General features: G+C 55.5%; 8 protein-coding genes across 18 annotated transcripts in view; 3 read left to right on the top strand and 5 right to left on the bottom strand.

Moving 5' to 3' along the window:
* The window catches only part of MICALL1 (MICAL like 1), a 30,843-nt gene extending 6,670 nt beyond the window's left edge, over nucleotides 1-24,173 (top strand). For both annotated transcript variants that reach the window (XM_039246113.1, XM_039246112.1), the window contains exons 4-16: nucleotides 4,126-4,214; nucleotides 5,590-5,732; nucleotides 7,446-7,891; nucleotides 8,527-8,584; nucleotides 9,442-9,821; nucleotides 11,273-11,688; nucleotides 13,426-13,560; nucleotides 14,141-14,267; nucleotides 14,408-14,498; nucleotides 14,667-14,740; nucleotides 17,747-17,861; nucleotides 18,029-18,075; nucleotides 18,594-24,173. In XM_039246113.1, the coding sequence (XP_039102044.1) occupies nucleotides 4,126-4,214; nucleotides 5,590-5,732; nucleotides 7,446-7,891; nucleotides 8,527-8,584; nucleotides 9,442-9,821; nucleotides 11,273-11,688; nucleotides 13,426-13,560; nucleotides 14,141-14,267; nucleotides 14,408-14,498; nucleotides 14,667-14,740; nucleotides 17,747-17,861; nucleotides 18,029-18,075; nucleotides 18,594-18,715 (2,243 nt within the window). In that variant the 3' untranslated portion in view covers nucleotides 18,716-24,173. The remainder of the gene's footprint in view (nucleotides 1-4,125; nucleotides 4,215-5,589; nucleotides 5,733-7,445; nucleotides 7,892-8,526; nucleotides 8,585-9,441; nucleotides 9,822-11,272; nucleotides 11,689-13,425; nucleotides 13,561-14,140; nucleotides 14,268-14,407; nucleotides 14,499-14,666; nucleotides 14,741-17,746; nucleotides 17,862-18,028; nucleotides 18,076-18,593) is intronic.
* Nucleotides 22,123-29,029, bottom strand: CUNH22orf23 (chromosome unknown C22orf23 homolog). The gene is made up of 7 exons (XM_039246114.1): nucleotides 28,888-29,029; nucleotides 28,456-28,567; nucleotides 27,343-27,405; nucleotides 23,490-23,672; nucleotides 22,718-22,849; nucleotides 22,373-22,473; nucleotides 22,123-22,221 (listed from the first exon to the last, which is right to left on the bottom strand). The coding sequence occupies exons 2-7, from the start codon at nucleotides 28,556-28,558 to the stop codon at nucleotides 22,123-22,125; spliced, it is 681 nt and encodes a 226-aa protein (XP_039102045.1). The 5' UTR covers nucleotides 28,559-28,567; nucleotides 28,888-29,029.
* An 88-nt stretch (nucleotides 29,030-29,117) lies between these two features.
* POLR2F (RNA polymerase II, I and III subunit F) lies at nucleotides 29,118-39,012 on the top strand. 2 transcript variants are annotated; one of them, XM_039246173.1, is made up of 5 exons: nucleotides 29,118-29,243; nucleotides 31,114-31,183; nucleotides 34,099-34,229; nucleotides 38,262-38,333; nucleotides 38,835-39,012. In XM_039246173.1, exons 1-5 carry the CDS (start codon nucleotides 29,224-29,226, stop codon nucleotides 38,923-38,925), a joined length of 384 nt encoding a protein of 127 aa, XP_039102104.1. In that variant the 5' UTR covers nucleotides 29,118-29,223; the 3' UTR covers nucleotides 38,926-39,012. The 2 variants fall into 2 exon arrangements, with proteins under 2 accessions (XP_039102104.1, XP_039102105.1); XM_039246174.1 differs by lacking the exon at nucleotides 29,118-29,243 and adding an exon at nucleotides 29,367-29,493.
* A 3,952-nt stretch (nucleotides 39,013-42,964) lies between these two features.
* On the bottom strand, nucleotides 42,965-53,344 carry SOX10 (SRY-box transcription factor 10). The gene is made up of 4 exons (XM_039246172.1): nucleotides 53,141-53,344; nucleotides 52,109-52,638; nucleotides 47,248-47,516; nucleotides 42,965-44,894 (listed from the first exon to the last, which is right to left on the bottom strand). Exons 2-4 carry the CDS (start codon nucleotides 52,558-52,560, stop codon nucleotides 44,191-44,193), a joined length of 1,425 nt encoding a protein of 474 aa, XP_039102103.1. The 5' UTR covers nucleotides 52,561-52,638; nucleotides 53,141-53,344; the 3' UTR covers nucleotides 42,965-44,190.
* A 65,831-nt stretch (nucleotides 53,345-119,175) lies between these two features.
* Nucleotides 119,176-138,172, top strand: PICK1 (protein interacting with PRKCA 1). 5 transcript variants are annotated; one of them, XM_039246132.1, is made up of 14 exons: nucleotides 119,176-119,393; nucleotides 119,644-119,741; nucleotides 120,843-120,954; nucleotides 127,267-127,395; nucleotides 129,448-129,514; nucleotides 130,560-130,649; nucleotides 132,891-132,944; nucleotides 133,481-133,543; nucleotides 134,300-134,433; nucleotides 134,809-134,901; nucleotides 135,733-135,783; nucleotides 136,645-136,789; nucleotides 137,340-137,586; nucleotides 137,837-138,172. In XM_039246132.1, the coding sequence occupies exons 2-14, from the start codon at nucleotides 119,701-119,703 to the stop codon at nucleotides 137,961-137,963; spliced, it is 1,353 nt and encodes a 450-aa protein (XP_039102063.1). In that variant the 5' UTR covers nucleotides 119,176-119,393; nucleotides 119,644-119,700; the 3' UTR covers nucleotides 137,964-138,172. The 5 variants fall into 5 exon arrangements, with proteins under 5 accessions (XP_039102063.1, XP_039102062.1, XP_039102065.1 ...); XM_039246131.1 differs by having other exon boundaries at nucleotides 119,176-119,491; XM_039246134.1 differs by having other exon boundaries at nucleotides 119,180-119,491; nucleotides 137,335-137,586; nucleotides 137,837-137,972.
* Nucleotides 138,173-140,095: 1,923 nt separating this feature from the next.
* SLC16A8 (solute carrier family 16 member 8) lies at nucleotides 140,096-144,189 on the bottom strand. Its single transcript, XM_039246094.1, has 4 exons — nucleotides 143,890-144,189; nucleotides 143,221-143,364; nucleotides 142,140-142,967; nucleotides 140,096-140,409 (listed from the first exon to the last, which is right to left on the bottom strand). The coding sequence occupies exons 1-4, from the start codon at nucleotides 144,101-144,103 to the stop codon at nucleotides 140,096-140,098; spliced, it is 1,500 nt and encodes a 499-aa protein (XP_039102025.1). The 5' UTR covers nucleotides 144,104-144,189.
* A 2,434-nt stretch (nucleotides 144,190-146,623) lies between these two features.
* On the bottom strand, nucleotides 146,624-177,707 carry BAIAP2L2 (BAR/IMD domain containing adaptor protein 2 like 2). The gene is made up of 14 exons (XM_039246175.1): nucleotides 177,657-177,707; nucleotides 176,484-176,559; nucleotides 175,403-175,489; nucleotides 174,895-174,956; nucleotides 162,844-162,915; nucleotides 162,491-162,607; nucleotides 160,697-160,843; nucleotides 152,235-152,387; nucleotides 151,789-151,933; nucleotides 151,388-151,613; nucleotides 148,468-148,590; nucleotides 147,906-148,113; nucleotides 147,303-147,346; nucleotides 146,624-147,093 (listed from the first exon to the last, which is right to left on the bottom strand). Exons 1-14 carry the CDS (start codon nucleotides 177,705-177,707, stop codon nucleotides 147,018-147,020), a joined length of 1,587 nt encoding a protein of 528 aa, XP_039102106.1. The 3' UTR covers nucleotides 146,624-147,017.
* A 945-nt stretch (nucleotides 177,708-178,652) lies between these two features.
* On the bottom strand, nucleotides 178,653-239,918 carry PLA2G6 (phospholipase A2 group VI). Of its 5 annotated transcripts, none has more exons than XM_039246072.1 (17): nucleotides 239,820-239,918; nucleotides 228,711-228,964; nucleotides 210,801-211,016; nucleotides 209,400-209,583; nucleotides 207,334-207,521; nucleotides 204,639-204,735; nucleotides 203,354-203,536; nucleotides 199,691-199,799; nucleotides 198,338-198,499; nucleotides 196,402-196,480; nucleotides 193,872-194,035; nucleotides 192,137-192,287; nucleotides 181,988-182,124; nucleotides 181,522-181,676; nucleotides 180,186-180,353; nucleotides 179,693-179,766; nucleotides 178,653-179,475 (listed from the first exon to the last, which is right to left on the bottom strand). In XM_039246072.1, the coding sequence occupies exons 2-17, from the start codon at nucleotides 228,917-228,919 to the stop codon at nucleotides 179,331-179,333; spliced, it is 2,421 nt and encodes an 806-aa protein (XP_039102003.1). In that variant the 5' UTR covers nucleotides 228,920-228,964; nucleotides 239,820-239,918; the 3' UTR covers nucleotides 178,653-179,330. The 5 variants fall into 5 exon arrangements, with proteins under 5 accessions (XP_039102003.1, XP_039102002.1, XP_039102004.1 ...); XM_039246071.1 differs by lacking the exon at nucleotides 239,820-239,918 and adding an exon at nucleotides 232,797-233,108; XM_039246073.1 differs by lacking the exon at nucleotides 239,820-239,918 and adding an exon at nucleotides 232,765-232,823.
* Nucleotides 239,919-243,605: the final 3,687 nt, after the last annotated feature.

Below are 243,605 nucleotides of genomic sequence, written 5' to 3'. Positions count from 1 at the left end.
CTCCCCCTACCGCCTCTACCCCTCCACCTTCCCCCACCCCTGCCTCCACCCCTACCCTTGCACTGCCCCTCTACCCTCCCCACTCCACACCTGCCCCCACCCCAGGCCTTTGAAGTGGCCGAGAAGGAGCTGGGGATTCCTGCTCTCCTGGACCCCAGTGACATGGTCTCCATGAGTGTCCCGGACTGCCTCAGCATCATGACCTACGTGTCCCAGTATTACAATCACTTCTCCAGCCCTGGCCAAGGTGAGAGGGGACCAGCCCTGCAAGGGAGGCTGGTCCTGGGGCGGCAGGGAGGGGACTGGGGATGCGCAGGACTGATTTTCTGAGCGTTAAAGGGGCAGGTGGGCAAGCAGTACGTCATTTGTTCACCAGATCATTCATCCAGGCACTGAGTACACAGCACTGAGTACACAGCACTGAGCACTGCGATAACAGTTCACAATCTTCTGGGCAACAAACACCTAAACCAGTCACTGAACAAAATAAAGGTCGAGAGACTAAGCAGGGCGACCTCACTCGCCCGCCTGTGAGTTCACCTCTCTGGCACTCACCCTCACTTCCTGTTTGCCGACACTTCCCTGAGGTTTTTCCTCCCCAGCGAGCAAGCAAGTAAGTGAGCAAGACCTTCAAGGTCTGAGAGCCGAGAGGCTGGGGCACTGGGGGTGGGGCTGGGGAGCTGGGGGGGCTACTTCTCTGCTCTGAGGGGCTGTTGAACCCCCTGCCCCTGGCATCTTCGGGCAGGAATCTATTTTGCGGGAGGACAGCGGGGCCTCTCCTTCTGCAGAGAAGAAATGGAGGGGAAGCAAGGAGCTCAAGGTCACACAACAGGAAAGCTGAATGACTGGGCCCGAATCTGGGTGTCCCGAATCTGGGTGTCCCGACACCTGCGCTGGGTCCCTGGGGGCCTTGACTCGCCCCAGACTATCTCTTTAAAAAAAAAAAAAGTGTTCTATAAAGACTGTTTTTTTTTCCTGAGAGTAAAACAGGAAATCTTTATGATAGAAAAGGTAGAACATAGAAAAGAGCATAAAAATTAAAATAATCTGTCACCCACCCCAGCAATAGAGATCAATATTATAACTGAACAAGTAACATTATGTGTGTTTTAGTAGAAATCAAAGCAAAAGTATTTCCTGACCACTGAGTCTTTGGTGAGAGGCAGTAGGGTGGAAATTAAGAGCATGGACTTAGAACTTTAGCTTTGCCATTGACTGACTATCTGGATAACAATGCGCCACCGGGGTCATCTGCCTGCCTCAGTTTCTCCTTTGCAGTGGGGATAAGAATAGCACCCGTCTCTTAGGATTGATGTGAGGAGCAAGGAAATGTGAACCTGTCTGGCCCTTCTTTCGGACCCAGGGTTAATACTCTGACTTCTTTATTTCATTGGTTAGAGTTTAGCCGGCTTACCTAGAATCACAATTCAGTCTTCTGGAAGGTTCCCTGTCTCCAAACCCTAATCTCTTTCAAGTAAGCTCTTTTGTAGAGGGCCACCCTTCCTGAGGGGACTGTGAGGTGGTTGGGGGGGTGGGGGGGGTTCTGCAATACTGTGGCTGGTGTCTGCTCTATTCCTGGGTGCTCGCTGGGCACCCCTGGTGGGCCTGGCTCCCCTCGCTGCGTCGGGGTGGGAGCACCCCCTAGGCCTGCGGGGGTTCTTATTGCTAAAGGTGCCGTTTGAAAAGGTGCTTTTCATACAACTTGGCCCCTAAAGGCAAACCATTTTTATCCCACCTGCTGTTCAACCCAAGGAAATAATCACAGTGCGTTCCCTGCTGGGAGGCAAAGCAGCCTGCCAGGCTTCCCCAGATGGCGCTGGGCTGTAACTTTGGGGCAAGTAGAAGGGTTTCAAGGGCAATTTTGACCAGACTTGACTTTCACTGGACCCGGTACCTTGGCTCTGGCCAAGACACCACAGCACCTTGCCGAGTGTTCCCCTTGGCTCCGGGGTGCCAGTGACCCTGGGCACAGCGGCGGACCCCTGCCCTCTGGGACCCACGGCGTGGTCTGGGACCGCCAGAGTGTGAGTGCAGGAAGCCCAGCGGCTGTCACATCCCTTCTCCACTAAGCCTTTCTTCCTGGTCATCGATCCTGCGGCCCCAAACTCCATTTTCTGTCCCACCTTTCCCACCCCCACCCACAACATTCTTTCCTATCCACCTTCCCAGCTTCACATTTTGCCTCCTCTAAGCAATCTCCCTACCCTCCCCCCTCCCCCCCTGCCCTGGGGCTCTGGAGGGAGGGAGAGCACAGGTTAATGATAGGTAGTATAGGGGCGCCTGGGTGGCTCAGTCAGTTAAGCGTCTCACTTAGGCTCAGGCCATGATCTCACGGTCCGTGGGTTCGAGCCCCGCATTGGGCTCTGTGCTGACAGCTCAGAGCCTGGACGCTGCTTCAGATTCTGTGTCTCCCTCTCTCTCTGCCCCTCCCCCGCTTGCTCTCTGTCTCTGTCTCTCAAAATAAAATAAAGGCGTAAAAAAAAAAAGGTAGTATAGTTGCAAAGGAGAGGAGAGAAGGAGGGAAGGAAGACAGAGGGATGATGGAGGGGTGCTCCTCGATCAGACTGCCTGGCTTCCAAAGTTTCTGACGGTGACTCATCACACACATTCCCATTGCAGTCCAAGTTCATGTACATGTGTCATTAAAACAAGTTTCAGGAAACGGTTCTTCCCCTTGCAGCATGTGATATGTGCAGGGGCGCCCGGCTGGCTCATTAGGTAGAACACGTGCCTCTTGATCTCCGAGTCGTCAGTTCAAGGCCCACAATGGGTGTCGAGAGCATTTAAAAAGACACAGTAGCAGTGGCGCTGGGGTGGCTCAGTTGAGTGTCCAACTCTTGATTTCAGCCCAGGTCATGAGCTCATAGTTTGTGAGTTTGAGCCCCGCGTCAGGCTCTATGTTGATGGTTTGAAGCCTGCATGGGATTCCCCCTCTCTCTCTAAATAAATAAATAAACTTTAAAAATTCTTTAAAAAAAAATATCATTCGGCAAATGATATTTCAGACTACAGTAAGGAACGTGAGGTTTATTCTTGTTTTTTTTTTTAATGTTTTTATTTATTTCTGAGAGAGAGAGAGAGAGACAGCGTGAGCAGAAGAAGGTCAGAGAGAGAGGGAGATACAGAATGTGAAGCAGCCTCCAGGCTCTGAACTAGCTGTCAGCACAGAACCCAATGTGGGGCTCGAACCCACAAACCGTGAGATCATGACCTGAGCCGAAGTTGGACGCTCAACTGACTGAGCCACTCAGGCACCCCGACTTAGGATTTATTCTTAAAATGGTCAAACTGTAAAATTGACTTTTTTGGGTATATGAGTTTTTGCATTTTAGATTTTTATTTAATTTATTTTTACATGTTTATGTATTTTGAGAGAGAGAGAGCGCGCGCTTGTGTACAGCATGAGCAGGAGGGGCAAAGAGGGAGACAGAGAGAGAATCTCAAGCAGGGTCCATGCTGTCAGCACAGAGCCCGATGTGGGGCTCGATCTCACAAACCTGAGATCATGACCTGAGCCAAAATCAAGAGTCAGACCACTGAGCCACCCAGGTGACCCAGTTTTGTTATTTTAATCATAGGGTACAGTGGATATTTGCTGAGGTAATAAAGGAGGGAAGTCTCAGCTGGGCGGGGGGTCAGGGGCACGCTGGCTGGTGCAGTGGGTGGCTTGCTTCTGCTGTGAGGGAGTACAGACAGGGTTCTCGGCCACACCAGCCCGTTTTCCTGAATCTTCAACCAGTACCACGTGGCTTCTCTGTTTTCCTTTCCTCCAACCCCCTTCCTCTGGTGGGAAGGAAGCTTCTGGTCCTGCCACATACCAGGTACTGGTAATTGTGTGATCGTACTGTTGCCTTAGCGTTTACACTGCCCCTGTGCGGTAGGGGTCGCTGTCCCACTTAGCGGATGCTCAGGGAGGTTAAGTAGCTGGCCCTTGCCCTTGCCCTTGGCTTCCAAGAGGCCGTGTCTCCTGGCGCATGGGAAGTGGGAGCCTGCTCTGGTCTAGCTGTTTGGGGGTAGCCTGCCCAAAGGCGATAGCCGTGGAGCTCAAGTTGTAGGCCAGGTCGGGGCCTCCTGGGACGCCGGGGTCTCCACCTGCCTCAGGATCTCCCTCCTGTCTCTTGGCAGCTGGTGTCTCATCACCCAGAAAGGCCCAGGCACCCTCCTCCCCGCCATCAGCAGCACCTACTCCAGCAGAACCGGGAGACCCGGCTCAGGTAGGCAGAACATTCTGCAGCAATGTTCGCGCTTGGTCCTTTTCCCGTGGGCTTTGGTGGTAGAGCCTCATTGGCCAGGGTGGGCGAGGGGGCAGGGGGCCGATTCCAGTCCCGTTCTGTGGGCACGGGGCTCCATTCTTTCTCCAGGGCTTGGGGCAGAATCAGGAGATGCCAGGCCTGGGAAGGGGGCCGTAGGACAGTCTGCGGCACCGACACTGCCGTCGTGGCGCTGCCAGGATTTACACACGTCATCCAGCAAATACTCCCCCGATTCCTGTTGAGACAGGCTGTTAGCTTCCTAGCATGGTTGCATTTTATCCTGTCAACAACTCGGGCAAGTGGGTATTATGTGACCTGATACAAAGATGAGAAAACTGAGGCTCGGAGAGGTTTGGTCATTTGGCCAAGGCCACTCCCCTGCTCCAAGATGTTTAGAGGAGCGACGCTAGCCCTTCACATGTGGGTAGCGCTTCCCGGTGTGCCAAGGGCTTTTCCGCCTGCTCCCAGCTTCCCCTTGCCGGAGGAGCTTCCGAGGGATGGGGTGCGGGCGGGAGCTGTCCCCGTGCCGTGCTGGTGCCCAGTGAGGCGGGGCTGAGACAGGCAGGGGTTGGTTACAGGATTCCATTTGCAGGAGGGAACCCAAGGCACAGAGGTGCTGTGAGAAGCTGGCTCAAGGTCACGGTGCTTGGCAGTGGAGAAGCTGGGATTTACATCTGCAGCTCTGGGAGGGGAGGCAGAGAAGGCAGCTGAGGTGGGCCTCAGAGGACAGTCACCCGCCAGGGGCTGACCTACAGGGATGAGAGAGGGGAAGGGGAAATACAGCCAGGAGCCCTCTTTCTGGCAAGGGAGGGCCCCAGAAACTGGAAGTCAGGATTTTTGTTTCCATTCTGACTCAGTGACCTTGAGCAAGTCTCTCCCTCTCTCTGGGCTTTAGTTTCCTCATCTGCAAAGTGGTGACTGTCCCTTTCTCTTCTCCTCCGGGGCTCTGATGAAGGACATAACTACAGCGATGCTCATGCAGACCGGGGGGATAGTGGCTTTTGGAGGGGAAGGGGGTTCTTCCTTAAAAGAATTTTTTTTAATGTTTCTTTTTGAGAGACAGACAGAGAGAGAGAGAGAGAGAGAGACGGAGTGTAAGTGGGGGAGGAGCAGAGAGAGAGGGAGACACAGAATCCGAAGCAGCTCCAGGCTGTGAGCTGTCAGCACAGAGCCTGATGCGGGGCTTGAACTCGTGAACTGCGAGATCATGATCTGAGCCGCGAAGTCAGACGCTCAACTGACGGAGCCACCCAGGCGCCCTGGAAGGGGGCTTTTCTTAAACGGGGTGGCTGGCGCTCACACCTCTCTCCCCATCTGCCCACCCTGTTCCCTGCAGGGTGAGGAGCTCTCCTCGGGCAGTCTGTCAGAGCAGGGCACCCACCGGACCCCCAGCAGCACGTGCGCGGCGTGCCAGCAGCACGTGCACCTGGTGCAGCGTTACCTGGCCGAGGGCAAGCTGTACCACAGGCACTGCTTCCGGTGAGTGGCTGGGGGGACTCGGGGGGCAGCGGGCTACACTCCCCCAGCACCCCATTTCCAGGGAGGGGGCTTCCACGAATCAGCATCTCAGTGTGCCAGGGTCATTGAGGGCCCCCTCATGCCAGACCATCTCGGTTATACCCATTTTATTGATGAGCAGACTAAGGCTTGGTGAGGGGAAAAGCCTTGCTCCTCACATAAATAGAGAAGGGGATGAGCTCGGGGCTTCTGCCTCCGGGCGCCAGAGCTCTCTGAAGCTAACTGCGTTATGACCCGTGAAGGAGCTGCTTTAAAAGCCCTTGGGGGAAAAAAGGATTTTTAAAACCATCACAACTTGCGTTCAATGTGTGGCTCCCAGGGGAAGTCAAGTTTAAAGAAAATAGAATAAGAGACGAGGAAAAGGCAAACAGCTTAGAAAATGTAGAAAAACATTTTAATTAATTAATTTTTAATTTTTTAATGTTTATTTTTGAACAGAGAGACAGGATGCAAGCAGGGAGGGGCAGGGAGGGAGACACAGAATCTGAGGCGGGCTCCAGGCTCTGAGCTGTCAGCACAGAGCCCGACGCGCGGCTCGAACTCACAGACTGTGAGACCATGACACGAACGGAGCCGGACGCTTAACCGACAGAGCCACCCGGGTGCCCTGTGTTTTTTTTTTTTATAGTTTATTTATTTTTGAGACAGAGAGAAACAGAGCATGAGCAAGGGAGGGGCAGAGAGAGAGGGAGACACAGAATCCGAAGCAGGCTCCAGGCTCCGAGCTGTCAGCACAGAGCCCGACGTGGGGCTCGAACCCACAAACCGCAAGATCATGACCTGAGCCAAAGCCTGACGCTCAACCGAGTGAGCCACCCACGTGCCCCAGGTGCCCCGTATTTTATTGTATTTCATTAAAAAAACCCAAAAAACATTGCTTGATTGAAAACCACTGACTTGATTTTCTGAGCCACTAATGACTGACAGCCCAAACCTGGGATGATATACTTCTGTGTGGGGGCAAACTTTTGCTTCCTCTTGCAGTGCAAACTGAAGGCACATTTCACAATTTATGCTGCTTGATTTCATGTGACTTAAAAAAAGTTTTTTAGGGGCGCCTGGGTAGCTTAGTCGGTTAAGCGTCCGACTTTTGCTCAGGTCATGATCTCGCGGTTCGTGGGTTCGAGCCCCGCGTCGGGCTCTGTGCTGACTGCCAGCTCAGAGCCTGGAGCCTGTTTCAGTCTGTGACTCCCTCTCTCTCTGACCCTCCCCTGCTCACGCTGTCTCTCTCTGTCTCCTAGAAATAAATAAAACATTATAAAAAAAAATTTTTTTTTAAACATTATTCATTTTTGAGAGAGAGAGAGACTGCGAGTGGGAGAGGGTCAGAGAGAGAGGGAGACCCAGAATCCGAAGCAGACTCCAGGCTCTAAGCTGTCAGCACAGAGCCCGATGCAGGGCTCGAACCCACGAGGGTTAAGATCATGACCTGAGCTGAAGTCGGACGTTTAACTGACTGAGCCACACAGGCGCCCCTGATTTCATGTGATTTTAGTGTCCTGTGCTTCTGACGTTTACCATTTTCCTTTTCCTCTGGAAAGTCCAGGGCATCAAGACAGAATCCAGGCTGGCAGGGGGCAGGAGGGGAGGGAGAGAGCAGCCCTGGCTGCTGGGGGAGGAGCAGCCGGTGTCCTGGGCCGAGTTGGGGCACCCACCCCACCTTCTCCCCGGCAGGTGTCGGCAGTGCTCCAGCACGCTGCTCCCTGGAGCTTACCGAAGTGGACCCGAGGAAGGCACCTTCGTGTGTGCGGAGCACTGTGCCAGGCTGGGCCCGGCTGGGCGGTCGGGGACCAAGGTCGGGCCCCCGCTGCGGCCAAAGCAGCAACAACTGGCAGAAGAAACCAAGGATGTGGACGGAGGTGGCCCCAGCGCCGATGCGCCCACGGGGGCTGAGTCGGACATGCCCAAGGGTGGCCCCGACCCTCGGCCCCAGATCCCCAGCAAGCCCCGGGTCCCAAGCAAACCGCAGGAGCCGGGCAGCTCTCCGGCCGGCCGCCCCACGCCTGCCCCGAGGAAGACCTCCGAGAACACAGCCCCGACGCCCCCCACACCGCGGCCGCGGTCCAGTCTGCAACAGGAGGCCCCGGGGGAGCAGGGTGGCGGCGGTGGCTTAGTAAATGGTGAGCAAGGCTTCAGCAGGGGACACGGGCACTCGCCGGGGTGTATCGGGGGCTTGAACGGACGTGTGCCCTGGGAGCGCTCACGGGGCCATGCTCTCCGTGCCTCGTTCAGTTCCACGCTCGCGGAGGCCTGAGCTGGGCCCTGGGCAGAGACATCCAGTCCGGGCCGATCTGTGCCTTTAAGGTGCTGCCAGTGTCAAGGGGGAGACGGGCGCAGTCCCAGGGATTTCCGGAGAATGGGGAAGTCTGTTACGTAGGGGGAAGTGGAGGCCATTGTGGATTGCATGGAGGACACTTAGGGGTCATGGGAGGCTCTGAGGAGAGGGTGATGTTGAGGTAGTGTTTCTGGTCCACGTTGGGGACGTGTCCCCCTCGGGTCCCCCCCCTTCTCAGCTGAAATGCAGATGAGGTTTCCAGTATCCTGGCCTTGTCCCCAGGACTATTCTTTACCTATCACCTTTGGTGCTTATTTAATCTCGCTGAGGGCTGGGAGGTGCGAGGTTGCCATGGCTACCGGGAGTCCCAGATCTGCCAGGTAGAAAGGGAGGGCACACCAGGTTCCCCAGGGCCCGACCCACAGCCGCCCAACCCACAGCCGCCCACAAAGGCCTGTCTCACTCTCCTTTCCCATCTAGGAAGGCTGCACGAACCCCCCGTCCCGAAGCCGAGAGGGACCCCTAAGCTGTCTGAGAGGTACGCTTTCCTGCATCAGAGGCCCTCATTGTGGGTATGCGGGTGCCCCTGAGGCCTGGGGGGACAAGGCACAGACTCACTAGCACACCCTCCTGAGGACGCAGGAGGCTCACTCTGGGTGGGGTAGGAGCGCTGTGCCCGCCTCTCCTTCCCTGAGGCTCCCCCTGGGGCCCCCACTTCTGTGGGGGGTAGTCTGGTGGAGACAGTACCCCCAGAGTCCCTTGACCTCTCCAAGCCTCTGCTGCTCTGTTCACGTGGGAGCGCTAGGCCTCACTCATAGAGCTGTTGTGAGAATTGTCAGCCAAGTATAGAAAGACCCAGAAAAGCTCAGCTCCCACCCTCTACCCTGGGACCCTGCGTCCTGCGTGAGGACATCTATTTCCAACTGTTCTTTGGAGCTGTGCTTCCCCTGTGTGGTCTGTGAGGGAGAGGGGTGGGCCCCGGCTGACATAGTCGTGTACTAGGTGAGCACTTGCTGTATGCAAGGCGCTCTGTCCGCTGGATCCTTATAATAACCCTTGTGAAGTGAAGATTATTGTCCCCTTTCATAGGTGGTCGATGGCTTTCTCAGCCTCACACAGAGAGTCCCTGTGGGTCCTTTCCTGGGCTGGGCTAATGGGGGCTGTGTGATGTCAAGTTTCTCTCTCTCTAGGCCTCAAGGGACCCAGCTGGGCTGTGACTATAGCAGTGGCTTTCAGCCTTGGACCCAGACTGGCCCCACTGGGCTGGGAGAGGAGTGCAGTTTCTCATTTACTCCCTTTGAAATAAAGAGACTCAAAATTGTCCAGAGAGAGGATGCTGCCACCCATCCCCCCCTTGCCCACTAATGGTCCCTGCCTCTTCCCACCTCCGTCCAGGACACCAGCCCCCAGGAAGGACCCCCCGTGGATCACACTGGTGCAAGCAGAACCGAAGAAGAAGCCAGCCCCCCTCCCCCCGAGCAGCAGCCCCGGACCTCCAAGCAGGCGGGGGGAGAACGGAGGGGTGGAGGAGGTGGCCCAGCAGAGCCAGGTGACAGCTGGCCTGGAGCCCAAGCCCTACAACCCCTTCGAGGAGGAAGAGGAGGAGGAGGAGGAGGCGGAGCCCCGAGCTGCACCCAGCCTGGCCCCAGGCCCTGCCCCAGCCCACTCAGAGTCCACACCCAAGGCCCTGCACCCCTGGTATGGCATCACCCCCACCAGCAGCCCCAAGACAAAGAAGCGCCCCGCCCCCCGAGCGCCCAGTGCCTCCCCGCTTGGTGAGTGCCACCTCTGGGAGCCCTCCGGACAAAACTTCGGCTCGGCTGCCTGGCTCAGGCCCGGGCCAGGGGAGGGTGGAGGTGGGGGGCTGCAGTGGGATCCCTGCCAGGCCACGTGTGTCCTCTCTGAATTTGAGAGCAAACCTGTGAGGTAGGTCACGCTCCCATTTTGCAGGCGAGGAAACTGAGGCACAGAGAGGGTGAGTGATTTACCCAAGGCCTCATAGCAAGAAAGCAGCAGAGGCAGGCAGGATGTGTCAGGCAGGAGGCCCCAGACTCTTGACTCCTAACCTTCCTTGGCACGCCCCGCGTGTGAGGCGCGGTAAGGATTGTATGTGCCCCCCTGGCCCCTCCCCGGACCCTCCTCCGGGGCTCAGCACAGCCCGGCTCACGGAGAGTGGACGCCAGAGTTTAGCCTGAGTCCACCTGTCTAGTCACTGCCCGCCACTTTCCGGGCACCTTGGACTCTGATCCGGCTGTGTGTGACGCACGCGTAATGCCCTTGAGTAGTTCTCTCCTGTGTCTGCCTTCAGTGGCCCCATCTGGAAGGTGGCGGTGGCGGGCCAGCTCCAGGGCACCGTGCCCGCTCTGCCCAGAGCGCCCTCTCTTATTCAGGCACGTCGTAGTTTTTGTCTGTCACCATCTTGCGGTTTCCTCAGGCCTGGGGCCTGGTCATCTCCCACCACGGCTGGGGTGTGGCTGCCTCTGGGACCTCAGACGGTGGCACTGAGAGCGTGTGAGAGATACCTGGACTCAGGTGCTCAGACCGTCTGGGGTCCCCACTCTGGCCCCTGCTGGAGCCCCGGGACCTTGGAATTAAGGGTGGTGGGTGGCTCCAGGATGCCATGGGCGAGATGAATGCTGAGTCACACAGCTCGGTCAGTCCCAGCCTTTCCTTGGGCTGGGACTGAGTCTGTTGCCTCATCTGGCACAGACGGTGGGACTTCAAGGCATGGTGTCCATCAACCACATGAGGACTCGAGTGGCACCGGGCAGTGCCTGGCCAGGGCGGGCCGCTGGTTCCTCCCCTCTCCTGCTGGTCCGAGGCAGAGGAGAGGTCGGCCTCGATTCCGTCCACCCTCCCCTCCTGGGGCAGATCTGCCCCTTCCACTGGGCTTTGCCTGGGGTCGGGTCAGACGTGGGTGGGTGCGGAAGTGGCGGTGGCAGCCATGTGCGTGAGGAAGTGGGAGGCAGTAAAGGAACCCAGGACTACGGATGTGCCCCGAGGTGGCACAGCAGAGCCCAGAGCGTGGGGGATGAATTCGGATGATTTGTCCCCTACTGACCTTGGCCCTAGCACGTTGCTGTTCTCCGGGCCCTGGCCTGGACCGGACACGGAAGGACTTGGGTTTCCAGGGCCCCCTGCGGCTCTGTGGAGAGTGGGGGGGGGGTGGTGTCAGGTGAGGCCATACCTCCCCGTGTGGCGCTCACGTGCTCATTTGTTTGCACAGCTCTCCACACCTCCCGTCTCTCACACTCAGAGCCACCCTCGGCTACCCCATCGCCAGCCCTCAGCGTGGAGAGCCTGTCGTCCGAGAGCCCCGGCCAGACCCCGGCGGGGGCGCTTCTGGAACCGCCAGCTGTGCCCAAGAGCTCCTCCGAGCCTGCAGTCCATGCCCCTGGCACTCCCGGGTCGTCAGCCAGCCTCTCCGCCGAGTCCTCACTGTCTTCTTCTGGAGAACTGGTGCAGCCCAGCGCAGACCGGACACCCCAAGCCAGCCCCGGCCTCGGCCCCGACACGAGGGGCGGCCTGGGGCCCCGGCCAGCCAAGCCCTGTGGTGGCTCAGCGCCCACCCCTCTTGTACTGGTTGGAGACAAGAGCCCCGTGCCTTCTCCTGGAACCTCATCCCCGCAGCTCCAGGTAAAGGTGAGTCCTCCCCCCACTTGCTAAGAGCTGCCATCCTGTCTGGCAGAGGGGGTTCTGGTCCGGGGCGGGAACGTCCAGGGCCTTCCCTCTTTGCTGGCCTCTAGCCTTCTCCACTGACCCGGATGTGTCCATCTGCTCTATTCGCCGAGATTCATCCATCCACCCTTGTGTCCGTCTGTCCGCCTGTCCCCGTCTGGCCTTTCGTGTAGTGATGCGTCCAGCCCCTGCTTCCTTGCCTGTCCCACGTACTCGCCCAGTCGCGACCCCCTTCACCCAGCCGCTGTCCATCTTCACATCCCTCCGTCCACCTTTCTGTTCTCCGAGGCCCCGCCCCTGCCCAAGGCCCCCTCCCCCCAGGCCCGCCCCATGCTCTGTCTCCTTCAGGGGGTAGCAAGGGCAGGGGGCGCCCACCTCAGGGAGCCCCCTTCCCAGGTGACCTTCGTGCCGAGGACTGGGGGTCATTAGGGGTCAGGACATCCCTGGCGGCATCTAGTTTCTGAGGGCACCTCTCTTGTAGCCGCAGCCCTTTGGGGCCACCAGGTTCGGATGGTCCACTTCGGCACACACGCTGTAGCCTGCTGGGGCCCACGGCTCATGCAGCCCCGGGTGGAGGGTGGCGGACAGCTCACGGGAGGTGGCTGTCATCGTGATCAGATGGCCTCTGGGGAGAGGGCTGAGCTATTGGTCCAGACGTTTCGCCTGCCCTGTCCCGCCCTGCTGCCCGCCTGCTCTGTGACCTCGAGAAGGTCCTATCCCTTCTGCGGGCCTTAGGCTGCTCCGAGGAGGCCCTGGGTTTCTTAGTAGGGGCCGGGAGGGGAAGAGGTCAACTTTGGACACCTCCCCTCCCCCTTCGGGCAGCTCCTTTTAAACGTCTTCTTCCCCTCCTGGGGTGTGTGTAAGGTTAACTTGACAGTCTGTGCTCAAAGGCCGAGAACCCTGAGGGACTTGGGGGCCTCGGGCTCCTGGGTCCTGCTGAGCCCCTCCGGGTGCTGCCCTGTGGGAACCAAACCCTGTCCCCTTGCTGTGCCTGGACTCAGGCCCTGGTACTTCCCCAAATCCCAGGGCAACTGCCAGTCCCAACGGACCCCTGGGCTGGCACAGGTGAGGTGAGCGGGGCTCCCTCCAGCCTCCCTGAGCTGCTGGGAGAAAGCTGGGTAAACAGTCCTGGGAGCACCGCAGGCCTCAAGTGAGACCTTTCCATGGGACCCATGATGTTATGTCTGTTTCCGACGAGCCAGAGACAACAGTGGGAAGACGTTGGCCTGGGCCAGGAGCTGCCTTTACCTCTCTGAGCCCGAGGCCCTGCTAGAAAAGGGTGGTTGGGAGGCCTGGGTGACCTGTCTGGCCCTCACCTCCACGTCCCGATCACTGCCCTGGTGCTAGACAGCTGCCCTGGCTCTAGTTTGGGGCCCTTGGGAAAGTGTATGACCTTGAGCCAGTTAACTAACCTCTCTGAACATACTCAGCTCTCAAACCGGCCTTCCAATACGCATTTTGCAGAGAGGTTGTGAGAACGAGAGTGTCTAAAGGTATCCGTCCAGTGTGGTGATTATACGTGGCAGGTGCTTGGAAACGGAAGCATTTGTTGAGGCCTCAGAGCATCAGAGACGGAATGCTGGGAATCAGTCCCACGTAATCAGACTACAGCAGGGGGGCGGCAGAGAGGGTGCAGCGGTTTGTGGTTTGTCCTACGGCGCCTTCCCCAAGCTTATCCTCTGCTGTTCTCCCCGCCTTTAGTCTTCCTGCAAGGAGAATCCCTTTAACCGAAAGCCATCGCCCACAGCATCCCCAGCCGCAAAGAAGGGCACCAAGGGATCCAGGCCGGCCAGGCCACCGGCCCCAGGACACGGCTTTCCGCTCATCAAGCGCAAGGTATTAGCCAGCAGCTCCTGGGCACTGGGCGCCTGAGCCCGGGGGGCCCCCCCTTGACTGTCTCTGGAATCCCACGGGACTCTCCCAGACGTGGGGCTGTCTGGGCAGCTGCCCTCGGAGGCCAGAGAGGGGCACTTGGTGGCCTGATTGGGAGGTTTAGCTGGCAGCCAGGGGGATTTTGAGCAGACCAGCTCTTCTCATGTGGGCGCGATGGGTGGTGCATGTACCTTGTGACTCATAATAGTTCAAGGATCAAAGCACTCACATGGGCAGATTAGAGGATTCTCAAGTTTATGTCTACTAAGGTCGCGCTCTCACATTGGGATATCATTTCTGGGGGTTGCCATGAGAGGCAGGAAGTCGGCGCTGGGGCCAGGGGCATCGAGGGGCTGTGGCTGTCTCCACGGCCACCCTTTCCTGCACTGGTATCCTGTACCCGGCACGCTGTGGGGGTGGGACACAGCCGGGGCGCCGGGTCTGCGGTGCCCAGTGTGGGCCAGAGAGATGGCTAAAGCTCCCGGAAGCAGGCAGATGGGAGGGGTGGGCCGTCCTTCAGGTCACTGGGGTCATTGTCCGGCAGGTCCAGGCTGACCAGTACATCCCCGAGGAGGACATCCACGGAGAGATGGACACTATTGAGCGCCAGCTGGATGCCCTGGAACATCGTGGCGTCCTGCTGGAGGAGAAGCTTCGCGGTGGAGTCGATGGTGTGGGAGCTGCTGGGAGGGCCTGGCGGGTGGGACTTAGGGGTGACCGGGGCCTCTCTCCCTGGGGGGCGAGCCCTCGTGGCGCCTTTGAGGGCCGGAGGCGCTGCCAGCCCTGGCCTCAGTGGGCATCTGGCTTGCAGAGGGCCGTGAGGATGACATGCTGGTGGACTGGTTCAAGCTCATCCACGAGAAGCATCTGCTGGTGCGGCGGGAGTCTGAGCTCATCTACGTGTGAGTCCCGCCCTCCCACCCCTAGCCCCGCTTGGCCCCCTGCTCCAGTCCCCAGAATCTGTAGCTTTTACAACGGAGAACCTTCCCTGTCTTCCCTCATCACCGACAGCACAGGGCAGGGCAGCGGTGCAAGGGGCGGGGCTAGCAGTCAGTTTCCCTGCCTTCTAGTTTCAAGCAGCAGAACCTGGAGCAGCGCCAGGCAGACGTGGAGTACGAGCTGCGGTGCCTTCTCAACAAGCCGGGTGAGTGTGGGCACACGTGCTGCTCTGACACCTGCCCCGGGGACCCGGCGACAGGTCAGACTGGGCCCGGTGCTTACCCTCCAGACTGGGGACAGGCAGACTCTGGGAACGGGACCAGAGGAGGAGAGCCCTGGGAGGTGCCGTCTGGGTCACGTAACAGGTGGTACATGGGCTCGATGGCAGGGGAGGGAACCACACAGCCAGTGCGGGGGCGTGGACTCGTGTGGCATCAGGGATGACAAGGCTGTCACCCAGCACCAGGCCCGGGAGCAGACTGGCCTGTTTGGGCCGCTCCCTCTCCTGGAACTTGTGGGTAGATTGGCGCCTACTGGGGAGGGCCTCTGGGCTCCAGGGCCCAGGGCTGCCCCAGGTGCGCGGGTGACAGCAGATGCCTGTCCAGAGGCAGCTCTGGGCTTGTGGCCATCAGGCCAGAGCATGGCAGGATTTTAGCAGCAGTGGGAGGGAAGGCGGGTCCCCTGCACGCTCTTGGAGAGGCAGGAATGGCCTAGAATGGTGGAGGGGCAGCGGGAGGGACTGGGTGTGTGTGGAGTTCCATGGTTCTGTGTTCTGCCGCTAGCATGCTGGAAGCAGTCGGACTTTGGCTCAGGTCGTAATCTCATGGCTCGTGGGTTCGAGCCTCACGTCGGGCTCCATGCTGACATCTCAGAGCCTGGAGCCTGCTTTGGATTCTGTCTCCGACTCTCTGCCCCTCCCTTGCGCTCTCTCTCTCTTTAAAAAATGTTTTTAAAAAAATGCTGGGGGCAGAGGCAGGGGTGTGCAGGGGGTGGTTAGGCCGGTTTCTTAGTCTCAGAGTCTTAGTAGCTTCAAGTGTAAGACAGGACGAAGGTGCCCACCTCGTAGGCTATTCCTAGGACCAGGAGATGGTGGATATGAAGATACTCTGCCCTCGGAGGGGCTGATGGTTGATGGTTATTATGTGCGGCCGAGTTGGGGCCTGTGGCCATGACGTGTGGTTGAGCCACAGCTAGGCAGAGAGACCAGAAGAGCCATGTCTTGGCCACTGCTTGGTCCAGGCGGTGACCATCACTGTTCCCGTTTCACAGATGAGGAAATGGAAAGCTGGAGGTTGAGAGTCTTACCTGCTGGTGGTGGGGCTGGGCTTTTTTTTTTTTTTTTTTAATGTTTATTTACCTTTGAGAGACACAGAGCGTGAGCAGGGGAGGGTCAGAGAGCGAGGAAGACACAGAATCTGAAGCAGGCTCCGAGCTGTCAGCACACAGTCTGACACGAGGCTTGAACCCACGAACTGTGAGATCATGACCCGAGCTGAAGCTGGTCACTTAACCGGCTGAGCCCCCCAGGCGCCCCCGTGGATCTGGGCTTCTAATCCACGTCTCTGACCTGGCCTGTCCCTGCACACACAGCGTCTCCTGTCTGCTGGGACGGTGGCCCTGCCTCTCCGCTGACTGGGGAGGTTGAGGGGCTGGGTGAGGCCCCGAGTCATTCCCCGATCTCCTGAGGCCGAGGCAGAAGAAGCCACAGCGACATCCTGTGGCTGGAGGGGGCGCTGCACCTGTGCCCCCAGCCAGCCTAGGCCTGGGCTCATTGTGTGGCTTCTCCAGCCTTCTGTGCGATGGCAGCACGTCCTGGGTTTGTCATCCTGTCCCGGATGTTGCCCTTTGCAGGGAGAGACTGGTTTATAAGGCCCCAGATGGGCGAGGGGCCCATAACATAACATAACACCGCAAGGGCTATAGCCTGGGGGTGTCAGGTCACCCGGGCTCAAATACTAGCTCTCCCCAGCTGTGTGACACTGGTCAAGGACTTGGCTTCCTTGAGCCTCAGTTTTCCCACATGCAGGTTAGGGACATAACCTCCCCGGGCCCCAGGTTTGGGAAGTAGCAGAGTAGGATTGGATTTGCGGTGGTGACTCAGAAGCCCGTGCTGTCCCCAGAACCATGCTGGGCCCCCTGCCTCTGGGCTTTGGCAAGATGAGGTGTTAGGACATTGGGATGTGACTGGGGGGCCTCGGGATATTTATTTCGAGACAGGGAGGCCCGTGGTGCCAGGTGTTGTAAAGGGAAGGCTAAGTGTGGGCACCCTTCCCCTGGGCGGCTGTGGGCTGGATGAGAGGGGAAAAGGTACAGGCAGGCCCCTGGGGGGGTCCTGTGGGATGGCTCGGGCTCTTGGGAGGAGGCTGGTGGGGCAGCAGGTATGGGAGACCTCAGGGACACCTGCTGGCTGGGCTCCCCGCCCCTAGGGTCCCGACCCCTCACTTGATCTTAGCCAAAAGGCCGAGAAGCGATGGGTCCCGTCTTCTCTAATCTGCCCTCCTCCGTGGCATTGTATTAAGGTCCCAATATACCACTTGGGTCACACTGCTTCTACCGTGCAAGGACCCAGGGGTCCCCCCAGCCCTGCCCCACTCTGGCCAGCCCTCCTTCGGAGGCTCTCAGCAGGCCCGGCCTGAATCCTGCCTCTTCCAAGAAGCCACTCAGTGAACACTTGTTGAACAGAAGCAGGAATGCTTGGCAGGAGCTGGTCTCTATTCTCAGGACATGTGTTGTCGGGGCGCCCGGGGGGCTCAGTCGGTCAAGCGTCCGACTTCGGCTCAGGTCATGATCTCAGTTTGTAAGTTCGAGCCCCGCCTCGGGCTCTGTGCGGACAGCTCAGAGCCTGGAGCCCGCTTTGAATTCTGTGCCTCCCTCTCTCTCTACCCCTCCCCTGCTCATGCTCTTTCAAATATAAACATTAAAAAAAATTAAAAAAAAAAAAAAAAGAGCCTTTGTTGTGCTTGCCATGCTGGAGCCCCCTTGAAGGGGGTTGTGGTAGGGCTCCTAGCGTCCTTCGTCTCTTCCGTAATGACCTTCATTTCCCCCCAGAACTTGCAACCGCCACCCAGCTGGGCCCCTCCTTCCTGTCGTCACAGCCTCCAGCATGGGGCCATGCCGCCGCCGCCTCAGCGCTCAGGGCTTGGTGCCCGGCTTCCTGGGAAGGCAGGGCGGTTCCCCATCGCTCATGCCCCCCGCCTTTCTCCCTGGACAGAGAAGGACTGGACCGAGGAGGACCGGGGCCGAGAGAAGGTGCTGATGCAAGAGCTCGTGACCCTCATCGAGCAGCGCAACGCCATCGTCAACTGCCTGGATGAGGACCGGCAGAGGTGACATGGCGGGGGAAGGGCGGCCCCCTGGCAGCCCTGTCCTCGCCGCCAGCCAGCCCCGCGCTCCCTTGCCCGACCCTGGTGGAGGGGCTCAGGGGCCAGAAGGGACTGAGGGAATGTCCGGTCCTTTCTCCTGTGGGACCGTCGGCTTCTGTATCTTGTTTCAGGGAGGAAGAGGAAGACAAGATGTTGGAAGCCATGATGAGGAGGAAAGGTGAGGCGCCCCTGGGGGTCTGGTTTGCTCACCAGGACTGTCGGCGGGAGGGGGGCAGGTTGAACAGAGGGTCGGAGCGGGCGCTACAGGGGTGGCGTGTGCAAACCCCCAGCCTCTCTGTTGCCGGGAGGGCTGTGTGTGGCGAGGCAGGCCAGCCTAGAGCCAGAGTGGCGGTGGCCTGGCTGGGACCATGGGCTACAGGGGGCCGGGCCGGGCCAGGGGCACTTTCCTAGGGTGGCTGCCTGAAGCCAGGATTCCTCCTTGACATCTGGAGCTGATCTTGGAGGAGCTTGTGGGCTCAAACAGCAGTATGTGCCCGAAACAAGATGGTGTCCAGAACGGTTGAAAGGGCACTGGCTTGGGAGTCAGGAGAGCTGGGAGAGGGGCACAGTCCCCGTCCCGTAGGCCCAGAAAGGGGAAGTGACATGCCCCCACTGCCACACGAGGTGGAGGGGCAGAGCTGGCCCTCCGTCACTGCCCCTGGCCTATCCCGACGTACTGCCCTTTCTCGTCTGCAGAGTTCCAGAGGGAGGCAGAACCCGAGGGCAAGAAGAAGGGGAAGTTCAAGACCATGAAGGTGCTGAAGCTGCTAGGAAACAAGCGTGATACCAAGAGCAAGTCCCCGGGGGACAAGAGCTAACAGCGAGGGCAGCCGGCAGGGACTTTCACCCCTCCTGGCTCAGCCCCTGGGCTCCGTTCCGCTAGGGGGTGAGGGGACACCCCCTTCCCATTAGGATCAGTCCTGAGAAAAGATGACATGAGGGGAGGGGCCCTCTGGATGACAGGCTCTCCCTCCTCAGGGTCCTCTTGCTGGTCTGGGCCAAAGAGTTTTCTCCCTCCTTCTCTGAGCCACAGGCGGCTGTGGCTCAGCCCTGCCCGGTCTGCTTCTGGGGATTCCAGATGCTGGGACTGACCCACCGAGCGAGCAGGATCCTGGGTCCAGGGAGGGGCCGCAGCCGAGCACACCTACTTTGCCCACCTACCTGGCCCCTGCTGGGGCGGGCAGCCCCTTGGTCCCTCCTCTGACCTTCTGGACTGTGTCCAGATGGGATTCTTAGCTGTCACAGTTCTGACCTGGAGGTCCTTCTGCCCGTGAGGTCTGCCGTGGGCGGGGTCTCCTGCCTTCAGGCCTCTGCTGCTGGTGGCAGGCCGGTGCGTGGGGCTCGGCTGTGCCCTCTTCTTCCTGCCCCAGCCCTGGCTCGGAGTCCCCGTTGTCCTTTCCAGTGCAGGTGGCCCTGAATCTGGATCTCCTCACTCGGGAGCTCTATTTATGAGGTCTAATTAGGTGGGAGCTCATTACCGTGTCCTCAGACACAAAGGGGCCTGATGGACAGATCCCTCCTTCTGTCCCTCAGAGTTCTAGGAGGTGCCTCTCTCATCTCCCCTGGTTCCATAGGAAACCTCCCCCCTCCCCCCCCCCCCAGGGACACGGGCTGGGCGGCCACGCCGGGGTGGCTGGGGGTCTCTGAGAGGCAGGCCCCACTGGCACATCCGGTCCCCGATCATCAGCCACAGGAGGGTGCTTCACAGAGGTGCTAAATCCTGGTTCCTTAACACACTGTAGTCTGACCCCTCTTTTAGACTCTACCCACCCACCGCCCGCAGGGCTGGGGGGTGGCGGGCCTGTTCCTGTGTGTGGCCGTCACCAGTCTGTCTACTCACACCCAACTGTTGTCCGTTTTCTCCCGACCTGTTTTCCCAAAGAACTGATGGCCACTCCTCCCGCTGAGGGGGCCGTGGGCGAGGAGGAGCCGATGGGGACAGTGGCCTTTGCCCCGGGGAACGTGTCCAGCAGCTCTTGGTCAAAGCACTGTTGCTATAAGCTATCTCTGGGGTGCTCCAGGGCACCCCCCGGCACACCTCTGGGGAAAGTACGCACTGTATTAACTCACGAGGAATTTCCTCACCAACAATAAATGCAGACAACCTCAGCTGTCAGGGCGCTGGAGCCTCGGGTGCTTTGCCCTCAGCCAGGTCTGCCTTCCTCCCTGCCTCCGGCTCGTGCCGTGGCCAGAGACATCTCCGGTCTCCCCGGAGGGACCTGTGGGGCTGTTCCTGCCAGGGGCCTGGGCCCTCAGTGCCCGCCAGTGTCCACAGCCGGGAGAGGTGTCTCCCGCACCTGCCCAACCCCTGGTGGTCTCCCTCCAGACATGCCCGTGGACCTGGAGCTGGTCACCAACTCCCCAAAGGCTGTCAGGGGCCAGGCAGGTCACATGCATGACCGGGCTGGGCATTAAGGGAGGGGTGGCTCTGGCGGGCTGTCTTGATGTCCGGAGACTCAGGGGGCGGGGCCTGGGGGTGTCCGTGCCCCAAACTAAAGGGGGAAGTTCTTCCGTACTTAAGTCAACTGTAGCTTGTGGGAATGTGGGCCCAGCGTGGCCAGACTTTTCCAGTTTTCAGAAGAAGCTAGAACCCCAGAGTGTGTGTGTGTGTGTGTGTGTGTGTGTGTGTGTGTGTGTGTGATTTGTAACTGTTGGCGGCATCTCATCTGAATTTAAAGCAAGGACAGGCTGTATTGTCAAATACAGATGGTCAGATCCGCCCTGAAATTCTCCAGTTTGCCGCCTCCAGGCTACGGGACGGGGGCCTTTGAGGGGGAGGACAGCTGTCTTTGTCATGTTACACCCCTGCCCTCAGGTTCCAGAGGGACACAGGCCTCCCATGGAAATGTTCCTGAGCCAGCCCTTGATCTGGCCCCTGCCACTGACCCGTCTGAGGCTGCGGGGCCCTGTTTGTCTGCAACCCCAAACTGGGGGCACTGTGGCCTGCGGGATTATAGGAATCCCTCCAGGTGGGAGTGTTGGTTGAAATTTCCAAAAACAGTTTTTTGAGGGTGAAAAAGGCGATTTTATTAAAGCACAGGGACAGGACCCGTGGGCAGGAAGAGCTGCCTGGATTTCCAAAGCATTTTGATGTGCGGGGACAGGAAAGCGGCAGAGTATGGGGGAATGTGGGGCTCGTGGTGGTCAGAAGGCACAGGGGCCTCCGGGGACTGTGTGCCAGGCCTGGGGGGGGAGGCGCTGTTCTTGCGGTCGGAGGTCTCCATAGCCCTGTGAGGCAGGGCCTCCCCGATGGGCAGTCGTTGCTGAGTCTGGGGTGCTGCCCAGGCTCGCAGAGCACAGGCCGGGATCGGAGCTCCCAAGCCAGGCTCTTCTGGTCCAGCTCTCTCCCACCCTTGCGTCTCTGTGGGCCGCGGGTTTAGTGGAAAGGCCGGGAACTAACTTCTAACCCTGAGTGGGCTACTTGCCAGTTGAATGACCTTGGTTACGGTGCCTGGGGGGAGCTTAGATGTCACATAGTGGGTAGCAAGCCATCGCAGGGCTTTATCGAGCACATGGGCCGAGTGAAAGTCAGCACCGGTCACGGGGCCCGGCCGGGGGGTGTTCAAGAAGTGTTGGTTCTCATTTCCACTTGAGACGTGCAAGTGGTTAAGAAATATCTGGGCTTGAAAAAATCCGAACTCCTTGAACAAACAAGCCTGTCCCTCTGAAAACAAAACAGTGGGTGTGATGACCCACGTTAGAGGTATCTTACTGGTCAGTTAGTGGTAGTGGTTAAACCTAGGTCGAGGTAGGTAGGTGGAAAGGACTCCTATTCATTCCTCAGTTCTGAAAAGTAAACGCGTAGGACACACAGTGGATGCTGGGGGGCGGGGGGAGGAAGAGGCCCGTGGGATGCCCTCGGACACCTGGCCGAGAGGGTGCGATTGGGCCTTGCCTTCACTGGATGTGGACTCTTTCCCCTAGAAAAGACTCAAAAGTCATGTGTGTTTATGTGTGTGGTGCGTGTGCGCGCACGTCTGTGTGTGACTGACACTAGGGCTCGGCGGCTCAGCTGCCCCAGGGGGCCTTGGGCAAAGTCTTGAGGGACATCAGCTCATTCTCTGAGATGGGTCCATTTGCTAGGGTGCTGAATGCACCCAGGGTCCCCTGGGCCAGGGCAGTGCTTTGCGGCCATTTGACATGGCTGGAGGCCAGGGTAGGTGGGCCATCCGGAGGGGGGTGACCCTGCTTGGCAACGGGGTGGGCTCCAGTGGTCCGGATTGGGCTACTCTGCCCCTCTCTCTCGAGACAGATCAAGGGTGGCCAGCGCCTTCCTAAGTTCCTCGCTCCTCCTGTGGTCAATGTCTTCCATTTCCCGCAGTTTCTGCAAAGGGCAGTGGGGAAAGCTGGGTATCGGGGTGGGACCTTGAGGGGCCCCAACCCTGGGCCACAGGTGCCCTGTCCACTCACGTCTCATGTTGCACACTCACGGCAGACCCTCTCCCCCCCCCCGCCCCCTCCCCTGACGCTTCTACCTGGGAGATCTCAGCAAGGATGATCCCTCGGTACTCTCTGGCCTGTCCCAGCGCCTCCATGTCAGCCAGGAATTCTTTCCTGTCCTGGATTTCCTTTACCACTGGACAGGCGACAAGGGGTATCAGTGTACAGGGCAGTGGGGACCGCCGGGCTCCTGGGAGGGGCGGCGGGGGGAACAGCCTGCTCCCTCGGGGAGAGGAAGCGTTTCCGCCATCAGTGTTTTCCACTCATTGGCCCTCAGGCTTACCCTCCACCCCCCTGACTGTGGCACTGCCTCCCCCGCCTCCCGCCCCCCCCCCCCCCCCCCCCCCCCCCCGGGCCCAAGTGGCCCATCCGTGGCTTACGTTCTTCAAACCGGTCCAGCTCAGGGGCAGGGACCTCCTGTCGCACAGGAGGGGGCTTCCTTTTCTGTTCCTCGGAGTCCTTCCCAGTGGCAAAAATGTTCTGGAGTCTTCGCTTCTCCTTCTCCAGATCTCCTACGGGGCCCAGGACTGGCCTAGTTACGGCAGGCAAGGCACCCCCCTCGCGGTCCCCAGTTCCCAGCTGGGCATGCTTGTTCCAGGGCCCCGGCACCTCGTACCCTGGGAGCCCCTGAGTGTGTCAGGGGAGGGGGAGGCCAAAAGAACTAAGTCGGACCCCACACGCTGCTCTGGTGCAGAGCGAGGCCAAGAGAACAGGTCGCTGTGGAGGCAGCCTGCGTGGAGAGGCCGCGGGGAGCTGGTGACGAGTCTGGGTCAAGAGTTACCCTGGATGCCAGGGAGGAAGCGAGGCAAAAGGCTCTGAGAAGTAGGTCGGCGTGCCTACTGTGTGGGACTCTGTGACCTCAAGAGGGCGGGGGCCCTGAGATCTGACGGCCAAACGTGGGGACTGGTGGACTCCAGTTAATCATTACAGAGTTCCAAAAGAAAAAAAAAAAAAAAGAAAAAGGACCAGGTAACCGGTTTCTTCCACACCCTGAACACCCCCAAGCTAACAAGTGCCAAGGCTCAAGGGCATTAGTACAAACAGTGAGAGAATTTGATTAGACATGTGCTTGCCCTGCCCTGCGAGCTGCTTGGCCCCTGGGCCCCTCGGGGAGGGAGGTGGAAGAGGGGCTCTCGAGGCCCTGTCACTTACGGGTGGCTTGAGGCTTGAAAGGCTCCCGGCTGTAGGCCCCGCCGGCTTGGCACACCCTGGCAGGCCGGAGGTGGGGCCGGGCCGCCAGGATGGGGGGCAGGTAGATGGCAGAGGCTGGCTGCTTGGAAGGCAAGACCCTCTGGCTGGACGTCGGGCTGCACTGTAGGGGCAGAGTATCTCCTCCTGGGTAAGGAAGAAGGTTCGAGGTCGGGCGGGGGCGGGGGGGGGCGACCCACCTGGCTTTTTTTTTTTTTTCTTAATTTATAGAAGTCATACCTGCCTGTTCCAAGAAGTCAAACACTAGAAGTCTTCCCTTCCCCGCTGCTGCCCCCCACCCCTACCCCCATAGCGAGCGATTGTTATAATCTGGTGGTCTCGTTCCAAATGTTTTGATGTTAATACGAACACGTTCAAAGACGTGTGTGCGTATGTGAGCTTGGTTTTTTGGACACTGGATCATCCTGTGTTCTACTCAGTAATTGACTCTTCACTTAACAGTTTAGCGTGGACACTTTTCCAGATCACTTCATTTATATGTAACTTATTTTTTATAGCTATATACTAGTTCTTAGAACGGATACATTATTTATTCAGCTAGTCCTCTAATTTCGGAAACTCAGGCTGGTTTGTTTGTTTTTCCTACTACTTCAAACAATGCTGCAATAAACATTCTTGGGCATCACGGCTCTGTACTGCTGCTCTTATTTCTATACACGGATTCCGGAAACCTGCTTGGTCCTCAGACAGAGAGGGACCGTTCCGATGGTAATCCACACCAGTCCCCGCTACTGTCCCTCCTCGCTGTCTCGGCCCAGATCTGGGCATCCTCCCCCAGGCCAGCCAAGTGTGTCACCTCCTACCTGGTTCACTGACCCCTCCTCTCAGTTGTCCCAAAGCCCCACTCAGAGCAGCCCCTCCCTCCGTTGTTGTGATCTGGTCCCCCATCTACCTCTTCTACCTTTTCCAGCCTTCTGTCATCCACCCAGCAAAGACGTACTGAGTATCTGCTCAGTGCCAGGCCCAGGACACTGGGGGTAAAGCGGTAAGACAGAGTCCCCCTCATGCCACTTACAGTTGGGGTCGGAGGAGTGTGGATGACAATTAAGTAAAAGACATAGTTGGCAACAGGACAGAGATGGAACAGAGTATGTCAGAGCAGAATTTAGAGTTTTATTATTTATTTATTTTTTAATGTTTTATTTATTTCTGAGAGAGAGAGAGACAGCGTGAGCAGGGGAGGGTCAGAGAGAGAGGGAGATACAGCATCTGAAACAGGCTCCAGGTTCTGGGCTAGCTGTCAGCACAGAGCCCGATGCGGGGTTTGAAACCATGAACTGTGAGATCATGACCTGAGCTGAAGTCAGACGCTTAACTGACTGAGCCACCCAGGCGCCCCGAATTTAGAGTTTTGAATAGAGGAGGTAGGGAAGGGCTCGTGACGAGTTCAGACCCCAAAATGGTGAGTACAGATATTTTGGGGAAGAGCATTTCAGGCAGAAGGAACAGCTAGAGCAAAGGCTGTGAGGCGGTCATGTGCCTGGAATGTCGGAGTGACAGCCAAGAGGCTAGGGGGCCAGGAATGGAGCGAGGGAGGCAGGGGTATGGTGGGAGCAGAGGTCAGAGAAAGCAAGAGAAGTACAGGGGCTTGTAGGCCTCTGGGAAGACTGGCTTTTACTTTTTTTTTTTTTTTTTTTTTAATGTTTGTTTATTTGTGAGAGTGAGCATGCGAGAGCAGGGGAGGGGCAGAGAGGAAAGGAGACAGGAGAGAGAGACCCAAGCAGGCTCCGTGCTGTCAGCGCAGAGCCCGACTCTGGGCTTGATCTCATGAACCGTGAGCCGAAATCAAGAGCGGGATGCTTAATCAACTGAGCCACCCCGGCGGCCCAGATTGGCTTTTAGTTGGAGGTGAGTAACCATCAGACGGTTGGAACAGAGGAGGTACATGGCCGTTGGCTTGCTGCAGAAAGGACAGTGTGGGGGCCAAGGGCAGAGGTGGTCAGAGTTGGCATATGGTTTGAAGGTCGAGCAGACCCAAGCTGATGGGTTGGATATGGGGTCTGGGAGAAAGGAGGAGTTGTCAAGGATGGTTCTGAGGGGTCTGGCCGCTGGGCCCTGGAGTTGCCATTTCTTCCCACGAACCCTCCCCTTCTCACACCCTCTACCTAGAGCCACGCCACGGCCTTCCCACTCTTCTCTGAAGAGACCCTGTGCTTCCTGGAATGTCCCTCCTGCTCCCTCCGCTCCCTATTTCCACCTGTCCAGGGCCATGTGCCACCCCACCCCCTGGCCTACCCTCAGCAGATGATTATGGCCCGACTAATTCTGGGAGGTCAGGTGAAGGCGAGGGATTTGTAGCTAAGACCAGAATTTGAATGAAGCCTCAAAACAAGTAGGATTTGCTTAAGAGGAGGAACCAAAGAGAAGGGATTCTAGAAGGAAGCAGACCCAACACGACCACTTGGAGACACGTTTTTAACGTGAAAACTTAGGGGCACCTCGGTGGCTCAGTCGGTTAAGCATCTGGCTTCAGCTCAGATCATGATCTCACGGTTTGTGGGTTCGAGCCCTGCATCAGGCTCTGTGCTGACAGCTCAGAGCCTGGAGCCTGCTTCGGATTCTGTGTCTCCCTCTCTCTCTCTGACCCTCCCCTGCTCATGCTGTCTCTCTCTCTCTCTCTCTCTCTCTCTCTCTCTCTCTCGGAAATAAATAAAAACATTAAAAAAAGATAACGAATACAATGGGCGAGCTGTGGAAAGCCTTTGCATACTCTTCCTGTGGGGGAATTCTGCCAATTTCCTTGCTTCTACTAGCTAAGCTGTGAATGAATAAAATGAGGAAGACACACAGCCCTTTCGTCTGCAGAGCTTACATGGTATGTGCGTAACAGATTGCAGACGCGACCACGGTGAGACTATTTTGGCTGGGCAGGATGTCTCAACGAGGCCGTGATCTCTTGGGAGGAAGGCTAGAGACAGACGGCAAGAGGCTTTTTGTGGTGCAGGGATCCATGTCCCGGAAAGAAGCAAAGGCCCTGAATGGTCAATTTCCCCGGAGCAAAGGTCAAAAATACTATTCAATTTTTTTAAATCTTTTTTTTTAAATAGAATTTTTTAAAGTTTATTTATTTTGAAAGAGAGCGAGTGAGTGACCCAGGGAGGGGCAGAGGGAGGAAGAGAGAGAGAATCCCAAGCAGACTCCAGGCTATCAGTCTGATGGGGGTGTCGATCTCATGAACTGTGAGATCATGACCTGGGCCAAAACCAAGAGTCAGGTGCTTAACCAACTGAACCACCCAGGTGCCCCCCTTTCTATGGTCTTTAAATAAATTTTTTAAAAAATATTTTCTTTTTGAGAGCGCAAGCAATGGAAGGAGCAGAGGAAGAGGGACAGAAGATCTGAAGTGGGCTCTGGGCCGACAGCAGTAAGTCTGGTGTGGGGCTTGAACTCACGAACTGAGAGATCATGACCTGAGCCAAAGTTGATGCTTGACCGGCTGAGCCACTCAGGTGCCCCTGGTCTTTTCAAATGAGAACCCAGGGGCGCCTGGGTGACTCAGTCAGTTAAGCGTCCGACTTCGGCTCAGGTCATGATCTCGTGGTTGGTGGGTTCGAGCCCTGCGTCGGGCTCTGCTGACAGCTAGCTCAGAGCCTGGAGCCTGTTTCAGATTCTATACCTCCCTCTCTCTCTGACCCTCCCCTGCTCACACTCTCTCACTCTCTCTCTCTCTCAGAAATAAATAAAACATCAAAAAAGATTTAAAAAAATGAGAACCACAACCTTTTAATGTGAAGGAGCATCAAAAGTGTGGTCTAGAGTCCCTCTGCCCGGGAAGCCTCTGTGGACTGCCTCTTACTTTTCATGGTGTCCATGATGTGGCGCTGTTGGAAGTTGGTCAGTTTGGATTCCTTCATCATCACTGCAAAGATAAAGCATCTCCATGAGGCCTTCTGGGCGGCAGACAGAGCCCTTCGTCTCCCCCTGTTCTAGTGTAAAATTCTATCCTCTCCTAACCCCATTCTGCACCTCAGTACTCCTTCCCTTCTCTCCCCTTCCTGCTTCACTGTATTTTCTGTAACACTACCATTGAAATTCTATATAACTATTGTCACTCTCCTACTAGATTCTTAGCTCTGTGAGAGAGCAAGAATTTTTGCTGTTTTTCTTTTTCTTCTCATTTCTTTTATTATTAATTTTTAAGTTTAGCTTAAAACTTTTTTTTCTTTGAGAAAGAGAGAGAGAGAATCTGAAGCAGGCTCCAAGCTCAGTGTGGAGTCTGATGCGAGGCTCGATGCCACAACCCTGGGATCATGACCTGAGCTGAAATCAAGAATCGGATGCTCAACTGACTGAGCCACCCAGGCGCTCCATTTTCTTTTTTTCTTTCTTTCTTTTTTTTACCTGCTGTATCCCTAGCATTTAGAACAATGTCTCAAGCACATTAAGTAGGTTTAAATATTTTTGTGGTTGTTGAGTGAATGAACCATTGGACGGTATTTTATTAAGCTCGTGCCAGGCGCTGGAGGTACAGTTGTGAGCCCACACAGGCGCAGTCGCTGGCCTGATGGAGTTCATGATCTAGAGGGGTGGAAGAATATTAATCCAGGAGGAGACAACTCAGTATCTGACTCCAGGTTGCGCTGTCCATTGGAGGAAACGGTATTTGGTAGTGTGAAAGCACGGGGCTGTTGATTCCACTGTGGGGGTGGGTGGGGAGGAGATAAGGTTTCCTTGGGGAAATTGAAAGTGTGATCTAAGGGGTGCACAGGAGGCAATCCCTTCAAAATTCTCATTTCTTTGACTTTTGGCCACCTGCAAGTTGGAAGATCCCCAAACCTTTCTGAGCCCCAGACTTCTTATCTATAAAATGAAAATAGCAATTGCTAAGCCACAGGTCATGCAGGGAAGAACTGAGTTACAGAGGGGAACGGCTACCACCACTCTTCTCCTGTTCTTTAAACGCACTGACCTCTGAGCAGCTCGTAGGTCCCGGGGGTGTAAGTGGCTGGCCTGGGGCAGCGCCAGAACCCTGTTCCTTTGGTCACTGCCTTCACCCTTTCCTGGGAAGCCATGGAAGGGCCCTGAGGAGGGAAAAACGCAATGACAACCCCTGTCCCCCAGACCCCATTTCTGCTCCCGCACCCCCAACCCCCAGATGCCACCCAAAGTCTGGGAGTGGGGGTCGAGCCACAGCTAAAACGTGATGCTGCCGTCAGTATGGCGACGTGCCCTATCTTCCTACCCCGAACAGATACACAGGCAGATCCTCACACACGAACGGAGACCTCATCCTGACCCGGCGCCTGGGGCAGGGAAGCCCTCTCTGGAGGAAAGGGGCGGTTAGGATAAGCCGTGGTCCGGACAGTGCCCACTGTGGGAGAAACCAAAATTGAAACCTCACCCTGACGTAAGACCCCGGCGGGTGCCTCGTCCTCACAGGGAACGGCTGGGGTGTAACCGCGGCTCCGCAGCTGCACGGCGCCAGAACCCCAGCACAAAACCCTCCAAGGCTCAGCGACTAGAGCCCGCCCCCAGCGGCTCCGGCTACCATGGTAACGGGCACACGCCTCCCGACGCATGCGCAGTTACGGCTTCGGCCAGCCTACCGGAAGTACTTGCCTCCGGGTCACGGCGCAGGCGCAGAGGACGCGCGGCGCTGATAGAGACAGAGGCACACTGCTCTCGGGTCTGCGCGCGGGTCCCTCGCGCGGAGTGGGGTCCCTGCGGCGCCGGCGTCATGTCCGATAACGAGGACAAGTGAGCGCGGGGCCTTGGGGAGGGGCGGGTGAAACGGGAGCCTCGGTCGAAGGAGGCCGAGGAGCCAGGCGCGAGGGGCAGAGTCTGAGGGGACTGCGGGGGCCGAGGGGGCCGGCGGAGCCGGAGGGGAGAAGGGCGGGAAGCCGGGAGGAAGGATCCGTCCAGAGGCCCGCCTTGAGGAGCAGTGGAAAAGGTCTTTCAGCCTGCTTCCCGCGAGCCGGGCTCCGTGGCTTGTAATGAGAGTATTGAGGTGAATCAGGCATTGTCTCCGCTCACCGGGGACGCCCTTTTTAGAAGAGGGGACAGGCCCATAAACATCATGCGGGATCGTGTGAGAGTACGGGATAGAAGTTTTGTAGTATAAAAATAACCCAGGGGAGAGCCTGGCGAGACTCGGGGTGAGGGGTGGTAAAGATCTGAAGTGTTTGTAGTAATCTCGGTGAGAGAAGGTAGTGGCTTGGACTGGGGTGGCCCTAGTAGAGGTGGTGACAGGTGGTTTTGAATTCTGGGTTGATTTTGAAGCTAGAGTCCCAGGATTTCGTGATGTGTGGGGTCGGGAGGAGAGGTATCTTCTGAAGATAAAAATATTTGAGTCATATACAGGATACTGTATTTTATTTTATTTTATTTTTTAAAATGTTGATTTATAATTGAGAGAGACAGCATGAGCAGGGGAGGGGCAGAGAGAGGGAGATGCAGAATCTGAAGCTGGCTCCAGGCCCTGAGCTTTCAGCACAGAGCCCGATAACGGGGCTCGAACTCAGGATCCATAAGATCATGACCTGAGCCGAAGTAGGACACTCAACCTACTGAGCCACCCAGGCGCCCCTAGGATACTGTATTTTAGTCAAAACTAAGAATCAGGGGAGCATCTCCGGGGAGGGTCAGTAGAGAAGAGGAGATGGCTGTTAACTGTTAGAGCATTCTGGCATTGAATGCTTGCAGGGGAAGAGGGGAAACGAGCACAGGAGCCTGAGATGGAGCGGCCAGTGAGGTGGGGGAACCCCAAAAGAGAGGTGTCCTTGTAGTTAAGTGAGGAGAGAATATTGAGCCGGGGAGTGTGTGTGTTGGGTGGGGTGTGGGGGGGTGGTTTAGTGTGCCACTGATAAGACTAAGCTAAATGAGAACGAGAATTGTCCAGTGGATTTAGCCTCGTGGCAGCCATTAATGAACTTGAGAAGTCTGGTATTGCTAGAACTGTGGAGGGGAAAGCCTTACTGCAGTGAGATGATGACACAATTGGAGACAGAAGATGGACAGCTTTCATGAATTCGGCTCCCAAGAGGAGCATGGAAATAGGGCTCTGTGGGGGGATGTGGGGGACGGATAAGAGAAGTAAATTTTGTTTATGTTTTAAGAGGGGGAAATAATTGGGGGCGCCCGGGTGGCTTAGTCGGTTAAGCGTCCGGCTTTCACTCAGGTCATGATCTCGCGGTTCGTGGGTTCGAGCCCCGCGTCGGGCTCTGTGCTGACTGCCAGCTCAGAGCCTGGAGCCTCTTTCAGAGTCTGTGACTCCCTCTCTCTCTGACCCTCCCCTGCTCATGCTGTCTCTCTCTCTCTCTCTCTTCTAGAAATAAATAAAAAACATTAAAAAAAAATTAAAAAAAAAAAAGGGGGGGGAAATAATTACATGTTTATGTATCGGTGGGAATGATCCGGTAGAGAGGGACACAGTGATGACGAATGAATTTTAGCAAAAGTTGGGGGCTGGTGGGGCAAGGAGGAAGGAGTCAAATGGAACAGAAGTTTGATTCACTCAGTAGTAGTTATTTATTGAGTCCGTTCTGCATATCGAGGGAGATGCGGGTGTCTGCCGCCTTTGATTCTAGTAAGTGACGCTCCAAGTAACTGACCTCCTCTCCTTGTCCAGTTTTGATGGTGACGACTTCGATGACGTGGAAGAGGACGAAGGGCTCGGTGACTTGGAGAATGCCGAGGAGGTCAGTGTGTAGCTGTGGGCTTGACCCCCCCCCCCCTTCTCTGCAGCCCAAGCAGCCAGATAACCCGGCCGGTGATCCTTGTCTGAAAGCACTTGCCCCCCGCTTGGTCAGGTCCCCTGCCACTTGCGTGCCCAGTTAGAGTGAGCAGTGTCCCGGTCCTGGGCGGTGGCAGAGTCCAACAGGGTGGGCCGTGGCCCATGGCTTTTGGAGCAGTTGGTTTACCGATGAGTGAAAGGTTACCTTCTTTCATTCAGCAAGCCTGTGCTGATTGTTTATTATGTGTTAAGTAAATCCCCTGAGGGCAGGATTTACTTAAGGAGCCTTGGGGAGAGTGCCCTGGGGTAAAGCTGGAGGGGTAATCCCCCATCTGGTAGGATTTTATAGCCTAAAGGCACCTGGAAGCCTCCAACAAGTGTTATGGTTTTTTAAACGATTTTTTAATTTATTTTTTAAAGTAATCTCTACACCCAGTGTGGGGCTGTGGGGCTCAAACCCACAACCTTGAGATCAAGGGTTGTACTCTGCACCAACTGAGCCAGCCAGGTGCCCCCACCGACAGGGTTTCAGCCACGGAGTGGCACGACCCAGTGGTAGGCATTAGAAAGGGCATTCTAAGGGATGCCCGGGTGGCTCATGAGGTTGGTTAAGTGTCCAACTTCGGCTCAGGGCATGATCTCATGGCTCGTGGGTTCGAGCTCCCCATTGGGCTCTGTGCTGAAAGCTCAGAGCCTGGAGCCTGCTTTGGATTCTGTATCTCCTCCTCTCTATGCCCCTCCCCCGCTCACATTCTGTCTCACTCTGTCAAAAATAAATAAATGTAAAGAAAAAACCCAGAAAGGGCACCTGGCCTCAGAGTGACGGGTGGGTTGGGGAGGAGCAGGAGTTAAAGGCAGGGGCCGTGAGGGTCTCTCCGTCTGGGCAAGTGACCTGTGGCTTGGACGTGGGCGCTGGTAATTAGGTGATGAGAAAATGGACCGGAGAGGTCTTTTGGCGGATTGGACATGGAATTGAGAAAGTGGGAGGTGACTGGGGTGACCCCGGGTCTCTGGATTATGTGACTAGGTGGATGGGTTGCTGATTTCCTGGATGACATGGGGCTTTCTGTCCCGGGACTGACGGAGGAAGAAGTGCTTTGTGGCTCCTGGAAAGGGACTCATCCCTCAGTGTTTTTAGGCTGGGAAGCTGAGCCCCCAGTTTTGGATTTTTTCTTGCTGCATGGCATCCTCGGGCACCTGTTCACCGAATTGGAAACCTCCTCCCCCGTCCTGTTCCCCCACCATCCCTCTTCTGTTGATTCTGCCTCCTACACACAGTCCAGCCCTGTTTCTGTTTCTCCATTCTTTTTTTTTTAATTAAAAAAAAATATTTCTTTTGAAGGCGAGAGAGAGAGAGAGAGCATGAGCAGGGGAGGGGCAGAGAGAGAGAGAGGGAGACATAGAATCCAAAGCAGGCTCCAGGCTCTGAGCTAGTGGTCAGCACAGAGCCCGACACGGGGCTTGAACCCACGAGCCGCGAGATCATGACCTGAGCTGAAATCGAGAGTCAGACGCTTAACTCACTGAGTCACCCAGTCGCCCCTCTGTAATTTTTACACTATGTATTTTACTTCTTAATTTTGTTATCTCTTATAATGAGAGCCCTATAGGGAAAAGCATTTTTATCTGTCTTACTCATCTATTTCAAGCACTTAGAACACTGACACATAGTAAACACTCAAGAAACACTTGATTTAATTCTTTTTTTTTATGTTTATTTTAGTAATCTCTACACCCAACATGAGGCTTGAACTCATGACCCTGAGATCAAGACTCACATGCTGAACCAGCCAGGTGTCCCTAACTCTTTATTTATTATCGAATTTTCTTTAAACATTTATTCATTTTTGAAAGAGAGACAAAGAGCAGGGGAGGGGCAGAGAGAGAGGGAGACACAGAATCTGAAGCAGGCTCCAGGCTCTGAGCTGTCAGCACGGAGCCCGATGCGGGGCTCGAACTCACGAGCTGCGAGATCATGACCTGAGCCGAAATCGGCCACTCAACCGACTGAGCCACACAGGCGCCCCTATTTATTATCGAATTTATTCTCCTGCCTCAAACCGTTCACCCACCTTTTGCTCTGATCGTACTTCACAACCCGTGCATTCTCTCCCGCCGCTGTGCTTTCGTGCCTGCAGCTCAGCCTCCCTGCAATGCCCCTCCGGTCCTCTTCCTAGAGTTGCTTAAGTTTCATCTCTGAACAGTCTCCCTCACCCCCAGCGTGAGTTTGATGCCACCACCTTCTTGTGAACTTCATTGTACCCCTGCATCCCTTTTTGTTCAGTCTTGTCTCCTCCCCTGACTGCGAATTCTTTGAGAGCAGCAATGCTTAGCTCGCTGTCTTTTCGTCCATCATGACGTTCGGCGCATGACAGAGCCCTCATAAGTAACGGTCGGGTGCACGTGAGTCCACATGAGTCCCTGCCTTGACTTTGACGTTTTAGCCACTTGACCTGTCGATTCCGTTACCCTGTCTGAAAGGTGGGGTGCTCGCTCCTAGCCCTCTGCTTCGAGAGATTTGTGGTCTGTGCTGAAGGACTTCTTTGCATGCGGCTCATGTTTCAGGGCCGCCGCCCCTCCAGGCCGCCTGCTCCTCTCTTCCGGGTGAGCGGTTGGCTCTGGGATCCCAGTCGTGGTTCTTGTCTTCTGCTGGGTCTGAGACTTGGAGCAAGAGAGCTAACACGCTGAGCCAGGCCCTGGAATCCCCGCCGTGTAAGGTTATTGCAAGGACGGCGGGAGGTGTCACAAACTGCAGGTGTGCGCACCGGCACGTGGTTGGCGGTAGCAGTGGCGGTGATCGTAATCCTTGGCATCATCGTCCTGCCCCTCGACCCAGAAAATACACCTGAGATGTTCCCTCTATTCTGTCTTGGTGTCCAGGAGGGCCAGGAGAACGTCGAGATCCTCCCCTCTGGAGAGCGACCACAGGCCAACCAGAAACGAATCACCACACCGTATATGACCAAGTATGAGCGAGCCCGCGTGCTGGGCACCCGCGCTCTCCAGATCGCGTGAGTGTGTGCACCCCTTCGTGATCTGTTCTGTCGGTCAGGCCACAGCGAGCCCCCGAGCCACTGACGTGGCCCAGCTGGCACCTGGAAACACTCTCCCTGCTCTCACAGGCTAAACGGGGGTGGTGCTGTCTGCGTGCCAGGCACCGGTCTAGACTCCTGCCCTCAGGGAGTTTGGGATCCAGGAGGAGAAATAGGACATGAATGTCTCAGGAGCCAAGTGATGGACAATAGAAACATAATAAAAATGCAGAACTTGAGAGCTTGTTAGGTTAGTAAAGCAAAATGAAGGAAAAAAAGTGTGAACTCAGGGAGCCATAAACCGTTGTGGGCTGGTGGGTCAGGGGTGCTGTGGCAGTACCTGTCTGTCTGGCTTAAGGTGGTTTTTGACCCAAGGTGGGCTGTGGGCAGCCCAGAGGAGGGGGGGGCCCTCCATGAAGAGGCCAGGCTGGAGGAGCAAAAGCACAGAGCAGCCTTTCCTTTCTCCTAAGTTTGCAGCCAGGCAGAGAAGGAGAAGGTTCAGGAACAAGTCTGTGGACGGGTGATTCTGTCAACTGAACGTGAAAACGTCCGATGACTGCATAGTCCCCCTGTCGCCCAGAGGCGCTGCAGGCATCCAGAGGCTGTGTCTGCAGGGGCCGACCCTCCTGCCAAGGCTGTGGGTGAACACACCCGAGGGCAGCCTGTCTGTAGGTGGAGGCTTTGAGAAAGCGGGGACTGTCGCTGCCGGGCCACGGCCGCTTTTCCTCCCACACTCGCTCTCGGGGGTGACTACTCTCTCCTGCGGAGGAGTGAGTCTGGGGACAGGGAGGGGCAGATGGGCTGCTCCTTCCGCTGATGGAATGTCCTTCCCAGGGAAAGAGAAGGCTGAGGAAACGAACCCCCACCCCAGACCTCTTACAAGCTCGTGCGGGAGACGGTGGCTCCCTGGTTGGATGGGTGCTGCAGGTCGGAAATCGTGGAAAACTGGCTAGAGAGAAAAGCCGGGGTCGCTCTGTGGGGTCCTGAATGCTAGAGGAGACTCTGACCTGAGTGTTCCCTCCTGTGTCTCCGAGTAGCGTTGGGCTTTATTTTATCCCCCTTAGTCCTGTGGGCTAACAATGGCCACCGCATCCACTTCGAGCAGCGTGTCACCGGTGGGTGGCGCTGTTCCTCACCTTCTTTAAAGGAGCACAACCTCTCCCCAGCCTGCTTGCACGCCTGGCTGGTCCGGGGGGAATTAGGGCTGCCCTCAGTAGGGCAGTTGTGATCATCGCCGGCTCGGGACCGTGTGGGCCTGCACCCTCAGTTGTGGCGGCCACTAGCTACGTGCAGCCGTTTATGTTAAGTAAGAACAAGTGAAAATCAGAGGTCAGCCTTTCAGTCTCATTCGCCACGTTTCAGGTGCTTGGTAGCCACCCCTGGCTAGGGACTCCGTAACGGATAGCGCAGATCGAGGATGTGTCCGTCATTGCCGAGCGTGCCCGTGGGCAGTGCTAGTCTAGGCTAAAAATGCTCCAGTGGAAAGAACCACTTCCAATTTATTTCTCAAACAAACAGTGTTTGCAGACTTGTTCGGCACTGAACAAGGTACCGTGCCTGCACCCGTTGGGGATGTGAAGATGATTCCAGACTGGTCCCCCTGGTCCTCCAGGTGTCTGCTGCCTGGTGGGGGAGATGGCTCACAAATAGCTAGAACCCCAGGCCGACGGGAGCAGTGCTTTCCCGAAGGCACGGGGAAGAGAAGGGGATAGTTGTGGGGGTGACCGGGAGAGCCTCACAAGAGGATTAGAATTCAAGAGGGGACGGGAAAGGACAGGCGGTTTTGCGGGTGTCCCAGGGGCCAGCGACGGCACGAGGGGAGGCAGGCAAGCACGGATTGTGGTGGGGGAGCGGCAAGTAGCTGGGGCACCGAGGGCTGGAGACGGTGTCACCAGTGCCTTGAGTGACAGGTTCAGAAGATCGGCATGCATTTGGTGGACGATGTGGGGCACCTAGAAGTTCGGAGGTGAACGTTCAGTGCGCTGCCACCACCCAGGTCCCGCTTTACTGCGGGAGAGAAGCTTGGTTCGACTCGGTTGGCTCAGTTGTGCCCCTTCCAGTTAAGGGTCAGGACGCTGTCTGGTGGTTCCCAGCTTGCTGGAAGCTCGCAGACAGCCAAGGGCTGACTCTTGTCCCCTAGTACCAGGCATGTGACGCTGCACCTTGTAGGCCCTGAGCAAATACTTCTTGGATCTTTTGGATGAAGTCTCATTCTGGTTTATTAGCACCACCTGGTGGCAGATGCTCACCACAGCCGCTTCCTAAGGCTCATTGCCAAGTTTGTGGGGTCCCTGGTGCAGACAGAATACCTAAGGGCACATGCAGGATTTGCACGTTGTGTGCACAAGGCTGGATGAAGGAACCTGAGTTATTCATATCTTGAAAGAAGGAAGGTGTAGGCAGATCAGGAAAAACATTTTGCTACATTCCTTAAAGCTTTAAATTTGGGGTAGAATTTACATACTTGAGAGGGGATAGAGGGAAACTTTTAATATTATGTCTCTGCTCCTGCGACATGTTCGGCTTTTAGGAGTAACAGAAATCAAAACAGTAGTAAGATTAGTAAGTTACATGTGTAAACTGCTGGCTCTCACACTGGCTGATGGTCTGAATCTCCTGCTAAGCTTTGCAGATGGCGGTTCTCAGTCTCGTTCACTAGAATTTCTGTTCAGGGGGCCTGGAGCAGGACCCGCGAGCCTGTATTTCTAGCATGCTCTCCTCGTAATTCTTAGGATTGTCAGGGTTGGGCTCCATTAGGATAAGCTTGTGCTGAAATCATGAATGGTGGCTCCCTAGGAGGCAGGCCTCGGATTGGCGTTCCTCCTGGTCATTTTTAGAGCCCCTTCTGAAGAGCAGTTGTTGGTTTGGGCACGTGGCCCTGGGCCGCAAGGTGCCCCGGCCTAACGCAGAAGACTGCAAATGAGCGGCGGCAGTGCAGCGAGATGGAGAAGCTTATGTCAGATGAGTCTGGGCGTCTCCAGAGTAGGGCTTCCCAGTGGAGGGATGGCGGGGCCTCTCCCAGGTTCGTAGGGAGAGGATGCAGAAGGGGGACAGCGGGGTGCACACAGGGACCCGTGGGGGCTGGGCAAGGCGGGAACGTGGGATGAGTACGGGCAAGTAGCACGCGAAGGTGCTCCTAGAAGGGTGGGCAGGAGTCAGACTGTGTTCTGGCTGACGGCTGTGGGGCGCCACGGACGGTCGTGAGCAGGCGCGTGCTGACCGTAGGCCCGCGTGGGCGCTGGACGTGCGGGGCGCCGAGCGGCGCTGCCAGGGTGGAGAAGGAAAATGAGCTGGCTGGGCCCTGAGGCAGGCCTGAGGGGTTGGGTTAGAGCGAGCCTTTGCCTGCCTGTTCCTTTGTGCTGGAACATTCTGCCGTGGCTGCCAGGCTCCGGGGCCTGTGATGGGTTCCGGGGAAGGTCCTTGGCAGGGGAGCTGGCCGGGGGCGTGTCACGCGGCCCAGAGATGAAAGCCTGCGTGACGTTCATGCTATCTCTCTCAAGTTTAGGGGTCTTTAGCCTGCTGGTGGGAGGTGTGAGAGCACAATGGCTGGAACGTGTGGGATTCAGATGGCTGTGTGGCCTTGGGCAGATGACTGATCTCTCTGTGCCTCAGTTTCCTCATCAGTAAAATGGAAATCATAGCAGTACTCACCTCACATGGGATTAGCTATGTAAAGAGCTGAGAACAGCACGTGGTTCTTAGTGAGCCTTTAGTCGTTAGTGACATTTTAGTGTCATGGGTGAGGCAGGACCTTGTGTCTCCCATTTTCAGATGAGAATACTGAGATTTGGAGAGAAGTTCGGTGTCTTTGGAGGCAGAATTCAAATCCAGTCTCCTGGCTCCCACTGGCTTATACTCACCGTGGCAGTGCCTCTGAACGCGTCCCCACCCCCCATTATTGCCTGTCTCCCCGTAAGGTGACCTTTCTAGGTGAGGACTGGGGTGCCGATCTGAGCCCCCGGATTTCCTCCGGGGCCCCCCCACCCCCCTCACCTGTCCCTGTGCCTACAGGATGTGCGCCCCTGTGATGGTGGAGCTGGAGGGGGAGACAGATCCCTTGCTCATCGCCATGAAGGAGCTCAAGTAAGTTGCCTGGATCATGGTTCACTGCTCCGGGGCCTTGCGAGCCCTCAATCCATCGGGCTCCCTGCTGCTCACCTCTGCCCCCACAGCCCTGCCTGGGGAGGTGACGTTCTCGTTCCTCTATGTCCTCAGTTCTGGAGTCAGCCCGCCAGGCAGGGGGGTGGGAGGGGGCGGGCAAAAAGGGAGGGCTTTGATGAGTCAGGGGCCTCTCCTGTCTGTCAGAGGCCCCCTCTTCCTGATGCACTTGGCCGTACCAGGTTCCCTCCACACTTGCCATCCTCACCGCTTCCACCCTGGGGAGACAGAGCCTTTCCAGAGCCGCTGGCCCACGCCCGGGGCTGCAGGGACCCTCTTCTTACCGCAGTTGCTTTTCCACGCCTAGTCCCAAGAGGATGCTGCTGAGACTTCCCTTCCCTTGCCTTCTGCACACCATGCGTCCCTTCTGCTATAGAGCTGGGGTCGCCAGCCCTCACAGACACGTGTGACTTCTCCCTGCCGCAGGGCCCGAAAGATCCCCATCATCATCCGCCGCTACCTGCCGGATGGGAGCTATGAAGACTGGGGCGTGGATGAGCTTATCATCACCGACTGAGCTGGGATCGCCTTCCTGACTGTGCCTCATCCTGCTTTCGATTTTCACGTTCTGATACATGTAAATAATAAACTGTCCAACCTTTCAGCCCCCCTGCCTCCAGCTCTCTGGGATGCCCGCCCGCTCCTTCCCTGTTACTGCCCTGCTGCCTGGCGGCTGCACCCATTCCCACAGCCCCATGACTGTCCACTCCAGAAGCACCGGGGGCCGCACTCCGTGTGGGCCCCCCGCATCCCTCCCTCCGTCTCCCCATTCCCCGGCGCAAAGGCCGGTGCGGGGAGACACCTCAGCTGCCTTCCCGGCAGACAGACGAGTCTTTGTGCCCAGAGATCTGGTTGCCACGGAAACCCCCAATTTCCTCTCCAGTGGGGACTGGCTGCAGGGGCTTCTCCCTTCTCAGGAGTATCACAGAGCAGGTCTCATCAAGCCACCCATTGTTTCCTGAGGACCTGCCTCGAGCCTCTTATCGTGGGCGCGGATCCCCTTTCAGGAGCGAGTGGCCCGGCAGGAAGCTCGGGGATGCAGTGATCTCCCGCCCTCCCCAGGCAGAGCCTAGCCGCGCAGGACGGCAGCTGGAGCGGGGACCGAACACCTGCCCGCCCCTGTCCCGGCTCCGTGCCCGCTCCCCAGGCCTCCACCCCTACCCTGTCTTCTGTGGCCATACCCTCTCCTCCCCCACCTCTGGAAGATGTCCTTTCCCTTCTGTGTGAGGCCCATGCTCCTCTGACACCTTGACTGGGATGACGGGCAGGGAAGCAGGGCACCTGGGTCCCAGGTATGACATTAAATCGGCCCCGGAGCTCACTTCCTCTGCCCGAGGTTTCCTGGGTCCCGTTCTCTTCGCCCTGCTTATTACCCTCCTCGTAGTAAGACCAGTCACGTTGCTTCCTCTCTCCCTTGGGCGGGGGCGGGGGGGCGGGAAAGGGTGCTTCCTGACGCCAGCAGGGATAGAGAGGATGGGTGGCTCCCGGAATGTTTCAGCCTTGGCCCCCCTGTTCTGCTGCCAGCCCCCCTTCCAGGAAGAGGAGGGGCGGGCTTGCCTGACCTCCGCACGAGGCAGGGCCTCTGGGGTGGGTGCCCTGAGGACAGAGGGGGAGTGATGAGCATCCCTGGGAGCGGGAGGGGTGTTTGCGGCCCCAAAGAAGGGTTAATCCAGGGAGCAGTGGACTTCGCACCCCCTTCCTCCCTCCTCCAAGCCTGTGGAGTCCTTTAATCAAGTTGGGTGCTGAAATTCCAGCTCTGAAATGCCGCCTTTGTGCTGGCGTCCAGGCGGCCGCCCCAGAGTGCGGGGTCACTTTCTCGGCCCCGATCCTCTAAATGGTCTCTTTGTTCCTGCTGGGCCGCTCGGTATCAGATGTGATTAAAGGGAGATGGGGTTTGGGCGGGGGAGGAGAGAAGGGGCTGGGAGAGGGAGTAGGGGGTTAACCCTTAGGGGATAGGGTGTCAGGGAGATGGGAAAAGGGGTGGATTTCCTCCTGTCTCCCTTCCCATTCTGCTCCTCCTTCATGGGGTCTGTCTCTGGCTGCTCAGCTGGCCTCGCCTGGGCGTAGCTTCTTCAGTCCTCTCCCGAAACGCGTGGCCCCACCTCTGTGCCCCACCGGAGCCACTGCCTTATGCGGCCCAAGTACATCCAGACCCTTAGGTCTAAGCGGTGAGCACAAGCCAGGTCTTCCTGCTTCTCCAGGTTCTTTGTCCTCTCTGGGGCCACTTCCCCTCCTCCCGTATCCCCAGCAGCTTCTCAGTCCATCTCCCGTCTCATGAGAGGCAGGGTCCAGGAGGTGGTGGTTTCTTCTCCATGTGACCCCTCCCTTCCGCCCTGCTGCCCGTGTCCCCGACCCCACCGAGAGCAGGAGCAGCGAACGGACTGGAAATGGACCAAAACTCTGCTTTTCAGTAGAGGGGAAAGGGCAGGTTGTAAACATTGTGAGCACCTAAGGCGAGTACTGAGTGGTCCCTAACAAAATTCTAGAATATTCTGGAATACTTGAATATTTGAAGACACATAGCTAATAAAGACGAGATCCCGGAGCTGGCAGAGTTTCTAAGAACATCGCCAAGTGAACCAAATTTCCTTTGCTTAAAGGCTACTGGTCTGGTGGGTTGATAGGACAGAGCGGATCATGACTTTAGCAAGGCATCAGGCCAGTCTGCACATATGGCTACGATGGAGAAGTTTGTGCCTTTTTTTTTTTTTTTTAAATGTTTATTTATTATTGAGAGACAGGCAGAGCACAAGCTGGGAGAGGCGGAGACACAGAATCCGAAGCAGGCTCCAGGCTCTGAGCTGTCAGCGCAGAGCCTGACACGGGGCTTGAACTCACAAACCGTGAGATCATGACCCGAGCTGAAGTCTGACGCTTAACCGACTGAGCCCCCTAGGCGCCCCGTACTTCTAATTAGACTCCAAATTGATCGGTCAGTCTTCTAGGAGTGTAGATAATAGGACGGATGATGGAGAAGCCTTTAGTGGTGTACACAGGCCTGTCCCTCTTCATTTCCACCTTTTTTTAAATTGGTGACTTGAGTCAGGATCTTCAAGTTCACAGATCCATAAAACTCAGAAGGAGCGCTAATAAGTTGGATTCAGAATTCCAAGATTTAAGAGAAGTGGGAAAATGGTCAGATCCAACAAGATGCAATCTGTTAAAAATCAGCAGAGAACCCTGCATTTATCCACAACACAACAAATGAAGACCCCAGAGGATAGCGTCTATGTAGTTTGGGGGTGACGTGACTTGGCAGCAAATACGTCCACAAGAGCAGGGGTTTGGGCTTCCCGGGAGCCCGCAGTGGTGGCTGAAATTGACCGAAGGGCCCACATGGTGCAGCTTCCAGCCAGGAGTGTGGGCAGCCTGGAGCGCGGGGCTAGTTCTCAGCGCTCCCTGCCCCGCCCCAGGCTCTGGCTAGGAGGCGAGGGGCTGGGCCCCCCAGACAGGAGAACCAGGTGAGGGAGCTGGAGGTGCAGAAGACGCATCACCAGCTCACAGGGCAGAAGCGGTGCCCGCACGCCAGGGGCAGGGGAAAGAGACGGTGGTTAAGAGCATGAGCTTTGGAAACTGCTGCCTTCAGATTCCGGCACCAGCACTTCTTTGCATCAAGTTTGGTAGCCGCTTGTTTGGAAAATAGGGAGAACGAGTGGATCCACTCTCTTCCCAGGCCCGAATGGCAGAAGCCACTTTTGGCAGTGCACTCGGCCAGGGAGCGCTCAGTGCGCGGTAGCCGTTGCTGCTCTTATGCGCCGGGTCTAAGGAAGACTTCAACCACCACAGCCATCCGTAGACGGAGCAGGGCCGAAATGAGGTTTCTCTGCCCCCCCCAACCCCCCCACACAGTTTGGAGCCCCCCCCCCCCCCCACTGAGGGGAGAGCTCTGAGGGAATAAACACTTGAAGATTAGGTTGCATGTCTTTGTCCTGAGTTTGTACGCAGACACAGGGAGCTGCCATGAAGACGGCTTGATCCTGGAGTGGACCAAGGCGCGCGTGTGTGTGTGTGTGTGTGTGTGTGTGTGTGTGTGTGTGTGTTAGGGGAGAGGGGGCACAGAGAAGTGGACCAAGGCGTGTGTGTGTGTGTGTGTGTGTGTGTTAGGGGAGAGGGGGCACAGAGAAGGGTGCAGTGGGAGAAGGCCCTTCGACACATCCTAAAGGACAGGCCTGCGGGCTGCAGGTAGCCAGACGTCAGGTTTTACTCACCTCTTTCCAATCCCCGCCCCCCTGCCCCCCACCTCTGCCGGGCGAGTAAGAGGGGCTACATGGAAGGTGCTCTTGCCCGAGTCCCAGCTGAACAGCAAGTGGCCCACCTGCGGTGTGGGCACAGCTGGGCTTGGGGGGGATCTCCCAGCCGAGGCCTCAACCCCGAGCTTACGCTGACCCCGCGGGGATGCCGTCCCCCTACCCTGCCTTACCGCCACCTTCTCAGGCCAAAGAGACCCCTGGATCCTATGTCCTTTGCGTTCCACCCCTAGCCACTCCCAGGGAGCCTTCGAGGAAGCACAGTTCAGGGATAAGAGACCAAGAGACAGGCCAGGTCAGTCCCACCAATCAGGTAACCGGAACCTTTAATTTTTATTACGTGGAAGGCTTAATGCAGAGTTAATAGGGGCTGGAGTACCTAGGAGGAGGGGGGGGCGAGGGGAGAGGGAGCTACTGAGATAAATAAGAGGGGGCAGTAATGAGTTACATGTGGAGTGTGGGGGCTGCAGAACAGGAAGATAGGGGCAGACAGAGCTACATACTTTATTCAGATACCACTGGGAGGCAAAGGGCAAAAGGCCAGGGCGGAATGTACATGTCAGTTTAGTGGCTTCGGCCCACTGCCGGCCGCCTGGGCGCCAGGCCCCCACGTCTCCTCCTGGAGCAGAGGGTTGGGGCCTGCGTGGCTGCAAGGCTCTGGGAAGCCGGAGGAGTTGGGGCTGATGGAGCAGGGACAGCAGGGCCTGGTGAGGGGCGAGTTGGCGGGGAGCCTGGGAGGAAGGCCCTGTGAATTGTCTCCGATCCCTTTCCTGGAGCCCGGCCTCCGCTCCTGGGCTGTGCCTCAAGGTCTGGGAGGCCGGAGCGCAGGAGGACCGGGGACTCTTTGCTCCGTCAGAAAGAACGAGGTTGGTGGCACAGAGATGCATCTGGAGGCCTCTGTACCAACTCCTCCCTGTGTCCGGAAGTGGAGGGGGCGCGGAGGGGCTAAGGAGACCTCCCTCGGAGACCCCACCCCTCCCAGGTTTTCAAAGCTGTCCTTAGTCTCCCCCCGCCCCCAAGGGCATACGTAGCCCACTGCAGGCACCATGCAGGTCTGTGGCTGGCTTCGATCTTAGGCACGTGGCACACGTGGCACGGGTTATGTCAGACCCCTCATTCTCCACCAGGGCACGAACAGGGGTGCATGGGATTCCCTCGGGTTCCCGTCCAACCCCGGATGCCGCCCCTACCCCCAGGGGAGGGTGAGTGGGTCTTTCTCAGGTCCTGGGATGAGGGTCATTCCTGGGGGGAAGGTGCAGCCCCTTGTCGTTCAGTCTAGGGGCGACAATCAACCTCCTTCTCCTCTGCCCAGCCTAGTGGCCCTGGGCTTTGCCCTGGGCTGGAGCCTGGATAGGACGGGGTGGGGTCATCAAAGGCAGTGAGCCAGACAGAAAGCCTTCCCTCGGCTGTCAGCCTCTGCAGCCTCCGCCACAGCCACCGCCGGGCCGGAGATGGGCGAGGAACAGGCACAAAGGCTGGGGGACGGGACATGCTACCCAGAGGGGCCGGGCAGGGTGGTGATGACGGGGCCCCCTTTAAGGCCGGGACAGCGTCGTATATACTGGCTGCTCCCAGTGTGTGGGGCTGTGGGACTGGGGCCCTGAGGGGCTGGGGTCAGAGATGGCCGTGTAGAGGGGCCGCTGCGAGGGCCCCATGTAGGAAAAGGCCGAATAGAGGCCAGAGGCCTGGCTTGAATGGCCGTAATAGGGTCCCGAGGGCTGATGGTCAGAGTAGTCAAACTGGGGGCGGGAGATGGAGGGGAAGGCGGAGCCGTAGTGGGGCAGGCTGAGGGAGGTGTAGGCGATCTGCGAGGTGGATGGCTGGTCGGTGTAGTGTGGGGGGCCCTGGGGCCCCGCGGCCTCCGTCTTCACCTGGGCTTTGGCATCCACACCGGGCGGTGAGACCGTGGGCAGAGCCACGCCCGGTGGCTTGGAGATCCAGGCGGAGTGTCCACTGGCCACAGCCAGGGCGCTGCCCAGCCCGTAGCCAGCTGCCGAGTAGCTGCCCACATGGCCCGGGTGCCCGTTGGGTGGCAGGTACTGGTCCAACTCAGCCACATCAAAGGTCTCCATGTTGGACATGACCTCGTGGCTGATCTCACCGATGTCCACGTTGCCGAAGTCGATGTGAGGCTTCCCGCCCTCCCCCATGGAGCGCCCATCCCGCTTGGGGTCTGCCTTGCCCGACTGCAGCTCTGTCTTTGGGGTGGTCGGAGGGGTAGGCGGGCCATGGCTCTGGCCTGGGTGGGAGGGAGGGAGACAGAAAGCGGGAAGCTAAGTCAGAGGCTTCTGGATTCTGATGGTTCACCTTCAGAAAGAGCTGCCTCCAGGAGGCCCAGGGCTGCTCACGGCGTGACCTTGTGGGTTTTTCGTATTTAATGGTCTAGGGCTGGTCTCCACTTGTTTCTGAAATTCCCCATTCTTAGGGGTGTGTCCTATCCCCCCACCCAGAGCAGGGCTCCCTCTGTCACCCATCCCCTGGAGAGGCTTGACTCCTTTTGGAAAGCCTTCTCTGTTGGGAACTTCTTCCTCCTATCGGCTGTGTCGGCTCCCCTCCCCGCCCCCACTGCCCCTTAGCTGTCCACTGACCCTGACAGATCACACTTGCCTGTTCTCTTCAGCGCATGCTTGGCTTGTGCCAGCTGCTCTCCTTGCTGCCGGCCTTGCCTGCCCTCATCGCTCTTGACTGCTTCACTTCTGCTGGCTTGCCCAGCCCTCCTCCCCCTTCCCGACCCCCACCCGGGGCCCCCCAAACAGCCCTGTGTCCCCTCCGGCCCCATCCTTCCTCCCAAAGCCAGCCTAAGTGCCCCTTGCTCCAGGAAGCCTTCCTTCCGACTCCGCCCCACCTTCTCTCTGACTCCGCCCCACCGGCCACGATCTCCCTCCCCCCCCAACCGTGCTCTGCCGCGCTGCTCCCCCCACTCCTGTTCCCCCAGCTGCTTTTCCTTGCTTGATCAGGAGGTCACTTAGATAACTGCCTTGCTCCACCGCTGTTCCAATGCCTATTTTCTCATTCGCATTTTCATTCACCAAATGCTTAGGGCGGGGGGGGGGGTGGGCAGCGTGCCAGGCACAGTATTTACAAACGTAAATAAAGTGGATCCTATCTTCATAAGCTCAGAGTCTTGGGGAATATCCAGATATGCACACAGTAGTGGAGGGCGGCATCAAAAGTTATAGGGTATGCAGAGGGCTCAAATGCCTAGAGGAAGAAGCCCCCCCCCCCCCGCCCCCGGCCCATCCTGGGGACTTGGGGGAGGGTCTCGCTGAAGAGGGGTAGCTGGGCTGGGCCTTGGAGGCCGAGAAAAAGGCCATACCCACAGTTACAGCCTGAGGTGGTTGTTCTGTACCCGGTCCAGGGTCTTCTGATGTGTGTGTGTGTGTGTGTGTGTGTGTGTGTCCCTGAGTCTCTGAAATCACACATGTGTGTGGGAGAGATGGCACTACCATCAGAGAGAGAACACGTCCACAGTCTACGAGACCAGCGGCTTCTCGAAGGCATTTCTCTGTCCCCCCCTCCCCCTTCAGACCAGAGGCAACGCCAAGTCCTGCCCTTGAGAGGCCCGCCAGGGTTTGAATCCTGCCTCTATCACTTACTGTGCGGCTCTGGGGCAATGCCTCTCTTCTCTGACCTGCTGCCTTATCAGTAAACAGGTGACACCAAGTGGCTCAGACATGGCCTCCTTCTGGGAGGCACAGGCTTCAGGCACACTCATTTCTTCTTCATTCATTAGTTCGCAGCCCTGCTCCCCCCTCTAGACTGTGAGCCCCCAACACCATGGACCAGGGCTGCTCTTGTTGAGGGCCCTGGCGTCCGCTCCCAGGTCTGGCACAAAGGAGGATGCCAGGTGTGCCTTCCGAAGGCGGAGCTGTGCTCACGCTGCCTTCCCATGTGCCTGAGCCCGTGTACGGCGCTCTGTGTGTTGTGTGACCATAAGCAAGGCGGCGCTGGTGCCAGCAGAGCCCCCGGAGTCCAGCTGCCTGCGCTCAGACCTCTGCCGTGTGGCCAGTTCCTCTCCGTTTTCTCATCCGCGAAATGGGAGTAACTTGACGCACAGCTGAAGTCTGAGCCCAGGCAGTGTGGCTGCCCCAGTCACAGTTTCGAGTGACTGAGTTAATACTCAGTAAGGCAATGAGCAGGGTGCCTGGGACGTGATAGGTGCTCAGTGGCTGTCAGGTGTCAATATCATTAACGGAAATGAAACAGGATGGGCCTAGGTCTGGCTCCCCCGTGGCTCCCCTGTCGGACTGAGAGGTGGGGAAGAGGGAGCGGTCTCTCCTCCCTCTGATCTCCCGATCTTCCTGTCTCTGCTTTCCCTATCGTAACTCACCCCTGGGCCTCCAGGGCCTCCTTCACTGGCCTCTTCACTCAACAGCTGCACCCCCTTCCATCTGCCAGAGCCATCGTGCCCGGCCACGTCCTCTGGCACCTCAGCTCCCACTGAGCTCCCTCTGGGCCCCGGTACCCCAGTGGGGCAAGCGCACAGCCCTGCGAGCCTCCCCAGCACCGGGGCGGTTGTGGGCCATCAGAGTCGCCGCTCCCCAGTGCGCCGGCCCTCCCCACCCACAGCTCGTCATCGGCCCAGCGCTCACCTGAGGGGTGCTCGGGGTTCCCGTCCGACATGGGGGAGCCCTCTCCCGGGTGCCGGTGGTCCAGGTGGGCGCTCTTGTAGTGGGCCTGGATGGCAGCAGCCCCGCCTTGCTCGGCCTCCCCGCCGGGACACTCTGACTCCCCCTGGGCCGCCTTCCCGTTCTTCCGCCTCCGGGGCTGGTACTTGTAGTCCGGGTGGTCCTTCTTGTGCTGCATCCGGAGCCGCTCGGCTTCCTCGATGAAGGGGCGCTTGTCACTCTCATTCAGCAGCCTGGGGCGGTACAGTTGGGGGAGACAGCAGAGGGGCCAGCGTGATTATCTACCCTGGAAGAAATGAGGTCCCTGGATGGGGAGCCCAGCGGGCAGGGCCCAGTTCTTTGATTTACAAACCGGAAGGTGGGAGGACCAAGGAACCACGGGCTCAGAAGGCTGTGATCTCTGTCCTTATACTCGGGAGCTTTGGTGTGAGAGAGGGATTTGGCTGCTGCACCCGGCAGCCCCCCCCCCCCCCCCGGTGATGGAGTTAGCAGTAGGAACAGAGCATCTGAGGGACACAGAGCATCATTCAGTTCAAGGAAAGCAAAAACTTCCTCGTCACCAAAGCTGTCTGCAGGTAGAACACTGGCCGCCTCTTTATGGGGTGAGCTCCCTGGAGCTGGAGGTATGCAAATGACCGAGAAGCAGCTCAGTGAGGGGGAAGAGCCCAGTCTCTGCTACTGGCTAGTTTGTGACGGCGGACAAATCACTTCCCCAAGCCTTATTTTCTTCACCTATCAAATGAGGATGAAAATGCCTACATCCTTGGGTGTGGGGCTGGCCACACACTCTGCACTGGGTGTGAAGCACTCTGAACTGGGCCTGGGGGTGGAGGGCGGGCACCTTGAGGAATGGGTGCCGTGCCAATGCCAAGGGTGCTGGGGGGCCCTCCCAACGCTGGCGTGCTCATTTTGTGAATTCCAGCGTGGTGGGGGTGGACCCTTCCCTCTGTGGGACCACTGCATTCTGGGCGAGAGCCTGTCTCCTTGTCCAGGGGGTGACAGACGGTAGAGGAAGCTAGACTTTCTCCCCAGACCCTGGGACGGAGGCAAACAGACCCTCTTCCTAGTCTTGAGATGGGGCCTGGAGGAAAGCTTTGAAGGCAGTGCCCCTGCTCTCCCAGCTCCTGCCTCGGGCTGGGCTGGAGGGTGGTGGAGGGGGTGACGTTTAAGGCTTGGCTGCCCCAGGCCAAGGAGGGCAGGACGGGGTACCTTGCAGAGGGGGCTGAGGGGGGAAGAACAGACCCCTAAGAATCCTACACCCGAGGGACTCTGTGGGCGTGGCTCTGTCCTTCTGCCCAAAGGGCCTCTCCAGCTGCCCACCCCCTCCCCTCCCCGTGGGTGCCCTCTTCCCCCAGTCAGCAGAAGGCCGAGCCCTCCTGCCCAGGATGGGAGGGGGTGGTCATACCAGGCACCTCCTAGCCGGAGGCAGCATTCCTGTGCGGCTTAGCTGCACCCGGCCGCCCCCTCCCCCCAGGCTGCTGCCACCCAGCCTAGGAGCCCAGCTTTCGCCAGGGGTCCCTCTGCCTGAGGGATGGGATGGAGACCCCAGGCCAGCGCCCCAGGGGGCAGAGAGTGGGCGGCAGCCTTCCTCCCTGAGGCCAGGCCCCTGGGAGGCTGGGCCAGAGGGGTGGGAGGTGGGGGTGGGCCCTGAAGGGGTGTGTGTGTGTTGGGGGCGGGGAGAGCCGGAGACCCCAGCATAGAGGTTCCAGAAAGGCCGGGGACACCGAGCTTCCTGTCCCACCCAAATCTTCCTTGTGCCCTCTGTCTAGCTGGCATTGGGGTGTGACTCAACAAGAAAAGGGCAGGGGGCACGGAGTGGGGGCACAGACCAGAAGAGAGGGAAGATTCCAGTATGGCACTCGCTGTCGCCTCCCATGCTAGTTCCCAGCAGTACCCTAATCTTGACAGAATCCTCACCTCTGGTCCCCCCCACCCCCACTCGGATGGCTAATCGGCCTCTAAGCGCCAACTCCAACCTCGCACCGACCTCCGTTCGCTCTCTTCTAACCCTGGACCCGTCCGGCGGCCCCACCACGTAAACCATCTCAAATCTAACCTTGACCCCAGTACCAGTCTCACTTGGCCATTGCCCCGCAGGCCCCTGTGTCACGCACAGCTCTGACTGCAAACCCTATCATGTGCCACCTGGCCTCTGTCTTCTAGTTTTCCAAGTTTGGAACAGAAGACAGGAGAGGGTAGGCGTTCTCCTCGACCCCCGGAAACCTGGACACCCGGACCGACCACCCCCCTGGGGCGGCGGGTGGGCGGGGGGCTCCCAAGCTGGGGGACTCACTGCTGCTCCATCTGCTCTTCCTGTCAGGGAAAGGGCCTGTGGGCTTGGGGGTCAGGAGAGGCTCCAGCCCGTGACCCCCTTTCCTGTCTCTTGACTCTTTTCTCTCCAGGCAAATCAACCAATATACAGTAGTTGTCAGCGTGTGATCAGTATGTCACCACCCTTTCCCAGGGGGGCACTGAAGGTTAACATGACCATCAGAGCTCGCGTAGCCACTTAGGAGCCAGGGCCTGGACTCTGGGGTGTCTGACCCCAACCTACTTCCAGCCGTTCCCCCCTCCTCAGTCTGCGTGTGGTTCTCTTTTTGGGTTTAGGGTCCCTGTTTTCCCGTTCTGCCTAACCCCCCGCCCCACTTCCTGACAACCTGGGAGGGGTTTCAGGAGGAGCCCCTGGAGGGACCGGCCAGCCCAGCCCGTCTCCAGATGCCTCCAGATGTCTCTCAGCCTCCCCCCACCTCAGGATCCAGCAGGATCCAGGTAGCCCACTCGCCATGGGTGTGGCCTTTGATCCTTGACATAGTCCTGCCCCTGGGGCTGGGTCCTGAGCAAGCAGGGCCTGCTTTCCCAATGGCCCAACTCTAGTGTCGCCCTTGAGGCCAATCGATGACGGCCAGGAACCTGTCCTCCTGAGGGAGCCCAAACCCGGGGTCCTGGGCTGGAGGGACGGGGACCAGGGACAGGGACGATGGAATGGGGTGAGGGAGATGTGGGGGTCCCTCCTGGCTTCGATGCTGTCACTGGGCGGGTGCTGTGGTCTGTTCACAATCCCCAGGGCTGTCTGCCTGTCTGTCTCCTGTGGAGCTGTCTCTCATTTCCTCTTCTCTGTATCATAACTGGCCTGAACTGAGCCCTACCTGGGTGCGGACGGACCTCGGGCAGAGGAACTAGCTTTGACTCCACTCTTGGGCAGAGCTGGAGCCTCTAGGTCCACACAGCGGGCTGGCCACTGAGTCCAGGGCCTGCCTGCCCAGGATCAGAGCACCGAGGGCCGAGACGGGGAGGTGAAGGAGACCAGGCCATCAGCAAATACGTGGCCCAGGACAGGGCCGTGGGGCTGGATGTGAATCCCTCTTGGTCTCTTGGGGGCCCTCTTGCTTCTTATACTGCCCTATACCTTTGGCCTTCTAGAACCCATCTCTGCAATGTCGGGCCGGCGTGAGGAAGGCGGCAGCAGGAGGGAGGTGGGCCCCGGACTCTGAAACTCAGGTGCGCCTCCCTCCTGCTCTCCCCGTCTCTGCCTGTCCCCCCACCGACTCCTGACCACACCTTAGAGTGAAGGGGTAACTCGCCGCTGTCACCAAGGACAGTGTGGGGGAAGGCCACTAGATGAAGAATCAAGGGGCCTGCGTTTGGCCCTGCTCTGCCACCAGCTGTGACGTGGCCTTTACGATCTCTTTGCCTTTATGGGCCTGTCTCTTGGGCAGTGTCGCAGGGAATCAGGTGGTCCTCAGGCTCGTATCTCCCAGAGCCCCTGCTCTTTTCCTGAGCCGCCCAGGATGCCTGAGGTAGTGGGGGCTGTTGTCCTGCTCAACATATCCCAAGGGGCCAGCTGAACCCCAGACCTGAGGTGAGGGGTGCCCGACTTCCTCCCTGGGGGGACATGTTTTTCCCCAGAAGTTTGGCCCCAGGGAACCTGGGACTCTGAGGAGCCCTGGGTAGGAAGGGTTTCCCCCTGGGCAGGGCTCTCAGCTTCAGCTCTGGGGCTGAAGGGGTAGGAGGTTACTCAATGCTGGGTGGGGCCCTGGAGAAGAAGATGGCGCCCGGACAGGGCAGGGAGAGGGAGGGAGGGAGAGAGAGGCAGGCCTGGCAGCTCTGGGACAAGGTGGGAGGGGAGACTTCTTTCTGTGTGTCCCCTTCCCCTAGGGAATGAAGAGCCCCTCCCTCTTCAACCCCAGCCCGACGGAGGGGAGGACAAGGCAGGCACCGGGAAGGGAGCTGGGATGGGAAGGGTTCCTACAGCAGCAGATTTGTCCTTGGCGGTTCTCCATCCCTCGCTCTTTCAAAGCCTCCTGTCTGAATTCCTTGTTCTCCTCGAACTGCCCCCACATTCTCCACCTGGCTGCCTCAGTTTCCCTGCCTCGCCAGCGAGGCCTTCAGTTCTTTCCCCAGCGTTTCTCCGGCATCCCCCTGACCCCTGGGGCTGGAGGCAGCGGCACCGCTGAGTGCGCTCATGAAAGCCACGAGTGAAGGCCTTTGATGTGGGGGCGCGACGGACCCTTCCCTCCCCCTCGGCCTTCGCTCCCCCAGGAAGGAGCTCAGACCCTCCGCCTGCCACCGACAGGATTCCAACCACGAGGGGGCGCCCTCCAGTCCGCTGCCCCCGGGTGGGTGGGAGTTCTAAGCCAGCGCAACCCCAAGAGGGTAGCTGGGGGGGGGGGAAGGGCGGGCCCAAAGCCCACACCTGGTCTTCAGGCCCATCAGAGCGGTGGCTGTCCCCGGGAGAAGGGCCCCGGGCGGGGCCCGTCTAGGCTGAATCCACCCCGCAGCTAGGGCGCCCGCGGGAGCTCCCTGGAGGCGAGTCGGGGGCGCTCACCTCCAGAGCTTGCCCAGTGTCTTGCTGAGCTCGGCGTTGTGCAGGTGCGGGTACTGGTCGGCCAGCTTCCTGCGCGCCGCCTGCGCCCACACCATGAAGGCGTTCATGGGCCGCTTGACGTGCGGCTTGCTCTTGCTGGCGCCGTTGACGCGCACGGGCATGGGCACCAGCGTCCAGTCGTAGCCGCTCAGCACCTGGCTGACGGCCTCGCGGATGCACACGGGGAACTTGTCATCGTCCGCCTCGCCGTCCTGCTGCTCCTTCTTGACCTTGCCCAGCTCGCCGGGCCCCGGGCTGGCTCGCAGGCCCGAGCCGCCGCCGCCACCGCCGCCGCCGCCGCCGCCGCCGCCGTCGGGCCCCAGCGAGGGCGCGCTCCCTGGGGACAGGCAGCGGGGCTCCTCGGAGCCCACGGGGCTCAGCTCCACCTCCGACAGGTCCTGCTCCTCCGCCATGTCGCCCCCGGCCGCCGCCGCCTCGGCCGCCTCCCCGGGGCCCGCCGCCGGGGTCCTTGCGAAGAGTCCAACGCCCACCTGGACGGGAAGGAGGGCGCGATGGAGCGGCGGCACGCGCAGCCCCGACGACGGCGGCCCGAGACGCGACGCGGGCACAGCCCCGAGGTGGCGGCCGCCCCGCTCCCCCTAAAGCCACTGGAGCCCCCTGGGGCCCGCGCACATGCCAGACCCGGGCTCGGCCTCCCAGCGCCCGCCTCCGCCAGTCTTCCCACCACCTGGTCCCAACCGTCTCTTGGTGTGGGTGGGTTTGGGTTTTTTTAAACCTCCTTTTGGGTGGAGGTTTGTTGATGGAAAGGAAGAAAAACGGACTCTTTATTCTGCTCTAATCCTGGCTCCTGGAATTTCCCACCTTTTCTCTCACCTTTCCGGCTTCCCTTCTGCCTGCCCCCCGATGGAGTCTGGAGGAGCTGGGTGGGGGGCAGATAGGGGTGTCAATCACTCTCCACCCAGCCGGACCGCAGGGGCCCAGGCCCAGGCCCGGGAAGGCGGGAGCGGAGGAGCGGGCCGCGCACTCACTCACCTCCTCGGACCTCTCCTCCAGTCTGGGGCTCGTCCTTAGGAAGTGGAAAACCGTGTCCCAAGGTGTGCGGTCCAGCTCGGGGCTGGGGGGTGACGCTGGTGGGCTGGGAGGGAGGGGCTGGGGGGCCCTGAGCCTCAGGCCACGGCCTCGTCGGGTCGGAGCCTGAATCCTCACCACCAACCACCCTGGCCGGACAGCCTGAGACTGACTGAGCACTGAGCTGCTGCCGAGGGCTGGGAAGGAAGGAGGGGGAGAGGGGGAGGGGGAGGGGGAGGGGAGGGAGGGAAGGGCAGAAGGTGGAGCCTCCAGCGCTGTCCTTCATCCCTAACGCTCAGGGCTCCTCCGCCAGGCCCCCCCACCCCCCGCTCCGGGGCGCTGCTGTCCCAGGCCGTCTTGGGGCCTGGGCTTAGTCAGGGCGCTGGAGGAGTGGGGGTGGGCAGGCCAGGAAAGCCAAGGGATGCAGGTGGGCAAGGGTCAGACCCCAGGGCTTGCAGGGCTGCCAACCTCTGCTGACGGAGGGTTAGGGGGGGCAACCTCCAACCTCAGGTAGCGGGTCGGGCAGGTGGCAAAGGACTGGGGCCGGATGAGAAGAACGCAGGCGAAGCTTCTGTGGACGTGTGCAGGCGGCTGGCCCGTGTGGCTCTTTTTAAGACATGTCCTGGAGTGCCTACTGTGGCCGCACGTGGCTTCTCAGCCTGCCTCACCAGCCTCCCGCCCCTACCCAGGCTGCCCTCTGCCTCCGCTCATACGGCAAGAGAGCATGCATGTCCATACCTGGTGAGGTAGGGCAGCTGGCCCCCCTCCCCCGCCCCCTGCCCAGTGCAGAGGCCGTAGCTCCACCCCTGGGCCCTTCTCACCAGACACCCAGCACGTGTAAGGGCCGGGCTGGCTCAAGGTGCAGAGGCAGGGCTCAAGGCCGGCCAAGGGGCTGGGCTGGGAGTCCTCTTCAAGTCAGTCTGAAAGGCTCCCTCCACGCTGGGTTCATGCTCTCTTGGTGCGTGTGGGGGCCTCGGACCTGGGTGTCACGAAGTCCCCCACCCTCCCCCCCACCCCATGTCCGAAGGGTGGGGAGTTGCCCTGCCTCCCTCTGCCGCCTCCCTGCCCGCTTCTGTCCTCAGCCACCTGCCCAGTGGGGCGACCTCTCTCCCTTTACTTTCTGGCCCAGCACCCAAGGCTCCTTTCCCTCGCCTCTTTTCTAGGTCTCTCCCCCAAAGGTCACAGCCCCTCTCTCTCTCCTCAAAGGGTGGGTGTCGAGGCAGGGGTGTGGGTGTCCGTGGAGGGGCAGGGAGAGCCGGGGCCACGTGCGGGTCTGAGCTCCGTGGCCGGGCCAGGCCCTGGGCCCACCCCAAGGGAGTCCAGTCTGGAACGGGGCTGCAAAGGGGGTCCAGGCAAGGCCTCCTGCTTGGGAAAGGCCAAGGGGGTGGGGGTGGGTGGGTAATGGGACACAATGAGGTAGTCACACGAGGCAAAGGCATGTTGGGAGTGGGGGGAGCGGACATTGGAACACACACACACACACACACACACACACACACATACACACACACATGCTCGCACACACAGCCAGCCAGACAATCGGGCCAGTGTGTCTGGGGCCTCGGAGCCCAGTGAATTAGGAGTTTGATAAGGGTTTTCTCTTTCTCTCGCTTGCCGGCCTTGGACAATCTCCCCCCAGTTTTCCTCGACGCCACCCCCGGCGCTGCCAACCCTCCTCCCCCCGCCTCCCTTCTCTTCCCTGTGCCCAGACTCTTGTTCGGGGCCTTGAAACAGTGAGCTGTCTTTGTTCGAAATACAGGTGAACGGCAATCATGTGATTAACACACACACACATAAAAAGCTTTTTAACAGCGCCCGCCCGGCCTCAGAACCGCCCAGAGAGGAGCCGCCCTGGATGGACAGAGGGACGGAGGGACGCGCATCCAGCCGGTCGCGTCCAGCGGCCCGCAGCAGTCTCCGACTCTCGCTGCTGTCCGCCCGCTGCCCGCCTGCCCGGCATCTCTCGATCCCGGTGGGTCCCCACTCATCCTTCCATCCCTGGTTCCTCCTCTAAGAGGGAAGGACTTCCCTGCTTCCCGTGGTGTCTGCCATTTGGCCTGAGACCCCCCTGGGGCGGGAGGGGGGAGGCTGTGGAGGGAGAGAGCCCAGGGTATGAAGCCGGGTGTGGGGTCCCACAGCGCCCCTCTTGGGCCCCCCCGCCTCCTCCCTCACTCTCCTTGGTCCATCTGTGCCAGGATGGGGGTGGGGGTAGCAGTGTGCGCTCTGGGTCTGTAGAGGAGCCCCACTGGACAGAGGGGGGCCTCTCTCTTCCCCTCCCTCTGTCTCTCTCTCTCTCTCTGTCTCTCTCTCCCCCCTCCTCCTCCTGTTTCCTCAGTGCTGTGCTTTCTGCTGAGAGGTGCTGGGTGAGGCAGGTAGACCTGCAGGGGTGCAGGGAAGGGCTGCCAGGGGCTCAGAGCTGGGGGTGTCGGGGGACCCTCTGCTGTGATCACCGCCCGTGCTAGCAACTGTGACCCCCTCCATCCCATCCCAGGCCCCGGGGGCCCAGCTTTCCCAGCAGAGAGGGCAAAGCTCCCACAGCCATGCCTGGAGAGCAGGGAGTTTGGAGAGGGGGGAGGGACCTGTGCGCAGACACCTTGGCCTCTGCCCTTGGCCGAGCAGCCACGCCCCCATCCAGCTTGCTCTTCCTCTCTGAGCCGTGCTGGTGGCTGGTGGGCTCAGTGGCCTGCCCTCTCTCCCCAGCAGAGAGGGGCCCGCCCTGTGAGGGTAATGGTGGAGGTCCAGGCTTCCTTCCCTGGGTGGAGAGGCCTCTCGGGACCCGCAGGCTTTTCCTGGGACCCTGCCTGGCTTCTGTTGCTGCTGGTTCCGGCTCTACTGCTCCAATGGCCCTGCGAGTGAGAGTGAGCGATGGCCTCTGGCAGTCAGGTGTAAAGCCCACTGAGGACCCCGCCCCAGATTGCTTCCATCAGCAGTGACCCTTAACCCCTTAGCTCTCCGAGTCCTCTTCCTAGGGCGCTGTGCCTGTGTTGTGGAAGGCTCCGCTCTCGGTTCCCTGCCCTGGGCCCCAGTCCCTCTTCTGTCACCTGCGCAGTGACCCCCAGTGCCTCTCTGCCTGCCTCCCAGGACACACAGAGCTGAGATGGGGGACATCTGCTCGGTGGGATGGGTGGGGGCTGTTCAGGGGCAAGAGAGGTGGTGCCGTCAAGTGGAGGCTCTGCTCCAGCCTCAGTTTCCCCAGGTGGGCAGGAGACTCTTCCTAACTGAGGACTGGAGCAGGGGACCCTGGGAAAGCACCTTACCACCTTTAGACACCTGCTTGGTCCAGGCCGTCACTCCCTCCTTCTCTTAGGCCCATGGCCCTGTCCTGACACTTCAAACACGCGCTATCCACCTCCAGTGCCCTTGGGGGCCCTTTCATCCCTGGTTTGAGCAGAAGGGGGGTGGCCTAGGGCCGTACTTTTCAACATAAAGGTGTGCGGAACCCTGGCTCTGTTTCTTCCGTTCCGGGATGGGACCTGAAATTCTGCATTTCTGACCAGCTCCTGGCCAGATGGCAAGAGAATTGGTTCCAATTCTTGCTGAACTTTAGAATCATGTGTGAAATTAAAAAAAAAAAAAAGTACTGAAGCCTGGATCCCCCTACAGACCCGCTAATTCCGAATCAGGGATGGGTGGAGGTCCAGACGTTATTTTGTGAGCTCCCTGAGCCTTGCTGTCCTTCACTGGGTCTCTGGGACCCTGAGGCTGTCATGACCCCCCCCGCAGAGCCTAAAATCTCTAGGGAGAGGAGAGGGGGCCAGGGCTCTGGGCCCCAGAGCTGGAGGCCAGAAATGCAGTCCCACTGGGCTGGGTGGCGAGTTGGGAGATGCAGCAGGTGCGGGGCTACTAGGGAGAGGGAGGGCTCAGGGTGCCCAGGTCAGGGGTCAAGGGTACGGTAGCGATCAGGACAGAAGCTTATTCTGTCTGGGGTGAGTGTATGAAGAAGGTGGGAGCTCCCTCCAACATTTCCTCTGCTCCCACTGCCTCTGGACAGGCTGTGTTTTTCTTGGTTTGGAGCGCTGAGGAAGGAGCACTGGACTTGGAGTCCAGGGCCAGAAGTCCTGCCGTTAGCATCCACGTGGCCTTGGGCAATTTATGCTGTTAACTTCTCAGGACTTGGTGTCCACCTGCATAAAATACTGATATTGTATATCACTACGTCCCCGAGCGGATGGGAGAATTAAGTAACAATACGCATGCGCACACACGTACCTAGCTCAGCCTTGAGTTTGGTGCGCAGTAGTGATTTACACGCCGGGAGGTGGGAACCGTACTCGCGGCCGTTCAAGCACTCGCGTGTTCACTGAGCCACCACTGTGGACTTACCTGCCTTTAGTTTATCGTCTGCCCTCTGAATCCCAGCATCAAACCGGGGTGGCGCCTGATAAGCAACATGGGGGTGAACCGCCCCCACCCTGTGTCCCCTCAACAGCAAAGGACCACCCACCCTTCCAGAGCCTCCCCGGGGCCAGCCCAGCTCTGAGCGCTCCTGTTCTCTCAGCAACCCAGGGAACCTGGGAAGGAAACTGAGGCACAGGATATTCAGGGACAGGCTCGACGTCACCCAGCTAGTGATGGGTGGGAATGTACTGGCACCTGCAGTTTACCCCCCGGGCCAGCCTCTGACCACCCCGCCCTCCTGCCACTAGACCCCAGGTGCAGCCACAGGTCAGTTGTGGCCTCCCCTTCCCCTTCCTCCCGCTCCAACAGGCCTTGGCACTTTCTCGGCACTCCCTGTCACTGCCCACTGCTCACAGCCCACCTCCGAGGCCCTTTCTTCAGGGCTGCATTCCTGGCCGCCTCCTCAGCTGGAATTCTTTTCCTGTATCACTTCCCTGTGGAGGAGATGGCCTTGTACCTCACTCTAAGCCTGGCCTCCAGGCCTGTCCCCACTTCCTCCTCGGAGCCCCCTGAGGGCAGGGCCCTGCCTTCCTCTTGGTGTTGCCCCCCCCCTCCCCAGGGCCCAGCATGACCTTAGGGAGTCTTTCTGACCTGAGTTGCTGTGAGCCCTCCCAGGAGGAAGAGATAGGCGAGGCTGGAGCAGCGGACTGTCTCCTGCCCTCTTCTCAGAAGCCCTCCATGAAGGGGACCGCAAGGTCCTGCCCTCCAGCCCAGGACCTCCAGCCCCGACTGCTAGAAGGCCCTTTCTGAGTCTCTCAGACTAAGGTGAATTTTCTGGAATGTGCTCTCTGTATGGGGGGCGGGAGCTCAGAGTTTGTGGGAGCGGCCTGCACGGGAGCCTAGCGCCTCGGCACAGGCGTCCACGGCTGGGAAGGTGACAGGGACCCTGAGGGCTGGGCTCGAGTCCCGGCTGGGCCTTGGGGGCCCATGGTTGCCTCGGCCACCTCTGCCCTCTCCCGGCCTCAGTTTCCCCACCCATAAAATGAGGGGCAGACTAGGTTGTCTCAGAGGGTATTTCCAGGCTTCATAGCCCATGAATTATATTTCAAGACAAGAGGCCAACACAGGACCCAAGGTTTCCAAGATTTGGTGCTTCTCAGACATGGATCGGGATTTCTTGAAAAGACAGTTTTGGAGGCAAATAAATTACGGAGACACTGGTTTCCACTTCCTCTTTTTATTCATCTACTTATTTATTTATGTATTTTTTAAAGATAAAAAAAAATTTTTTTAATGTTTATTTATTTTTGAGAGAGAGGGAGAGAGAGCATGAGCAGGGGAGGGGCAGAGAGAGGGTGAGACATAGAATTGGAAGCAGGCTCCAGGCTCTGAGCTGTCAGCACAGAGCCTGATGCGGGGCTTGAACTCATGAACTGTGAGATCATGACCTGAGCCGAAGTCAGACGCTCAACCGACTGAGCCACCCAGACACCCCAGAAATGGATCTTTGTTTAAAATACATATCCCCAACTCCTCCTCAGCCGTGTGCACTGTCCCCAACCCCACTCCGTGGCCCAGGCCTCAGCAGGCCAAGCCTTGCTCAGGACACCTTGCCTGTTGGCCTGGCCTAGGCCTCCCTCACCTTTCCAGCAGGACATTGTCCCTGCAGGGGTGTGGACCTGAGAGCTGGGTCTCTCTCACCTTCCAACATGATGCCTGGCGCGTGGAAGGTGCACAGTGACCCAAAAGAATGAATGACTCCAGGCAGATGAACTTACGCAGGCAGCGACACGTGGTGCTCTTGAGTCGGACGGCTCCGGGTTCGAATCCTGGCACCCCCACTATTAGGTGCGTGTCTTTGGCAAACGACTTAATGTCTCTGGGTGTCAGTGGCACAGGGAGGACTGGACCGGATGGCGCATGTAAGCGTTTAGGATGGTGCCTGGCACCTAATGGGGCTCTCGGTAAATGGCAGCTGTCGTTATCAGCATCTGTGGATCTGCTCTCAGAGGGTGGCTGTCGGTTTTGACCTTGGGTTTGACCAAAGGAGTCATTGCTTCTTTTCCCATCCCAGTGCTGTTCATTTTCCCATCAGCCCCTTGTAGCTGGAGGCTGGCAGAACACAGGGAGAACCTTATTTCCGCTGAACGAGAGCAGAAAGGGAAGTGACTGATTGTGATTGGCTAAGGTCACATGGCCGTTTAGTCTTGGAACATGACCTCTCTGCCATGGCTTTTGGCCCCAGGTTTCAGACGACCCACCCCTAGGCAAGGCTCTGCTGTCTGTGGGGTAATGAAGAGGGGTGAGTGCTCAAGCTCGGGGAGCTTGTCAGTGAGCGGGTATTTGGATCATTCACCCATACGTGCCCGTACAGTTATTAGGGCAGCGTGGCACGGACATGCATGAGGATGACGAGAGTGGAGCGAGGAAGGTGCAGGAAAGAAAGGAAGGGCGGGGGAGGGCCAAGTGTGGCTCTTTTCAGCGGCGACCCTGCTATTGACCTGGAGGGGGGCTGCTACTGTCAGAGCAGGGTGGGCTGCGCGTGGCTAACGAGGGTCTTTGAGCTTCCATCACCTGGGCAGCCTGGGGCGAGGGGCTTGTCCAGATTGCCCACTTTAGGAGGTGACGGTCCGCCTTCACCAGCTACCCTGTCTTTTCGCTCCGTCATCCAGGGCATTACCAGGGCCCTGGGCTATGGATACTAAGGGACAGGGGACTGGGCTGGGCATGGGCATGGTCACCCATTTGAGCTTGGCATTGTGAAGGCGTCTCTACTCTTGCAAAGCTCCCCCCGTCCCCTGAAATGAAAACAGAGTGATCCAATAGAATGTCAGTGTTTGTATGAGCCCAAAGGGGCCTCTCCACAAGAAGGTTACCTTACCCTTTGAGGATGTCACTTTATTTGTTTTAATTTTTTATTTATTTGTGGGAGCAGGGGGAGGGACCAAGAGAGAGGGAGACACAGAATCTGAAACAGGCTCCGGGCTCTGAGCCGTCAGCCCAGAGCCCGATGTAGGGCTCAAACTCACGAGCCATGAGATCATGACCTGAACCGAAGTTATACGCTCACCCCACGGAGCCACCTGGGTGCCCCAAGGATGTCCCTTTATAATGACAAGGGAGCTGAGTGATGAACCTGCCATCTGGAGCCGGATCTGAGATCACAGCCTCTCTGCAATTAGAGAGGCCAGGGTTCAAATCCAGTCGTGCCCCACCACTCTGCTATGGGATTGGGCCGCATATGCATCTTCATAACCAGTGTCTTCATCTGTAAGATGATGATACTAATTCTTGCCTCCTGGGAATGTCGCAAAGAAAAAGAAAACAAAAACAATGAGAAATAGCAAGTGCCTCGCACGGTGCCTGAGACAAAGGGTAGACATGGTCATTGCCTTCTCATTTCATCGGCTGGTTGGTGCTTCAGCGTTTTTCAGGAAGGATGGCTAACATGTTGGGTATGATAATGTCTTGGCTATAATACACTCAGGAAAACCTCTTCCCTTCTTAGGGGGAGGAGACGTACTTACCGCGATAAGAGGAAGGACTCGGGCACAACCCTGGGGGTGTGTTCGCACGTCCAGGTGCTCTGGTTCAGCAGAAGGTGTAACATAGCCGTGAGGCTGCCAGGCGTGAGGATTTTATCTCTCTTTCCTCCCTACCAGGTGGCAGGTTGAGAAGCCAGAGAGTTTGAACGTCTCCCGTCTGGGGTTTGAACCCAGAGTGGAAAAATCTCTGCTTTGGCAGGTGCAGGGGGAGGAGCAGCTCTCAGCTCTGCCTAAGGTCCAGACTCTGGCTGTGTGACCTTGGGGCAATCAGCTGCCCTCTCTGGGCTTTGCTCGTCCCCTCATTTGCACAATGAGAGAGCTGGCCTCTGATCTCTGGGGGCTCTTTCAGATTTACCAGCAGGGGTTTCGACGATGGTCTATAGGAAAAGGTTCCTATCTGGTTTTTGTCTCTCTGGGGACAGCTGCTCAGGGCCTGGGCATGTGAGTGCACAGCTGGCACTCAATAAATGCTTCTTGAACCCCCTGAACCCCCTGTGCTACTTCTCTCCCCAGGCCTGGGCACATGGTTCCTATCAGCCCCCTTTGGGGCTAGACCCACAAGTTCACACCACGGTCAGCTGTTTGCTTATTTAGTCTGAAGTACCCGGAAGGGGCAGACACATGTGCACGTAGGGATATAATACTTCAGATCACGTACGAATCAGATATGTATTTCCTTCCAGATACATATGGCCCTCATGTCCCAGCCCCGCTCTCATCCCAAAACTGTAGCCAGAGCTGTCGCCGAGCCTCCTCCACAAATGCCCTCCCTCCCGTGAACTCTCGCTTCCGCTGCCACCGGGCGGGCTTCTCCTGGGGGCTCAGCCTAAAGGCATCTCCTGATTCTCCAGTGCCAGTTATTCCCTGCGACAGCAGTCTGGCCGGTTCCTCTACAGCACTCAGTGCAATTTACGATTTTATATTTATCGTGATTCTAGTTATTCATTGTCTTCCCGCAAGGTTGTCACGTCCGTGAGTCCTTGGCGACCGGCTGAGGGCCGCCAGGAGGAGGTGCCCCTGAATGAATGGATGAACGAAGGAATGAAGGGACAAGAGTTGGTAGAGGAAGGGGTGGGGGGCCTGGAGAGGTGAAGAGAGCAAGGAAGGGGGCTGGGTCTGAGGGTTCGAGGGAGGAGACTGGTCCAAGGTCTCTCACGGGACGGGGAGGCAGGTGAGGCAGGTGGCTGGGTCCCCCCAGTCCGGTGTTCTTCCTTCTCCTGCAACTGGGGTCCCTGGAGTGGCGGGCTGGGGGCAGGGAGATGCCAAGCCCCCGAGGACCTAGGGAAGGGGGATCTCAGCCAGCTCCTCACTCAGCTCCACCCCTTCCCCCAGCAGGCCGGAAGGACAAGCAGATCTGTCAGCTTCAGACACCATCGCCCCAGGGGACCCAGCCCCGAGTCCTTGGAGGCCAAGGGAAGGGGGGGCGGACAGGAAGCACTCCGGTCTTCCCCTCCTCCCTCCTGCCCCACCCTCCGCCCCCATCTCTGGCTGGGGCTCGCCCGCCCCAGGCCTTGGCACTAGGGGCACGGGGGCGGGGAAATGGGGGACAGAAATCCTATTCTGGCCCAATGTCTTCCTCTCCCCCTGTTTGATTTCTGGGCCTCAGGAAGGCGACTGACCTGGCAGCCCCTGAAAACTGGACCTTGGACTTGGGGCTAGAGGGACAGAGGGACAGGAAGGGGACACTGTCCCCTTAAGCCCTTCTCCTGTGCCTGGCACCTTGCGGACTCACCCTGAGCCCCAGAGCTAGGACCTGGGGTGGGGGGGCTCACTGTGAGGCGTGGCTGTGCAGGGAATGTTGTGTGGCCATCAGCCTCCCCCTCATCTGTCAGCCTGGCCCGCATGATTGAAGAGCTCGTTGTAAATACTGAGTCCCAGGCCCCATTCCAAGTCAGATTTAGGTGGGAATCTGTTTTTATTTTTATTTTAAGTTTATTTATTTATTTTGAGAGCGATGGAGACAGCACAAGTGAGGGAGGGGCAGAGAGAGAGAGAGAGGGAGAGAGAGCATCCCAAGCAGACTTCGAGTGACCAGCGCAGAGCCCGACGCAGGGCTCAAACTCATGAACTGTGAGATCATGACCTGAGCTGAAACCGAGAGACAGATGCTTAACCAACTGAGCCCCCCCTCGGGCGCCCTTGGAATCTCTTTTTTAAAAGCTTCACTGTGATTATTGGACAGCTGGTAAGGACACTATGGGAATAGAGGGTGTCCCAGTAACCTGTCCCCAGCCTCGCACCCCCACCTCCTAGGCAGACCATCTCTCCAGGCGCTGGAGTACCGTAGTCACAGGGATCGGGGGCTGGGTGGGGGCTGCGGGGACCTGCAAAGATTCAGGGGAGCCTGGGAGGGCCCCCCTTCCTCCTTCCTCCTCTACCTGGTCTTCCTCCAGACCTTTGCTTACTCGCTCTTTTCCATGCCTGTCTCTGCCTCTAATGTTACTCTCTGCCTGGATTCCCTTCTCTCTCTCCATTGCTTCCTCTCCCTCCTCTTTTCTGTCCACAGCCTCCTGTCTCTGGGAGGCTCCGTAACTTTGACCCCACGGTTCGTTGCTTCTGTCTCTCGGTGCGTCCTTCCCTTTCTGGCCCCCTTTGTCCCTGGCTGGCCAGCTCTGCCCTCACTGTCCCTCTTTCTCCAGCCCGGCCCTGCTCTTGAGACCTCCATCTCTCTCGGGCTCTCTCTCCACAAATTTCTCAGTCCCTGTCCCCCCCCTCCCCACTCCCCTGGCCATCCTTCACCTGCCCTGGAAATCTGGGGAGGCTGCCAGGGGGTGGAGGGCCCCAGGAACACGAGGGAGACGGCAAAGGTGGCAACTTAGAGAGACCAAGACGTGTGCACACAATTGTAGAGTGGCTCTTGGGGCTGAGGGCCCGGTGCCGCCTGCCTTGACCTTCCAGGTCTTCCCAGCCTGGCTCTGGTCCACGTTTCCGCTTGCTGCTCGCCAGGCGGCCTTGCCCTGGCCACCTCCCTGCACTGGCCGCCCTGCTGCCCCCTGGGGCCTGTGTCGGGCACCCCACCCCCCTCTTCCTATTCCCAGCTTAACTGCCTCTGCCTCTGGGGTCTTCCCCCCCACCCCTGCCCCCACAGCGCCATCTGGGGGAATGGGCAAATGTGGGAGGATGGGTTCAGGTCTTTCCGGGGCGGCCCTCACTGTCTTGACTGCAGAGGAGGTGTTTATGTCCCCTTCGCACACGAGCTTTCCACCACCCAGAGAGCCAAGGTGATGGGCTCAAGGGCACACAGCAGGCTTGCGGAATTGGGTCAGTGGTCGGGGGGGTGGCAAGCGAGAGTGGAGGGGATAGAGAAGGCGAAAGTGTCTCGATTCAGAAGCTAGGCGCCGGAGTCCCGGGCTGGGCCACTACCGGGAAGAGGCACGGAGGCCACGCTGTTCCCCGCTCTGGGCCTCAGTTTCCCCATCTGAGCAGGGAGGAGCTGGCCTTGATCGCCTCTGAGGCTCCTCTCGCTCCCATTGTCGGACGCCGAGGGGGGGGTGGGGACAGGCAAAGGAGGCAGGGTGTACTTTGACTCAACAGACCAGTTCCTCTTCCGTCCCCGGACTCAAGAGGCTCAAAAGGCCATACACCTCTTGTCTCTCGTAAGTGACCTGCCTGGACAGGTGGCGTCCTGCCTCCGGTCCTGTTAACCTGCTCAGGACCAAGGCAGGGCGGAGGGCCCGTCTGCCAGCGGCCCCGTGAAGGAGCCTCCCTGGGGTCCAGAGATACCAGGCTGGCCCTGGTGACACCGAAGGCCCCGGGCTTCCCACACTTGGGCGGTGAGGCCTTCTGGCCACCAGGGCCTGGCTGACGGCCCCAGGCGAGGGGTCAGGGTCAGGGTCCCTGGGGAGGTTGGGCGGTCCTGCTGTCCCATCCTGGGCTCTCGCTTCAGGAGCTCTGGGCTGGCGGAGTCCCTGGTTTTCCCAGACTCCCTCTCTGCATCCCACCTCCTGGCGGCCTGCATCACACCCCCCTGGGCGCGGGGACATCGGAGGAGCAGCCGGGAGAAGGGTTAAGTCAGGAACTCTGGGGATGGCTTTGGCCATGGCTATTCCTCCAGGAGAGGAGAACAAGGGGCCCATTCTGTGTGTGGGAATTAATAGCAAAGAGTCATCTGGGTGTCATTCAAGCCCTGATCAGCTCCCAGAGGAATGCAAAAGAGAGAGAGAGAGAGAGACAGACAGACAGATAGAGAGAGAGAGAGAGAGTTGCTGGTGGGGGTGGTGCAGGGAGAGGCCCAGGGCAGAGATGTCAAAGGAAGGGCATCGGGGTCGGGCTGGTAACAGGGGTCCGCCCGGGCGGGTGGGCCCACGGCCCTGAGATTGGAGCTCTGCTTTTCATCACAGATGTAGCCCTGTTCCCACTGGGGACGGGGACCCTCCTGTCATTCCGTCACCAAGGGTCTCCTCCTGTCTTTCCTCTTTCTCAGGATGGCTATACCCTCCACCCCCACGTGACTGTCTCCCCCAAGGCCTGGAGCCCAGCCCAGCCTGTGGGCCTGTCAGGGCGGGTGGCAGGCCTGTTCTCCCCGCTGCCCCAAGTCTGTCCCCATCTTTGCCTCGGGGTCCTTACTGTTCCCTGTAGGAACAGCCCCGAGGCCGGCCCTGTGGACTGCCAGCTCGGGCTCCGGAGCTGGGCCCTCTGTCCCAGGGTCCGTGGCTTGGCTCCAGGTCCAGCTCAGACACGTTCCTGCCAGGGGACCGAGGGCACCTTCAGCTGCCCGCACGTGGGAGGCCGTAGGGCACGTCAGCCACCGCAGGGGCACCGCCCCCAACCGTGTCAGCCTCAGCGGTGGCCTGTGGGTGAGGCCTGCCAGCCTCCGGAGACCTCCTGAATGTCATGGCCTAACGAAGGGCCCTGGTGAAGCTATCAGTCACACGCGCTGGCTGAGGCCCCGGCAGGCCACCTGCGTCCCTCTGGGTCATCTGCTCCTCAGCCCTGTGCCGTCACTCTGGCCCCCTGAGGCCCTCCCAGGCCACTGAGCTGAAATGTGCCTCCACTGTGTGCAGCAGACAGAACTAGGGCCACTGAGCGGGTCAAAAGATGAGGGCTTTGGGGCGGTCAGAGCAGGACACCCCGCCTCCTGCCCGTGCGGCCCAGGGCAGAGGGACAGTGGGGGGGTCCGTCTCTGTCAAACGGGGTCTGTTAACGTTCGCCCAGCAGCTTTGCCGTCAGGTCCCAGGCATAAAGCGGCCGACACGATCCCAAACCGCGGAACGCGTTGCTGTGCGTATCGTGTTGGTGCTGCTATAGGATGTGTGGAGGCTCCTGCTAACCTGGGCCGGAAGGCACGCTGTGTGTGCTGCTTCGCTGTCTGAGTCTGTGCCTGGCAGCCTGTGCCCCCTTGGGTGGGTTTTAGGAGCCCCGTCGCTGGTGTGGGTGGGGGTGAGCTTCCCAGCTTCCACACCGGGTGACTCACCGGCTGTTCCTGGTGGACTGTGGTGCCTTGGTCCCCGACAGAGCTGTGCGGGGACAGTGTGCAGCGCTGGCCACCAGCAGCATGCGGTCGGGGCCCTGGAAAGATCTGGACCTTCGTTTCCTCCTCTGGAACGTGGCCAGCCTTCCTCACCAGGGAGGCCCTGGGCGTGTTGAAGCCTGAAGGGGTCTTAGAGGTCGTCAAGCCCCAGCCCCTAAGAGCACATATGGGGAGCCGAGTTTTTTTTTGGAAAGAGAGGGGCTTTTGTGAGATACTGAGGGACTCCTGGGTCCCGGCCGGAACTCTGCCTCAAGGAGCCAAGTGGACCCGAGTGATTCGTCACCCATCCCTGCGGTGGGCACAGGATCGACCGAAGGAAAGGAGGTGGAGCCTCCCTGCCAACAGAAAAGTGCGCTCTGTTTGGGGAGTTTTCAGGAGGGTCAATGTGGGACCCCTCTGGCCTCGATACTCCAGGAAGGGGGGGCAGGTGGGCCATGCTTATCTCTGTGCCCTTCGACAGACGCCATGTAGGGGTGGAGGGTGGCCGGTGCCCCCTCCCCCTCTGTGAGGCACAGAGGCTGCCTCACCGGGGGGAACAGACTCAACATGGGTGAGAGGTGGAGCGGCCCAGGGCTTCCCTGCCTGGCTTGAGAGGTGGCACGTGTTTGAAGGTGACGCCCTCCAACATCCTCAAAGCAGAGGGCGGGCTAGCGAGGCCCCACCGTCTCTCTGCTCTGGGCGCAGTCTCTGCCCTTCAGGAGCGCACAGGCAGGTGACCTTGGCATTCTTGATTTTAGCCCTGGTTCTCTACACAGGGCTTGGCATATGGTTGGTGCTCAGTAAGGGCTGGTGGGATGGAGCGGAGCGACCGGATGGCCCCGCTGCTGGCAAGATGGTGCGTTGGGCTGGGGGGTCTGCATCTTGTCTGGAAGTAGAGGGGTGGGAGGGCAGGCGAGGAGTGCTGGCCGCTAGCAGGATCTGTGAGCGGCAGGGGAGGGGTGTTGAGGGAGGCAGGGGCACAGGAAGCCACCCAGTCTATGGTTCATTTCCTCACTCTGGCGAGCTCTTCCTTGCAAGCTAGCTCCCTGGTCTGCGCCTGTTTCATTATCTGTTAAACAGCAATAATAGGATTTATCTCAGAAGTCGTCACGGGGCCAGGAGAGGGAACGCGTGCTTGCACAGTAGGCTCTTGACTGCATATACATTGGACACTTAAACAGTGTGACGGGGGTGGGGGTGGGGGGGCGCCGGGGTGGCTCAGTGGTTAAGCATCCGATTTCGCCTCAGGTCATGATCTCAGGGTCCGTGAGTTTGAGCCCCGCGACGGGCTCTGTGCTGACAGCTCAGAGCCTGGAGCCTGCTTTGGATTCTGTGTCTCTCTCTCTGCCCCTCCCCTGCTCGTGCTTGCTCTCTCTCTCAAAAAATAAATAAACATTAAAAAATAAAAAGCAGTGTGATGTGAACAGAGATCTTGGAGAGGATGGACGTAAATTATAGAAATATTTCATAGGGACAGAATTCACAGATACAGAAATAAATACGAGTTGCGTTATATTCGATTCATAATGAAGAAAGATTTGGGGGGGTTGGGAATGCATGAGTTTATTCATCGTATGGACGGTGCCTGAGTGCGGCCCTGTGCTGGCTGGCTGCTGGCCACCAGGAGCATAGAGAAGAGTCAGGCACTGGTTCCTGAGGTCCGGTGTTCCATCGGAGGAGACAGATCGACAAACACCTAATTTGCACCAACAGTGGTCAGCTCTGGGTGCATTCTTCCTAACCTTTGGCAGGGGGAGCTCAGGGCTCAGTGCCTGGAGGCTTTTCAGCACCCCACAAAACTGTTCGAGAACCAAAGCCCAAAGTACCAGCTTCAAAATAAACAAGGAAAACAGCACAATAGAAATTAAGCAAAATTTCAAATGAGAAATCACAACAATCTCTTAAAACTTATTTACACCCAAACAATTATTTTTACTATGTGATGTGGATAATTAAAAAAACTTTTTTAAATGTTATTTTTGAGAGAGAGAGAGAGAGAATTCGAGGAGGGGAGGGGCAGAGAGAGAGGGAGACACAGAATCCGAAGCAGGTTCCAGGCTCTGGGCTGTCAGTACAGAGCCTGACGAGGAGCTTGAATTCACGAACTGCAAGATCATGGCTTGAGTCAAAGTCAGACGCTCAACCGATTTAACCTCCCAGATACCCCTTGGGGGTACTTTTTAATATGCTCGATATGATGTGGGGTCAGTGTGGGAGCTACAAGGGCCTTAGGAAATGATCCTGTGCACCGGGGGCTGAGTAAAGGGATCTGTGCTGGGGCAATCAAGGAGGGCTTCCTAGTAGAGGGATATTTGGGTAGAACCTTAAACAGAGAGAAGAGTCTGAACAGAGGAAAAAGTGGCCTGATGGTAACTGAAGAAAAAGATATATGAACAAAGGTTCGGGAAGAGGAAAGCATATGGAGAATTTGGGAGAAGTGTAAGATACTTGAAATGAATGCAAGATATTTTGGACTTAGGGTATGGAGAAGAGGGGAGGGGCCAGAATGACACTAGAAAGGTTGGCAGGGGCTTTATGCCGAGACAATGAGGAGCCACAGAGAAGCTTTAAGAGGGAGGAGGTGTGGCAGGCTGCATGGTCAGACTTTTTTTTTTTTTTAAAGTTCATTCTCAAAGCATTATGGGAGATGCATGCCGGGCTAAGGAGGAGGGAGGTGCTGGAAGAGACCCAACTCAGGGAGGCCAGTTAGGAGGCTGAGATATGAATCCTGGTGAAAGACGGTGGGACCTGGCCTGGGACAGGGTCAGAGGGCAGAGAGGAGGAGGAGAGATTTGAGAACCAGTGAGGCAGTGGCTGCAGTGAAAGACTGGAAGCGGGTGGGAATACAACAGCATAGCTCCCTGGTGCTCACCGTGGGCCCTGGACGTCTTGTGATGTCTCTTCTGGAAGAATCTTCATCATCTCCCTTGCACAGGGAGGGACCGGAGGCAGGCTTCACGGAACTGAGCTCTGTGTCCCACGAACCTTCCACTAACCAGAGTCCTCTATGCCCTGTACTTAAAAACAACCATTGGAAAACATATAAAGGATATACATTCATTGTAGACAAATTAGAAAATACAGGGTAACAAAATCAAGAAAGTAAAAACTCCTAATCCCGTTGTCCAGAGAGTGGTAACAGTTTGGTGAAAATGTTTCCAAATTTTTCTTCCTAAACGTGTGCATCCGAATGTGTGTGGTCTGAGCAGTGAGGTGCATAGTGGATGAGCTTGTCTCTAGGGGGAGAAAAGGCTAGATGTTTGGGGTGCATCTGAGTCCATGTGAATCGGAGTGTTGGGCTTCATTAGCTCCACGGTCAGCCGACTGTTCTAGATTCTCACTTTTGCTAATTTGATCTACTCATTTGAACTGAGAGAGAGGGTCCAGATCTCCTTTTTGAAGCAAAGTGCTTCAATTCTCCTGGAATCTCTTATGGCTTATGGCTTCTGCTTTATGGATATTGGTGCTGTTATTTGGTGCATCGATATTTATTTTTAAAAATATCTTCATAATGGCACCTGGGTGGCTCAGTCGGCTGAATGTCCGACCTGGGCTCAGGTTTGTGGGTTTGAGCCCCACATTGGGCTTGCTACTGTGAGCACAGAGACTGCTTTGGATCCTGTGTCCCTCTCTCTCTCTGCTCCTCCTCTGCTCATTCCTCCCCCTCCTCTCTCCCCAAAATAAATAAACATTTAGAAATATCTTTATAATGTTTAGCTTTATAAAGTCCACATATTCATCATTTTAAATGCTCTTGGTCTAACTAACTTTAACCTTGTCACATCTGACAAGCCCTGACTGTCTGTATTTGTTTGGTGTACCTTTACCATCAGCAAACAAATATACAGTGTAGGTAGTAGTAGTAGTAGTAGGTAGCTCCATACCCAATGTGGGGATCAAACTCACAACCCCAAGATGAAGAGTCGTCCGCTCTACTGACTGAGCCAGCCAGGAGCCCCTACAGAGTATCTACAGTGTAGATATTTAACTCCAGAGGCCAACAGAACTGAGTTGGAATCCTGATTCTGACACTCGCTGGGTGTGAGGCCTTGGGCGAGTCCCTTAATATTTCAAATCTCCACGGTCAATAAAGAGGCTGAGTTGTTGGTGACTTCACAGAGTTGTTGGTGACTGAGAGGTTGGCATGGAGAATGAAGGGTGGCTCTGAGTGGGCGCCCACCCCCGCAGGGGAGGACAGACCTTCTCAGCCAGTCCCTTAGAGGGTTTGTTGGGGGAGAGCGCACTCATAGGCAGACCCAACTACAGTGCCAATTGGGGCATCCACATCTTCATAAGTGGCTGGGAGCTCAGAGGACAGAGGCCGGAAGCCCAGGGGTCTTCTGGGAAGGGAACGGGGGAGAAGCAGGGACCGAGACCTGGGGAGAACAGAGCTGGTGGGCGAGGGGCTGGGGCCACAGGATGTCCTGCAGGAGGCCATCCTGAGGCGCAGAGCGTGTGCAGACTGGTGGCCACAGTGGTCCGTGTGGAGGCTGGGTTTGTGGGGAGAGGGTAGGAAGAGAGGGGGCTGGGGAGGCCACACGTCCACCTTGCGGAGGGAATGTTAGGTTCGAGAGCCCAAGTGCTAAAGGGGAACCGTGAAGGATTTCAGTTCAGGGGCCGTGGGTCACACGTCCGGGCATTGCCGGGCTCACCTCGGATGGGGTTGGATGGGGCCAAGATCAAGATGGAGAGTGGGGTCCTGGCTGGGCTGCCGGACATGAGGGTCCCGCCAATGAGACGTGAGGATGGAAAGAAGTTGGTGACCCACTGGTCTGTGTAGGTGGCAGGGTGAGGGGCTGTCAGGCAAAGTGGGGATGGGAGGGGTGACTCAGGCACAGAAATTCGGTCATCCGGAGCAGCACCCCTGCAAGTGAGGCCTATAGACTGATACCTTAGAGATTCCTGTTATAATTCGGCATAGCTGTGATATGCGGGGGTGATGAGGGGCGGGGGGGAAGTTTTATTAATTTATTTTTTTAACATACTTTTAAAAATGTTTATTTTTATTTTTGAGAGAAAGGGAGAGAGCAAGCAGGGGAGAGGCAGAGAGAGAAGGGGGACAGAGGGTCCAGGCTCTGCGCTGACAGCGGGGAGCCTAAGGCAGGGCTCGAACTCATGAACCGTGAGATCATGACCTGAGCGGAAGTCAGACGCTCAATCTACTTGAGCCACCCAGGCACCACAGTCACTCATTTTTATTGTCGTTTACAAAAGTATTGGTCCGCAAAGGATTGGGTTAAAAAAAAAAAAGTTTGTTCCTTTTCTCCGGGACTGAGCTGGAGATGTGTGGCCCAAATGAGCAGCTGGTGTCCAGGGAGGGGGGTGAGGCGGTCAGAGAAGGCAGGGAGCCGGTGCGGGGGTGGCAAGGCATCTTGGGATTGTTTCCAGGGCCAGAGGGTCAGAGTGATCAGCAGTAGCTGACCACGGCTGCCTCTCTCATAGTGAGGGCCATCTTCTTCCAGCCATACTTCTCTGGTCATTCATTCGACAACCATTTATAGAGGCCACGACAGGTGTCACAGCACATTTTAATACAGAGGAGAGGGAGCCAGATCTGTTCTTGTCCACTTGGAGCTGACCCCCTCTTACCCCAGTCCTAAATGGGAGGGGGGGGGTTGACTCAGTTTTCCACTCAGGGGAGAGAGCAGTGGGCTGACTTGGGATCACCGTTGGAGACCCTGGGGCGCACCCTCTCCTGTCTTCTAGGTATTCTGGGAAGCTGCAGGCTCACAAAAATCTGGAAGGACCTGGATTTCTTTTTTTAAGATTTTATTTTATTTTATTTCATTAGTTTTAAAGTTTTATTTATTTAAGTAATCTCTACACCCAACTTGGGGGTTGAACTTACGACCCGAGACCAGGAGTAGCACGTTCTTCTGACTCAGTCAGCCGAGAGCCCCATTTTACTTTGGGGGGGGGCTGGGAGGCTCAGTTGGTTAAGTGTCTGACTCTTAGTTTCGGCTTAGGTCATGATCTCACGGTTTTGGGAGTTCGAGCCCTGCATCGGGCTCCACACTGACAGTGTAGAGCTTGCTTGGGATTCAAGGTTTCCCTCTCCCTCTGATCCTCTCCCCCTTGTGCTGTCTCTGCCTCTCTCAAAATAAATAAATAAATAAATAAATAAATAAATAAACAAACAAACAAACAAACAAACAAATTTTAGAAAAAGATTTTAGTTTTGAGGTACCTGGGTGGCTCAGTCGGTGGAGTGTCCAACTTCTGCTCAGGTCATGATCTCGAGGTTTATGAGTTCAAGTCCCACATGGGGCTTGTTGCTGTCAGCGAGGAGCCCACTTCGGATCCTCTGTCTCTCTCTCTCTGCCCCTCCCCTACTTGCGCTCTCTCAAAAATAAATAAACATTTAAAAAAAAAAGATTTTCTTGTTAAGTAATCTCTACACCCAAGATGGGATTCGAACTTACAACCCTGAGATAAAGAGGTGCCTGCTCTTCTGACTGAGCCAGCCTGGTGCCCCTGGAAAGCACTGGATTTTACTAGTTATAAGTGCTCCATTTGTCAGTGAATAAAAGCAAGAGGTCCAAAGAGGGCAAGGGGTGTGTCTGAGGTCACCAGACCAGGGTCAAGTTCAAGGGTGGAACTTGACCCTGATTCCTGACTTGAGGTCCCGCACACAGTGCTGGGCACCCGGGAGCCCTCATAGAGCTATGGGAGCACCCAGACAGTGGGGACCTTGTCTCTGGCACTTCCTCACTGGGTCTCCTGACAGCAAGCCTGTGGCTGGGGGTGCAGGGACCTCCTGAGAGGGCAGTGGGCGGGGGCAGGGAGAAGGGATCAATCTCAGTGACAAGGGAGAGGGGCTGGCAAGGTAGGCAGCAGTCGGGTGGCTTGCAGGCACGGTGGTGGTGGGGGGGCTCCTAGCTGCAGGGAGGTACATTCAGGGATGAGTCCTGACCCGTGAGAATGAGCCAGGAAAAGGAAGGCCCCCGGCTCAGAGGAGGTGCCGAGAGGTGCAGGGACCAGGGTAGACTGTGGCTCTGGAAGCCCAGGAAGTAGGAGGAAGCTGGAGAATCTGGTGGTGGACACAGGGCGCCAGGCTGGCCTCAAACCAAGGGGCAGCATCCATGCCTCTGAGCCCTGCTTGCACATCTGCAAGACGAAGGTGGGAACAATTCTCCGAGGGGTCTTGGTTCCCAGGGAGGTGGCCCGAGGCCTCTGTCCTTACGGTGCCTGGCGTGGGCCCCACGCGGCAATGTCGAGGAATGGATAGTGCATAAATGAATGTCTAAGTGAAGGAGGAATGGAACTAAAAGCAGTTTAACTGTGGCCGATTTCCATCCCAGATGACATTGGGAATCACGGCCCTGGCAGGCCGCCCTGTGGCCGGCCAGCAGGACTTGAGCTGCACACAGAGTGAGTGGGGCCTGGGTATTTCCCCCCCACTGCTTTTTGGGACCCTGCCCACCTTTCCCCTTGTCTTCCCACCTCTAGCTCCTCTGCCCCTTTTGAATGAAGCCATTTGTATTTTATGTACACTTTTCTTCCTCACGTCCCGTTTGGACCAAGGCAGAGAGAACACGTACAGGAGAGACTAGGGAGGGTTATTATTCCTGATGCTGTTATCAGATGTGGTTCAGGGACGCCTGGGTGGCTCAGTCGGTGGTGCATCTGACTTCAGCTCAGGTCATGATCTCGCACTTTGTGGGTTCGAGCCCCGCGCCGGGCTCTGTGCTGACAGCTAGGAGCCTGGAGCCTGCTTCTGATTCTATGTCTCCCTCTCTCTCTGCCCCTCCCCCCTCATTCTCTCTCTTTCTTTCAAAAATAAATATATATTAAAAAAAAAAAAAGAGGGGCTCCTGGGTGACTTAGTTGGTTAAGTGTCTGACATTCGCTTTGGTCATGGTCTCACAGTTCGTGGGTTCGAGCCCCACGTCGGGCTCTGTGCTGACTGCCAGCTCAGAGCCTGGAGCCTGTTTCGGTCTGTGACTCCCTCTCTCTCTGACCCTCCCCTGCACACGCTGTTTCTCTCTCTCTCCTAGAAATTAAAAAAAAAAAAAATTAAAAAAAAAAAAGATATGGTTCAACCTCTGGAGCCAGGCTAGAGGGTCTGGCACGAGGAATCTGGTGAGAGATGCCAGGTGTGATAAGTGCTTGGATCAGGTGACCCCAGCACTGGGGGGAGGGCCGCGCACACTGGTTAAGAGCACAGGGTCTGGAATAACCTTGGGCATGCTTAAAGCTCTCCACGTCTCAGTTTCCCCACCTGTAAAGTGGGCAGATTTATAGCACCACTTCTGGGGACGATTGTGGTCTATGGAAAGTACTCAGAATATGCCCGGTATGCATTAAATATTCCTTTTTTTTTTTAAATGTTTACTTATTTTTGAGAGAGAGAGAGTGAGCGGGGAAGGGGCAGAGAGAGAGGGGGAGAGAGAGAGGATCCCAAGCAGGCTTTGCTCTGTCAGTAGAGCCTGAGGGAAGGCTCGAAATCACGAACCTCAAGTTCATGACCAGAGTTGGAGTTGGATGCCTAACTGACTGAGCCACCCAGGCGCCCTGCCTTCAGCATTCCTTTCATAGACATTTATGAGCACCTGCCGGGGGCCTCCAGCCTGCAACACTGAATTATAACAAAAATACAAATTCCAGTTGAGGGAAACAAACCCAACCCAAAGTAAATTAATTTTATATCATGTGATATGGGGGGGGGGAGTTGAGCAGGGAAGGGAGTGTCTAGATTAAAGAGAAGCCTGGCTCACAGGTTTTTGTTTTTGTTTTTGTTTTTGTTTTTTTGTTTTTTTACATTTTTTAAATGTTTATTTATTTATTTATTTTAAAATGTTTACTTATTTTTGAGAAACAGAGAGAGACAGAGCACAAGCAAGGGAGGGGCAGAGAGAGAGGGAGACACAGAATCCAAAGCAGGCTCTAGGCTCTGAGCTGTCAGTACAGAGCCCAAGGCGGGGCTCGAACTCCTAGAACGTGAGATCATTACCTGAGCTGAAATCAAGAATCGGACGCCTAATCGACTGAGCCACCCAGGCGCCCAATGGCCCATGGTTTTAAGTGCGGTGATGAAGTCGGCATGGGGTGAAGGCCTGAGGTTGCTCAGGCAATGAAGCATCCGAGTACCTGGGAAAGAACATTCCAGACAGAGAGGAATGTTCTTGCTCACTAGCAAGGGAAAACAGGGAGAAGAATCCGCCGAAGTAACTCAGAGGACAGGCGATGTCCGCGGTGGCCCTGGTGGCCCAGGGCGGCGGTGAGAAGTGGACAGATCCCGGACCGTGTTGATTTCCCCATTTAAAACATTCTGACCTTTTAAGAGCCTGATCGAGGTACAGCTGACATATATAGTGAACTGCACATATTCAAGACATGCACTTCGTTGAGTTCTGACTCATCTGTATACACACACAGAACCACCACCACAGTCAAGAGCACGAACATATCCATCACCCCAAAACATCCCTCCTGCCCTTTGCTCGTCCCTCCCTGTGTCCCCAGCCCTTCCCCAGGCAGCCACTGCTTTCAGTCACTGTAGATTAAGTCACATTTTCTAGAATCGTAGCTGGATGGAATCATACAGCAGATGGTCTTTTTCATTTTTTTTTCATTCAGAATACTTGTTTTGAGATTTATCCATGTCAATGTGCATATCAATAGTTTATCCTTCTTACTGCCGAAGAATATTCCGTCGTACAGATAGACCACAGTTTGTTTATCCATTCACCTGTTGATGGACAGGTGGGTTGCTTCCAAGCTCTGACGCTTCCACATAAAGCTGCTGAGAGCATTTGTGCACCTGTCGCTGCGTGAACAGGCGCTTTCATTTGAGCAGGGTCTATGCTTAGGGTGTGGGACGGCTGCCCTGCGTGGTAGGTGTGTGTTTAAGTTTCCAAGAAGCCATCAGACTCTTTTCCAAAGAGGCTGTACCGTTTTGCAGTCTTATCAGCAGTGCCTGAGACTGAACAACCCTTGATCGGGTCAGTCTCTGTAATTAGAACTTCTTTTTTTTTTTTAAAGGTTATTTTAAATTTTTTTTAGCCTTTATTTTATTTTTGAGAGAGACAGAGAGTGAGCGGGGGAGGGGCAGAGAGCAAGGGAGACACAGAAACTGAAGCAGGCTCCAGGCTCTGAGCTGTCAGCACAGAGCCCAACATGGGGCTCAAACTCACGGACTGTGAGATCGTGACCTGAGCCACCCAGGCGCCCCTGTAATTATAGCTTCTGATACAAGAGTAGTGCTTTGGATTGGTGTTTCCCCGGTGATCAGTCATCGTGACCATCATTTCACGGCCTTACTTGCCACCTGTGTATCTTCTTTGGTGAAGTGTCTCTTCAAATTGTTTGCCCATTCAGAAAACTGGATTGTTTTCTTACGGAGTGTTGAGAATTCTTCATGTATTCCGATTACAGGCCCTTATCAAATATACCCTCGGCAAATAGTTTCACCTTGTCTTCTGCTTGCCTTTTCATTCTCTTACTTGTGTCTTTTTTTTTGTCTTTTTTTTACTGTTTATTTTGAGAGAGAGGGTGAGCGAGAGCATGAGCAGGGGAGGGGCCGGGAGAGGAGAGAAAGAATCCCGAGCAGGCTCCATGCTGTCAGGGCAGAGCCCCATACGGGTCTTAATCTCACAAACCTTGAGAGCATGACCTGGGCAGAAATCAACAGTGGAATGTTTCATCGACTGAGCCACCCAGACACCCTTGTGTCTTTTGAAGCATAGATTTTTGCAATTCTTATAAGGTCCTGTTTATCAATTTGTTCTTTTATGGATTGTGTCTTTACTATTATATCCAGGGAATTCTTGCCTAACTAGGGTCCCCAAGATTATCTCTTCTATATACTTCTAGAGGTTTATACATTTTTTATGTTGTTAACTTACTTTATTTTATTTAAGTTTTATTTATTTAAATAATCTCTATACCCAACATGAGGCTCGAACTCACGACCCCAGAGTCGCATGCTCTTCTGACTGAGCCAGCCAGGCTCCCCCTAGAGGTTTTATAGTTTTAGACTTTACATTTAGGTCTGTGATCTGTTTTGAGTTAATTTTTGGGGGGCGGTACATAAAATGTCACACTTTTGTTTTGTTTTGTTTTGGTTTAGTTTTCGTTTGCTAGTGGCCATTCAGTTATTTGAGTACCATTTGTTGAAAAGACTCTCCTTTTCCCATACGTGTCTTTTGCACCTTTGTTGAAAATCAAGTGACCATATGTGTGGGTCTATTCTTTTTTTTTTTAATGTTTATTTATTTTTGAGAAAGAGAGACAGAGTGTGTGTGTGTGTGTGTGTGTGTGTGCAAGGAAGGGGCAGAGAGAAAGGGGGACACAGAATCTGAAGCAGGCTCCAGGCTCTGAGCTAGCTGTCAGCACAGAGCCTGACATGGGGCTTGAACCCACAAACGGCAAGATCATGACCTGAGCTGAAGCCGGACGCTCAACCAACGGAGCCACCCGGGTGCCCCTGTGTGGGTCAATTCTTAAGCTCTCTATTTTTCTGTTGATCTTTGTGTCTGTATGCTAATAACACACTGTCTTGATTATTAGAGCCTTCTATAGAAGTAAGTCTTGAGATCAGGTAGTGTAATTCTTCTGACTTTGTTCTTTTTCAAGATTGCTTTGACGATTCTTGATCCTTTGCATTTCCCTGTAACTTGTATTAATTTTTAATTTTTTAAATGTTCATTTATTGTTTTTGCACGAGAGAGAGAGAGAGAGAGAGAGAGAGAATGCACCCATGTGCCTGTGCGAGGGAGGGGCAGAGAGAGGGGGACAGAGAATCCAAAGCGGGCTCTGCTCTGTCAGCACAGAGCCCCATGGAGGTCTTGAACTCATGAACCATGAGATCATGACCTGAGGCGAAGACAGATGCTTAACTGACTGAGCCACCCAGGTGCCTCTTTTTATTTTTATTTTTAAATTTTTTATGGAAACAGAGTTGACATTCAATATTCTGTTAGTCATAGGTGTCCAATGTAGTGATATAATTCCATACCCCACTCAGTGCTCACCATCCAAGTCAGTTTTAAAATTAGCTTGTCAGGGGCGCCTGGGTGGCTCAGTCGGTTGAGCATCTGACTTCGGCTCAGATCATGATCTCACGGTTCATGAGTTCAAGCCCCGCATCGGCTTGCTGCAGTCAGCCTGTCAGCACAGAGGCCATTTCAGATCCTCTGTCCCCCTCTCTCTGCCCCTCCCCCACTTGTGCTCTCCGGAAAAATATGTATTTAAAATAAAATAAATAAAATCAGCTTCCAGTTTCTCCAAAATAGCTTGCTGGAATTCTTATTGGGATAGGATGCAATCTATAAAACAGTTTTGGCGGGGGGGGGGCTGATATCTTTACAACATTGAGTCTTTCAATCAATGAATGGTTTCATCTCTCCATTGATGGATGTCTTCCTTCATTTCTCTCAGCAACGTTTTATGGGTTTCAGCTTTTGACCGATTTATCCGTAAGCATTTGTATTTTTATGCTATATTAAGTGATAGGCTTTTTTTTTTTTTTTTACTTTTAGTTCGACATAATTTTAGACTGACAGAAGAGTTACAAAGACCGTACAAAGAGTCCCCTGTATCCCCTTCACCCAGCTTCCTCCACTGTTCTTTTTTTGTCCCAGGAGCCAAGCCAGGCTCCCATATTGCATTAATTTGTCCCTCTTAGTCTCCTCCCATCTGTGACAGTTCTTCAGTCTTCTCTCCTTGTGTTTCATGTCTTTGACATTTTTGAAGAGCGCTGGTCAGGCATTTTGTAGAATGTCCCTCAAGTTGGGTTTTTCTAGTGTTTCCTCATCATTAGACTGAAGGGATGGATTTGGGCGGAAGAGCACCATGCAGAGGGTGTGCTCTCCCCCTTCGCTGCGTCATATGAGGGGGCACGTGATACGGATGCACCTTCACGGTGACGTCAACCTCAACTTGGTTAAGGTGGCGTCTGCCAGAGTTCTCCACTGTAAAGATGCTATATTCCCTTCTCGTCCCCTGTTGGAAGGGAGTCATGGAGGCCGGCTCACAGCCAAGGAAGAAGGCAATGAACTCCATCTCTAGCTCCGCAGTGTCTATTCTAGCCTTTCCCCATTACTTATCTGTGACTTCTGTCTCTAATATCAGAGATCTGGCTCTCGCTATCTACAATGTGTTTTCTTATTTGTTCACACTTAGTATATATATAACACGGTCTCAGAGTTGCTAAGCCATGTCTTCTGAGAAACACATACACATCAAGTACAGTATTTGTACGCGATTCTTTTGGCCTCTAGCCTTACAGTAGCTAGTAAATACACCCCTGTTGAAAAGTTACGTCGTCGGTCAGATCCTTCCTTCTCCACCCTCTCCAGTGTCATTATGTCTCGCTTTTGTCATCCAAATCGATTCCTAAGCATTTCACATTTTGTGGTTTTATTTTCGATGCCATGCAACTATTTTATTTAATTAATTAATTTATTTCCATCCCAACCATGCAACAATCTTAAATATCTGATGGTTTTTGCTAGTGTACAGAGAAACATAATTAATCTTTGTGTATTTATTTATTTATTTCATAAATTAATTAATTTGGCAACCTTGCCAAACTCATTTTCTTTAAAGTAGTTTCCACGCCCAGCATGGAGCCCGATGTGGGGCTTGAACTCATGACCTTGATTTCAAGACCTGAGCTGAGATCAAGACTTGGATGCTTGGAGCACCTGGGTGGCTCAGTTGGTTAAGCGTCTGACTCTTGATTTCAGTTTAGGTCATGATCTCACAGTTTGTGGGTTCGAGGCCCGCATCAGACTCTGCTGGTGGTAAGGATCCTGCTTGCAATTTTCTCTCTCTCTCTCTCTCTGTCCGTTCCCTGCTCATGCTCTCTGTCTCTCTGTCTCTCTCTTTCTCAAAAATAAATAAATAAACATCAAAAGAGAATCTTAACCGACTGAGCCACCCAGATACCCCTCAATTCATTTTTTGTAGTAGGTTTTTTTTGTAGATTAAGTAGGATTTTCTATATAGATGACTATGTTGCCTATGCTATAAAGAGGGTGTTGTTTCTTCCTTTCCAATCTACATGCCTTTTATTTCATTTCCTTGCCTTATTGCACAGGCTAGGATTTCCAGTACCATGTAGAAACAAGTAAGATTGGGCATTCTGGATGCGTTTTGAAAATAAAGCTAACAAGATTTCCTAAGGGATTGGAGTTTAGTGATTATTATGAATGCTGGCTTTCCTCTGTTGGAGAGAGAGTTGGTGCCCACACATGGCACCTGGGGCCTCAGCAGGGACGGTGGGGATGGTTGGCACAGGGAGGGAGTCAGAATGGTGTCAGGGGGCCCCTGCTCAGCCGAGGTGAGCGGGGGGTGGGTGGGGACATGAGAGAAGATTTTTTCCCCTGCGGCGTCTTCCTTCTTCCAGTTTGGGCTTCAACGTGAAGAGACTCAGAGGATTTCATGGGATTTTTTTTTTTTTTTTTTTTTTTATGGAGGAAAGACAGGCTAAAGCCAACTTTGAGGATCAGCCCCCAAATAGGTCGGTTAGCAATCCTCTGTTGCTCAATCCCAGATTCCTAGTATTGGGTATCTATCCCAGGGCAGTTGAGTAGGCAAGATTCCTGGATCGGGAGTATGGAGGCTGGGTTGGAATCCCAGCTCTGTAAATGCCAGCTGTGTGACCAGAGGGGAGACCCCACCCCAGGTGGACCCGAAGCTCAGGATGGTTGTGAACATCCATCATGATGACCATGACCATGACCATGACCAGCACCACAGTAATAATAGCGGCCACAGTATTGACAGCAACCATGTGCCAGACTCTGTTCTAAGTATCTTATTTGTAGCATTTTATCTTCCCAAGTACCTGTGGGGGTAGATATTACTGTTATCCTCACTTTAGAAAGGAAGAATTGGTGGTGCAGGGGTAGCGAGGGGTCAGAGTCCCACTTCTGCGGGAATCGTCGGTCCTGTTGCTGCAGGTGCTGCCCCTTTAGCAGGAGCATCACCTCCCCCTAAAACTGTCCCCACTGTCCTTCCGACCACCTGGCCAGCACCGGCAACATCACGCCCACTGCCTGGGCGCCCACGCTCCCCTCCCCCACGCTCTCCCCAATTAGGGATCATGTCTCCCGCATCCCCACAACTCAGCCTCTAGCGAGGGACTCAGGGGCCACCAGGGTGTCAGTGGGTTTCTGACCCCGAATATACAGCTCGGGCAGCGGCCTGGGTTGCCAGACTGTAGACTTAATTGTGGGCTCTGGCCACACCCTTGGGGGTCACTAAGAAGGCCTCCTGCCATGGGGCCGTCACTCTGGACGAAGCTCTAGGCCCCGAGGCATCTTGGGGCCAGCTCCTCCCTCTGCGCCACCACCAGCCAGCCCCAGGATGCTCCAGGAAGTGCCGTGCATGACACCCGCCCCCACCGCCACCTCCCAGAGAAGGGACCATTGTGTCCCAAGGGTTAACAAGGGATGAGGGATGCGAGGAAGGGGCCCTTTAGCCATGATGCCCTCTGACCTTTCATAAATCAGAGGGGCTGGGGGCGAGGGGGCTGCTTGGCAGGACTTGGTGGGGTGGGGGCTTAGAAGCAGCTGCGCGCGAGGTTGACATTGTTCCCACCATTCTAAGTGCAACAAATCCCTCTATTGTGTTCCTGGTTTATCTGGTTCCTCTTGTTTATTAGCAGGGCTCCTTTGGCAGCAGCTCCAGCCCTGGGCGGGTGGAAAGAGTGCTGGCACGCACCGCGGGGGGAGGGGGCCGAGAGGGGGCCCGCCGTCAATGCCCACATTGTTCCCGCGCTTTTTGTTTCTACTGTAATGACATGTTGGAAGAGAGAGAGGAGGAAAAAAAAAAAAAAAAAAGACGTGCGTTGGGGAGGGAAGAGGAGGGCAGAAAAGAAAGAGGGAGCAAGGGCCCTGGTGTGGATTGATGTCTGGGCCTGGGCGGATGTGGCGGCAGCTGGGCACTCCGGTGGATGGAGCCAGGCCGGGGTGCGGGCGGAGGGGGAAGGGGGCGGCGGCGCGAGGAGCCGGCAGCCCCCCAGCCCCGGCCTCTGCCGCCTGGCACCAGGTCCTCCCACCATCCTCCAGCCCTCCTCGGGCATCTGTGGGGCCGTGCCAGAGTGGGGCAGGTGCCGGGGTCTGGGGTCCACCTCCCGATGTGCCCCTGCCGGGCTGTGCCACCCGAGGCAGGCCACTCAACCTCTCTGGATCTCCGAGTCCTGAGTCTGCCAAATGGGGATGTTGGGAGAGGAGGCGGTGGCGTGTCCTCCCCAGTTCTGGGTCTGTACTTCGGAGCCCGGGGCAGAGGTCCGCGGGACAGATGGCCCAGCACTGCTCCCTGAGAGATCGTGCCCAGTGCCAACTTGGCAATGTGGGCCTCATCTCCCATTCGGGCCGAGTCCGGGCCGTGAGGGGGGTGCAGGGAAAGGAACCTGAACAGGGGAGGTTGGAACGCCGGGCCCACCTGGCTGCGTTGGGTCTCCTCCTCCCCAGAGGGCAGGGCCTTGAGGCCCTTCCAGGTCTGGCTACTGGGCTGAAGGGTTAGAGTACAGACAGGGCAGCTGAATGCGACACGAAGCCCCCTCGACATCCCGGGGCTGGCAGAGCCCTCTGGGGCTTTGGATCTGTCCCTGTCACTTCCTGTAGGCCTCTCTGTAGCACCAGCAGCAAGCCACCCACCTCTGCTGGCTCACCTCCAGTGACGTGGAATTCCACACTCCGCACGCAGCTCCTTCTGTCCTTGCCCAGCCCAGACTTTTGGGGAGTTCTTTTTTTTTTATTTTAATGTTTTAATATTTATTTATTTTTGAGAGAGAGAGAGAGACAGCACAAACAGGGGAGGGATAGAAAGAGAGGAGACACAGAATCCAAAGCAGGCTCCAGGCTCTGAGCTGTCAGCACAGAGCCCAGCGTGGGGCTCGAACCCACAAACAGCGAGATCATGACCTGAGCCGAAGTCAGACACTCAACAGACTGAGCCACCCAGGCGCCCCTGGGAAATTCTTTTTAAATCTGTCTCCTTAGAGCTTCTACTTTCTGGTTCCCATGCTATTTATCGGAACCGCATGGAATAAGTTCAGCCTCCCTGAGAATCGGTTTCCTTACCTGTAAAATGGGAATGGTTGGCCCCATCCTGCCAGATAGCAATGGCTGTCATGTGGATCCTGTAGAAAGTTCTCTGGATCTTCTCAGACTGCAGCTAGGACTTTCTGTGCTTGAGAAAGGAGTGAGGGCCATTCTGCATGTGGATAAAGGCAGAGTATTTTGAGGAGATTGGCTTAGGGCTCGGGCTCAGGCTGTGGTCAGGATTAACACTCAGTCTGGGGGCAGGACTGGGGCTCAGGCTGTGTACGGGATCAGAGCTCAGGCTGCAGTCAGAGTTAGCACTCTGCTGGGAGCAGGATCAGGGCTCAGCCTGGGGCCAGTGTCAGGGCTCAGGCCATAGCTATGGTAAAAGTTCATTTTGGAAGAGGGGAAGGGCTCGGTTTGGGGTCAAGATCAGGGTTCAGGCTGAGGCCAGGATAAGCATTCAGTCGGGGGGGTCAGTATTAAGGTGTCTAGGTTTTGGAACAGGGCTCAGTTTATAGACAGCGTCAGAGATGGCTGATTCTGGATTTAAGGTAACGGCTCAGTCTGGGGTCAAGGCTTGGGCTGTGACCAGGATAACTGTTTATTGTGGGGGTCAGGATCAGGGTTCAGTCTGTGGCCAAGTTGAAGGCTTATAGGCATTCATTTTGCATTGAGGGTCAGGCTACAGGCTGGGATCAGGGTCAGGGTCAGGCCTGAGGCTCAGGCTGGGGTCAAGGCTTAGGCCGTCACCCAGGTTTGACAGACCATCTCTAGCTAGGGTCCGGGCTCCATCTGAGGCCGGGCTGGGGTCAAGGCTCAGCCGTGATGTAGATCGGGACTCAATTTGAGGCTCTGTCTTTGACTGTTGGTTGAGCTGGCTTGGAGCTGACCTCCCGAAAAGGATGCATATTTTGCATCTTGCTCCCTAGGAGCTCCATCCACCAAGGCTTTCGTGGAAGACTACAATCTCTGGAAGTCTTTAGCAGACTCGGAGAGCACAGGAAGAGGTGGTGCTCTCTCCAGGTGGCCCACGGAGGAGGCCGAGGCGTGGTGTACGAGATGGGGTGCTGGGGGTTAGACACGGGGGAGGGGTTGCCCAGGATGGCCTGGGCAAATGAAATCCTGACTCTTCAGGGGCATGAGAACCAGCCCATTGGCCTGGGGATTGCCAACAGATTGTTAGGAGTGGGAGGGCCTGGAAGAGGGTAGGACAGGAGAGAAAGAGCAGTCTTGGGGGCATCTGGCTCTTTCCCCCGTGCCCACGGGCAGACATGCTTTGTATGGTGACATGTGAGTGCATGAGTGGACATGTGTGCACTCGCGTGCACTGGGAGGGTGTCAGTGGGGACATACTTGTGTCGGGCTGTGCTGATGACTGCCCATGGGTCTAGGGGCATGTGTGTGGCTGTGGGCAGGGTCAGGATGACACCAGGCTTCATCCTCTCCGTCCGTCCATCCCCGAGCTGCCAGTGCCCCTTCGTCAGCCCCCGGCTTCTGCGTCCCCTGAGGGTCCTGGCCATCCCACATGACTGGCATCTGAGCCCTGGACGACACATCTGCTGAGGGCCTGTGACCACTGCCTGCTAGCAGGAGACACTCAGGAGCAGCCCTCTCTGGAAGGCTTCTTCCCCAAGGACCGGGAGACTCTCAGGCTGGGGGTCCTGGTTATGACGCCCGGGAACCACACAGCCTTCCCTGCCGCTGGCTCGAGCATGGCGAAAACCGTTCCCAGGCACATGTCTGGGGATGGAGAGCAGCCCCAGGCAGAGAGGGGTCCCGTGGGAGGGCAGCGGTGGGCGCATCAGCTGAGGCAGGGAGGAGGGTGGCGTGCCCCCATCATGTGAGTGGGGTCACCGCCGCCTAGGTCTGCAGTGGCCTTTTAAGAAGGTCGGGGCTGGGTCTGCAGTATTCCTCCTACCTCCTACCCTCTCACTGCTGGCCCGTTCATTCAGATCTGTTTCTTGGTTCTTTCCTGCAGTCACTGTCCAGGGGCTGAGGAGGGGGAAGATGGCCCTTTGAAGTCTCTGCCCCCGTCCCCTGTGTCTCTCCGTGTTCTCCTTCACCTCCCCTCCTCAGCATCTCCTACTCCCAGGTTCTTTCTGGTCTAATGATTGGCTGCATATTCACGGACCTCAGGGTCAGGGTCATTGTAGGCTGTTGGAGCCAGAAGGGGCCCCAGTCCCTCCCCCGCACGTATGGCCAAGGGAAGGCTCCTCTGTGTGTGTCGCACCTACCCCATACTCACGACCATGCGCTGAGCCCTACTGTGCGCCAGTCCACAGAGGAGAGGCCTCGGGGAGCCCCTGGGGGAATGACCGGCAAGGGAAAGCTGGGCTAGGGGAGCCCCGGCTACTGAAGGGTGACCTTGAACTAAGGTGGGTAGATAAGGAGGAACTGGCCAGGCAGGGCGTATGTGTGCGTGCGTGCATGTGTGTGTGTGTGTTATGGGGGGCAGCTTTGAACTTGCTGGCAAAGAGGAAACTTGGCCATGGGACTGCCTCTGCCAGGCTCTTCCTCATGGTTTGGTGAGAGGAAAGCCACTAGGAACAGTGCTTTGGGGGTTAGACCCCGGGGATTGAGTCTTGGCCCTGACACCTTCCAGCCCCGTGACCCTGAGAAGCTCACGAGCCCCTCTGAGCTTTGCTTTCATCACCCACAAAAGCAGGGTGATGGCCTCTGTCTCCTGGCCGTGCGGAAATGATGGCCTCACTTCTCCCGTCTGTTAAGTGGGGTCACGAGGCTTTAGTACCCTCGAGGTCTACGTGGCTAACTTGGACTTATTTCATTGTGAACTCTCAGTAAAAACATGTGGGCGCCAAGTCTCGGCACACGTACAAATATTCCTCCCATCAGAGTTTGTCTGGCTCCTGAATCTGGATGGCAAGAATCCGATGCCGGGGTTTGATTCCTGAGGGCATCGCTGAAATATGTGTGGTTCCTGTGTTTCTGAAAGTGAAGGATGTTAAAAGGAATTTCTCAGAATCTAGTTAGTTCCGAAGTCAGATCTCAAGCCCTATCTATTTGCAAGTTACAAGTACGACTATATTAAATACACACACACTCGAAATTTCAAAATAATGAGCGAAAGAATAAACATGGAAAGAGATTGCTGACACTTTCTTTTGCACCCCGCTGGGCCGTTCATTCCGTGTTTCCCTCGGGGTGTCCCACCCCTTCTCAGAACGTTCCAGGTCTGAGGTTGGGGGCTGTGAAGGATGACCCAGAGCGTAGCAGGGCCCGAGGGAACCTAGTCAGAGACTAGCCACTGCTTCTGTCTTACTCACACCCTGCGCTGGGCCCAGGACACGAACCAGGAGACTTGACATCTGCCTAAAGGAAGTCAGTGATGTCTGTCCAGCTGTTTCTCTTACTCACGACAGGTTACACGGGAAAAACCCCCTACAACTTTCTTAAAATCTAAAAAACATCCTCAAAAAGCGATGCCTTTCTTTCCCCAGCAGTGAAATCTACGTCACACGAAATGTACCATTGTAACCATTTTCCGGGGTGCATGTCAGTGACATGAAGCACATTCACACTGTTGTGTGACTGGCGTCCATCTCCGGAACTTTCTCATCTTCCCAGACGGAAACTCTGTGCCCATTGGACACTAGCTTCCGTGCTGTCCCCACCCCCCACCCCCCGCTGCAGCCCCCAGGGAATCGCTGCTGTCTTTTGTCTCTGTGAGTTTAACCGCCCTTCGATATGTCACACAAGCGAAATCAGACAGTTATGTGTCTTTTTGTGTCTGGCTCCTTTCGCCGCGCATCGTGTCTTCGAGTCTCGCCCGTGCTGTGGCACGTGTCAGCTTTCCACGGGAACACAGGTGGACAAATATCCCTTCGGGTCCCTGCTTTCAATTCCCGACCCGGCTGAGGAGTGGGCCAGAGGAGGAGACTGGAGGCAGAAGGGGAGGAGGGAGAGGGGGAGGCCCCTGGAGGGTGTGGTCGACCTAGCTGGGGCATCTGGGTTTCTTCTGGAGGGCAGAGGAAGCCTCAGAGATCTGGATAAGCCTGGGGGAGGGGGAGGGGGACACTAAGTAAGACTTGCTCCTCCCCAGGGTCTGGGTCCAGTGCTGGTGCCACCTTGAACCTGGGGAGGTCGGGGTAGAGATGAGGCGCCTCCCTCACAGCATGTTCCTGCCTTCTCGGTGTCTCCAGGCCCCTTGAAGTCCCCTGGCCTCCTTTCCCGTCTCTCCAGCCGCTTGAGAGAACTTCTCCGGGGCGCTCGGTCTCTTCACACTCCATTGGACACTTTGAGATTTAGCTCGATCCCCTTTCCCGAAAAACAGTCCCTAAGCGATCCTTTCACTGCAGACCCATGTGCACATGGACTCCCGTGTTTGCACACTCACGCACATGCACGCACGCACTCGTGCACTCACACGTGTGCTCGCACACAACACACACACACCTGCACAGCTCACATGGACACGCACACTCACAACACCCACACTCACACCCATACTTCTGTGTGCAGTCGCAGCACACAACACTCACACCTGCACACCCGCGCGCGCGCACGCACACACACACACACACACACACAGAGTCTCCCTTCTTCCCCATTCGCAAATCTCTCTCATTTCCAGACTTCTCTGGGGACCAGAACTAACATTTCCTGAGAATCTCTGCAGGGGCTGAGACAGTGGGTTTGGCTCTTTCCACTCCTCATGACAGTCTTCCTGCGTGGATCTTATCACCCCATTGTACAGACGCGCAAACTGAGCCCGGGGAGCTGATGGTCTCACGGGAGCTGAGGGTCCCAGGGCCCTAACTCCACACCCTCCTTTCTGACACTTTTCATGGCAGCTCAGTGGGTTTTTTATCTGTGTCATAAACTCACTACCTCACGTTGGCAAGGCCCTCCGGGGTCGGGACCGTGTTTGTTCCTTCTCTTGTGTCTCCTAAGGCGGCTGGAACTGAAGGGGGCTGAAGCTGCTCAGTGAATTCTCTTAAATCAGTGCCTCTGAGTTCCGATGGCAGAGGGGTGGTCTCGGGAGCCCCCCTGCCCCCCATTGTGACCTTGTGCTGTGCCCCTCCCCATCTCAGACCCGCCCTTCAGGGGGTTCTTCTCGGGACCCCCCCTCATCCCTGTCCTCCATGCCTGAGGCTCTCTGTTGGAACCCACCTCTCCGTGGGACTGTCATGATAGTTATTAATTTACTCTTCCATCTCCCCTGTGGGACTAGGACTCCGTAGGGACAGGGCTGTGTCTGATTCACGTTCGGGAGCCCAGCGGTGCTCCTGAGGTCCACACAGCACCGGCTCCCGGAGTCTGCACCTGGGATGGGAGCACCGTGCACGTGTGCTGGGTTCAGTTCCCTGACTAAGGGGACCCTCCCGCCTGTGCCCCTCCGCCCCGGGCACGCTGGCCTTCAGAGGTACCCAGTCGGAGATGAGGCGGGGCTTACGTGGTGCCCTTGTCCGTCCTCCTGGGCACTGAAGCTGAGTGAGCAGCTTGTGAGCAGGGCCACCCAGTTTCCTTCTCTCTCCTTTCTGCCCAGGGCGGCTGGCTTGGATGACCTTGGGGCGCCAGGGTCCCCTCCCCTTCGGCAAGGACAAGGCAGCGCGTACAGAAGGAGTCTAAGAGATCTGGGATCCCCCCTTTCCCGAGGGCCGGCACTCACTCTGCCATAGCCACACCACCTCTCTGGGCCTCAGTTTCCCTGTCTGTAACCCCAGAGGCTGTCTCCCTGACCCCAGGGCCCTCCCCAGCTGTGCCCTCCTGCACCTGTGAGCTGCTGAGAGCAGAGGCGGGAAGGCGAGATGGCCCCTCTTTCTCCACCGCCTCTCCCTGTCCCCCAGGGTCACCCCAAAGCCTCCCCCTCCCCCGGCTCCCTGGAACTTCCCCGCAGCTGCAGGCCTGGTGAGACAATTGGGTGTTTTAGAGAAATACATTTTTGGGCTAATTTGCCATGCATAAGTGTTTCTCTTACCCTTTAAAGGCGGAGAACAAAGAGGCCTTTCTGCACCCGGGCAGGCTGCTGGGGAGGGGACCGCAGCTGTACCGGGGCCGGCGACCCTCCTCCCTCCCTCATCCCTGTGAGCGCCCCGCCACGCCGCCCACCGCCCCCCAGGAGAGGCAGCCTGGACTTTCCCAGCCTCCCCCGGTCCCCTGCCCCGCTGTCTCCCTGAGGCCCCTCTGGTCCTGCCCCACCCCAGCCCCCACCCTCCCACCAGCTGCCCCAGGCGGAGGGAAAGTGTGCGTGGGTGGGGGGATGGATGGATGGGGAGGGGGCACCGCCCGGAGACAGCGGCTTTCCACGGGGCTCGCCAGGGTGGTGACGGCCTGGCTGGACGTGAGCCAGAGCTCCTGCGGCGTGCGCGGTGCCGTCACGGGGTGCGGGATGGTGTCAGTCATCAGGTGAATCACCCGTGTCTGGGGGGGGAGGGGGATGGGGCAGTCACTCCATTCATTCTGGCCTGCGTCCGTTCATTCATTCCTTGCCTCCACTGTTCCCGCCCCATGTTGGTCTCAGGGGACCCCCGTTCTGGGGGAAAAGAGAGGCGCTAATGATTACAGGAAAGCACCCGAAGTTCACGGACAAGGCTGTGGGCATAGAGGTGCGAGCAGCAGGTGCACTGCCCTGCCTGGGGCGGGAGGCCTGGTGCGCGGTGAGGAGCCGGGGCTTGGTAGCGGCTTCCCTTGCTGGTGGTGAAGTTCCTAAAACTGGTGGATTCAGCATATCGCTGTTGTGAGGCCACACCTCTTCTCTTTTGGGGGGGGTGTCTCCTAGCTCCCAATCTTCCTCCATCAGGGCTTGGCTCCCCAGCTGTCCTGTGCGTCTTCCCTCCAGAGAGCCCAGGTGTGTGCACACACATCCACACACCTGCACGGGGCACCACTCTCCTGTCTGCACCCTCCCCCCCACCCCATTGTCACGAGCTCACTGAAGGCAGGGACCTTGGGTGTCTTCCCGGCACCCAGCACAAGGTGACTGCACAGCTCTCACCTGTGGAAAGGAAAGGAGCAAGGAGGGCAGGACACCCCTCGTCTAAACTCTAACAGCAGCGGCTAATGTTTATTGAGCACTTACTGCATACCAGACGCTGTGGGCGACGTCTGTTAACTCACTCAGTCCTAACAGCTGCATAGGGTAGGTGCTCTTACCTGCCACTGCTCTACAGAGGGGGAAACTGAGATCCCGAGAGACTGGGCTTTTGCTAACAATCATCTGGTTCCCAGGGGAGGAGGCATCAGAATCCTCGCTCTAAATCTGTATCACCCAAGAGGCCGCCCACTCCCCGGAGGCTTCTGGGATGGACTGGCCGACACTGGGTTCTCCTTCTGACGTCCCGCAGCTTGCTCTGTTCATCCCTGGGCCCTGCCTCTGCCCCGGCTGTGTGCAAGAGATGTGAGACACTGAGGCTGAGTTACAGCGGGTCGCCCCATGAGAGCCCTGAGTGGCTTGGGTTCCTTAGGGAGAGGCAGGGCCAGGGCGGGAGGCCAGGGCCGCTTCAGGGGCCGGCACGGCGTTTGGTGCTTGGATTTCAGCACCAACGAGAGATTCAGGGCCCCTGTTAGCAGCCTCACATGGTCCCCTGGCAGCCAACAGACCCGATGGCATGAGTGACACCGCCCAGGTCTCCACGTGTCCGTACAGGGTGATCCATGGGGGCTTCGCAACCCACCGTGGGCAGGTCTGTCCCTGGGTGTGCCCGTGTGTGGGTCGGCCTGCGCACGCCTGTCCCGGGGGTGCTCAGGAGATGAAGGAGAAGGCAGGGATTGAGAGAAGACAGCGGCCACCAGGTGGCCCGAGGTTCTCCGTGTAGGGGGGAGAGGAAGGGGGAGCCGTCTACCGCTCACACACTCCTGAACCTACACATCCTCTGAAGGTTGGAGCAAAACAGGCAGAAAGGGAGATGTGGCTGTTTGCCCCGGGGGGTTGAGGGAGAGCCTCTCCGTGACGGGCAGGCGACTCAGGGCCTGTCTGAACAGGGACTCCGGGACTCACAAAAGGCCCTGCAGGCCCTGGCGGCTCGCTCCATCGCAACCCACTGACGGCCACTTAAGGGTGCTGACTGTGCTCCCGGCCTGTGGGCAGGGCCAGGGGTGGGCGGGCAAGGCCTCTGCCCTTTCGGAGGAACCCAGAGCCTGAGAGAAAAGAGTATGCAGGAAACTGGAGTTCAGGGATCTGAGGCATGAGCGGTGTGGTCTGGTGTGTGTGTGTGTGGGGGGGGGGGGGGGGGGGGGGGTGGGAGCTGCCAGGGAAGGCGGGGAAGGAGATTTGAAGGTTAGAGACATGGAGAGAGAGCGTGCCCATGTTCACAGAATCCTAGAATGTCAATGGCAGAAGGTCTTTGGAGATTACCCCTTTCGAGTCTAGTTTATAAGGAGGGGAAACTGAGGTCCNTGGGGGGGGGGGTGGAAGCTGCCAGGGAAGGCGGGGAAGGAGATTTGAAGGTTAGAGACATGGAGAGAGAGCGGGCCCATGTTCACAGAATCCTAGAATGTCAATGGCAGAAGGTCTTTGGAGATTACCCCTTTCGAGTCTAGTTTATAAGGAGGGGAAACTGAGGTCCAGGGACAAGGGATGACTTGCCCAAGACAGTGATGGAGTCAGTTCATGTCAATTCAACAAGTAGTTCCTAAGTGTGTGGGGCACCGGGCCGAGGACTCAGCCTTAAATAAGGGTCTGTCTTTGCCTCAGTTGGCCGTGGTCTTGTGGGGCAATGGACACACGGACAGATAGGCGCCACCCAGGGCCACGAATGTGACCATCAAAGCATGTACAAGGCAGCAGGGTGAGGGGTAACGGAGGACTATGATCTAGGCAAGACTTCTTGACAGAGGTAGCCGCTGAGTTGGACTTTGAAGGATGAAGAGGAATTCACAGGACTGAACAGGGAATGGAGGGGAAGGGATTCGTTTCCACAAGCCGGGGGTTGGTTTGTGTTTGTTTCTGCTTTTGACACCCCTGAGGGCAGTGTGTCCCCCATGAGCACCCTGCTCTCTGGGCGGGGGGCTACAGGCAGACTGGGGTGGCGAGGGGGTTCTGGTGTGTTTCTGTCCGGAGGCAGGGGTCTCCCAGGGCCCCGGGATCGGCCTGGTTGCAGGGCTTTGATCCTCCTTCCATTCAGAGAGCATTTATTGAGTGCCAGTTATGAATGAACCTTACCCAGTGGTGAGGATTTCAAGAGGCAAAGAGGAAGGAAAGGCATTCCAGGAGAAGGCAACAGCAGAAGCAAAGGAGTGGCTTCTGGAAAGCGAGGGCCCATTCAACAGGCGTCATCTATGTATGGCTGGAGCAGGGGGCATGAAGGGAGCAGCTCAAGAAGGAAGCAGCTGGAAGGAAGGTGATGGAGCTGGAAGGCCCTCGGGGAGAAGTTTGGGTTTTAATCCGGGGCAAGCAGAAGGTGCTGATGGATTTTGAGCAAGAGCAGCTCCCTCGAGAGCCCAAGACTGGCCTGGGACCTTAAGAGAACCCAGAAGTGGTGTGCTGGCAAACGCTTATCAGCCAGTCTTGTTGGGGGAGAAGGTGCCCAGTTCAGGCTTCCTGGCTGACCTCAACAGCCGTGGAAGGTTCTAGAAAGTTTAACAATTGGCTCCCCTGTGCTGGTATGAGCTGACTCCCGTGCACCCCGTCACCCAGGTTTATCGGCCGTGATTTCCAGTGCTTCACGGCCCTTCTCTCCGGGTTCACTTTTCCAGTGGGACCTGCCGGTAGGAGCCCAGGGACGGAGAGAGGCCCCAGAGGAATCACTCTGCAGCTTGTCCAAGCTCAGGGGCTTCTGAAGCCCCAGGTTCTGTGGGGTTGAGCCTTGGTTCCGCTGCTCACGTGGTGGGTGACCCAGGCCAACCCCTCACTCCTCTGGGCTGACTTGCTCTGCAGGGTCATCGGGGGCTGGGATGAGGGTGCAGTGGGGAAGTGGGGGGTGGGAGAGGACTGGGTTGGGAAGACCAGGGAGCCTGGGCAGCCGCTCCCCGGGGGGTGGGGTGGGGACCAGCCTCATCCCCGCCGGCCCCATCAGATCATCAGCTGGGGCTCCGGCAGACGGGATCCTGTGCAGTGAGGGGACTGGGGACGGGGTGCAGGGAAGGGAGAGCCACTTGGGTGACCCCGGGCTACAGACCACCAGTGCCTTCAACCTTGCCAGTGGAAAGCGGGTTTCTGGGCCTTGGGACCCGTTGGCTTCTCCACCTGATGCCTCCCTCTCCCTCCCTCTCTCTTAGAAAGCTCCCACTCCCCCGTGCGGCCTCAGCTCCAGCACCCCTGTTCCACGAAGCAGGGATTAAGAGCACTGGATAAACTCCGTCTTTCTCAGCCTCATCTGTAAAATGGGAACAATGATACTCTGTAGCTTGTTGGATGGCTCTACCAGAAGCCCTTGGCCTATAACACCCTACCTCTGAGAGTCATGATGTTACTACGTCTCCTCAGTTATGCCCCCTTCCCCCGTGTCCCTCCCAGGGAAGCCTGGCCTCTGGGTCCCCACCATGCCCTGTGGGGACCCCTTCAACCTGGTGGTATTTACGGCCATGTCTCTCCCACCTGACAGTGAACCCCTGAAGGTGGGGATTGGGTTTGATTTGCCCGCAGGGCTCCAGCCCCCCACCGGCCTCACACGATGTTTTAGGCAAGGGACTGACCCTGGCCAGGTCTCTGCTCTGGGCTCCAACACCGACCAGCTTGGTGTCCTGGCCAAGTGGCTACTCCCTGCAGAGCCCGGGTTTCCTCGTGTGTGACCTGGGTGACCTCTGAGGTTACTTCTTCCAGCCCCCGAACGCTGCAGAGTCCCGAGCCCAAGCCCAAGCCACCGTGCTGCCCCCAACCAGCCCCCACCCACTTCCCTGCTCCATCAATGGCTCCACTGTTCTCCGGTGACCCAGGCGCGAAACTTTGGAGTCATTTTTGACTCATCCGCCCTTTTATCCCCTCACGGCGAATCATCAGCCACAGCAGTTTTCCCCTCAAAATGTTGCTCACATCCGCTGTCCCCTCTTTGGGAGTGTGGACCCCTCTGTCTGAAGTTGGGATGAGGGTGCCCACTTTCTAACGTCCCTTCACCTCCCCGCCATGGCCATCTTCCCAGCAGAGACATTAGGTTCCCTGTAGAAATGCACACCTGTCACCTGTGGCATGGGATTAGCAGCCCTTGAATCTGTCAGCAGGGAGGCGGGGGGGGGGCGGGGGGGGGGGGCTCCAGGAGAGGCAGGAGGAGGGGCCCTTAGTGGAATAAGGGGGTGCAGTTCCCAGGTTGCATCTGCTCACACTCCTGTCGGGACCTGGGAGCGATCAGCCAGAGCTCAGGAGCTCACACCAGACATGCCCCCTACCGTGGGGTATGCAAGGGGTGGGGGTGGGGGCTGTGCCCCCGGCCTCCTGAATCCAGAAGCTTCATAGGGGAGAGACAGTTAGCCTGGCTCTTGAAGATGGAGAAACTGTCAAGAATGGTGTTTTGGGGGCGCCTGGGTGGCTTAGTCGGTTAAGTGTCCGACTTTCACTTAGGTCATGATCTCGCAGTTCGTGGGTTCGGGCCCCGCGTCGGGCTCTGTGCTGACTGCCAGCTCAGAGCCTGGAGCCTGTTTCAGTCTGTGACTCCCTCTCTCTCTGACCCTCCCCTGCTCATGCTGTCTCTCTCTCTCATAGAAATAAATAAAAATATTTAAAAAAAAAAAAAAAGAATGGTGTTTTGGGCCCAAAGCAGCCTGTCCATAGAGCTGTAAGAGCACCCCTGGAGGAGAGGTGTTTGGGGTGAGGCTGCCGGGGTGGGAGTCAGGGGGTTGGGGAGGGGCCCTTGCTGGTCAGAGGTAAGCAACCTCAGGGACCGCTCACTACCATCTGTAATTCACGTCCCCCGAATAGAGTGACTCTTCTACCCTGCGAGGCGGCTCCTCTCGTGAAAATCAAAGTGACAGTCCGTGGCACTGCACTCTACAGTTTGCACAGTGCTGTCCTTCCCCCCGGTTCCTTGTCTTCCTTTATCAGCCCCGTGAGGTGGGACTGGGCAGCTTCTCACGCCCATTTTACAGATGAGGAAGCTGAGGCTCATGGAGGGGCAGGGACTTGCCCCGGCTGACCAGCTAGTCTTTGGTAGAGTGAGGCCTGGAATGTCCTTGGATCCACCGATTCTAGAGGTTGAAGGGAGGGAGGGAGCGAGGGGCTCAAGCTCCGGTTCCCATGTCCTCCTGGGGAGGGGCTGGCTCTGTGGGACCCAGATGGGGGGACGGCCCAGCTGCTGGGAGCCTAGGACCAAGGTGAGCACTGCTGGGCTGGCCTGGCCCCTGGGGCAGAGCCCCTCCCTGGGTGCACCGGGTGGGGGTCTGGCCGAGGGCACAGGAGGGACTGGGTGGCGGATTTGTGTTTCCACTTGATTTCCCCGGTTGTTTTTCCGAGCACTGCGGCAGGATCTCGAGGGGCGGGGCGGCCGCCCGGAGACCTCAGGAAGTTGCCCGTGGCGTGGCCCCCGCCCCCCGCCCCCCATGTGACTCCTCTGACTGACGACAGTGCCACATGGAAGGGCCTCGAGGCTTCCGTCCTGCGCCGGCAGGACGGGTGTGTGACGCGGCCCAGGGCACCGGGCCCACACTGGGTGACTTCCCGCATGACCGGCACTGACTCCAGTGCACTTTCCATGGGGCCCCGACCCCTTTGACTGTGGGGCCAGAGAGGCCCGTGACCGTCGCCTGACCCCTACTTCCAGCACAAGCCCAAGGGGCCGGCTTCTAGGGCCAAACCCTAACAGGGCACAGGGGTGCGGGGGGCGTGCCCGAATCCCGGGACTCTGTGCTGTGCGATGCCTCCGCGGCTCTCCCAGCCCCTCCGACCTCTCCAGCTGCCCTTTTTAACTCGGTCTGTTGTCCGCAGCCGAGTCCCCTTCCCTCTGCTGCCTCCCAACCCCATTTCAGGCCTGCTGCCTTGCCACTGGCCGGCTGCCTCTCTCGACTTCCCCAGGCCTGGCCGCCCAGGGCTCGCTGTCCCCACTGGCTGTCTCTCCTGCCTTCCAGAAGTGCCCACGCTCTGGTCTGGGAGCCCGAGGCCTGGCCTCCCCCTTGCCACTCATCTGTGTGTCCCCATCCTGTCTGCACCTTCTCAAATGGTGGTGCGAGGTGTGGGGACAGCCTCTCCGGCCCTTAGAATCTGCTCAACCTTCTTACGCTGTGTGGTGGCTTTTCTCTGGGCCTCAGCTTGCTCCTCAGTGAAATGGGGGTGATAGTACCAGAGCCAGAGGCCTCCCAGCGCTTTATCTGGGGGGACAGGTGCCTGGCCCAGGGTGGGGTGGGGGTGGGGTAATGGAAGAACACAAAGGAGCCAGGCCTCACGCCAGCTGTGCAACCCTGGATCATTCTGATATTTCCCTGAGGCTCAATTTCCTTCTCTGTAAAATGGGTATAGCAATCATTCCTCCCCTCCCCTGGGACTGAATGAACTACTCCCAGGGAGGCGATTCTCTATGTGGCCTGGGTTTAGGGAGGGCTTCCCAGAGGGGCAGCAACGCGTGGCTCTAGACAGTGACTGGCCAGCAAAGGCACCCAGCCTTCTAGGCTGTCCCCCCCCTCCCCCCACCCCCGCCAGCTGGCTGGTGTCCCTTCCTGCTTTGCGCCCTGGTTCCCGGCTCTATGCCTCTAACTTGTGTGGGTCCTTCTGTCTACAAGCCCTGCTGTGCCGCCCTGCCCACCCCCGGGAATACGCACAGCTACAACTGTATTCCTCCAGGAAGCCCTCCCTGCCCCCTCTCTCTTTTGTCAGCACAGCCTGTTGTACAAACCACTGTGTGGGATTATCTTGTAAAGGGTGTCCAGGCCCGGAGACTAGCAGGAGCCCAGGAACCACTGACCTCCACCCCAGCAGCCTCCCTGCTGGCTTTACGCGCCCCCATATGCCCCCAGTCCGTGCTACGGTGCTAAGGGGCCAGAAGGGGCGAGGGACCACTTGACAGTTGATGCAAAAGTCCGGGAGGCCAGGGCACTGGCCAGGGCCCACAGCAAGCGGGCAGGGATCAGACAGGGACACAGCGCTCACATGCACTTTCTTTCTCTGTCTCCCCCTCGCTCGCGCTCTCTGCCACCAGTGTCCCCAAGTGCCAGCGAGCCCTAGGCTGGGGCCTAGTAGGGGCATATTTCCTTTCCGTTAACCTGGAACCCAGAGTCTGCCCTGCTTTTGTCCCTCTGGGCCATGCAGCCTTCCTTCCCTGCCCGCGGGGCTGTCTGCTGATCGAGGGTCCCCTGATATTGTCGCTGCGTTCAGTAGCCACCGCCCTGCCCTGCCCCCCACATCACCGCTCTGGGCACTTGACTGGGCCTGAGCTGAGGTACCCACCCTTGCCTTGGGAGCACACAGAGGGTGCAGGGAAGGCCCCAGCTGGCACTGGGGGTGGGGAGACGTTGCCCCTTCCCAGCTGATGACCGCGAGTCATCACTCACCTCTTCAAGCCTCAGTTTCTGCCCCCTAAAGAATGAACTGCTGCCTTTAAAAAAAAACCTTTATTTATTTTTGAGAGCGAGAAAGACAGAGTGTGAGCAGGGGAGGGGCAGAGAGAGAGACACACACACAGAATCTAAAGCAGGCTCTATGCTCTGAGCTGTCAGCACAGAGCCCGACGTGGGGCTCGAACTCATGAAAGCCAGTTCATGACCTGAGCCGAAGTCAGATGCCCAACCGGCTGAGCCACCCAGGCACTCCAAACTGCTGCCTTTTTATGCACGCATCAAACCCGCAAGGGGTGTGTGGTTTTACAGATGAGGAAACTGAGGCTCTGGGAAGCCAGGGGCCTGCCTGGGGTGGGAGGTAGGCCACCGAGCCCCTGCTTTGCTGGGCCATTTGCAATATCACAGCACCGTGGGGGCTCAGGGCGGCAATGTCCTGAGTGTTCTTTGTGAAGCTTTAAAAACTTCCCAAAGAAGAGGCTTTGTTCTTTTTTTTTTTTTTTAATGTTTTATTTATTTCTAGGAGAGAGATAGAGACAGCATGAGCAGGGGAGGGTCAGAGAGAGAGGGAGATACAGACTCTGAAACAGGCTCCAGGCTCTGAGCTGGCTGTCAGCACAGAGCCCGACGCGGGGCTCGAACCCACGAACCGCGAGATCATGACCTAAGCGAAAGTCGGACGCTTAACCGACTAAGCCACCCAGGCGCCCCAAGAGGCTTTGTTCTTGAATCAGGGTGTCCATGGGCCAAGTTCACCCTCCAAATGGTTCCACTGTGGGGGCCCGGAAGCCCACCATTATGCACCGTCCCTGGGGCAACCTTGCTCTTTTTAGGACCCTGCCTGTTCCCAGTCTTAACACATAGCAGGCGCTGGGTCAATGTTAAGGCAAAGAATGACTGGTAGGCAACATGGGGGGGGGGGGGGTGGAGGGCTGAGTAGCCGCCAGGGATGGGAGCACATAGGGCTTGGGGGGGCTGTGGCAAAAGTCCTGGTGGAAACGGAAGTCAGACCACACCACCCCCTGCTCCAAGCTCCTGTGGCTAGGCTCCTCTAGTTTTCCCCCGTGATCTGACCCCCATTCTCTCACCTCCCCTGTTACCTCTGCTCCCCTCACTCTGGCCTCCTCTCGGCTCCTAGAATGCCCAGCACGTTCCCTCTCAAGGCCTTCCCACGTGCCGCTCCCAGTGTCTGGAACATTCCGCCCCCAGATCCTCTTCCTCTCTGCTTTCAGACCTTTGTCAAATGTGGCACACACCCTTCCAGGGGCCTCCCCTGGCCACCGTTTCTAATGTGTGTCCTTCCTGCCTCTCCCTCCCCTGACCTGGCTTTGTCATCATCATAGGGTCCGTGGCCACCTGACAGTGGCTTGTTTAGTCACTTGGTTATTGTCGATCCTGAAAAGAACATCCTCTCCGTGAGGGCAGGGGTGTCTGTTTTGTCCGCTGCTGTAACCCTAGAGCTGGGACAGTGCTGGGTACGTGGCTAGTGCCCAACTCATATTTGTAGGAGGAGGGAACGAAGGAAGAGAGGGAGGGAGGAAGGAAGAAGGGAGGGAAGGAGGGAGGGCAGGAGGAACCTCTTTCTTCTGCATATCCATGGAGCGCCTCCCGTGTGGTGACTCTCTGTTAGGTGCTTTTAGAGTAAAAGCATCAACATGGGGCACAGCAGCCCCCAAGGTGGCAGTGGTCCCTAAATGAATATATATAATGTGCCCAGAACACCATCTCTTCTTTTCGCCTTACTTGCTTTGCTAACCGACGGAGTCTTCTAGGAGCCTGAGAATCAGGGCCGGTGGATGGAAAGTGGGGGAAGGGGAGAAAGTTGGGTATGGATGAAAGTGATTTAATGACATTTTAGGAACAATTTTCCAACAGGCAAACTGCACCCAGTGGAAGGGACTTCCTGAGGGGGACATATGCTCCCTGTCAGCAAAAGGGGGTGAGTGGAGGCTGGGGGACTCTGGAACCTGAATTGATCGGCCCTGGGACCCGAAGCCAGAAAATCTAAAGATTCAGGGGAGTCCTCCCCAAGGTTGGAGTCGGCCAGGCCCCCGGAACTTGGAGTAGGCCTGTGTCACCCATCTGGCCAGACCCGGGCAGCAGAAGCCACGGCTCCAGTCCCCGGGTCCAAAGACTTCTGGGACTTGGCCAAGCAGCCATCTTGGGCCTCTGGACCTATGAACCGCAGACTAGGCCTGGGAGACAGGAAATCGCCCGTCTCAGGGCCTGAAAGCCCCCTTAGCATACCCTCCCTCCCTCCCCGCCTCCCACAGTGGCCTCAGGCCCCTGCACCCCGCGCCCATGGGGTTAAATCTCTCCCTGTCTCTCTCTGCTCCAAGTTGTTTTCCAAGTGAAGCAGAGAATGGTTCTCTTGTTACCAACATGGCTTCTGGGCATTGGGTAATGCGCTCCCTCTTCTCCCTGCTCCGCTCCACAAAGGGACCTTTTGTTCCTCTCCCTGCCCCTCTCTCTGGCTCTTCCCCGGCCCCCCACCCACCCCGACTCCCTCCTCCCCGCCTCCCGCCCCACACTGCACCCCTGGGCTGTGAGGAGTGACCATGGTCTGGCTGTGGTGCCCTCCCTCTCCTGAGGCGCCCAGGGAGGAGAAGGGGCCTTGTGGCCGTGGCGGCCATTTTGAGAGCGGCCATTCCGGGCGGTCCCACTTCTGTGAGGCTTGCGGGGTTGGGGAGGACACAGTGGGGTGGCTGGGGTTCAGCAGGGGGTCTTGTGGTGTACCCTCTGTCCTCCAGGGAGCTGGGGGGGGACCCTCCCACCTGCCACCCCGATCCGGGACGCCTCCTCGCACTGAGGCAAGATACTTTCCCTTCCACCATCTCGTGTGACCCGCACAGCAGCCCCTGAGGCGGGAGTGACGCCCCGTCTTCCACAGGTGGGGGACTGAGGCTCAGCGGGGTAAGTGTCCGCGTCCCAAGCAGGGGCTCAGTGGGCAGGTGCTGAGCTACACCCAGCCGCGAGCTCCTCCCCTGAAACCTCTCCAGGAAGGGGCCCTCAGAGTTATGTCCTGACCCATGGGACACGCCGAGACGGATCTGGGCCACCAGAGGAAGCCCAAGACCAAATTTACTAGAGTTTTTTTGTGGAATCGGAACAGATTGTGCCCGAGATGGGTGTGTCAGGAGGCCAGTCAGATACTGAAGTGTCTGCCCTCAGGGAAGACGGTCTGTGTCCACTGTCCCCTCCCTTGCCCCCTCACAACAGCCCTGCGAGGCAGGAGGGGACAGGCCGCCGGACAACATTTTTCAGATGAGGAAACAGGCCCCGAGTGGATCTGCAGCCAGGACTGGGCGCTCACCCAGTTAGATCCCAGCTCCCATAGTCCCTTTCCAGGGCTGCTGCCCACCCCTCCAGAGGCCCAGGGACTTGGGGAGGGGATTTAGGCAGGTCACAGCAGCCCTAGCCACCTCGTCGGCAATCACAGGAGCCGGAGCCCTGAGGAGGCCGTACTCGGGTGCCTCAAACATCCACTGATATCCCCACCGCACTCTGTCCCTGTGGCTACAGAGACGTGAAACAGCACCCATGGGTGCTGGTGGTGTAGATTCCCCAGTGAGCACTGAGCCGGGTCTGGGGCCTTAGGGCCACTGAAGTAAAAGGGTAGAGTGGGGAGGGGTGGATGGGGAGCTGAGGGGAAGAGAGAGAGCATGAAGATTTTTTCAGAGTCAATACAACCCTGGGCCTGAGCTCAAGGAGCCCAGGAGGAGAGCTACAGGGCCCGGAAAGATGAGAATAAGTTAACGAGGCAAAGAAATTGAGACAGAAGGTAGGAAAGGAGCTGGGGGGGTGGAGGAAGGGGGGGCTGAGAAGGAGAAGGTGAATGGTGCACAGTGGGGTAGAGGCCACACCAGTGTGCCGGAGCAGAGTGGGGGCAGGGAAGGTGAGAGAGGCGGGTGGGGAGAGGGACCCGTGTGGGCTGTCAAGGGTAGTCAGGGGGGCTCCTGGGGGCCGAGGGTGCCCTGATAAGGTATATGGATGAGATCCTGAGGACAGTGGGGTGGTTGCGGAAGGATTTTAAAGGGGTCAAGGCTGGCTCTATGCCAATCTGGTTTATTACTGTTTTCCCAGCACCCAGCTCAGTGCCCGGTATACAGTAGGTGCTCAATAAATGTTTTGGATCAATGCATGAATGCCGCCAATGTACCCTGAGGTAGTGGTTAACTCCAGTTGTGGGGCCTCGGGCCTCAGCTCCCTCATTTGTGAAACAAGGGTAACAAGCCCTCTCTTTCCGGGGGGCGCCAAAATGGTTGAGGGATGTAGCTCACGGCAGGGCTTTGCTCAGTGTCCTGAATGAGGTTGTGCCGCATGACTGGTCCCTTTATGATATGTGTGAAGATGTGCTGGGGGCAAGATGGAGCCAAGGACCGGGTTAGAAGCGGCAGAGCCGTCCAGGTGAGAGAGAATATACCAACGGCCACGTCCATCAAGGGTTTAAGCTCTTCGTACCTTCTACTCTCATCATCCTGAAAACAAGCGGATGGAGAAGGCCCTACGGTCACCCCTATTTTATTGTCCAGGAAACCGAGGCGCAGAGAGGCGAAGGGACTTGCCCGAGGCCCCGAGGCTGGTGAGTGATGGGTGGAAGCGCGCTGGACGCCGGAGCCCAGCTTGGGGACCGCTGAGCTGGTGACGGAGACTGGTCTGGGCAGCCACCAGGGAAGGGGACACGGTCTGAACTGAAAGACCAGGTGGTGGGGGCCAGACATGGGGGGCAGGCAAGGATGCCCCTAGGTTTCCGGCCTGGGTGGCCAGGTGGGGGGTCACTCCATTTCCTGAGCGAGGGGCACAGCAGGACAGGCTGGCCTGGGGAGGGAGGACACGCTGAGTCCGAGGGGCTGTCGGGATGTCTTGGGGGAGAGGCCCGGGGGGTCTGGGCTGGGGGTCTGGATGAGGGTGCAATGAGCTCCTGGTGCAGGTGGAAGGCATGTGGGGGTAGAGGGGGCTGCAGGTGGTGCCGCGAAAGAGCGGTGACAGCAGACGTTATACAGCGCGTGCTCTGTGCCAGACATGCTCCGGAGCCCGTGTCACCTTATTCAATCCTCCCAACAAACCATCCTCACTTCACACCCCAGCTGAGAGTGAGGCGTCCTAAGTGCCCTGGGGCCCAGGCTGGGACTGACCCAGGGGACGTGTGCAGAGGCCCCGCGGGCTGCCTGGGTACTAGCCGACGTGGGGGCATCCGAGGAAGAGGAGGATGCAGGCCTGCCTCGTTGGGCCCTTCAGTGTGTGGTTTGGTCAGCTCCCCTCCCCTCGCCGCTGCCACCCGCAGGCCCCCGGCCTTGTCTCTGTGACAGAGGAGGCCGCAGGGACATGGGGCGATAGCTCTCTTCTCAGGGCCTCTGTGGGGCCGGACTGTGGGTGCGGACAGCATACGGGCCCAGGAGATTAGGGGGCTGTAGACGCGGGGGCGGGTGGGGGGAGAAGGGCTCTCTCCTGCGGGCAGGGGGAGCCGGGGAGCAGGCGGAGAGGCGGCCGAAGCCCGGAGAGCAGTCAGAGAGGATGAGCGCGGTTCTGGCTGGACAGGCGGCGCGGGGGGCTGGGGCGCTAGCGGATGCTGGGTGCGCCCCGCGGGTTAGGCGAAGGGGCAGGTAGGCGCACACAGTGAGGTCAGTCGGCAGTGGGCAGGTGGCGCCGGAGGCCCTGAGCGACCCCTAGGTGGAGACCGCTGGTTTTGTGGGTCTGGACACTGGGATCCGGGCGTGGGGGGAAGCCGGTTCAGGCATGAACCTCTGGGGAGAGTGGGTACCCAGCTGGGAGCAGGCGATGGGGGTCAGAGAAGGAGACACGTTGTCACGGAGGGGGGCGGGGCAGACAGGGAGAGAGCTTGGGGAGGGGGGCGGTGCCATGGAGCCTTCACCAGGGCAGGACCAGGGACTAGGGGAGAATGGAGGAGCACTCAGCCAGGGAAGCAGTGTAGACAGCAGGTGTAGACAGGTTTCAGGGAAGCTGAAGACAAGGAGAGGTATAAGGGAATAGCTGAAGGGGACCTGGGGATTGCGGGCCGTTCTTAGAAGAGATGGTGACCGTGTGGGGCAGAGGTGGGCTAAGCGGAGGAGGGGCTCCTGGAGTGGGGGAGGGGCGGCCCTGAGCTGAGTGGGGGAACCCCCAGCTTGAGGGAGGGAAGGTGATGGGATGGGGTCTGCAGAGTCATTTGCAGGCTGAAGGAGGGGGAGGTCAGTGTCCTCTCCTCTCTCTGCAATGGGGGAGGGGGCTGGGGAGACAAGGGGCTGCAGGGGGTCCTGAGGTCCCCACAGAAGGCCCTGGAAGAAGGAAGCCCAGATGATCAGAGAGGGTGGACGGGGCCAGAAGAGGCAGCCACCAGGCAGAGGGGGACCGGGGTCTAAAATGGCAGTGTCCTTTCTCCTCTGTGTGTTCTGGGCGCTGGCCAGGTGCGTGTGTCCTGAGGAGCTGGGCGGGGCTGTCCTCCAGGGGCTTATTTGCCGCTTTCCGGGAGTGTCCCTGCCCTGGTCCTGGTCAGCCTGTCATCACCGTGCCCAGTGCAGGGCGCAGAGCGGCTCCCAGATGCTTCCCATGTGCTGTTTGCGTGCGTGCTCACGTGATCTCCCATGTTTCCGAGCTCCTCGTGCCCCCTCCCTGCAGGGCACAGAGTGGACCAGACCCCGAAGACAGGCCTCACTGTAGCCCCCCACCCGTCAGCCCTTCTCCTCAGGGAGCCCCATGCCCAGGGCCCATGTCTTCCCCCTCTCCCTCCAATCTGACACACTTTCAACACCTCGGTGCTTGGATTTCTGAGCCCAGGGCAGAATAAGAGGAAGGTCCACAGAAAGGGCGTGGATGGAGGGACCTCGCAGGTGGACAGAAACTGTTGCTTATGCTTAAAAATCTGCTAAGAGGGTTAATCAGATGAGTATTCGTATCACAAAGCAAACAGAACGAAAAACAGAGTTGCTAAATTGGCCTCGTTGGTAACACGCGTCTGTGCCTAATTTCAAGGGAGGACACGCAGGCACGGCCAGGTGGCTGGCCATCTCGGGGCCTGAGGATGCAGGTCTGTTGCCATGTGTAGAATGTGACCAACTGGCCACCACCTTAGTGCTCAGCAGTAGGGAAGTGTCACAGCCATTGAAAATGATGTTTATGAAGAATGTTAATTGCATAGGAAATGCTTTCAGTATAATCTTAAGTAAAAACCGAGATATAGGGGCACCCGGGTGGCTCAGTCGGTTAAGCCTCCAACTTCGGCTCAGGTCATGATCTCACAGTTTGTGAGTTCGAGCCCGGCATCCTGCTCTGCGCTGCCAGGTCGGAGCCAGGAGCCTATTTCCCATTCTGTGTCTCCCTCTCTCTCTGCCCCTCCCTCGCTTGCGCTCTGTGTCTCTCTCTCTCAAAAATAAGTGAACATTAAAAACAAAATTTAAAAACCCTACATGTAAAATATGCATATACCATCCAATAAAAAGAAAAAAAGAAAACACTGCATGCTGTGAACTTGACTTTGTTTAAAAATTATAGAAAAAAAACGGAAAGAAAACACAAAAGCGCTAACCTTATCATTTCCAGGTGGTGGAACTTGGAGTGATTTAAAATTTTTTTAGCGCTCTGTCTCTTCTTATATTTCCGCACTTCTACAAGAATCACTTTCAGATTTTAAAGTTATTTGAAGTGAAGGCATAGTGTGTATCCTGTCTTTAGGAAGGGGCCCCATTTCTCTGGAAAATCTTATGTGAACATTTAAAATCTTGGAACAGGGGGGCCTGGGTGGCTCAGTTGGTTGAGCGGCCGGCTTCGGCTCGGGTCATGATCTCGCAGTTGGTGAGTTCGGGCTCCCCATCAGGCTCTGTGCTGGCAGCTCAGAGCCTGGAGCCTGCTTTCGATTCTGTGTCTCCTTCTCTCTCTGCACCTCCCCTGCTCACACCCTGTCTCTCAAAAATAAATAAACGTTAAAAAAAAAAAGATCTTGAAGTGTATCTATATATTTTATTCAGCTTGAGGTAAAGAGCTTGGATCAGTTTGGAATGCATTTTGACTGCAACTAACAGAAAATCCAGTAATATAAGGGGGTTGTCTTTTTTTCCCCCTTGTAACAAGAAGTCCCCCTTAGGTCACCCGGGGCTGGTGTGGCTCCGTGATGCTGTTGTGGAGATCAGCCCGGACACCGTCTCTTTCAAACTTCTGTCCCCCACACCCTAGGTCAGGTCTGGGTCTGAGACCAGCCTCTGCACACAGCGCCCCGCTCCCAGCCTCCCTGGGGGTGTGTCTGTGTCCATCACCTGGCTGTGTCTTCCAGGTTCCACTTGGGGGCTGGGACCAGGTGGCCCAGCGGGGGCCCATTCACGGGAGGCTGTTCATGAGGAAGTGACCTGTCCCAGGTGCTCAGGGAGCGCTGCTCAGGGAGCTGGAGGAATAAAGACTAAATGGATGGATGGAGGCAGAGTTAGAACCCGGCTCTTAGGTCTCTTCCCCACGTGAGCGGCAAAGCGCCAAGTCTCAACATCTAGCATGGCATGTCAGTCCCTGGGGGCCCTGGCCCTGCGACCTGCTTAGCCTCGCGTCTCCCCACTGAGCTGCTGTGGCTCACACACACGCCACACCGGTTTTACTCCGTGCTTTCGCTTATGCTGTTCCCTCTGCCTGGAATGCCTTTCTTTGCTGCTGCTGCGGCCACCACGCCCTTTGGTCTAACTTCTTCTTACCCTTTTAGGGTCAGCCCAGCATCATCCCCTTCTGGAAGCTTCCCTGACATCCTGGCCGGGCTAGGGGTTCCTCTTCTGATACCCCATAGCACTCTGTGCTTGCTGAATTTACCACACTTCTACTTTTCTGTCTGCATTCTGACCCCCTCCCCCCCGCTGGTCTGTGAGTCCCTTGAGGTGGGGATGTATCTGATTGACCTCAGCATCCAGCCCCGGCCTCAGAAGGGGCACATGTGAGCAGGAAATCATGAGACCTGGCCATACCCTGCTCCTGAGGAGAGCCTTGGCCAAGGCGTCCCTGGGTCCCATCCAAAATGTGGGATAGTTGGGCTGCATTGGGTCACTTCAGAACATGTAGTAGTTTACCAGAGGGGCAGGGCTGGCACGGGACAGCCTGTACTGGGTGCCCGAGATGTGGGAAGGGAGGGTCACGGCCAGCGCCTTTGGTCAGCACCCCACTGCGGCTACTTACAGTGCCCCGTGGCAGGGAATGGCAGTGGGCGCGGGAAGCAGAGGGGGTGGAGACCTACATTCTGGGGCCCCAGCACACCAGATCACCCCCCATGGCAGGAGGGGGTGGCCCTCAGCGGTTATCAAAGGCCAGCAGGGATGCCTCCCTCAGATGATGGCTGGGAGGGGGAAGGGGGGGCTCCCTGGGGGCTGCCACTGCCACTGACAAGCTGGCCCATCCGTCAGCCTTGAGCACAATGGGGTCATTAACCCCTGACCCTGGGCCCTTCTTAGCCACTTCCTCTGGAAGGCTCTCCCCAGCAGAAGAAGAAGGGAGGGGGAGATTGCTCTTAAGCCTCCGTCTTCAATGAGGGGCCCAGGAGCCCCTTGTCTGGTGTGGGAGTCACAGCCTTGCAGACTCTTCCAAAGCTCAAGGTCCCAGTTCTGCAGCTCTCGTCCTCTGTGGCTGCTTCCGGGATCCGGTGGTGGCTCCCACCCTCGGCCAGCCGCAGGAGCAAGTGTGCATGGGGAGGGACAGAGAGGGACCCTGAGAGAGACAGAAGAGACAGAGGCCTTCTGAGAGAGACATTTGAGCTCAGAGACTATTCACAGGGACCTCCCAGACCAGTCCCCACTTGCAAAATTCAACACAAGGACCCTAAGTAAAATATTAGCAAAACACACCCGGCAATGAATAAAAAGGATACACACACCATGACCGATTGGGTTTATTCCAGAAATGCAAAGGGGGTTCAGCCTTCGAAAATCTATTAATGCCATCCATCACATTAATACATTAAGGGAGAGAAGTCACATGATCCTCTCAGGACTGGCAATGAATTTCAACACCTACTTACGACAGCAATGTTTTAGCACACTTTGGATCCAAAGGAACTTCCTTCGATTGGTGAAAATTATTGACAAAACCCAGCGCAGATATGGTTCATTAAGGGACAACAGACAGGGGCATCTGGGAGGCTCAGTCGGTTAAGTGTCCAACTTCAGCTCAGGTCATGATCTCACGGTTCGTGGCTTCGAGCCCTACGTCAGGCTCTGTGCTGACAGCTCAGGGCCTGGAGCCTGCTTCAGATTCTGTGCCTCCCTGTCTCTCTGACCCTCTCCTGGTCACGCTGTCTCTCTCCCTCTCAGAAATAAATAAAGCATTAAAAAAAAAAAAAAAGGACAACAGACAACATTCCTTAAAATCCGGGGCAAGGCAATTTTGTCTGCATCCATGTGTCTATTTAATATTGTAACTGAGTTCCTAGATAGGGCAGTTAAGAGATGAAAAAAAAAAAACAAAAAAAAACAGGTATGAGGATTGGAAAGCATCATTTACAGATGATGTGATCATCTCTGTAGAAAACCCCAAATAATCTACAGGCAAATTATTAGAACCATGGATGAGACATAACAGGTGTATAGAATATTCCGGTATCAAATCAATGCGGACAACAAATTGCAGCTACACCATGTGGGTGAATCTTGAAAGTATCACGCTGAGTGAAAGAAGCCAGACACAAAAGGCCTACTGTACGATTCCATTTATGTGAAATCTCCCAAATGGACAATTCCATAGAGACAGAAAGTAGAGTAACAGTTGTCAGGAGCTGAGTGGGGGTGGGGGGCAGGGTGGGGAGGGGCCACTGATGGGTAAAGGTTTCTTCCTGGGGTGACGAAAATGTCCTGGAATTAGGCAGTGGGGAGAATTGCACATCTCTTGAGAATATACTAAAAATCCACTGACTTGTATGCTTTCAAATGGTTACTTTTATATTGTGTAAATCCGATCTCAATAAAGAGCAACCACATTTATTTATTTATTTACTTTTGAGACAGAGTGTGAGTAGGGGAGGGGCAGAAAGAGGCAGAATCCGAAGCAGACTCCAGGCTCTGAGCTGTCAGCACAGAGCCTGATTCGGGGCTCGAACCCATGAACCGTGAGATCATGACCTGAGCTGACTAACCTACTGAACCGCCCAGGCGCCCCGAGCAATTGCATTTATAAACATGAGAGTAAAGTATAATTTTAAAAAAATCCTCCATTTACGATAATAACAAAAATTAAATCTGACAAAATATCTACAGAGAAAAGCACAAAACGTTACTGAGGTCTAGCCACTCTGGAAAATAGTTTGGCAGTTTCTTTAAGAAGCAAAACACACACATAGCATATGACCCAGAGATTGCACATCTAGGCCCTTGTTACAGAGAAAGAAAAATAATATCTGCATGAAAATACGTACATAAGTACGCACGGCAGCTTTATTCGTAATAGCCAAAAATAAGAAACAGGGGCTCCTGGCTGGCTCAGTCTGGAGAGCACATGACTCTTGATCTCAGGGTAGGGAGTTCGAGCCCCACGTTGGGCACAGAACTCACTAAAAAAAAACCCAAAAAACCTAAATGTACCTAAATCCCCTTCAGTGAGTGAATGGTTAAAAAATTAATACATCCAGGGGTGCCTGGGTGGCTCAGTTGGTTAAGTGTCCAACTTCAGCTCAGATCATGATCTCACAGCTCTTGAGTTCGAGCCCCGTGTTGGGCTCTGTGCTGACAGCTCGGAGCCTGGAGCCTGCTTCGGATTCTGTGTCTCCCTGTCTCTCTCCCTGTTCGCACTCTGTCTTGCTCTCAAAAATAAAATAAAACATAAAAAATTGTTTTAATTCAGACATCCAGATTGGAGAATATCATTCACCAACAGAAAAGGAACTAACGATTGATAGACACAACTAGCCAGATGGAGCTCGAGGGAATTACGCTAGTTGAGAAAAGCCTATCTTGAGAGATTACATGCTGAGTTGTTCACTAATGTGACGTTCCCGAAACGACAAATATAGAGAGAGGGAAAACAGGATAATCGATTAGTGGTTGGAGGGCTAGGGGAGATGGTAGCTGGTGGGACAGCTCCGTGTCTGGCTCCTGGTGGTGATTATACGAGTCGACACAGGGGATGAAACTGCATGGAACCACACACACACACACACACACACACACTCAAACTCACGTGCGCACACTCGCAAATGCATGTAAAACTAATGGACTCTGAACGAAGCCTGTGGATGGAGTCGATGTCAGTTTCCTGGTTTGGGCAAAGTTCCAAGGCGTTGTGAGTTGTCACCTTTGGGGTAAACTGGGTGACGGGTACCCAGGAACTCTCTGTACTGTTTTTGCAACTTCCTGTCAATCTAATTCAGAAACAAAAAGTAAGTAAGACCAAAAAAATCGAAAGCGTTATTTGGAGACATTAAAGATGACCCCAGAGATTTGCTTGAAAATAAGGAATTCTGGGAAGGGACAGGGTTATGGCTGCACAAAGAGTGGCCACGAAGGGTAATGGGTAAAAAGGGCTCTGTCACCCTCTTCTCTCTTTTTTTGTACATTTGACTTTCTTTTAAATAAGAAGTAAACGAGGGGCACCTGGGGGGCTCAGTCGGTTATGTTCGACTTCGGCTCAGGCCATGATCTCGCGGTTTGTGAGTTCGAGGCCCGCGTCGGGCTCTGTGCCCATCGATGGCTAGGAGTCTGTCTCCCTCTCTGCCCTTCCCCCGCTCATGCTCTGTCTCTCTCTTTCACTCAAAAACAAATAGACATTAAAAATTTTTTTGTTGTTGTTTTAAGTAAAAGAAAGAACCCTAAGCAAATGCAGAGAGATAGCCATTAACCTGCACAGGGGTACTGAATATCATGGAGTTCTTCCCAAATCAAGGTCTAGATTCATTTCAGTTCTGATCAACCCCCCACAGGGGTTCGGTGGCACTTGTCAAGCTGATTCTTTTTTTTTTTTTTATAATTTTTTTAAAATGCTTTATTTATTTCTAGGAGAGAGAGAGAGAGAGAGAGAGAGACAGCATGAGCAGGGGAGGGTCAGAGAGAGAGGGAGTCACAGACTGAAACAGGCTCCAGGCTCTGAGCTGGCAGTCAGCACAGAGCCCGACGCGGGGCTCGATCCCACTAACCGCGAGACCATGACCTAAGCGAAAGTCGGACGCTTAACCAACTAAGCCACCCAGGCGCCCCTTCTCAAGCTGATTCTAAAAGCAGTAAGAAAGGGCAAAGCACTAAGAATAGCGGAGACACGCTCGTGGAAGAAGAAGGCAGGGCACTTACCCTGCAAATATCAAGGCTGATTATAAAGCTATTGTGATCAGGCCAGTGTGGTGGACCCTGGAGCGAAGGTGGACCACTAGACGGATGGGACAAGACAGAGACACTGACACACAGGCGGGGCTGTGGCAGATCAGAGGGGAACAGGGGTGGGGGGGGGGCAGACACATTCACATCTGTGTCCCGTGTCAGCCTCGCAGCGTTCCTGGGGGCTGGATCCCCTCCAAGCATCCCAACATCCCATTTCACACTCGGTGGAGGCTCAAAGGAGGCCAGTGGTGCCCGCGGTCTTCTGGCTCTGGTTCTAGGCTCTTTCCAAAGTGGGGCCCTCCCAGGGTGCCCTGCCCTGTGTCTGAACCATGGGCCCCCATCCCGAACCTGCTGGGGATGTCCAGGCATCCACACGCCTGCTAACTTCCCCGATGAGCCCGAGACCGCATGAACTAGAGACAGGGAAAGAGAATGATGGGTGGGGGTGGGGGCGAACGCTAGGGAGCAGCGGGGCCTCGCTGCCAGGGGCGGGAACAATCAGGCACTGTCCCACTCCTTCCACCCCCCTAGGCTTTCATCACTGACCTAACTCTGGGAGCAGAGCACTAGCGGTGTGCGTGGGGGTTGGGGGGAGGGAGGTCAGGGGTCAGCCCACTGCGTGCCAAGCAGGGCCAGGAATAGAGCTGGTTTGGGGATGGCTGGGGGGACTCAGGGCCCCAGGGGAGCCCACACCCTACTACCGGAGGAGGCCACTGAGAAGAGAGGAGGGAGCTGCCCCGCACCCCAAGGGCAGGGAGGTCCACAGCTCCATCAAAACTGTTGAGGGGCTTCTGGAAGGATGCAAATGCCTCTGAGCAATGCTAATTCTCCTCCTCAGCCGCTGTGGGCCTAGCGGGAGGGAGGGAGGGAGGGACTTTCTTCCAGTCTGTTTGTCTGCCCTGCAAGTTCTTGCCCCTCCCTCTCCCCCCCCCCCGCCCCCACTGCTGCCGTAGCCAGTAGGGTCCAGCCACGTACAGATCTGACTCTTCCGCTCTTCCCCTGCTAGGCTCTCATCGCTGTCCCTTGCCAGGCAGATGGAGTCTGGGAACTCTGATTCTGAAACTTGAGTCCCCCGCTGTCTCTGACCACCACCTAGTCTCTGAGAAGCGCTCTCGATGACATAGTTATCCATTCATTCAATAGACGGGCATTAAATGTTATACATGCTGGGCACTGTGCTAAGTGTTGGCGACAGGTGTGACCGGGACAGACCGGGTCCTGCCCGCGGGCAACCTGTTGTCCTGGGGAATGAATGGGTGTCCAGAGAGACTAGCCAAGGGCTGCGCTCCAGCTGGTGGGCAGGGAGGGCTTTGCCTCGCGATGTAACCTGTGAGTTGAGACACGGAAGAAGCGAGGGGGTGAGCGTACCTGGGGAAGAATGTTCCAGACGGAGGGAGCTGCGAGGGCAAAGGCCCTGAGGTGGACACATTCCAGCACGTTCCAAGAACAGCACGAGGCCCGAGAACAGAATGTGAACAGAGAGGAAGGCAGGGCCATGTGCCAGAGAAGCCGCCAGGCCCAGATCTGAGATGAAACCTGGGATTTGAGTCTGTGTGTGTTGGAAAGATGGTGGAGGGGATTTGTCATGGTCAGACTTAAAAGCAACACTCAGGGGGCGCCTGGGTGGCTCAGTCGGTTGGGTGTCCGACTTCAGCTCAGGTCATGATCTCTCAATTCGTGGGGTCGAGCCCCGCATCGGGCTCTGTGCTAACAGCTAGCTCAGAGCCTGGAAGCTGCTGTGGATTCTGTGTCTCCCTCTCTCTCTGACCCTCCCCTGTTCATGCTGTCTCTATCTCTCTCTCAAAAATAAATAAAATATTAAAAAAAAAAACAAACCAACACTCGGGCTCTTGTGGTACCCATTTTACCCTGAGAGACCAGGGCTCAGAGAGGTCAGGTGATGTTTCAAGGGTCACGTGGCCACCACTGAGGCAATGGTCTGTCCAGCCCCCTCACCAGCTCCCCACAGACCTACAATCACTCCCGTTCCCACTGGGGCTTCTCTCAGGGCTCTGAAGTCAGAGGTGTTACCTTCCTCGTGCAGCTGGGAAGGCTGAGTTCAGAGAGGCCAGGCCACCTGTCCACATCCACACAGCCTGGGAAGCACAGGGATCCCAGAGCCGGCTCCAGCTCAGACTCCTCTGGCTTCGAACCCTGGCCTTACCAGTGATGAACTGGGAGGTGTTTAACCCTTCAGGGCCTTGTCCGGGAAGCAGGGGCGGCAATGACATTGGATCTGGCCCCCGCCAACCTCACTGACCGAGTCCTGTGCCACGCCATGCTGGCCTTCCTGTTCCTCGAAGATGTCAGCTCACATCTGCCATAGGAACATTCTGCCCCCGAAGACCCTCCCCACCACTATAATCTGTCCCCCCGCTTCCCACCCCTTCTCCATCGTCCCCCATGACGCCCCCCGTCTTACAGCATCCATGCACCCACCCCCAGCTGGAATGAGCCCATTTCTTGGTGTTTGGGTTCATTGCCGGCCTCTCCCACTCCTTCTGTCAGGGCGGGGCCTTTCTTTTCCTGTTCCCTGGTGTGCCCCGTGGCCTGGACACAGAGGTGCTGAGCGCATATTTAGGGAGGGAACGAGCATGGGAATGGAGAGTGCTGCCTCTGAGGACTGTAGTGACCTTACAGGAGCTAATTCAGGGGGACCGTGTGACACAGGGCCTGCTCGATTCTCAAACCCGTGCTCTATGCTGCTGCTGAATTGAACCACATTTCACGCACGTACCCCTGGTTTCTTGACCTCCACGGGGGTCTTTGAAGCCGGTGGTCTGTGAGGAGTCAGGCCTTGTGCCTGGGCCACAGCGGCGCTGAGGGGCGGGCACCTTGGTCACAGCACGGCACTTGACCAGTCTCACTCATGGCCCACAAGGTACAGGGAATTGTGGACTCCCCAGCCTGACCGGAGCCGGGCAGGTGGTGGCAGTGACTGGATTGGCGGAGAGCCCTCTGGCTAGGGCTCTGGTACCCCAGGAGGTGTTTCTCCCAGTGGCCACTGGGTGGCAGCACTTCTCCAGGAATATGGGGTGTAGGAGACCGGCTTTCCTAAGTGTTGGGAACTCCCAGGTGGGAACCTAGGAGGGGACCCGGGCCCAGGGAGGAGCTGGGACTTTCCCCGGGTCACAGAGCGTTCAGTGGCAGGGCCTGGCCAGGTGAGAGGTCACCCACCTGCCTGGAGGGAGCAGAGGGAAGGAAAAGGGGGAGGAGCAGGCTGGGAGGGTGAGGGTGAGGGCCAGCCCTGACAGCCCCCCTAGGAAGCGGTGATTGTCTTTACCCCCATTGACCCCCAGAATCCTATCCATCCTTGAGTAGGTGCTCAATGCTCCCCCGCGAGGCCCTGCTGACACCTCTCACCCAGGCAGAGGTGGTGGCTGGTTCTGTACTCCCACCTGGACTTGCATGGCTGTCACACTGTCCCCACTATCTCTCCCCCAGCCCCCGGACTGGGCCGTGTACCTCCAGCCATCTTCACTAGCTGTGTGTCCCTTGCCTGTGTCATCCTGTCCCTCTTCTCAGCCTGGGGAGCATCAGCTCCTCTTTCAGGACTCTGCTGAGATGTCCCTTCCTCCAGGAGCCTTCTCCAGCCTCCAGCCTGCCTAGGAGGCCCTTCTCTGGGGACACATAACGCCCTGGGCTCCTCCTGGACGGTGAAACTCTGGAACACAGTTTGTTGGTGGACTTAACAGGCCCACGCGAGTGTGCGCAGACACTGTACATTCTGAGCCTGGGACATGGTGATCCTCAAACTGCAGTAGGTTTCAAAGTCACCGGCGAAGTCTTTGTGAAAATGTAGCCTCCGAGACCCTGATTTAATAGGTGTGAGACAGAACCCCGGAATCTGCATGTAAGGTGCTTCCCAGATGAGGCCGAATCAGGTGCCCGAGCATCCAAAGACCCTTTAGTGTGTCGTTGGCTCTCTCTTCTGAAGCAGTTGGGCAAAATCATTGCAGTGAGGCATGACAATAAAAGCCTCTGATATCTGTGCCAAGTGAGTCACTCATGAGGCACTTTCACACCTGCTTCTCCTTTTATTTATCTATTTTTAAATAATTTTTAAAGTTTATTGAGAGAGGGGTGACCTGGCTCAGTCAGTTAAGCATCCGACTTCGGCTCAGGTCATGATCTCACAGTTTGTGGGTTTGAGCCCCATGTCCGGCTCTGCTGACAGCTCAGAGCCTGGAGGCTGCTTCAGATCCTCTGTCTCTTGCTCTCTCTGACCCTCCCCTGCTCATGCTGTCTCTCTCCCTCTCTCAGAAATAAATAAAACATTAAAAAATTTTTAAAAAAGTTTATTGAGAGAGAGAGAGAGGATGAATGAAGGAGAGGCAGAGAGATGGGCACAGAGGATCCAAAGTGAGCTCTGTGTTGACAGCACAGAGCCTGATGTGGGGCTCGAACTCACGAACCATGAGATCATGACCTGAGCAGAAATCAAGAGTTGGATGCTCAACGCACTGAGCTACCCGCCCCCCCCCCCCACCACTGCTTCTCCTTTTAATCTTCATCTCTTTAACTGCTCTCTGGGGGAGGGATCATCATCCCCAATTCTACAGACACCCCAGGCTCAGAGGCGAAGAGTGACTTGCCCAAGATCCCCCAGGTTACAAACGGCAGAGCTCAGATCGGAGCTGGGACTGTCCTCAGGTGGGGAGTAGGCAGTCGAAGATCAAGCCTGTGGGTTTGGAGGTTGCTCCAAACTTGCTTTTTTTTGTTAAAGACCAGAATTCCAAACTTCAGGATCTACACTTGGTATGATGATTCCAGCCCCACAGAGGAAGCTCAGGCCACTGCCACCGTTCAGGTTCAGGTTCAGGTTTAGGTTCAGACCCTCCTTCTCCCTTCTTCTCTCTGCCCATCCACATCCTCTTTTCCACAGCCCTGCCACTTCATAAAAAGCCACAGCCATTTCTAGGGCATTCCATCCTCAGTCAAATACCATGCCAGGCTCTGTGGGAGATGGAGACACACTCCCCCTCCCTTTACTGCACTTTGTAGATACTGTGTCTCTTACAAATTGAAGGTCTGGGGCAACCCTGCATTGAGCGAGTCTGTTGGTGCCATTTTCCCAACAGCCTTTGCTGACTTCATGTCTCTGTCATGTTCTGGTATTTCTCACAATGTTTCAAAAATTTTGATTATTATATTTTTTGTGGTGATCTGTGATGAGAGATTATGACTCGCTGAAAGCTCAGATAACGGTTAGCATTTTTTTTTTTAGCAATAAAGTATTTTTAAATTATGGTCTATATGCCGCTCTTTCAGATGTTTGCTACTGCACACTTAGTAGACTACGCTACCGCGTGAGCCTAACTTTTACATGCACTAGGAAATCAGAAAGTTCATTTGATCTGCTTTATTGCAAGATTTGCTTTATTGTGGTCTAGAACTGAGCCTGCAATATCTCCCAGTTATGCCGGTTCAGAGGACAAGATCTGACCCCAGGGGCTTTCCGTCTGGCTGGGAAGACAAGTACTTAGTTTGGTGATGGAACAAGTTATATGAACTTTTTTCCCCTTCAAATTCATGGTCCCAGCCTCACTCCCTTAAATGGCTGCTGCATGGGCTGACCCAGGAGACCCCCTCACCGATCAAGTGGTTCGTAATATTGTCACACTACTGGGCATGACAAAGCAATCTGGTTTTCTTTTCCTTGTTTGTCATACCATCGACAGATTCCCAGCATCCTCTGGAAGGTGGGGGTACCGAAGGAAGTCGGTACAGGTAAGGGAAACCAGGGAGAAGCAGTTTACAATTTATCAAGATCTGAGCCCTTAAGCCCAAAGTTTAAAGGAGGAAAAGCCTCCTCAGAAAAAGTACAAGCATGTATAAGTAAATCAATGTGGAACTGGCTCGGGGAAGACATGAAGGCGTTTCGGAAGGCCATACGCAATTGCCCAAGGAATGATCCAAGTAACTGTTTCTTTTCTTTTCTTGTTTTTTTTTTTTTTTAAGTTTATTTATTTACTTTCAAGAGACAGAGCGTGAGCAGGGGAGGGTCAGAGAGAGAGGGAGACACAGAATCCGAAGCAGACTCCAGGCTCTGAGCTGTCAGCACAGAGCCTGACACAGGGCTCGAACCCACGGACCAGGAGATCATGACTTGAGCCGAAGTCAGACACTTGACCAACTGAGCCACCCAGGCGTCCCTCAAGTAACTGTTTCTGGCGCTGAGACACAGGGGTGAGATTTGTGAGCTGGGATTGTCTGGGAAGGCTGCCTGAAAGGGGTGGGTCAGAGCTGGGTCTGGACGATGGGGAAGATAAAGCAGAAAAGAGAGACCCTCTCATGAGAAGAGGAACCGGAGTAGGGGGGGCGGTCAGGAGGCTGGAGCGGCATCTTATGTCATCATGCCTGGTTTTCCTTTCATCTTGACCTTCACAGGTACCTGATAGGAGGATCTTTTTTCCCTAGTCTACGGCTACTGGCAGCTCAGAGTCAGACAGTGACTTGTCTAAGATCACCCAGTCACAGAATGGCAGGATCTGGGCTTTGGCCAGGGACGCTATGGGGTGGAAGAACCACCATCCATGTTAAAGTATCTGGGTTTTGTTAAAGTGTCCGCTGCTTTAAAAATTTTTTTTAAAATATTTATTTATTTTTGAGAGAGAGAGAGAGCCCTTGAGCAAGGGAGGGGCAGAGAGAGAGGCAGACGAGAGGATCTGAAGCTGGCTCTGTGCTGAGAGCAGAGAACCCAATGCGGGGTTCAAATTCACAAGCTGTGAGATCATGACCTGACCCAAAGTCAGACGCTTAACCCTCTGAGCCACCCAGGGGGCCTGGATCCTGCTGCTTTTTTCTTTTAATCTGTAAATGTTTTATGTATTTTTGAGAGAGACAGAGCATGAGTGGTGGAGGGGCAGAGAGTGAGGGAGACACAGAATCCGAAGTAGGCTCCAGACTCTGAGCTGTCAGCACAGAGCCCCACATGGGGCTCGAACTCACCAACATTGAGATCATGACCAAAGTCAGATGTTTGACTGAGTCACCCAGGTGCCCCGTGGGGCTGCTGCTTTTTAAAACTAAAATCGTGGCCTGAACAGGGCTTGGGAGGTCCAGCTCTAGCTCTTCCACCGACCACCTGGTGAGACAAAGGGAAGCTGCTTCTCTGAGCCTCAGTTTCCTCACTTGCACAGTGTGGCTGACAATCCCTGTCCTCCTCTCACACATTCGTGCTGAACTTTGAAATCCTGCAAGTAACCTGAACTGGAGAGCAGTGGGAACATGGGAGAGGTCGTCGCCATTGTGGCATTCTGCACATTTGCTGAGGCTCAGATTATCTTCCTAAGGAGGGGGTGGAGTGGGGATCCCATCGGATGGTGGGATATGTGGATAATTATCCTTCTGTATCTCTCCCTCCTCCGCTGCCCCCGGAAGGAGGCTGCGACCCTCCGTGGGGCCTCAGGGGGCTGCTCCTCAGGATTAAAGGAGACGAGGTGCGGTGCGAGGTGTCTGTCACCAAATACCATAGAAGCATCTTGCCTCAATGGTCTTAGTTTGCATATGGGGAAAGGGGACACATAAAGGCAAAGGAAGGTAATTCGTCCAATCTGTGGTCAATAACTGAGCCACTGAATACATGTGTGGAAGTCTTAAAAGGGCGCTGAATCAGGTGTTAGGAATCTCAGGGTCAAGATCTAGATCCTATACCAATTGTGGGCGGTTCCGGACAAAAATCCCTTCCCATCTCTGGCATGAGTTTCCTGGTCGCAGAACTCGGATTAGGCTCCAAGGCTCCTTCCAGCTCGGGGTCCATCGTTCTAGTAGAGGAAAAACAGCACCCAAGACGGGGTGCTGAAAATGTGAAAGGCTTTGTATCCACCTGAACTTCGCCGGAAGCCTCCGCGCCCAAGGATGCTTCCGTTGCCACGGCAACCGCCCAGCCGGCCTGGTCCGTGGCATCCCGCTGAGGAGGCTGGGAAGAATCCTGCCCTTATCAAGATGGCGGCGGCCACCGGGCAGGGGGCGGGGTTGAGGGCCGTCGGCCTCTCCAGCCCTTCCCTCTGTTTCCGTTTTTTCATGCTCCGGGAGAGCTTCCGTCAATACTTGTTTTTTTTCTGGCTCTCGGAACCCAGGGAGCCAGGGAGGAAGGCTTATCTGCCGGGATTGGGGCAAATATCCGAGGGGTGGAGAAGGCGGGACTTCCGCGTCTCGGCGGAAGTGACGCGATAGTCGCGGCCGCAGACAGGTGGAACGGCAGGTGGGTTCAGGTGCCAGCCTGGCCAGGACCCGGCCGAGGGACTGACGCTTCCGGTGAGCGACAGCGGTAGCTCCCAGGGGCCTGGAGACCCTTGGGGCGGGCTCTGGGGTCCGAGCCCACCGCCCTGGCCTGGAATTCGCCCCTGTACCTAGTAAGAACCCCTTCCCTTCCCGCCCCCAAACCCCGGGGACTCCCCCCACCGTGCAGAGGGAGGGTCTGGCTCTCCCGGATCGCTGGGGTAGAGGTTGACATCTGGGCACCTCGGGTCCCTAAATCCTACGCTCTTTTCTCTCCCTGATCCAGTTCCCCATTCCCCTGCCGAGCTGGGCAGTTAGCCAGCCCACCTCAGCCCTCGGAACGATGTTTTCAGACTTGGATTATGACATCGAAGAGGATAAACTGTGAGTATTTTGTTGCCTTCAAGCCCCAGGAATGCCCGAGCCCCAGGGCCTCCAGATCCCCGGACTTCCCAGGTCCATAGATCCTTGCTTCTCAGCGGGGATTGGGTCTTGTATTGTAGCAGAAATGGACCCTGCCCTTCCAGGAGCTCACCCTCTCTTGGGGGCTGGGGACATATGAGCAGGTAATAATCCAGGGCCACGTGGGCACTAACGGAGAAAGGCCTGACTACAAGGAGAGAGCAGATGGAGCAGTGCTTTTCCTGGGATGTTCATGGAAGACTTTACAAAGAGGTGGCAATTGAGCCAGACTTTGAAGGTGAATAGGAATATCATAAACCTAACTTCCTCCCCACCGCAGATGATTAGAGGAACAGATTTTTAAAAATTGTTAGCCTCCTTACTAAAACATATCCTCCGTCACTCCGGAGGACTGCCTGTGTCCATATTGCTTAGTACGGTGTTTGACGTCAGTAGGTTGTTAGCAAATGTTTGTCAAATGAGTAAGTGAATCAAGGCAAATATTTACCACAAAACATAAATAAGTGCGGACTTCTCATATTGAAAACTGAGAGGTTATTGAGCAGAGCGATCAAGAGATGGGGGATGGATAGTTTAACGGGTGAAGGCTCGCTGGAGAAGGTGCCCATAATGTTCCGTGTGTGCCAGAGCAGGTGACAGGGACAGAGTCTGACTCACGCCTCCAGAGTAAGATGAAGGAGAGGCAAAGGGGACCTGTTTTGGGGACTGCCTGCCTCTGGCTGCATGGAAGTGCCTTCCGTGCACTCTCTTACAAGAACTTTGTTAGGCAGCCATGTTTATCCGTACTGTTTGATGGATGAGGTCACTGAGATGCAGAGAGGTGACTTTCTCACCCACTTCCTGTGGATGACAAATGGCAGAGCTGGGATCTGATCCCGCCTCTGTGTGACTCCCAGAGCTGTGCCTGTGCCACTACAGAGTGTCTTTTGGGCCGCATGAGAAAGAAAAAGAAAGGAAAAGCTGAGCAGCACTCGGCGGCCCCCTAGGGGTTTTGGAGGGCCTCCCCTGGGCCCCCCATCACCCTTCCTCCTGGAGATGCAACCTCGCGTCTTCTCTTTCTAGTGGAATCCCTACCGTGCCTGGGAAGGTGACCCTGCAGAAGGATGCTCAGAACCTGATCGGGATCAGCATAGGAGGAGGGGCCCAGTACTGTCCCTGCCTCTACATCGTCCAGGTACTGGGGGCTTTGGAGGTAGAGTCGAGCCACTTCCCCGCAGGGGCGTGACCCAGGCAGGTTCATTCTCCACTCTGCTGAGCTGAGCTGATGCCTTCCCATCGCTGAGGTCCGACCTCCTCAGGGAGGCCTCCCTGGCCACTCCGTCGCAGCAAGCGAGTCCCATTGTCCTGTCATTGCAGGGTGTTCTTTTCCTTCCCGGCCCTTGTCACCATCTGTAATCACGGAGTTGCTGTCCCCTAGCCAGCCGCTTCCCAGCCTCCGCGCTGCGAGGACAGGAGCCCAGTTTGCTTTGTTACTACGGTCAGCACCCAGCCCCATGCCCGGCACAGCGTCAGCCTTCCATATAATGCCTTTCATGAATCCCCAGAAGTGTCAGCCTCGAGTCCTGGTGCAAGTCGAGTGTAAGGGAGAGTCCACAAGTCCGCGGAGGAGTCACGGTCTGAGTTCAAGTGTCACCTTCCCTGCTTGGTAGCCAGTATCACTTAAGCTCTCTAGTTCTCAGTTTCCTCGCCTGGAAAGTGACGGTGTAAAGCGTGTGGGTCACTGTGAGGGTTAAACAGAATGCCCTGAACAGCGCTTGCCATTTATTTTTTTTTAATGTTTTTTATTTATTTCTGAGAGAGAGAGACAGCGTGAGTGGGGGAGGGTCAGAGAGAGAGGGAGACACAGAATCCGAAGCAGGCTCCAGGCTCTGAGCTGTCAGCACAGAGCCCGATGCGGGGCTTGAACCCACGAACCGTGAGATCGTGACCTGAGCCAAAGTCAGACGCTTAACCGACTGAGCCACCCAGGCGCCCCAGCGCCTGCCATTTAAAAAGCACCCATAAAGCAGTAGCTGTTGCCATTTTTTGTGGTAGGTGTTCACTTTCCCAGACGATCCGCTGCCAGTGCCGAGCAGTTTTGTGGTTTTTCTCGAAGAAGCCACCCTGGTAATATGCTGTCCGCTGTGACTCAGGAGTGGGGACGGGTTTCTTTGCACTGTGGCTGGTCAGGAGTCACTGGTTTTTCCCGCAGCCTTGGAAGGAACCTTGCTGCCTTATGTCCAACCTATGCCTGGACATAAGCTTGACCCAGCCTCTGCTCTGCTCTTCTCAGCGAAGTGGTCAGATGGGACACTGCAGTCCCTCAGGATCTTGCAGAAGAGTTGCTTCTGGGCCTTGGGGACAGAGGTTCCCAGGATCTGGCCTGGCCTGCTCAGGGTGCTGCCTTCACCAGCAGTTGGTGGCCGGCTCTGACCCAGGAGGTGTTGGGGGGGGGCCTCGCCCAGGCCTGGCCCCCCTGCTGTGTGCCCTGTTCGCCCCTGGCCCCTCCCCCTCCTCACCTGGTGGGGGCCAGGTTGGCTTAAGACAAGCTGTGCTTATAGACTCACAGAATTCGGTTTTTAAAAATGGAATTGTATTGGGCACCTGGGTGGCTCAGTCGTTGAGCATCTGACTTGGGCGCAGGTCGTGATCTCATGGTTTGTGAGTTTGAGTCCTACATCGGGTAAACATGGGCCCCCACTTCGGGAAAAAAACCCACAAAAACCACAAGCCCCACTTTGGGTGAGCCCCGCTTCTCTCCCTCTCTCTGCCCCTTGCTCACTTGTGCCCTTTCTCTCTCTTGTCTCTCTCTCACTCTCAAAAAAATTGAATTGTAGTTTTATCAAAGTCTATCTGATTTGTTCTAGACAAGTCAAGAGTACTAGAAGGCTGGTGTCAAATGATACATCATCTGTTCCACCCTTTCCTCCCACCCTCCACACCCCCATCTGCTTTCCCCCACCCCATCCGCCTTCCCCCCCGACCCCAGCAGCACCACCACTTTTACCCCCTTAGAGCTGTTTCTTCAGGTGTGTTTTCACTTTTCTCACTTAGATTCTTATCCTGATATTTCTTGGTCTGTCACTTGTAAATATCTGACAGCTTTCCCCAGTCCGGTGGACGGGAACGGTAGCTCTCTTCCAGAACCGCTGTGCTCTCTCTCCCCGCATCTGCCCGGCGTCGTCATTTTGCAGTTTCCGCGAACCCACTGCCCGCGCAGCAGGCCGGGCTCTATGGTGGGCACCGGGGACGGGAGGAAATCAAAGAGCCCGTCCTCCCAGCTGGTGTAGGGGAATGGGAGGCACTGCTCTGCCTACTGAGCTTAGGGATCCTCCATGGGAATTAAAAAAATATTATTTAAGGGGCGTCTGGGGGGCTCAGTCAGTTAAGTGGCCAACTCTTGATTTTGGCTCAGGTCACGATCTCATGGTTCATGAGTTCAAGCCCCGCACTGGGCTCTGCGCTGACAGTGTGGAGCATCTTTGGGATTCTCTCTCCCCCCGACCGAATAAATAAATAAACCTAAAAAAATTATCGTGGTGAAGTTCACGTACAGTGAGTAGTTTTGAAGTTAAAAAGTAAAAAACAACTACAGTGAGTAGTTTTCAGCGGCATTTGGTGCATTTGCTAAATACAACCACCACCTTTCTCTAATTTCAGAATTTTGGGGGGGCGCCTGGGTGGCTCAGTCAGTCGAGCATCTGACCTCGGCTCAAGTCATGATCTTGGAGTTTGTGAGTTCAAGCCCCGCATTGGCCTCTGTGCTGACAGCTCGGAGCCTGGAGCCTGCTTTGGATTCTGTGTCTCCCTCACTCTCTGACCCTCCCCTGCTCGTGTCCTCTCTCTCTCTCTCTCAAAAATAAAAACATTTAAAACCATTTTTTAAAAGAATTTTTAAATCCCCCCAGAGCAGCCCTTTAAGAACATGCCCTTTAAGTACTCACTTGTCCCCCTTCCCCTCCCCTCTGGCCACCACTCTTCTGGCTCTGCGATTAGTATCTGTGCTGGTTATTTTATTTTATTTAATCCTTTAAAGTTTACTTATTTATTTTGAGAATGAGCAAGCGTTCATGGGGGAGAGGGAGACAGAACCCCAAGCAGGCCCTGTGCGGTCAGTGCAGAGCCTGACGTGGGGCTCAAACTCACAAACCACGAGATCACGATCTGGGCTGAAATCAAGAGTCTGACACTTGACCAGCTTAACCCAGGTGCCCTGTGTGCTGGTGATTTTAGGCTGGTTGATCCTCTGGTTATTACAGAGGTGGTTTTTTTCTGGGTATTTTATATAAAAAAAATCTTAACAGGTCGCCTTTGGTGTCTGGCTTCTTTCAGTTTTTGAATTTCAGTCAAGCTGTGGCATTTTTCACTGATTCGTTCTTTTCCTGGCTAATCTTCCATTTTGTGGCTGTATCACAATTTGTATATCTGTTCAGTGGACGTTTGGGTTGTTGGCACCTTTTGGACGTTACAAATGACACTACCGCAAACGTCCACGCACAGTTTCTGTGCGGACACGCGCTTTCCTTTTTAGGGGTGCGTTCCTGGGAGTGGCAGTGGGGCTGCTGGGCCGCCACCCGGTGCCTCTGTGTTTAACTTTTTGAGGAACCTCTGTCTCTTTTTTTCACTCAATTGTCTTTTTTTTTTTTTTTTAATGTTTATATTATTTTTGAGAGAGACAGAGCGTGCGTCGGGGAGGGGCAGAGAGAGAGGGAGACACAGAGTCGGAAGCAGGCTCCAGGCTCTAAGCCGTCAGCACAGAGCCCGACTCTGGGCTCAAACCCACGAACCATGAGATCATGACCTGGGCCGAAGTCGGACGCTCAACAGACTGAGCCACCCAGGCGCCCCTAACCATCCAACTCTTGATAACAGCTCAGGTTGTGACCTCGCATTTCGAGAGCTTTAGGCCCGCATTGGGCTCTGTGCTGAGTGTGGAGTCTGCTTGGGATTCTCTCTCATCTCTCTGCCCCTCTTCCCAGTTCCCACTCTCTCTCGCTCAAAAAAAAAACAACCAAAAAACATTAAAAAGAAAAAGGAATCATGCTTTTGTTTTCTTTGTGTAAATAGTAGCGCGATCACCGGATCATAAGGTAGCTCTATTTTTAACTTTTTGAGGCACCTCCATACTGTTTTCTAGAGCGGATAATATTATATTATTATTATTATTTATTATTTGGTTTTGGGGTATTGAGTTTTATGAGTTCTTTATATATTTCAGATACTAGCCCTTTATCAAATCTGTCGTTTGCAGATATCTTCTCCCATTCCGTCGGTTGCCTTTGAGTTTCGTTGATTTTTTTCCCTTGCTGCTCAGGACAGGAGGCGTCTTCCTTGGCTTCCTTCCTCGTTGGGATGGAACACATCCTCCTGTAGCCTTCTGAGAAAGGTGGCCGGGGAGGTGACGTTTTTGAGAGCTCGTGTCTATCCCAAAATGCCACTTTCCCGTCTGTGTCGTTCTTTTCGGCTTCTTTCTATCTGACACTTGGGCAGATCAAATTCAAGAAGGACACGGTTGAAAATAACTTTTCACTTAGAAATTCAATGGTATCGTTTTACCATCTTTTAGACGTGAGCGCGGTTGTTATGTCTGAGGCCGTTTTTCATTCGTGATCTCTTCTGTCCTTGATCTACCGAGACTCTTTGGAGCTTCTTTTTGTCCTCGGCATCCTGAAGGGCCATGACGATGGCTCTTGGCACAGGCCTTTGTCCCGGGGGTGCGTTCCTTGGGGCAGCCCCTGTCTCTCTCTGCCCTGGGAGTCCCGAGTACTCGCTCTTTGGCGAGACTCTGCCCTCCGGTTTCTGCTCCCTCTCGTGGGATTTCTGTTGGCTAGTGTTGGGCCTCCTGAATTGACCTTCTGGTATTTTTCTTTCTCTTTTCTTTGATTGTCCAGTTTGTCACTTTCCTCGGCTTGATTTCCGTAGCTTCTTTGGCATCGCACATGTCAATTAGATTTTGCATTGCTAAGAGATCTTTCCTGTTTTCGAATCAATCCTGTCCTTTGTTTTCTGTTTAAGTATTTTTCACGTGCGACACTTCTCTCGAGTGCCTGTCCTTACATTGGAAGTGAACCGTCACAGCCACCTTCCACCATGAAGACCTGTGTGCAGGCCGTGTCGGGCGGGCTTCCCTGTGGGGCGGTCAGGCCGCAGGCACGCTGAGCGGGGGGGTCATGTCTCCCAGTGTCTACGGAGATAGGCAGTTCAGGGCAGGGGCCTCTGGTCTCTCTCCGGGAAGGGCAGTAAGCCTGGCCGCCAGCATTCTGGGGCCCCGGCGGGGCTAGAGGGCTTTGGGACTCACTAAACCCGAATCTGTCTAGATCCGGGCCTCACTCTCACCTTCCTCAGTCCCTGGGCCTGAGTCAGAAGCTTCTCTGGGGAAGCCATCTCCATCTTCCCCAGAGAAGGGGTAGTGTGGGTGGCTGGGTGGGTGGGGAGGGAGCTCAGAGTTGAGTCTGTTCCCTACTTTCTACACCTTGCCTTCTTCCCACCTGTGGCTATTTCCAGGTCCGCTTCCCGACCCTCTGGCAGTTTCCAGTGAACACTAGATCTCTTACTAAAGCCCCTCTGCGGGACCTTGGCTTCCCGCTGTCCATCTTCCAAGGGCACATAGAGCCTCTCGTTATTGTGGTCTCCTTTATCATTTTTTAAAACATAATTTCTGTGTTTTTAGTGTGATTTTTGTTTTGTTTTAAATGTTTATTGCTTTTTGAGAGCGAGAGAGAGACACACACACACAGAATCTGAAGCAGGCTCCAGACTCTGAGCTGTCAGCACAGAGCCCGACGCGGGGCTCGAACTCACAAACTGTCAGATCACAACCTGAGCCCAAGTTGGATGCTCAACTGACTGAGCCCCCCCGGGCGCCCCTTAGTATGATTCTGAAAGGTCGTGGGAAGAGACATTCAGCGCCGTTATTTCCTCTTCTCCTTATAACGTTGTGCATACGAGGCGTCGTCCAGCGTCCTTTCTGCAGGCTTCGTGGAGAAAGCGGAGGACCTAAGATACGGCAGAGGGAAGTCACTCTGGGGCTTGAGCTGCTGACAGTTCTGGTGTCTGTCCTTGTGGCCATTTTCTGGCTATGATTTTTGTATTCCTGTCCATCCCTGTATACGTGTGCGTGGCCCCAACCTGCCCCTTGCCCTGAGTGTCGCTCGCACATGTGTGCTCTGACAGGCATGTCTCCCCTCCCCCACCATTCCCGGCGAGCACAGGTCCCGTTGAAGGAGTCCCTGTGGGAAGAGGGGCTCACATGTAAGCTGGAGTCTGCTCTTCGGGGACTGTGAGGAGGTGCAGGGAGTGACCCGAGGTGCTCTGGGGTTTCTGGTCCACTCGGAGCAGACTTGCGGGAGAAGCGTGTTAGAGAGAGGACTTTGGGAGAGCACGTGCTCCCTGGGCATATGAAGCCTGGAGCGAACCAGGCCTTGCGTGGGCTGCAGGGAACCACTGTCTCCCCCCAGGTGTTTTCTCCCTGCTTTCTCTTCACCACACCCGCTCCTTGCACCCACAGGTGTTTGACAACACCCCGGCGGCCCTGGACGGCACGGTGGCAGCTGGCGACGAGATTACCGGTGTCAACGGCAGGTCAATCAAAGGCAAAACTAAGGTGGAGGTGGCGAAGATGATTCAGGAGGTGAAGGTGAGGCTGCTGCACGGTGGGGGCGGGGGCGGGGGTGGAGGGAGATACGGGCCGCCAGGCCGCTTCCGAGACGCCCAGCAGGCCTGCGAGGAGATGGGCCCTATCTTGGCCACCTCCATGGTGCACCGGGGTCTGGGCCACGCTCCAGCCTCCCCAGTGCCTCCCACAAGTGGTCAGCAAACCCCCCCTGTTCTAGAACTGGTGCTGCCTCAGCCACCTTTCCGTCCTCTGACCCAGTGGGTCCCCATTCAGGGCCGGAGTTGGAGCTACAAGTCCAAGGTGAACCTGCCGGGGTCAGTAGACCCTTGACGAATGTCAGTTGGGCCATGCTGGGCCTGGGCGGGGAAGGAGGGAAAGAGGAGCGGCCCCCCATCATTCCTGTAGGGACTTTCAGTCCCCCGGGTCCTCCTGGACTCACAGACCCCCGTCCCCTGCACAGGGAGACTTCCGGGCCCCAGGGCAGCTCCCAGTCCGGCTGCTGGGCTTCTGTTCCACAGGCCACAGTCACACACCGCCTGCCCCCTGCTCCCCACGCCCCACCCCAGCTGCTAAGGGCGAGGCCTCACCCCACAAGGCCCCTCCCTGCAATGGTGGGAAGCATCCCGACCCCTCAGGGAAGCAAGCGTGCAGCCCTTTCAGCGTTTCTTAGAGGGTTTGCTGCCAGTGACTCTTGGAAAACCCAAACAGCAAAGGGCCTGTAGAGCCCCCGGATGCTTCCAAAATCTTAGGGTCAAGGGTCCCAGCTGTACACTGAGCGTGGCTGAGTGTCCGAGCCCCCCGACCCCATCCGTCCAAACCTCGCCCTCTCTGTCCTCTGTGTCGCAGGCACCCACGCCCCTGCCAGTCCCTCTTGCCTGAGCCCCGGGCCGGCCGCTTCACCACCTTCTCCCCGTTACTGTGCCGTGCGCCCCGCCCGGGCTGCCGTTTCTGCCCTGGGCTGGCCTGCTGGGCAGAGGGGCTCCTCGGGGGAGCAGGCGATGGCGTTGCCCCCTGGTGCACACTGTGGGGGGGGGTATGCCCCGTGTGGCCCCTTCCTCACGCCTCATCACAGCCTGTCCTCTGTGGCCCGTCGCATGCCAGCCCCTCCCACGGTGCCCAGGGGGACAAGAGCCTTGACATCAACGCAGGATCTCCCAACTCCCGTGTTTGGGTGCGGGCAGGGACTATGGTCCCGTGTCACTGGTGCCCAGAGAGAGGGGGGATTTGCTTTGGTCACACAGCGGGACCCGGGCCCAGGCCTGACGCCCACTGCGCCTCGTCCTGTCGGTCCTGGCCCCCCCCTCCCCAGCGTGTTCTGCAGCCCGAGAGAGCTTTATGCTTCTGCCCCCGCCTCTGACGGCCTCAGGCCATCTTGGTTTCCCTTCAGGACTCATTACTGAAATCCCGTTTTGTGTTTGAGTGGGTTCTGTCCCAAGTTCAGGGGCCTTAGGATCACCTGGGTGAGAGTGACCATGTGGCCTCACGTGGATAGGGAAGGCGTCCCAGGAGAAGCCGGCACTGCTCTTCCAGATGTAGAATGCGATTTGCATCAGCCCCCCTGAGGGCTCGGGCCCATGGAGGCTGGGGCCGCCCTGCACCTCCTTTCTGGCGTCCCAGCACCGGTCACAAAGTGCGCAGACGTATTAGCTGCGTGAATGGAGGAACTCCTGGGGACGAGGGGGGGTTTCGAGCGCAGAAGATACTCGATGTGGGGCAAATGGCTCCAAGCATGGCATGCGTGGGGGAGGCCGGGGCACCTGATCTCGCTGGAGCGCAGGACATCGGGGACGGCCTGGCTGTGAGCTCTGTGGCAGCCGGGACCGTGGCTGCCCTCATCCCTGCCGGTTCCCCAGGCACATAGCAAGACAGGGAGGGACCTGGGAACAAACCAGTTAAGGCAGGGCCGTGTCACAGCCCTTGGCCCGGCATGGCACGTCTCACAGCTGGTCCGGGTCCTGCCCAGGGCCCAGGGTTCTCTCGTGAGCACAGGTTTCGGGGCAAACAGGCTTCCCCAGGGAAGGGGCCTGGGACCCAGGAGCCTCCATCTCAACTCTGCCTCTCCTGCTTTTCCAGGGGGAGGTGACCATTCACTACAACAAGCTGCAGGCGGACCCCAAGCAGGGGATGTCCCTGGACATTGGTGAGCTGGACGGGAGCGGGGGCCCCACAAGCCCTGGGCCCGTGCTCTGCCTCTTTAGGACAGCGTTTCAGGAGTTATGTGGCTTTTGACCAACCCGATGCAGAGAGGGCCCGGGAGGACCCACGGTGCTCTCCTGCTGTAGCTCCCAGGAATCTGTCCCTGAGTTCGCTCTCCCCCATGCGTCAGCCCTCTCCCCGCCGCCACCTCCTTTGGGACCTTACTGCCCTAGGGTGGCCCTTAGATGCCAGCCTCTCACCGTTCCAAAAGGGAGGGCAGCTTCCAGTGAGGGTGCCCACCCGCACCCTGCTCGGCCTGGCCTCCTCTTCCGCCTGCCTGCTCCCAGGAGGGCCTGAGGTCTGAACTGGACCTCTGGACTCGGGCAGAGGGTCCCGGGCCAGCCCTTCCTCCCCTGGCATTCCCCAGGACAGGTTGCCTTCTGCTGGGGGTTGGGGGCAGGGGGCTGGGTTTGGTTCTATAGTAGCTTCAGGACTCTAGAGCTGGACAGCAGCTTCGAAGTCCTCTGGACCAGCCCCTTCCTTCCGCATCGAAGCCTGAGGCAGAGAGGGCTCCGTGGCCCCTGGGTGAATGCACATGCAGGTCTCTTGGCTCTGGGGCCGCAGCCACCTCCTGGGTTTTAAGGAGGCCAAGGGCAGGTCAAGTCTGTCCTGGAGGCTCTCCCAGGGACTAAGTGTGTGAACACATATACAGCGATTGAGTCTGGGGTCCGAGGTCACTCGTGGTTGATGGCGCCTCCACTGCCAAATGTGGAAGCAGGAAGAGGCGCTCCCTGGTTTGCCTCTTGGCACTTTACATATTTACCTCCTTCCAGCCCCCGACCCTGCCCTCCTGTAGAGTGAGCAGGGCGGGGGGCCTGGCACGCCCTCCTGGGGCTCTCCCCACTCCAAGGTCACCCCCGCACGAAGCCTCAGTTCCAGCCCCTCAGCCCCTGCTGTCGCTTGCGGGGAGAGATGGGCTGGGGCAGGGATGGCCTGAGGGCCCCGCTGCAGATTGCCTGTCCCTGAGTCCCTTTCTCGCCTGGTCCCAGTGTTGAAGAAAGTAAAGCACCGGCTGGTAGAGAACATGAGTTCGGGGACTGCGGACGCCCTGGGCCTGAGCCGCGCCATCCTGTGCAACGGTGAGTCCTGTCCTCCCGCCCCGCTGCCCCGGGGACGGGGTCACGGGCACAGCCTTCCAGAGACAGGCTGTCCACGTTGCTGACATGGGTCCCGCTGCCTGTGGGGCTGATGGTCACCGTCCGCATCCCCAGGGGCCTCTCTGCCTCCCAGTCCCCCGAGGCACCTGCAGCCACGGCCCCCGCGCCCTGGTGGTGCCCCCCGTACGCAGTGCCAGGTGCTTCCTTCCAGCAGCCCCAGCTGGTGCCTTCGCCCCCGCCCCCGGCTGCTGTCACCACGCTGGCCGTGGCCACTCTGTGCCCTCTTCTCCAGTGTGGCCCCAGCGCCCTGCTCCCCTACCGCCTGCCTCTCCCCTGCCTTTCTCCAGGAGGTGGCGCTGCTGCCCTTGGCTCGGTTTCTGCCGTGACTGGAGGGGGAGGGTGCGGGGACGGGGGGAGCCATGGACACGCATGTTCGCGCCTGCGCATGTGTGTGGCCAGTAAAACACTCGGTCCTGCTCCCACCGTCCCAGCCCGCGGTTATAAATAGTGGCTCTGCGGTATATGCGTGTGGGGTGGATATAGGCGCCCGCGTCTGTGGTAGGCTCCGCTGGCCACACGGCTCCTTGGCTGGGACGCGGGGGCGGGGTCTGAGCCCGTTCCAAATGGTGCACAAAAGTGGCGGCTGCTATTTTCAGCCTCTTGGCGCCTATAAATCCCTGTTACTGTAGTTACCATGCGTTGGGATGAAATTAGAACTGGTTGTTGTGTTTTTCCCCCCAAACCTTGCAATTTCCCGAGCCTTAAATAGGGTTTCTAAAATTGAAGCCGTCATCATGTCCCATGACCCAGCTAAAAACAACAGCACGGCCCTTATGTGGCTCCTTTCCTGCCAGGCTGGCCAGGTGCCAGGGCTCTGGGGGCCAACCAGTAGCCAGGTCCCTGAAGGTCTCCCAGATGCCCCCTTCCACCCCCCACCCCCCCACCAGGAGCCCACCCTCCTCCCTGCCCCCTCTCCCCCCCCACCCCCAGCCACCATCCCTGCCCAGACTTCTGTCTGCTCCCTCCTCTCCTCCCACTCAGAAAACCCCAGCCCAGGTCAACACAGGAGACTGGGGGGAGGGGGAGGGCAGAAAGCACCCCGGCTTGAGTCGTGCCTGGCTGTGTGCCTTAGGGCAAGTTGCTTTACCGCCTTGCCCCTCATCTCACACAGAAAATGAGGGAAGTTGTACCTGCCCCAAAGGGTCAGACGAAGGAAGGACTGAGTTGGACGCAGGGAGCCTTGAGTGCTGGGTTTCTGGAGCACAACACCATAGCTCAGAGAGCGCGGGCCCTGCCCAGAGGGTGCTGCTATGGAAGGTGGGAGGAGCCTCATTCCCTCACCTGTAACCGCTTGCCACGCGCCCTCCCTCCCTCATCTGAAATGCTTGCCCATCCCTGGCTATCTGATTGAGCCCCTTTTGAGGCCTTGAGGTGAAGCAGCTGCCCCCACCTCTCGCTCGACGGCCCTCAAGCTTACTCTGGTCATTTGTGGCCTGCCCTCCCCACTCTCCTCTGCTGGACTGTGAGCCTTGAGGGCACGACTCGGAGCTCATTCACCAAGGTCATTCTGTGGGCCTGACCAGCACACAAGAGGTGCCTGAGAAACAGCTGTTAGGCGGCTGAAGATGGTGGCCCAGTCCCTGTCCCATGCGAGGTCTTCCTCTGAGCCCCTCCTGAATCTGCCTTCTCTCCCCAGACGGTTCTCCCTTCTGAGCTGTCGTAGTGGCTTCTGCAGGAGGGGCTGTGCCGGGCCTGCCCGAGACGTGTCAAAACAGCCCCTCTCTGGCTCCCCTTGACTGCCTTCCTCCGTGGCTGTGGGCTGGGTTTATGGTACAAGAACGGGAGCCTTGACTGCTAGGAAAGGGCCTGCCTTTGGCTGGCGGTGGGCAGCCACCACGGGTCGGGCCCTGGGACCAGGGTTTCGCCGGTGCTAGTGCCTCGGTTATCATCGCCTTTCTGCCCCTCTGATGTGCCCGTCCTGTGGGGGGCGGGGGGAGAGCTCGTCTCAGGAGCTGCCTGGGGGGGGCCCTGCCCGTCCCCTGCTTGCCCGTGGTATGGGGATCCCGGGCGCTGTAGAGCATGACCCTCCTCCCTGGGAGCCCGTCCCTGGGAAGTGCCATCCTTCTCTTCTGGAGGCTGCCCCTCTCCTCTCAAGCCTGGCTCAGGCTCACCCCGTGCTCGCCGAGACCCACTGGCCTCACCTTCTCCCCTGACCCCCCACAGACGGGCTTGTCAAGAGGCTGGAGGAGCTGGAGCGGACTGCCGAGCTGTATAAAGGTGAGCTGGCGCACACCAGCCACGTGTGGGTGGAGGGTGTGCCCGGCCGGGCGGTAAGTGCCTGGCACCGGCCCCGCCCTGGCGTAGAGCCTTGGAGCCCTGCTCTGAAGTGGTGGCGATGGGGGCGGGAGTGCCGCCCCATAAAATTCTAGGACTGAGGCCGTTAGGAATTCTTAAGAAAAAAAGCCTCTTATCACATACTTTTTCTGATTACGAAAGTAACACACATCCACCGAAATTCAAATAACAGCACACGTAAATGAGAGTCTCTCGGAGCCCCGCTGTCTCCCAGAGATAAAGTCCATAGAAGGCCCTGTTCACCTGCGAAGTCCCGCCTCCGCCGTCTGACGGGGCCGCCTTTTGGGTGGTGCTGGGGCTAAGCCTTCAACTCTGGGCCCTGGTGCACCTGCGGGAAGAGCAAGTGAACCCAGGAACAGTGAGGGCCTCAGGGTGGGGGGTTGGAGGCCAGGGCCCGGGGGGGCCATTGCGGTGTCATCACGTGCCACCGTTCCCCCCTGGCTGGGTCTCTCCCATAGGAATGACAGAACACACCAAGAACCTCCTACGGGCCTTTTATGAGCTGTCGCAGACCCACCGGGGTAAGGGCACCCCCAAACCTGCCAGGTGACCCTGGGAAGACCCTCCCTCCCCTCTTCAGCTCGGTGCTTCCCCATACAGTGAGGAGGCGGCCAATCCCCTCCCTGGGACCTTTCTCATGCCCACCCCCGGGCAGGCGCCACAGCACCTCCCCTCAGGCCCCGTTCCAGCTGGGCCTTGTCTAGATGCCGGGATGTAGCAGTAATGGGTGCCAGCAGGGAACATGGGGGCCAGCCAGTCTTCCGCGGGGTCCAGTCTTACCTGTACCTCCCCACCCCCTTTACAGTGTACCGGGATGCCTTTCTTATTTGTGATCTCATTTCCTACAAGTCTGTTGGCTGCCCAGGGCAGCTACTGGTGATCCCATTTTATAGTTGGGAGAATGAAGCCTAGACGGAGGAAACGGTCACACGGCTCCTTAGGGTGGAGCTGGCCTTAGGGCCCGGGCATCCAGATTCCCAGAGGATTCTCTACTGTCAGGCCACACTGGCTTCTCCACCCTTGACCGAGGCTTCTTACCCCACGGGCTAGTCACTCTGGGGAATGAGGGCCACTCCCTCGGGTATAGACCCAGCTCCCTTGGGGGTACAGACCCAACTCTCTTCGGGCGTAGAACCCACCTACCTTGGGACGTAGACTTCATGCAGATCCTGGCCTTCAGCCCGGCGTGCCCCCGCCCTGCTTTTCCCCGACAAACCCCTGGCTTCTCCGCGAAGGGGTCAAGTAGGGGCAGCCTTCAGGGCAAACTTGTCCTGCAGCCTTTGGGGACGTGTTCTCTGTGATTGGGGTGCGGGAGCCCCAGCCAGCTGCGAGCGAGGCTTTTGTGAAGTTCGCTGACGCCCACCGCAGCATTGAGAAGTTCGGCATCCGGCTGCTGAAAACCATCAAGCCGGTAGGTCACGCCACGCGTGTGTGTGTCAGCATGTGAGGGTAGAGAGGGGACAGTGCGACACGCAGGAAGGGTCCTGTACTGGAGCTGGAGCGCCTGGGTGCGGGTCTGGCTTGGTCACCGACACGGCTGACCATGGGTGAGCCGCCCCCCACCCCCCGGCATCACTCGGTGCTGACTGACTCACTCGTTACAGTTTGCCCTTGGCCTGGCCTGTCTTCTCACCCTTCAGTGGACAGAGCCGTCTGGGCGCGCCCTTTGGCTCTGACACCTGAGTCCACTAGAAGGATTGATGGATCGGTGCCATTCGTCATCACCCTGGCCAGCCTGCCCCCTGCCTCTGGAGGGACTAAGCCTCCACCCATCTGCCCCTTCCAGATGCTGACGGACCTGAACACGTATCTCAACAAAGCCATCCCAGACACTCGCCTCACCATCAAGAAGTACCTGGACGTGAAGTTTGAGTACCTGGTGAGGGTCCCCAGCCTCTGGGGAGGGAATGGTCCTGCCTGCTGGGGGAGAGCCCACCCAGAGGTTGGCCAGCGGGCTGGGGCCAAACCCCCTGTCGTATCTGATTGAGGACATGGCACCAGGGACCTGGGAGGCACTGTATTGGGCAGCAGCCCGGACACTGGCCCCAGCTGCTCAGAGGAGACTTGGGAGGCTGGGAGCCTGGGGGAGGCAGAGCGCTCAACTCTGGACCACTCTGACCTCTTGGGAATTCAGGGTCAAGTGTAACAGTAGGCCAGTGGTTCTAAAGTAGGTGCCAAGAGACATTACTGAGTTTTATGTTTACACAATAATTCTTATGGTCAAAGGAGTTGAGGGAAAATGCTCCACGAAGCAAGCCAAGGTTCCTTTGCGGCAGGACTTCTCAGAGCCTTTTGCTGCAGGACTTCTTAGAGCCTTTGACAGGCAGCACTCATGTGTAGCACGTCTTCAAGGACCTTCCCATGCTCTTTTGACCATGGAGTCCCCTTTTTTCCCCCAGATCATCTTGAGTTTGGTAAACGCTGGGCTGTTTCTCAGGCTCTTGCCAGCCTCCCAGATGTGTACCCTCTCCCGCGTGCTGCCATGCTGCCCGCGGCCTCCCCGAGCAGGGGCCGGTCAGAGTGAGGTGCCAGCCTCCCCCTGACACGTCTCAGCCTATCCTAGTCGAGGGTGTGCAGGGCCCAGGAGGCCCTGCGCAGCTGCTCCTCGGCGGGGAGTAGGGGTGCTGTGGCTTGGGAGGAAGCGGGCCGCAGAGTGGGCATCCAGAACGCGCAGCCACCCTGACGTCGGGGCCCTGCCTGTCCCACACAGTCCTACTGCCTGAAGGTGAAGGAGATGGACGACGAGGAGTACAGCTGCATTGTGAGTCCTCAGCGGCTGTCAGGCTGGCCCTGGGGTGGGAAAGCGGGCCGTACGCACCCCTGCTTGTCTCCTGGCCCTGAGAATGTCCTGGGTCTGCCGGGGGCGGGGCGCCCAGGCGGGTCAGGCCTGTCTGGGAGAGGCTTGGGGGCCTGGCCGGGCTCCTGTCCCCGGAGCTGTGGGGCCGTGTGCCCCAACCCCGGGCCCTCGGGGGGAGCACCAACCAGCTTGTGCTAGGACCCTCCCCGACTGTCCGCTGCCCCCCGGCCCTGCGAGCCTCTTGCAGGGAAAAACTGACTTTCCTCACTCCTAAGACGCATTTTTAATCTTAACATTTTCATACTTTTTTTTTAAATCTTTTTTCTTTTTAAATGTTTTTTATTTATTTCTGAGAGAGAGAGACACCTGAGCAGGGGAGGGTCAGAGAGAGGGAGACACAGAATCTGAAGGGGGTCCAGGCTCTGAGCTGTCAGCGCAGAGCCCGACGCGGGGCTCCAACCCACGAACCGTGAGATCATGACCTGAGCTGAAGCCGGAGGCTTAACTGACTGAGCCACCCAGGCGGCCTAACACTTTCATACTTTTGACGTCCGGATCCACCTCAGGACTAAATGTTCATTACTTGATGGGGCGAGGGTTAGGTTTTTGTTTTCTTGTTTCACAAAGCTATTAACAGGGGCTTCTAGCTGTCACTGGTGTCCTCAGAAGTGGTAGCTTTGAAAAGGGCCGTGCGGTTCAGGGGAGTTAGCTGGTAGGTGGGGTGGGCTCTGCAGCCTTCCTGCCCCCATCTGTCCCAGAGCAGGCGCCCCGCCCCCCCGCCCCCGCCCCCCTGCCAGGGCCCTGATGTGCGCCTCCCTGCTCCAGGCCCTGGGGGAGCCCCTGTACCGCGTGAGCACCGGCAACTACGAGTACCGCCTAATCCTGCGCTGTCGCCAGGAGGCCCGTGCCCGCTTCTCCCAGATGCGCAAAGATGTGCTGGAGAAGATGGAGCTGCTGGACCAGAAGCATGGTGAGGGGCGTGGGTGGGCGCCGGGAGGTTCAGGGGCATGCCCAGCCCCGGCCCTTTACCATTCTCAGGATTGGGGGTGGGGGTGGCTACCATCTTCTCCCCATTTCAGAGCTGGGAAAACCGTGGCCTGGACAGGGAGGTCCCACGGCAGAGCTTTTGAGTCTGGCCCAAGAGGGACGGCCCTGCCAGAAATGCAGCCGGCTTCCCGGGGTCTGGCCTGAGGGGGGCTGGGCCGTGCCCTGTGGGCGCGGTGGGGTGCCGGCCGGGCTCCTCCTTTCCCTGACCCGGGAGCCGGGAGACTTGGGTTCTTCGTGGGGCCGGGCAGCCCTGGCCTTGGCCGCTCCCAGGGCAGGAGGACTCCGAAGGGTGTGGGACGGGAAGCCCCCAGGGGGCGGGGCAGGGCGGGGCCCGGCAGGGCGGGAAGCCCCAGGGGGTGGGACGGGGCGGGACGGGAAGCCCCCAGGGGGCGGGGCAGGGTGGAGCCGGGCGGGGCGGGCTCAGAGGGTCTTCTCCACCGGCGCCTGTCTGCCTGTCCTCCGCCCCAGTCCAGGACATCGTGTTCCAGCTGCAGCGCTTCGTGTCCACCATGTCCAAGTACTACAACGACTGCTACGCGGTGCTGCGCGACGCCGACGTCTTCCCCATCGAGGTGGACCTGGCCCACACCACGCTGGCCTACGGCCTCAGCCAGGAAGAGTTCACGGACGGCGAGGACGAGGAGGACGAGGAGGACGAGGACACGGCGGCCGGGGAGCCGTCCAGGGATGCGCGAGGGGCCGCTGGGCCCCTGGACAAGGGTGGGAGCTGGTGTGACTCCTGAGCGCCCCCGCGGGCCGCGGACCTGGGGGGTAGGGTGAGGGGAGGACAGTGCGTGGGAGCGGGGGCGGGGCCGCCGCACAGCAGGCGCCGCATAAAGGCCTGCGGGCTTGGGGCGCCTGCCTCCCTGCTCCTCTGTCCTCGCACAGCGAGCCCGGGCTCCTGCCTGGGAAAGCCCCCGGGCCCGTGGCCTGGAGCCTGGACACCGGCCTCCCCCCTTCCCTCCCCCAGCCAGATGGGGAGCTCAGCCTCTGGAACTGCCTTAGGAAGGAGAGAGGGGGCAGAAAGGAGGAGTGGTCGGCGGGGGCAGGAAGTCCGAGACCCGGTCCCCCTGGGCAGCTCCACCAGCCCCACCTGAGCCTGCCGGAGTTGGTGGCCGGGGACGGACAGCCGAAGACGGGCCAGCGTCTCCCGGACACCCGCCCCTCGCCCCGGCGGCCCCGCCGCAGCCCACGCTGACACCTCTGCGGCCTTTATTTATTTCATTTCCCCCCACTGGGCTCAGCCGCTTCCCCGGGGAGGGGCCGGGCACTGGGCCTGTACGGAATAAACACAAAGCCGGATGGAGCCGGGCTCTTTGCAGTGGCCTCAGACCCTCCTCCCCTCGACGCCCCCCTGCTGCCTCCCCGTCCCCAGGGAGTGGGGGGGCCACAAGGTTTATTGACGCTCCGTTTGTATATGTCACTCACTCCCCGCATTAGCTCTGTGAACCGGCACTGCTGCCTCCGCTGACAGACGGGAAACGGAGGCTACAGAAGTCTCTTGCTCAGGGCCACCCAGTGTTACAGGGACGGGGTGGGCTTTGGACTTAGATCTGGCGCGTCCCAGAGGCTCCAAGGCTTGCTGCCTTGGGGGGCCTTTTATGTCTTCCCCCGTCTTTGATCCACCGGTGCTTCTGGCTGGTAGCTCGGCCTTTATTTGGGGAAGGACAGGACAGACGCTGAGTCGGGAGGCCCCAAGGCCCCACATCCGGCGGGAGAATGTGAGGATGCCCCCACCCTCCGGGCGCAGCTGTTCTGCCAGGGCCAAAGGGCAGTGGAGAATGCCACCCTCGTGCTCCGTGTGGTTGCAGAGTGGTGGGAATAGGGTGGCCGCGTGTGCTGTGAGCCGCGCAGTCGCAGTCTATACCTGTGGTCCCGTGTAATTAATAGTGGCCCTTTACACTCTGAAGGTGTCCCTGTTTGAACACTGAATGACATGGTTGTCCTGAGAAGGGAAAAGGCTGTGAGGGGTGGGCAGAGTCTAATGGGAGGGTGGGGAGAACTGCCTTCTGCTAATTAGCTTGGAGTCCGCCGGGCATGGGCGGCAGCCCGAATGGGACTGTCAGGCAGGACTGGGAGCTGGGAGGGAGGAACGGGCTGTCACTGGGAGTCCACCTGGGTCCCCCAGAGCCGCCAGACCAGACCGCCTCCCTGGAGGAACAGCCAGCCTGGAGGTCAAGGGTACAGACTGCAGCCAGCCGCCTGGATTCCAGTCACAGCCTCTCCAACCCTGAGCTACTCCCTAACCGCTCTGTGCCTCAGTTTCCCTATCTGTGATTGTGGCCAACAGTGGTCCCTGCCTTACTGGGCTATTACGAGCATCTGAGGAGTTAACATTTGTAAAGGATTTAGTGCCTGGCATGGTCAAGTGTTAAATAAAATGTCGTCACTGCTCTGGGGACTCGGGAGAACCTTGGACCTGTGTGAGCTGGCCAGGCACCCGGAGGGCTTCCCACACCTTTGTGGGGCCTGGGTGGAAAATAAGACCGACATGGAGGTGTGGGGCGGGGGGAGTCAATGGTGGGATGGGCTCTCCGGAGCCTATGGCTGAATAGTTGGGTTCTGTGGTGGGAAGACTCCTTCCCACTCTTGGGCCTGGATCTCCACACCCATGATCGGGAGGGAGAGAAGCAAGGACAAGTGTCAGATTTGCAGGAGGAGAATAAGTACACAGGGGGACTGGGTCCCCGAGGCTTCCTGGCCAGAAAGAGACACGGAGCTCCCTGCGCTTGGATCAAAGTGCAAGATGTCAAAAGTCAAAGTGCAAGCGAGGCCGTAGTGCCCCTAAGTCCGAGAACACCTCCCCCTCCACACCCCACCCTTCTCCCTCTGTGCCACTTCCCCAACAGCTTCCGTGCCAGAGGGCCCTGGGCAGGGCCTCTCGGGTCCTTCAATCCCCCTCCCCCGCCCCTCCCACCCCGAAGGAGCAGCCAGAGCTGCCAAAAGGCACAGGAACAGAACTGTCTTGCCTCTGAGCTTTATGAGTTTGAGTTTCACACAGGTCCGGCGCCTGGGGGTGCATAGCGGCTCCCCCACACGAGGGCACGGCCTGGCCGTGGCCTGCTGGGCAGACGACGGAGGGAGCCCCCCCCCACCCCACCCCAGGACCCCCGGGGCGACCACTGCAAAGCAGCCTCCAGTGCTCCAGGCCCTGCCTGGGACAGCCAGGGCTCTGGGAGAGTAAGCGCCGTTCCCAAAGTCGCCAGCCACCTCGCCTAGGGCCTCTGAGCTATCCAGTCTCAGGGGCCGTGCCCGGCTCTGCCTCCACCTTCGGTTCCACCGGCCCGGCCCCCCCGGGGCTTGGCACCTCCAGGGCCTGGAGGCTGCCGGGCTCCTCAGCCTGCGGGGCCTCAGCGTCCTCCTCGGCCTCAGCGTCCTCGGCGTCGCTGGCCCCGCCCTGGGCACCCTGGCTGGGCGGGGTGTCCTTAGAGCGGCGCAGGCAACATTTGGTGGCCACAGCCATAAAGATGCCAGCCAGGGCCACCTCAGAGCCGGCCAGGTAGAAGATGATTTCGTAGTTCTTCAGGGCGTCCACCAGGCGGCCTGGGGGGGCGGGCAGGGAGGGGGAGGTAAGGGTCTGAGGGGAGCCCCACCCTTTACCCTTCCCCACAACCTCAACTAAAGGATGGTGCCCTCCCTCGCTTGGGTGGGTTAACACCTGAGTGACCCAGACACCCGCCCTAGTCTTTATTCCCATTCTACAGATGCCGGCCACCACCCAGGCTCTGCCATTTGAGACCTTAAAAATGTCACCACCTCCTTGGACCTCAATTTCTTAAGTCTTTGTATTAGCTCCTCTGTAATTTCCACGTTTTCTATCAGGCACACAGTACTTTCAGACTCAGGAACATCTTTTCATTGCAAAATTTTTTTCCCCCCAGAGAGTGGTTTCGCTGCGGGCTCCATTCTCTCTCGGCATGTTTGTGGCTGACCACCCCAGGCTGAGACCCCTCGGTCGACAGCTCCGTGGCCTCGGGAAGGCTTCCTGGTGTCCCCCCAAGCCGGCTGCCCCCCTGAGCCCCTCCTCCCGGGCACCATTCCCAAACTTGCCTTCCTGCGCTGCCCAGCCAGCTGCCAGTTCTGCTCTGCCCCTCCTGTGCTCAGCGCAGCGGTGCCCTTCACCTTACCCTCTATTAGATCCACCCCCCAGGTCACATGAGAAAAAGGAAGATGAATCCCTGAGCATCTGCGGGGGGAGGGAGGGGACGGGCGGGAGGGTTGTGGCTTTTGGTGGTGGGATTGGAGGCCACCCTTACACGGAGCTTAGATGACAGAGGTTGATGGGGGCACTCGGCCAGCCCAGCCCTGGGAGGAGGGGCAGCTCACTATCTCAGGGGCAGCCCAGGCCCCACAGAGGAGGCTCCCCTCGTTCCTCTGTCCCACAGCCTGACCTCAGGCAGGCTCCCTGCTGGTTCAGGGACAACCTGACCACCCAGGAGAACCCTAATGCCCCCCCCTTCCCAAGCTCAATTAATTCCTGCCTCACTTGTATAGGAACACTGTCCCCTAAATGTGCCCCATACTGTCCTGCGTCCTCTCCTGTGGGGTCTGTCCTGCCCTGTGAGGCCGCCCTCATGCCAGCCTCTCCTCCTGGCCATTTCCAAGAGGCGATGACCGCAGAGTGTCCAGTGGGCGTGAGCAGTGTAAGGTCCAGATGGTGTCAGGGCAGAGCAGCTGCACCCAGCGAGGGCAGGGCCTGGCCATGGCCCCCTGGACCAGTGAGAGAGCTCCTCCCTGGGCCCCCCGTGGGGACCACCCCATGTGCACACTGAGCACCCCCACTCTGCTTCTGGCCTCCCGGCTGGTTCCTCAAACACCGTCTATCATGGTCACCCTTAGAGGCTGGCAACACTAAGGCACTCAGAGGCGGTGTTCCAAAGGCAAGGGCATCTAGCACTGGGCGGGGCTCTGCTCAGTTTGAGGGCTGCACTTGGTCTAGACCTCTGTGCCTCAGTTCCCCGCATCCGCAAAAAGAGAAGCACCTGCACTTCACAAGTCCTCTGTGCCCACGCTTGAGATGACCCAGTGGGTCAGCAGGGGTCGGTGGTGGCTTCTTCCTGGACCTTTCTTGGCCTTTCCGTCCTCACCCAGACCTAGCAGTACTGGCTTGGAGGAGGGGCTAACTGGCCCTGGGAAGGGGGGGCACCCCCTAGGCTGTCTCCCTGGCCAATGGGTCCCTTCCCCTTGTCCCTGGAAGGTCCATCTGGGACAGAGGGGCGGTTTCCTCTATCTAGAGACATTAGCCCGTCACCCCGTCCTCCCGCGGGGCGCACCGGCAGAGGGAGGTCCAATGAGCACAGCCACGGCCTCGACGAGCAGCACCAGGCCCAGAGCACTGGGGAAGCGGTGCGAACCCACGGCTGCCATGAGCACCTCGAACTGCAGCGCGCCCACCATGCCGTACGAGAGGCCGAAGGCGATGCAGAAAGCGACCAGGGCGCCGTAGGAGCGCGCGCGCGCGCTGCTCAGGTCCGTGAGCCCATTGGCCATCAGGGCCAGGCTGAAGAGGTAGGCGACATGAGGTCGTAAGCGCGCCAGGCCCGCCAGGGCGCCGCACGCCGGCCGTGCCACGATGTCTACGAAGCCCACGATGGACAGCAGGAAGGCGGCGTCGGCGTCCGGCACGCCCGCGTCCTTGGCGTAGTTCACCAACAGGATGGCGGGCACGAAGAGACCGAGGGCCATCAGGAACTTGGTGACGGCGTACACCCCGAAGGCGCGGTCGGCGCAGACGGCCACGTCCAGCAGGCGCCGGCGGGCGCGGCCGCCAGGGGGCGCCTCGCGCAGGCGCAGCCCGGCGCGGTCCGCTTCCGCCTCCCCGGGAGCGTCGTCGGCGCTGTCCCTGCGCGGCCGCGGGCCGGGCCCGGGCGGCGGTCGCATGACGGCGCCGCAGGCGCAGCAGTTCAGCAGGAGGCCGCCGAGCAGAAGGAAGCCGCCGCGCCAGCCGAAGTGCTCGAGCAGCTGTTGGCCGAGCGGTGACAGCGCCGACAAGAACACGGGGCTGCCCGCCGCCGCCAGCCCGTTGGCCAGGGGCCGCCGCCTCTCGAAGTACAGCCCCAGCATGATGAGCGACGGCTGGAAGTTGAGGGCCAGGCCCAGGCCTGCGGGCGAGGCGGCGCTGTGCCGGGCTCCCAGAGGGCGCCCCAGCCCCAGCCCCCGGGGCAGGAGTGGGGGCGGGGGGTGAGGCTCCGACAGGGCGGGCAGACCCCCGGGGGGAAACTGAGCCATGGGACTTCGAGGACCGCCTTTCGAGGGGAAACCGAGGACAGAAGGCCTTGCAGGAAGGTCTCCTGACCCCCACCCTCACGGCCAGCCCCCATCCGCGTAGGGGAGGTGTGCAGTGGCCGCCCTCACCTGTTAGCACCCCAGCGGTCAGGTATAGCTCCAGGAGGCGCGTGGCGAAGGATGCTAGCACCATGCCCGCAGAGGCCAACAGCCCACCCACCAGCATCACCGGGCGACAGCCGAAGCGGGTCACCAGGATGCTGGAGACTGGACCTGTGGGCAGGACACGGGCGCCGCTCAGGCTGGACTAATCCCTTTTCCCGTGGACGCTCCGGGGTTTGCACCTCCCAGCCCCAGAAAACGGCTCAAAGGGATAATGTCACCATCGGTTCAGAGAGGGCAGTGTCTGGCCAAGGTCAAGTGCTTGGCCAGGATAACGCCAGCATTTCCCCCCCTCAACAGGCGGTTAGGGCTCAGGGGAGCGGGAAGCTTACTTAGGTCTATTTCCCCACCTGTAATATGAGCGGGCGTAGCTACGTCTTTGGGCAGGAACGGAAGGGTCCGGCTGGGTGGCCGCGCTTGCCAGGTGGCCCCCTAGTGTGTGGGGTCTACCTCGAGCCGCTGCCCCTTTCCTGCCCTTTCCTCCCCCCTCTCTGGCGTTTCCAGCGTTTTCACAGAAGAAACGCCCTCCCCGAGGGGTCTGGGGGATGCTCATGGGATCTGTGTCTCCTGGTCCCTGATCCCCACTCTCAATCCCGGGCCTGGGGTTGGGGGAGGGACCCGCGAGGGGGCGCTGACCGGTGCCGTAGAGCATGGCGAGCATGATGGAGGACACCCAGGCCGTGTCGCTGTAGCCCGCGCCGAAGTCGCGCATGAGCGCGCGGAAGAAGACGCTCACGGCCTTGGGGAAGCCATAGGCGAAACCCGTGATCACGAAGCAGGCGCCCAGCACGGCCCAGCCCCAGCCGCCGTCGGGGGGGCCCGCGCCCCGTCGGGGGCCGCCAGCGCCCATCGCTGCTGCTTCTGCTTAGAGGAGGGGGACGAGAGGGAGCAGCGAAGGTCTGTAGCCCGGACAAGAAAGGGGGACGGAGGCCCAGCGTGAGGAAACTGAGGCACGGGGCTACCCACATGAACCCTGCTCAGGGAATGAGTCAAGAGGGGAAGCCCAGGCAACACCTGACCCCAAATCTCCCCTCCTCCAAGGGGCCTGTGGAAGATGAAGGGAGAATGATAGAATCGCTCCCACCTGAATCTGAACTTGAGGAAGACTCCCTCTGGAAGACACTCCTTGCCCAGGGACCTGGTGGCGGCAGGAGAGGGGCTGCTGGTGAATGGGAGGGCGGGCCAGTGAGCGTGCGCCCCATGTGCTTGGGAATCACCAGTGCTCCAGGCGTGCAGGTGTGAGGGTCTCAGCACAGAGGAACCAACAAACCAGCCCCATGCGTGGGGCAGAGCTGCAAGCTGGCTGGGGCTTCTTTTCTGCCCTGGCCTCGCCATATGTTCCTAGTTTTTCTCAATGATCAGAAATGACTTGGGGCGCCTGGGTGGCTTAGTCGGTTAAGCGTCCGACTTTTGCTTAGGTCATGATCTTGCGGTTCGTGGGTTCGTGGGGCTCTGTGCTGACTGCCAGCTCAGAGCCTGGAGCCTGTTTCGGAGTCTGTGTCTCCCTCTCTCTGACCCTCCCCTGCTCACTCTCTCTCTCTCTCTCTCTCTCTCCTAGAAATAAATAAAAATATTTTTAAAAAAAGATCAGAAATGACTATTGTCATTTATGAAAAATAAGAAAAAAAAAGCCCAAAGAACATGTAAGAATATGAGCCTTGTTTCAGGAGCCAAGGGAGCGGAGTTCTGGATCCCCCTGGCTTAGCCACGGATTTGCTCTGTGACTTGGGCAGTTCCCCTTCCCCAGCTGAGCCTCAGTTTTGCCATCTGTAAGATGGGTGATGGATTACCCCAAGAGTCTTGGTTGGGGGGGAGGGGGCGATCAGATCTCTGGTTCCGCTGGGCAGAGACGGACCTCTGAGGAGGCCACCAAGAAAGAGACCTGCTCTCCGAACCCCTAGCAGCCCCCCAAACCCTCCACAAGCAGAAAACAGCTCTGAGGTCTCTCACACGCCTGGGGCTCCACCCAGGGGTTCACACAGCAGCCTCATGCGCCCCTATAAGACGAGGCAGGTGGGCCTCCCCAGTAGGGTGGGCCAGCCCACAGCTGGGGCAGAAGCCTCCTTCTCTCCCACCGCCCCTCTGCACCTGACCCTGGGGAGCATCAAGAGCCCTGTGGGTGTCTGGGACTCTGACCTTCTCTGACCAGGGCGGGGTCCCAGCTTTTCCCGCCTCTTGTCCCCTCACCATGGCTGCAGCCACTCGGAGACCAGGACAAGGGGGTGGGCCTGGCAGCCCTTGCCCCATACTCACCTGAGCCGTGCTGTGGGTTGGGGTGTCCAGCCTCACATCTCCTGAGGCCTACAGGGAGGGGCTGCCCCCGGTTCCCCCCTGGGAAGCCTAGCTTGAGGGGGCCACGCCGCTGAAGACCCCCAGGGCTGCCTACAGATCAGCCGCTGGCCAGACTCACCCACAGCTCCCTCCCGCAGGCCTAGGGCTTAGAGTGTGCCCCACCCCCACCCCTCTAAGAGGCTTTTGCCTGGAAAGGCAGAAGGGACAGGGCGGTGACCGCAGCACAGGGCCAGGCTGGACCCCACGGTGGAGGTCCCTGTCTCGGGCCCTCCCAGCAGAGCTAAAGAGATAATAAGGGGGACCCTCCGCTGAGCAGAGGAGGCACAGAGCCCTGGTCTGGGGGGGGCAGGGGCAGGTCCTAGAGGTGCTGCGGGCACAGCCCTGCCCTCGAGAGGCCCCACCAGCCCTACTCACCTCAGCGCCTTGCCTGCCCCCCACCCCCAGACCACATTCCAGGAGGGGCCTCCGAGGCTTTCCCCTGGATCAGGCTAATCCAGGTCAGAGAGCCTGGGACCGAGGGGGGGGGGCGGAGGGGCCAGAACAAAGGGTGCTGTGTCCCAGGCTGTGGAAGAGTGACCTGTTGGTGGTCAGGGACCTTGGCCACCGCCACCCCTCTGCCTCTGGAGAGGCCACCACAGCAGCAAAGAGACTGGGCGGGAGGTGTGGGTGGCTAGAGCCCCCGGGCTCCTGGGCGGACCTAAAGATTTGCTTAAAACGAGGGGCGTGAGAGGTGCCTGGGTGGCTTGGTCTGTTGAGCACCCGATTTTTGGTTTCAGTTCAGGGCCTGACCTCGCGTTTCATGGGTTCAAGCCCCGCATCGGGCTCTGTGCTGGGATTCTCTGTCTCCCTCTCTCTTTGCCCCTCCCGTACTCTCTCTGTCACAAAATAAACTTAAAAAAAAAAGAGAGAGAGAGAGGGATGTGAGGGGCTGTGAGTGAGCGAGTCCTCCCAGGGAAGTACCAGTGACCCCCAGGACCTCCTGGACCCCGTTCTCCAGTGGGAGGCCTCCATGCCCCGCCCCCTTCCTGTCCCCCCAGTTACACACCGCCAGTCCTGCTGCTGTGTCCACTTGCTTTATTTCTCCCCATTTACAAAAGTTAAAGAGAAGGACATATGGGGGGTGGGGAAGGGGGGGCGCGGGGCTCCTCCCTGCTGGGGCAGAGGAGGGGAAAGGGGGTGCGGTGCACGAGGCAGGTCCCCAGAGAGAGTCCTGGGGCCCTTAAAGCGGAAGAGACTGTCCCGTCCTCCATTCTGCCTGCTTTATTTTGAAGGTCCCAGCCCCCAGGCCAGCCCCCTGAGAGCTGCTCAGGCTGGGGGCGCGGCGCGGGAGGGGCAGCCACCCCCAGTGTCAGGGCCCCGGCTTCTTGGGTCCACTGCTGCTCCTCCTGCTGCCGCCACCAGCTCCGGGCACCCCTTGGGCGGGGGTGGTGGGGGGGGCGGGCGAGCTCAGACCCCGGATGGAGGAGGGCGCCTCAGCGGATGAGGGGCGCTGAGCGGTCGTTGGTGACTGTGGGCCGCAGCTTTACGGTGGCAAAGGGGTTTGTGCCTCTGCGAGGGGAGAGGTCAGAGTGAGAGGGGCCCAGGTCCCCAGCTGGCTCGGGCTCCGGGGGAGGTCGCCAGGCACCTGAGCCAGTGTCCAACCCCACCTCCTGGTCAACTCTCGCCCCTATTTCATCTCATCTCCCCCCCAGGAGCCCCTGCTGAGCCACGTCCCCCCCACCCCCCCGACTCCCGTTCTAGAATGTTCTAGGACTCACGGAGGGAAAAGCTCTGGAGGGTGCTGCTCCCAGGACGTAAGTTTCTGCAGTGAGGGTGGAGGAAGGGCCAGGTTTAGAGGGGGAAGGGACGAGTGAGCCCCCACCTCTGCAACTCCCCATTCCAGGGAGGCAGAGGACCAGACCAGAGGCCCCTACAGGCCAGGCTTCTGGGAAATGAGGCCCAGGTGTTCCGAAGCCCAGACTTCTCTGGGTTTCAGACTGGAGAAGCCTCTGGGCCGGGCCTCCAGCTGCTCTCCCCGCCAACACCCCACCCCCGGTCCTGCCCAGCCAGCCCCAGCCCAGGCTCCCACCCAGGACCCTGGTCTTGCCTCTGCTGGGAGGCAGGAAGGACAGGCCTTTTCCAGTGCTCCCAGCAGGGCCACGGGGGCTCCAGTCCCTGGTAAGAATGCGTCCCCCCTACCCTCTGCCCCAGGCTCAGAAGTCCATCCCACACCTCCCTGCAGATGGGCAAACAGGCTGGGGTGGGAGGGCCCCACCTCCAGCCAGCCAGTGGCAAAGCAGTGAGGGTTACCCAGTCTCCAGTCTCCCAGCCCGCTGGACCGGCGCAGGGCTGGGGAGAGGCTGGGGGCGGAGGGGGCTCACCTTGACGTCACTCGCCACCCCCATGCTGCCCATGCTGTTCCGGCGGCTGCTGGGCAAGGGCGTAGGTGCAGGGCTGGGGGCACCGCTCGGGACCCGGCTTGGGGTTCGGGAGCGAGACTGGCCATCCCAGTACTCCGAGGATGCCGTAGAGTTGCCTGGCCGGTCCAGGAGGTCATCAAGGCTGTGGCTGCCCCGGAGCGGGTAGGATCTGAGTCCAGAGGATGGAGGGACGGGAAAGGAGGGGGGGGTCAGGCGTCAGGCCCCTGCTGCGTCCCCCCACCCCTGATCTTGCTGGGCCCCTCAGCATCCTACAGCTTCTTCCCTTGCATGGCAGGGGGGAGAGGGTTGGGGGAGGGGAGGCTACAGCACTTGGAGGCAGTCCCCCGAGGTGGCAGAGGCATGGATGCAATGACTTTGGCATGTAGAGAAGTGGGGTTCCCCTTCCTCCAGGGGCCAAAGGAGGCTGGGAGCACGTAGGACTGTGACTCACAGATGTCCCCCCTGGGGGGCGGGACCGCCCCCTGAAGTCCCACCCCGGCCCCACCTCTGACCACCCGGGTACCTGGAAGGTAGCTCATTCATAGGGTTCATCAGGTTCATGGAGGTCACTGGGTTCAAGGGGTTCATGGGGTTCACGGGCACCTCCTCCAAAGGCTTCACATAGGCCTCGGGGAACCAGCCGCTCCTGCGGGGTGGAGGCAGGGGGTCCCATAGGCAGAAGGCCCAACAACAGGGGTCAAAACCACACTTCCGGGAGCAGACAGATACTGGGCGGTGCTGTGCGCCAGGCCTTGCTCGAAGGGCTTTGCCCCCGAGTTACTCATTTAATCCCTCAAGGAGACCTTCTCCACCTTCAAGTCCAACTGGCCAGCTTCATGTCCCACCAGGGGCTAGGTCACCTCGGGAGGAGCTGGAAGTCCAGGGAGGAAAGAAATGTGTCCAAGGACATGTGGTGACCGGCTTCGTTCTCTACTCACGGGGCACCCACCACGTGAGGGCTCGCAGAGAGCCTGATGCACTTCCCGCTCCCCAGAGTCCCCCAGCCCGGCTGACGGCCTGCAAACGGATGATCACAGGGTGACTGTGAAGGGCACAGGGTGGGGGCCGAGGATCACAGGCAACTGTACGAGCCAGGGGAAGGGGCACTGGAGCCTACGGTGCCTGACTATCATCCAGGGCCCTTTCCTCCTCAGCCCTGCCGCTTCCCTCTACCCTAGGACTCTGGTTCCGGTGACCCCAGGCACCCTGGCCTTAGAGAGTCTTTGCCTGGCCGGAGGCTCATTATCGCGTCTCCAGAGCAGCCAGGGCTCAGGGAGAGGCACACCATGTGATGTCCCTTAGCTTTTTCAGACCCCACGGAAACCACCAGATTCTTGCAAAGCACTTGGGAAAGTGTTCTCCCCAAAGCCACCTTAGACCTCCAAACCTAATCAACAGCGTTCTCGCCTAAAGGTAACTGGAAGCTATTTCAACTCAGAAAAAAAAAACCACTGCCAAACGTTTTACTTCTGCTTTCACCATCAAGTGCCCACTGATAAAAGTTGCCATCTTCTCCCCTGCCCCGTGAGGCACAGGGAGAACAACAAAGTCCCAGGAACGTGGGTTGAGAGCACCAGTCAAGGCGGTTTTCCACTCAGGTCCCCAGGAAGTCTGCTATACGCCTGTTGTGGGGACTTGTGTGGGTCCACAAAGTAGGTGTTTCCAACCCTGGTGTTTGTGGCCATCTCTCTACCTGCCAGCCCATCCTTCTGGTCTTGATCCAATAGTCCCCTGTCCTCCACCCCTCCATCCACACATCATCCCCCCCTGCATCACACATCCAGGATCCACGTGGGCAGCCACACACGGACCACCCGTCCCTAATCCGTCCATGAGCTCCTGCCCACCTGCCTGCCTCTCTACCAGCCCATTCATATACCTTTCATATACACCCCAGTCTGTGTATGCACCCCACATCCGTGCATCCTCCCTGCCCACAGGATCACCCTCTCATTCACTCTCCACCCACCCACCCTCCACTGACCACACCCACCATCCACTGACCAAACCTCCATCTAGTCTCCACCCACCCACCATCCACTGACCACACCCCATCCACTCTCCACCCACCATCCACTGACAACACCCCCATCCACTCTCCACCCACCCATCCACTGACCACACCCACCACCCACTGACCACACCTCTATCTAGTCTCCACCCACCTACCATCCACTGACCACTTCCCCATCCACTCTCCATCCACCCATCCACTGACCACACCCACCATCCACTGACCACACCTCCATCCAGTCCCCACCCACCCACCATCCACTGGCCACACCTCCATCCAGTCCCCACCCACCCACCATCCACTGACCACACCCCCATCCACTCTCCACCCACTCATCCACTGACCACATCCACCATCCACTGACCACACCTCCATCCAGTCCCCACCCACCCACCATCCACTGACCACACTCCCATCCATCCTCCACCCACCCACCATCCACTGACCACACCCCATCCACTCTCCACCCACCCACCATCCACTGATCACCACCCTCCACTCTCCCACCCACCATCCACTGACGCACAACCCCCCTCTACCTGCCCACTGTTGTCCGATCCACACCACCTGCCTTATCCACCCTCCACCTCCCCACTGTCCACTGGCCCCATCCACCTTCCCTCTGCCCACTATCCACTGACTGACAGCCCCATCCATCCTCTGCCTGCCCAACAGCCACTGACCCACACTCCCACCCCTACAAGCACTTTCCCGTGCACCTGCTGACTCCGCCCTGTAAGCCTCCGTTCATTCACTCAGGCCTCTATTCATTCCTTCTCCCCCTAGCATGAGTGCGAGCGGGCACCACGCAGTCTCCTGTCCATAAAGCCCGGTGCGGGTCACTGCCTGGCTCCAGCAAGCTCTCGCCTTTCCTCGCACACTCCCTTTTTGGCTGCGGACACCTGCTCTCCTCCAGGCTTGCAGCGACCACAGAGTACCACCTCCCGCTTCCCTTCATGGTGTCAGAACCAACCTCGATGTGAATTCTTTGAGGACTTTCACTGCACATGACTGCACAACTTGGCCTGTCGCCTACAACGTCCCAGCTTGGCCTCTGGACCTGGCCCCGGGGGAGCCCGCCACCATGCCCACAGCCTGCATCAGCGCTCTGGGAACTGTCTCCGGGTAAAGAGGGGCGCCCTGCGGGGCGCACAGTTAAGTGCTCAAGCAGTGGGTTTTCTGCAGTGTTTGGCAGCGCAAGAGGGGACCTTCTCGTTCCCCTCAAGGGCCACCACCCTGTATTCAGCGGGGAGGTTCTTCCCCCTTGACCGGATGAGGAAACCGAGGGCTGTACGGGAGGAGGGGAGAACGGTCTACGGACCTGGAGTGGAGGAGGTGGGGGGCGGGGAAGTGGCGGGCGGGCCGGAGCCCAGGCCTGCGGGGCCTCCTTCCAACCCCTCCCCTGCGCCCCAGGCCCCCCCCCGCTCACGTGGATGAGCCCTCCAGCTTGCCGTAGAGCCAGCCGTTCTGGGCCTCTGGCACCAGCACTTCCACCACGTCTCCGGCCGAGAAGCGCAGCAGCGTGTGGTTGGCGCCCTCGGAGTGGGAGACGAGGGCGCGGACCCTCCGGGCGCCCCCGCCGCCGCCCCCGCCGCCCGGGCGCTCGCCGAAGGAGTTGGAGCGCGAGCGCTGGGTGCTGCCGGCGTAGAGCGAGGCTGCGGGGCCGGGGAGAGAGCGCGGCGGCACGTGGGTGGCCGGCTCGGCGCCGCCGCCGCCCTCGAGGCGCCTGCTGCCGGGCCGCCTCAGTGCCTCTTCTTCCCTCCCCACCAACCCACCCGTCCCCTGGGTCCCCGGCCCTCTCTCTGCGCTCCGGGGGCCGCGGCCACTCACAGGCGGACGGCGTCCGGGGCAGCGCCCGGCGGTCTGGCTCCAGCTGGGACGCGGACCGCGCCTCGGCGGGCTCGGGGCCGGAGCCGTAGGAGCCGGAGCCTTGCCGGCTGCGCGGGGAGCTGAACTCTGCCAGTGGCCTCTGGGGCTGCGAGGGGAGACGGGCAGGGGAGGGTGGGGCGGGGAGGGGGGAGGGGGGCGGCCGTGGCACCCTAGTCCAGCCCCCACCCCCAGTCCCAGACGTCGGCGTAGGGGTTCTGGGGGCGGCCCAGCCACCACGGGGGCGCCGAGGCCGCGCCGGGGCGGAAAGGCGGGCCCAGAGGCGCTGCGTAGACGGGGAGCCTGGGGGGCAGGCGGCTCCATGGGGACGGCCTCGGGCCCCAGGGCGCCATGGAGGGTGCGGGGACCAGCGGGGGCGCGAACAGCGGCAGGGGCGCCCAGGGCCTCACCATGTCCAGGCGGGTGGGCGTCATGCGACCCGAGGGGTAGGGCGGCCCCAGCGCGGGGCCCAGCAGCCCGGGGGAGTGGGCGCGCGACGGGCTGCGGCTGGCCTCCGACTGCTCCTTCCACAGCAGCACGCGGTTCTGGAGCATGCCCCGGGCCTGGGCGCGTGGGGACACAGGGGTCAGGCAGATCTGAGCTGGGGACTCCAAAGCGACACCCTAGACCTTGGGAACTCGGGCCCTGCAAGCTGAGGATGACGGCATGATCAAGCTGGAGGGAGCCAGAGATCGCCGTGGACCCCCAATGCACCCCCTCTTTTGTCCCCCACGGTCTTTCCCGAGAAGCTCCTGCCTCTGCACCCAGGCTCTGTGCTTTGGCCGGGCTCTCCCACTGCCCGATACAGCAGGAGGGGTAGAACCCTGGCCTGACCGTCCCGCTTTGCTTCGTCTTCCAGGCCACATGGATGGACGCAGGCATGGCACTCCCCCAAAACCTGTGACCAGAGAACCCAGTCCCAGTACTTATCCAGGAACAATCTGGAAATAGCTATTCTTTTACTTCACGGGGGCTCGGGAAACAGAGTGAAACCAACACAGGAAACTACAACTAGGGGGAAATGGCAAATTTCTGATGACCTGTGCGCGCCTACATCCAGCTATACCGGAAGCCCTTGAACTTCCCAGTACCTAAAGGGATAAATACCTCTCCTGAGTAAGCCAGTTTGAGTAGTTTCCTAAAAGAGGCCCTTCAAGTCCAGTTTTTCCAGTCTAGTCCTTCTAGCCTACAGAAGCAGTCGTAGTGTCCCTGGTACATAAGGCATCTAACTGAATACTTTCAAGGACAGGAAACTAGGCAGCTGAGCACACGATTCATAACAACTTGGGGGGAGAGGGCTTTAAATGTTAGACCACCTGGGTACATTAATCATTTAAAATTTTTTTTCTGAAAAAAAAAAAAAAATTTTTTTTCTGTGTTGACATCCCGGGGCTTTGTTAATCCGGCAGATTCTCCCTCCCAGGGCTCTGATAATTCCTAGAGATAGTAAGCACTTGCCTGTAAGCTAGTGTGCAAAACGGCCAGTCCAAACCCCACATCCCTAACCACCTCCCTTACCTAACACACACCAAGCTAATATTTCCCCCTGCCCCAAATCACCCCTAGACGCAACCCCTCTAGCCCCGAGCCCAATGAAATCATTCAAACCATCCCAATCCGAAATTTGCTAAAACTTACCCACTCGGCCTCGCCCATTCCCTCCCTTGGAAACTGTATTAAAGGTTCGAGCCCACGCTTTCCCCTTGTTCCTTCTGCCTCTTGCCCAGCTCCTGATGCTTCCCCTTGTGGCCCCGTGTGACTCGCCATGACCCCTCCTCTTGGGAACTGTGATGTGTACTGAAACGTCTTTCCATGGCCTTGATCTCTCTGCGCTGTCACTTCTATAAATTAAATCCCAGGTATGATCAAAACACTGTGCTCTCTTCGGCTATAAAGGTCTCTCTCCTTCTTCTAGGCAAACATCCCCCTGTCCCCAGACCACGCTCAAGACGGTCACCTTAGGAATGACAAAAGCTTCCCTTTGTTGGGCATTTACTCTGTGCCAGGCCAGGGTTCAAGCTTTACCCGTACTGTCATATCTGATTCTCACAATAGCCCTGGGAAGTAGATGCCCTTGTTGGCACCATTTTGTAGAAGAAGATGCTAAGGGTCAGAGCCGTTCATGACTGGCTCTAGGTCTCACATCCAGTGAGCCTGGAGTGGGGAGGGCGGCTGTACTAGTCCATCCTGAGGAAGCTTCCTGGAATGGCACCTGTCCACGATTCCTCCCTTCAGTCTGGCCTCGCTGCTGAAAACCTCAGAGGGCTCTCGGGCAGCAAAACAGCAGGAATTCCATCATGGAAGCGAGTGGTCACTAGGTCACTGGGTGGACACGCCCTCTGTGGCCTTGCATACCCAATTCGCAAAACAGCCCACAGACCAAAACTCCGTTCTGTTTCAGAAGTAGCATGCAAAGGAAGGACGTTGGGTTCTGCAGACCGTCTTTTAGAACAGGTTCTTGTCCAGCTGGAGAACACTCCCTGGAAAGCAACTGCCATGGTGCTAGGGCATTCTGGGAGTAAAGGTCGCAGCACTGAGTCCCAGCCCGGACAGCACAGAAGTTTAAGGGCTTTCCTCAACCCTGCCTCCAGGCAGTGTAGCCAGTGGTTGGGAAGAAACCCCACACGGGCTTTCAAAACCATAAAGAGACCGTGGGAGAATTTTTAAAACATGTATGGAGTGGAAGAGCCATTCTAAGTATGATACAGACCCCCGTGTACTAGAAAATACCAATGCATTTGATTAAGTAAAAGTGATTTTTTAAACATGGCAAAACCCACAATAAGCGAAGTCAACTGATAAATGACACACTGGGAAAATATGCGCATCTCATCTCCAAGAGAGCTCTAATTTCAGTAACATATAAAGAGCTCCTAGAAACTAACAAGCAAAATGGAGGAAAAGATGCTGATTATCCCAGGGAATATCCAGGGCATCCAATGGCTCTGGAACATGAAAAGATATCAATCTGACTTAGAAGACAAGGATGAAACAAAGCCATGCGGAGAGACCATTTTTACCTCGCTCATGGGCAAGGAGGGAAAAGTTTGCTCTCACGCTGCTGTCAAGGAAGAGGGACTCTCCTATTTTGCCAGCAGAAGCATGAACTGACACAATGAATGCCCGTATCCTTGGGCTTGCCAATTCCGTTCCATTCCATTCCATTCCATTCCTAGGAGCTAATCCTGGAGGCACACTCGCGCAACTGCAATAAAGCCCAGAGAAGCTGAGGGTGAGGGAGGTTATTGGCCAGACGCAGACTCAGCCGGGCTGGTTATGGGAGAATAAGCTGAGAATAACCGCTTGCCAAACTCGAGCCCTCATCGTTTCTTTCAACATTATTCCAAATCTTGTGCATTCTATTTATAGATATAGTGACAAGTGAACATGTGCGTTTGACTGTCTTAGGGAGTTAGATCTCGTGTGTCCTAAAGTCCGGCTGGGTCATACAACACGATACCTGTCCCCCCCAACCCCCATATCTAGGGGACGTCTGGCTCATTCAACCCCCGGCGCCTTCCTGAGGGGTGATCACTCAGCAGGAGGCAGCCAGGGGAGGGGTCAGCCCTCTTCTTAATGTTGGAGGTTGACTGTTCAGGACAGAGGAAGAAAGGAGTTTCCTTCCAAAGAGCGCACATAGATGGCCAATAAGCACAGCGAGAGATATTCAACATCACTAGCCATCAGGGAAATGCAAATCAAAATATAATGCGACACCACTTCACATCCACTAGAATGGCTATCATCAGAGCGATGGACAATAATAAGTGATGGAAAGGATGTGGAGGAATTGGCGATCTCATATACTGTTGGTGGGACGGTAACACGGTGCAGCCATTTTGGGAAAACAGTCTGGAAGCTCCCAGAACAGTTCAACGTAGAGTTACCCTATGCTTAGCAAATCCATCCCCTATTGCCAGGAGGAACGAGAACTCGCCCACACAAAAACGTTCACATATATCCACGGTGGCATTATTTATCAGAGCCATAAAGTCGAAACAACCCAGATATCCATCAACTGATGAACGGATAAGTAAAATGTGGTCTATCTAGACCATGAAATGTTATTTGGTGATAAAACAGGATGATGTACTGGGACTCAGTAGGCTGAGTGTCTGACTCTTGATTTTGGCTCAGGTCATGAGCTTATGGTTTGTGAGTTCGAGCCCCATGTTGGGCTCCATGCTGACAGCGTGAAGCCTGCTTGGGATTCTCTCATTCCCTCTCTCTTTCTCTGCCCTTCCCTTTCGCGTTTTTTCTCTCTCTCTTTCTTTCTCTCTTTCTCTCACAAAATACATAAATAAACTTCAAATCTATAGAAATAGAATGTAGATCTGTGGTTGTCTGGAGCGGCAGGCGGGGGGGGGGTGTGGTAGGATGGGGAGGGGCTGGGGAATGGCCATTAAGGGGTAATGCACATGTTCTGAACTTGATCGTGGCAATGGATACACAACCCTGTGAATATACAAGATGCCACTGAACTGTACACTCTAGATGGATGGATTGCAGGCCATGTGGATTCGATCTCAATAAAACCGTTTAAAAGAAGATTAAACAGTTCCTTCATGGAGTATCAGTCCATGGGAGAGAGGAGGGTCAGGGAGAGAATGCTGAGCCCTGAGCTGGGAGCTGGCTGCGGTGACAGTGTCTCCCCCTCTGCTCAGCACCAGGGGGTCCCTGGGCTCAGAGACTTGGGAAGGGGCTTGGCTGAGGATTAGGCAGGAGTCTGCTATCTCCCAGAAGGGGAGCTTTCGTTTTCATCTTTGGAGGGGAGAGAGCAGGGGCGGGAGAACCTAATTCACTGGGCTCCTTCGTATGAGGCTCCATCAGGACATCAACCTTGTGAGGTGGAGATTTTATCCCTCTTTTGCCAGAGAAGAAATGGGACTCAGAGAAGTGAAATCACTTGCTGGGTTTGCAGCCAGAACACAGAGGCTGGGAATCTGAACAAGAATACAAAGAAAGAGAAATAGAAACTAAATAAGGATGCAAAGAAACAGAAAGCACTGGACAGAGTGATGAAGCTGGAGGGGGTGTGGGGCGGGGGGTGCGGGAGGAGGAGCCCTGTATGTGGCATCAGGAAAGAGAAGCTGGGCAGGTCAGGGACACACTCCGTCTCAGATATAAAATAGAGTCAGAGTCTGACATGACAGCGGAGCTTTAAAAATATTTATGAAATACGTGAATGAGGGGCACCTGGGTGGCTCAGTCGGTTAAGCGTCTGACTTCGGCTCAGGTCATGATCTCGCAGTTGGTGAGTTCGAGCCCTGTATCAGGCTCGAACTGGTGGTGCGGAGCCTTCTTGGGATGCTCTCTCACTCCCTCTCTCTCTTTCTGCCCTTCCCCACTTAAAAAAATAAATAAATACGTGAATGAAAGAACAAATGGTATTGGAAAATGCAGAGACAAGGCCATCAGTGTGAAGGCATGGCAGAAATGTTATGTCCAGGTGTCCTTGGGGCGTCCTTCAATACATCCCACCAGGCCGCCTCTGGAGGGGCCAAAGCTAGGCCAGACCAGGCAGGTAGGCAAGGCCACATGCCAGGTGGGTAGTAGCTGTGAGGGTTCAGCCCCGGTTGGACCTACAGAAGACAGTAGGGCAGAATTTTGACCAGTGCTGAGCTGGCAGGGGCCTGAAGACCCATAATGGAGATGTTGGGCAAGAGCGGTCCAGGCAATACTGCTCACAGAGGTACCTGGGGAGGGCAGTGGTGAGTATCCCTCCTGAGTGTGGCCTGGGAGTTGCTACTGGCTTTCCTGAATCCCAGGGCTCCAGAGCCTCGGGCTGCTGCCAGCCCATAGGCTAACTCCTTAGAATTTAGAGACAGGTGTCCCCTCTAGATGGACAGTCTGGCAGGCACACATTTGGTGAGAGGATGGCCTCGTTATGCAAAGAAAAAAGTGCTCCTTCCTCCAGGAAAACACAGTCTGTGTGAGTGTGTTGAGCTTTGAGGGTAGAGCATAGCTCTGGCTCTCAACCAGGTACCCTTGTGCAGTGCACAACCTGCATGACCTTTCCTGGCAGCCCTGTCTGCAGTGGTTCCCCACATGAGTAGGCTACATCAATCTCTATTCCTGAGGCCGGGTGAGAGCTGATGCTTGCTGCAGGAAGACCTAAGTCAGAATGAGGAGGCAAAGGAAAGAAACAAGGGACCTAAGAGGACCCAGTGGTCAGGGAGGAGGACCCGGCAGACCATCCAGGCAGCAGAAAGAAGGAGTGACAAGCCTAATAAGATCTTGATCGGAGCCTGTGCTACATAACACAGACCTTCTTACCTAGACAAAGAATGCTTACAAGATGTAAAATTGAACAGATGAACTGGGGCGCCCGGGGGAGCTCAGTCAGTTAAGGGTCTGACTCACGGTTGTGAGATCCAGCCCCACGTCAGGCTCAGCTCAGAGCATGGAGCCTGCTTGGAATTTTCTTTCTCTCCTCCTCTCTCTGCCCCTCTCCCGCTCATTCTCTCCCACCCCCCAATAAATAAATAAACTTAAAAAAAAAAAAATTGAACAGAAGCACTAAAAGAGAAAATAGTCCTATTGAGAACATAGTTGCCTAACGAGTCAAGGGGGAGAAATATCTCAAAACACAGAACAAGCAGAAATGACATAGACATGGGGAGGGAGGAGGTTGTAGATGCAGAGTTCCGGAAGGAGGAAAAGGAATGATGGCAGAGAGATAACAGTTAAAGAAACAGACGAGCACATCGCTCCCCTGACTCGAATACAGACCTGAGCCTGCAGAGGGAAGGGCACTGATGGGCGCTCATCTGTGGGTAACCAGACAATTCCCCAGTCCCAAGGGCACCAAGAAAATCTCCAAGAGACCAGAGAAAGAGCCAGTTACGTACGAGGGCAAGGAGACAGACCAGCACCTGACTTCGCATCCACAACACAGGGCACTAGGAAACGGAAGACCATCGTCTCGGACCACAAGAGAAAAAGCCCGTGGCCCTGGAGTCCTTCGACCAGCTAATGTGCCACTCAGCAGTTTGGGCAAAAGTGAGACATTTGCAGATAGGCAAGGATTCAGGTGGTGCATCTGCAGAAAATACCCAGGGAATCAGGACCAAAACCTCAAGACGGTGGGAATGGAAAGGAGTGAAAACAGAAGTGAGTAGTGTATCTGATCATATGTGTGGTAAAACGCGAGTGTGTGGTGACCACGCACTGGGCAGTGGTAATATATGTAACCTGGGTAAAGTTTCTTTTTTTAATTTTAATTTTTTTAATGTTTATTTATTTATTTATTTTTGAAGGAGTGAGAGAGATAGAGCGTGAGCGATGGAGGGGCATACAGAGAGGGAGACACAGAATCGGAAGCAGGATCCAAGCTCCGAGCTATCAGCACAGAGCCCGACGTGGGGCTCGAACCCACGAGCTGTGAGATCATGACCTGAGCCGAAGTTGGACGCTTAACCGACTGAGCCACCCAGGCGCCCCTCTAAGTAAAGTTTCTTGAAACAGAAGGATCATGATGCAAAGAGATGACTAGTGAGAGCCTGGAACTAAAAGGTTGGAAGTTTTTTGGCAAAGCCAAGAGCCGGAGGTAGGGGCTGATGGGGGAAGGAGTAAGGCCCCATTTTAGAGTGCCAGGGAGGGCAGGAAAATTCTTCCCGAGGCCTTATCTTAAGGGCTGGGGAGGGTGTGCAATAGACAGAGTAGTGTTGGGGGGTGTGAGTATATTGTGGAAATGATAATAGATGAATATATATTATCATGAGGGTCACATGGTGAGGTCATCATGAGTAGAGGTGAAAAGAATAGTAAGACTTACAATTTAATAAAGGGGAAAGGGAATGTATACTAACACAACCAAAGAGGCACGAACAAGCCAAGAGGAAACAAAAAAGCAAGAAATGCATTGAACTCAAGTTATAGAGAAAGAACAAAACAGGTATATCAGTTGTTGGGTTAAACGGGAATCAAGTGAATTCTTCAATTAGAAGACATAGACTGTCAGACTGGTCAAAAATCAAAACTGAGCTATATGTTGGTAACAGAAAGCACACTTAAAACAAAGAGATAACAGGAGAGAAAGGAGGGTAATTTAATCTCAAAGTGAAATGAAAAGCATCAGACTGGATTATGAGGGATCTTAAGTACATAAGTGGTAATATTTACAGAGAAGATAAGACAGTCATAAACCCAACAGCACTAACCAACATGGCAGCGAAATATGGAAAGCAAAATCGATTAGAAATCCAATGAAAGGGGAGCCTGGGAGGCTCTGTTGGTTGAGCATCCGACCTCAGCTCAGGTCATGATCTCACAGTCTGTGAGTTCAAGCCCCACTTTGGGCTCTGTGCTGACAGCTTGGAGCCTGGAGCCTGCTTCGGATTCTGTCTCCCCCTCTCTCTCTGCCCCTCCCTCACTCATGCTCTCTCTCTCTCTCTCAAGAATAAACATTTTAAAAAATTAAATAAAAAAATTTTTTTAAGAAATCCAATGAAAAACAAAAGACTCCGACTGGTCCAGCAGACAGAACAGAGCAAAAGCACAGAGGATTTTAAATAATACGACACAATTAATAGGCAATAACGAAATAAACCTATGAATGAATGAATTTGCAAATAGTGTCCCCAAGCAGGAATGAAAAAGTAAATGGTTCATACATGAATGAAGAAAGGCATGACTTGGTGAATGAGCGTGAGAATAAGCAAAGTCATGAGTGAATGAATCAAGGAATGAATATCTGATGACACAAATAAACATAGAAACAGATGGGGAGAGTAAACAAAGAAAATAAATATTTACAGAGAGGAAGGAAAGAAGGAAGCGGGTAAAGTGGGGGCAGCCTCTGTGCGTAGCCAGCTCACGAGAGCACAGACCCGAGGAAGGCTGCGGTCGCCATGCCCCGGCCCCAGCTCACCCGGCCAAAAAACTGCAGGAAGGTGTTGGAAAGCAGCAGGTGCTTCTCGGCCAGGAATCGATAGCGCCGCTTCTCTTCCAGCTCAGCCGCCCGCTGGCTCTCGGACACGAAGGCTTGCATCTGTGCGTGCAGCCGGTTCACGCTCTCCTGGGGAAGAAGCGGGTTCTAGCTGGGGGCAGCAAGTGCGTGTGTCATCCCGCCTTCCACATGTGCCAGCGGTCTGAAGCCCCCCTGTCCTTCCCGAACCATCTCCTCCTGGAGGTCCTCCCCTGAGCACCCAGCCCATCCTAGCCCCTAGGCCCACCTCTAATGGGCATCCTGACCCTCATGGGCTCTGGGTCCGCCCGGCCTGGCATCTTCCCCCAGCCCCAGGCACGGGGCCAAGCACAGAGCGGGGCCCCGGGAGGCTAGTTTAAGAAAATGTGAAGGAGTTGATTAATAAGCCCCTCCTTGGGAGGGAAGATTCGGCAGAGGAGGGGTAAGTAAGAGCTTATTAAAGGAGCCAGAAGAAGGGGGCGCCTGGGTGGCTCAGTTGGTTGAGCGTCCGACTCTTGATTTCCCCTCGGGTCATGATCCCAGGGTCATGGGATCAAGCCCTGAGTCGGACTTCATGCTGACTTTGTGGAGCCTGCTTATGATTTTCTCTCTCCCTCTCTCTCTGCCCCCTCCCCTGCTTGCTCTGTATCTCTCTCGAAAAATAAATAAACATTTTTTTTAAATGATAAAGGAGACAGAAGAGGAGATGGGAAAGGAGATAGAGGTCTGGTTTTGGAGGCAGAGGCCAGGATAGGGCCCCCTGAGCTGGGGAGGAGGGCTGGCCCTAGCCAGGGGCAGGGAGCACTAAGGAGGAGGGCTAGCCCTAGCCAGGGGGCAGGGAGCACTGGGGAGGAGGGCTGGCCCTAGCCGGGGGGCAGGGAGCACTGGGGAGGAGGGCTGGCCCTAGCCGGGGGGCAGGGAGCACNGGCTGGCCCTAGCCAGGGGCAGGGAGCACTAAGGAGGAGGGCTAGCCCTAGCCGGGGGGCAGGGAGCACTGGGGAGGAGGGCTGGCCCTAGCCGGGGGGCAGGGAGCACTGGGGAGGAGGGCTGGCCCTAGCCGGGGGGCAGGGAGCACTAAGGAGGAGGGCTGGCCCTAGCCGGGGGGTAGGGAGCACTAAGGAGGAGGGCTGGCCCTAGCCAGGGGGCAGGGAGCACTACGGAGGAGGGCTGGCCCTAGCCAGAGGCAGGGAGCACTAGGGAGGAGGGCTGGCCCTAGCCAGGGGGCAGGGAGCACTGGGGAGGAGGGCTGGCCCTAGCCGGGGGGCAGGGAGCACTAAGGAGGAGGGCTGGCCCTAGCCGGGGGGCAGGGAGCACTAGGGAGGAGGGCTGGCCCTAGCCGGGGGGGGGGGCAGGGAGCACTAGGGAGGAGGGCTGGCCCTAGCTGGGGGCAGGGAGCACTGCTGGGTGCAGGAGGGAGCGGAGGATGGCAGGCCTGCTCAGGAATTACACTGTGCTACCATGATCAAGGAGCAGCATGGTTGATGGCCTTCTGTGACGTGGCGTGGAAGGGGGGTGGCCTGGGGAGCCTGGGGAGGGCCAGGAAGTGACAGCACGGGGAGTGCTGCTGAGGGTGGCCCCCGAGGGCCGGTGGCGCCCACCTGCCAGGGGCTGGCTGAGCCCTCCAGCTTTGCTCACCGCAGAGGGGGCGGCAAGTGGGCCTCGTAGAGCTGGGCCGGCACTGGGCGGGGGAGCTGGGGGAGGGGCGGTGTCAGGGCGTCCCCCCCAGAGCCTGGCTTTGCCCCCAGCCCTTCCTCACACCTTCATCTCCCGCGCATTCTTGTCCCTCTTGCGCTCCATGCGCCACAGCTCAGACATGCTCTTCTCCAGGCTGGCGGCTCGGTGGCGGTATTCCATCTCATAGTTCTGGCGGCTGTCCTTGGGTGGGGCGGAGAGAGGAGGGGGACCCTCATGTCAAAGAGCTTAAGACTCCCGGCCTATGGGTCAGAGCACTGGTGGGGCCGGGGTGGGGGTGGGGGTGGGGGCTCAGCTGGGAACACATACGGCCTAGGGCCAAATACCCAGCGCGGGCCTCAGCGTGCCCATCCATCAAATGGGGAGAGGCAGTCTTGCCTGCAATGGGCTGGGGGGCCAAGGTGGGTGGCCGGACTTACTTTGATGAATTGCATGTCCAGCTTGGTGTTCTTCTCCATGTGCTGCAGCAGATCTCCGTGGAATGTCTGCACCTGTGTGGAGTACGGGGTGGGGGTGGGCAGGGTGCCCCCCATCATTCCTGGACCCCAGCACCCCTTGCATTGCCCCGTCTGATACAGCCCGCTGCATTCCTAACACACAGGCACCTGCCCAATCATCAGAGAAATGGTCATAATAAGAACACCTGGAGGGAGGGAGGTAGAAATGGTCACATATGCAAAACGTCTAGCGCAGTAGCTGGGCCACAGCACACTGTCGATAAACGTAGCAATGTCGTCTGGCTCTTAGACTCAGTCTGTGCTTTTATTATGCCATATCCTCTGCCTGGAATTTCCTATCCCACTTGAAATACCAGCTTCCCTGCCTCCTCTTCCAGGATGCCCTCCTGACTTCCCCAGCGGAATCCACTGCTCTCCCACTCTCTTTCTGGAATGTGTATCCATTTGTTCATTTGCTTTTCATTCTCAGAGCCATAGGACAGATTTCTTCCTGGGCCCCTGGTCAGGGCTCCTTTCTAGGAGCAGTGAGCTGCTGTGGGCATGAACCTCGTCTGAGCCATCTCTGTGTCCCCAGCACCGTGGCCAGGGCCTGGCCCAGGGAAAGTGCTCACGGCTGCTGAGGTCTTAGCTGAGGGGTGGCCGGTTTGCATGACAGGTGAGACGGAGGCAGCTGACTGCCTGGGCTCAGGCTCAGAAAACCTGCATTCTAGGGACGCCTGGGGGCTCAGACGGTTAAGCGTCCATCTTTGGCTCAGGTCATGATCTTGCAGTTCATGAGTTCGAGTCCCGCATCGGGCTTTGTGCTTGTTGCTCTTGGAGGTTGAACCTTATGAACCTGAAGAGCTTTGATTCTATGAGCCTTGGTGGTCACCTGGCACTTTCCCCTGGGTCCCCCATCAGTGTTCCTGGGTCGCTCCGTGCTGCAGGGACATCGGATCTCAACCCTTCAGGTGCACCCTTTGCCCTTGGGTTCACATGGAGCAGAGGAGTGTCCCTGACCCTGAAGCCACTCCCACCTCCGGGGAGCTCCGCTCAGCCCTGTCTGCACACCCTTTCCCCTCAGCAGCACCTGCTCAAGAACCTTCGTGCCACAGGGGTCCCCACACTGTGCTGTGGGAGCTCTGTCCCTTGGGGTAGGGCATTGCCCAGAAAAAGAATGCTGGTAATTTTCTAGTATGCAGGGAAAAGCAGCCAATTAAAAAAGCTGCAGATTTTAGGGGCATCTGGGTGGCTCAGTCGCTTCAATGTCTGACTCTTGATTTAGGCTCAGGTCAGGATTTCGCGGTCCGTGAGTTCAAGCCCTGCATTGGGCTCTATGCCAACAGTGTGGAGCCTGCTTGGGATTTTCTCATTCCCTCTCTCTCTGTCCCTTCTCTACTCTCGTTCTCTCTCTCTCAAAATAAACAAATAAACTTTAATACTTTTTTCCTCCCATAATTGTTTCTGAAACCCTGATAACTTGAGTGTGGTCCCCTCAGGACTGGCCACGCCTTGAACCCTGAGTTGTGGCTGCTGGTGAGTGGGGCGGGGGGAGGGGGTCAGTGTTAATGAGTGGTGCCAAGTCCACGTCTGCCCTTATCTGCTGGATCCAGGAAGTAAGGAAGTGAGTCTTCTCAACGTGCACCTGCACACCTCCCAGCAGAGCCCTCGGGGCCCCTCCCCTGCCCCTCCCTCCCCTGCCCCTGCTTCCCACTGACAAGATGGTCCACGATTTCTGCCTGAACTCCAAATGCGTATTCCTGAAAATCTGCATATCCTGAAAAATCGCCCAAAATAGGGGCGCCTGGGTGGCTTAGTCGGTTAAGCGTCCGACTTTTGTTTAGGTCATGATCTCGCGGTTCGTGGGTTCGTGCCCCACATCGGGCTCTGTGCTGACTGCCAGCTCGGAGCCTGGAGCCTGTTTCAGTCTGTGACTCCCTCTCTCTCTGACCCTCCCCTGCTCATGCTGTCTCTCTCTCTCTCCTAGAAATAAATAAAAATATTAACAAAAAAATTGCCCAAAATAAGCAACGGGGCTGGTGGGAGATAAGGGGTTGGAGCAGACCTTCAAAAAGCCTGGCAACTTCGTAACCAGAGCGCTAATAAAGATGATGAGTTGAGCGATACCTGGAGACAAACTTGAACTACGCCAAAGGCCACAGAAAATATCCGAAATGCACAAAACCAACAGAATGGACATGCCGGCTCCCCCTGAATTATCTCAGCGCTGGCAAGCTGAGCCGTGCAGGGCGGCGGGGGGGGGGGGTTGGGGGGGTGTTGGGGGTGGTGGGAAGTAGGCAAGGGAGGCGGTGCAGCCAGCCCCCAGCTGAGGGCCCTGGGAAGCTGGGAGCGCTCTCCCCAGGTAGGCCTGGTGCAGGAGCTGTTTTAAAATGTTCTTAAAATGGAGATTAAAGGGCTCCTGCTGTCAATGCAGGAGACAAGTTGGGGGCCTTTCCCCACTCTCACCTGGGAGATGCTATGAATAAGCTACCTTCCATGTGACCAGATGTCGCTCCTTCTGCTTCCAGTCATGTATGAACTGAGTCACACCATGGATATATGGGTAAGAACAGGAGGCTGGATTGCAGTTCTTCCCCTTGGCACAGTTTGGCCATGATCGCCAAAGGGGCAGAGGACACAGACCAAGGATGTCCCATTAAGAGGGGACCCAAGCACCACTGGCTTAATGGAAAGTCTTTGTCAGGCTCCAGAGGAAATGAATCTATTAAGTGGTTGATAAATGATGTGAACTTTGAGCTCTTGTTATGGGGAAACCATAGGACGATTAGCAGGTGGCTTCTGAAACAAGGAAGTCATCAACACCAGGCAGGTCAGATTGCCAGCAGGTCAGAACAGTTACTGCCCTTCTCTGAGTTCCCTCTCCCATCATATCCTTCATTAGCGGGTCCTGTGAGCACCTCAGTACAGAGGCTGAGAGCAGACTCACTCTAGAAAACACACACTGTAAGCTCTACGTATTGAGTTATTTCGGTAACTTACAAAAAATCCTTTGCCGTCTATACAGGAACCCCCTACCTCAGAAGAATTGTCCCTGGGGGCTGACCCTACTCCTCTCCTCTCGTTTGCTCGGGAAGCCCCTCCAGTTAGTCTGTGTCCCCACCCCCTCATGCCAACAAGAATGTTCTTGTTGAAATCACTGGCACTCTACATTGCAAAGCCAGCTGTCAGGACTCATCTGAGTGGTCCTGTGGTCATCATTCGGCACAGCTGACCATTGCCTCCTCCTGAAACACCTTCCTCCCTTGGCTTCCAGCCCCTCCCTTGGCCTTCCTCCCGCTCCCTAACCTCCACTCCCACTCCCCACCCTCACTGCCTCTTGTCTGATTCCCCCTCATCTCCTGATCTCCCAAGGTCTCTTCCTTTCCCTTCCTACACCCACTCGCTCTAGGAGCTCATCTGTCCATATGCTCAGGACTCCCAGACAAACAACCCAGCCTAGACCTTGACCCCAAACTCATACATACAACTGATGCCTGCATCTCCGTTTGGTTTTCTAAGAAGCATCTCAAACTTATGGTATCTAACACCGAGTCCCTGACCTCTCCCCTCCACCCAAACTGCTCCACACTCAATATTTCCCACATCAGCTGATGGCGACTCCGCTTTTCTAGTTGATCAGGACAAAACCTTGAAGTTACTTTGACTTTCCCTTTTCTTTTGCAACTGACATCCACCCCATCAGAAAATCTTATTAGCTCTACATTCAATCTGATTTCTTCTCAACACTACCAGTGCTGCTACTGTCCCAAGCTATTTCAATCCTCCTCTAGATTATTGCAACAGTCTCCAAACTGGTCTTCCTGCTTTTGCCCCCCACTGCTGATATTTTATTCTTAGTACAGGACCCAGAGTGATCCTACTAAAATATAAGTCAAACAACGAACAACTGAAGAATGAAATTTAAAAATTCCAATTCTAGGGGTGGCTGGGTGGCTCAGTTGGTTAAGGGTCTGACTCTTTATTTCAGCTCAGGTCATGATCTCAAGATTCATGAGGTTGAGCCCCACATCAGGCTCTGTGCTGACAGTGAGGAGCCTGCTTGGGATTCTCTCTCGCTTCCTCTCTTTTCTGCCTGCTCCCACTGATGTGTGTGCATGTGCATGCTCTTGCCCTCTCATAATAAATAAACAGTAAAAATTCCAATTATAACGGCTAAAAAATAAAATACCTAGGAACAAGTCTATCAAAAGATGTGTGAGACTGTTACCCTGAAAACAAGAGGGTGTTGCTATGGGAAATGAATAAACGGAGAGGTATACCATGTTCATGGATCAGAAGTCTCAATATTGTTAAGATAACCATTAACTTATAGATTGATGCAATCCCTTTCAAAATTCCAGCAGGCTTTCTTGAATTGACAAGCTGATTCTAAATATGTAAATGCAAATATTCTTGAATGTGCACGATAATTTTGAAAAAGAAGAACAAAACTCTTAGATTACTTGATTTTAAGACTTATTATAGGGGTGCCTGGGTGGCTCAGTCGGTTAAGTGTCTGACTTCGGCTCAGGTCATGATCTTGTGGTTCGTGGGTTCAAGCCCCTCATCAGGTTCTGTGTTGGCAGCTCGGAGACTGGAGCCTGTTTCAGATTCTATGTCTCCCTCTCTCTCTGTCCCTCCCCTGCTCGTGCTCTGTCTCAAAAATAAAAAATAAACTATAAAAAAAGACTCATTATAAAGCAACAACAATTAATACAGTGTGGTATTGGTGTAAGGATAGACAAATATATCAATGAAACAGAAGAGAGAGCTCAGAAATAGACCCATACATACACAACAAATCAAATTTTGACCAAGACACCAAATCAGTTCAATGGAAAAGCAAAGTCATTTTGAAACAGTGCTGGAGCAATTGAATGTCTATACAGGGGGGAAAAAAGAATCCTGTGTATGTCACTTCATACACAAAAGCAATTTTAAGATGGATCATAGAAATAAATGTAAAGCCCACACATACAGCTTCTACGAGAATACTTAGAATATCTTTGCCACAGGGGTAGGCAAAGATTTCTTGAGTAAGATACAAGCACAAACCATTCTTTAAAATTGTCAAAATTGAGCACAGGCAGGTGTTCTTTGCGGTTGGTGTCTGTTGTTGCCATGGCATTGACTCATGAACTGTAAGGTAGTTTACTGAGTTTAAACAGATTCCACCTTTTGTAAAATGAAAAAAATAAAATAGTCAAATTGAGCTTCCTAAAAATGTAACTTTCTGTTCTTCAAAGACTATTTAGAAAATGAATAGACAAGCTATAGGGCAAAAAACTATGCACCATGCGTCTATCCGACAAAGGACTCATGTCTTGACTATATAAAGAACTCCTATAAGTCAACAATAAGTATAACCCAATAAATGGGCAAAGTACTAAACAAACACTTCAGGAGACAAGATATGCAAATATTCAGTAAGCCTGTTACAATCCTTTAGTCCCTGGCAAATGAAACATGAAACCACAACAAAGGACCATTCCATACTTTCTAGAATGGCTAAAAGACTGACAACATCAAATGCTGGCAAGCCCATACAGCATTAGAAGCATTCACACATTGTTGGCATGGGTGCGGCTCAGCACAAGAGCTTGGGAGAGCTCTTTGACAGTTTCTTATCAGAGCTAAATATATGTCAACCCTGCGACCCACCAATTCTGCTCCCAGGTGTTTTCCCAAGAGGAATGAAAACATATCCACATAAGACTTGTATAAGAGTGTTCATAGCAGCCCTATTCTAAATAATCGCAAACCAGAACCAACTCAAACAGCCATCAATAGAAAAAACAGATAAACAAATTGTGGTATATTCATTACGTGGAATACTAAGCAATCAAACAGAACGAGGCAGCGATACCCGTGACAGCATGAAGTTCACCGAGTGAATGAGGTGGGACACAGAGGATACTCATGTGCGATTCCCTTCGTATGAAGTTCTACAACAGGCAAAGTGAATCTCTAGAGATAGAAATAGAAAGTGGTTGCCAAAGAGGAGGAAAACTTTATTTTTTAATTCGTTAAAAAAGTTTATTTATTTATTTTGAGGGTTGGGGCGGGAGAGAGAAAGAGAGAATCCAAAGCAGGCTCTGCACTGAAGCGCGGAGGCTGATGCAGCACTCGATCTCACAAACCTGTGAGACTGTGACCTGAGCTGAAATCAAGAGTCGGATGCTTAACCGACTGAGCCACCCAGAAAACTTTTTTTAAAGGAAAGAAATGAAGAAACAAGAGCAAACACTGTCAATGGGAACAGTGTTTTGGGGAAGGGGGTGACAAAAATGTCCTAAAATTAGGTAGTGGGGATAGCTTCAAAACTCTGTGAGTACATTAAAAATTCCTAAATTGTGTACTATAAGTGGGTGAATTTTGGGGTGCCCGGGTGGACCCATTGGTTAAGTGTCCTGAACGCTTGGTTTTGGCTCTTGTCATTTGGCTCTTGGTTTCAATTCTTGGTTTTGGCTCAGGTCATTATCTCATGGTTCATGAATTCAAGCCCTGCATTGGGCTCTGCGCTGACAGTGCAGAGCCTGCTTGGGATTCTCTCTCTCTCCCTCTCTCTCTGCCCCTCCTCTTGCTTGCTCACTCTCTCTCAAAATAAATAAATAAACTTAAAAAAATAAAGGAATGAATTTCAAGCTGATATTATATATTTAACATATATTATATATGACAATATATATTTATATATTACTGTGTATACATATACATCCATGATAGGACTTCTATTATGGGTCCATTTGGGGTCTAGGTATTAAATCATAATATCTGGAAGTAGAGGAGAAAAAAAAGAAATGAAGAAAAAAGTAAAAATAGCCCAAGAAGAAGAGACAGATATTGAAGATAAACTATGGAGATCTAACATACAGATAATAGGAGTCCCTGAAGAAGAAATGCAGAGACAGAGAACAAAAACATTCTCAAAACTGGGATTCAAGACAACTGCGTGAAATTAAAAAAAAAAAAAGAACTAAACCTACATATTGAAAAAGTATTGATTTTATATATATATATATAATATAAAATATATAAAATATAAAATACGGATTATATTGACCCAGACTGATCAACACCAAGACATATCTAGAAAAACGACTGAACTTAAGAAACAGAAAAAAAAAGAAAAAAAATCTTTCAGGCATCTAGCTTAAAAAAAAAACCAGTGATTTTGTGATGGTTAAAAATAGACAGTCATACTTGTCGACAGCAACATTCAACATTCCATGCTAGATGACAACTGGGACTTTTGAATGGCTTTATTCTCTGTATCCTTGAGAATCAGGATTTTTAAAAAATGTTTATTTATTTTCAAGGCAGAGACAGAGGATCAGAAGTGGGCTCCGAGCTGACAGCAGAGAACCCAATGCGGTGCTTGAACTCACAAACCATGAGATCATGACCTAAGTCACAGTCAGACGCTTAACTGACCGAGCCAGCCAGGTGCCCTGAGAATCAGGAATCTTGATGAAGACCAAGGACAAACAAGATGCTGGTGTAATACCAGAAGAGGCCGAGCAAAGCAAGACACCCAGGAAACTCTCAAAACCATTAGGGTCGTGCCCGAAAGACTCAGGAGCCAGACTGAAGAAGCTTCTACTGGCCAAAGAGTGGACCTTGGCAGCCTTGCCAAAGGCAGTAATTGCAAAGGACTAAAATACATCAAATGTGTTTAAATCTATGATACTGGGGGCGCCTTGGTGGTTCAGTCGGTTGAGCATCAGACGTCAGCCCAGGTCATGATCTCGCGATTCACGAGTTCGAGCCCCGCAGGGGGCTCTGTGCTGACAGCTCAGAGCCTGGAGCCTGCTTCAGATTCTGTGCCTCCCTCTGTCTCTCTGCCCCTCCCCCACTCATGCTCTGTCTCTCAAAAATAAATAAAGCACATTAAAAAATATAAAAAATAATAAATCTATGATACTGATACTAAAAAATACTACAGTAATGGCGCTAGAAAAACAAGAAAGCTAATTGGTCACCTTCAGATGATGACAGGGAGCAAATACATGATCTTAAAAGCTAATGAGTAAAAGGGTGCCTGAATGGCTCTGTGGTTAAGCATCCTACTCTACATTTCAGCTCAAGTCACGATCTCACAGTTCATGAGTTCGAGCCCTGGGTTGGGCTCTGCACTGCCAGTGCAGCAGCTTGGGATTCTCTGTGCCACTCACGGTCTCTATCTCACAAAATACATAAACATTAAAAAAATAAATAAAAAAGCTAATGAGTAAAGGGAGCGAACAAACTTTTATCCTGCTTTTCCCATACGAAACTCACCACTGGAAACAAATAGTAGGAAATGTCTCCATATAAAAATATCCCAGTTAATAGGTAAGAGAGCATCAGAATAGCAGAATGTATAAATGGATCTAGACACCTTGAGCTTCCACGGCTGTTAATATCACATGGGCGCAGGCATGGCATGCCTGCCCATGAAAGGATCCAGCACCTTCTCTGGTCCTGCCAGAGGGATAGAACCTCGATCTGATCAAGGTCTGAACTGTGCCAGGAGTTCAAGATCAGCAATTGTCAGATTGTAGGAATACCAATGAAAAGGCCCCAGGGCTTTCAACAGATAAGTCACAAGGAAAAGAAAGGGATGGAGGGGGAGCCAGTAGGTTAAGAAAGTCAAAGGCAGGGGCGCCTGTGTGGCTCAGTCAGTTAGGTGTCCGACTTTGACTTGGGTCATGATCTCACAGTTTGTGGGCTCGAGCCCTGCATTGGGCTCTGTGCTTACAGCTCGGAGCCTGGAGCCTATCTTTGGATTCTGTATCTCCCTCTGTCTCTGCACCTCCTCTGCTCATGCACTCTCTCTGTCTCAAAAATAAATAAACATTAAAAACTTTTTTTTAAATGTTTTATTTATTTCTAGGAGAGAGAGAGACAGCGTGAGCAGGGGAGGGCCAGAGAGAGAGGGAGTCACAGACTGAATCAAGCTCCAGGCTCTGAGCTGGCAGTCAGCACAGAGCCCGACGCGGGGCTCGAACCCACGAACCGCGAGATCATGACCTAAGCGAAAGTCGGACGCTTAACCGACTAAGCCACCCAGGCGCCCCTAAAAGCTTTTTAAAAAAGAAGAAGAGGAAAGTCAAAGGCAAATCTTAAAAACGAGAGAAAGCACAACCAAACTCTAGTGTCTAGGGATGTGTGACCAGGTGGTCCGCTACAAAGACCACAAGGACGTGTGGGAGCCATGGTCCCTCTTGGAGGGAGGGAGGGGCTGTGATTTTGCCAGGGGCACAGGGAGGGGCGGCTGGCACCGTTCTTGACCTGGGTGCTAGTTTGCCTTATAATGACTCATTAAGCTCTGATTCTCTCAGTGAGATGCTCTGTATCTGTGCTTTAATTTACAATAAGAAAGTCAGGTGCCGTCAATCTTTGGCTAAGCACACTCAGGAATGGCCAGAGCCCCAGGGGGGCCGCACAATGGGGGCGGGCTCTTGTCATGGCCAATCATTTCCTTGATGCGCACTTCCACTCTTCAGAGTCATTGCCTCTGCCCAGATGTGTGCCCTCTCCCTGGCTAACACCCTCCCCTCCTCCGGGCCTCTCTCAGGGTCCCCTTGCTAGTGCTGTTTTCCTGGAAAAAGCAATTAAAAACTGTAGCCCTCCAGGAGTGCCTAGATGGCTCAGCCAGTTGAGCCTCCGACTTCAGCTCAGGTCATGATCTTGAGGTTCGTGGGTTCAAGCCCCATGTAAGGCTCTCTACTGGGACCTCAGATTCCAGAGCCTGCTTCCAATTCTGTGATTCTGTGTCTCCCCCTCTACCTCTCTGCCCTTCCCCCACTCATGCTTTCCCTCTCTCTCTTTCAAGAATAAACATTAAAAAATTTTTTTTAAATTGCAGCCCTCCAACGCTTGCGATCCGCCTTCTCTGCTCTACTTTCCTCCGGAGTGCATTTTGCATCTAAGCTGTCATATATATGCTCACTTGCTAGTCTAGGGTTTTGTCCGTCTCCTCTCTTGGGAAAGGCAGGGGTCTCCCCCTGCACCTGGCCCCCAGCAGTAAATGGCTGTCAAATGAATGAGCCCAAGGGGGAGGCAGCGTCTGGCATCCTGGGTCTGGTACGGTCCTGGCTGAGGGCCCTGCCCGGTTGTCACAGCCAAGTCACTGGTGCCCAGGGAGGACAGCTCTCCTTACACAGAGGCCCTGGATGACACTTGTTCCTACCCAGCCCAGATGTGCCACAAGTGACGCGGAGACCCATTAACCTCGAAGACTAAAGTCACCAGCTACCCGCACGAGCTGTGCCCTGTAACTCCCTTCCTGAGCAGGCCGGGCTCCGAGCCTGCAAGTGTCCAAGAGATGGGCGCCCAGGACCAGGGTTTCAAATGTGCAGCAGGAACCACGTTCTCTGCTCGTGAAATTGTTCCCCATTTTGACATAGTAACCAAACTGCTGAGTATTTTATGGTGTCCCCAGAGCCACGTGCTGTCACAATGAGTTGACATTGGCTCCCGGGCGCTTTCCAAGACCCCTCACCACCAGCTCCTCTCTTGCTTAGTCCTGGCTCCCTGTGGCTCACTTCTGCCCAATGCTCATGCACTTAGCCTGCTGCCCCCTCTGGGAATGCCCTCTCCTCTCCTCTCCTCTCCTCTCCTCCCCTCTCGTCTCCTCTCCTCCCTTCAACTCCCCTCCCCTCCTCTCTCCTCTCCTCGTGGCTGGGCCCTATTCCCTTTTCAAAGCTCGCTCCTTTTGTCCAGAGTCAGAGAAGCCCTGCTTGGTGCCAGGCCCCACTCCAGCCTTCACGGGGCTCTCAGTCTTGGCAGAGACAGAGATGGGGGGCAGGGGGGCAGACTGCCTCTAGTCACCACCGCGAAGATGCACGGAGGGCTACAGGTGGGCACCAGGCAACTAGTTTATACTTATGATTTCACTTAGGCCTCACAAGATAAGCCCAAGTACAGAGAGTCTAGTCCAAGGTCCCGAGCCAATGATGGGTGGAGCTGGGCTTTGAACCCAGGTGCTCTGGTTGCAGAGCTTGCTTTAACCACCACGTGCCAAGAATGGACAGCAGCATTGTTGGGAGTCTAGAGGGGGAAGCAACGAACCTGCCCAGGGGTCAGGGAGGCTTGGTGAGGTGCTGGCCAGCAAGGGTGGGGGTGGGTCTAGGCTGAGGGGACAGCATGAAGATAGCCCAGCGGTGAGGGCAGCAAGCTGTGTCCGCAGAGGGCAGCTCCTTGGGGTGCTGGGCTGTGATTGGGGGTGCCACGGGGAGGCCGCTGGGTCAATAGGGCCTGGAGTCCCTCACTAAGAAGACTGGGTTTAGTTCCATGGGTGGCAGCGGGTAGAAGGGCTTTCTTTCCTCATGGGCATGACAAGGTCAAGTGCCTGGCTACTCTCTTGGGAGCAGGGAGGGAGGGGCCAGGGTGCCCCGGAGGGGCAGGGCCTGGCCGGATGCACCCGGGCGGTGGTCCTTTCTCCCCCTAGCTCCTCTACTTCCTCTGGAATTGGGGGCAGGGACTAGATCTCTGAGACTCAGTTTCCTCCTCTATAAAATAGAAGTGGGGCGCCTGGGTGGCTTAGTCGGTTAAGCATCCGACTTTCACTTGGGTCATGATCTCGCGGTTCGTGGGTTCGAGCCCCGCATTGGGCTCTGTGCTGACTGCCAGCTCAGAGCCTGGAGCCTGTTGCAGTCTGTGATTCCCTCTCTCTCTGATCCTCCCCTCACGCTGTCTCTCTCTCTCTCCTAAAAATAAATAAAACATTTAAAAAATAAAATAAAATTAAAATAAAATAAAATAAAATAAAATAAAATAAAATAAAATAAAATAAAATAAAATAGAAGTGGCGCCTGCCTCCCAGGGTCATGGAGGCTCGAACAACCTATCACAGGCAAACATGCCCAGCACAGCCGGGGCCTTGCAGGTGCCCAGAAGGGCGGTGCTTGGGTGTCACTAAGACCTCAGGGAGTCTTCCCTGAGAAGGGGTGCGGGAAGTTGCCCATCATCTCCCCCATCTTCTTTGGAACACAGCCCACTCTCCTGAGTGACCCTTTCCCTTCCCAGGCCAAGCAGCCTGACACTCACCACCACCTCCAGGTCGGAGTTCAAGTGTCGCTGGGTGTCCGACATCTGCACCAGGATCTCCCCTGGAGGCAGGGAGAGCAGCAGCTTTAGGGCCCCCCCCCCGGCGTGCCCCACCCACCCCTCCTCCTGCTAGAAGGTGCCAGGGGGCTGCCTGAAGCTGGATTTGGGGACCAAAGTCCAGGGAGTTCCCAGATGGCTCTGGAAGGGTGGCAGTGCCGGTCCCAGCCCAGGAACAGCCCTGCAGCGAACGGTGGGGAGGGGCTTGGGCTCCTGGGCTGCAAGGCTTGTGTCTTGGGGGGGATTTCCTGGAAGGGCAAGAACATCCAAGGGACCCTCCGTGGGATCTCAGGATGGTGGGGAAGGCCGGCCTCGGGCCTGAGGGATGGCAGGGGGGAGGCAGAGGGGCCTGGGCGACAGGCAGAGGCCTGGGGTGGAGGCAGGGCTAGGAGGAGAGCCCCCCCAGACCCAAGTAAGAGTGAGGGGTGCAGTGGGAGGGGGGGTGCCTCACCCAGAATCTGGGAGGTGGAGCTCTGCAAGGCCTGCTCTCCGATCTTCTGGATGGCGTTGAAGTACACCTCAGCCGCCTCGGACAGAGCTGCGTGGGGACAGCGGATGGGTCCGTGTCCAGCCCCCCCCCCCGCCTCCACCTGCCCCCACCCTCTGGAGACCCTTCCTGTCAGGAGAGGGCAGGTGGAGGGGACACTGTGGGGTCTGCCATAGGCGCAGGTGACAGGGAGGGATGTCCTGGGTGGTGTGTATGGACAGGTGGCATCGGCCAACGGGGTAAAGCAGGTGCAGGGCCGGGGAGGGCCTTCCCTGCGGAGGCAGGGCCCCGCAGCAGCTGCGCTGAGCACAGGGATCGGTGCCGAGCCGGACACCGCCATGGGTTTGTCATGGGCAGGGGCGCAGGCACCCGCGTGTACCTATGTGGAGGATGGGGGCAGGTGTGTTCTGATGCGCAGGTGTAGGGGCCCAGGGTGGGGGTGGGCTGAGGTGGCGGGTGTGGGGGAAAAGCAGGCTTTGACTCTGAAGTCTGAAAAGGCTGGGAGGGGAGGGGGTGGCCCTCAGCTCCGGGTGTGCCCCTGGCTTGTCCGGCTCACTGAGGGTTGCAAGCCCTGGGGGAGTGATCAGCCTTGGTGTTGCTGGGAAGTGGGGGAGGGGCAGCCACTTGCACGGGCAAGTGGGGCGGGGGGGGGGGTCAGCTGTAGGTGTGCGGCCAGGGGCCTGGTCACAGCGAGGACAAACAGCTGTGGTGCGAAGCCGGGGTGGCAGAGGTGGGCCTGGGCATAGCAGTGGGCTCCGGCGCTAGCATCAAGGTGACGTTCAGAAGTGTGTGTGTGGTTGGGGCTGTGCAGGCCGCCAGGGCCTGGCTCTGCATCTCTGGGAGCATCCTGAGGGCACCTAAGAAGTGGGCAGAGGAGGCTGTGGGGTGTGGGGGTGAGGGTGGTGGACAGGAGGGTGCAGGGGTGAGCCTGAGCTGAGTGTCTGCTGTGGAGGTGCGGAGAATATGGGTGGGGGCACAGGTGACTTCACGGGCAGGCGGGGGGCAGGGAAGGCCAAGGGGCTGGTGCCCTGGGGTGGGCACTTACCATGGAAGGCCCGGAGGTAGTTGTTTCCGAGGTACACCAGGTTCTCCAGGGCGGGGTTAAACTGCTCCATGATACTCTGGAGCCCGAGGCCAAGGGGTGGGAGGATGAAGATTGGGGGAGGAAGAAAGCTTGATAAGCAGGGAGGCAAGTCCCTGGGCCTCAGATGCAGGGCATCGCTGGACCCAGAGAGAAGCCCGACCCTAGGCGAACCGTCTAGAAATGTGGGGTCACCCAGAATCCTAACTCCACTGCAGGGACCTCAAAGGCTGTCTCTTGGGCTCACACACTTGCTGTGGCAGGAAATTGCTCCCAAGATGATGCAGCTGGAAGGTTCTTCTCCTCCCACGGGGTTGAAGCCTGTGGTCCATTGTGGGTGCCCGGCTGGGTGTGGCTCAACCCTGCCCTGGGTCCAGGCCTCGCTGGACTGAACACACAGGTGGCCGACAGTTAACTCGGCCAAGGGCAGATCTTGCCCTTCCCAGAGAAGAGCCCCTTGGGGGCAAGGCTGTGGCTGGGCCATGGACCACCTGAGGCCATGGCCGGCGGGAGAGTGCCCTCGGTGGTGGAAAGCACTGGGCACGGGCTTCAGGCTTGGGTTCAAATCCCAGCAGCCTCTCTGGGCTCTCTGGTGACCTTGAACAAACTGTTTAACCCTGCTGGCCTCAGTTTTCTCATCTATCATTGCGGGTGATTATTTTCTATCCTATGGGCCAGGGTGTCACGGGGTTTCTATGTGAAAGGGTGCTGTACACAGTAGGTGCTCACTAAAAGTCTACAGAGACTGCACCAACCTCTGGAGTGAGGCAGGAAATTTGAGTGAGGGGCTCAGAAAGGAGAGACAGACAGAGACAGGAAGTTAGAGACAGACAGACAGAGAGGGACTCTCCAGTCCTAGGCCAGGCGGCTCTCTGGCCCCCCGGCTCCCACCTCTAGTCACCCTGGGCCCTGTCCTGCCTGTGCGGCATGTAGGAGTGCTGTCTCCGCAGGCCTGTTGCTCACTGGGTGACAGTGGACAAACCCCTGCCCAGGGATCCCCACGTCATGCCCGCAACCCCTCCTGGTTCACAGACCATGCTGCGCCCACACGCACCCTCCAGCCTCCAGAGCCGGCCCGGCATCCAGCCCTGGGAAGGGATGTTCGGGCCTGGGGCCCACGGCCGCGCACACGCTCACCTTGTAGATGGCCATGGTGGATCTGTAGAACTGATCCATCTCGGGGGCCATGGAGTGGGCTGCGGCCCAGGTGCTGAGCAGGAGGCTGGGGTGTCGGCAGGGCGGGGAGCGCGGGGGGTCGGTCCCCAGTGCCCACTGCTCTAAGGGAGTGAAGAATGTCGTGGAGATGGAGGGCCTGCTGGCCCGAGGAGGAGGTGGCAGCTTAATTATTCACCAGCCAGGGATGTCAGAATGTGATCTGGGGCGTAACCAGACCCCGGGGGAAGGCATACTGTGACGCGGGCAGGTTCGTGTGACCTGCCCTTCAATTATTTACCCCTCTGAGCCGTGGGCCGGTGGGCATGTGTGGATGGGGCATTCTCGTAGGTCACCTCCTCCTCCAGGCTGAATCTTCCCCAGGCCCAGCAGGGTACTCCCCCGGCCTCACCCCATCTGTCCAAGGGCACTCTCTAGGTTATAGAGCCAGAGCTGCTGGGTGCCCTCCCCTGGGACCCTCTGGGACAGACCCTGCCTGAGGCCAAATGTACCATGGAGGGAGCATCGAGCATCGTTGTTCTCTGGCCTCTTCTCTACCCCAAGCCGCTCACACCCCCCCTTCAAGGGCCGAGTCTTCCACATCTGCCGCCAGCTGCCCAGCCCCTCTCACGCTGGAGAGGCCATACCGCAAACCCCAGAGCCGTGCAGACCCGGGCCGGACCTCATCCCTCCGCACTGGCTGTGTGACTATGCCCAAGCCCCCTGCCCTCTCTGGGTCTCATCCCCTGCCCCAGCAAACGGGGGGAGTGAGCTGTGGGCAAGTGGGCTTAGCTGCCGCCTCTGAATACCCTCACAGGCCTGATTTGGAGCAGAGAAGTAGTATCCCCAGGGGAGCCCGGAAACAGCATTCATCCAATGGGGCCCAGGAAGATGACAGTCAAGGCTGAAGGGAGCTGGTGGGTGCAGGGGCTGGGCGGGTGTGTGTGGGGGGTACTTCGAGCACAGTGCACACAACACAGGTGAACTTGAATCAAACCATTTATTTCAGTTCAGGGCAGGCCCCGGAGCCCCGCCCTACCCATCAACCACTTCCTACTTCCTCAGGGTGGGGGGGAGGGGGGATCGGGAATAACTGAAGTGACAGGAGTGACCTTTGAGAGCTGAGGCCGAGCTCAAAGGGTGGGGCAGTCCCAGGGGTGCAGGCGGCTGTGTGTGTGTTGAGGGCAGAGTCAGAGGGGGTGGGGTGGGGGGGAGGGGCCAGGGTTTCCCCTGCTGATGGGTGGCAAAGTCCTGTTTCTCCAAGCCCCCTACCCCAGGAAAGAGGATAGAGAGTGGACGGGGTCTTGGCACACACACACACACACCCCCAGGGGACCTGGGAGATCCCCTTAGCTAACAGGGCTAGGGGCCCAAGGGTCAGCTGTCCTTGGCGGTCAGGGAAAGGGCCCCAGTGAGGCGCTAGGGATTTCTAAGCCTGGAATGACAAAAAGGGCCAGGAGGCGGGACGGTGTGGGCAGGCCTCAGGACCCGCCTCAGGCAGGGAGCCCAGCACCCTCTGAGGCCTGGTGTGTCTGGTCCGCGGATGCAGAGCCGCCTCGGCCCAGCTCGGCCTGGTGGCGCGCTGGTTCGAGGCCGCCCAGCCTCTCCATCAGGGGCTAGGTGCGGGGGGCTGGGGGTGGGGGTGGGGGCCTAGCGGCCTCATGGTGAGAGCAGCAGCTGAATGAGTTTCTGGAACTGTTCCCGGTGCTCATAGATATAAACCTCCGTCTCCCACAGGGCGTTGACCAGCACCATGTCGCTGACCTCATCCAGCATGATGTCTGCCCCCAGCTGGGGGTTCAATCTGTCTGGGTCAAGGAGGAGGGCTCACCCCAGGAGGCTCGGCTTGGGGTGGGGACAAGAGCTAGGACGGGCGGGCTTGGGGCACGGACCAGCAGCCCAGGGAGGGGGAAGTCCATACCAAGGGCTGGCGGGGTAGGGGGGGAGTTCACCGGGTCTGGCCAGGCCGGGCCGAGGGGCTGGGGCCCAGGGTCAGGGGCCGATGCCGGCTGAGGCCTCACCTGAAGTACTGGATGCCCACCATCTCGCACCAGGCCCGGGCCCGGTCCACGGCCCGCCCGTCGGGATCCGTGCACTGGCAAGACGCAGTCTCTGTGAGTGTCCCCCACATGCTGTACCCACAGTCCCTGCCCGGGGACCCCCAGGTTCTAGTCTGGCTTAGCCACTCCCCAGCAGAGGCCCCCTGCCTGGGTGGTGGCTCGGCAGCGCCTGACTGGGGGAAGGGGGACAGGGGCTGAGCGGGCAAGGCTTTTGTCCATCCGACATTCTAGGCTTCCACATGCGGCCGTGTTCGAAGGGGGGTACCCGCAGTCAAAAGATGCTTGAAAGCCCCGGCTGCAGATGGTCACGAAGGGCCCCTGCCAGCACCGAAACCGAATCGGGGGTTCCCTCCCCTGAGCTGGCTCATGGGGTTCAGCAGAGCCTCCCTGACACCTAGGGGTCCCAGGGCTGAGACCCAGAGGGAAGAGGACCTGGGGAGGGGCCCATACTCACACAGTCCACCACCATCTTGCCCAGTTCCTTGGCCCCAAAGACAGTCTTGGCCAGTTCCCAGGGGTTGCTGGGACGGAATACATCCACACAGGTCACGGGCACCTGTGGGGACCTCCCTGTCCCCAGAGAGACCACGATGGAGAGCTTCTTCACCTTGTTGCCCTGGCCCTGTTGGGGACAGGACACGGGTAGTCCGAGGGGATCTTCCCGTCAGCGGACCCTTCCCCAGGTGGCAGAAACAGAGCGTGCGCTGTCCTCTCTTTGGCTCCCCAACAACCTCTGCTGCCAACATGCTGGGCGACCTTGGCGAGTTCCCTCCCCCCCCACCCCCGCGCCCATCCAGGGTCCTCATCCCCAGTAAGAGGAGACTTAGAGGATGAGGGAAGAAGACCCTCAGCATCCAAATCTTTGAGCCCTTCCTCCTCCCGGAAGCCTGCCTTGCCCTGTCAGGCCACTAGAGGGCGCCTGCCTCTCAGACCACCACCCCTGCTGTGTGTCACCCAGGGGCTGTATCCTGGGCTTCCTGATGACCACAGTGAGACCCACAGCCAGCAAGGATAAGACACACTAGGGGTCAGGCACTGTCCTCAACATGTTACAGAAAAGCACGTGGGTGCCTCACGACAGTCCCCTGCAGGTACCATCAATCAATCCCCCATGCGGTGGCTGGAGCGAGGCCCAGGCAGAGCCAGAACCCAAACCCTTAGGCCATCTGGCTCTGAGGCCTGAGCCTGCGTCCCAGCACCTCTGCTGGCACACATGGGCCGTGCTGGGCCGTGCCCCGCCTCTGCGCCAAGTTACTTGGGCGAAGGCCCCCTCCGTTCCTCTGATCACTATCGCTGCACGGCCTCCTCCCCAGAGGCCTCCTCCACGGGCCCTTGGCAAGCCCCCAGGTCTCCCAGCACAGGCTAGCCTCCTCCTGGGCTCCCGCACCGTCCTCCATCACAGTACCCAAAACCCCTGGAGGGGCGCGTTCTTGTTTACAGGCAGCCCTGCTTACACAGGGCGAGCGTGTGCCCCAGGGCTGGGCAGGGTAGCCAGCACCGGGGCGGGCATGTACCGCAGTGCCTACTGCCGTCCCCACTAGCTGCCCTTGCCCACTCGGTCCAGACTGGGCCTCAGAGTCCCCCTGATTAGCACAGAGCTCTGGGCAGACACTGCCCCCCAAGCAGATTCGAGAGTGAAATAAAGCTGCCGTCTAGCGCACGAGCCGAGGAAGGTGCACGCCAATAAAAGCCAGTCGCTCTGGGAAGCCAGTCCTTGGTAAGATTTGCTGAAACGGGGGTGGCCACAGTGGACGGTCACGTCCAGCCCCTCCGACCCGAGGCGCCCTCACCTTGCGGATCAGGTCCTGGTTGTACTCGTGGATCTCGGTCATGGCGTCCAGCGTGGGATTGTTGGCCAGCAGCCCACCATCCAGGAAGCGCCCATTGGGCCGGAAGTAGGTGGGGGCTGCCCCGCTGCTCCGGGCGGCTCGCCACACGAGCTGCTCTGGGGGTGAGGGAAGAGGGTGGCCCAGTGGCACAAGGGGCAGTACAAGCCCACGCCGTCTCAGTGTGCTCACGCACAGGACGAGGTAGAGGGGCTGGGGAACTCTCTGGAACAGGACCCACAGGCCATGCGCTACGGCTGAGCCGGAGGGCTCCCCAGTTCCGCGTGCCCTCAGCTGACACAGACGCAGGGCAGCATATGGGATGGGGGTGGGCCCGGGGTGCCCGGCAGCAAGCCCACGACTCCCAGCTGCCACCCCGCAGCCTCTCGGGCCGACTGTTTCCCACAGATGCGACAACCATGGCTCTCACCTGAAGGCTGAGTTAGAGGCTTCAGGTTCACGTTCTGGCTGAAACGAGGTTCCCGGTCGCACTCTGGAGCCTCATAATTCCGGAAGAGGTGAAGTTCAGCGGGCTGCCGGTCCGAGAGCGTCCCTGTCAGCATCACCCTGGAGGGAAACGGAGAGCAAGACAGCCGACTTACCCACCCCTGAAAATCCACTTTGGCAGATCTTTGTCCTAATGCTGAAGGCTGGATCCTTCGGCCCATCGGTCCTCGATCTGGAAGTTCATCCTGAGACATTCTCATGTGTGTGGAAGACGGGCACAGGCAAAGCTATGAACTGCAGCATCGGGTGATAGAACAAACCACTGGAAACAGCTCAAATGTCCATCAAGGGGATGGTCCGCTGCATCGCGGGTCCCCGGGCCCATGGGGTCTGCTGTGTCACTGCACAATGACTGAGGAAGCACTTTATATACTAGTAGGCAGTAAGCATCAAGGTTTATGGTTAAGTGCAAGAAGTAAGGTTTAGAACAGGGTGTGGAGTAGGCCACTGTTTACTTAAACACCCCCCCCCCCCGCCCAACTGATGTACCTATTGGCTTGGTCAGAAGGACCCATGAGCAGAAACTAGGAGCAAGGAGCTGCTTCCGGAGCAGGGGACAGCGTGGTGGCTACGGCTCACAGACAGCAGTGAGACTTCTCACCATGCCACCTTTGATATCTCTTCAGTGGTCCACCGTGTGAGTCTATAACCTATTAAGGAAGACTCTTACTTGTCTCAGCCAGGACAAACATCCTTAAATAGTGCGGGGAGGGTGTACGGGCACAGCTACCCTGGAAGCTAATATGTACTAAGATCTGGCAAATATCCTGGCTCTTTGATCTGAGAATTCCGTTCTGGAAAATCTATCCTAAAGGAATAATCTGAGCTACAGCAAGAGCTTCTTGCATAAAGCTGTGCATTGCAGTGTAATTTACTACAGTAAAAAATGGACTGGCCTGGGGCTCCCGGCTGGCTCAGAGGAGCATGCAACTCTTAACCTTGGGGTCATGAGTTCGAGCCCCATGGTGGGTTAGCGATTACTTAAAGAAAAATCAACTTAAAGAAAATAAATAGGGGCGCCTGGGTGGCTTAGTCGGTTAAGCATCCGACTTTCGCTTAGGTCATGATCTCGCGGTTCGTGGGTTCGAGCCCCGCATCGGGCTCTGTGCTGACTGCCAGCTCAGAGCCTGAAGCCTGTTTCAGTCTGTGACTCCCTCTCTCTCTGACCCTCCCCTGTTCACGCTGTCTCTCTCTCTCTCTCCTAGAAATAAATAAAAAACATAAAAAAAAAAAAAAAGAAAGAAATGGTAGCGACGGAAGGGGTAGGTAAATAAAGTGTTTTGCACCCATTCCAAATTGTGCTAGCCGACTAACAAATATGTTTGTTATGTTGTAAAGAAAAATATACAGGAAAGGGCATAAAAACTCTGCCTCTGCATAGGAAAAATATATTAGTTTTCCATTTCTGGGAATACTGTGGAAAGCTTATTTGAACAACCTCCTCACTGAACAAAAAGTGAAATGCTAGAAAACTTACTTTTATTTTATTTAATTAAAAAATTTTTTTAATGTTTTATTTCTTTCTGAGAGAGAGACACACACAGCATGATCAGGGGAGGGTCAGAGAGAGTGGGGGACACAGAATCTGAAGCAAGCTCCAGGCTCTGAGCTAGCTGTCAGCAGAGAGCCCGACGTGGGGCTCGAACCCATGAACCATGAGATCATGACCTGAGCTGAAGTCCGACGCTTAACTGACTGAGCCACCCAGGCGCCCCTAGAAAAATTACTTTTAAAAATCCCTGGGTGCCTCAGTCGGCTGAGCATCTGCCTTCAGCTCAGGTCATGATCTTGCGGCTCGTGGGTTCAAGCCCTGCAGTGGGCTGTCTGCTGTCAGCATAGAGCCCACTTCAGATCCTCTGTCCCCCTCTTTCTCTGCCCCTCCCCATGCCCTCTCTCCCTCAAAAATAAATAAACATTAAAAAAAAAAAAAGAGTAAAAATAAAACACAGAAGACCTGACAAGACAGAATGGAAATGCCAGGGTAAGCTCTGAGGATAAGCAAAAATCAAGAGAGATAAATGGAGAACAGACCCAGGTTTGACCTGAGGCAGATACCAAACTCAGTACATTTGAGCTTCAGTTTTGATGGCTTCATGCGGCTGGGAGACAAAAGTCAAAGCCCAGGGCCCACCAAATCTCAGGGTCTAATGGGAGACGCCCACATTAGGGTGGGACCCCAAAGGATTACACTCTTGGGTAGGGGTGAGCCAGAAATAAGCTTGCCACTTTCCCACCCCAGAGCCTGTGAAGAAAGTTGTCTTGGCATTGGATAAAGGAGAGCAAGAGAGAGAGAGAGAGAGAGAGAGATCCCTGAGAATGTATAACCACAAGCTAACCCTCTTGCAGATTTGTAGTCTAAATTCATATCACCTCAGGGAAGTCCCCAAACCTTTATGTCAAGAATTTGGTTATAGTGGCCCTACATGGTAGGGTACTTAGGTAGCCGGAAGACACAACATAAAACACCCTGGAGGAAGATACTTGCATTCTAGGTCTCATAGAATCTACTCATGTTATTTTTCAACACTAAGGAACACCCCACAAAGGGAGGGGAGGGCGCACAATGAAATAAAACATCATAAATGAAAACCAGTATAAACCAACATAAACAGTCAAACATACCTACAAAGACTAAAAATATTTGAGTCCTTGAACAAAGATTATAAAACAGCTATGCTTCCAATGTTTAAAGACATCAAAGGCAAGTGTGATTAAAATCTTCTGGAAATAGGAAACTATAAGTAATGACCCGGAAGAATTGAAGAAGAACCAAAGAGAACTTCTAGAAATTAAAAAAAACAAAAAAGCTAAAAAAAATCAGGGTGCCTGGGTAGCTCAGTCAGTTAATCGTCCGACTTAGGCTCAGGTCATGGTTCGTGGGTTTGAGCCCTGTGTCGGGCTCTGTGCTGACAGCTAGCTCAGAGCCTGGAGCCTGTCTTCAGATTCTGTGATTCCCTCTCTCTCTGACCCTCCCCTGCTCATGCTGTCTCTGTCTCTCAAAAATAAATAAAACATTAAAAAAAAATTTTTAAGTCAATGGATTTGTTAAATGGAAAATTAGATAAAACTAAAGAGAGAATTCGTTAATTGGAAAATAGGTAAGAAGACATTGTCTGGGACACAACACAGAGATAAAATGATAGAATATACAGAAGAAGTTAATAGAAACAAAAGACAGAAAAGGTTTAGCATATGTTTAATTGGAGTTCCACAAGGAAAGGAGAGAGAAAATTAGGAAAGGCAAGGGTTGAAAAGATAACAACTCAGGATTCCAGAACTGAAGAAAGTCAACAATCCAAAGATTCAAGCCTAATAAATCCCATGCAGGATAAATTCGAAGTAATTCATATCAGGCAGAAGGAAAGCAGTCACAGATGGAATTTTGAGTACAAAAAAACCTGTAGAGCAAAGATGTAATACACACACACGGACACACATGCATATGCATACACATACACACACACACACACACACACACACAACCCAATGTTGTACAGGAGCCAGCTCATACTGGCTTGTAAGAACCTATTGCTAAATCCCACCAGGTGGTTATTAAATGGTTGGTAACTTGAAATTGGCCGTGGTGGAGTATTCACACCACGGAAATTAGCAAGCACTAAAAATCAGGCTTCTCCCCAGAGGTCTGATTTACCAGTATATTACTGGATAAATCTAAAGGATAAATCTAAATGAAAACCAACTTCAAAAGTTAATAATAATGTCTTGTGAGGCTTAAGAAAAACAAGATGGAATTAACTTTTAAATTTTAAATTAATTTTAAAACCCATGATTATCTGTGGGGAGGGTAATGGTATCAATTAAGTTTAGGCTTTCATAAATGAAGTATGCACTAAGAAAAAAGGAAATGAAAATCTTAAATCTCCATTGAATGTGGAGCCTGATGTATGGATTGATCCCACAACCCTGGGATCATGACCTGAGCTAAAATCAAGAGTCAGATGCTCAAATGACTGAGCTACCCAGGCACCCCTGGAAATTTTAAACATTTCTAGCTGGCCTGACTTAATCGATTTGTGCAGAACTTGGTGCCCAATGCAGAATCCATATTCTTTCAAATTAGATGTGGGACATTTATAAGAATTGAGTGTACAAGTCCACAAACTAAGTCTTGACACATTTTGAAAGACTAAAATCATACAGAGCGTATCCTCTGGCCACAAAGCAATTTATAACGAAAATACAACTAGAGAATTCTCAGTTTAGAAACTGAGAAATGCATTTTTAAGAAACTATGATTAGGGGCACCTGGGTGGCTCAGTGGTTAACCGTCTGACTTTAGCTCAGATCGTGATCTCCTGGTCTGTGGGTTCAAGCACCGCATTGGGCTTTGTCCTGACAGCTCAGAGCCCGGAACTTGCTTCAGATTCTATGTCTCCCTCTCTCTCTGTCTCTCCTCGCCTCAAGCTCTGTCTCTCTCTGTCTCTGAAAAATGAATAAACCTTAACTACAACAACAAAAAAGAACCTATGATTAAGAAATTAGAAAGTATTTTGAACCAAACAATCATAACCCCACTTATGAGATATCATTAAAACAGTTCTTAGAGGGGCACCTGTCTGGCTTGTCAGAAAAGCATGCAACTCTTGATCTTGGGGTTTTGAGTTCGAGGCCCACGTTGGGTGTAGAGGTTACTAAAAGTAAGTAAACTAAAAAAACAAACAAACACAGTTTTTAGAGAAAAATGTTTAGACTTACACACACACACACACACATACACACAATACAGTAGAACAGAAGGTTAAAAATCAAGGAGTTAAAAAGTAACAGTGAAATAAAACCAAAGAGAGTATAAGGAATAAAAATAAAAGCAGAAATAAATGAAACCAAAACACACACAACAGAGAACTAATAAATGTCCAAGAATTGGTTTTCTGAAGGAAATCCAATGGAAAAGCCTGTGGCAGAACTGGTAAAGAAGAGAGAAGGTATGCATAATTAGGACAGAGGGGCCCATCCCAGCAGATGCTGCAGACATTTAAAAGATAATAAGAGAATATTCTGAACAACTCTATGCCAATAAATTTGAAGATCTCATGAAATGGACATCTTCCTAGAAAAACAACCAAAACCAACTCAAGAAGACATTTAGAAATTCTACCATTAAAGACATTAATTCCATCATCAAAAGCAAACTCCAGGCCTTGAAGACTTCCCTGGAAAATTCTACCGAATACTCAAGGAAGAATTAAGCCTTTATTAAACAAACTTTTCCAGAAAATAGAAAATGGGCATCACTCCCTCAAAACCAAAACCCAGCAGCCGCCGAATGGGAAAACACAGGTCCAGCTCACTCATGAACATGGGATGCAAAATATCAACAAAACATTATTGGGGCACCTGAGTGCCTCAGTCAGTTAAGCATCTGACTTTGGCTCAGGTCATGATCTTGTGGTTCGTGATTTCGAGTCCCGCGTCAGGATCTGTGCTGACAGCTCAGAGCCTGGAGCCTGCTTTGGATTCTGTGTCTCCCTCTCTCTCTGCCCCTTACCCACTCGTGCTCCTCTCTCTCTCAAAAATAAGTAAACATAGGGGTGCCTGGGTAGCTCAGTTGGTTAAGTGTCTGATTTCAGCTCAGGTCATGATCTCACGGTTCGTGGGTTCAAGCCCCACGTCCGGCTCTGTGCTGACAGCCAGCTCAGTACCTGGAGCCTGTTTCAGATTCTGTATCTTTCTCTCTCTCTGACCCTCCCCTGCTCACACGGTCTCTCTCTCTCAGAAATACATTTTTTAAAAAAATAAGTAAACATTAAAAGCTTAAAAAAAGAAACATTAAAAAATAAATAAAAACAAAGAAAATATTATGAGCCAACGGAACCCCTCAGATTTCTCTCTGTACAAGGCATCAGGAATTGAGAGCGGGAACTGGGAAAGGTACCTGTACACCCGTGTGAAGAGCAGCATTATCCACAATAGTCAAAAGATGGAAACAACCCAAATGTCCATCAACAGATGAATGGATAAACACAGTGTGGTGTAGCCATACAGTGGCATATTATTCGGCCTTAAAAAGGAAGGACATTCTGATATGTACTACAACATGGGTGAAGCTCAAGGACACTATGCTCAGTGAAAAGGGTCCTCTGCAAAAGGGCTAATATTGTATGATCCCCTTGCAGGAGATCCCTAGAGTTGTCAAAATCATAGAGACAGAAAGTTGAATGGCGGTCGCCAGGGACTGGGGAAGAGGCCAGCGGAGAGGTGTTTAACGGGAACAGTTTTGCAGGATGGAAAAGTCTGGGAGGTCAGCTGCATACCAGTGTGAGTGTACTTGACACTTACTCAGTTGTACTTCGGATGGTTAAGATGATAAATTTTATGATATGTATATTTTACCATGATTAAACATTGTAAAATAAGCATGTGGTACCCCTAAAAATGTGTACTTTACAGTAACGCATGTGTAAACATGTGCTTTACACAACACAGGAAGTACCTGAACAGGTACAAACACCCGATGTGCTAGATCTCTACAGAGAAAATTATGAAACCGCATTGAGAAACTTCGAACAGATAGAATGTCTTTCTATATTCTCTGATTGGAAGGCTCCACATTTTCGGATGTCATTTTTCCCCTCACCCATATACACTTACACATTCAACGTGATCTCAATCAAACTCCCAGTAGGATTTGATATTCTGGAGAATTTGACAATCTGATACTACCATTTATCTGGAAGCACAAATAGCAACAAGTGACCCTTGAACCAATGTGCCAGGTGCTTTCTAAATAGTAACCTTCTTCCTCCTCATGAAAACCCAGGAGGCAGGTAGTACATTATTTCTATTTTTGAGTAGAAGAAACTTGAGAGCACGTGTTTTTTTGTTTTTGTTTTTGTTTTTGTTTTTAGTTTTATTTATTTATTTTGACGGGGAGAGAGTTGGGGAAAGGGTAGAGAGAGAGAATCCCAGGCAGGCTCTGTGCTGTCAGCAATGAGCCTGACATGGGGCTCCAGCTCACACACATGAGATCATGACCCGGGCCGAAATCAGAGTCAGACGCTTAACCAACTGAGCGCCCCAGGAGCTCAGGGCACTTGCTCTTAGCCATTTCTTGATGGTGCCTCCAAGATCAGCCATGATACCCTTGAAGACAGACAAGGTGGGCGGGCCTGCTTTCCAGATACCGGGAAAGCAGAAGAACGGGGCTCTGTAGCCAGGGCAGGGGCTCAGGCACCCAGCCCATGGAACAGAACACAGAAGGAGACAAGCAAGGACCGCCAAGCCACCGCTGCAGAAGGATGGCCTGTCGACATGGAGGAAAAGACAGGCTTCTTCACAGCTGAGGCTGGGGAAACTGGTTATTCCCATGGAAAAAAGAAATTGGGTCTCCCTTGATACAAAACCCAATTCCAGGTTAAAGAGTTAACATGAAAGGCGGATCTAGAGAGATCTCTGACCTGACAAGAAAATCGCTTCCTGCTTCAAGCTTAAGGAAGGGTTCTTGAATGGACATAAAAAGCACAAACCATAAACAGAAAAACTTTTATCAATTCTACTACATTAAGAACATCCATTCATCAGGGGCGCTGGGGTGGCTCAGTCGGCTAAGTGTCTGACTCTTGATTTGGGCTCAGGCTCTTGTGGTTTGTGAGTTTGTGTCCCGTGTCAGGCTCAGCCCTGGTGGGCTCAGATTCTGCTTGGAATTCTCTCTCTCTTCCTCTCTCTCTCTCTGAGCACCTCCCCTACTCACGCTCTCCCTCTCTCTCTCAAAATAAATAAACTTAAAACAAAATCCATTCATCAACAAAACACTGTAAAGAGAAGGAAAGGCCAAGCCACAGAGAGGGGGAAAAGATTTCAAATCTATATATAAGATTCCAAATCTATATATACATCAAAGGATTAGTGTTCGGGATATAAAAATCACTGGGGCACCTGGGTGGCTCGGTCGGTTGAGTGTCCTACTCTTGATTTTGGCTCAGGTCATGATCCCAGGGTCATGGTATCAAGCCCTGCCATCAAGCTCCACACTGAGCATGGAACCTGCGATTCTCTCTCTTTCCTTTTGCCCCTCTCCCCTGCTCACCTTCTCTCTCTAAAATAAAATAAATCATTAAGAACCTTCCTAACCCTTCAGGGTTGTGGGTTTGAGCTCCACATTGGGAGCAGAGATTGCTTAAAAATAAAAAGATACATACATACACAGAAGTCTCCTAACCCCCAAATCCCACAACCCCATTTTACCAAAAATAGGCAAAACATCTGAACAGGAACTTTACAAAAGAAGAAATGCAAACAGCCTCTAAACACATACAAAGGTGTTTAACTTCCATAGCAAATCAGGAAAATGAAAATTCAGGCCACATGGAGACACCACCTTAGACCCGCCCCCCCCCCATTTGTAAAGATAAAAATGTTTGACAATCAAACGTAAGCAAGAATGCAGAGCAACAGGGACTCCCAAACATGGCTACTGGCAGAGAAAACAGAAATCACACTTTGAAAAAAAAAGAGTTGGTCCAAATCTACGAGCTGAAGCCATACATTTTCTGAGAGGTGGGAACGTGGACACGCGTGGGTCAGAAACCAGGTCCCGAAGTGTCCACGGGAGGACGCCTCCCCAGAGGCCCAAGGTGGAAACAACCGAAATGTCCGTGGAAGGTACTAGGAGAGATAAACTGTGGGCATCGCCCCCCGGGGGAGTCCTCCAAGGCAATGGGAATGAATGTGGTACAGCTTCGCCCAGCAGCAGGCGCCGCACTTACAAACGTGGCATGGACGCAGGGAAGCGAGAACATAAAATGAGTCTGTCCAAGCCCGGAGGCAGGCGAGACGGAAACCACGCTGCTCGGGGCTGCAGTCACAGGTAGTGAGATGGTACTGAAAATCCAGGAAGCCCACGTCCCAGCAGTCGGGAGGACAGCGCCCCCTGGCGGCAGGGCAGGAGTTGTGACGGGGCCGGGGACATGCTCAAGGGGTTTTTGGACTTGGCTGGTGGTTATGTGGGTGTTTGGTTTATAATTATTCGCTGAACTGGTTTATGTACTTTTCTAAATGTACGTTCTATTTCACCATTTAAAAAAAGAGCAAAAATGTCTGGGAAAAAACATATAAAAATGTTTTAAAAATAGTTATCTTCAGGGGCGCCTGGGTGGCTCAGTCGGTTAACTGCCCCACTCTTGGTTTTGGCTCAGGTCACGATCTCACAGTTGGTGAGTTCGAGCCCCGCATCGGGCTCCATGCTGACTGCACAGAGCCTGCCTGGGATTCTCTCCCTCTGCCCCTCCTCCACTTTCTCTGTCTCTCGAAATAAATAAAATTTTAAAAGTAAATAAAATATAAACAAGAATAGTTATCTTTTGGGTTTTACTATATGGATGAGAGTTTCCTTCTTTTTTACTTTCTGTATTTGCCAGATTTTCTTAAAAGACTGGGTATTTATTCTTAAATGGGGAAAAAAAAGTTTTATTATGAAGAGAAATTCTCCCTAATCTTCTAGAGCCCCACTCATATGTTACTGCCTCCAGGAAGCCCTCATGACCACCTCGCCCTCAAGGCCTCAGTTCTCTCTCTCTCTCTCTCTCTCTCTCTCTCTCTCTCTCTCTCCCCCTACCCACCCCACTTCCTTGGACACTCAGTCAGCTCATGAACACTTTTCGATGCCCTGCTCTGGGGCAGGCACTGTGCCCAATGCTGGGGGTACAGAAAAACAACAAAAACAACAAAAACCAGACAGCCATGCTTCTGCCTCAGGGAGCTCAAGCCTGGCGGGCAGACAGACACGAAAAGCTGGGCTGTAGGCTCTTCTGGAACTTCTCAAGCACCTGCAGCCCTGCATGGCTGTCACTTTTCAGGTTAGTTATTTCCCAACCAGACTGCAAATGGCACAGCGCCCCCCTCTGACCGGGACGGGGAGGGGGAAACAGCAGGCCCGGGGTGAGGGTGTCCTTGGGTGTCCTCCGGAAGCCCCTGGTTCACTTGAGAAGCTTCTCACCACCCCGGCCCCGCGGCTCTAACCAGACCGGGAGAGCAAACCCTCTGCCCCCCGGGAAGAGCGGAAGGGCGGCCTAGCCGGGGCCCCGGCCACCGTGCTCCCGCTGAGAAGCCTTACTTGGGTTTCTTGACGTCGGTCATCTTGGTGTGCTCCCCAAACTCCCGCTTCAGGAACTCCTCCAGGGGCCCCGACTCGTAGGGCCGCGAGCCGCGGAACACCTCATCCTTCATGCGGAAGTACACACCCCGCATGTAGGCCATGGACTTGCCTAGGAACAAGGTCGGGGAGACACGGGGGCCATGCCGACAGTGCAAAAGGACGGCGGCCGGCAGGCAGGGGGCCGGCGGGGGGGGACCGGGGCTCCCAGGCCTCTCTCCTCGGGAACTTTCCGCAGAGACAAGTCCCCTTCAGCAGCCCTGAGCCTCTGTGCATAATTCTGTGTTCCCAATTTTGTACTGTTTTCCTTAAATAGGCCCCTGGGAGCATAAGGGCTTGTGAATCGAATCTAGATGCCACCTCATCTGGCTCAGAATAGAAGGGCCGGCCCTGTGCCGTGGGCCTCTGAGGACAGGCAGGAGGGGCAGGCCGCACCCGGCACCCGGCTGCCCGGCGTGCCTCACCCAGCCTGGGCTGTGCGAGCAGGGGGGCTGCGCACAGGAGGGTGTCTGCCCGAGTGCGAAGCTGCACTGGGTGACTTCTCAAATCTCTCCCATGGCCCCCGGGAGTCTAAAGAAGAAAGTGACCCTTTCTGGAGGAGGCCTGGACCTCCAGCGCGGGCCTCATGCCCCACGGAGCAGAGGCAGATCCGAGATGGCTTTGCTCTCATGGAAGGCAGAACTGGAGACCAGGGAGGGGACGCAGGGTCCATGGCACTAGCAGTTTGCTGACTGATGATCCTCATCTTCCCGGAGCTCCGTGGGACGCTGCTCTCAGCCACCTCCTGAGCTGGCCACCACATGTCCCTGAACTGCTGGCCCCCAGGGGACCGGGGCTTCCCGAGCTGCAGCTGCAGCCTGCACCTGACTCAGCCCCCACGTCCCCAGTGCCCAGCACAGGCCTGGCCTGGGCGCAGGAGGGTCCTCTCCTGGTGCCTTCATGACATGGGCGGGGTGCCCCCGGGCGCTGGGGCAGGGTGGCAGGTCAGGGATGCCAAGGCAGAGGACAATTCTTGCCTGCGTGGTTGCTGGTACTGGGAGGGCCCCCCCACCCCCCCCCACAGGCAGCATCACGCAGCCCAGAAAGTTCCACAAAGGGGACAATGCGTGAATGGAGACAAGAACTGTCCAGAAGACTGTCTGGTACATGAGGCGCTGCAGCGCAAGGCCCTGTGGCCTTGGGAAGTGATGGGCTAAGAGCCTAGGGAACTGACCCAGCCCCAGTAACCCCATGGGCGGGCTATGTGACCTCGGGTCACCTCTCTCACCAGGGCCTTAATTTCCCTGGGGGTAAAATGAGACAGGTAGGCCGGGGCTCTGGCATTCTCTGGCTCTGTGGCTCCTCATCCCTGAGACCACCCACGCCATCGCCATCAGGATGGTCTGCCTTATTTCCAGCAGGTTCTGGAGGCTCTGGGAACGAGTCTGAGGCAACTGATATAAAAATGGTTCCTACACTGAAAGGCAACTTGCTCTGTCCCCCATGCAGGGCAGGGCGCCATGCCCTGGCCCACCTCCAAGCCTTTCTCTTTCTGGCCTCAGACCCCAACCCCCTCACCCACCCCACAAAGGGCTTAAGGGCCTTCCCCCTCCCCGGTGACTCTCTTTGCAAAACTCTGAAAAGAAGCTGAGCCCAACTTGAGGGCAGATCCCAACACCCCCCACCCTGCCCCTACCGCCCAGGGCGCCGCCCTCACTGTGCAGAATGGCCAGGGCCAGGATGCCTCCTGTGCTGGTCCCCGCCACCCAGTCAAAGAGATCCTTGGTGGCGACGCCCGAGGCCTTCTCGATGGCGATGAGGAGCTGGATGATGACGAGGCCTTTCACGCCCCCTCCGTCCAGGCAGAGCAGGTGGTCATGGCTGTGGTGGGGAGAGCAGCGGGAGGGAAGAGGGCCCGTTACACCCTGTGTCCCTGAGCATCTGTGAGCATGTGAGACAAGGCCCCTTGGAGCTCGGGTGTTGCTGGGCTTTTGGGGGGTGGAGGCGGGGAGTGCAGTCAGTGAGGGAATAAACGTATGGCATTTCAGGAGGGGGAAAATGCAGGAACGATAAAGGGAGGAGCCAGGTGCCCCCTCAGCAGACGCTGGGGTCTATGTCTCCCACTAGGTTTTGGTCTGGTCGGGCTGAGATTCCCAGTCCGGGCTTGACGGGAAGCAGGAGCCTGAGAAAAGACTGTTTGGGGTAAACAAGGCTGGGGGAAGGGCTATCCTGTGGCCGGGAGCGGTGGTGGCGAGGAGGAGGGGGGCAGGGAGAAAACACCATCTCTGTGCCAGGCGCTGTGCGGGGCTTCCGCCAGCATCAATTCACTTAAATGTCCCAACCCCCTTGGAGGCAGACGCTCCCTGCTAGCCCTGTGCACGTCTGTGAAGGAATGAAGCTCAAAGGTTAGGTGACCACCCAAAGTCACAAGATAGAGAAGCGATGTGGCCGGACCCAGACGGACGTGGGGGGGGGGGGGCAGAAGTATGCTGACTCCTGGGTCACCTGCCCGGCAACACGCCCCGACGCGTCTCCCTCAGTCCTGCCCTGCCCAACTCCCTGCCCTAAGGCTTCCACGGTTTGTGCTCAGACTCAGAAGCTTCCTCTGGTCTCATCCTTCCATCTGAGCTTAAATGTCACCGCCAGAGAGAAGCCTGCTCTGATGCCATGAGCCCCCTCCAGCTCAGGGAGCTCCTTCTCCACCCACTTTCTTGCTGCAGAGCACTTCTCCCTCCCATAAGCAGGGTTTTTTTGTTCCTGCGGTCACTGTCTTCCGCCCGTAGGGCAGGGACAGCCCGGCTCTGCAAAGATTTGCCTTTCCGGTGCACTCGGGAGGCGTCCCATAGACTAGCTGGTAAATGAAGGAGGCCTGCGTGGCCCATGTCTAGGGTCCTCCTGGGCAAGCTGCCCAGCCCCGCAGCAAGCCCAGAGTGGGGCAAGGGATGCCAGGCTGTCACTGTCACCAGGACCAGAGAGGCCGGAACAAACACCAAGAGACCCTTCTGAGGACACGGGGCTTACAATGGAGACACCAGCCCACAGGGAGCGAGGCCGGGCTACGTGGCTCACAGTCCCCACAGGGCTGTCCTGATGGTCGCCTCAGTCCCACCTCCAGGGAGAGGACTCAGGCGCCTGCAAACCATCCGGGTCCTACTGGAGAATTTGCCTCCTCTCCCCTTCCTGGTCGGGACATGCCAGGCCTCCCTCTGGTACCTTCCTCAGCCCCTGTGCAGGTGTGTGTGCGTACACGCAGGAAATGCGGTGGGAGCGGAGAGCCAGAATGTTGATGCAGCACGTGTAACCCCCACGGTGCACATTATGGGGTGGCCTTGGAAATGAGTAGGACACACCAAGGGAAAGCCAACCCTTCAGGCAACGGGGGGGGGGGGGGGGGGCGGGCAGAACCACCTGTTGCCGCTGCCGGGCCCTCGGAGCAGGGGCTGTGTCTGCAGGCTGAGAACTTGCCCTGCGGGGGCCGGCTACAGATACAGCAGCAGCAGAAAGGGCACAGACTCGGAGGACTCAGAAGAGGGGGGCTACGGTCTCCGCTCTGACACTCGCGGTGTGACCCTGAGCAAGGCACTCCACCTCTCAGGGGCTCAGGTTCTGCCTGTGCGAAACAAGGATCCCACTCCCTCCCTAGGAGAGCTGTTGGGGACACGGGGCAGTCATAAACGAACAGAAAGCACCTCTATAACGGAAGGGAAGTTGGAACGCAGTCGAGCGCACACACACACACACACACACACACACACACAAGTCCATGCCGGGAACTTGCCATGTTGGCAGGTACTGCTCCTGAGGCCCCAGGGCCTGCCCTCAGGGACAAAGGCTTCTGCTCTTTGTGCCCATCACCCAAGGCCTGCCTCCCGGAACCGGCCTGGATGTACAGCAGGTGCTGGGGAAGTCCGCCCACCCCGCCAGCCCTGTGGAGGGAACCGGGGCAAAGGGGCCAGAGGGAAGCATCACAGAAGGGATCTGGATCTGGGTGACATCCCCCAACGAACCGCCACAAGGTCGGGAGGGAAGGGGCAGGCCTGCAGCCAGCTCTGTCGCGTAACCCGCAGCCTGCATGGCCACCGATGAGAGCAGACCCCGGCTCTCCGGAGGCCCGGTCTCTTGGCGTCTCAGAGGACACAAGCCACCTCACGGGGCCGTGGTGTGGACTAGACGACAGCCCCGAGCCTGCTGAAGGGCACCAAACAGGGGCCTCGTGCATGCCGCCCCTCTCCCCCCACTCCACTTACGTCCGCTTCTCGTCCCTCATGGAGCTCAGGATGAACGCTGGCTTCCGGGCCCGGGAAATGTGCACGATGTCCTGCAGCTCTGCGAGGCACAGGGCGGGGGGGGGCTGGGGCCACGCGGGTGCCAGCCCTCCCCCCATTCCAAGAGCCCTAAAAGCCAATCTGGAGCTGAGCCCTCACACTGCTGGCCCTGGGGGGAGCACCTTGCTCCCTGTGGCCAGGAAGGGCTCTTTGCCTCAGGACACAGCTGAGCCAGAGGCCACCGGCCCCTTGGGGTGAAATGGGCTAGGGTGCAGAGGGTGGCCCCCTGCTCTGAGAAGTACCCCCACCCCCGCCTGGCCAGCTCCCAGATTCTCCACAGTGCCTTCCCCCCAAAGCCCCAGGGCATAAGCAACCCTTCCATGTCCTGCGCTTTTCAGCTCACAGAGCGCTTTTTCAGGCATCAGGCAAGTGTAGAGCTGCTGACAGCCACCGTCACCAGAATCCTTATTCCCAATTTATGGATGAGGCCCAAAGAGGCTACGTAACTTGTCCAAGGTCATTTAGCCAAAAGGAATGAGTCAGGATGCTTCTTGGGGTTTAAACCCATGAGCTCAGGGAGATAACCAACCACTCTTCAGAAGCTGCTCGCCCTGATCCCAGGTCTGGAACCTTCCTCAGCAGCCTCTTAGATCGGCCGCACCCACCACTCTGCCCAAGTTCTCCTCTGGGCCAGAGCCCACCTGCCCGATGGACTGGCTACCCCCGCAGGCGGGGGCCTGGGCCAGCACCGCCATGGCATCGGATTCTGAGTGCCCTCCGCGCCGCTGGGCAGAGTCTAGAAGCAGCAAAGCAGGAAGGCAGGCTGCAAGGCAGTGCGTCTCCCCCTCACCAGAGCGAGCGGCGGAGGGTGGGCGAGACAAGCGGAGACGGGTCGGGAGAGGCAGTGGCCAGAGCACCAGGGGGAGGGTGGCAAGGATGGTGCGTGCCCGGGCAGGCGGCTGAGAAGAGGGCGCTAGAGCTACAGCTAACTCGGGGCCGGGCAGGCTCTGCAGCCCCTCCAGGCCCAGGGCGTTACCCATCAGACGCCGCGCCCCAGGCCCACCATCCGGCCTGGCTTGGGTGACTGCCTGCCTGTAAAATTGAGAGACAGAGATGGGGTTGGGGGGCAGGTCCTAGACGGGGATGGGCCGGGGAGCAGAGAGGAGGAGCCGGAACGACTAACTGGCTGTCTCTCCTGGCTCCTGGCTCGGCTGGGCTCTCCACGCTGGAGGTGCCCGTGTGCGCTTCCACAACAGGGGGAACAAAGGCCAGCTTGCCAAGGACTGGTTCCCGCCTGCCCTGTTCAGGGGACCCTGCTCTCACACAAGCTCGGCCCTGGTTGGGTCAGCCCCCAGAAAGCCCAGAGAAGGGACCCCATCCCCTTGGGGGCCATCTCCACGGGCACCAAGGACACCTAGGGGCAGATACAGGTTCCCTGACTATGTTCAAAAGCCTGTAGGTCGCCAAAGGGCCAGCAGGGGACAGACACACGGGCCCCAGGCCTGACAGAGAAACAGCAGCGAGGCAGACACACCCCTCATTGAAGCCAGAGGGCCAGGGGTGCCGGACCCCAACAGCACTCCTCACTGCCCACCCTGAACTTCACAAGAAGAGGCCGTGAAAGTGCTCACCTCATCGGGGCCACGGGGATGCCCGGACCAGAGACCATGCTCAGGGCATCCTCTCAGGAGAAATGGACTGCGGGCCATTAGCCAGGGACCCCTCCCCCGGCCCCCCAGGCCTCTGCGCTCCCTGGGTGCTGGCTGCCTCCAGAGGAAGGCAAATCCTGCCCCAGCCTTCCTTGTTCCTTTCAACGACTTCTACCCTGGGCCCCGGTTTCCTTCGGATCAAGACTGCTCTGATCCCAGCGCCTGGGGACCGCCTAGAGGGCGGGGAGTGTGGCAGGAAGGAGGCCTACCTAGGTTGGTTAAGCTGATCGGTGGGGGCTGAGATCTCTCCAGAGAGAACAAGTGATGTGTCGTGGTGGAGCACTGCTCCGAGGGGGCCCGTTGTATGAGTGGGAGGCGGTAGTCGGCCCCTACATTTTTCAGCAGAGTTAAGAGCGTCTTCCTGGTGACAACTAGTAAGGTTCAGGGAGGGGGAGATCACACAGGATCACAAGTGATGTCAACAGGCAAGTGAGAGGCCCCTCCTTTCCACACATGGTCCCCTCTCTCATCTACCAGGCGGCCTGTGTACGTGGGGGGGGGGGGGTGTCCCGGAGGCCTGACCCCACCCTGAAAGGGTGTGCTGGCTCCAGTCGGCTCCAGCTCAATAGCTTCCTGGGGCCCCAGGGCAGGCGCTGAGGTTGGCCAAAGAATCTGGAAGGAGGTCGAGGTGACCCAGTCTGAGTATCTGGGGACCCCTTTTTCCTTTCACTTCCGATCAAGAAAACAGGACTCCCACTTCCATACACACATTTCTACAAAGTACCACAAACAGCTAGAAATAAAAAATTTTAAAACAATTAAAAAAAAAAAAAAAACCAATGGGGCGCCTGGGTGGCTCAGTCTGTTAAGAGTCCTACTCTTGATATTGGCCCACGTCATGATCTTGTGGTTCATGGGATCGAGCCCCCTGCCGGAGCTGCATGTGCAACAATTCTCAAAACTGCTGAATGCAGAGATCGATCCTTCCAGAGCCTCAAAGGGACCAGCCAGCCCATGGGCCTCATCCAAAAGGGTAACTAAAAAGGACATCACAAGAAGGAGTGTGCGCACATGTGCGCGCACACACTGCCCTGTGCACCCACAGCAACCTCCATGGCCCCCCAAAACCCCCAGAGGGGGCCCGGGCTTCTGCTGAGGATGGTCTTTTTCCAGCCCCAGTGCCGGGGCTCGCCAAGCAAGCATGCAGTTCTTGCTTCAGCCCGCGTGCACGAGGCCGTGTGCACAGACCCGTGTGGCGTCGGGCATGCATCCACCTGCAGGGGTTTCTGCGAGCGGCTCCATCCGCGAGTTCCTCAGGGAACGAGAAGCTCTACGCTGCTCCCTCCTACCCCACCTGCCTCCCCCGGAGTCCAGGTGCCCTGAGGCAGGATGAGGGCCGCACAGAAGAGGACACTGACCTAGCAAGCCCCTCAGTGGGCTCCATCTACTGGTTATGGCCCTTGTGCCTGGGCACAGGAAGCATCCCCTCTCAGCCTCTCAGGTGCCCCCCACAAGCAGGGAGCAAGTGGGGTGGGTACGGACAGGATGCTGGTGCCTGACGGCTGGGACCACCCACTCTCCTCCCTCCGCCCAACTCTGGGACCAGAGCGCAGGGCACTTACGTTTGCCGATCTTGGAAGCTATGAGTGCAGGAGTCTCCCCGAAGTCGTTTGGGGTGTCCACCTCTGCCCCAAAAACAATGAGGGCCTTGACCATCTCCACGTTGTCTTTCTGTTGGGGACAGAGTGAGGGGAACACCCAACAGCTCAGGGAAAGGAAGAGAAAAAGGACGCCAGCCTCTTCCACCGAATCGGCAGGCCTCTCACAGGCACGGCAGAAGGTGCTCGAACCCTTCAGACCCCCTCCCCCCACATCGAATAACCCGGGCAGAAGCTGGAAGTGACCCACCCCAGGAACCAGCCCCACCAGGTCCTCGAAGGAAGCAATGCATGTATGACCCCTGCTCCGGGGACCACGGGGACATTGAAGGGTCAGCTGCTGATCACTTTCAGGAGCAGCCGCAAAGGGGGAGCAGGGAAAGGGAAGGCTGTCCTGTCCGTCAGGTCCAGGGTGCCGCTTCTTAGGGGTAACTGGGCACACATCCTCCCACAGCCTTCAAGTGCAGCTTCCCTCCTAAGTGCACTGTGCATTTAACATTGGAGGCTGGGCAGGCGGGGTAGGGCGTGGTTTCCCAGAACAGACCAATCAACTGGCTGCCTGGAGACCAGGCTCTGGTCTTATCCCCTCCCTCTTCCTGGAGCCTAATCTTCTTGCCTAGAGAATGAAGAGGCGTGTCCAGAAGGCAGCTTCCAAATAGTGGTTCATGTACATTGGATTTATATGGGCACTGGTGACTACGCATGCTTGAATCATTAGTTATATGTTTCTGTCTTTATATTAGTTATATATTTCCCTTCATGTTGCTGGTTTACCACTTACTGCAGTAATAGAACATTTCCTTTCTAGAACATTTCCCGAAATAAATTTAAGGACGGTTTAAAGGCAAGCCAACTTAGAGGCTCTGGGTGGCTCAGCTGGTTAAGCGGCCAACTCTGATTTCAGCTCAGGTCATGATCTCATGGTTCATGAGTTTGAGCCCCGTGTTGGACTCTGTGCTGACAGCTCAGAACCTGGAGCCCACTTCGGATTCTGTGTGCTGTCTCCATTTCTCTCAGCTCCTCCCCTGCTTATGCTCTGTCTCTATCAAAATTAAATAAAAACATTTTAAAAATCAACCAATCAATTAAAAAGCCAGTTCTCATTTTGGAATGCCCTTCATGGAGCATTAAGAACTAATTTTATTAAAATCTGACATGGTGTACGGGCATGTCTGTGGCATACCAGAGTACAACTGATATCTTGAGGAAAAGCGTGTCTACGATTTGCTTGAGTTGTGAGTAGAACCATGTGGCTTTTTCCCCCCCAGAACACCATTTTTACTGGAGACCATGACTGACAGACAAACTACAATTGTTCAGCCTTGGGTATCCAAAAGACGTGTTCTCAAAAATGAATGCAGGGGGGCGCCTGGGTGGCTTAGTCGGTTAAGCGTCCGACTTTCGCTTAGGTCATGATCTCGCGGTTCGTGGGTTTGAGCCCCGCGTCGGGCTCTGTGCTGACTGCCAGCTCAGAGCCTGGAGCCTATTTCAGAGTCTGTGTCTCCCTCTCTCTCTGACCCTCCCCTGCTCACGCTGTCTCTCTCTCTCTCTCCTAGAAATAAATAAAAAATATATTTTAAAAAAATGAATGCAGGGAGCCTGGCACTTCAGGAAAAACATCTGACAATACTTTGTGCCAATGATAAAATTCAAGCTTGCAAACAGAAATGGCAATTCCAGAAAACTTGTGTATGCCACGACAGGCTTAACAGCTGCCCCAACTTGAAAGACTTTTCTGATGAGATCAGTGGGGATATTTACAAGTGCGAGGTTTTGATACTGTCTGATGAAATGGGTCACTGTTTCTATGCATACACGGTGGACCAGTATTACCCGAGGAAATTACGCATGGGTAAAAGGCCCATGCAGAGTGCAAGAGATACCAGCAGAATAAAGCGTTTAATGTAACAAAGTGCAAAAAGTTCGTGGAAATGGTTGCTCTGACCACTGCAACTGACTTGTCAGAAACTACCCTTTGTCCAGTTTTGGTGCAATATCAAAGAATATTCATGATTCTCTGGAAAGGTGCAACTGTGTATCTTTTCCAACATAGCTCTGGGAGGCCGGATTTTCTTCTTATCCCCCAACATATATTCAACAACATATTGCTACAGTATAAATGAGGCAGAAATAGGAGGTTCAATATGTCTTCTCTGAGGCCAGGCGTTAAAAAGTTTCACAAAGATGTAAAAGGACGCCAACTCTTCTCCTTTATTTTTCGTTTTGGAAAATAAAGTTCTGCATAAAAATGCTATTTATTTAGGCTAGCTGGTGACTGATGAATTGTTATTTTTAAATGAATTTATATTTTGAGGGGGACCTGGGTGGCTAAGTCACATAAGCAGCCGACTTCAGCTCAGGTCATGATCTCACGGTTCTTGAGTTCGAGCCCCGTGTCGGGTCCTGTGCCGACAGCTCAGAGCCTAGAGTCTGCTTCGGATTCTGTGTCTCCCTCTCTCTCTCTGTCCCTCCCCCGCTTATGCTCTCTTTCTCTCTCTCAAAAATAAACAAACATTAAAAAAAAATTTTAATAAATGAACTAATATTTTGAAAATTTCGTATTTTTAATCTCCAATCTAGTAAATATAGATAGATAAAATCCATATAAACAAAAAATCTTTGAGATCTTCAATAATTAATTTTTAACAGTATAAAGGGACCACATAGACCCCAAATTTTGAGAACTGATGAACTTGGTCATTCTAAGGACTCATTCAATGCTGAAAATGGCCATGGTTTTATTTTCAGTTTCTCCCTCCCAGGGCAACAGTGTCTACCAATGATGGCCTTTGCTATAAAACATATCTTTGAGTTTGCCCTAAATCTACTTCTTTTAGAGTCCCAGATGCCTCTCCAATTCCATCGCTTGGAAATCTGTTGAACATACCTATGTAATACATGGTATTGTTACGGAATGCGGAATGCGTATACACACACATCCGTAAGATAGTAATATTCCCTTCCCTGTATTCATCATGCTCACACTCTAGCTGTCTATCCAGACTGGCGAGGTTTTAGGGGGAGGAACTCTGCTCTATAATAAACCAAGAGCAGCGGCCAACACCTACCACGGGCCACCAGATGTACAAGCAGACCCTGCTTCCCGGGAGCTTATAGCCCCACCCCCCCACCGCCCCTCCTCTCCAGGAGATAGAAAGAGTATGCAGATGAGTATTTTTCCCTAATAATAATACAGGAGAGGAGAAGTGACATCTGAGGGGCGCCCACTGATGCCAGGTACCGCATGTGTCGCCCGGACGTTCCTCCTGGGGTTATCAAGGGCCCACTGCTCACTCCGTCCACCAGCTCTGCTAGGTGGGTACCGACACCTCTGGTTTCTGGATGGGGAAATCGAGGCTGGCAGAGGTGACGTGACTTGCCCAAGGCCACAGTGGGTAGCCAGAGCCGGCACCTCACGCACTTGTCAAATGGGGGACACAGGAGCCAGAGGGACGGGAGCGTCGAGGACGGAGACTTTGGGCTGAAAGGGGGACACAGAAGGTTCCTGAGGGAGAAGGCAGGTCTGAATGGCATGTAGGAAGGTAAGAAGATTCTGAGCGGCACGGGCAGGAAGAAGGCGTCGAGGGAGGGAGCGACGGGCAGGCAGCGCCCCCGCCACGGGCTCACCGACATGGCCAAGTGCAGCGGCGTGTTGCCATGCTCTCCGCGGGCATCGGCGTTGGCCCCGTAGGTCAGCAAGGCCATGACGCAGTCCAAGCGGTTGCGCATCACGGCCACATGCAGAGCTGTGTTCCCTGTGCTGCTCGTGCTGTTTACGTCACAACCCCTCTTCAGCAGCATGCGGGCCATCTGCAGAAGACAGGGGCCGCGCCCAAGGCGGCGGGCACTCAGGGCGGCAGTGGCTGGCGGCACCGGCGCTGCCACCGCCCCCTCGAGAGGCCGTATGACCCCGGGCCTCTGGAAAGCACTCACAACAAGAACTCAGGTGGCAGGCCCCAGGCTGGGGGTGGCCCTACACGTTAGTTCCTATGCCATCGGCACCCCAGGAAGTAGAGAACAGAAAGCTGATTTGTGCTGGCTGATCTAAGGGGCTTCTAGGTCCTTTCCTGGAGCGACCGGGACCCCACGCATTTCTGCAAAGTCCCAGAACTGCCAGGCTCCCTGTGACCTTCGCTGGGATCCTGCCAAAGTCTGACACCACCCCCTGGGCCTTAGCAACACACAACCCCTGGGGAGCCTGCGACAGGGAGAGAGGCGTGGCCTTTGGGGCCTGACAGTCCCGAGCCCACAGCTCAGCCTCACTTCCTCCCGCTCGTGTGAGCCTGGGTGGGCCGCCATACCCTCTATACCTCACTTCTCTGTGAAAATAGAAATGCAAGTCCCTACCTCACCGAGGGATGACAATGAATGACAATGCATACATGAGCGGCCTGACTTGGTGTCTAGCTCCGGACAGGAAGGAGGCACCCTCCAGAAGATGGCAATCTGGCCATTTCCCTCCTGGCCCCTCATGACAGACCAAAGTCTCTGGAGCCATCCAAGTACATGCTGAGCTGTGCTTCCTGGAGACGAGGGACCCTCCCTCCCAGGGACACGGAGCTTGGTTTAGGGGCAGGCTGCGGGACCCCTGCCCAGCCAGGCCCTCTGTGGATGCAGCCAGTACCAGCATCGCCTTCAGTCTGGCGCTTGATGAAGAATTTTCTCCCACATTACCTCGCTGACCTCGCATCTCCGAAAGCCAGGCCACAGGACCCGCAATTCATGTGCAAAGAACTGAGAGAGGGGACGTCGTCCCTGGGCCAGAGAGCGGCAGCGCCTGCGGGACCACTAGGAGATCACCTCCCACCCCCACAGAGTCATCTCGGGGACCTCCTTCCTGCCGGCAGCAGAGGAACAAGGGGCCCTGGGACCCTGACCCACCCCCCACCGCTCACCCTAAGACTCTGCCTACCTCTGCGTTCTTGGCCCAGTGGAGGGGGCTGGCTCCGTAGCGAGGGTCCTTGCTGTGGATCTGGCTGCTGTCCATGCTGATGATCATTTCAGCACACCTAGGGGGGAAGAGGAGCCAAGGGGAAGTCTAGAAGTCCGTGGGGTGGCAAGAGGTGGCCCAGGGCTGGAAAAGGCCACCACTTGGGGCTTCAACTCCTGGGGAAGAAGAGTTTCTGCAAATAGAGTTGCTACAAAACCAACCAGCATGTGTACTATGGTATGTCCCAGGTATCCTGAGCCCCTGTAGGCGCAGCTCGAGCCCCCGCCTCCAGGAAGCCTTCCCTGATAACTCCAATCGGCAATGATCATTCTCACTAGTGCTTGCTTTAGAGTCAAGCCCCAGCCTCCTCACTGGTGATCTCTGGACAGTGGCCGAGGCCGTGTGCACAGTCCTAGCCGAACTGGCGGGGGGTTAAGGGAGAGAAGACATTTCATTTCTGCACCTGGCACACGGTCACTCCATGCCCAGGTCCTCTGCCGTTGCTGTTCCCTGCAGTGACCTGCATCCTGTGGGAAGCACGGGCAGAGCAATTAAGGCTGCAGTGACCTTCCACTCCTGGGTGTACAACCAGAGGGACTGAAAGGAAGGATTCAGATACCTGTACACCCACGTTCCTAGCAACACCGGTCAAAAGGGGAGACAACCCAAGTGTCCTTCAACAGATGGAGGGGAAAACAGAATGTGGTCCATCCAGACCATGGAGTATTATTCTGCCTTAAAAAGGCAGGGAACTCTGATACGTGGCACGACGCTAATGAACCTTGGAGACAGTTTGCAAAGGGAACGTCGAGTCCCCGGGCCCAAACCAGGCTCTATAAAGGTCAGCGGGGTTGACGCCATCAGCAAAGGGGCTCCCCAGATGGAAGCGGGGGCGGCACCACTCTCTGCAGCCCTAACACCTGTGACTCCCGGAGTGCCACGCGGCGGCAGAGGGAGGTCCCCGTGGGGGACCCGGGAGGCCGCGGCGGTGGCAGCAGTAAGGCACCCCCAAAGTGCGAGGCCCCCTGCGTCGTCTAACATGCAGCGATCTCTTGCCATCTCTGCCAGCCCCACAGGGGAGGCCTGGCAGGGGAGAGAGGAAGGCAGCTAGAGGTGTCTAAGGAAGGAGCCACATGGGCATCACGGGGCCCCTGGACAGCACGGCCTGGGGAAGCTGAAGCAGAGCAAGAGCGGGCCCGCCATGCCGTCTCCCAGCTCTAATGGAGCATCACCCACCACTCGTGCCCACTCGGGGTGTAACCTGCAACCCGGGGAACTGACCACCGGTGGGGAGGGGGGCGGGGGGCAAGGTGGCAGGCCTGTCTCCAGTCATTTGGTCAAGCCTTTCCAAAATTTCTTTTTTTTTTTTTTAAATATTTTTATTTATTTCTAGGAGAGAGAGAGACAGCATGAGCAGGGGAGGGTCAGAGAGAGAGGGAGTCACAGACTCTGAAACAGGCTCCAGGCTCTGAGCTGGCAGTCAGCACAGAGCCCGACGCGGGGCTCGAACCCACGAACCGCGAGATCATGACCTAAGCGAAAGTTGGACGCTTAACCGACTAAGCCACCCAGGCGCCCCGCCTTTCCGAAATTTCTTTTCCATCTCGGCTGGGGCTGAGCAGGATCGTGGAAAAGTGGGCTGGCCCCAGCTTGGACTAGACCTTTGAGGGGATGGCAACACCATGGGGGCCGGCACAGTGGGTGGGGGCAGACTCCAGGAAAGGAAGAGCCTGGGGGACGGCCAGGCTTGCCCTCCCTCCCCACCCCCCACCCCCGCCATGTGTGCACAGCCTTCTCTGCTCTTCCCCCTTCCTGTTTAGCATGGCCTAGAAGGACCTGGTGACTTCTGTGTCTCCTGTCCCAGAGCCACTCTCTTCTCCGGCTCTCTAAGGCCAGCGCTCAGCACAGCGTCCAGACTGCGGGACCAACTACCTCATTCATCCATTCAGTCGGCCATTCCAGCTGGTGTTCCCACTGGGCAATATTTTGAGATATTCATCTCTTTTATCACCTCCCCCCCGCTCCACACACACACACACATACCCACACTCCACATGGAGAATCTTCCCGACACCAGGGCTTCCCAGGTCCCGGGAGGAGGGGAGAAACGTGAAACTGGTCTGGAGCTCCCCATGGCATGGGCCTCGTACCTGCCACCCAGCGGTGCCGCCAGCCAGGAATGACGGGCCCCCAAACCACCTGCCAAGCACCCCCGGGCTCCAAGCCAGGAAGCTGGCAAAGCCACACAGAGCAGCACTGTAGCCAGGAAGGGGGTCACATTGGGCTGGTGGGCTTGGTCTGGGGGGCCCCTCCCTGGGGTTGTACATGCCTCCAGCCCAGGAGGACCACCTGGGGGCGGTGGTGGAAAGGGGACGACCCCGGCCAAGATCTGGATTGTTCTCCTCTAGTTTGGTAGAGGGAGGCTGGTGGCCAGAAATTAAGGTGTGTTATGGAAAACACAGGAACGCCCAACTCTTGTCACAGCGGACTTTCTGGACAGAGATTCATACCCGCTATGCGTTCATCGGGCACTCTCTTTGCACCAGGGTCGGCCCTTGGCACTGATACACTCCCCCCATGAGCCTGGGGCGGCCACTGCTCACCTGGGCGTGGAGACGTGAGCGGGGTGAGAGCTAGAGAGGCAGCCAACCAGGTGGGGGCGGGGGTGAGGTCTTACCCCTTATGGGAGAACTTCATGGCCGTGTGGATGGGGTAGCCGGTGGGCCCCATGACGTTGCACCGGGCATTGCAGAGTAACAGCACGCGCACCATCTCTTGCTTCCCCATCTGGCAGGCCAGGTGCAGAGGCGTCTGCCCTTGGTTGTTCAGCCGGTTCAGGCCGGCAGACGCGTTCTTCCCTAGGAGCTGACAGCAGACACCGGGGTGGATGGAGCCCGACAGAGACAAGCCCCCTGTGTGACCTTCCCCAGCACCGTCGGGGCCAGTCCCCTCCGCCAACTTGAGGGGAAGGGAAGTCTGCCGAGGAGACAGCACTGGTGGGAACATTAAGGGAAGCCCCAGAGAAAGGAGGCTTGGAGGCTAACAGGAGGCCAGCTGTGCCAGGTGGCTTGGGGGCTGGGCTGGCATCGCTGTAGCTCTTATGAAAAATTTCTGAATTGGTAAAATTTAAAAGGGGGCTGCTCCACGGGGTGGGCACTGGGGGTCTGAGCGGGAGCGATTCCTTCTCTCCCCTGTATACGTCCATGTATTTTCGTCTCTCCTGCTTGAAGTTATTTGGCTGGTATTACTTTTTCAATTAAAAAAAAAAAAACAACCCACAGTATTATGAAGAAAGCCAGGAGGTTTTATTTCCTCACCTGCGGCTGAATGCTGTCTTCACAAGTTAATTAACAGCTCTTGCTTGCCTGTGACACCTAGCTGGGCCTGTCAACAGGCTCCATTCAGGCCTGCCTCTAGGGCCACAACCCCACTCACAGCTCTGCCCCTCCCTGGACACAGTTCTTAACCTCACTCAACCTCAGTGTCTTTTTTTTCCCCTTTTTTCTCTATTTTCTTTTAATGTCTTTATTTTGAGAGACAGAGACAGAGAGGAGGGAAGGGTGAGAGACAGTGGGAGACACAGAATCTGAAGCAGGCTTCAGGCTCTGAGCTGTCAGCACAGAGCCCGATGTGGGGCTCGAACCCACAGACTGTGAGATCATGACCTGAGCTAAAGTCGGACACTTAACCGACTGAGCTGACTGAGCCACCCAGGCGCCCCCCCTCCTTTTTTTTTCCTTTTAATGTGTATTTTTGAGAAAGAGGGAGAGTCAGAGCAGGAGTGGGGGAGGGACAGAGAGAGAGGGAGACAGAATCCGAAGCAGGCTCCAGGCTCTGAGCTGTTGGCACAGAGCCTGACATGGGGCTCAAACCCACGAATTGCCAGCTTGTGACCTGACCCGAAGTTGGATGCTTAACCGACTGAACCACCCGGGCGCCCCATCAACCTCAGTTTCTTTGGCAGAGAGAAGAGGATGATGACCCCGCCCACAGAGGCTTTTTGGAGAATTAACTGGAACACAAAACACTCCGCACAGGGCCGGGCATGAGACCAGCACGTGGTAAGGGACACCTTTGATAAGACAGAATGTGCGCGTCCTCTGCAACGAGACCGGCTCCACGGTGCGTGTTGAAGTCCCTCCCCTGAGCACTAATCATATGATATAAACCCATATTTTCTGGAACAATGTAGTCCCTTTCCGATGCCAGCGCAGGGAAGGACAGAACCTTTAGAAGCCTCTTCTAACTAACCCTGGGCAATAAAACACGGTCTGGTATTCTGTCTTTTCCATCTGATATATAAAGCAGCCTTTCCTTCACCCCCTGCAAGTTTTACTTTCATTTTTTCGGCCCAGGTGATCAGAAATTTAACAGGAGGGCTGCATCTGGTGCAAAGAGTCTGCAGGAGCCTGATGGAGTTTTGAGTTCCTGTGAAAAGCTAAGCTCAGGTCCCACCGGACCGTGAGCCCCTCCAGGCAAGGCTGAAATTTCACCCAGGCAGGGTCGGGCTCAGCAGGGGCTCGGGACAAGCTGAACTAAACTGATTGGCTGGCTGGGGCCTCTGGTTTCATGTCCTGGGGCAGAGGACCTCCCTAGGGTGGTCAGAGCACAGTGACCAAGGGCATGCCTCCCTGTCGGAACACAGGAGAGAAGGGGAGGAGAGGAGGGTGCGCCCTCCAGGAAGGAGCTCGGGGGCCCAAGTGGCGACGGTGGGGTGTTGCCAGCACCGGTGGCCCTGCTCACCTGCAGCACCCGGGAATTGTCCCCCTGGACGGCGTAGTGAAAGGCAGTCTCTCCGTTGTTGTCGGTGGCGTCCATCTGGGCGTGGCAGTACTGCACCAGCTCCAGGAGGACCTCCCCGTCACCCTTGCGGCAGGCCAGGTGTAGGGGGGTACAGCCCTCCTCATTCTCCCTGCTATTGGCACAGCTGCGGGGGGCGGGGGGTCAAGAGGAGAGGGGTGCTGAGAAACTCAAGTGCAGAAAAGGAAGTGGGCTTTGAGCTCAAGGCCATTCCTGCCACGCTCAGGCCGGCTGGGTCGAACTTCGGGCTAGTTCACCATTTACTTGGGTCTGATGTGATTTCAGCAGCTGTCCCGTGGCACCTCGGTATGGGACACGTGTCCCAGGGCCACACCAGCCGGAAGCGGGCGGCATGGCGTAGAGAGGGTCGGAGGGCAGGAATCTCATTAGCCTTGGGCAACAGGCTTAACCTTCCGGGCTTCAATACCCTGATTTACAGCAAAGGCACGGATCCGATATCTGCCGTGCCGCCCCAGGAAAGGGACAGAACCGGGGGGGGGGGGGGGGGGGGGGGGGGGGGGGTGAGACACCACACAGCGTGCTGAACAGGCCTGTACACTGCAAAGGGCACTGAGGGGTTGGGGTTTCGAGCCCATGGCCTGGGAGCCGACCGGAGCTGCGGCCACCTGAGGGCGAGCAGGCGAGGCGCAGTCCTGCGGCGGGGCCCGCACGGTCCCTCTCGGGGGCGCCTCCGCTGATGGCAGCGTTGGCCGAAGGGCTGCATGCAAGAAAGTGGTTTCGGAGGGGCGCCTGGGTGGCTCAGTCGGTTAAGCGTCCGACTTTCGCTTAGGTCATGATCTCGCGGTTCGTGGGTTCGGGCCCCGCGTCGGGTTCTGTGCTGACTGCCAGCTCGGAGCCTGGAGCCTGTTTCAGTCTGTGTTTCCCTTTCTCTCTGACCCTCCCCTGGTCACACTGTCTCTCTCTCTCTCTCCTAGAAATAAATAAAACATTTAAAAAAAAAAAAAAAGAAAGTGGTTTCGGAAGGAGACGCAAGGATCTGAGGTCTCTTGAGCTGTCTCCGGCGGAGCGACCTTGCACGGGCCACACGGTCTCTTGGGGGGAGGGTGCCACTTCGTGTGGGTGTTGGAAGGATTCAAGTTCATGGTGGGGATAAAACAACGGGGGTGCTGACACCTGTCGTGCCCTACGTTTCTCCTTCTTGGCTTCAGGTCAGCACTCCTCTGCTCCCACTCAGAGGCAACACTGTCCCTTTTGGAGTGAAAGGTTGCCCAGCAGAGGGGAACTGAGGCAGGACGGAAGCTCCCCAGATCCACCCATACACACACACACCCCTTCCCGAGGGGCCGGCGCTCCTGGCCCACCTGGAAAGGGCCCCTCGCCCACCTGATGATGCGGCTGTGGTGAAAGCACTCCCGGATGCCCAACTCCACGGCCAAATGGGCCACCGACCAGCTGGGGTGGCTGCGGATGAGGTCGGTCAGCTGCTGCAGGGACTCGACATGCAGGACTTGGCTGGAGCTCTCGTAGAAGGGCGGCAGCTGGGAAGAATAGTGCTGGAAGTTCACCAGGGCGTCTGCCTCCCTCTCCAGCTGGAAGAGTCTGTGGAGGAGGGACACAGGAGGACGACATGGGACTGAGCCAGCCTCAGCCCACACCCTCGCGGGAGTCAGGGCCTTGGGTCTCCCCGACACGTGGGTCAATGCCTGCCTCTGGCCAAGCACTGCCCCGTTCCGGCTGGGCTCCCCTCCCCACCACGTACAACTGCGCATGCACACATGCACACATCTCTAAACAGAGTCAGGATTTTCTTTTTATTTAAAAATATTTTGGGGGATGTGGCACCTAGGTGGCTTAGTCTGTTAAGCGTCCGACTTTCGCTTAGGTCATGATCTCGCGGTTCGTGGGATCGGGCCCCGCGTCGGGCTCTGTGATGACTGCCAGCTCAGAGCCTGGAGCCTGTTTCAGAGTCTGTGACTCCCTCTCTCTCTGACCCTCACCTGCTCACGCTGTCTCTCTCTCTCTCCTAGAAATAAATAAAACATTTAAAAATATATATTTTTTTTGGGGGCACCTGCGTGGCTCAGTCAGTTAAGTGTTCTGACTTCAGCTCAGGTCATGATCTCACAGTTTGTGAGTTCAAGCCCTGTGTCGGGTTCTATGCTGACAGCTCAGCCTGGAGCCTGCTCTGGATTCTGTGTCTCGCTCTCTCTCTGCCCCTCCCTACTCTCACTCTCATTCTGGCTCTGGCTCTCTCTCTCTCTTTCAAAAATAAAACATTAAAAAGAATTTAAAAAATAAAAATCTTGTCTTTTCCATTGTTTAAAAATATCATCACATGATGCTTTTAAACATTATTTTACTAAAGCCCTGTCATATCTACTTTCTAAGTTTTTTTTTTTTTAATTTTTTTTAACGTTTTTTATTTTTGGGACAGAGAGAGACAGAGGATGAGCTGGGGAGGGGCACAGAGACAGGGAGCCAGAGAATCTGAAGCAGGCTCCAGGCTCTAAGCTGTCAGCACAGAGCCCGACGTGGGGTTCAAACCCACGAAATGTGAGATCATGACCTGAGCGAAGTCAGATGCTTAACCAACTGAGCCACCTAGGCGCCCCTATCCCCTTTCTAATTTGACTATGACATCTGAGAGCCCCAGCTTCAAGTCTCCAGCCCTCACACAGTAGGAAGTGAATAAGTGTTTAACCTCCATGTCCAGCAGTGGAATGTGATATAAACTGTGATATAAACATCTATGAGATGGAATATTATGCAACCATTAAGATATGATATTTAAAAAACAGCCTCGGGGCACCTGGGTGGCTCAGTTGGTTAAGCATCTGACTTCTACTCAGGTAGTGATCTCACACCGTTCATGGGTTTAAGCCCCATGCTGGGCTCTGTGTTGACAGCTCAGAGCCTGGGGCCTGCCTTGGATTCTGTGTCTCCCTCTCTCTGTCTCTCCCCTGCTTGTGCTCTGACTCCATCTCTCTCAAAAATTAATAAACATTAACATTTTTTTAAAGAACAATAAAATGTTATTTTGTAATGTTAAGTACAAAAGCAAGATACAAATTTGGTATGATACAATGTGAAATAAACGGTGTTAAAAAAAAAAAAAACTGGAAAGGGGCACCTGGGTGGCTCAGTCGGTTAAGTGTCTGACTTCTGACTTTGGCTCAGGTCATGATCTCACAATTCGTGGGTTCCAGCCCCACGCTGGGCTCTGTGCTGACAGCTAGCTCAAAGCCTGGAGCCTGCTTCAGATTCTGTGTCTCCCTCTCTCTCTGACCCTCCCCTGCTCATGCTGTCTCTCTCTCTCAGAAATAAATAAAACATTAAAAAAAAAAAACTGGAAGTGAATATGTCAAAATGTACATGTTAATTTATATGTTCTTTATAATAATTTAAATGTTCTTTATTCATTTCTCTTCTTTAAAAAATTGTTCATTTATTAAGTAGTCTCTACACTCAACATGAGACTCAAACTCACAACCTCCGAGATCAAGAGTCATAGCTTTACTGACTAAGCCAGCCAGGTGCCCCTATACATTTCTGAAGTTTCTAAATTTTCTACAATGAGTCTATATAATTTTTATAATTAAAAAAACCTTATTCATTTTTTTCAAAAAATTTTTAAATGTTTATTTATTTTTGCAAAAGAGAGAGAGTGCACATGTGTGCGAGGGAAGGGCAAATAGAGAGGGAGACACAGAATCCGAAGCAGGCTCCAGGCTCTGTGCTGTCAGCACAGAACCCAACGTGGGGGTTGAACTCACGAACTGTGAGATCATGACCTGAGCCAAAGCCAGAGGATTAACTGACCGAGCCACCTAGGAGCCCTTAATTTTTAAAGAGTTGTATTTAACTCCAGGGTCTGCTATTCACCTGTGTGACCTTGGGAAAATTCCTTCCCTCCCCCAGTCCTATTTGAAACACGGGACTAATTGCACCTGTGTCACCTACCTCACAGAGGTACTGTAAGAATCAGGTGGGATAACCAAGTAACAGCACTTGAAAAACTAATAGTCACAATGATACTTGACATTGAAGACACTGGAAGTTTTGACCAGGACTTCCAACATATAGGCCTACACACCTCCACGGGTCCAGTGGCCAGCCGGGCCAGCGGAGGTGGTGCCCAAAGGTGGCTGGCTTAACAAGCCCCACCTGTTCCTTTCAAGAGCGTGTAACTTTAGCAAATATCTACCGAGTATGTATTCTGCACCTGCCACTGTTCTCTTTTTTTTAATTTTTTAAATGTTTATTTATTTTTGAGAAAGACAGAGAGACAGAGTGTGAGCAGGGGAGGGGCAGAGAGCGAGGGAGACACAGTATCCCGATGCGGGGCTCGAACTCACAAACTGCAAGATCATGACCTGAGCCCAAGTCAGATGCTCATCCCCTCTGAGCCACCCAGGCACCCCAAACACCTGCCACTGTTCCAAATGGAGGGGTAAAACAAAACAGATGACATCGCCTGCCTTCCCGGAGCCCATGTTTTTATGGGCGAGATCAACACAACGAATAAGGTAAAAATCAAAATAACAAAGTACATTAAACGAACTGCCAGGTAATGAGTGCTATAGAGTAAAACAAAGAAAAGAGGATACGGAAGGAAGTCATTCCTCATTCTCCTTGGCTCGTGTTTGTTTCATCTCACCAATCTCTTAACATCAGAATACTCCACGCTACCTGCGGTTGCTATGCCAGGCATAATGACGCTAAAAATTGATCACTGGGTTTAACATCAGTAAGACACTGCCGGCTTCGATAAAACACTTTTGGTGGCAAGCAGAGCCTGAGTGGAATGGTCTAAGAAGGAACGGAATGTAGAAATTGGGGAAGTACAGACAATGTGTTTTAGGGGTTCTGTCGTAGAGGGGAGCAAACAGAGGTAGCTAACGGGGAAAGTGGAGTCAGGCATGTGAATGCTCGTGAGAAGCATCCAAAAGAAAACAGGATCTCTCTGAAGACTTCCACTTCCACGGCAGATTAAGTAATGAGAAGCGGAACGCCTCCTATAGGGACAACCAGAAAAGTGCAACAAAATGTAAAAGGCCATCTGCTTGGGGCACCTGGGTGGCTCAGTCAGTTGAGCAGCCGACTTCGGCTCAGGTCATGATCTCACAGTTTGTGAGTTTGAGCCCCGCATCAGGCTCTGTGCTGATAGCCTGGAGCCTGCTTCCGATTCTGTGTCTCCTTCTCTCTCTGCTCCACCTCTGCTTGTACTCTGTCTCTCAAAAATGAATAAACATTAAAAAAAAATTAAAAAAAAGGCCATCTGCTTGAGGCGCTGGATACCTAAGCATCCAGGGATGAAATGCCAGGCTGGAAGGGATCACAGAAAACCAGGAAGTGAGCCTGGTGTTGACGGCCGCTGTCACTTGAGAGGCTGGAGGGCTCAGGGGACAGGGACCAGAGGCCAGGGACGGGCCACCTCTTACTGTGGGTGGGAATCCTGGTGGACTAAGGTTGCCAGGTCCCTGGGAGAAGCAAACACAAAGAAACAGCAAGCCACACTTCTAAAAGTGTGATTTCTAAAAGCACTGCTGCAAATCTAAAGTGTCGCACACAATCAAAACTCAAGAGACGGGGGCACCTGGGTGGCTCAGTCGGTTAAGTGTCTGACTTCGGCTCAGGTCATGATCTCACAGTTCGTGAGGTTGAGCCCCACATCAGGCACTTTACTGTCAGCCTGGGGCCCACTTCAGATTCTCTGTCTTCCTCTTTCTCTGCCTCTCCTCCATTTATATTCTCTCTCTCAAAAATAAATCTTAAAAAAAAAAAAAAAAAACACTTAAAAAAGGGGGGGCACCTGGGTGGCTCAGTTGATTAAATGCCCAACTCTTAGTTTCAGATCAGGTCATGATCTTGCAGTTCGTGAGTTCAAGCCCCACATTGGGCTCTGCACTGACAGTGAGGAGCCTGCTTGGGATTCTCTCTTTTCCCTCCCCCTCTCTCTCTGCCCCTCCCACACTTGTGCTCTCTCTCTCAAAACAAATAAATAAACAAACAAACAAACAAAAAGCAGACTGGGCAATGCTGAAGAGAAAACTAGTGAACAGGAAGATAGGCCAGAAAAACGTAAACAGAATAAAAGCCTGAAGAGCCTCGGGATGAAAATGCAGGACAGGAGAGAAAAGACACAGAATACAGAATGAAAAGATCTACTGTACGTACAAGTGACTCCACAGAAACAGAACAGAAAAAGAACTGCACAGAAGCTCCATTTGAAGAGTTAACATTGGTGAACTTTCCAAAATTGATGATGCCTGTTTTTAGACTAACTGAAACTATCCATGCGCTCTCCCACACAAACACAAGCATAGAAATCCACACTTGGGGACCTTGTGGGGGTTTTAAAATATGGCCCTCAAATCCTTTGACCCTCTGCTCCCATTGAGCAGTAGTGGCGTATGTCTCTTTGCCCTTTAATTTGCCAACAGAATATGGCAAAAGGGATGCTACCCTAGTCTCTGGACCAAGGCCCTAAGAGACTGGAAGTTTCTACCTCTTTCCTCTTGGGGCCCAGCTATCATGCCGTGGGGAGACTGACACAGCCCACAGGGATGACTCGGTCTTGGACCCTCAGCCCTGGACGAACTCCCAGCCAACAGCCAGGACCAACCTGCTGTTGTGAGTGATTCATCTTAGAGGTGGGTCCTGCAGTGAAGCCAAATAACTGATTGTTGTTTTTTAAATGTTTATTTATTTGGTGGAGAGAGAGAACAAGCAGGGGAGGGGCAGAGAGAAAGAGAGACATGGAATCTGAAGCAGGCTCCAGACTCCAAGTGGTCAGCGCGGAGCCCAATGCGGGGCTCGAACCCACAAACCATGAGATCATGACCTGAGCCAAAGTCGGACGATCAACCAACTGAGCCACCCAGGTGCCCCTTGATTGTTGTTTTAAGCCGAGTTCTGGGCTAGCTTGTTACACAGCAGTAACAGAGTATGACACATACCGGTCAACATATTGAAACACGGCAACAACTGACATGTCCCATATTACAATGGCTGTAAACAAAATGTGAAGAAAAATACTGACAATAGCAGAGGAGAAAGTTGTCTTCAAAGACTGGCAGCTGGCTTCTCAGCAAGGGAAGCCAGAGATAATGGAATGACATTGTTAAAGAGCTAAAAGAAAATAGACGTCCATGAGAATTCTGTATCAGCACGCTTCCCTTTAAGTAGGAAGTTTATATTAAAACATTTCACTAGTCACATCAACAAAGAGAAAGAGAGAGAGGCTTTGTCATTAGCCGACTTGCACAAAAGAAAATAGAAAAGGATTTTCTTCAGGTGGAAGGAACTTGATCCTGTATCGAAGGCCTAGGATCCAGGGAAAAAATGAAGTACCACGAAAATGGCATATATGGTGGGTGAAACTAAATAAGTATTGGTGGCATCATGTCTTGCTGTGTTTAAAAAAAAAAAAAATAGAATTAAAACAAATAAGTGGTATAGAAGCCTAGAGGGAGAATAATGGGGTTAAAAAGTTCTAAGGCCCGTTTATTGTCTGGAAGACACTACAGTACCAGCTGTACTTCAGTAAGGCCAAGGATGAATGTTCCAATCTCTAGGCTTCTATCCAGAACTGGGAAGAGTTTCAGACTTTGCCCTACTTGCAAACTAACAAGTTCGCCTGACATAGTTTCATGGATGCTGGCAGAAGACACGAGATTCCTGGATAAAGACAATGGACAACTTATTACTCACAGCAACAGCAGCAGCCAGAGTATCAGCGTGTGTGCTGGTTCCCTGGGCCAGGTGCTACCTGCTCACATTGCATTAGAAGAGAGAAACCCTGAGTGCGGGGAACTTGAACCCTCTACGATTGTTAATAAGCAAATCTGTCTCGGCTTTGTTCTGGAGGATGATCTGATCTTTATTCCCTGAGAGGGGAAAGCAAACGTCCCCTCTGCTTGAGGGAAAGACCTGATCTCTTATCTTCTAAGGCTGTTCGCTATATTAACCTCCTTGTAAAGCTAGCTTGAAACAGAGGAAGTCAGTGTCGCTGCTTGCAAGACGTACAGACACATGAGAGACCCACAGAGAATTGTCCCCCAGCCATTATCACTGAAAGAGAATGACAGAATGCATAACTTGCAAGCTGACGGAGAGGGGACAAATGGCCTAATATGAAAATGATCACGAATTGCAAAACCATTACACTAAGTGGGGAAAAAAGTTGTAAGATCTCATGCTGTATGATTGAAAGGCAAAACCTTAGTGATGGAAAGCATGTCAGTGTTTTCCAGGGGCGGTGGTGGGTGCAGGGGACTTAGCGCAGGGGTGCGGGGAGGGAACTCTGGAGTTCACAGACACGTTCTCTGTCTTCACTGCGGTGATGGCACGTGGCTGTGCCCCGTCACCGAAACTCATCAAATGCTACACTTCCCATTGGTAAATTTCATATTTTTCTAAACTGCATCTCAGGAAAGCCAACTAAAACAAAACAAAAATGAAACTGTGTAAGAAGACAAGAAAGAAAGGAATAAAGAAAATAGGTGGCACAATGGCAACAAAAAGACAATAGCGAGGTGACAGATTTAGCCCCAAATGTATCAGCATGATATGAAGGAGAAATAGACTACATGTCCCAAATTAACATAAGGAATAACAGACAAGGATAATACAGGAAAAGAGACAACTCTATACTCCAAACAAGATTTAAAATATAAGGAAATTATATATATATATATGTATATATATACACACACATATATATACGTATATGTTTTTTATATTTAAGAACTATTTCTGTATATATTTATATATTTTTAATATTACGTTATATGTTGTATATTGTATATATATTATACAATCTAATATATATACAATCTATATATATTATACAATCTATAATACTAACCCAAAAACTTGGGCAAGCTATATTGATAAGAGAAAAAGTAGTTTAGGAAAGCATTACTGGAAACAAAGAAGGGATAATTCTTAAAAAAAAATTTTTTTTAATGTTTTATTTATTTCTGAGAGAGAAAGACAGTGTGAGCAGGGGCGGTTCAGAGAGAGAGGGAGATACAGAATCTGAAGCAGGCTCCAGGCTCTGAGCTGGCTGTCAGCACAGAGCCCAACGCGGGGCTCGAACCCATGAACCGTGAGATCATGACCTGAGCCGAAGTCGGACGCTTAACTGACTAAGCCACCCAGGCACCCCAAGAGGGGACAATTCTTAATGATGACAGTTTTAATCCACCAGGAAAACACAACAATTAAGTTATGCACCTCATCATAAATTAAGTCCAGGATTAAGTCAAAGTTGACAGAATTTTTTAAAAGATATAGAACATTTAAAAAACAATGAAATCATTCATAATTTCAGCAAAAAAAGAAAAAAACTAGACAAATCCACAATCACACTGAAATATTTTAATAACTTTCACTACTCCTAAACAATCAAACCAAAAAAAAAAAAAATCCCTATTGGATCTAGAACTGTTAGTCAACCTGACCTGGCCGACATATATGAAATGCTATCAGCTACAGAATAAACATTCAAGCACATGCAAACAAAAGTTAGAAACACTGGGTGTAAGCTGGGCCATAAAGTACATCTGAACAAATTTCAAAGGCTTTAAAGTATTTACTTTTAAAAAATGTTTGTTTGTTTGTTTGTTTATTTTTGAGAAAGAACAAGCACAAGCGGGAGAGGGGCAGAGAGAAAGAGGGAGACAGAGAATCCCAAGCAGGCTCCACACCATCAGCACAAAGCCCCACATGGGGCTTGAACTCACGAACTGTGAGCTCATGACCTGAGCTGAAACCAAGAGTCGGACACTCAACCGACTGAGCCCCCCATGTGCCTCTCAAAGGCTTTAAAATATTTAGACCATGTTCTCTGACTACAATGAAACTAAGCAAAAGACCAGTAACAAAAAAGGGAAGGAAAAGTCTCATACCTTGAAAAGAAATACATATAGATACAAACAAAATACATATAGATACATATAAACTATGGTTCAAATACACGTAAAAATCTTTTTTAATGGGGTGTCTGGGTGTCTCAACCAGTTGAGAATCTAGCTCTTGATTTTGCTCAGGTCATGATTTCATGGTTCATGGGATTGAGACCCTAGTTGGGCTCTGAGCTGGCAGTGCATAGCCTGCTTGGGCTTCTCTCTCTTCCCTTCTCTCTGCCCCTACCCTGCATGCTCGCTATCTCTCAATCTCTCTCTTTCTCTCTCTCTAAAAAATAAATAAACGGATGGTTAAGTGTCCAACTTTGGTATAGGTCATGATCTTGCAGTCTGTGAGTTGAGTCCCATGTCAGATTCTGGGCTGACAGCTCAGAGCCTGGTGCCTACTTTGGATTCTGCGTCTCCCTGTCTCTCTGCCCTTCCTCTGTTCACACTCTCTCTGTCTCAAAAATAAACATTAAAAAAAATTTTTTAAATGGAACCAGAAAAGGTCCTGAATAGCCAAAGGAATCTTGAAAAAGACAACCAAAGCTGGAGGCATCACAATTCTGGACTTCAAACTGTATTACAAATCTGTAATCATCAAGAAAGTATGGTACTAGCACAAAAACAGACACTTAGATTAATGGAACAGAATAGAAAGCCCAGAAATGGACCCACAAATGTATGGCCAACTAATCTTTGACAAAGCAGGAAAGAGGGGCACCTGGGTGGCTTAGTCGGTTAGGCGTCCGACTTTCGCTTGGGTCATGATCTCACAGTTCGTGGGTTCGAGCCCCGCGTCGGGCTCTGTGCTGACTGCCAGCTCAGAGCCTGGAGCCTGTTTCAGAGTCTGTGTCTCTCTCTCTCTGACCCTCCCCTGCTCATGCTGTCTCTCTCTCTCTCCTAGAAATAAATAAAACATTTAAAAAAAATTAAAAATAGAACTACCCTACGAGCAAGCAATTGCACTACTAGGAATTTATCCAAGGGATACAGGTGTGCTGTTTTGAAGGGGCACACGCACTCCAATGTTTATGGAAGCGCTATCAACAACAGCCAAAGTATGGAAAGAGCCCAAATGTCTATCAGTGGATGAATGGATAAAGATGTGGCATATAGATACAATGGAGTATTACTCAGCAATCAAAAAGAATGAAATCTTGCCATTTGCAACTACGTGGATGGAACTGGAGAGTATTATGCTAAGTGAAATTAATCAGTCAAAGACAAATATCCTAAGACTTCACTCATATGAGGCTTTAAGATATAAAACAGATGAATATAAGGGAAGGGAAGCAAAGATAATATAAAAACAGGGAGGGGGACAAAACATAAGAGACTCTAAAATATAGAGAACAAACAGCGTTGCTGGAGGGGTGGGGGGTATGGGCTAAATGGGTGAGGGGCATTAAGGAGTCTACTCTTGAAATCACTGTTGTGCCATATGCTAACTAACTTGGATGTAAATTTAAAAATAAAGTAAAAAAAGTAAAAATAAATTATTATTAAAAAAATAAATTATTTCAAATTCAAAGATTTGAAAAACTAAAAAAATTTTAATAAATAATCTAAAAAAAATTTTTTTTTAACTGTCTATGGTTCAAACAAAAAGTCCTGGGGAAATCTGGCAAATACCTTGACTCGGTGATAATGTAAATAAATATTCTCTACCAAGTTTGTGGAGGAACCTCTACTTCTGGATAGGACTGAGGAGCTTGTACCAAACTAGCCTTCCTGCTGAAAACAAATAAAAGTCAGGATTAATGCAAATGAGTACATGGTGTTTGGAGGGAACCCAGGGCAAGCAAGAACACGGGGCCAAGATGGTAGACTAGAGAGAAGCACACTGAGGTAAGCCCCTCATTTCTACTCAGGGCACTCTGGGATCTGTGATGCACGATATAAAGGCTGGGAGGCAGCCAGGTGCTGCCAGAATTACCACGAGGCAAAGAGAGGCCAGTATTCAGAGTCTTCTGAGACGGCCAGAACTTGAGGGAATTACAGAGAAGTAAGCCCAAAATTCCACATGCCATTTTCTCTCATAAGTTATGCAGAGCAAGATGTCAGGAAACCAAACAGAGCAGCGCCTGGGTGGCTCAGTTGGTTGAATGTCAGACTTCAGCTCAGGTCATAATCTCACAGTTCGTGAATTTGAGTCCTCGCATCAGGCTTGCTGCTGTCAGCACGGAGCCCACTTCAGATCCTCTGACCCCCTTTCTCTGCCCTTCCCCTGCTCATGCTCTCTCTCTTTCAAAAATAAACAAACATGGGGGCACCCAGGTGGCTCAGTTGGTTAGGCATCCGACTTCGGCTCAGGTCAGATCTCATGGTTCATGGGTTCGAGCCCCGCATCAGGCTCTGTGCTGACAGCTCAGAGCCTGGAGCCTGCTTCCGATTCTGTGTCTCCCTCTCTCTCTGCCCCTCCCCCCGCTCATGCTCTGTCTCTGTCTCAAAAAAAAAACCTATAAAAAAAATAAACAAACATGAAGAAAAAAGAAAAAGAGGAGGAGGAAGGAGGAAGAAGGAAGGAAGGAAGGAAGGAAGGAAGGAAGGAAGGGAGGGAGGGAGGGAGGGGAGGGGAAGAGAGAGAGAGAGAGAGAGAGAGAGAGAGAGAAAGAAACCAAACAGAAAACAGTAGCAGAAAGGACACAGAACTGAGCAGAAACTGTGGCAGTTTTTCAGTACTTAGAAAACAGAGATTAAAGTTCAATCTGGAAGGACCCTGGTGAAACCAAGGCCTTCAGCTGAGGCCTTAGAACTTCTACCCCCTTAAAGTAGACGTTATGACCTAGGAGTCAATTTCAAGTAGATAATCAATCTAGTTACAAAAGGCAAAATAATAAAGCTTCCGGAAGATACTACAGAACTACAGAAAAATATCCTCAACCCCTCATGGTAAAGAAGAAATTTCTTAAACAGTACACGAAAGCAAACAATAAAAGAAATCAGAGACTCTGACTTCCTTGAGATGAAGAACTCTTACTTATCAACAGATAGCATGAAGAAAGTACAAGGGTTGAGGCACCTGGGTGGCTCAGTCGGTTAAGCGTCCAACTTCAGCTCAGGTCATGATCTCACAGTTCTTGGGTTCGAGCCCCATGCCAGGCTCTGCACTGAGAACTCAGAGCCTGGAACCTGCTTCAGATTCTGTGTTTCCCTCTCTCTCTGCCCCTCCTCTAGCTGTGCTCTCTCTAAAATAAACAAATAAACATTAAAATTTAAAAAAAAAAGAAAGTATAAGGGCAAGCCATGAGGGGATGGCTGCAACACACATTGCCAACAAAAGGTGTGTATTTGAATACAGATGCTAAAACTGTAAGAAAAAGAACTTCTTTTTTTTTTAAGTGTTCAAGAGCAGAGAACAGGCACTTCACTGAAGGGGACTGCCAAATGGCTCATCAACTTATCCAAAGGTACTCAAACTCGTATGTAATCAGGCAAAGGCAAATTAAAGCCACAATGAGACACTACTACACATCCAACAGAATGATACTTTTTTTTTTTTAAGCTAGCAACACTATGCATCAGAAGTAACAGGAATCTCCTTCGTTGCTGACAGGAAAGAGAGGGGCATTATCCACTGAAGCTCAGGACGTGCATGGTCTTGGCTCCCGGATTCCACTCCCCGATAGATGTCCGCCACATATACACACACCAAGAAAACCAAAAGCAATCCACATTCCACCAACACCCAAATGAATTAGCGAAGCTGTGATATCGTCCACACAGCGGAATTGTACTGCACAGAAGTCAGGCCCAGTTCCACGCAAAAACATGTAGAAATCTCACTAACAAAATGCTGAGCAAACAAGTCAGAGAGAGAAGCAGTGACCAGCAAGTCAGGTTAATGGTTACCCTTGGAGACAAGGGAGCACAAGAGAGGCTTCCAGGGTGCTGCAAGGTTCTATGTTTTGACATGGGTGAAGAGGTATTTGTGATCATTGAGCTGCATGTACTTTTCCACACGAGGCATATTTCACTCTTTTTAACAAGTTTAAAGAGACAGAACAGGAGGAGGGAATTGGGGACAGCTGAATAGAGGCAGTGCCTGGGGGGAAATGAAGTCAAGAATGAATTTTTTTTTTAAAAAGGAAAAAAAGAGGCCACAGCACATTTGTATAGCAATGGACAATACCTAGGCAGGAGGGAGAAATTATCCAGGAGAGAGGAAAGAATTGCTGAAGTGATGTCCTGAGGTGGATGAGGGGATGTTGACCTTGACAGGGACTGGCCTCTGCAGTGACAACAGGGAAGGCCCAGAATGCCGGAGCAGGTGGTGTGGGCAGACAGGGTGGGGACACTCGCCTGCTGCGGACGAGCATGAAGGGGAAGGGAGGGAAGGAAGTGGAGGACAGGGTGAGGCATACCTGCTGGCACTTTTGGGTGAGAGCAGGCAGCATGGAGGGGAGCTCCTCCGACCACGGTGCAGAACTGGAATTAACTAGCATTAGGGTTTTGCCAAGCAAATATGAAGAAGAAAGAAGCAAGAAAGCAGAGAAGGTGTGCAAGGCGTGATTATACTGACAGCTTCAGCAGGGCAAGAAGTGAAGTCCATGAGAGGGATATGGCCCTTAGCAGGGTGGCGGCTCGGTCTGTGTCTGCAGGGGGAGAACTTGGCATTGAGAGGAGGAGGGAGAAGAAGCAGGAAAGACAGAACCAAGGGTGGAAAGTGGGGGGCTTGTACTTGCAGAAGAGCTGTGGTTACTGGTGGTGACAAGACCCAGGGAATGGCCGTGTGGGCTGGGAGAGGTCTGGGACCAAGAGCCGTGGGTGCGAGCGGGGTGCCCTGCGAATTTCACAGTCACCGAGCGTCAAGACAGGCAGTGATGGTGATACGGTGCTTTGGGCCAGGGGCACGTGTCCCTAGGGGTGTGGGGAACCCCCAGGACAGAGTGTAGGCAGTACAGGCTGATGATTCATGCCTGGGGGTAAGGGGCACCCTGTTTCTCCTCCAGGTCCAGCAGGGGAAAGACCGGGAAAGAAAACTCTTGAGGCTTTTGGGGAGAGCCAGGCTTGGGTTAGGGCCAGGGGTGAAAGATCCAGAGAAAAGACAACACTGAGAGGGCTCATGGGGCTCTCTTTCCCCTCTCTTCTAGAACTGAGCCCCGAGACAAAAGCCACCTGGCAACAGCTCTGGGAAGCCTCAGCCTCAGCTGGGAATGACCTGTGGGTGCGCCTCAGAGGGTCTGTGAACTTCTGGAAATCGCATGCAAATATGTGGCCATGCATTTGCATTTGGGGGTGGAGCGGTCCCCTGGGACTTTCAGTAGCGTCCTAGACCAAAGCAGGGGCAGAAACCAATAGGCTACAGAGGCCCCTAACTGTCCAGTTTCAAAACTGAGCACAAGCGCTTCGGCACGGAGGAGAAACCCTTTGCATTCGCTGTGCCTGTCTGTGGAGCCCTGTCCCCGCACCTCCTCCAGATGGACTCTTCCTTCCCCTTTTAGGCTCGTCTCTCACCCAAATACCCCCGAGAGGCCTTTTCCAAATCCTCCTGTTAAAGACACACCCATCTTCAGTGGACACAGTCAACCACACACACGCAACAAATACACACCGTGCATCTGTGGCCTGGCACTACGACGGGCATTGGGAGAGAGGCCTCTGTCCCAGGTGCTGTCCCTCAGGACCTCTGCGGTCTACTGGGGACATGGATGTGCAAACAAACATGTAGCGATCCAAGGCAAGAGGGGTGGACAGAAGTATGGACGGCGCCAAGGGAGAAGAAGGTGGGTGAGGACCCGCTCACAGAGCAGGGAGCCGAGGGTCAGGCAAAGGGGGTGGGGAAGAGTGGCGGCGACCAGGACAGAGAACGGAGGGTCAGAGGGGGAGGTCTGTTTGGGGAGCGTAAGAGCCTCACTCGTTCCTATTATAACATTTATCCTGCTGCCTGCTGGGTACGGATCTACCTTTCCTTGCTGCCGTGGGAGCCCCAGGAGGGCAGATGTGCTGTGTCCGGCTCTGCTCAGAGAGGGTGGGCTGTGGGCTGGATGAAAAGGGAAGCAGCCGGCATGGGATGTGTGGCCAGGACACAGGCCACTCGGCTTGTCCGAGGTGCTGACGCATCAACGTCCCAGTGCAGAGGACCTTGAAGATCAGTCCCCTTCCGAGAAGCAAAGATCATTTGCTTCGTGCCGCTTTGATCATTTCTTTCTAGGATTCCTGGAAAGCGCAGCCCTGCTTCTGCTGGGTACCAGTGACGTGCAACTATCACATGTCACAAACGAAGGGCAGGAGCTGGTGATGAATTCGCAGCAGGAACATAAGCACGGACGTTATCATAACGCGCACACAACGCTCCCAGCAGAAGAGCCAGGGCTCTGGACCACACGCCGGGCCGGGGGCGCCCAGGACGGGCCCAGGCGAGCGGAGTCCTGCCCAGCTCACTGCCGCACTGCAGAGTGGCCTGGTTGGCGGGGGGGGGGGGGGGGGGGGGGGGGGGGGGGGAAGACCTGGGTCCTGGAGCCAGACTGCTGGGTCTGGACCCCAGCTCTACGCCCAACCAGCTATGTGACTCGGGCAAGTTACTAAAATTCACTCCTCCTTTTGTAAGAGGGGGTCAGTAATACCCCCTACACCCTGGGACTGTTTGTGAGGCTCTAGTGAGTTACTTTTTAGACCTCGGCGCCTCACACGCAGTGGTGGATGCTAGTACTGTCGTCATCACCCTCTGTGCCCGCCTGGGTCTGATCTGTCCACCCGGTGTGGACACTATGGGTCCTTACTTATGGGCCCTCAGGTAAATAAAACCGGAGGATTTAGAAGGGCCTGATTCCTTGCCCCATCGGGAAGCTGTGTAGCTGCAGGACCGGGAGCCCTTGACCGGGAGCCCTTGACCCGGAGCCTGAGGCCGGAGGCGGCTCCTTGCCATCTACCTGCAACGCAGTTGTGTGCTGTGGGGTAGCTCGGAGCCCTCCGGGCGAGTGAAGGAGGGGGAGGCCTTTCAAAGACAGAATGTCAGCCCCCCGAAGAACTCTAGTTAACCGAACCTTCCTCCTACAAACTGCAGGGGGGTTGGGAGCAGCGGGGAGACCCCGCGATGACTACCCCTAGGACAACCCCCGGGGCTCTGGCGTCACACACCCCAGGCCTCGGCATGGTCATTTTCTGCAACTCTCCGGGACCTACCCCCTGCTTCCTAGCTCACCTCCTCGACTGCCTTGAATCTGACAGTCCCCAGCCCTGGACAGAGGACACGGCGCACAGCGATCCCTCCAAAAACACCGTCAAAGTCGCATGAATACATCATGCTCATCTCGCAAACCCACGTGTGCCGGGCTCCTGGCTGGGTGCTGGGTCTGTCCCGGGCTGAGCAAGACACATGCAGCCGCTGCCTCCATGGGCTTTGTATCTACCAGGAAGGCAGTCCACTGAGCGCAGGGATGCAGTGCTGTGGGGCCACACAGCAGCAGCACCTGCTCCAGCCTGAAGGTCAGGGAAGGGCAAGTAGAAGTGAGGCAGGCAAAGAAAGGGAAAGGGTTCTAGGCCAGCGTAAGAATCTGGGTGAAAGCCAGGAGCATGGGGCGGCAAGGGCTGAGAACAGAGCGAGGAGCGAGGCTTGACCACACTGGCCCTTTCAAGCCAGGCCGAGCAGCTGATGTGTTAAGGAAACAGGAACTTCTCGAAGAGTCAGGCAGGGGAGGCAGTGATCAGACTTGTGCTCTGGAAAGATCCACTCTGACAACAGCTTGGAAGAGGATGGGCGGAGAGGAAGACTGAAGGCAGAGCCAGAGGCTGGGAGGTGGGGAGCAGCTGGAGTCTGTGTGTATCATGACCATGGCCCGGAAAGAGAGGCAGCAGCAAAATGAAGAATAACAGAGCCCCGGCTTTTGGATTGGCACGCGGCTGGAACACAAGCCTCCCCCTGCCGTCCCAGCCTCCCTTGCAGTGAGCTGTGGTCACGTGACTAAGTCCTAGCCAATGGGATTCAAGTGAAAGGCTTGGGTGCAACTTCTGGGAAACCCCTAAGAAGGACAGGGCCTTTTTTCACCCTGTCCTTCTACCTTTATTAAATAACTAAATAAACATGAAAAAAATAAACATGTAGTTAATAAACTGTTGGCAAAGGGCTGAACCCCCTGGATGGAAGTCTGCCCACAGAGGGGCTCAAGGGACATCTGTAGCAGACAGGACCTGGGTGATGGTGGAGGGTGGTAGAGCTCCCAGAGTTGGGGGCCTCAGAAGTAAAGCTGAGTGTCGCTCTGAAGAGGGGGCCTGCCCCGCCTGCTCAGCTGTGGGCCTGGGGAGGGTTCTGGAGCTGCAGGAAGCCTGCCTGCCCTGTCCTGCCCAAGGCCAGCTGGGCAGCTGTCAGCTCAGGCCCATCTGTGCCCGGCGTGGGGACTAGCTCTGCTGTGCTAAAACTGGTGTCCCCACTGCCTGCAGAGCTGTGCTCTTTGCCCAAGCACCCTCTGTGGGGGTCTCTGCCTCAGTTTTCCTGCAGAGCCAGGCCTGGATCCTCCCCGGATTGGCCTCCTCCACCTTCCTCCCGTCGGCTGGACACGGACTCCCAGCTTACTGCTCAGATCCTGCCGGCACGCCCCCTCGATCGGAACGGCCCTGGAGGCTCCCTCTAGCCTCACTTCTCACCAAAGCCCCACACCCGCGCCGGGCCTGGGATCCAAGCCGGGCTGTCAGCCTGCGGGCCCCCTCCCCCTCGCCACCACACCTCTGCACGTCTGGAACGACCTTATCCATTCTCCCATGCCGGGCACATTCCTACTCATTCCAGGCTCGAGTAGCCCACCAGGGAGCGATCGCCTCCTGTGTCCCCACCGCCCGCCCCTGCCACAGCTCTGCACACGTGGCTGTGGCTGCCACGTGGCCTCCCCCGGAAGACTGCACGTTCCTTGAGGACCCAAAGCACGTTCTGTCACTTCACAGCACCAGCTGGGCCTCACCCAGGGGCTGGGACTCCTGAGCACTGTGGCGAAGGGGCGGATGGTGGGCTGGCTAGATGGATGAACCGATGCAAAAAGACCATCAGCACTGGCCCAGTGCCCGTCTGCCAAGCTCCTCTGGACCCTGCATTCTGGGTGCTTGGCCACTTCTCTACCCTCGTGCCTTTAAAGATCCAGGGCTACGACGACCCCTGGACCTTACCCGATCTGACCCTTCTCGGCTTTCCTGGCCCTCCTCCTTCCCTCCTGCAGCAGGGGTCCAGCCAGAAGAAAGGACAAAGCCTGCTCTTCTATCCCCAGGCCCCCGCTGTGGGGACCCTGCCGGGCCAGAAGGTGCAGAAACTAGGAGGTACCCCCCACACCCCGCCAACCCTGCTCCAGAGCCCTCAGATGTTAAACCCAGAGAAGCTGCTTTTTGCCCAAGGGGCCACCAGCACGAGGAGCCAAAGGAAAGAGGTGTGTGGGAGTTGATTGTCACCTACCGGAATCCATTCTGTGAGTTCCTGGGGTCGACCAGGACGCAGTCCCACGTGCGATTGGGAAAGTTCTGGAACAGCACCAGCTGCCCTTCCTCCTGAACCCGGCCACTGGAGATGTAGTCCACCACAGCCACCTCCTTCACCCGGAACGGATTCGAGAACAAGTTGGTGACGCTGTTGAGGGTATTGACCAGGCGGCCGAAGAACTGCATCTTCCGCGGGGCAGGTGGGGAGGCCCCGCCACCTGCCCCCTCGGTCTGGAAGAAAACGGGGTCTCTGGTCAGCTGGGCTCGGTCTCCCATGCCCACCTCACCAAGGGTAGCAGTGTCCTGCACAGGCTCCCGGATCGCTCCCCACCAGGGCTACTCCCCTGGCTCTGGGCCTGGAGGGACCTGGAAAGGAGGGGAGAGAAAGAGAAACAGCACTGAGCGGGGAGTAAGAAGGCCCGATGGGAAGTTACAGAGCTGCCACCACGCACAGGGGACCAGAACCCTCCTGCTTCCTGACCAGTTTCCCCAACAGGGCCTCAGTTTCCTCATCTGTAGTGTGGGGCTGTATCGCTCAGGGAGGCTCAGTTGGTTTAGCGTCCAACTCTTGATTTTGGCTCGGGTCATGATCTCACAGTTCGTGGGTTCGAACCCCATGTCGGACTCTGCACTGACAGCATGGAGTCTGCTTGGAATTCTCTCCCTCTCTCTCAAAATAAATAAATAAACTTAAAAAAAAGAAGAAGATGGCAGACGTGAATACACATTATAGACGACACTGCTCTGTCCAAGTGGACAGGTTCTTGCTCCCTGAAGTTCAGATCAAGTTTTTAGCGTTGAGAAAGCCTGGCACGAGTCATTTCCAGGCTGCAAACAAAGCCCACGTCCCATTTCTCTTGGATGCAGCAAGGGGACAGGATCGTCCCACACTCCATCGGGGGCGGGGGGGGGGGGCTGGAAGTATCTGCCTCCAAGTTTTGGCGCTGCCACCGCTGGTTTTTCCAAGGAGCTCGGAGGCAACGCCAAGCCAAGTGCCTCGGAAATGAACGTGAATGGGAAGACTTGGACACCACGATCGTGTGTTTGGATGGAGACACGTTTATGTGTCAGATTCAAGGGATCAAGTGTCTGCTGTGGAAATTGTCCCCAGTTTGGATGGCAGAATTCGAAGTCTCACTATTTCCTATGCTCCCAGAAAGCATACTGCATTCCGAAGGCAGGGCCACCAAAGGCAGTGACATTTAGCTGCAGGTGGCCCTCGGGCTCTGGGCCAGGAAGTCACCTGCCAGAAGAACAGCTCGGACACGGAGGACAGAGCACAGGGGTGTGAGCGCCCCGGGGGAGAGGACAGGTCAGTGGACACTGGCCACACTCTGGGCCAGCTCTGGAGGACAGGACCAAGCTTAGGGATAAAAGAACAAGAAGCCTAGGAAGAACAACCTGTGAAGGGAATAAGGGTCAACGATGATAATTTCATCAGGGGACGATCACTGAGCACTTACTAGGCAGCAGGCCCCGAGCCAAGCACCTTACGGGACTGTCTCACTTCATTCTGACAAAACCACACGAGGCAGAGCGCTGGAGCAAAACTATGTTCAAATCCTTACCAGCTGTGGGTCCTCGGGCAAGTCACTGAACCTCTCTGTGTCTCAGTGGCCTTATGTACAACACGAGCCCGATAACAGTGCCCAAGAACAGAACCTGCAGGTCGCAAATGTTCAATAAATAGTATTAGTATTAGTCCCCTTTCCTCCGATCACCTTCCCTCCGACGGACAAGGAAACTGAGGCTCAGAGACCATGCCTGCAGAGTTTGGAAAGCACTCTGCCGCTGGGTAGCATCCTTCCTCTTGTGATCAGGAATAAGATGTGGTGTGAGTGGGCTGTGAGCCTCAGTGTCCCCTTTAAAGTGAGGACAATGCTCACCTCTTGTGTGCTCTGAGGTTAAATGAAAACTTTCTTAAGAATGATTAGACCTGTGTCAAGTTCCTTCTTCCTCCCGCCCTTGGGAATGGAAAGGACAGAGGTGCTGGGGTGCCCGTGCCCCTCCCCATAATCAGAGGAGAGGGGAGGAACCCCAAAGAAGGCACAGGAAATTGTCCTTGGAAAAGAAAGCCCCAAAACAGAAGGCATGGCATACGCAACAGTGTGTATGGTAACAATGTTTGTTTTGACACAGAAACGGAAGTAACTTCTACACCCAACATTATAGGAATTGTAAGTTACACTATGTTTACTCCAGGGAATCCGTGGAGTCATGAGAAGCAGTGATGGTAAAGGTTACAGCTCAGGAAGCAGGTGGAGGTGTTACAGGCTCTGTGGCTTCAAGTCCTGGATGCTCCCTGTGCTGTTTGCAAACTGCAAGCTTGACCGCAAGGCCCCTGACTCCTCGCGTAGCCTCTCCGACTGATCCCGCCCACTGGGCTCCAAACCTCGCAAGATTCCAGAAAGCAGTGCTGTCTCGCACCGCCTTGCCTATCCGCGTTGATCTTGTCTGTCTGATGCGTCCTTCCTCTCCTTGATCCTCCTGCCCGACTGTACCCTTACATCACACTAGTCACTACCAAACACTCGTGTGCCTCTCTGTGCTCTAGCCCTGGGCCAAGAACTTGACATATACTCATCTTTAATGTGCACCACCCCCCTATGAAATTATTACCATTACCCTCCTCATTTTACATATGAGAAAATCAAGGAACAGAGAGGTAAAGCAGTGGGCCCAAGGTCACACAGCTAGTAGGTGGAGGAAGAATTAGAGCCAGACAGGCTGGCTCTCGAGAGTCTGAGCTTCTTAAGGACAGGTGCTTGGTCTTGGCACTTGGTCACCTCTGTACACTCACACCTGGCACGGGCCTGGTCCTCAGAAAGCCTGGTAAAGCATAATTTAACTGAGTAAAAATTATGTAGCAAAAAAAAAAAAAAAAAAAAAGCAAAAGAAAAATACCAAACTCCTAATGAGGATTTGGGAGAGGGATTTGAGGATATTGCGTTTATGGGCCATTTTTTTCTTTTTCCTATTTATCAAATGGTATGGAAAAGGATTTTTTTTTTTTTAATGATTCTATATTTTTAGAGAAAGTAGGAGTGCAAGGCTGAGCCCCTGCGGCCCACAGCTGGGGACATGGGAGCCCATGGGGGTCGGGACCAGCTTAGAAAAGCAGCACAGTGGCACCTGGGTGGCTCAGTTTGTTAAGCATCCAACTTCGGCTCAGGTCATGATCTCGCAGTTCAGGAGTTTGAGCCCCGCATCGGGCTCTGTGCGGACAGCTCAGAGCCTGGAGCCTGCTTCGGATTCTGTGTCTCCCCCTCTCTCTGCCTCTACCCTGCTCACACTCTGTCTCTCTCTCTGTCTCTCAAAAATAAACATTTAAAAAAATAAAAGACAGAAAGAAAAGCAGCACAGAGTCTTTCCAGAGAGCGGGCGGGCGGCACGGGGAGAGGTGCTCAGAGGCCGTGGGGGTGGGGGCAATGGGGAGCCCCAGAGCCCTTGAGCCCACTTGAGGTCAAGTCCCCAGGGTGTCTTAGTTGGATGAAAAGACCACATCCGGCCCCAGCAGAGAAGACACCTTCCTCAGGGTCCCCGGGCTGGTGGCAGGGCTGCCTCCCACACACTGACGACAGCCTGGCCACCGAAAGGACAGGTCTGGCTCCCCACCCTGCCTTCCAGGGTGGGCGGGAGGGTGCAGTGACACAATGGAGGGAAAGCGTCCCAGACACTGGCCGACCCTGGGCATGCAAACAGGGGCCATTGTTATCACAAGGGGGAAGAAAGGAAATGAACCCCCCTGGGCCACATCCTGGAACAATCATAACAGCCCAGCCCAGCCCGGAAAGCAGCAAGCGAGAGGCAGGCAGGGCGCAGGCTCGTGCTTCCTTCTGGCTTCTGTACTCTTCCTCCCATCCCGCCCCTGACCTCCGAGCACGTTGTTGTTTCCAGCACCGCTGCAGGGGGGAGAACTGGGGGGGGGGGGGGAGCAGAATGCCATGGGAACAGCGCCCCCTCAGCGCCCTCACTCCTAGCTTCCTCCCCCTCTGGCTTCTCTTGACCTCCCTCCCCACATTTTCTTTCACCTGCTGATGACTGACGGGTCTACGCAGCTCACCTGGGCTTGCTCCCTGCACGTAGGTGGTGGCACAGGTGACACCAAGGTCATCAGACAGGGACTGTCCACTCCTAGGCGCCTGAGGCTTTGAGCAGCTCTCAGATGCCACAGACAGAGACGCCACAAATGCCAAGAGGTTTTGTGGTGACGGGGACGCTGACAGTTCTGCCTCTACTGTGATTTCCAGGTGTCAAGCGCGTCTCCCCTACGGTGAGGCTGGACTTTTCCGGCGTCTCCTCCTTACTTTTGCTCACCCGTCCCCCGTCAAAGGCCCAGCCTGCCTGCTTGATTCCTTCAGGGGAGACCCAGGAAGTCTTCTGCTGGGCGAGCCACCCCTAGGGGAGAGGAGGAAGGACTTCCTGCTGTAAGACAGGAAGGACAGTCCCAGTGTCCCCATTTTAGAGATAAAGTAACTGAGGCCCAGAGAGGCCTCAGATTGCGGGTGTTGGAAGGGCAAGTTCAAGTGGGACATACTGATGTCCACCAAAAAAGAAAACAAAAAAAGGAACCAGTACTGGGGTCGCAGGGAGTTTGGAACCAGCAGGTGGCGTCTTTGGTGAGTTCCCCAGAAGTGGCTGGTTGGGTTCGTAAAATGAAGAGTCCCAAGGGGACTCGGCCCAGTCTCTGCCCCTTTGGCTGGGGGGGTGAGGGGATGTCAGGCAAGGAGGGCTGCACGACGTGACTCTTCAGCTGAACTTTGCAGTGGGGACCCGGGTGAGAGGCCACCCCACAGATGGAGCAGAGGAGGACGTGAGGGAGGACATGGAGACAGCCCGCGTGACCCGTCTGGGAACGAGCACCTTCACGCGGCCTGGGCGGCACGGATGGGCACATGGGCACTGCTGGGGTGAACACGAATACTGGTCGCCATGGAGCCACTCTGCCAGCATCTGCTTTAAAGCCATGTCCGGGGAGAGGGGGTCCTGGGGGGGGGCTCAGTCAGTTGAGCCTCTGACTCTTGGTTTCGGCTAAGGTCCTGTTCTCACGGTTTGAGCCCCACGTCGGGCTCCTCGCTGTCAGTGCAGAGTAGGCTTGGGATTCTCTCTCCCTCTCTCTGCCCCTCCCCTGCTCGCTATCCCCAAACGTGTGGTTCCACCTCTACCATGAAGTCCCTAAGGGACCCCGGGCGGGTGTCAAGCAAGGGAGGAAGTACAAAGCCACCAGACCCTGGACCCTGTCCCCCATCCTACTCTGGACAGTTCTCTTTGGGGGGCGGGGAGCTGGGTTTTCAAACTCTCTAGCCTGTCCTACCTGGATCGTCCTGGATCGTCCTCCCCCTGCCCGCCCCCCGCTTCTATCTCTGCCACAGCCTCTGCTTGTCCGTCAAGGCCCAACTGGCCCTGTGACAGCTTGGGGTGCCACAGCGCCCCTCCCCCCGCAACACTCCCGTCTTGCACTATACTCTTATGGTGCACATGCAGCATGTGAGCCAGGGCGGCCTGCACATCCCTCCGTCCCGTGCCTACCGCAGGAGGCAAATCGCATGCTCACACCTGCCCAGAGACTCCCCATCTTCCAGACGAGCCCCAATCTCCAGGGAAGGGATGCGAGCACCCACGGGAGTGGGCCCAGGCCACCTCCTGCACCCCTCCTCCAGCCACGCTGCACCAGAGACCTCCCAGAATGTGCCACGCTCGGGCCGCATGCACCTGCTCGCACACCCCTGCCCAGACCGCGTTCCCTGCCTCCCTCATCTGCCTCGCCGTCAAACGCATAAACCTTCCACTCCTTCGAGAATCAGCTCACCGGTCCCCATGTCTAAGAGCCACACCTTACGCCTCCCCTCCTCTTACCCCTGCGGGTGCCCGCCCACTGCGTCTGTGGCCCCACAGCACCCAGCAGCTCCCCCAAAGGAGCATTTATCCCGTGGTACAGGTGCACCTATTGGCTTGGGTTGCTCCCCTCTTTATTTTTTTACCCAAGCACACAGCACGCTATTCCAGATGAATAGCGGATATTTAATAAAATGTTTGGTGAATGAGCGCGAATGGAAACCCCCGGGGCCGGCACCTTCGAGGCACCCTCCCCTCCTCTCTTGTTCCCTTGTGGGTGGTGACAGGCCACCTCCCATACCCCCCTACTCTGAGCTGCCCAGCACATCACCACTGCGGAACCCTCGGGAGAACCTTCATGGGGCACCTGCTGGCCTTCCTGAGCTTTGGTCTGGAACGTGTGGCTTTATATACCTGAAGCTGAGATCATTCAGATTCTAAGCCGGGGAGCTCTTTAAGCCCCTTGCTTCCTTCTAGACGGAGCCCAGCCAGAGGGGCAGGACGGCGGCCTGAGGAGTGGGAGGTGCGTGACAGGATCCCACAGGCAGCCGGGGGGGTGGGGGGGGCAAGGAGCTGACCTCACAGGACCAGCCTCATGGGGGACCCTGGGCGCACACACAGAACCCGCTCAGGCCCCAGCTGCGGGTGGCGGGATGTCCCCCGGTCAGAACAATTGGCCTGGGCCAGCGACCCCTCCTGTGCGGCTGATGTTCCCCCCCGACCCCATCCACGGCCCGGGAAGGACGGTTGGGGCAGCGAGCCCAGCCCGAGCATCGCCTTCCTTCCTGCCGCCCCAGCAGCTGCCCCTGCAGCCTGCGCGCGCCCTGCCTCACACAGGCCTTTGCCCTCTCCCCAGACCACCCCACTTTGTGCTTGGCAAACATTTCCCACATCTGTGGTTCCCACACCTGTTGGCTGTCCCAAAGTGCACAGAGGCCCGCGAAGGAAGGGAGGTATGGGGGTTACCCCTGTCTGGCACACAGGGAAACTGAGGCAGAGAAAAGAAGTGGGAGGTACTGCCTGGTGGCTGGACTCATGGCTTCTTCTTCTTTTTTTTTTTTTTAATTTTAAAGTAGGCTTCACACCCACTGAGGTGCCCAACGAGGGACTCGAACTCACGACCCTGAAATCCAGACCTCAGCTGAGATCAAGAGTTGGAAGCTTAATGGACGGAGCCACCCAGGCGCCCCCTCATGGCTTCTTTTTTGGACTCCTGAACTGCAGTACGCATACCTGCAAACAGTAGGTGCTCCATTAGTGCATGAGAAAAGACTGGATGAAAGTAGGGGTAGGTGGAATGTCCCTCCCATACCCCCTCCAGCCTCTGGACCTCCAAAGCCACCTCCAAACCAAAATGTTCCTCCAGGTGTTCTCTTCGATCCCAGCTCCTCCCAAACTCTCTCCTAATGTGAGCGAGGAAAGAGGAAGGGCTTGTTCCCATCATTCCACACGTGAAACAGCACTGCCACATTCACTCAGCACCCACTGAGTGCCCAGCACCCCACCATGTGTCTGAGGCAATTATCACATTTAACCTTCAAAACCCTCCTAAGGGAAGGTGTACTTCTACCCTCGTGGCACGCAGGAAACCAAGGTACAGGACGTCATATAACTGGCCAGGGTCTGAACCCAAGGGGTCGGCATCTGGAACGCCATCTCGTCATCCTCAAACTGCGTTCAGGAGACAGCCTGAATGGATAGTGGCCGAGTGGCCTGATGTTCAACCTCTTGTCTCCCAAAAGCGAAGGCTCGCGTCTGAAAATGCAGCGCCATTCATAAGAGCCAGAGCCAAATGCCCTTCAAGAGAGGAAGAAGTTTCTTTGTCATTTTGCTCTGCTTAGTTGGCCCACAGCTGACAGCAGGCTGCCCCAGATGTGTGGCCGGAGCTCCCAAGGACGGGAGACACCAATCCCTTGAAAAGATCTTTGGGCTCGTGCCTAGGTTCGGGGTGACTCCTTTTATGATTCACTCTATAAACATTTATCCAGCACCTACTCTGTGGCAGGGATTGTTCTAACTGCTGAGGCTCCGCTAGTGAGCAACATAGACAAAAACCCTGGCCATCCTCAACCTTCTATTTTAGAGACAACTATAAATAATAAAAAAAGATAAATGGGCAAAACATATGCATTGGTTTTAGATGCTGGTTAGATGCTGAGAAGAAAAGTAAACCAAGGAAGAGGGATTGGAAGTGTGGAGGTAGAGATTTAAATTTTAGACACGGTGGGGCACCTGGGTGGCTTAGTCGGTTAAGCCTCCGACTTTTGCTTAGGTCATGATCTCGCGGTTCGTGGGTTCGAGCCCCGCGTCAGGCTCTGTGCTGACTGCCAGCTCAGAGCCTGGAGCCTATTTCAGAGTTTGTATCTCCCTCTCTCTCTAACCCTCCCCTGCTCACACTGTCTCTCTCTCTCTCTCTCCTAGAAATAAACAAAAATATTAAAAAATAATAATAAATAAAATTTTTTTTAAATGTTAAAAAAAAGGGGGGGGCCCTGGGTTGCTCAGTTGGTTAAACATCCAACTTCGGCTCAGGTCACAATCTCACAGTATGTGGGTTCGAGCCCTGCGTCGGGCTCTGTGCTGACAGAATGGAGCCTGCTTGGGATTCTCTCTCTCTTCCTCTCTCTCCGCCCCTCGCCTGCTCACATTATCTCTATCTCTCTCAAAATAAATAAGCTTAGGGGCGCCTGGGTGGCTTAGTCGGTTGAGCGTCCGACTTTCGCTCCGGTCATGATCTCGCGGTTCATGGGTTCGAGCCCTGCGTCGGGCTCTGTGCTGACTGCCAGTTCAGAGCCTGGAGCCTGTTTCAGTCTGTGACTCCCTCTCTCTCTGACCCTCCCCTGCTCGCACTCTCTCTCTCCTAGAAATAAATAAATTAAAAAAAATAATAATAATAATAATAAAAATAAATAAATAAGCTTAAATTTTTTTTAAAAGAATACTGCCATTTTCTAAAGATGAGAGAGTAAGCTGGGAGGGGGGTCAGATTTTGGTGGAAGGTGGGGAAGGGCTGAAGGGGACATAGGGGATGAATATTGGGAGCTTGACTGTAAATACTTTTAACCTGGAAATGCCTACAGTCGAGGTGTTGAGCGAGCCATTAAATACAAGGTTCAAGGGAAAGACTAGACTGAGCTGGAGACATACATTTGGGAGTTGTCAGAGTAGAGATGGTACTTAAAGCTATGAGACTGGATGAGATCGCCCAAAAAAATGAAGATGGATCAAAAAAGAGAAGAGAAATTTAACACGCGGATCTCCCAGGAGCCGCCCTCTACAAAGTGAAGCTTGTAACGCGGTCCCTTCACTACAGCCCCTCACCCCGTCCACACACACCCAGCATGTGGGTGTAGACACACACGAAGCGCTTCCTCTATCTCCCAGTGATGTCATTCTGCTGAGCAAGAAAGAAATTCTCTTTTGCGGATGCTCTCGCTTAACGAGAAAGGAATCTACAGAAGGGGAGAAAAAGTGCCCTGAACACTGAGACATGGTAATGACTTTCAACACAGCAGAGCAATCACACAGGCTCTTGTCCTATAAAGTGACGTATCCAGGGGCGCCTGGGTGGCTCAGTCGGCTAGGCATCCGACTTCGGCTCAGGTCATGATCTCATGATCTGTGAGTTCAAGCCCCACATCGGGCTCTGTGCTGACAGCTCAGAGCCTGGAGCCTGCTTTGGATTCTGCGTCTCCCTCTCTCTCTCTACCCCTCCTCCACTCACACTTTGTCTCTCTCTTTCTCAAAAATAAATAAACATTAAAAAAAAAAAAGTATCCATGTTGTGACTCGTGTCATTTCATCACCTGGTGTCTCTCTTCCTTGTGTTAAATAGGAATGGCACAGGCTACATCAAGAGGAACCCAGGACATAATAAACAGCCCATAAATATTTTTGTTAAATAAATGAGGAAATGAATGGTCGAAGCAACAACGCACAAAGAGCCTAACTCACAGCAGAGGACCCACAAATATTGCCAAATGTTAAATGAAAACAATGTTCCTTCTACCTGCCTTTCCCTCTTTGTTTTTGCATTGATCCCTTTCCCTTTCCCGCCTATGACGCAGCAGCGGAACCATGCATTTGTACAGGACCATTCCGATTACAAAGCTTCGCCCTGCTACATTTTCTCAAATTTTCAACCTCCCAGACGGCAGCCTTATAAGGGCAGGAAGTACAATCCCCCCTTTCACAGATAAGGAAACTGAGACTTGGGACAGAAAACAGCCTCCAAACTCCAGGCACATTTGGAGGCAGAGACAGTAACAGAAACACTGCATCCAGCCCAAGGGCAGGGCATCTGTGTTGCCAAACCAAACCTGCCTCACATCCTGTTGGGTGGGTAAAAGGGCAGGTGAGGGAAAGACCCAGAAGCTCAGGGGAAGGGAAGGTATTTGTTTGGGATCATGTGAGCAGTCCACTAAAAAAAAAAAAAAAAAAAAAAAAAAATGGGCACAGATCCCTGAGCCCTCTGCCCTTCTTGTCCCACACCCATGGGCCTGCCCATCCCAGCTGCATGGTCATACAGGTCATGCGTTCCTTGTCACCAGCTGTCAGGTCACCTCTGGGAGCAGGAGGCAGATGAAGAATTGGTGGGTTGGGTGACCCTGTGAGGAAGCGATGGGGAAGGAGGGAGCAGGCACCGATGAAATCTGGAGGCACACGAGAGGCAGTAAGCAAGAAGAAGCGAGTCAGAAATAGGGGAGAGTTTTAAATGGACAACAGAGGAGAGGCACAAATGGAGAAATGCAGAAAACAGGTGAAGCGCGGGATCAAGTGGGAATACAGAGGCAGAAAGGCCGGGAGCACTTAGAAAGGCACGGGAAGTAAACTGAGACAATCAACGCAGCCCAGAGTGAAAGCTGGGGGCATTGAGAGGCACCGAGAGACGAAGGGAGACGGGGAGGGCCTCACTAAGGAAGCCAGGGATAGACAGACATACCGGGGAGACTGCGGTACCAAGGAGGCACCCAGGGTCAAAGCTGGCGTCCGGGGGGGTGGTGGGGGGAGCGCCACAAGCTCGAGATGAGACAAGAGCAGTCACAGATGGAAGTTGGGGACGCTGAGGGATCAAAGGGCGGAAGCTGCGGGCACTCAGGGGGTCACACAAGTGTCAATGGAGGACACGACTAAAAACCGGGGAACACGAGGGAAGTCCGAAGGAGGGTCCGGGTGGAGACCACCGATTCTGGGGCGCTGAGGAGGTTTGGGAAAGGCCCTCAAGGCCCGCCTCCCCTGCGCCGTCACTCACCTCCGCTTACTCAGCACTTCTACTTTCTTCTACTTCCGCAAACAAACGTGCCCGAGGCCACGTGACGGCCCGGCCACCGCCCTCCGCCAATCACCGAAGCCAGTACCTCGGCCGCCGCTCCGGCCCCGCCCCTCCGCCGCGAAGGGGTCGCGAGAGGAAGGCGGGGGCGGGGCTCCGCCATGTTTTATAACTGCCCAATGGGAGGGGCTCTCAGCGCCAAGGAAGGCCGGGCTCCGGGCTGGAGCCAATCCTCCGAGGCGGGGCGCGGCCACGTCTGTGCGGGGCGGAAGGTCCTCGCGCCGGCTCGTTGGCGGACATATTGATGAGGGGCAGGAGTCTCCTCCTTCTCCGCCTTCCACCCCCGGAAAGGGTCCGGAGGCATGGACCTAGAACCCGGTGTCCGTGAGGTCTCGTAACCAGCAAAGACGTAGGGCGTCACTGGGAGGAACTTGCTTTGATTTTGCCGGGGGACCCTCCCCGCTAGATTGAGCAAATAAAAGTGTGAGACGCTCAGTTTAATTTGCATTTTGGCTCAACTACCAATCAATCCTTTTATAGTTTAAATAAAAAACACAAGTGCATTTGTGCTAAAAATAAATAAGTATTCGTTGTTATCTGGCAGCCCTAAGCTGATCTCAGGAAATATTTTAGCACGTTTACCAGAAACTTGAGCAAATGACTTGGTCTCCGTGGACGCCTCATGTTTAATAAGGATGTTGTGACCTAGAGATAAATTAATCTCTGTACCTGCACATAGTGGAATTTCAACAAATGGTCGTTGCTATGATTCGTAATGCTTAGAAAGGGACACGGAAAAGAAGAGAGGAGACGGGGTTGTAGTCACAGATTTGCTTGTGACCCAGCAGATCACATCCATCATCTCTGGATTGTAGGGTTTTTGTTTTTGTTTTTTAAGTTTACTTATTCATTTTGAGAGAGACAGTGCAAGCGGGGGAGGGGCAGAGGGAGGAGGGGACAGAGGATCTGAAGAGGGCTCTTCACTGACAGCAGTGAGCCCTACCCAGTTTGGCCCAACAAAATGTGAGATCATGACCTGAGCCCAAGTTGGATGCTGGATGGACTGAGCCACCCAGGTGTCCCTGCAGTTGCTCTCGTTTGCATTTTACAGGTGAGGGAAAGGTTCCTTAAACTGTGATTTGAATTTTGCTCAAGTTTCCGCTTTGAGTCAAGAGAACCAGGTGAAGACTCTGACTTCTCACTGAAAATATTTTGCTTTCCACACCCCAAACAAGTGGAGTTAGGGCGATGGTTATCAGGAAGCTTGCAAAAGGCCAGGTAGTCTTTCCTCTGCAGAGTAATCTGACCCAAGAAAACATGTAGGTTCAGCGGGCTGAGTCCCATTCTTCAGCAAACACCCACTGTATTCAAAGTGGGTCTGATCGACAAGTTTGGCAACGCAGATGCACAACTGAATCTGATATGCAGACAAGGCGGAGGAAGGCTGGATCCATCGTTAGAAACCCTCAGAGAGAGCCACGAAAGAAAGTCATAGCATTTCTGATGAAATTGAGTGCCCTTCCTCTATGTATTTCCGGTGAAAACTGTTAAATGAGTGGATAAAGCAAGAGATGAAGTATAGGGGATTATTAGGTAGCACTGAATGATCAAGCAATGGGAAGGGAGGGGGCAAATAAGCACACACGGGAATGAGCTCCGTTGGGTTTCTGTTGGATTTTGCATTGGGGCAGTTCATGTCAAAGAGCTTCTCCTGAGGAGCTGTGCTAGAAACATCTCACAGAAAAGTGTTTGCTTTCTAGGAGCCCAGAATCCAAAGAGCCAGACTAGACCAAGTCCTCTGCCTCAGAGTTGGTTGGAAATTTAATGAGCTGAAATTTAACTAATGGTGCAGCTTTACACCCTTACCTTGTCCGATCCTCACAACAATACTGAGACGTAGTATGATTATCCTCCACTTTATTGTGTTTTTTAAATGTTTATTTATTTCTTTTGAGAGGGAGAGAGCGCACACACGAGCATGGGCAGGGGAGGGGCAGGGAAAGGGAGAGAGAGACTCTCTGTGAGCTGTCAGCACAGAGGCTGACACAGGGCTGGATCCCATGAATTGTGAGATCAAGACCTGAGCCCAATTCAAGACTCAGAAGCTTAGTCAACTGAGCCACCCAGGTGAGCCCCCTTCCCTGTTGTTGAAGAAACCTAGGCTCTGCAATGGGAAATGATCTCCAAAGTCATGTGTCAGAACCTCGTCTTGTCTTTCCCTATTCTGTATACGTCCCCACTGTGTGCCAAGTAATGCTGGCACTGAGGAAACCACAGTGAACAAAATAGACAAAAATCCTGGCCTTTGTGGTGTTTGCAGTCTTGCAGTGGGAAGACAGATGATAAGATAAAGCCAAACATAGAGTGTTTTGCTAACGTCTTTGGGTGAAGTGTCATGATGTTATTAGCATCTTTCTTTCAAAAAACCGTACATGTTGAATCCGGGGTTGTGTATATGAGTGCCGTGGTGCTAGTCTTTCCCTTTTCTGTGTGCTTGAACATTTTTATAATTAAAAAGTTGGGGAAGGGGCGCCTGGGTGGCTCAGTCGGTTGAGGGTCTGACTCTTGATTTCAGCTCAAGTCGTGGTCCCGGGGTTGTGGGATCGAGCCCCGCGTCAGACTCTGCGCTGAGTGTGGAGACTGCTGGGGATTCTGTCTCTCCCTTCGCCCCTCTCCCAGCTCACACACACAACACACACACACACACACACTTTTTCTCTCTAAGGAAAAAAAAATGGGGATAAAATAGGGTAGGGTAGAGGGTGATAAACGCTGGGGAATAAAAGCAAAGGGGAAAAGATGGGGGATGGTGCAGTTTTAAACAGAGCGAACAGGGAAGGTCTCACTGAGAAGGGAGATATTTAAATAAGGGCCTGAGGGAGGCAAGGAAGTGAGCTGGGCAAAGCAAAGCGTGTTACAGATGGAAGTAATGTTATGAGCAAAAGCCCTGAGGCAGGCGTCTCCTTGGCTTGTGTCAGGACAAGCAAAGAGGATGTCGTACTTGGAGTCATATGAGAGCGCGGAACGAGTAGCCAAGGAGGTCAAAGGGCTATCAGGGCCCGAAGTACACCGCAGATCATTTCAAAACTTTGGCTCTCATTTTGAGGGAAATGGGGAGCCAGGGGAGTTTTTTTGAGCAGAGTGACCCGATTGGATTTACATGTGAATAGATCATATCTGTTTGGGCAAGATTAGACCATCAGGCCGAAGCAGAGGCTGGGCGGCTGTAGAGGATACTAGAATAGAAATCGGGGTTAGAGACAATGGTATAGCCCATTCTCCCAGCTAATCGTCACAACTGCAGAATCAGTCCCTTGGGGTTTGTGTTGCCATAGAACGTGTAGGGGACAGAGGACGTTGCAAGGAGGCATTGTTGAGCTCTGTCCAGTGGGAAGCTTTGTGAGATGATTCTTGAACAGGGGTGGGCAGACTAACCCCCCTGTCACCTGTTCCTCCAAATAAAGCTTTATTGGAACACAGCCACATCATTCATTCACACGTCTTTGCTGTCTACAACGGCAGGTTTTTGAGTTATTGTAATAGAAACCTTGTGGCCCACGATGCCTGAAATATTCCTCTCTGGCCCTTTACAGAAAAAAAATTTACTAAACCCTGTTCTTTTTTTTTTTTTTAATGTTTTATTTATTTCTAGGAGAGAGAGAGAGAGAGAGAGAGCGTGAACAGGGGAGGGTCAGAGAGAGAGGGAGTCACAGACTCTGAAACAGGCCTGAACTTCCGAGCTGGCAGTCAGCACAGAGCCCGACGGGG

This window comes from Hyaena hyaena, unplaced genomic scaffold (genome assembly GCF_003009895.1).
Source record: "Hyaena hyaena isolate Hyena2069 unplaced genomic scaffold, ASM300989v1 scaffold_280, whole genome shotgun sequence".
Taxonomy (NCBI): Eukaryota; Metazoa; Chordata; class Mammalia; order Carnivora; family Hyaenidae; genus Hyaena; species Hyaena hyaena.
The sequence above is the reverse complement of the archived record's forward strand: the minus strand, read 5'-3'. Positions and strand labels throughout refer to the sequence as shown.

Excerpts from the sequence above, each read along its gene's own strand:
- POLR2F (XM_039246173.1), top strand. The coding sequence starts at position 29,224 with ATGTCCGATAACGAGGACAA. Across the intron at positions 31,184-34,098 it reads ACTTGGAGAATGCCGAGGAG|GAGGGCCAGGAGAACGTCGA; the intron begins GTCAGTGTGTAG and ends CTTGGTGTCCAG. Across the intron at positions 38,334-38,834 it reads ATCGCCATGAAGGAGCTCAA|GGCCCGAAAGATCCCCATCA; the intron begins GTAAGTTGCCTG and ends TCCCTGCCGCAG.
- CUNH22orf23 (XM_039246114.1), bottom strand. The coding sequence starts at position 28,558 with ATGGCTTCCCAGGAAAGGGTGAAGGCAGTGACCAAAGGAACAGGGTTC. Across the intron at positions 27,406-28,455 it reads GACCTACGAGCTGCTCAGAG|TGATGATGAAGGAATCCAAA; the intron begins GTCAGTGCGTTT and ends TTATCTTTGCAG. Across the intron at positions 22,474-22,717 it reads GCTGGACCGGTTTGAAGAAC|TGGTAAAGGAAATCCAGGAC; the intron begins GTAAGCCACGGA and ends TCGCCTGTCCAG.
- PICK1 (XM_039246132.1), top strand. The coding sequence starts at position 119,701 with ATGTTTTCAGACTTGGATTATGACATCGAAGAGGATAAACT. Across the intron at positions 129,515-130,559 it reads GGGGATGTCCCTGGACATTG|TGTTGAAGAAAGTAAAGCAC; the intron begins GTGAGCTGGACG and ends GCCTGGTCCCAG. Across the intron at positions 136,790-137,339 it reads GCTGCTGGACCAGAAGCATG|GACATCGTGTTCCAGCTGCA; the intron begins GTGAGGGGCGTG and ends GCCCCAGTCCAG.
- SOX10 (XM_039246172.1), bottom strand. The coding sequence starts at position 52,560 with ATGGCGGAGGAGCAGGACCTGTCGGAGGTGGAGCTGAGCCCCGTGGGC. Across the intron at positions 47,517-52,108 it reads ACACTGGGCAAGCTCTGGAG|GCTGCTGAATGAGAGTGACA; the intron begins GTGAGCGCCCCC and ends GTACCGCCCCAG. Across the intron at positions 44,895-47,247 it reads GAACCCCGAGCACCCCTCAG|GCCAGAGCCATGGCCCGCCT; the intron begins GTGAGCGCTGGG and ends CCTCCCACCCAG.
- BAIAP2L2 (XM_039246175.1), bottom strand. The coding sequence starts at position 177,707 with ATGGCCCCCGAGATGGATCAGTTCTACAGATCCACCATGGCCATCTAC. Across the intron at positions 152,388-160,696 it reads TCCTGCAGTTTTTTGGCCGG|GCCCGGGGCATGCTCCAGAA; the intron begins GTGAGCTGGGGC and ends CCACGCGCCCAG. Across the intron at positions 151,934-152,234 it reads CGCCCACCCGCCTGGACATG|CCCCAGAGGCCACTGGCAGA; the intron begins GTGAGGCCCTGG and ends CTCCCCTCGCAG.
- SLC16A8 (XM_039246094.1), bottom strand. The coding sequence starts at position 144,103 with ATGGGCGCTGGCGGCCCCCGACGGGGCGCGGGCCCCCCCGACGGCGGC. Across the intron at positions 143,365-143,889 it reads CGCCATGCTCTACGGCACCG|GTCCAGTCTCCAGCATCCTG; the intron begins GTCAGCGCCCCC and ends TCCTGCCCACAG. Across the intron at positions 140,410-142,139 it reads CATTGGACCTCCCTCTGCCG|GCCGCCTGGTGGACGCCCTG; the intron begins GTGCGCCCCGCG and ends CCGCCCCCCCAG.
- PLA2G6 (XM_039246071.1), bottom strand. The coding sequence starts at position 232,847 with ATGACCTTGGTGTCACCTGTGCCACCACCTACGTGCAGGGAGCAAGCC. Across the intron at positions 207,522-209,399 it reads ACAATTCCCGGGTGCTGCAG|CTCCTAGGGAAGAACGCGTC; the intron begins GTGAGCAGGGCC and ends GTCTGCTGTCAG. Across the intron at positions 180,354-181,521 it reads ACCAGGACCTGATCCGCAAG|GGCCAGGGCAACAAGGTGAA; the intron begins GTGAGGGCGCCT and ends TGTCCCCAACAG.